We start from the raw sequence: 268,712 nt of genomic DNA on the forward strand, positions 1-268,712 counted from the left end.
TTAAAGTCTGAACATGTAAGCAGGTTCTGCATTCATTCTGGGGAGGCTCAAAGTGTTCAAACTTAAATAAGTAAATCATATTTTTGAAATAATTAATGAGACGAGTGCATCTAGAGAAAATCTTTAAAGTAACCATGGTGTGGTGAAATATTCCAGTAAGTTATATGGAAACTCATCTAATTCTAATGAAATGTTATTTCAACTAGAGCTGCAACTAACGCTTATTTTCATTGTCGATTAATCTGACGATTATTTTCTTGATTAATTGATTAATCATTTGGTCTTATTAAATGTACAAAAATAATGAAAAATATTCACCACAATTCCCAGAGTCCAAAGTGACGTCTATGAATTGCTTGTTGTGTCCGACCAACGGTCCAAACCAATTTATAATGATATACAACAGAAAAAAGGAACAAATCCTAAAGTTCAAGTAGCTGAAACCAGGTAATGTTTGACATTTCTGATTGAAAAATGTCCACAATGAGTAATGGACTACTGGAATAATTGCTGATTAATTTTCTGTCAACCAACTGAATAATTAATTGACTAAATATTGCTCCTCTAATCTCCTCAGTAATAATCGCATAACTGGCTCTGCCACATTTGTCTGGATTGTGGCATTATGGAATGAAAGTCCATGGAAAAAATGGCACTGTGAAAGAAAACAGCTGAAATTTAATAGAAATGGCCAGCAACAAACTCTTCCATTGTTAAAAGAAACCAGATGAAATAATATATCATAACAATAAAGAAGCTGAATTTCAAAAAAGTATTGGATTTTTTCACAATTTCCTGGTTTTATTTAACATTTTGTCTGTTGTTATTCACATGATTACTTATATCTTAATGTCTCATTTATTTGTTTAAGTATGAACACTTTGGCGGTCCATACACATTTTGAATTCAAAACTCATTTTATCAGATGAGAGTCAAAAAATGACATGCAGGTGTGTCTTTGTAATCAAAGACCTTTAGTTCTTCTCAGCAGAAAAGTGTAATTGTTAGATTCAGAATTATAGTTCCGTATTTTTTTTCCATCATTTTGTATTTTTTTTCTAAATCTCAGTACATAACCTCCACACTGCCTACACTTTGGAACTGTCCTTGACCTGTCTCATCCCAGCACTGCACTCAGACCGATGTAGAGTATAGATTAGGCCAATTTCTTTCAGGTTCAGCTGCAGAAATAAAATAATTTAAGAGTAAAGAAATTTTATCTCACAGACAAATGTATTTATTTTTGCCATCTTTTAATCCCATGACTTAAATATGGAAAAATGAAAGAAAAAAAAAAAGGACCAGGCAACCAATCACTTACTAAAGAGATTTGGTGTATCAAGCATTGCCATTCTTAACACTAGGAATGTGTTCTTTATGTACATATATATGCTGGCTACTTTTATTTACTAAAATAGTATTTACAGTTTCTAAACATGGACATCATTTCAAACTCATTGAATACAAATATATAGAATTTGTATTATTGCATACAAACTAATAGTTCCGCGATAGCAACTGTTTGGACAGCACTTAATATTTCTGTTATGAGTGAGAGGATTTACTGCTGATACTGGACATTTATGAAACATGTGGAATGCAAACATAAAGCGTACCTTGCTGCGTGGTACAGAGGGAACAGTTTAACGTCAGAATCAGAGTTTAATCTATTGCACCATTCTTTCATTTATTAAGTATGTCAAACCTTTCAGAGAATAAAGCACACCATTGTCACACATAAGGATGAAAGCGTGAAAACCAAAACCTCAAAAGGTAAAAGTCCAATGGGGGGCACAAAAAACATATCCACAAAAGTGGCTGGTGAGGATTGAGATATGGTCCCAGGTTATGATGTTTTTACCATCTAAATGGTCAGTGATGGTGAACGGAGAATGATTGCAGAGTTTGCTTCTCAGTCCACCTCCATCTCTTTCGTGCCAGGCTTTGTCTGCTGGCTTCCCTGTGCGTCTCCCTTCCTGTCTGCTCCTTGCTTGGCTGTCGGCCCATTATGAGCTCCACTGTTTTGCTCATTCACTTCAGGGGCCTCCTCCACCGTGGGCTTTGGCCTGTTGATCACTGGGTTACATACGTTATCCAGTTCCTGGTGAGTAATAAGAGTAGAGCGTGTTGGTAAAAGAAATCAGCAGATCTCATCAACACTAATGAGAAAAAAAGAATTACACTTTGAATAGTCCTTCACATACCTGTATTATGGCAATGATGTCTGCTACTTTTACAGTTGGATCTTGAGTTATAGCAAGTTTGCTCTGTGCATTCATCTTGCCGTTCATCCAGCCCATGCTTTCATTCACGCACTTCTCCACAGTGCTCATTTCCTCTGCACTCAAATGTAGGTATCGCTCATCCTGTGAAAAAGTTTGTGCCGAGAAATGTATTTTTTTAATAGGTCTCTACTAATTACTACAACATTAATCATCAATAAATTCACCGCTATGGGTCTATATATGAAACCAAAAGAACTGCAATAAGCACGACAGAAACTTTAAAGAAACAGTCATGACACAAACATTTAGAAAATCAGACAGACAGCTAAGAGGGAGCAACAAAACAGACCAGTGTGTTAAATATCACACAGTTGACACTTCGAGAAATCAATCTTTAAAGCATACTGTTACCTGTCTCGTTTTAAAATATTTCATTTTTGGATTAGAAAGCACTGTATCACTAGATAAAAATGATTTACCTTCTGCTTATAGGAATCCACAAACTTCATGTAGAATTGCAGCTTCTTTCCCAGCTCCTCAAAAGCCCTCGGTCTGTCTTCATGCTCTCTGTGCCGATCCTGAATGGGTTGACCCAACCTCTGGAAAACAATGCGGTTTATGTTAATAGTGATAGTTACTGTCACTTCAAAAACTTCAAAACCTTTAAAATGCGTCTTAGTCTCAGTAGAGCTCAGCAAGTTGATAGAGCTTTTTCTGGTAGTCTGTAAAATCATATCTGAAATTGAAAATAGAAATTTCCTTGGAACAAATAAAAACAAACCTTGAGTGCTTCTAGCTTCTCCTCATAGACTTGTTTGGGTTGGTCCTCCCCATCCTCATACAGCCAGTTCTCTGTGTCCTCCAGCATCAGTGTCAACCTGTTACTGTCCTGTTGGTAAGGGCCAAACATAAAACAGGTATTAAGTAAATATAGTAGGGGATCATTCGTTTGGTACATCTCAATTACACTAGCCTTTGCTACGTCAGGGTGACTTTTATTACGAAGGCACTGTATGTAAGAAAGCGCCACTTACCTCCTCAGTGATGTACTTTTCATAGATCCCACAAAGTTTGTCCCGCAGATCGTATACATACTCCTCCACAGCATTTTTAGCATCATTTAGCTCTTTCACTAGTTTGTCCTGTATAATCATCTGACGCTGTGAGAGGAGAAAAAAAAAACACAAACCAAAAATAGTCTTATAAGGGCCAAAATATGAGGTGTGGTAACAATGACAGAAATAACAAAAAATCACAAACTATGCCATCAAAAATGATCTGAGTTTAATTAACACCTTTCTGACACCATGCGTTGTTGTTTACACCAGTATACCGAGTAAATGACAGGTTATAGATTTGTAATATCATGTACTTTATTTTCACTAATAAATATGTTGAAATGGATGGACTGACTAATAAAGTTGGTAAGAAAACAGCTTTGTCTTGCAGAACGTCAGATTGGTTGGTAATTACAAAATCTAATCTAATCTCAAAATCTGAGATTATAGCTAGTGATAAAAAGAAATACCTGAGAAAGACCTGAAACCGCACGTCTAATGGCCTAAAGACACACACCTAAAACTATCCCATTTACCTACAATATACAGACATTAAATTAGGGGAACATTATTCCTGAGATTCAAACAATATGTGGTCATTCCACTAAAACACAGATTAGGCCAATGACTAACCATTAAACAAACACAATGGCTCTCTCTTGAAACAATCAGCACTTAGAAAATGCCAGAATGGAATAATGGCAATTAAAAGTATAAGGGAAACAATCACAGACCACAATAGGAAAACACAGCACATATCAAGTACATATCAAGTTTTAATTCCACTCAATCCACTAGTGCTCAGTTAATCAGCGTTTCAATCGGACCATGACTCAGCTTTTCCAAAGGCCATCAGGAGCACTCACCTCATACTCCACAAAGTTGTTAAGGACATCACTGTCGAGCTGTCGAATGTTGTTGGCCACAATGGGCAGATCAATACTCTTCACCTTGACTTTGGGTTTGCTTCCCCCTGCTGCTGGGTCCTGCTTTTCCCCAGAGACACCCTCCTGGATTTGGAAACCAGACAATCCAACCAGACCTTGTAGCAGCAGGCCTATATACAATTTACTTTGTAATTCTAGAGCACTTTTTTTTCCTGACAAATTAGTATGATTCACTGTAATTCCAGAAAAGATGCTTTGATGTGCAGTATTTACTTTTAGAAAATTATCAGCACATCCCTAACTTCAAGCCCAGCTGACCTTACTGCTGGAACTGTTTTCCTCGTTCTGCTGATCCCCCTGGCTTTGGCCTTCCTGGTCCACCTGCATTTTGGTCTGAGACAAAACACAAATTTAAGATATTTTTATTCAAGACAGATTAAATGTAAATAACACAGTATTGCAGGCTGACTTTGCCATCACTAAAGCAAATGTGGCAAAAATCACCCGACCTGATCCTCTGCTCTGCCTTCATTCTGCACCATTGGCTCAGAGTCAATTTGCATGTCGTCTCCCTCTCCTTTCTGCTTCTCAATCAGAGAAGCGCTGGACACACTGAAGATGCCATGGACGTTGAAACGCACTTTGACCTTCACTTTGGAGCTATCTCCATCTGGCTGGGGAACCACATTCTGTACTGAAAAACATCCTGGTAAAAGATCGAAACAAAAAGGAGCGGTTTGTTAAAGAGCTTTGATTACAGGACCTCAGGACAGGTAGAAGGCTGGCAATGGCAAATTACAAACTGATAGCCCGCCTAAGAGTGCACACCCTCCACACAAATATACACACAGACAGGAGCCATCTGTGGGAGACTGTGCCTTATTCCTAATTACCATCCAGGTTGTAGATCCATACACGAACTAAGCCATAATGGTCCACCCAGAAAAACTACTTAGGGCACATGCATCATCACTGTAGACTTTTATAGCTGGTAAAAGCCAGATATCTTCATGAATTTACGTCCTAAAATCTGTGAATCGGCCTATGTGTAGGCAGAACTTAAGGAGGACTAATCAGTGGGTTACTAGAAGGCACTTAGGACTTTCAGAGGGTAGAATGGGAACCAGTACCTATCCTGTGGTCTGGGTATGGGAGTTCTTGAGGACTGCTGTAGAAGGCTTCAAGGTCAAAGGGCTCCTTCTTGTGGAAGGTGATCACTTTGGAAAATGGAGCAGCATGATTTTTACTGAACACCTCACACTCTCTGTAAAAAAAAAAAAAAAAAAAAAATCAGTGAAAGTAAAAGCAAAGTCTGGTTGTGGGAAGCCAACACAGTCAGCACATACTGTATCTTCAAGCTGGCAGACCTGGCTTGATTTACTATGTGCAGGAATGACTACAGAGAAATATAGTGTCTTGTAGTGATCGGTAATTACCTATCACTACATTATTATGTAGTGATAGGTAAAATGTCCTTACCCCAATCCGTCCTCTGTAGGTGATTTCCAGCGAAGAGTAATGGGAAAGGGAACCGCATCAGTGATGGAGAATTCGCGCACCTTAAATGCTGGAGACAAAATTGCACACTACACACATACAATCAGCACACACATCACACAAATAAACGCTCATTAGCTGCATTATACATTCTGACCGACAGAATATTTGTACAGTACATTGGAGCAAAATATAAGCTGAGTGTCAGAGAAGAATCATACCTGAAGTGCACAGCCTCTTGCTACAGCTTCGTCTGCGTTGAGTGTGGTGCTGATGTCCTTACAGAAAAACTTGGCGATCCTCTCTTTGATGGCCGGGATTCTCGTGGCTCCTCCAACTATCTCCACTGCATATATATCATCCCGGCTTAGCTCTGCCACAAAACACAAACAAGACTTAGTCAGTTCTTCATTTTTATATTATTCAAATAAGTAAATTCAAACAAATTTGAGGGACATACTTGATTGTTCAAGGGCTGCTTTCAGTGGCATTTCTACTCTCATCAGATATTGAGCACACATGTCTTCAAACTGGCCCCTGTAGGTTACAAGTGAAGAAAAAAAAAACAGTAAAAATGCTATAGAATAGTTTGCAGAAATTTGCACAATAGTGATACAAGCATTAAGAAGAAAAGAACTTAAGACACTTGTACCTGTTCATCCTGCTGGAAACATCAATGTCATTCATGAAGCACTCTATGTTGAGAGGCAGGTCGGAGGAGTTGGCACTCATGAGCTTCTTCAGTTTCTCGCACTCCTGGTGCAGCCGCAGCAGAGCCCTTGGGTTGTCCCTCACATTGAGCTTGTACTTGGTCTTAAACTCCTCGCAGAAGTACTCAACCAACGCCTCGTCAAAATTACGCCCACCAAGGTACAGGTCAAACGCTGTGGCGAGGACCTAATAGACCAGATTGACACTGAGCTCAGAGTTTAAGGTCACAGGTGTTGAATATACATGCAGATGGAAAAAGACTGAATGCGAACCTTGAGTTTGCCTTTGTTGAAGGCCGTGATTGAGACCTGGAATGATGAATGTCCCATGTCCACAAATACCACATTTCTAGGCCGCTCTTCTGGAGTAGGAAGGTCCTGTTTGTAGATCCCATAGGCCAAAGCCACTGTTCATAAGAAACAGCTTTTTTTTTAAGTAAAAGGTAAAACCAAGCACTGAGGTACTGTCTAAACTTTGCACCTGCACACTTTATTATTATGATATGACCTCAGCAAAGGTTGATGCTACTCAAAAAACTTCAACACAAAAGCTGAGTGTCCTCACACCTTAGTAGGATGCACCGATTCCAGATATTTCACTATAACCAATTTATCCACGAAAACTGACCTGCGGTGGTGTCATTAATTAGCCGTAAACAGTTCAGGCCTGCGATTTGGGCTGCATCAAACACTGATCGTCTTTCTGCATCTGTGAAGAAACTTGGGACCTGTAAAACAGAACACAAATCAATAGGTTTCACTGAACCACTTTGTGAGTTATAGTGATGATCATCTGTCTTCCATCACTTACAGAGATGACACAGTCCACCACCGGCTTCTTCAGGGCGCTCTCTGATGTCTCCTTCAGCTTGGTGAGCAGCATCCCTGTAATCTGCTCAACTGTGAACACTTTGTCCTCATCCAAATAACGCACCTGTAAACATGATACATTTAAGACCTTCAAGGCTAATTAAAAGCTAGAAAGAGTAAAGTATATCAAGCATAAAGACCATAAGGTGTTTGGAGATTCATTAAAGTTAAAAAAAAACAATCAAACATCTGTTTATCCCACTCACTTATCATGTTCCGCATCATGACTGAATTAAAAGAACAAAGGAGTGCAATGGCAGCAGAAAATGGTCAGGGTCAGAGAATGGAGAAAAAAAACAGAAAGAAGTAAAAAAAAAAAAAAAAAGAACATGCTAGAAGTTTGTCAGGTGCTTTACCTTAATTCCAGTGTTTCCATTGGCCAGTTTATGTAAGATGTAAGGCAGTTTGGGTTTCTCTGCTTTGACAAATGGGTCATCAAATGCTCTGCCGTGGAACTTTTTGAAGCCATGGACTGTATTTTTGAAGTTTGTTATAATCTGCAATAAGAAAATACATTTCGTAAAGATGTGTTTTATAGAAGTTACTTTGTAAATGTGAATTGTAAGAATGATAGACTGCACTGACAGTACTTCTTATCATTTTAATGTGCAATGTTGCTTTTAATAAGACCAATTGCTGATTGCTGACAAATGGATGATCTTACCTGACTCTTGGCTGCATTTCCGATCATGCGGTTTTTGGAGGCCAAAGACACACAAGCCCTTGATGGAAGACAAATACAACAGCAAATTAGGAAGGCTACAACAGAAATAATCCCGTTAACAGACGCGGCAGATGAAGCAGAACTGTAACTGACTGACTGTTGCAGACAGAATCACATGTTGAGGGCTGAGAGGCAGAATTCGATCAAGGAAATTTCACAAGGAAGTCTGAGGAAGAACCCCAAACTAGGGCAGTTAGACGGAACAGTTCACCTTCAAAAGTAATCTCATCCTGTCCAATAAATAAATAAATAAATAAATAAATAAAAGCATCACATCCCAATCTCATGTAACTGGCAGACAAACAGCAAATCACTAGATCACTGTTTACTGACAAAGATGAATGCTTCTGTTCGGGGTTTAGGGATCCATTTCACGGTGACAAGTCACTCCGTAGTTTCACCTTGCCACGGAAATATCCCGATGCACAGTCTCCTTCCCAGCTGCACATCCCTGTTTGCAGGATACTGCAGCAAATGCATTCCAGTTTGCATGCAAAATGTCCCTTTCAGGAACAGGAATTTCTTAGTATTGGAAGATAAGTTGATTCATTATGATGCATTCCCGGATTTGATTCCCAGTTATTTCTGGGCTTGTCCTTGAAGGCAGCAAGGATGTAGCTTTTATGCAGGCCATAATAGACGCACTATCGCAATGTCGTGTCAAAGCCTATTTCTTTTCTTCTGGAGCATACAGTGCACTGACATATTTCATTGCCACACAGCCTGAAAAGCTTGTCTTGTCTTCTTTAAGTTGCTTATCACGGCCAACGGTGGTACTGCGCAGCTCTCGGGAGACAGTGTCAACTGTCTGCAAGAAGAGAGAGCCACACGCGACATTCTGACCCACGGTAACCTGCTGTGACGGCGACTAAAGCAGTTGTTACAGGCCTCCTCACTGACATCCCCGCGGCCTCCATACCGTCGCGGCTCGGCCGGTGCGCCTCCAGTCGCAAACATTGCGTAACAAGCTCACAGCCAGACCACATTACACGGTGATGTTGTCCGTCAATATTTCTACTTACGGTGTGCATCTGTCACTGTATTCATTGGCAACGGTTTCAATGCCACCGCTCCTGGCCACAGCGATGTAACAGTTTTGGAAACCCACATCAATGCCTACCACTGACATGACGAGCGCTCTTTAATTCTCCTGCTGCAAGTTATACTCCGCAACGACCGCGCTTGAGAAAATATACCGCAAAAATATACCGCTCCTATGAGAATATATATATACATATATATATATACACACACATATATATATATATATGTGTATATATGTATATATATATATATATACACACACACACAATGGCGGTCTATTCCAAAATGAAATGTAATTCAGCGTGTCCTTTGCTTTTTGAAATATACGAGGCAGCAAACTGAGGGTGCACTAACTGAATTACTAGCTGTTATGTAAGTCAAGCTGTTTATAGCTAACTCATTCAGGGTAATCCCAGGCAGCAGTGATGTCCAGAGCGGATTCTCCCACTCCTAGCCGACCCTAACATCACCCAGCGGCTCTGACAGAAAAAAAAAGCCCGCCCCCACACGTTTCTGATTGGCTGCGTCACACCCTTTGTCCTTACGTGATTGGTGCGACAACCAATCGATAACAGAAGACTCTAGAACCCGCTGGAAAGGACACCGCGGAATACGTCACAAGCAGTACGAGGAGCAGGTCAGCGTACATTTATGCCCTCATTTAAACCTGTCAGGTAGAGTTTCTCCCTCCAGATCCCGTGTCCTCTCGCGGGATCTGGGATCTGCGTGCACATTACCGCTAACTGTGAATCTGAATCACCGTTACAAATAACGAGTTAGTATGCAGAGCTGGCAAGCAGTGGCACATAGTTTGCAAGAAAATGCACCTTGACAGACTACGCTTGACATTGCCTATGTCCAAATGGCCAAAATCCCAATTGTGCACCAGTGGCTGTGGAGTAGGAAGTACTCAGATCCTTGTGTTAAGTAAAATACTCTGTTACAAGTAAAAGCCCTGCATTCAACACTTTACTTCAGTTAAAGTATAGAAATATTATCAGCAAAATATAGTTAAAGTGTGAGAACTGAAAGGAAATGCAACTTTCAAAATGCCAAATAACTATATAATTTATACTATTTAATTAATATTACTTACATCTTAATGTGTAACTAGCATTATATCATTGCCTGTATGAGGCAGAACTAATTCTACATAATTCTACATATAACTACATTTTATACTGTTGGGTAGGTTAATCAATAATGCTGTAATGTGTTCCATAAATTGGTTGGCTGTTTTGAATGAACATTTTTTTGTAACCTAAATGTAATGGAGTAAAAAGTACGTACGATATTTCCCTCTGAAATGCTGGCAAGTGATGTAGAGTGTACAGTAGAAAGCAGCAGTTAAGAGAAATACTCCAGAAAAGTACAAGAACCTGATGTTAGTTCATTTCTGCCACTGACACATTGACTTTTGAATCCATTGACAAGAAGTGGCAGACCATGGCCAGGTTTGGCTTCTAGAAACATGGTTGAAGTCTGGTATTTTACTTTGCAGTTTGAGGGAAATTAATTCAAAGTAATGTGTGGCAGGCATTTATATTTCAAAATAATATGCTATAGCCCACTCAAATTGGCTTTTGGCAGTATTTGTAAACAACAACTTAAGTCTTTTGAAGAGATATATGACTTACTGGAAACTAAATGCTCTCTATATAATGCCATGTATCATGGGGTATGTCTAATTTTCCCTCACCAATAAATGGTCTATATAGCCTAAAAAAGGAAATTATAAAGTTTTATGTTCAGCAAATTACTACTGCTGAAGATCTGTTCATTAGTATGTATATTTTTATGTGTCCATTTTTATATAGGCTACATGTTTTAGCATGCAACAATTTCATTTGCTATTTATCAATAAAATACATTTTTGGAATTAGGATATTTTTTTTTTTTTAGGAATGTTTGGTTGTGCACAGATCGTGTTTGATTGACTTCTTCCTGACTCTCCCGTTAGCTTTATTGAACGGGGGGGCAACTAACACCTTAGTCATAGGCCTTTTCACAGATGACAAGTTGACATAACACAGCAGGAAAAGCTCAGATGTAAATAATAAAATTAATGACGGCTGAATTACATTTATCTGCTTTCAGGGTCCTGGTATTGTTCAGGCTGACTCATTGTCACACTGTCATGGCTGACTGGGACACTTGTGCTTTTTCTGCTATGACAAGGCAAAGAGTCTGGTGTGAAAAAGCCTTTACTTGTGTCATTTTTTGTTTTACTTTGGTTCCAATATATATTATCTTTTCTATTTGATTATTTCACCCTCTTTATCTTTATTATATAATGTTAGTGTTGTGTATTTTATCCATTCTCTGTACTTCTACTTTTATTTTGCTGTTGTTATTTCTGAATTTTCCCATGTAAAATCTGTTATTATTGTTATTATTAGTAGTAGTATTAATAATAATAGTAATAATAATAATAATACAATGAACTTGACTAGTAATATGTTGACTTTGGGTTTGAATACTCATACCTCCAGTTTCAGATATCTTCATTTTAATTTACTAGCCTATAATTAGTTGCTTGTTATTAGTTATTTAATAATTAAATGTGCTGACTTACATGTATCTTAAATGGAGATATCTGGAGTTGACATTTCTGACTGAAATGTAGACATCTTTAATTATATTATTATTACTAGTCAGAATATATGTAGAGATATTGTAAATTTGAATTTGGACTAGTCAAAGTGTAATTAGAGATTTCTTGAATAAAAGTTTTCTCTTGTCATAAATGCACCTCGAATATCTGTAATGTGAAATCCTTTATGATGTTAAAATGACGCTAACCACTAACACATCTTTTACTGACTGTTGGATTTCAGCCTCACTTGAACACTTGTTTCCTTGCTGAGGACCTGAGGGACTGACTCTTCCTTCATGTTGGACTCAGCCTGACGGGCCTTTGAGCAGGAAGTGCTAGTAGAACGAACTGAGCTAACCAGCTAATAGTAGTCAGGCAGGTTAGCTCGGCATTTAACTCGGTAGTCACAATGGGACTGTTCGGCAGATCACCGGAGAAACCACCAAAAGATCTGGTGAGCACCGACAGCTGAAGACCAGGACTGTCTTTGAGAGTTTTGTCCGTAGTAAGAAAAAAACGATAGTATCTTTAGCTAACCTTGCTAACGTTAGCTTTCAGTTTAACTCAGCCCCGTGCAAACTGTTGCTACTTTCTGCCTAGTGAATAGCTTACGTTGGTTTAGTTAGAATTGAGCCAACAGCCTCTGTCACGTCAAGCTGCACTATTTCTACAGTACTTAATGTTACACGTTTGTTTATACGCCTCATCAACCGATCAGTCTTATTTTAGTGTGTGTATTGGAGAGCTAGCTAGTTAGCATACAAGCTAACACAAGTCTGCTGTCAGTCAGTGTAAACAAACCCTGATTTGGTTCGCTTCAGCTAACGTCATGATGCGTTACAGTTTAGCTGTTATAATCTCATGGATTGTTTTAATCTAATGTTACTCATATGTTGAGATGGACATTGCAAACATACTGTAACTGTTCAGGTAATGTTAATGCAGCTTGTAATAACATAATGTATCATTTCAGATCAATGAATGGTCTCAGAAAATCAGGAAGGAGATGAGAGTGATTGATAGACAAATTCGAGGTAAGATACAGTCAGCATTTTACACTACCCACGAACAGCTGGAAATATCTAAATAAATAAAAGTATAATAATTTTTAAGTTTGAAATGTCCATCCAGTATATAGATTTACTTTCATTCAGTTTCAAGATCTGGCAGTGTATTTATTTGACAATTAACTATTTGAAAACAAACGGAGGATATAATTATAGTAATTGCAATTGGAATATCTGGAAGCCAGAAAGGATACTTTGTTGAAACACATTGATTTGACCAGACAACTACTGACTTATCTTATTGGGTCAGGAAGATGTCAAATAGAATCATTCTAGTTGAAAAGCATACCTGATTCTATACTAGAGGCAGTGACTCAGTACAATTGTAAATCTGAATTGCTGAATAATGAATGAATGAATGATTACACACTGCTTGTTTCAGATATTCAAAGGGAACAAGAAAAGGTTAAAAGATCCATCAAAGATGCTGCCAAAAAGGGCCAGAAGGATGTTTGTGTGATCCTCGCAAAGGAGATGATTCAGTCCAAACGAGCTGTCACAAAACTTTATGCTTCCAAAGCCCATATGAACTCTGTATTACTCAGCATGAAGAATCAGCTTGGTGAGTTTGGGATTACAGAAGCTGGTTCATTAGACAGGGGAAAATTTAATGTAATTTCATCTAAAATTCTTTATCGTCATCAGTACAACAGTTTGCTCCTTTATCAACTTAATGTTCTTCTCGGCAATGTCAGTGAAGGGAATGAATTTGTGCTTTTCCAGCTGTACTGCGTGTAGCCGGGGCCCTGCAAAAGAGCACAGAGGTCATGAAAGCCATGCAAACTCTAGTCAAAGTCCCAGAGATCCAGGCCACCATGAGGGAGCTATCAAAGGAGATGATGAAGGTAAGCAGCAGCATCCAGCAAAAATAGATCCTATTTACAGTCAAGTTACTGCAAGAAATGTAAATCTGCAGCTGACTCAGATAACCATCTACCTTCCTTTCTTTCAAAGAAAAAGTTGCCATGGCATCATATACACATATTCATATTACAGGCTGGCATCATTGAGGAAATGCTGGAAGACACATTTGAGAGCATGGAAGATGGAGAGGAGATGGAGGAAGCGGCAGAGGAGGAAGTTGACAAGATCCTCTTCGAGATCACAGCAGGTAAAGAGATTTGTTAAACTAAATGACAGTACATCATTACTTTCCTGTTTTATGATAAGATTTTGGTATCTAACTTCTTTAAGAATTGAAATCTGAACCACAGATTAAATTAAACTGGAAATTAATAATACTGAAAACTCTGTTTCATGATTGTATTTGCTCTGTTAGGTGCCCTTGGCAAAGCGCCGAGCAAAGTCGTAGACGCCCTGCCTGAAATGGAGCCCACTGGAGCGGCTGCAGCTTCGGAGGATGAATCAGAGGAGGACATTGAAGAGATGCAGTCAAGACTGGCAGCTCTGAGGAGCTAAGGTGAACTGCCACTGTTGTGTTAAAGTCAGTTTGCTCACTCCATAAAGGACAGAGAATTGTGGTGCAGGGTTTACAGTGCTGAACTTCCTCTGTGCTTCATATTATAATTATTATTTCACATAATCAGTTGGATTTACTATGTGCTATGACAGTTAATGTCTTTAAAAAGTTTTTTGTTTTGTTTTTGTTTTTTGTTTTTTTAATAGAACGTTTGTTCTACTCAGCCAGAAGAAAAGGTGTTTTCGCTTTTTGTCTTTTATTATCAGGGGATAACCCTTGGTAAGTCTTTATTATCCAAAGTCAAACAGAAGGTTTAAGAAAGTGTATATAGTGTAAGTACGAAAAGCCTGCTGTGCCTACAGTGCTTCGTCATATTCTTCTCCTGTCCTAAGCTGTGGACTGGTGGTAGAGGTACTTGGGTATTTATGATCCAAACAAGTGATTGATTAGCTGTTGATGGAAGCCACCCCACATAAATCACATCCTAGATTACTATTCAGCAGTAGTTCTAATCTGTTAGAATACATTTTGTAAGCAACAGCTGTTCTGTTTACTAGTGCTTAGCCTATATTACCTGAAACACTAGAGATGAGGTGGATTTCTCTCTTAATAGTTAATTTTCTGTACAGTCAAAATGTTTCTATACTATATTTGTTCTTACATGTGAAATACACTCATCAGAAAAATGCACGCATACTAACTTAACGTGATGTTTGCATCAACATTCTGCTCATTAAATGTTTGACTATGTGTCATGATTGAGTTCCTTCTCAGCAGGAAGATGCAGAGGACATTGAAAAAATGGTTAGCACAGAACCTATGTATCGTGGAAGTATTGTGTGTATAATTTTTCTATGTGAATGGGGAAAATAAGGAAATAAACTTTTAAGAACAGAGGTTGCCAATAAGAAGAATGCATTACATCTCTTTCCGCTCTCAGTATTGATCACAGCAACTTACTTTACATTTAGCCCTTCAGCACCACAATAAACACTAGATACTGGGTCTGTTCTCATCAGGAAGAAGCTCTAAGGGGAAATCTGAACCCGCTGGCTTGCTATAGTACACTCAGCTGGTCAGAAACTGTACTGCATGGACACTCTAATGCTGTGGACACAAACACTTGTCTGGCAGATAGAAACGTTTGCTCAGCAGCTCTGAAAATAGACTGTAAGAACAGTAGAGAGAGAAATGATCATCTTGAAGTCCAGTGACTGCAATCCACCAATAATCAAATGCTGGAGGTGTGACTAAGAAATTATGGCATTTATTTTTTAAATACTAATTAATAAACATCGATTATTCATTTCTTGCCTTCTTATATTTTAACCTGTGACATGATGGGAGTATTACATCATGTTACACCTTGTTGATGGTTAGTCTGTATTTTTTTTTAAGAAGGAGCAGAAGTTTTAAACCCCTTGGCAGTGCATGTTGGTCTACCCTTGTTTTGAAGCCATTCCCTTGGCTTTAAACTCGACAAAAGGATTAGATTTCCACCAGCCACGGCCCTCCCTCACCAGCTTTTGTTGTACTGTAACAAAACCTTGCCTCTGTTCTCGAGCTTCAGTATGTAGGCCAGAGGCTGGACGTAGAAAAGGTAGTGTAGTTGTAATGGTGCAGGTGTTCACAGGTTAGTGACCAGAGGTCAAGAGTTCTCAGTCCGGAACATTTTGATTCAGATGTCTGTAGACATCCTGCAGTTGCTTTAGTTTCCCACTACTCAAAAAGAGGCGTAGAACAATTCAGTCATTAAAGTTCATTCATCATGTAAATTTAGTGTACACATATAAAGTGCTGTAAGGCTCAGATGTGATACATTTATTCAGTGACACCAAGTGACTAAGGCACTTTCAACCCAAAACACGTATGTTAATTTTTCCATGTGAAAAAGAAATGCTGCCTTTGTCTGTTTTGTACCATTGTAAACTGAATATCTTTGGGTTTTGAACTGTTAGAGACACTCAGACATTGACACTGTCAGACATAACAAGACATTTGAAGATGTGACCTTGGGCTTTAGAGAAATATACAGTAATTGTCAGTTGCAGCCCTACTCCCATGGTGCATATGCCTGTAGTAAAAATGTTTTTATCGAAATTACCAGAGGCATAAAAGGACCTGCAGACCAGGTAGTGGTGTTCCAGCTGGGTGCACTGGTTAGTTTCTGGATCTCTGGACAAATAATGAGGCCTGCCAAGTGCTGCATAATCCGCTGGTGCGCTGTGCTTAGTGGGAACTTGGGGGACACAGACTCTCCAAAAGGTAAAGGCGGGAGGACGTCAACGGGGCCAATCAGGCCATGCACACATCGTATCAAAACTGAACACGCTGTGTGCGACGGAGACTCGTCTTTACTGACCCGGCTCTGCTGGGTGTCTGTGTTGTCTGTGCTGTCAGTGCAATGCAACACTGCCATCTATGGATAATAGCTACGCTCCGTTCGCCGTTCATGCTGCATCACGTTGCTGCCTGTGTGCGTCCAGACGCTGCCGCCTGGACTCGCCTGTCATCTGGAGGAAACTCCTCCCAGCAGACAGCGCGTCCTGTCGCCTCTCCAGCGCAATGGTCTCCTGGATCATCTCTCGGCTTGTGGTGTAAGTCTCTTTTTTTCCTTTAAAAAAAAAAAAAATGAAATCATTATTTCAGTCCACATGCTCCGTCACAGACTAGAATAATAATAAATTGCGGGCCCTGTTCGTTGCGGGTGTTCGAGGCGCTCACTGACGGCGCAGGAGCGGCGCGCTTCAGAACCGCCCGCAATCCTGTGTAATATTTAAGCAGAGTCAGGCGTCAGTGTGTGAGGAGAGCAGGCGTCGGTCTATTAATTTTTGACTGAACAACAGTGCGAATTCCACAGGATCCTACTTTGCCGTCTCAGCAGCAGCGCAGAGCCGGGCCTGTGGGCTATAGACCTACTGTATTTCCAAAACACTGCTCAGCAGCCTGGCACTCTTTGTGTTTATCAAGTGGCCGTTTGGTTTTATTTATTTATTTATTTATTCATTTCTATGATTACAGACAAAGAGGTGACGCGAGTGGCTGAATAACCCATTATCATACCACGAGATGATGATGTGAATTCAGATCCGGAAAATCAGAGGCGTCTTTCAGTGGCAGAAGCCTAAATGTCAGTGGGTGGCGAGGTGACCGGGCAACAGGAGCGGTCTTTGAGTGGGGCTATGTTCTCTGTTGACGTCCCGTATTGGGAGAAGGAAAAAACAAAAAAAAAACAAAAGGGATGGGTCAGCCTTCTCGGCTTACACGGCAAGATTTATACGTGTAATAAGACATGTTGGAATATAGCCCAATATGTCTCCTTATAGTCGGGGATTTAAATGAGATTAAATAATAAGAGCATATTTATTAAGGTGGGTTATGGCTATTTTTACCTGCACAAAATATGAATCAGCGCCATTACAGACCGTGTGGAGTATACCCACGTTAGGCCCAACCTCAAAATAGTGAGGCAATTCAATTTAGATGACAAGATCCTTTTACAGAGATCGGCCTTTCCTGCATCTGGCTGTCCCAAAACATGGTTATGTAGGTCATTTTCAGGTCCAGTCCCCGACAGACACGCGTCGTTGCGTCGCCCAGAGCGGGTGCGTTTCTTTTGCGTGTCCTTGCGTTCCCAGGCTCCGCTAGGGCACAGTTAGCGGGGCCGGGCCCCGGGTGGTGCAACATGATGTGGGTCAGTAATTTGATCGGGCCGCGCTCACAGCTGTTGCTTGGCCGTGGCACTTGGACAGGGTGCTGTCTCTGTCCGGACACCGAGCGGCACAGGTGTCGACACAGGAATAGAAATGTAAAGAAACCGAGGAAAACACATGTAAGCTATTTTTTAACCTCATGACCGGGAGTTCGTCACCTGGACAGCCCGTGCGGCCCAGTCAGCCATGGCAACATTTGACTTCATGCATGGTTGATTTAACACTTTTCTCTCCAGAAGCAAAAGGCTGTTGTTCATTTTCCGATTGGCCTTGATCTCACCTGTCAACCTGTCAATAATTTGATAGGCTGCAGCTCAGAAGGCTCATAGATTAAAAAAAAAATGTGTCGTATAAATGTATACACTGAAACAAAAAGCATCTCTTGTATGGACAAATTACACAGATGCCTTCACATGAACTTATTAACATGGAAAAAGACATTTGACTCTTTAGCCCAGAATATATTTTTCAAGAACATAATTTGAAATCTCTGCTTAACCCATAATATATTGTCCTTAATCACGATTCATTACATTTGAAATGTCTTGATTTTATGTTATTCATGCACATTTAAAATATCTGTTGGACTGCAGTGTTAGATGTTTCGTTTCGAGAGTTGATGGGCACATTTTCTGTCTTTTAGACTCGTGTTTGGTACACTATATCCTGCATACTCATCTTATAAAGCTGTGAAATCAAAAGATGTGAGAGAATATGTGAGTATATTATTTGTGTTATTAGATATGAAATGATATTAGGCTGCTTTGTCCAAATAAATATGATTCAACAAGGTCTTATGTGTGAATTTTTAAACTGTTTTTCCCTGTTTCATTACATCTTAGGTGAAATGGATGATGTACTGGATAATATTTGCCCTATTTACGACTGTGGAAGTATTCACAGATATGTTTCTTTGTTGGTAAGTGACCTCAGATATTTAGTGTTCGTGGGTCCTCCGTGGAAAGTAGTTTACCACTTGACTATTGTATTTTTATCACATAAACTATTTTGTCACAGTCGTGAAAATTGTGACAGCTTGCATATCATTATGTTGTGCTGCCATTCTGTTTCTCCATTGCAGGATTCCTTTCTACTATGAATTGAAGATAGCCTTTGTGGTGTGGCTGTTGTCCCCTTACACTAAAGGCTCTAGTGTGCTATACAGGAAGTTTGTTCATCCCACACTTTCTTCAAAAGAAAAGGTGAAATCCCTTCCTTTGTTGTAGCAGTTCAAGGAATAGCTTAGGAGAAAATATTCAGTCTAGGCTTTAAGTTAGTCCGTGGGGCTTTGTGACTAATAGAATTTGAGTTTTGCGGCTGTCTGGAGAACAAAAGTGCCTTTGTGCTGAATCACTTTTCCACTTTAGCTGTTAAAAATGTGTCTGCCGGACTGGGGAGAGGATATGTCGCGGTGTTCTTCCATTTCTCCTTTTCCTTTTCCTCTACATGTGAGTCAGGAAAGGGATAAGTGAGATTTGTGAAGATCAAAAACGACAGACTTAAATGATGCATTCAGGACATTTAAGAACCACCTGTCAACACGGCATGAAATGAGTTACACAGTTACAATGAGAGATACGATGTTCACGTGATTGTTTGTCCTTTTTTCAGGACATTGATGAGTACATCTGCCAAGCCAAGGACAAAAGCTATGACACACTGGTGCATTTTGGGAGAAAAGGGCTGAATGTTGCAGCCACAGCTGCAGTCATGGCTGCAACAAAGGTAATGCAGACTCTGGACATTTGTTTTGTATTGACCTGCGGGTACAGTAGAGGGTCATTGTAGATAAGGGTATCAAGGCTGTTATATTGTTTTCTATTCACATTTCGAAGTAGGCCTATTGAATAGAGCTTTGGGTGTTTTGAAAGTCAATGATCCAGTAGCCTATTGTATCAAATTATTAATTTCCCTAAAAACGATCCATGCTCTCAATATCTCACATTGCTGCTGAACCTAAAATAAACACCTGGTGTTTCCTGACCTAGAGCCAAGGAGTCCTGTCAGACAGACTGAGGAGTTTCAGCATGCAGGATCTGTCTTCCTACCAGTGTGACGACGTTAACACCGGCCCTGGCACTACGCAGCCTGCAGCAGCACAGCATCGGACCAGACCCATGATGCGTAGCAAGTCAGACGGCTACAACAAGGGTAAGGAGACATTACTTTCCACCAGCACAGAAAAGTAAAAGCTACTATAGAGACTGACTCTGACCACCGAGCTAATGGGGTTTTAGAAGCATTTTAAATCTCTGTTGTGGTATTGAGAATATATCGATTTTGTAATGCAGCAAGTTGATAAAAACGGGTACCATACTGGCCATTTGCTCAGCACATTAGCTGCGAGAGTGCTCTATAATGTGATAGCAGTGCCGGTTTGGTTTGTTTGAGAGAGATTATCGTGTAGCTTTCTGTCTTCCTGTTCAAGCTTGGTCAAGCCAGCAAGATATTGTTCAGTACCTCTGCTTTCCTGAGTGGCCCCCCAACCTCAGTCCTGCCTTCCTGTTTGGAACAGGTCAGGCCTCACAGGGCCGGACCTTATCACAGGATCACCATCCTGTGATAAAACTCACATGTAGCTGCGGGGACTTGTTCCTAGTTTAACATCATGTGGAAACAGTTGTTGTTTTTTTTGGTCTGGATCGAGTGTCATATTTTTTTTTTCTCAGATGATAATTATTCCATTGAAGATAAAATTAAGAAAAAACCTTGAGACACAACTATTTACATTGGATGGAAATATCCGTGCATTTAAAGCGCAGTTAACCTTTTTATTTAACAAGGAATCCCTGTGAGATTACTTCTTTAATATCTGCTGAATTAACAAGTAAATTCTCACTACATTAAAGTAGAAATATGGTATTAGTCGTTATTTTTCTTACTGTCAACAAATCCCATGAGCATGTTTTAATCCTTCTCTCAATACTTCCTGACTACCACACCCTATCTGTGGCACTCAGCCCAAAGCCCTTTGGTTCCTACTGGAGATGTAAATCTTCAAAAAAATATACATTTTGATTTTTAAACAAGGCTCAATAATAGCCATCAACAGCTGGACACTGCAGTGCCCATGTTCATCATAGTGAAGGAACATGTCACTCAGTGCAACAGTGTGGCTCACTGATGTGTTTTTAACAGTGTTTGGACAATAATAGTGCTCTCTGGCACAGAAGAATAAGCTATATCAGGCTTTTGCTTTTTGTTACTAGGGTCAGTTCATTGTTGGTTTTGATCTCTCCATAGGATTTGTTGACAATAAGAAAAACTTAGAATATGTTAATAGGAAAAAAACTGCCCTTTAAGACTACTGTAATATATTAAAGTCAGTTTGAACAGTGTTGCAACATGAATGTTTTGGTTTGTTTAATTACATGGACATAATTCTGCAGATACTGAAAAGAAGAACAGAGACCTAATAAGAACAGCCTTGTTATGCTTGTTTGTGCTGACACAAAATTTGCTTCTGCCTATCATGTCTCCCTATTTGGCTTCTGCTCTGTGGTCTTGAGAATGACAATGCATTATCATGTGAACTTTCATAATCCTCACTGGCCAAAATCAGTAACCGGACCACAGCAGTTACGCAAGTTACGCAGTGTTTTTGCGTTTGATTCAGTGGATCAGAGACAGGATTTCCATGTTGTTCATCCCTTCCACTGACCTTTTTCCACGCCACAGGACAGGACTTTGACATGACTGAGTTTGAGGTTTTGGGGTTGGACCAATGGGACTCCAAGGACTCGCTATCCCAGACAATTTCACCTTCTGAGTCTGAGTCCACGCCCATTACACCCTCACTGACATCCCAGTCCACCCCACCCTCCACTCCCTCTCCACCTTCCACTCCTCCAGTTCCGGAGCAGCCTGAGGAGGTGGGGAAAGGGGTGCAGACAGCGTCGAGCTCCCCACAGCTCAAGCTGATTAAGAGGAAGGCTCCTGAGGTATACCGCCTCGCCAAAGTGGCCGCTCAGCTGCTGCCTGATCCTAACTGCCCCTTGAGAGTAATGATTTACCCACTGATTCCCTAATTTCCATGGCTGTGTGGCTAAATAGATCACCATGGTTCAGTGCTTATGCAAATGTGGAGAGTCTGCTTGCTAATAGGATTTCTGCGCTGGTGAAGCTGAATCATGCATTAACTTTAGTGGAAATATTGTGAATGTGTGATCTTGCTCTGGTATGATTGTAACGACTCACTAGGCATGGGAGACGTCCAAACATGGTTGACATATTGACATGGATTGCCTTCCAGTGTATTTCACCCCTGATAATAACTTTTGATTTGGCAACTTTTGATGTTACATTTATGGAAATAGTTGTGCTAAATCAATCCCTGGAATGAACTGATATTCATTCATAAATTTCAACATCGAATATCAGTTTGTTTGGGATTGTGTGATGCCAAGTAAAGGAAAGGAAAATGCCAGCAATATTATGTATTTTTCTTAATGTCAAACCCCATGAAAAGTCCAAAAGACCTACTAACAAGAATTGTTTGTGTAGCCAAAGCCTGATCTAGCTTATTCCTCCATGCCATGGACCTTTGTTCTTGTCCAAACTTTATTAAAAACACATCAGTGATCCACATTGTTGCACTGGTTTACGTGTTCCTTCATTATGATGAACATGGGCACTGTTGTTTATTTTGAATCAAACTATTCTTTAACAAAAGTATCACATTAACCATTTAGGAATTACAGCCATTTTTATACATAGTCCTTCATTTTCAAAGGCTCAAAAGTAATTGGACAAACCAACATAATTGTAAATTTAAGGATTATTTTTAATACTTGGATTATAATCCTTTGCAGTCAGTGGCTGACTAAAGTCTGGAACCCATGGCAATCGCCAAATGCTGAGTCTCCTCCCTTTAGATGCTTTGCCAGGCCTTTACTGCAGCCTCCTTCAGTTGCTGCCTGTTTGTGGGTCTTTCTGCCCTCAGTTTCGTCTTCAGTAAGTGGAAATCATGTTCAGCTGGATTGAGGTCAGGTGACTGACTTGGTCATTGAAGTATATTCCATTTCTTTGCCTTGAGAAGAATGTAGTAGTATTTATGTTCTGGGTCATTATCCATCTGTACTGTGAAGCACCATTGTATCAGTTTTGCAGCATTTGGCTGAATCTGAGCAGAGAGTATAGCCCTGTACAGTTCAGAATTCATCCTGCTACTTCTATCAACAGTCACATCATCAGTAAACACCAGTGACCCAGTTCCACTGGCAGCCACATATGCCAATGCCATAACACTGCCTCCACCATGTTTGACAGATGATGTGGTATGCTTTCATCTGTCCAAAGAATCTTGTTCCAGACCCGGGCAGGCTTTTTTAGATGTTTTCTGGTAAAGCCTATTCTGGCCTTTCTGTTCTTGAGTGTTACAAGTGGTTTGCACCTTGTGGTTAACCCTTTGTATTTACATTCATGAAGGTGTCTCTGGATTGTAGACTTCGACATTGATACGCCTACCTCCTCCAGATTGTCCTTGACCTAGCTAGATGTTGTGAAGTGTTTTTCTTCACCAAGGAAAGAATTCTGTGATCATCGACTTTAGTTGTCTTCTTTGGTCTTCAGGCCTTTTGGTGTCACTGAACTCACCGGTTCATCCTTCTTTTTAAAAAAGTATCAAAATTGTTGATTTGGCTGCTCCTGAAGTTTCTGCTATCTGTTTGATAGGTTTGTTTTGTTTTTCAGCCTAATGATGACCTCCTTCATTTGCATCAACACCTCTTTGGACCACATATTGAGAATTCCTGTAAACAGCTACCAAATGCAAATTCAAAATGTGGAATCAACTCCAGAGCTTCTATTTTCTTCATTTGTCATGAAATAATAAGGGAACATGCCATACCTGGCCATGAAACTGATCAGTTGTCAATTGTCCAATTACTTTAGCTTTAAAGATTTACATCTTAAGTAGGAACAAGTGAGGTTGGAGCCGAGAGCTCCAGCCAAGCCATGGAAGTCAGAAAGTACTGAGAGATGGACAAACACATTGTTGGTTTTGGTGATTTCATGGGATTCGTTGACTGAAGCAAAATATAGAATAATGCCAGGAGTATCCTTTATTAATTGTGCAACTGTTTGTAGCTATTTTTATGACTGAACTCCTTGTCCCTCTCTGCTTTTATCTTCATCTGTCCTCCCTTTTAGCCTCCTCTTAGAGCCGTAAGGCCTCTCACAAGATCCAGGAGTGCTCTTTCTTCAAACAATGAAGCCATGTGAAACTGTCCTCAAGACTACTCCAGCTGCCTTTGCTGCAAGAAGTAAAAATTCAGAATGGCCAAAAGCTACATGACTGAAGCAGCCTTGCTTTGGAATAAGGTATTACCAAAGTGACCTATGAAGACCCCTCTACATATATAGTTTATGGCTCATGGCTCATGATTAAATAAATGAGGTTTGTGACACTGAGTTAGGAAAATGAATGAATGGGCTCCGCGCCGATAGACACTTTGAGTTTGTGGGTTACTGAATATGTATTTATGTACAGTTTGATTTTTTTAAAAAGATATATATGTATATATATATGATATATATATATATATATATATGTATATATATATGATATATATATATATATCTTGTTTGAGTAGGCAATTGCATGTGTGTCTTCCCTGTCATTAGTCCACTGTTTATTCAACAGAATGTACTGTCATTGAATACTACAGCTGGCATTGGCAATGACATGGTCCCTGTTAGAGAATGTGTAACAAGCCAAGGATCAAAAGAAAAGGCGAGGCTGTTTATACCCTCAATTTATCTGCTCTGGAGAAATATCTGGGAGCAGCTGAATTCTGCACTGATTAATTATCACATCAAGGTATTGACAAAACAGTCAATTACCCCATAACAAAAAATGAGAAGTCAGACAGCAGTGGCAGACAATATTCTGTTATTTACCTCTCAATTAAAGCCTTAAAGAAAGAGATAGCAGAGACTTAAATATATAAAATGTCTCTACACATGATATAACTATTTCTATCACAACTATGTTCTCATTAAAATCATTCTAAACATTTTTTTATGTTTAGAATATAAATTACCACCCTCAATACATAAAACAATAATAATCATGACAAATTAGTAGCTGAAAATTATCATTAATAATTTTATCATCATTGTTTATTTCCTCTGTGGTTAAAAAATAATAATTACTCCTGTAGGAAGTAATAACATGAGTATCACAGATAAAAGAAAAACATCAAAACCACAAGGGATTTTCTCAGTGGAGCAGACTGTTTTAGACAATCTACTGTTTGGTTCCAAAACACATTTTGTCATTTATTTGACAAATGATTTGGCAATTTAAGGCCAATTAGGAATATGTCACTTTCAGCTGTAGCAGAAATGGATATGAAATGAATCAATATTTACTGTATACAAACATGGTTTTTTTTCCGTGTTTGAAATCACTGTGTAATGTTCTGCTGCTAACTGAGCAACACTAAACCCACCTATCATACCTTCTACATGCTTCTGCTATTCTTTAGGAATTCATGAGAGAGACTATATTACTTTGCAGGTTTACAAACTTACATTTAAGTTAATATTGCCTGGTGATGCATTGTATGTTTTCATCCTGTACTTTATTCACTGAGCCTGAATCATAGCAACGTTTTACACAAAGTATCACTGTGTAGGTTGTTGGTGGTTGGAATTACGCAGTAGATTTATAATTTTCATAATTGTATCTGTATCATTTACGGTGGTTTGAAGTTTGAGACAAAAGCTTCTCAGGTACAACTGTTCTGTTTACACGTCATTCACTCTGATGTTGTAGATACACTTGTTATGCACATGAAATGTCCTCTTAATGGATAAATGGAAAAAAAGATGAAACAGGAAAAATCTGATTGTGTTTCAGCGTTAGTATCAGTGTTAGTGTTTGAAGGTGATTTCCTTCTATTAAAAAACATGCAAAGTAAAACTGAGAAAAAACATGTTGCTCATTAACAGATTTGTATACTTGTGTGTAGACTGAAACTCATCATTGCATGATGTTTGTTTTTAATTTGTATGAAAACTGGATTTCTTCTGCGATTTTGTGTGAAGCTGTTGGCCTCTTCAGATGCCTTGCTGGTAACAATTATTTTTTGTCGTTTTTAATTGCTTTATAGAAGGAACATGAAATGTTATGATTGGAAGTTGGCTATACATACATGCAAATGACATGTCTTATTTACTGGTAAATTAGCCACTTTGACTTAATTCATGAAGAGACACCACTTACTAAGTTAACCTAAGCAATTTTGTTCTGGCAGGCCAGAATGTCAAGATACTTAAATTTAAACTTGATTGCTAATTATAAACTAAAAGCAGTGATGTAATGACATGGTTTATGGCTGTCGGTTGTTCCACTGGATTAAATATTTCTGTTTAAAATCGATTTACAGTCATTAAATATCAAGAAAAACTTTAATTATGTGTTTAAATATTTTTCTTATTCTATTAAAAGGCCATTCAAAAGCAAAAATCATTTAAGACATATGATTTTATTATGTATATTACATCATTACATTATATTCAAACAGAAAACAAGATGCCACTACATGAATTACAACCTCAAAATTACAGTTTGAGGTTGACCCGGTCGTGGTACTTCTGGTATGGATCATTGAGATACCAGTTCCTCCTCCTCCAAAAAGAAGTTGTCATTTTATCCAAAAGCTTGCTCTGTGTTTTGTTACAGAATACGATCTCCCTCAGGCGCTTTCGTCTGGCAGGCTTCTTCTTCCACAGTTTCTTCTTGTATCCAGCCTATTTACACCCAAAAACAAGATGTCAGATTGGCTAAATTGTGTTTTTTTTTTGTTTGTTTTTTTTGCTGTAAAGAAAACAATCCAATGATTTTGATAGTTAACAGTGAAACAAACGTACCTTGCGTCTGATCCAAAGTCCACAGTGTAGCCTCATGAACCTTTCTGTGACAGATTTTACACTCTTCCTCTTCCCCTTCTTCAGACTGTAGTACGTCAGATTTCTGCTTGGCTGCAGAGTCAGACTGGGAACAAGAGCTGACACCCTGCAACAAGACAGAGAAGCAGAACTACTGTTATTTAAAATACCTAACAATCTAAAATACCTATATACAATGCAGGTGAATTTAATAAAAAAAAAGAAAAAAAAAGAAAACACATTTAAAAAGTTCTTAAGTCACAGCTTTGTCATTGGAAAGAGACTAATAAGGCTGTTTGTAATTTTTTTTTAAATCACAATTTTCAATGCTGTGCCCCCCGCCCCAGTTTTATTGCAGAGTTGAGCTACCTCGCCTGACATAAAAACACTTCTGCTAACATTATCAAAATTATACTTCTTAATAAAACAAAACATTAGCATTCAAGGCTAAAGAGCAGAGGTACTCTCTCTCACTGCAAGTGCGAGATACTTAGTAAGTAAAGCTGTTGGTTAGGTTGAGAACTGTCACAAGGTGACAATCAGGATCTGGATGGCCCTCAACCTCCATGTACTGGGGTGGGGGCAAAATCTTAAACTTTGTAACTGTTACTTGGGTGAACTGACACTTAGTCCAATATATTGATGAATTAGTTTTTCCCAAAAACCGGAGGACCACCTGGACCATCTGAGAAGGTTATTCAAGGTTACCACCAGTAGTTACAGCTTTACTTATTTATTCAACATTCTCATTGTAGAAGCTGGTTCAATTTATCCGTCCTGTCATTGTCCATCTGTAGTATAAACAGTTGTTTGTACAACATAAAAATTCACATTTAATTTAGAAGTGCTGACCAAATCACTGGGGCTCTTATTCTATTCTGTTTGTCTGTCTTTAACATAAACGTTATCAACCCATAGTACAAGAGACAAAATTCTCTGCCTTTTTTCCTCTTTATTAACCCATCCTGTGAATTTCCAGTGACCTGCTGGAACAGTATTTAAAAATAAAACGTGCAGACAGCTTTTTGTTGTGGCCACATTGGGTGATAAGCTAACTATCAAGAGCTTAATAACACTGTAACCCCTTGACAGTAGTTTTTTTTTCTCCAGGCCTTTACCGTTGTAGGATGTTGTACCGGGGTGTCTGGCACACCGTAGACCGCAGAGGAGCGCGGGCAGCGGCTGCCGCGGCGCCGTAGAGAGACGGAGGCTGGATCAGGGTGGAGAGCTGACAGAGCTGTGGTGTCCTGGCACGCAGAGACGCGGACAGCGGCCTCAGCAGCCCTGTCAAGACACACGGACGACATGAAAACACGAGAGGAGCCGCGGCGAAGAGAAAACCTCGCCGGCGTTACATACTGTTAGCTAATGTACCGACTTCACCGGGCGACTACCGGTACTAACAAACCACACGGACGCAGAATCGCTTCAGCAAGTCAGTACATTAAAACACAGGTGACATAAAAATTTACTGAAGGAGAACGGTGATATGAATGTCAAATTGTAGATACATACCGGACACTCTCCTTGCCAGGACGGCCGCCATGTTTTCCCGTGAATGCTGGCGTAAGTACGGAGTCCTGTTTGGACAAATTTGATTTTTTTTTTTTCACGTTAACGTTAATGCTACACAGTGCGTTACCGCCACCTAGCAACGGTCACTGGATATGTACCTATGTAAACATATCTACACATTTAGTCATTATTGTTGTAGCGAAATGTTACCACATTAATATAACACTCAGAGAAAGGCCATCCTGGATAATCAGTCCTTTTACTTTTTATAATGAAAGCAATTTGCTGTCAATAGTCAATGTGCCGTCACTTAAATCCAGAATACGGTATGAAAAAACAAATCCTGGTAACAAATCGATGGTCATGCACTCCAGTGTCCTGTCTGTGTGCACGCTGCGACGTTGAAACTCACAGTCTCGTGTGCCTTGTGGATAACTCTCAGCTGTGCCTGTCTTTCTGCCCCGCGGTTATCCCTCTCTTGTTTATCTGATCCTGAGGTCTGCCATGTGTCACGGCCTCCTGTTGGGTGTCTACCTAATGTGGAGCGAAGTGCTCAGTGCTGTGGGACCACAGCCTTGTCAGAACGACTTTTCTCTTCTTTCCTTTAGTCCGGCAACCCTAGCATTATCCACCGAGCGCCTATTTTTCATGGCAGGCATGTTCACTTTACCACGGAAGGACATGCGCGGGTGCAACCCAGCAAATGAATACTTGGACTGGCTTTAACTGGCGGATGCCGCTAGATGTTAATGCTTTTAAAGGCAGTGCATTGGCTTCATCATTTGCAGTCGCCTGTCCTACTATGTGAAATACTGATTGACTGCTTTGAAAACAGATAGATAGTAGTACATCATGTTTAGAATATAAGTCTTTTTGTCTGCTCTGGGAATGACACAGCAGTGGACCAATTAAAAGTCCAGATTCACACTTTCCACACATTGCAAAGCCAGTTTCACAGTATTTACTTAAGTACTGCTAGGATATCATCCAAGCCTCTCAAACTAAGCTCATGCTCTACTGAAAGCAGATCAGTGTTTTATTTCCAATAACGTACTAAAACTTTGTTGGGGCAACAAAAAAAAAGCACAATGGCAGTTGTCACCCCCTGTGCTGACCCTACATGTAAAGGGAATTATGTTGTTTTTCTTGGCTAAATTACTGAAAGGCTACATTTTGAAAAAGCCAACTCCAGCATTAAGGGATGAACTGAGGCTTTTTATGAGTTCAAAGGTATTAAGTTGTGTTAAAATTGTGGAGAAACCTGGACAGAAAACAAGTTGCGATGCGATTCTGTAATACAATTTAAATAATTACAAAAGAATTGGAAACCAGGCTCAATTGAATCATTTTTATTTCTTTTAAAACATACAAATATAACCTTAAAAAAGCAGATGAAAAATATTAAGCAAAGGTATCAATGAAACTACAGACAACATGACATACTGTAATTAAATGCATTAAAAAAGACAAGGCACTACCCACAGTTTACGTCTCTCTGTCAATGAGGAACTACACAAGTTTATGGAGGCACCTACAAGTCAACTGACATGAGTGCAAAGTAAATCAATTACTCTGGTAAAAAAAAAAGTGCTTTTCATAGGAGGGAGAGGTTCCCACCAAGCCGAGGCACGCATCTCATTTTCCCCGTTCCAGCATACCTCTCATAATCCAATGACCTAGTTTACAAAAGGAACGCGTTTATCTCTGAGTGGAACAACTGTTACAGTGTCAAACTACAAGAATTCACAAAAGAATGACCTTCTGTTTCTCAATAATATATTCAAATGTACCACATTAAAAAAGCTGGTGAATTGTCAAAGTACTCTTGAGGCATCAGCCCAGGATTTTACCATCAGTCTTCCTCTATCAGTTCTTTTGTCTTTAGTGGAGACCCATGTGGAGAAAAGATTTCACTTGGTTTTGTCCAACCAAGCACTTACGGTAGGAAAGCTAAACTGAGGTCCTTTGGTTCACCAGCCAGCATATACAGGTTCTGCATCACAGGGCATCCCATAGTATCGACCTTGAGGTCGCTCTTTTCTTAATAAGGGAGCTCGGGCTAAAGTCAGCTCTCCATCAGTGTCTCTCCGTCGACGCAGAACCATTAAAATGATAAAGAGTAAAGCCACTGGAAAAGGAAGGGAGGAAAACCAAAAATGTTACACAAAATGACCATCCACAGTAGGGCTTAATAGACAGACACAAAGAACGCATTGATACATGAGCATGATTCTTATTTTGTTTCATTATGTCTTGTTTGTGAATAATGTGGTCTCAGTGTAAGGGCAGGAACATAATCTGTTTCCATTGTGCAAAAAGAAAAGAGTTACTGTTTCCATGAGGCCAAATGACCAAATTACTTATTGGATAAAAAGTCTCTCAGAAAATCAAAGTGTTATATATCACTGACAATAACTACATTCCCAGAACAATACTTACTTATATATGAAATGAGCTTATTATCAATTTAAAAACATACTACTAATAATAATATTAAGCATAAAAAAAAGAACAAAGGAAAAACGATGTAACTTGACGATAAAACTTTTCTATTTGGTGACAGCTTTTATTCACAAAAGTGAAGTCTGAATTAACAAGGTTCATTTACATTTATATAGCCCACAATGGTTATCCTGTTTTACAGTCCTTTTTTAATCGTCCATTGTCAGGTCAAGAGTGGAGAGTAGCTCAGCTTTTTTCTAGTTCCACTGCACATTTCGTTTGTCTCATCACTGTTTGTTTCCTTTTATGATTGAAAAAAACAAGCTCTGTCCCATTAAGCTGCAGAAAATAGGCATGCGTAATGTTATCCAAAGGGAGCCATGAACCATTACTATGTCAAACTTAAGCTATTAATACTGTCTTCAAAGAAATTGTTGTGCATATAATCAGATTACATAAATATGCGACATTGCAGCTTGAAGCCTGTCAACTTTAAAGGCAATCAGTTTGAAAAGCATAACTGTAATTCCAATGCCTTTATCATGGCGTAGGATACATTACTGAAATATCTGAAAAGCATATTGGGTGTCTAATACAGTAATAATTGTAAAATAATTTTGAGCCAAAAAAGAGGATTGCATGGGAATGGTTTTTCATTTTTTTCACAGGGTTTTGCACTTGTACCAGCATTGCTACTTACCTCCACCTCCAATAACTAATAGAGCAATAGTGACAGGAGCCAATTCACAAGTGTCCCCTGCTTTGCGGAAGAAGGTCTCCATGCAGTAGCCTGGAGCCAAGCTGCCCTCTGGACAAAAGGCATCACTTGGACACAGAATGGGGTTCACATCTGGACTCTGAGAAAATAATATGTAGGACAAACATGCAGGACATCTTTCAAACGTACGCAAGTGTGGAGGGCGCAGATTTGGGAGGGTGCAGTACTCACAGGGCAGTAGTGATTCTCTGGGCAAACGTCACAGTTTTCCTGGCCCCAGTGGATCTGAAAGAAGCCACTGCCACAGATTTGACACATAGTCTGATGGCGAGCCTTGTGCATGCCTGTCAAAAACCAGATATCACCTGGATGGATATTCCTGCTTCGCCTTTTCTATTATGACCTGCAGCAAGCACTCATACAAATTACTATTTACAGCCCTGTAGCTTTAAGTTTGCATGGTGAGAATTACCTGGCCGACATGGTGTGCAGCCTTTAGCAGCGGCCTGTAGAGCCTCTGCTCCTCCAGGACACATCTGGCACTCTGTACAACCAGAGGAGCTGTAAGGGAGAGAGATGGGGGGGGGGGTTGTTTGTGACTGCAAATGGACAAATTATTATGATTTTATGGTTACTACAAGTAACTTAGAGACCTATGCTGGTTTCGTTTAAAGCCATTTTTGCGGGTTGGTTTCAGAGTGCTAACACACATCTGAGAATTAGCTTGAATTAGTTTGCCACTTCCTGAGTAAAGGTTTGAATAATAATACACTGCTTTGACAAACAACATCATGACCTTGCAAAAATAATGTCAATATCTTCCTGCCATATTAGGATGTGAATCATTGGGGAAAAAAATGGTTGCAAACTATTGTCAGTATGTGCAGTTAAAGTTGTTTGGAGACTTAATGATAGGATGTCCAAGATCCAAAGACAATATTTTTAGCCTGTGAAAACAAGCTGTGGAGCTGTTGCCACAGAGACATCATTGCCTGTTGTTGTGGCAGAGGCCCAAGAGCTTGCTGGTGGCCACCGGCAGTGAGGGAGGCAGGCTATCAAGCTTGGCAAGACCTGGACATCGTCTTCCCATGCAAACCCGGAAGACTGTTGCTTTCAGTGGTCCAGAGACAAAAGTTCAGCTGTTAACTTTGTGAACCCATGACAACAGAACCATGGCATGGGAGCATGTGAGGTTGTATCTCGGTTGTTAGATACGCAATTTGCCTAACACGGAGGTAGTTACGAAAGTTCCCTCTACACTGATCCGGGTTACAAACAAAAGCAAAAACAGAGATAGAACCAGAAACCTGGAGACATTCAAGTGGAACTTACTTGCAAAAACTTCCTAGTCCACATGGTGTGCATGAAGTGGAACTCTGCTGTGATGAAAAGAAACCTGAAAGCAACAGACACAAAATAACTCAAAACATGTGATTCCTGTTATCCATGACGTTTTAAATTATATGAAACTGTGGTTAGATCATTGCATGTCAATGATTTATGCGCAAGCTGAAGTTCCTTTTGTAATTGATTTGGTAGAGAAATTTGAAATTTACACTGAAAGCAAACTGTGGTTTTTGACTGAAGGAATACAAAAAGTTCATTATTTACAAGACTACTATGAGTTTTTGTCTACAGCTAAATACACACCTGGTGAACATCTTGTGCAACTCTCTTCACCAGTTTTATTATTGAAGGATCCTCGAGGACAGGGGTGACATAACGGACTTCCAGTGAAACTGTACAGTGGGTGTAAAATATAAAAGAAGCTGAACAGTGAAGTAAACAGTACCAGAAGAAGTAAAAGACAATGTTGAATTTGTTGGCAAAATCTGTGCCCTTACTTTGTGTAGAAGCCCTGGTTGCAGGGCAGACACTGCTGCTGTCCAGCGAGTGGCTGATAGAAACCTTTGGTGCATGCCAGACAAGCCCCAGGAAATAGACACAGCCCGGGGTCAGAACAACACACACACAGGAGGGTGCCTAGGGAGCGATAAAGAATGATTTCACACATAAAAAAAGGCCTTAAATGGTGGCCTGAAGTCAGGGGACACGGTAACTGACTCACTGTTGTCGTATTGCGATCCCGGCGCACAAGGCTCACAAGTTGAAGTGTTGAATGCAAAGCAGCCCGGGGTGGTGCTGCTGAGAATCACGGGAGTTAGAGTCAGACTGGTCACATTCTCGATGAGAGTGGTGTTAATCACAGCAGGAGTGAGTGTGGTCTGGCTCCCCACCAGGCCTGGAAGAGAGGGACACTGGAAGTTTAGAATAGATACAAGGCTGCAATGCAAACACAGCAATTTGATTCACCTGAAATTTTTAATTGATAAAAATGAATGATTGGGACTGTGTTGGTAGCCTGGGGGGTGTAGAAATGGCATTTACACCCCTGTATAGATTTTTAGGCATTTGCAGTAACGGTCTTTAGTAAACAGTCGGTCTAAGTAGATCCACTGTAAATCCACATCCCTTCTTCTCAGACACGTACTGAACATGGAGCCAGACTCAGAAACAAAGGTAAGAAAAAAAAAAAATCTTTGTAGGTGAGTGGCTTAGGGTTATAAATATCATATAAAGGAGGAGAACTTCTTCATTCCGCTATAGATGTGTTGTTGTGATATCTTGAATTACTCCACAAAATCTGAAGTAAAACATTCACCCAGTGAGAAAGTTGGGGCAACAGGTACAAACACATCAGTAAAACAGAGCCCATATTGTGGTAGTAATCATATTAGCCATGTGCTTAAGTGCTCTGTTGAATAAGAGCCATCCTACTCATGAAATGCAATTATTCAGAAGGAGGGTCATGTGATTCCTCTGGTTCAGTCTCCTCTGGGTTGGCAACACTTCTCTTGCAAACCCATAAAGTGGCAGAAAGAAATGCCGTAACCCTGATCCTAAATCATAAAATTGGGAAGGATACAGCACCAGTGGCAGCAAAATGATAAGTCCCTATAGAGAGATTATGGTATAGTATGGTACAATAGAAACCCAGTAAGCCAGTACATTCATTGTTAAGTCATTTTTCCATTAGACCAGAGTTTTTTATGAGGTCCTGGTGCAAAAAAAAAAAAAAAGTTAAACAAAAAGTATAATGATAAAATGGTCTCAGCTACATTAAATACCTGCTGAAAGAATCCTGGCAACAACTACAAATAAAGCAACTCATGACACTGAATATTAGAAAACATTTTTCACACAACTGTCCAAATTGAACCTTTGACACTGTACGAAATTTGTATTGCATTTGTAGTGTTTTTATACTTTGTTGACTCCGCAGCAAAAACTCTATAATAAGCTTATGAATAACAGGCTGTTCCGGCTTGGACAGTGCTTCTAAGTGGGGAATATGGTAATTGATATGATCTACGATCATATCTCTATAATAGCTCCGTAATAAACCCACATCGCCCTTCCTTGTGTTTTGTACGATCACGGCAGTTACTCTGGCTCACTGACAGAAGAGTGCAGACCTTACCTATGAAACACGCGGCGGCTATCGCGGGCAGAAGTCCCCGACGCTCCATCCTCCGGATATTATCTCGCACGGCCGCCAGACAATGTCGGTCTACACCGTCTCATCCCTGACAAGTGGTGGGAGTTCGCCTTTGTTTTCGCAGGGGGACGTCGGGGGAGCTCGCTCGCGGCGGGGACCAGTCCACTCGTCGGTGTCATATGACGAAAATACACATCATGTGATTTTGCTTTAGAGGGGAAAACTGACCAAAATGGGCAGAGCTCCCGTTGTTACCGGAACAGCCAGCAGGGGCGCCAGTGCTCCTCGTATAGTTCAAACGAGCACTGCTCTGTTTTTAAAGTTTGTATTGTTATGTATTGCACAACAAATTCTATGTGTTGTCGTGTTTTAACGCACTGTATTGCTAGCTTTTTTAAGCTGGATTGGCAGCAATTGATTTACAGCTGCTTAAAAAAAACAACACATAAAAAATAACTAGAATAAAAGCAAACTTTATCCTCTGAATAATCAACATTATCAATATAATCAAATTTTTCACTGTGGCGATATTGCAGTATAGAAATGTTACATAGGTTTGCTGTTAAAGTCATGTGCTTATTCTCACAGTGGTTCTCTTTTGACAAACGACGAATGACACTGGTGCCTTAGCTTGACCTCGATGAGTAATGATGAGTGACATTTTGTACAGTAACTTGTTAACAAAACACACAAGCGACAGAAATAACACCCAACGTTGTTTTGGGGGAAGGGAAATTTTTCTTCATAAGTCACAAGCTGAAGGTCCACTTCCCGTTTCACGCCAGATACACAGGTGGGTGGAATTTACTTTGGGGAGAAATGAAAGAAAAAAAAAAATCCTGACATCTTGACATCCAGTGGACATAACAAGCATCAGAGCAACGTTTAACACTAATGTTACAAATACAGTACGAAATCGATTAGATTCAAGTGTAGAGAAAACTGTAATGGATATAAATGAGCCTCCATGGAGATAAATCACAATGACAGCGATTTTGTATTTCTCTTCTGGCAGCAGATGCACTGCTGAGCTTTCTGATCTAACATTAAATTAATTCATAGGCCAGTGGAGCATGTTGCACATATTTATGTCTTGAGTGTTTCCCTCTGAGGAACGACATAAGGGGTGTCCTTCTGGATATGATGCTCTAAACTCAGCTCCAGTTCCTCCCAGCTTTTCTCCTTCAAGGTTTTCTGGTAAAACGAGAAACAGAGAGACGAATAAGCAATATTATTTTACTGATGCTGGAATGAAAAATCCAGACACTGACAAAACCCGACAAAGCTTACTGTTTACTTATTGAGAGATGTCAATTCCTCTTTGTTTTTGGATTTCATACTCACTTTGTTGTGTGTCCCTGTGTTTCTAACAGTGTGCACTGCTGCTTCCTCAGAGGTTTTGACCTTGCTGCTTTCAGTTTGCTTCAGTCTTTGGCGCTCTTGCTGTTTCTCCTCCAGCTTCCTCTGCCGAGCCAAAAGTGTCTCATCTTGTGTCACCGTCTGCCGAAACCCCAGCCTGGCTTTCCTCTCCTCTTTCCTGCAACAAGCCACAAATATCATTAACGTGTGTTATTTGTGCGCTTTTATGTTGGTCTCACATTTTCCCGGGCACCATAATCACGTCAGAGCCAAACATTTCCCTGACCTGATGACAGCAGCCTGGGCCAGTGCCCTCCTGTGATGGTCGATGGTGTCCATCTGCTCTAACAGCAGCTGCCTCTTGTTCTGCCTCACCTCCAGGATGTGCCCCCATTTCTCCTGCTGCTCTGTTTGCTGGACTTTCTTCAGAAGGGCCAGCCGTTCCTTCAGCTCGGCCAGGGACATCTCTCCCAGCAGCTCATGGCCTGCAGTCTGACATGGGACAACAGGTCAACCGTGACTCTGAGATACTGTACGTGAAAGTATGTGAAATGTGACATGACATCCTCCCTCCCTTTCACTCACCTCTGTGTCGTCAAAATTCTTGACTCTAATGTGAGGAAGCGACTCAATGGTGCGGATTTCAAGGATGATTTCAAACTTTCTGCTTAGCTCCGCATGTGCTTCTTCAAGTGCTTGACGAAGGAGCTCTTGACTTTGCTCTGAGACTTCTTTCACTGTGAAATTGGCATGAAGTTGATGAGAATGAAAAGGAAATCATGAAAAAAAAAATCATTATATGACAAGTGATGTCAAACAAGGAGGCGTACCTATACTTTGCTTGAGTTTCTGTAACTTCTCCTTAGCCGTTTTTGAGTTCTTGTGTCCTTCTGCCACTTGTTGCACCAAGTCCCTCATTTCTTTTTCCTCCTGCAGCCTTTTCTCAGCATATCTCCGCATCAATTGAGCTGTCTACAAGACACAACAAAGCAACCATAAAAAACCCCCAGATTTTTCATGCATAATTGGAAATCCCTAAAACGACTTCTTTAGAGGATGTTTGTAGAGAACAGACATGCTTTTGTGTAATTTAACGCACTGTGTAATCCTTTGTAAATGCCTTTTCTCATCAGATGACGATTGATCTTTACCCACCTCTTCTTTCTTCAGCTGAGCAGTCTTCTGGTTGCGTTCCATTATGCGTGTGCGGGCCATAGCCGCCTCCTCAAAACTGATGCGTCCCTCCAGACGCCTACGCTCAATCTTAGCCAGCTCCTCCTGAAGGTCCTTCTCACGCATCTCCCTCTGCCACTGTAGGAAAGAAGAGGGCTCATGTGCCCCTTCTATCAAACGCTCCATTCTGTGTCCACACAAACACACATAAGCACATAGGAAATGACCCTGGACTTCTTTAGTTTGGTTGAACTAAGCTTTATTTGTTCAGGATATCTAACTGGGTTAAAGGATCTCTTTTAAAAATTCCACAAGAATGATTGGAATTTAAGTCCCTCAAATTCAAATTGTTTTCCAGTTCTTTCTACTACTGTCCCGTGCAGGATACTGATCATGCTCAGAGGTGTAAGCCACCTGAAATAGGTCAAGGAGTGGCAGGTAAACATTGTGCTGTACCTCTGCAGCTCTTCCTCCACCTGACGGTTATATAGTGCCCCCTGCCTCAGGATAGCTGCACTGTTGAGCTTGGGCCAGTTGTTGGTCTAACAGCATCAGCAAAATGAAAACATGCAGGGGAATATTAATACGTAATACACACATTAGTTGGTACTTAAAAAAATGCTGAAGACTGATCCTTTGCAGCAGGTGACTTGCTTAGATCTCACCTTATTACTGGAAGGAGGTCCAGAGGAATGATATGAATTGAATTTGAGCTTTGAATCCAAGTCTTCCTTAATCTGGGACATCACTCGCTGCAATACAAACGATGGCTCAGCAGAAATGCAACTGATGAGCGTGTGCTTAATTGAAAGGTATGCTTGATCTCGCACCCAGGGAGGTGAAGTGAGAAAAACATATCAATCGCAGAAAATACTCCCTACCTTGGTGCGATCAGACTTCTGTGGATTTACACATCTGAACTGCTTTATATTTGCCTCATACAGCAATTCCTTTGGTGAAAAACAGAAAGGATGTCATTACAATGGAATGTAATTAAGATGGTATAGGTACTATTGATGAAAACACATCAATACAGTATTAATGATATTGTGTTAATAATGTTACATACAGTGGTTCAGAATAGATGTTTAATGTTTTCTAGTGTTCAGTGTTTTATTTAACTGCTGGATATGCCAGCTATTGCTTTACACCTGCCCCCTCTGTCAAACCAGTTTTCTGTTGTAATACGATTGTATAGCAGTCCATCTTTAGATGACATAGCATTTTTCCGAAGATAACTGTAAAAGCAGACATTAGTACCTCAGTCTTTTGATGGTTCTTCTGTTTCATCTCCTCGATTTTCTGCATCTCCCTTGGAGCTCTGTATGTGCTGTTTGGTACCTACAAAACAAAAAGCCTCATAAGTGGTGCATCAGCCTCCACAGAATTTACAGCGTAATGACCTGGTCTATAGTCTCTGTAGGATATCTGTAGGAATGTGTGGCAATGTTAGAAGGAAATACTGTATATAACTGTAAATGATGCTGACTGGTTTGCATTTTTCCTGCTGTGGGATGAGCTCAGGCATAGGCAGAGGTCGGGGTTTGGGTTTGGTGAGAGGGAACTCCTGGGGCTCAGTGGTTTTGATTGGAGCTTTTTTGACCTGACTCCCGCAAGATATTTTGACAGCAAGCTGGTCCATGAGAATATCAATCTCAGGGCGCCATCTAAAGGACAAATAGACAATATGCTGTCATTTCTCGTCTTCATATGAAATGTCATAGTCTGAGAAGGATTTTCCTGGACTCTACTTTTTTTTTTTTTATTACCTTAGCAGAGGGCCAATCCAGTGTTTCGCCACATAGGCAGCATCGTAGATATTATTCCACTCTTCTTGTATCCATGTGGTGAGGTTTGTGAAGAAGAAATTCAGGAACTACAACAAAACGCAACAGACACACACATTTACTCAGAGTGCACCATAAGACAGCTTCTGATTGCTGCTTCTTTCCAGTTCAACGACAGTGATGTGTTCTGAAACTGAGTTTCTTACTGTGTGCATCTTCTTGATGTCAAGAGATTTGACAATGTTGCCAAAACGCTGAAGCCCAATGTCATCAAGGACAAATGTGGCAAGGTAACAGATAACTGAAAAACAACACAGTAATATAAATACATCATTGTTAATCTTGTTTTATTCAGATTAAAGCAATAGTAGACGACTGCCTAGTTCACTGACTTACCGACAAACTGGCTGCGATCACCTCTGGATAAGCATTTCCCATTCTGGCCATAGAAAACATTGATAACTACGTCCAGTAATTTTTTGTGTTCAGTACATCCAAAGACCACATCAAGTATGAACTTCTTATGCTGAGAATCCGTGTTCTGCAAAAAAATAACAAATGTGATATTTTCGAGAAAAGGTGTCAGAAGAAGCAGCATCCGGACTCTGACCAGAATTTAACTACCTGCAGATCTTTTGAAGCATCTTCTATGAAGTCATCCAAAAGCTGTCTGCCAGCGCCGAACTTATCGAGCAACACAATGGCCTCCTTGACAAGTGATCCATAGCTTGATGCCATTTTATATCGACCTGGAGAAAGCTGGTGGAGAAATACAGAAATACAGTTATTGTCAATACAGTAAAAATGTGTAAAAATATATTTTTGTAGTTCTGCCAGAGAGAGACCAACGTGTTTGCTAGAAAAAAAAACTTAGATTCATGGTAAATTTCCCTAAGAAGATTCACGGAGCAGCTTGTTTTCACCTCGAACTGTTGCCATATTCAGTCGTTGCTTAGCAACACACTGGCGTAAACAGAAACGTTCCCCAGTTCAAACATAATATTACATGAGTAACACCTCGCAAGTACAGGAATTATCAACAATTATTGGATTAATGAAAGGAATTATTTTTATTATTGAACTGTTTCATTCACTAGATAAAAAACATTCATGGTTTTAATCAATGGGACGGGGATTAACAGTGTGACATCCTGATCCTTTGTTGGCTGCCATAACAATAAATATGACGTCGCATTTTGTGACGTCTGCGCGAGCCAAGGGCTGCCTTCACGCGCTGTTGGAAATACTGCAATTCGCACGATAATCAAATCAACGTGATGAATACAACAGGAAAAGATTAAATACATGCAAATAATTATAACCAGATTAAGGCAGTAGGCCTATGTCTGATTGTTGTAAAAATATAATTGCCACGAAAGAAGGAAAGTGACTAACTTTACATCAGGGTTTAGTGGAGAGAATCTGAGATTAGTGACCAAATCACATGCAAACTGGGGTTTTAGTGTAGTCTCACAATGAATCATCTGAGTTCCTACATTAATCTTATTAACATAATCTGATTATTTTGCGGGCATGTAAACAAAGTCATTAGTTTAGCGCTCTGTTTTCACAAATTTTGTTTTCATGTTTCAAATAGGCTGAATATTTTTAAAAATCAAAATCAAAAGTGAACTCTCATTCAAGGAATGGATTGAAAGGAAGAACTGTCAAGTTAAACTTGACTAAGAGCAACATGGATGAAAGTCCTAGAAGTGCTCAGATTGATGTCTGAACATCTACAGTGTGATTAAAACAGAGCAAATTCAGTTATAGACCTGCTGAGGAGGACTGTGTGATAGTGTTGAAAGCTTCTTAAGAAGCACGGAAGGGGAGCGTTGAACTGAGATTGTTTTGCCAACTGTTACCAAGGTCTCAAGAAGGATCTGTGATGCTCAATTTACATATATGATCCAGTGTAACTCACAATACTTTAAAATTAAAGTCTGCTTAAACTCAAAGACAGTGTTTTGCTCATTGTTATTATTTATGTTTGGCCTTCACTGTGCAGAATGATGTATGAGCACACCCTGACCTTGACTGTTTTCAAATTCACCTAGTTACTTAGGGACAAATGTTTCTCTGTACTCATTTTAAATCTAAGTTTAAGACATGCATGTATGAGCAGGATTGTGCGACGTCACAAAAAGACTTGGTCCAATACTCAAGTGACATAGTGTGGAAACTTGAAAACTCTGATGCACATAGATTGAGAATAGATTATTCACTTCAGTCGGCCATATTTTATGTCCAGGGGTCAGACTTTTGAAATGAAAAATATATTTGCATATTCATAGAATATAGATTTTACATTGAGGGAGAAGATGTAAATTTAGTGTAATTCAACGTTTTTTGTTAAAAAACCATAAAAGTCGTGAGTTATTACTAAAATCGATTGTTTTTTATTATTAGTAAATATGTCACGAGGGTATATTAATGAATAAAAATAAAAACGAATACAAAACACAAATCACGCTATAATGCTAACACGGTCTGTTTTGTTGGTTTTTCCAACCGAAAGCGGTTGGGAGCAATATATTTGGGAGCAGCCATTGAAGGCATCATATCCTGGGAAAGTGGGAGGTGAATGTTGTCAACGTGACTGTCATCGAGCAACGTTACAGGGGCAGAGAACTGCACAGCCGTCGGTGCTCCACTCGTCTGTATCGTCGGGACTTGGAAAGTGGCCGGGCGGGGGAGACAGGCAGCCAAGCTCGGGATTCAGGAAAGATGGAAATAAGTCGTTGTTTCCGACTATCTCCTTTGTACGCTTTCAGAGCCGTGTTGTAACATTCAGGACAACTTACAGTACATTGTGTTTTGTACGTTTTCCGTTTTGGAACCCAGCAGCGCTAGCTAGCTTAGCAGCCAACCGCTGATAGTGACAGACCCACAGGTACAGGAGAGGAGAGGAGGGGTTGGTGACAAAGGAAGGTGGCGAGGTAACGATGAACCGCTTTCGAAAGTGGCTGTATAAGCCCAAGGTAAGTTATCTTGGATTCACACGCTGTGTCAGCACTGCAGTCAGTCATTTTTTATGCATAGCTTTGGAGATAGCTAGCAAAACAGCCAATCAGTGTGGCTCGCTAGCCTGATTACTTCACACAGAGCCACACATCTGCTAACGTTAGCCAGTGTTCCTGATGTTACACTGTATTAACAGTAGCTACCCCTTTGTTGTTGTTGATGCTTTTGTTTTAAAGCGCTAGTCTGGACTCACATTGTTACTTCCTTGCAATGTACACTGATTTATACTGACTGACTTACTGCCGCCTTCAGCTGACATTATCATTAATTTTAGGTATTGAAGTAATTAATTTTTTTTCGTTATTACACGTTCTTTGTAATACCGTAATAATAATATGATTATTTATAACAAAAAGCAACACTAATGAAAAAAATAATCATAAAATTGGCAGTAATGTTAATAATGTTTTCATTAAAAGTGAAATAGTCTTCATATTAAATAAAAAGTTCTATAGCATTTTAGTGCAGCAACTAATGATTATTTTCATAATTGATTAATCTGGTTATTTCCTCGATTAACTGATATATTGTTTGGTCTATAGCATGTTAGGAAACACAGAAAAATGCTTATCACAATTTCCTGAAGGCCAAGATCACATTGTTTGTTTTGTCTGACCAATAGACCAAAGTCCAAAGAGGTTCACTTTACTGTCTCATAAGACAAAGAAAAGCAGCAGAACCTCACAATTGAGAGGCTGGAACCAGGGAAAATGTTTGGCATTTAAGCTTTAAAAAATGACTGAAACGACAAATTGATTTACAATATAGTTGCCAATGATTTTTCTATAATTAATTAAATAACTAATTGGTCAGCTCTGCAGAATTTGAGTGGATTTGATTTGTTTGTTGATTGTACATGCCATCCCAAACTTCACGCATGGTTGTTGAAAGCCACCAAAACACATCAAATCAAATGCTGCTCAGGCTCACTATTTGTGAAGAAAATCATCAGGTTTGGAGTGAGCTCGAAACGGATCTGCTGTAATTCTTTAAATCAAGCTCACAGTGTGGAAACATGCCTGACACAGCCGAGGACATATTGAAGGCTTGGTCGCCTTGTTAAATGAACAGTTTAATACTGTATATGTCATCTGCAGCATTTTTTTAGGGTGAGTGACTGTGAATATTTCTCTAGGGAGGGAATTCTTGTTAACTTGCAGAGTTTAGGAAGAGAAATTGTACACTAGTCAGTCCTTTAACTTGAACTCACAGAACTGTGTAGTTCCGAGGCAGGTTGTGAATGGTCGGTATACGCAGTAATTTACTGTATTTGTGCTGCATCCTCACAAAACATCAGCGTTTCTGTAGAGTAATATATAAATAAACAGTCACAGATTTCCTGCCCATGTTGGATTGAGACACTCCTACATGGTCTGCTTCTAGAATATTCTGAGCTTTGGATGTTGTAAATTTAACATGGGTTAAATCATCACACTGTCCCAGTTACTCATATGCTCTTTCATAAAGTTTGCTATTTACAGAGACAACTGTTTTAGCAAATATTCCTCTTAAAGCGCATTACAAAATGATGCACATCACTTATACTACACAGTATTCTAGTGTGGCCTCTTTTGGAGGATGGCTACAAAAGGTCATTATTATCAACTGCATAGCATTCACATAAAAACCTTAGGGAATTTAAAAAAAATACTGAATTCTCCTAACTTTCTGTAATTGATTAAAAATCTTGACTTTTAATGAAGAACGCTGAGGGTGTAGTTTTCTCTGCTCTATTCCAAACACCCACATTCAGAGCAAGGCAACAGGCCTGAATAACATTTTAGTGTGTTTAATGCATTGTATCCTTTCGGTATATTAGGATAAGAGCTGCACATAAAAAGGCTGACCTTGCATCATAAACGCTCTACATTTTGAGCCTCCAAAGAACAATTTTTTGTTTTATAGAAATGGAGGAAAGTATACTGCAGACAGACAGCCTCTCAGACAAGTTGTTTATTGTGGTGCAGTCAGTGTTGTGTTTCTTGTTATAGTGAATTGAATTCTTTTGTCAACATGTATTTCTAATGGCAGTATAAGTTGATAAGTCAGTCTTTCTGGTGATAGAAGACAGCTGGGTTGCTATCAACTATAATTGGAGTTTTGGCGACAGTAGTGTCAGACAAGGCTTAGATGAAATGCCTCAGATTATATATCATCTTCCTTCTCTTTACCAAACACACACACACACCTGCGTCATTCCCCTTTTCTCTGTTTAACCATGTTTGCTGTCACAGCACTTTTGTGGTCCATTGTTGGGGTTAGGTCTAAGTGTTGGGGTTCACCAGAGTATTGTCGCATTCATGAATGACTACTGCCTCTGAAGTGCTGAGCTATTACATGAGTGCCTTTTCTGCTAAATCACGGTCATGGTAGGAATTAACCAAATTACACACAAATCTGTGGGATTTAAATGAGCAGTTCTGCCTCAAAGCATTGAAGAGAGAGTGCTAAAAGCCTCGGTAATTATGCCAATCAGTATGAAAAGACAATAGAAATGAAAGGGTTCAGATCACTTTATGCCCCTGCTACTGAACAGCAGCTTTACTAGCCAATAGTTTTGTTTTTTGCTCTGAGAGAAAATATTTCTGTGGTAATTAAAATCAGTGCCCAACCCGCATAATCTGGCATTTATTGTTGAACACAGCGTAGCATTGTCATTTTGCATTAACAGTAAACTGTTTATTATTGAACTCTGTTCTCCTGGAGATAGAAATGTGTTGATTCAGCATGTTCCCTTGACTGAAGAGGAGCTATTGATATATTCCAGAGCTGCTCTTTACCTCCCCAGATAAGTCCCACTGAGGAGGACTTTCTTTTGCCCATGCTACCCAATCCATTCCCAGTGTGTTAGAGAGTAGTGTGCAGCTCTGTGCGGGACATATTGTACCTGTCTATTCTGCTTGACTCTGTTATCAAAGCGCAAGAATGGATTGTCCTGATCTTCTGTAAGGCTTCAAGGGAAAGGTAGTAATAGTTAACTCACTAAAAGTAAGGATAAATTAGTATATGGGTTTTCACTTTCCTTTTAGTCAATAAAACTGGTTTAGCTGGGTTTTATGTGAATAGTTAACTATTTTTTCCCAAAATATCTACAATATGACTTAACATTGTGCAGGGAAAAGTTGTAGATAAGTAAAGAGGCTTTGGAGAGTGTGAAATCAAGGGTGAAGTTTTCATGGAAATCTGTTTTCATTGCACTTTGCGGCAGTCCCAAATAAAGACGAGACCTGGCTCAGGTTTCCAAGCAGCCAAAATGGCCACTGTCTCCTCACCTCTCATTCATCAGTGCTAAACTTGCTGAGTGACTGATGGCGGGAGAGGGAGATGTCAGGAGGCTAAACTTGTATACTCCCTCTGTAGCCTGTGTTCCTCTCCTCTCTCTCGGTTGTTCCATCAGGCATTCAGGAGCTGACCTTCAGCTCCACGCCACCTCATCTGTCAGTGTGACGGGCTCACAGCTCTCTTCAGGCCGGTTGCGCTCACTTCCATCTGCAGGATGCTAGTAATTTGCCTTTCATTACCACCTCTCCCCGCCGGACAGTTTAGTGTGCAGGTAGCTGATACTCTCTACAGTCCTCCTCATTAAACTGTCAGATATCACTGTGTGTGTGTAACAACGTAGGCTGTTAATAAGTGTAAGAACATATGTAATGCTAATACCTGATTACTTTTATAAGATCATCCAGCATCTGACAGTTCACTTGAGAACAGAGAAAAAACACATCTTAATTTGGCAACAGTAAAATGATGCGTAATGGTCAAAAATCTCATCAGAATTGACTATAAAAGAGCTCTCAGCTGTTAACAGGTTTTTCGGTTAGTTAATTTTACCTCTCTATTTCTCTCACAAATTCCACTTTTTTAATGGCAACAATTGTATTTATTTATTCATTGTGTATAGCAAAAATTCAGAGCCTTCAGTTCTTCATCTCTTACCCTTATCTCCACATACATGCTTTTAAATTTTGACTGATGACTTTTGTTTGAATACATTTTCGTTATACATCTTTATCTTTAATATTTAGTGAAATAAAAGACCAGTTTTGGGTTTTGCCTCCTAAATTTCAAACTACAGTTAACAAAGTTTTCTCTTGGCGGTCCTTTTTAACAGGATTGTACTTATAAGTTGTATTTAAGTTAAAAATAGCTTTGAAATGTTAGAATATAGTGAAAAATGCCCATCAGTTTCTTGTAGCCCGAGTTGACTTATTCATATTGTTTGTTTTGTTCGACCAACTGATCAAAACCCAACAACATTCATTTTAATCTCATAAAAGACTAAGACGAACAAAAAAAATTGACATTTGATATTTGTCTGTGTGTGTGTGTGTGTGTGTGTGTGTGTGTGTGTGTGTGTGTGTGTGTGTGTGTATGTATGTGTGTATGTGTATGTGTATGTGTATGTGTATGTATATGTGTGTGTGTGTATGTGTATATATGTGTGTATGTATATATATGTGTGTATGTATAACTATGTGTGTATGTGTGTGTATGTATGTGTGTGTATGTATGTGTGTATGTGTATGTGTGTATGTATGTGTGTATGTGTATGTGTGTATGTGTATGTGTATATGTGTATGTGTGTATGTGTATGTGTATATGTGTATGTGTATATATGTGTGTGTATGTGTATGTGTATATATGTGTATATATATGTGTGTGTATGTGTATGTGTATATATGTATATATATGTGTGTGTATGTGTATGTGTATACATGTGTATATATATGTGTGTGTATGTGTGTGTATATATATGTGTGTGTATGTGTATGTGTATATATGTATATATATGTGTGTGTATGTATGTGTATGTATGTATATATAAGTGTGTATGTATATATATGTATGTATGTATATATATGTATGTATGTATATATATGTATGTATGTATGTATGTATGTATATATATATGTATGTATGTATGTATATATATATGTATGTATGTATGTGTATATATATGTATGTATGTATGTGTATGTATGTATGTGTGTGTGTGTGTGTGTGTGTGTATGTATGTATGTATGTATGTATGTATGTGTATGTATGTATGTATGTGTGTGTGTGTGTGTGTGTGTGTGTGTGTGTGTGTGTGTGTGTGTGTGTATGTATGTATGTATGTATGTATGTGTATGTATGTATATATATGTATGTATGTATATGTATGTATGTATGTATGTATGCATGTATGTGTATGTATGTATATATATATGTATGTATGTGTATATATATATATATATATGTATGTGTATGTGTGTGTGTGTGTGTGTGTGTGTGTATATATTTAATGGTTTACGGTCAAATTCAAGTAATCTGTTTTGTATGTAGAGGAATGGTGTAGAATCATTTATACACGTTAATGAAACACAGCAAGCGTGTAAGTATTTTCCATGATCCATGATAAATCATTGTCAAACCACCATGAAAGATGCTTTAGAGATGTTTGTCTACACTGTCAGAAAGAAGAGCAGACATGTTGACAGCTGATGGTTTTGACAAAGCAACAAATTTTTATTTATTATCCACTCAGGCACCAGTTTTGCTTCTGTTGCCATCTGTGTGGGCCCTACTTAAATGCATCATTTGAATTTGATTTTTAAAAGAAGCGTTCATCTATGAGGAGGTGGTGATGACACATGGTTAAAACAGCGGGAATAACTATACATCTTTTAGTACAAACTTACTAAAATCTGTGTGGAAAGGGAAGTTGATACTCATTAATTCATTTTGTCCTTATTGAATTTTAATCGAACTAAAAGTTATTATTGTAAATATTTTGGTACTCTTAACCAAGTGTATATATAAATATAACAAAAATCGAAATATCAGATGAATATCTATCCTATATATTTTCATCAGAGCACCACCCTTCATGGCAAATACTTTGTCACACTGTTGAATTATTCCTGGTAATTTCCTCAGTAGTGTTTGTTCCACTTCTGGAGAGTATGACTAGCCCTGCTGTTGTGAGCTCTGCTGTTGTTTACTTCATCTTCTTGTGTGATAAATGATGTCATCAATCATCATTTATCACTGCCCTGGTTTGTTTGTGAATATTGCTAACATGCACGCAGAAGAACTGAGAGAGGGCAAAGCAATTAGCGGCTTTTTTCGTTGCAGAGTTGATTGGCACAGAGTCGATGGAAGAGCAAACTGCTGAGCATCAGCCAGTGTGGCTTCATATTTAGCCCCGTTTCTGGAGTTCTTTGTGGATGTCCCATTCTGCTTACCCACCAGCCATGCTGTAATTGATTTGGTGTCAGCTGCCTGGATTTAGAGATCTGACCCTAGTGCAAATCGAGACAGGCCAGGCGATTGAGGGCCTTTTAAAATTCATTTGAGGATTGGGGAATCAGGGCCCACCATTTGAGGTGTAGGAAAGCGACGATTGAAGGAAAGTAGCTGTGGAAGAAAAGTGAGATTTAAAGGTACCACAGAGAATCAGTGAGTCTGACATCCACTGAGAAGCTGCACTCATTTTCTACACCTCGTTTCTTACTGGTAATAATTGGTACCCTCTCTGACCAAAGGCCTTTTTTAAATCCTTCTCTTCATTGTCACTGATGATAAATGTAAAGCATGGGCTCAAGGTGCCCTTTATCTATACTATGAGTCTGACTGTTCTAGGAAGAGCCAAAAAATGAAATGCCACCATCCTGCTCTGGGCTCCGTCTTATCAACAGGGAAGAATGGCAGGGACAGCAGGAGAGGAGGAGAACAGTGGGCCTGTATTTTTGGGATTAGATTTTGGCCTCGGTTACAGTTGGCAGGACATAAGATGAGAGGATGTTGCTCTGTAGCAGCTCTAGTGTTTCTTCTTACTGAATTCTAGTGAGGGGATGATTAGTAATCCGAAAGACGGGACAAATTGAAACAAGATTTTTTATGAACATTGATATTTTATCGAGTGTTTTTATTCAAGCAATATTAAAATATGTTTATGTTCTCATCCTGTAGCTGTTGTATGTTGCAGTGGAATGACCACAGTAATGACCAAAGTCATTTGGTCATGTAATGACATGGCATCTTTTGAAAAGATCTCATTTGCCAGATAGTGACAGTATTTTCTTAACTTGCCAAAAGATAATGTGGGAAAGACGATATGAATGGCAGTTTCCTTTAGGTAAAATAAATCTTTGTTATGGGTAAAACCCTAATTGGAGTGCAAACTACTATTACTTAATTATTATTCATTATTATTTATGTATTTAGTTATTCATTCAGTAGTACTTATTTTGCTACTCCCCTGTTAGGTTGAGATGTCAGTGGGGTAATTTCAGGCGCAATCCCAGTTGCACAAGCATGTTGATTTGTATGCTTTTAATCTCAACAGACAGTAATCAGAAATGTGTGTTTGCTCACAAGCGTACCGTGGCTATCCACGGCTGTGGACAATGGAAGCTCTCAGTCACTGTAAGTAACAATGAAAAGTATGTGGACGGAGGTAGCCTGATTCTGAGTCATGCACGTTCTCAAGAGTGACAAGGGGATGTGGAGGGATCATACCAGTGCATAGGTGGGTTTGTTTAAATTGTACTTGCTTCAGTACAATTCTTCGATGTTGTGCGTGGCAGTATTTTCAGTCACTGGTGTTTTTGTATATAGATGGGGGTATGCATCTCCACCAATCTTGTCATTTTTTTCAGGGCACGCACATTCTAAAATTCACCTTCCCCTCCACAGTCACAATTTAACAGCCAGTTCTGGATTGTATAACCAGATTATTTCTTGCATAAGAACTTCCCTGCAGTTGTTGTGAGGAGGGGTGTCCCCACATGTCACCACACTACCATCAGGGGATCCTGGACATGCCTTGTAGCCAATTAAATCCTTTGTGCTCCCCTGTGTTACCTCGGCCAGTCCTGCTAAATCATGTGCCAGGCACATGCACAGGTCATTGCTTAGTCCAAATTCCAGATTAGGGCAGTCCCCAGAGAAGGGACAAGCACACAGATTATGCCATCAATCCAGATGGGCAGACCACTCTGAATATATTGAGTCAATGAACTGAGTTAAGTCTTTCGTCTATTGTGGATCCAGCTTTCATCTGGTTAGTGCAGAAAGCTCCTCAGCAGCCTTTGATTAGTACCAATGATTTGACTGCAAATTTGTTTAATTGAAAATCTCAGAATGCCTTAAAGTGTGACCAAAATGCTTTTAAGACATTTGGAGTTTACGCTTGAAAGATCACCATCAATAACTTGGTAGCTGCAGAAAACAACACAGAGGTGAGGAAAGAAACTCCTGATGCAAGCTGAACATGAAGGGAATGACTCAACACAAGTAAACCTGCTACAGCATAACACTGCATTCTTAGAAAGATTTCACTTTTTACTCTGCCAAACTTAATATTAATAATGGTTGAGGAAGTTTCCTTGTTTGTTACCAAAATGATTGGCTCGCTATGCCGGGGCTTTTATGCTGAGTGCTGAATAATGTATAAGGTTGTGAACCGTATCCGGCTGCTTTTTTGCTAGTCTGCTAACTGACTGGATGAAGCAGAGTGAACTGGTTTCCCTCCTACAATATTTGCCTCTGATCCTTGGAAGGCAGCCAGAAGGCAGCAAATTGAGCCTGGAATAGAGTACGGAGGGCAGAGGCAAGGTTTCTCATAAGTCCCTTAAGTGGGCTCAATGTGCATGCACTGACGCTATGAACATTCATGAAGCATTAGCCAGACAGCCTCTATCATACGCACAGTCTGAATGGAAATGAAGCCCAAAATCAGCAGCTCAAGGAGAAAGCTGGCTAAGATGATGAAAATGTTGATTGTACAGTGGCAGGCAATTCTCCGTAACACGTTTTAATAAGAGTCGCACTGTCATCAGTATTTATTGATTTAATGTTAAACAAAAGGGACAGAATTTTATGGAGTCATTGGAAAGTTACGTGATTGAGGGATCTTAACAGTAATTGTCACCCTGTATGAAGTTATGGGAGATTATTAGTCTGAAATGATGGGTTTCTGACCGCAATGGATAGAGTTTTTGAGTCATCTCAGAGAGAGGGCACCCAGGACAACTGACAGCAGGAGTATAACAGGACAGCAGGGGACAAGAGCTGAATCTGCTGAATCATTTCCTCACTTATGCAAGGCAGACCTATCATTGGTGATAGTGAAACAACTTGCAAGTTCAGGAGTCAGGTTGTCAGATGTTCGCACAAATACTTTGATATAGCAGTTTTAATACCCTAATAGGAAGGTTATGTTCTCAGCTCCTTAATTGAGTTGTTGCCAGTAAGCGTTTTTTACCTTTTTAAAATTTTTCTCAGTCTGGAGGTTTACTAAGTAGGATTTTTTTTAGCTCTTTCACAGTGGCAGGTTATTATAAAAGCAAATCTTTTTTTTTTTTTAACCATTTAGCTATACTTGTAAAGTGTAATGTCAAAGCCAAGACTTAACTCTGTGCCAACCCATGTTATGTAAGCAGATGAAAACGGGCACTTGTTTCAACAGATAGCCTGCCTTTTCAGCTTTTCAAAGCAGTGTCTAACACCATCGCTGACTCACAGTCCATGTGACCAGGTAGATATTATCACTGGAGGCTTTAGATCTTAATATCAGACAAAGGATTAGCCTGTATTTTATGACTTTTAAGGGCCTCATCTCTCGGAGACAGCTGCCCTAATGCTAGCCTTATTAACCAGAGGTGTTAACTGTGCTGAATTTGATTAGATGTTAAAGTAGCACTACTACACTGACTTTTGCAATGACCCAGGATTTGGTTGCACCAGCTGTCAGAAAGCTAGTCAAGATATTAATAATGTGTAAATCTGTTGCAAGGAAACTTCTGTTTTCCTCTTCAATCAAAGTCAATCAACTATGTAAAATGGGAAGTCACTTTGTCATTTCAAGCAGTAACACAGCTTTCAAAATAGCTGTTTTAGGAGGCCAAAAACTGTATTTAAAACTTAACTGGCAATCCTTTGTTAATGTAGATATGACTTTTGAATATGCTTAAATGGAGAAATATTTGTATTTAAGATTTAGTAGTGTTAATACAATTTAGAATGAGACATCATCAAAATAATATAAAACATTATCGGCAAAATGCTTTGTAATTTCAGGTATTTGAGGTTTGTCATTGTCAAATAGAGTTAAAAAACTTCCCTGTTTACTTACTTAATAGACAGCATGTTAATCAAATCTCAGGTGTTGACCATATGCCATTACCTCTTTTAGTCTTAGCTGTGTAAGTGTTACACCCAACATTTTTCCTGACTGTAAATATTTAGTCACAAGTACTCCCTATGTAAGACCTACTTGTTCAACTATGTGGTTTGAGCTGTTTTAATTTAGTGATGTAAATCTTAACTTAGTAAACATTATGTTATAACTAGGGTGGTACAACCAGCTTCCGTCAGAAAAGTGGGTGAAGTAGACATCTGCCTTATGAAAACCAGTGATATGTTTGCTTGTCAGTTCTGACTTAAATCTTTCATAAATTTTTTTCTAATATTTGATATATGATTACTCCACAGTACACTAAACTTGTAGACCAAACAACTCAAGCATTGCTGCCTATCTAAAAGTAAATCAGCATGTCTTGAACATTGCCTGCCTTTGACTATTCCACCATGATGCAATGCTACAGGAATGTTCCCTCTTGTGTGAGGAATGCAGTAGGAGGAGGCCTATAGGATGGCATCTGTCTCAAATGCTTCTTTTCTTCCTCCGTCAGCGTTGGCCTATAAGCTTCAAAAATCTCAAAGTGAATGCCATCACTCTCCGGGCCGTGTTGTGTCTTGGCAAGAAAAAGGTCTTTCACTGTCTTCCTCTCCTGTTTCCTGTTTGGTCATTGTGACATTTGTATCATAGACTCACTCATTGTTGTGCAGTTGTCCAGTCCTATCTGCCTCCTAACTGGTGTTATCATTGCTTTTCTCATTGTTCAGAGATTTTGGATGTAAAGATAAATACCTGATTTTGTGGTGGTTTTGTTTGCCTTCCTGTGTATAATTAAGATTTCCTTTGTATTCATTTCCCATTAGCCTACGCATTCAGAAAAACCCATGTAAAATGTTTTTCCATTATAGTAATGTCAAGTGCAATGATTAGTATTATTATTTGCTTATATTACTTGTCTTGTAACAATACTGTGGCTATCTATATGATTTATATATAGGATATGTATGTGAGCCTGTTAAGAAAGAACACTTGAGAAGACTGAAACACATACTATATTTGCCTGCTGTAATACAAACTTGGTGTTGTCTGTTTAAGTTTGGATTAGATGTCTTTTGTGCATTGCTCTTTATGTCAGAGACATAAAAATTCACACCCATGAACAAAATGTGCCGGAATATTATTGAATTTGCTCTGTGGGACTCAGGACAAGAAAAAGGCAGCAAGGTCGGGTTTTATGTCAGTAAGTATCTGTTCTACTCAATTGTCCTTGAGCAAGAAAAGAAATGCCTAGCTTTCATTTACCTGCAGGCAGGTGAAAACTCAAGTATCACACATTAAAGGACTAAACGGGGGTTTATAAAAACTACCATTTATCCTTCTTGTAATTGCATTATCACCCAAAAAAAATCGCCCAGTATTATAGTATTTTATCTTGAATTTAGTCTCCCACCGTGACATATTTTGTCCTCCAAATAACCTTAAAGATGTTTGGAGTAGTCTTTCCCCTCTCACAGAAATAATGCGACGAGTATCCTAGCTCTAGGTTATACAGTATCTCTGTGTTTTCTCCTCAGAGTTTGTTTCATTATTAATGAGAGAGAGTGAGGGAACAGCACCATGTATCATATTCAGAGAGAGAAGGCAAGGGCCCACAGGGAGAGCATCACGCAACAGGAAGCACTGCAAACTTAAGGGAAAAGGTCCTCTGAGAGGTTTTCGGTAAATACCAGTATTCAGTTTGACTTCACGAAAAGCACTTCCAGAAAGTCGACGCACGGCAGGCAAATGAGCCTGTTTGCCAGCGTAGCCACCCCACCCCTCTTCCAGTCTGCACAGTCATGCTGTCCTTTTAAGCTCCTGTACTGTCATTGGGTCCTTGTGGTTTGTGATGATGCACGTCAGCATGTGGTCGCCATTTTCAAAACCATTAACCTTTCGATCAACGGGAGCCCTCCCCAGGATGTTTGTGCGCACATAGTCCTTGTCGGTCTCTTGATGTAAGAATTGGTATCTTCATTGTCCTGTTAAGTTTGCATTGCAATTATTTTATCATTTTTAGTTAGGTGTAAGCAATACAGATGAGAAATTTTGACGTTTACATTTTTCATGCCTCAGTGTCTCTTCCCTACCTTGTGTGTTGTGGCTGTACATGTGGTTCACTCAGCAGCTGAGTGATTTGCGGCGCTGTGCTGTTCCCCCCACATTGACAGGAGCATGGTGGGAGATAATGAAACAAATCCTCTACCAGGGCCAGGCTCTCTAATTACACCTACTCTTCTGGGGAGCTCTCACACTATATTAACCTTTGTTAACTCCCCCTGTAAGGATTAGTGCCTTTTTTTTTTTTTTTTATCATTTACCTTCCTATACTTGTTGAAAATTTGGATATGCATGAATGTGTTTTTTTATTTACTCATACATCATCATTAGCTGGCCTATACAATGCCCTACTTACTTATTATGCTGCCTTCATGTTTGTGCTCTATTGCCTTGTCATGGCTTCTCTCTGTACATCTCTCTATCTTGTTCTCTGAGTTTTATTTGCCTGGGATTAGGGTTTATGTCACCAAAGCAGAAGAAGACTACAAGAGCAACAGTCACTGCTGGCTACATACAATTGCCGTTGGTGAAACTGTGCTGACTTGAAAAACTCCACCTGTTAACCCCAAAGTGCTGTAGTAGCACACTGTTGTTGTAACCACGAGACTTGCTGAACATAATTCGTAATTCATGTGTTGACCTGCCTGAACCACCAAGGATCAAGTCTTTTTGGTAGACTGCAGCTTTCCATGCCAGACACTGTAAGTCACTCATGCAGAGCTCTAAATGGTGCACACTGTAATTCTCATAAGCAATATACATGAAAACTATTGTAATGAAAGAACACAGGTCATTCTCGTGAGCAACTAGTGGGATTAATGGTCAAAATAGAGCAGACTAAGACTAATGTAAGGCTGGGTCAGATGATTTCATGGCTGTTGGATCTCTGATATTTGTGTCCACAGCTTCAGAACCAGTTAGTAAAGGACACTCAGGAGTTCACTAGATGAAAGATATTCTGAAAATATATTAACTTTGATGGCTTGCCTATGATATTTGGTTTTTGGTGGATATTGGCAAGGTAACATTTGGCCACTACAGCTCTGAAGAAGCATTGACAGTGTCTCACAGGATATCTTTTTAAAGTTAACAAAATAAAAAAATTTCTATCTGTAATTAAATGATGAGTGGCTTACATTTTAAAAGCCAGAATAGTAAAAGACATTCTATAGACAGGAAACCCCAATATCATGTTTCAGTTTTTTAGAAAGCCAATTAATGAGCAAAGTACACATGTGCAGAAAACATACAGTATAAAGGGGGTAGACTATTTTCAAGCCCAGTGTGTATTTTTGAAAATTCTGTGCATTGCTTTGTTGGTATTGTTTCTCATTAACAGCAATACAAGTATTCAAAATGATCTCCTTTTGTTTTCTTGTGTTTCTGCACAGAGGACGGACCCTCAGCTCCTGGCCCAGTTCTACTACGCTGATGAAGAGCTGAACCAGGTGGCCACTGAGCTGGACAGCCTCGATGGCAGGAAGGACCCTCAGAGATGTACCCTGCTGGTCAACCAGTTCCGATCCTGTCAGGTCAGCAGGGAGAAACTAACACACTCAAAGTCATCATCTTTATGTGCTTGTCATTTCACCAAGGAAAGCTTTCAGTCTTTTTAATAAGTGTTTATATTTCATTCAGTCATAATAAATTATCCCCCAGAATAGCCCTCAACTGGATTGGATTTGACTTTAAGCCATGAATTATATGTGCTTCATTTTAGATTGTTTTCATTCACATAAGCACTTGGCTTGACCTTGGCTTTGCCTGGAAGCTAAAAATAGACAACACCTTTATCATCCCTTTCCGGATACAAGCGGGGTGATATGTCAATTGCTTTACCAAACATTGCTCGGTTAGAGTTCTTGTATCAAACAGTTTTGTTGATAAGATGAGCTAAGTGGACTTTGTTTGGAAGCAGCCAGTGGACACACTCATCTTTACTTTGATAACACAGGGCTGTGTGTCATGTGGGTTATTAGTAAATGGTTACAAGAGCAGCTTCTTTAGAAAGAGGCATTTTATAACTGCAACTTTGAAGTAAATGTGTTTTGAAGAAAAATTGGTTTAGAACTTAGTCTCTTTTTTACTATATTCAGAAACAGCTGAATGAAACACAAACTGAGAATCTTAAGATAGGAATGTACGGTTATTGCATATAGCGATAAAGATTGTTGTTTGAGGTCTTTACGAGGTGAGGGTTGAGGGGAGCTTAGAAGGTAATGCTGCACATGAGTGATGGCTGCAATGCTGCATCATGCTGAGCGAGCTTGAGGTGGTTTAGGGAGGTCGTCATGTGGCCCGTTGTGCCATAGCTTCCTCTACCGCCAAGGCACTCAGGGGAGAACCACTTAATAAGGTCATCGCTTGATCCCCGACTGTTCTGTCTCTTTCCCTCTGTCAATCTGTCACCTTTTTTTTTCTTCAGTATTTCTTTACAGTTTTCAGTTATTTACTTTCTCTTTTAATTGCTCTGCTGCTCTTCTCCCTCTTTCTTACTGTCTCTATACTGAGTTTTTTTAAAAATTCTTTTCATCATGCTGAGGCTTTTCAGAAGTTGTGGATGTGCAGCCCTTGTTAAGTTTTGTCTGTCCATACCTCAAATCAGTCTCTGATTTCTCATTTCACAAATTGCAGTGAAAAAATGTTTGATGGCAAACTCTCAGAACTTATATGCTCAAAGAAGAGTATTTTCAGTGGAGTGCCTCTGAGGCCTCAGGGATTTTGAAGAATGAATTAAGCAGCATAATATCCCGCAGCCCCAAGAACAGAAGGCAAATGCACTCAAGCCAAAATTTTGCACTTGAACCTGCCATTACTGCTATCAGGTCTTATTCATGGGCCTCTGTGGGGATTACTGGCATGCTGCTCATATTATGTTGGCACGGCTGTTCTTACAGTGTGGCCTGCTGGAACAGGCAAGTGTGTGTTTTAGATGGACAAAGATTGAGTTAGATGGCACACACAAGAGACAGAAGAAGAGAAAGGGTCAAAGATAGACAGAGAACAGAGTGGGAGAAAAAAAAAAAACTGAAGCCAGTCTTTTGTTAAAAGTAGGTATGACGCCGGAGTTGCTACACCTGGATTATTGGAAACCAACATTGGTGAAGGTTATCACTGATGTCCCCTGCTGGGAGACGCTCACAGACAGTGGGGTGGTACTCAGACTGGACCAAGACACATGCGCAGCAACACAGCCATAAAGGAATTGGTGGTTAAGCTCTCCCTCTCAAAGCTTTTTAATCTTTCTCCTCGGGGCGAGCAGAGAAAGACGCAGTGCTGTGCCTGACAAGATTACAGTGCACAGTGCAGCTGCGGTTGAGTGAAAGGCTCATTGTAAGTCATTGTTATGGCTGTTGTACATGCCAGCGGCACATAAGCTCTTGATTAGCTCTTGCTGTGTGTGACACTGCATTTTCACTGCTGGAATTATGGGCTTTAGTTTAATGTTTTTATTGAGAGAGAATGTAGCTGCAAGGCCCATAATGGTCTCATGTACTTGTCAAATTGTTTTCATTCTCTTCCTAATCAATGGTTTTTAAACGCTGCAATACAATGGCCTTCTCGAAAGAGGTGAAACTCGGATTAATAACCACCATTTGTTAATCAAAGTCAACACTGAGAAAATAGCTTTTCAGGAACAGATTTTCACTCACTCATATTTATCCCTCCAACTAGTATGTTCAATCCTGTTTTCTGACACTCTTGTTCTCATCCTCAGGACAATGTGTTGAACATTATCAATCAGATCATGGATGAATGTATCCCCAATGACCGGGCCAACAGAGACTTCTGTGTCAAGTTCCCCGAGGAGATCCGTCATGACAACTTGGCAGGGCAACTGTGGTTTGGAGCTGAGGTAGCGTATTCCCTCCAGCATCAGACTGTAGGAAAACAACTTTACACAAGTCCTAAATATAAAAATACTGTATTTCCTTTTTACAGTTGTGGTGTTTCTTGATCAACAAGTGCAATTGTAAACACAATTTTCTCTGTTTAATCTTTTGTACAAGGCGAGAGAATTAATGATGTACATTTTCCTGTGCAGTGTTTGGCTGCCGGCTCCATTATCATGAACAGGGAGATAGAGAGTATAGCTATGAGACCCCTGGCCAAGGACCTCACGCGCAGCCTGGAGGAGGTACGCAACATCTCCAGAGACCAGGCCCTGAGAGACCTCAACTTGTACACAGACCGCATGAGGGACGCATTGCGACATTTTGACAGCCTTTTTGCTGAGTTTGAGCTCAGGTAAATTAAGGACCAGAAATTATTGGCAATTGTACCAACAAGATTAATCCACAAGTATAATCCTCTCAAGGATTTCTGTTGCAAGTTTGCCAAAAAAACATTGAACAAAGCTGTGAATGTCATTACATTCCTCTTCCTTTTCTTCTGTTGCCAGTTATGTGTCAGCCATGGTGCCTGTGAAGTCTCCCAAAGAATACTATGTACAGCAGGAGGTGATTGTGCTCTTCTGCGAGACTGTGGAGAGGTGAGTGCACAGAGGCATAAACAGATGCTGACTTCACCTGGAATTAACCAGAATCTAAATAATATGCAGAAATAATGTGTTTTTTTTTTTTTTTTTTAAATCATGTTTTCCTCTCTCTGTTGTCTCAGGGCCCTGAAACTAGGCTATCTCACACAGGACATGATCGATGACTATGAACCTGCATTGATGTTTACAATTCCCAGACTAGCCATTGTGTGGTAAGTGTTGCCTGTCCTCTCCATTCTTCCGCCCATCTCTTTGTTTTCTACTCTTTCCCACTCTCTTACAGAATTTTAAACACATTTTTAGTGGGCTGGTTGTGTATTCAGAGGGGCCTCTCAACCTACACCGAAAATCAGAGGACATGTCTGAGCTCTTCCGGCCTTTTCGAACTTTACTGAAGAAAATCAGGTAGAATCCATGAGTATTAAACATCACAAAAAAACAATCTTTTTCCTCTACCACTATGTTAAAACCTATTTTACAATGCTTTTTTAGAGACCTGCTGCAGACCCTGACTGAAGAGGAGCTGATGACGCTGGAGAGAAACCTGTGTATCTCTCAGGATGGGGAGTTGTCCACAGGCCAGGGTCTGGCTACAAACAGTGTGCCAGCACCAGTCCAAGAGAATCACTCATCCTGCACCCCTGCTAATGACACCTCCAAGCGAGAGAGTGGGGGGGAGCAGGAGCATCTGGCTCTTTATGTCTGTCCCAGCCAGGAGGAGGAGCTGGCGGAAGTGGAAAAGGGCTGGGAGGAGGTGGAGACAGAGAGGGGGGAGGAGGAACAGGAGCAGGGCCTGCTATGTGAGGAGGCAGAGGAGGCTGAGCTGGCCTGCTCCATGCAGTACGATGAGGAGGAACTGGAGCAGCTCAACATGATGGTGTACCTCGTAGGAGACGAGATGTCCACCCTGCTGTCACCTCCTCAGGGTCAGTCCCCAGCCCACAATCCCAGAAGAGCAGAGGCAGGAGGCTCCAGTGGGGCCTCCAGCACTGATGCGTCTCCTCGCAGGCTTCTGGGGGGGCGGGGAAGGACAGGCATCTATATAGAGGAGGAGGACAGGGTTTTTTTTATGGAGGACCTGGATGCGGCAGGAGACAGCATCACCAGCATCTCAAGAGAGGCCTGTAGTTGTGTCGCCTCTCCTTCCAAAGCACCAGAGTCTGCTCGTCCTGTGCAGCACAAGATGCGACCACAGCCAGACTCTATTAGGAACGGCTGGTACTCTGAGACCCCATCAGAGCAACCATGCCCACAGCCACGCAGCCAGAACACACTCTGTCATAATGCAAAGCTCCCACCATGCACCACCACCCCTGGCTCTGAACCTCTGCCTTACACAAACGGATGGGAGATGGGTTTGGAGGGGACAGCTTCTGAAACTGCCGAGGTCATTGCCCACCGTATGGGTGGGATGAAGCTGTCTGCCACGGTCATCTTCAATCCTCGCTCCCCGAGCTTGACGGAACTGGCTGTGGACAAGCTGCTGCTGCCGCGGGCCACTCCCTCTGAGATTGAGCCCTGCAGCCCTCTGGTGGCCACTCACTGCCTGCTTAACTCGTGTGTCTGCTGTGGGAGCTGTGAGGATGGCCACGAGGATGCCATCAACACTGAGACTACTGGACTCGGCTTAGGGCTCGCCTTGGGATTGGACAAACACTCTAAGACGGCAGCCCCCAGCACTGTCATCCAGTCTTCTGCTTGCCGGTTGCCCCCGCGAGGTCAGGAGCCCCACTGTAAGGGTGAGCTCACCCAGGTGACTCCACCATCTTCCCGCAGCTCTGCAGAGCCGCTGGAAGAGGATTCAGACTCCCAGCTCTGTGAGAAGTGCCTGGTGGTGGCTCCAGGGCCGGGGCATCACGCTCAGGACTGTAGCTCCAGCGGAGGGGATGGACCCTCCCTGTGCAACCACCAGCTGAGGACTGAAAAGAGGCAGCAGGCCAGTGGAGGCCGACAGAGGGATAAGGAGATGGATAAAGACAAGCCAGGAACTAAAGACTTGAAGAGGGACACCAAAGAGGACGGCAGGAGGAGCTCCAGGTGTGCTGTCATGTCTAGAAGTTATTTTACTAGCTTTTTCGTTTATGTTGGAGTAATCTGTCTTCGAGCTCCACAAAGTTTTGCATCAACCTAAATATCTGTTCTATTTCCCCATGGTTCATCACATATATTAAATTATTTGGTTGCTTTCATCCATTGTTTCTCATTTACACTTTGCCTTTTGTTGCCTTAATTATATAAATGTGTGTTTGTTTTGCCACTGTGTTTATGTATACACATTTTATTCTGTACTTTTGCTTTATTTCTCCTTTTTCACTATTTATTTGGTTCTTTTTAGTTTTCAGAACTCTCCCCTCAGCTCTGTGTCAGGTAGTGACTGTGAGAGTGTGTCGGTCACCACATGTAGTCTGTCAAGCAGTGCATATACTCCCAGGTAACTGATCACTCATGTGAAAGTGTCATACATTTGTGAGTGTCTCTTCCTACCCTCGATCTGATGGTTACTAAAAGAAAAAAGGAGTCCTTGCATGAGAGATAAAAAGATAGCTTTGTTAATTTCCATACTTTATTGAGGTGTTTGTTCAGATTGAGCAATTGATTGAAGTGTCAGTCACTTCTTCCGTTATGAGCTACAGGTGACGGCATTCTTTTGCCTTCTTTTGGGTTTGACCGTAGATTTTGTTTGACATACAGTATGTAGGACTTTTGATTTTTTTGTGTAAAAACAGTATGTTTAATAATAACTGGGTTCCTGGAGATTTGCAATGTGCATTAACACATTTGCTGTCCTTTTGTGCTCATTCTACAGAAACATGGGTGTGATTTTTAGTCAAGTGGTGGGGAAATAACTTGGGAGCAAATTGTGTGTTTGTTTCCTTTTCGACCGACAGTTAACATCCTGCATTCATCTTTAACTTAAAGATTGAAATCTCCTATTGATGAAATATAAATTGAATGTGTAAATAGTGGGTGCATATTTGGGAAAGATGAAATGACGATCCTTCCCTGTCCCTCATCGCTTCCTCTAGTCCTGTGAGCAGTCTGACCCCCAGCTCGGGGACGTCAGAAGACCCGGACCATCAGGAGATCCAGCTGGCTCTGGAAGACGCCAAGGTGGCCACCAGGAACAAGATTCGATCACGCTTCCATAGCAGCAGTGACCTCATCCACCGTCTCTTTGTTTGTATATCAGGTAAAAGCTCTCTCTCTCTTAGTCGCTTTCTGCTCCAGCTCTTTGTCTCTCTCAAGCTGATATCCATTATGTGTGATGTAGGTGTTGCTGATCAGCTGCAGACCAACTATGCTAGTGACCTTCGCAGCATCCTCAAGACTCTATTTGAAGTCATGGCAACCAAGTGTGAGGAAGGAGACAACGATAAACAAAAGAAAGGTGAGGAAGATTTCTTAGATATACAGTATGGTAAATTGTCTTTTTCCTTACTAATATAATCCAGACAGAATTCAAAACTACCTTACTGCAACTAAAAAATGTATATGCGATGTTTCTTCAACCAAACTATGGCAAAATATAATGCTTCTTATTGACCCAGATCCTGTCTCATAAAACTACACAAACTTAATTTGCCTGCTTGTTCAAAATATTGAATCTGCTTGTGAAAAAAACAGTTTGACTCCAGTCTAAATTCATGCGAAATTAGTGGTTCAGCCCTGCTTCTCTCAGCTAAGAAAAAATGCAAAATCCATATAGTGTAGAAAAACTGAAAAATTCATCTGTGCTTTTATCAAATTATTTCTTGAGTATTGTATTGTGACTACAGTGGATTTAATTTCTTCCTCTGTGGTATCCAGCAGTTCCGGTTCTCCGTAGTGCTGTGCTGGAGGACTGTGCTCTCTGTCAGGAGACCATTTCTTCATCGGAATTGGCAGCCAAGGCGCGGGAGGGCCAGTTCGAAGGTCAGCAAATCTATAAACAACACCCACTCAGAGTTTAGTTGAAATGTCAGCCCGTTCCTTTCCCCTCGTCCTTCAGCAAAAGATGTGCTGATGATGGCAGGCCTGCTTTGTGTTGACTGTTTCTTGTTGGCTCTGTATAGACCCTCCTGACTGGGTCCCTGATGAAGCCTGCAGTTCCTGCATTGCCTGCAAGGCTCCCTTCACTGTCATCCGCAGGAAGCATCACTGTAGGAGCTGTGGAAAGGTACGATTGCTCTTTTCCCATCTGAGGGAGTCCAGGTGGCAAAATACTCTCAGTTGAATGTGATGTTGCTGACACAGATGACTAATATATAGCGCATGTCATAATCATACAGATAGTGACTGACGCATTATACATGTTGTCATTCCAGATCTTCTGCTCTCGTTGCTCCTCCCACTCTGCACCATTGCCCCGATATGGCCAGGTGAAGCCTGTCAGAGTGTGCACGCACTGCTACATGTTTCACGTCACGCCCTTCTACAGCGACAAGGCCGGCATCTGACCCCAGATTATCACAGAAGGCACACAGTCCGCCACAACAAGATCATATGCAACAGACAGATCCTCGACTGTGGTAAACCTTAATGGTCATAATCGTTCCTGCTGAGCAAGGCTTCAGAGCCAGGCCATTATAGATGACAGAGCAGAGAGACCAGTCATGCAGCCACTGAGTGATGATGAGACCCGTTTCTGAGAGATCCTGGTTCCTCCAGTGGGAAATAGAGGGTTTGATTTCTGTGCCCGGCCAACACAAATGATTCACAAATGCCTGTCTGATTATAGAGATGCAAAAGAGAAAGGGAATGAACATGAATTAACAGATTTTGAACTGGCATTGTGCAACAATCTGCTGTAGCAGTTTGCAACACAAAGTCAGAACAGGACATTTAGTTTTTTTGTTTGTTTGGGATTATTTTGTGTTGCTTTAGGTGTAAATGAAAGGATTTGTGACATATTTTCCTATGCTTTAGCGAGCTTCCTACATTTGTGCCAGAGCTCCCTTGGGACTCAGATTACTCACAAGAATGTAAGTCATGATAACGATGTAAATAAGGATAATTCTGGTAATAGCTACACTACAATGTTTTCAGTAAATGTTTGCTATATATGGGAACTGGAAAGCAATCTTCACCAGACTACCCAGTCAAGCAAAAATGAAAAACAGACAGCTTTTATATTGAGTTTCCTTCATGTTTTAGTGGCAATGAATGTGTAATTCTGTACCACTTTGAGAAATGGGGTCTAGATTCGAACAGGACTGACCATTCAGCTCTTGATGGTAATGGGCTGTGCCCAGAGCTTTTACAGTTGCACCATGGCATGTTTAGATTTCTCTGGGGACTTTGCTGCACACTGAGATGGATAAAAGGGATTCCTTAGTCATCACTATCAGGTCTTGAAGGCCCCCTAGTGGAGAGTTGACCTCTCTTTGCTCAGTGCTCTCATCGCCGGAATGTGCACAATTTGTTTGAACCATAGGCCTTCTCAGGTGCTGGCCTACAAACTAGAGGCCAATTATTGCCCTTCGGTTTTCCCTTCCTCAAACTTATTATAGTGCAATATTGAGACTACAAGCTACAGTGGTCCTGCACACTTTAGAGGCAGATCTTTGCTATTTAAATCATAGTTTTAGGCCATTTTTTAGGAGCACAGCTGTGCCGATTTGTGCTCACACTAAATTGTTTCCATCTTTGGTTCTGGTGGTACTGCCAGGCTGGAACAGAGATTTGGTTCCTGACTGACATCATTTGTACCTGACTTCCTTTCTGCTTTTGAATCTGCTTCCATTGCAATGAAAACAAACGCAGTATCTTCCATGCTGTTAAAATGTAACAGTTTGTACATCTGAATGGTCTGAAGTGGCCAATCTACATATATGGACCTTTGAGCAACAACAATGTAATATCACATTATGTCCATTCTGCTCTGACTTAAAGCAGTTTCTCAGGCATTACATAATCAGAATCACTCACTACTGTTGGATAAATCTTATTTTCATCAAAGAACATATAAACTCACTTTGAAAAGGTATGTTTTTCTGTTTTTATAAAGAACAAAAATAATGTATGAAGCTATAATTACTTTTATGCGAAAACAAAATACAAGGAATCATACAGTAATTAAAGGGCAGGATATCCTATTATTATTTCAAAGCTTGGTCTTATTTTGTAAAATTCCAGTACATTTCCATGATAAGAACTGTGTAAAATATTCAACAAACAAATAATGTTATATAGTTTTAAATGCAGTGTATATTGAAATAAATTACTTTTTCCTGTTTAAAAATGATGACTGATAACTTCTCTTGACTTTTACCGCTGAGTACCTGAATTGGGAATATTCTGCCTTAAATATAGATTTGTGTCCTGGATTGATCGACCAGGCAATGAAGTTGTTTGTAATTCATTTATCAAGGGATCAGACTGGAGCTACAGCTATTTCTCTAAGAACTGCAGCTCTTAAATCTGTGGTCTGTCTGTCTGTTTATCCCAGACCACAGGGATATTGTTTTTATAAACTGATTAGTATTTTTATTAAATAAACATAGAACAAAGACTTGGTTGAAATTTCGTATAAGTGAGTGTATTTTTGATTTGGATATAAACTAACTGGATGTTCTGTAAAAATGTCCATTCACTGGAACTATTTTAGTTATTATTTGCCAGTTTTTCCTGCCACTTGGGTAGGTGGTGTGGGCTTACTCGTCTGATGACAACACCCTGCTCAACTGAATTTTCTGAGTTTGGAGAACTGGAGTGACGCTGCGTTACACCTCCAGAAATATTAGAAAGGACACTCAAATGATTTTACACAAAATAGTCTGTTTACTTGCAACGAGCAGCCCTACTAAGATTGTGAAAACAGTTGTGTAATGTCTTCTGTGGCTCTGATGGGAACTTTCTCAAGTGTGAGGAAATATCACATAGTAAGGGTTATCTTGGCTTGGGCTTAAATATTTCAAATTCATAACAGAGAGCCTGTTTTCTGTGGCAAGGAGTTGGATAGATGTGGGCATTTACCAGACATGCCTGGTCTGAAAAAAAAAAAAAAAAAAAACCTTAACTTTATGGGAATGCAATACAAAATTGATGGAGTGACCGTGTAAGAAAAAATACATGGGTTACACTACAACATACTGGAACAGCACAGGACATTTTTCAAAGACCCCAAAGATTCCTTCTCTAAGAATTTATAAAAAAATGTAAAATATCTGCGAGGTGTTTGCTGTTAAATGGCTACACAATTAGGTATAGCTGCCAGTACTGGATAAGAGGCAAAAACATCGCTTGCTGCTAACGTATGACGAGTTGAAACAGTTTTTGGATCATGCGAGGGAATCTGCATTTGTGATGGGACCTGATCCGATCCCCATGGGGGCCACCAGGTGGCAGCACATGTCCACGGCGTGGTATTACAATGGCATTCGTTAGTTACAGCACGCCGGAGATACAGAACCGAAGCATATCATTTTGATGTAATTACCCTTAAATATCGAAAGTGTTGCATTATAGACGTGGTTTCAGCAGCAGTTTACAAATTCTGAAGTCAATGTTTTAATAGTAATGGGGGGGATTTGAGTCAGCAATGCCCAGCTGTAAATTAATAACCACTTGAGCGTACCCTGTGTGAAGTTTTTAATCTCACGTGGGGGACTAACGGTAAAGTCTTCTAATAAGCTCCCAGTGAGTCAGCCACAAGAACTGGATTTCGCAGCGGTATTTGCACGGTGTCCTTCTCAACCCTGCGCCGCTCTTATCTCCTTTTTTCTCATACACGGAGCTGACGGTGGCGAGATAATGGCTTTGTGACCAGGAGGTTCTGTGTGCGTGAGAGAGAGAGAGATGAGGAGTTAAACGCGTCCGGCCTCCGCAGGCTGTGATTGGCCCGCAGCTGCAGCCCTGGGACGGACAACAAGCCTCCGCTGTGTGTGCGCACCAGAAAAAAGTCACTTGGTGGACGAAGCCGACTACACAGTCTGGACCGCCCTGAGGTTGTTTTTTTTTTTTTTTTTTTCCAACCAACATATGGGAGTTTTGTTGTGATTTATATGAAAGCGTCCGGTTCTGCTCGGCCTTTGAATTCGCTATTTTATTTCAGAGACAAGCGTTTAGTGGTCTGCTAGAGGTCGGTGAAAAGTCGACCACTGTCACTTTTGATTCATGGACTCAACGCGGACTTCAGCTAAAAGCATTTCTGTCAAGAGGCTAGTACAAGTTTGACTTCATTCATTCAATATCCAGGTATGTTATCGACATATTTATAGTGAACTTTTCCCCTTTTTAAAAAACCTTTCCCCTTTTATTTGCATGCTTGCCCAAGCTGCAGGTGAGCAGCACTAACTTTTTCACTAAATTTTTACTGTAAGTACATCTAAGATAAACTGGCAACAAGAGACGATTTCATGTACAGTTTGCTATTAAAGATCTTGGTTAGCTATTTGAACATTTAGCCTACACACATGACTGTGCTTTTAGATTAACCAGGACTTCTTAAATTTTACTAAAAAGACTTTAAAGCCCGATGTAAAGTCGCAGTCAGACCCCAAACTGAGTCTGACTGTAGCTGGACAGAGAGGGAAATCTCTCACACATCCCGTAACTGTACTAACTTACTGATTGTGAATTAAAATAGAATTTATTTTCAGTTTTGTTTTGTTATTTTTGTGATATTGACTTTAAACCTACTTCATTTTGGCTTTGTTTTAGACCCTTTAGACTGTTTTACAGACTCTAAAGGGTCCCAGGAGTCTAGTTTGGGAACCACTGAGGTCAGCTAAAGAAAAAAAAAGTTTTGTCCAGCCAGAAAAAGTCTATCAGTGACCTGGAAACAGCTTCGTAAATGTTAGTGAAGTCCTTGATATCACTTGTATATAACCTAATGTTATTGCTCATGCATTTTATATAAACAAGTCATATTTAAAAAAAAAAAATCATAGTATACACAAATGGCTTGAAAAAGATTTTTTTTTTCTAACATTATTCTCCATGGATTGGTCCTGTTATGTGCTTATACACTGAGTCACTGCGTCAATGTGTCTTTCAGATTTAGCGAACATGAAGTTGTCTTTGGACAGTATGGGTGTCCTGAAGATTGTGCTGTTCATCATTGAGGCTGTTTTGCTGACAGACTGCGCAAGAGGTGAGAGCTGCTCCACAAACTTTCTTTCTTTCTTACTAATATTGCATGTTTTAAACCTGGAAGGCAACGCCAGATTCATAGCTCATTATGAGTCAGGTTGACTGACTGGTTTTCTTGTGAGCATGAAGAAAGTCTCAATTGGCTCTTAACGTTTTTTTTCACCGAGAAGTAAGAGATGGAAAACTGAATCGTAAAAAAAAAAAAATTTCGAAACACAGCCCAAAATCAACACAGGGCAGGGGAATGAGAGAGGGCAAGCCTACCCCTACCCGCAGTTTGTGTGTGTTTCAGTCACGGCTGCCTGTGTGTGTGCGCGCGTGTGTGCGAGAATGTGTGTGTGTGCACATACACCAGGGCTAAACCAAACAAACATCATCCATCGGCTTCCCAGGGTGAAAGAACACAAGTCGGTGTAAGAGTCCAGCACTCCCGCGGCAGGCCAAGGGACTGTCTCACATCAGCCTGTGTGTGTATGTGTGTGTTCATCATCGAAACACTGAGTGGAGAGTGGGAGACCTCAGTCTGACCACAATTCACTGCACTGTTTATTGTGCCAATATCAATACTTTGCTTTATAAGGAAAGCCTACGATGAGCTTGTCAACAGGTCTTCAATAACTGTCGAGGCAATTTCTGTTATTTCACTGGCTACTGAACCGTGTCTGATGCAATCCAGTGGCATGAGTCAAAGACCGAGGCAAAACTTGACACTACACTACACGACACTGAAAGCCAGACACATTCCCCCGGAAGACCTCGCACCGGGGAAAACACGCAGGCTCCGTAGCGCTCTATTTATTCTCCAGCTCAGCGTGGAAGTGAATTCAAGAGGCGTCTGATACCTGCATGTGGTTATCAGGGTTTGAGGTAGAGGAGACAGGAGGGGGCTGGCTGCGGCTGAGAAAGGGAGATTAGATCTGTGGGTCTGTAGACAATGCCACATTCACAGCATGGCAGCCGTGCCTTCACGGCACGACTAAACCAAAAGTAAACAAAACTTGAATGCTAAATAAGATTAGACAGGCAATTTTGCATGTTTACAGATTAACAGATGTCAGTGAAAGAGAAACCCAAAGGGGAATCCGATGGGGTGATGGAGAGTGGAGGTCCGACGGCTGTAAATTGATTTTATATCAGACAAAAAGAAGAATTCACAGCCTGTTTTTCATAATTTCCCTGAAAGTGGTTGCAGATGCACAGACAGATCAACAGTTCATCGACAGTTATATAGTTGCCAGACAGTCTGAGTGAGATGATTTTGAATGATGCTTGACAATGTGCGAGGTGTAAACATCGCACAGCTCTTTGCCAGCAGAAGCAGTGATACAGTTAGTGCAGTGTTACAGTCCATATGCAGCAGCTTGACTCTGACATCCTGTGAAATACAGTCGGGGGATTTTAACTCAAAACTTGTGCTTTTATAGTGAAGTGAAGGCCAGCAAAGCTGTTAAAATGTGTCGGATGAAATCTGTTACAAATGTTAATTAAATTATAAAGGACAGATCCCCTTTGACTTATGTGTGAAACAGTAAAAACACATTGGAAGTGTTACTTTACTGCCTTGATCTAAACATTTCAGACAAAGCGTCTGAAAAGACAGTAAGTTTGGGTGAACGAATTTAAGCCTGTTGCTGTCAGTCATCAGGCGACATCTGACCCAGGACCCCCTGCTCTTGTAACACACACACACACACACACACACACACACACACACACACACACACACACACACACATAGACCCTCCCTCTCTCCACTGCTGCGACTTTGCGACTGGCCAAGCAAGAATTACTTCTTAAGACCCCCCTTAGGAACCCCCACACTTCCTCCGTCCCAGCGCCTTCTTTCCTCCCACTCTGGTGCTCTGCCACCCCCAGCAGCTGGAGGAGGTGGTCAGTGATGTGTCCCAGCAGAGCCTCTAATGTGGTGACAGGTCTGGGGACCACTGGGCTCCACTAACTGAGGAATGCAGCAGCCTGGGCATATGGATCTGCAGAAATGCACCCTGGGAGAAACAGAGAGGCACCAGGTGTCTCCGTTATGCATGAAGTCTAGCTAACAATGAACACACACACACGCACACACACACACACACACACACACACACTCACACGCTGAATGGTAGTGTTTTGATGCATTTTAATTAGAAACAGGCATCAAATACAATGTGTCTTTTTGTGCATGTACATGAATCTGCTGTACTCCTGTTTTATAACACCACACACATTTGCTTCACCTCTGGAGCCATCTGGTGAAGTTTAGAGCATTCAAACTGCCCGGCAACCCCATTTGGAAAATATACATTTTATAACAGAGTTACATCATGGTTTCATAACAAGAAGGTACTATGAGATAAATTGTATGCCAAAGGCTCTTAAAATCACAAGGCCATTTGGCACCTTGACACTTTTCCGTTTCCTTCAACTGTAAAAAGGCTAGTTTTTCAGTAACAAAATGTCCCAAAGTCTTCTTATTTTAGAAAATAGCTCCTGAATAGTAAGAAGGTGCAGCAGTGTTGTTCTGGATGGTGGGCAAAGCTTGTGAGACTCGGGGGAGGGGGTGGGTGAAAAAAGAATTGTGCCTAAAAAGCTCGGCTTTGCTCCTGAGTAGCATGTTCTTTACAGTCCTTGCTCAACTCGCACTGTAATGCTCCATTTAGGTATTAGAAATATTTCAGTTTCGTGCTACGTTTAGTTTTTCTTCGCACACAACAGAACTCAAGGGAAGTCGGACATCCTTCATCTTCTACCTCAACTCTAATCAGTGCAACAGTTCAACACCTCTTCAACTTTCTGTATTTTCCAAGCCAGACAACCAGCACTGACTGCCACTCTTCTTACACATGTCCGATTCTTTTTCCTTGCTTCTCTCTGCATTTCGTCCCATTTATTACCAACGTAAAGTTGAAGGAAGTGAGTTAAGTTAATGTGCTGTCGTTAAAACAAGGCATGAGCTGACCTTTACTCCCACCCAGCCTTTCTCGGCTCTCCGTAGCCCCCATTTACTGAGTCTGGGTCCATTGGTGGAGAACAATGGATGGATTATTACGCGTGGCGGTCCCCCAGGTTGGACAGGGCACCAGTAATTAATTTTAAACACTCCTCATCCCTGTAGACCAGACTTGTTTGCCATCTATTAGAGCAAATAGCAGACGGGGGACTCGCTTTACTGTTGCGCTGCCATTTAGAGGTGCGTGGGAAGAAGTTATGAGAGTGAATGAGCACTGCTTTTCGTGCGTCTGAATATACATGTATGTGTGTGTTTTATTAAGCAGGCTGAAATAACCCCGAGAAAAGCCATGATAATGAGACATCCAAGGAGCACAGGGCAATTTGGAAAACCTCAGAGGTATATCAGCCGCTATTCCCACTCCACCTCCTCTAAACCAGGTGGAAATAATATTCCTCCTGCTACGATCCCTCTGTTTCTATCACGGAAATAATGTTACCAACACTAGAACAATCCATGTTCCCCATCTATCAGCACACACTGCTGACCCTGTCAGTTCAGGAGGAAATATTCAGAGAGAGGAATGTGTCAGACTTCACCCCTCGCAGGGGAAAGAAAGGAAAGGGTTGTAGCTGTGATAAGTAGTCATAATGGAGGTCAGTTGGTGTTTACTTTAGCAGGGTCATATAATCCCTGTGAGCAACACTCCCCTCATTGACTGACTTTAATGGCCACTTCAATTAGCATTTATGTGGAATTGCAACAAGGCATTGTTTGTTTCCAGTCTTTGTCACCTTTAGCTGTATGCTAATGCTCAGATACACGAGGAGAATTTAGTTTTCTTCTGTTCTATTTTTTAAGAAAATCCCCTTGAATTATACGGAGGTCTCTGCGTGTACAATGCTCATTAGTTTGTTTGGGCAGTTGGCTCCGGGAGTGTTTTCAGACCACACACACTCTTCCTGCTGGCTGAATGGATTTGGGTTCACTTGAATAGAATTCCTTTTGCTCCTGTTAACTTTCATGAAACCCATGGTACTGTTTACAAAGTGCACACGTAGGTGTCAGATTGTCACCATTCAGATCATAATCAACTTTGTATGTTTCCCTGGTTTGACTTCCCTCGATTTACCAAACATATTGATAATGGATTTGTGTTAATTGACAACCGTTTGGTGTTAAATAAGCATCTGATAACACCGGACAGTGTTTAGGCTCCACACTTCAGGTTGCTGTGTTACACCCTTGGCCAGAAAGAGAGTGGACTTAGCAACTGGAAGCGAGCCTGTAGGTGGGGGTGAGAGTCTGCCTCGCTGGAACCTTACAAGTGACCTTACAATAACATTTCAGCCCATGTGGTGAGAAATGTTTGTCTTGTGCAACCCCTCTTTCTAAGCCTCCTTCATTTCTCCAGTTCCCGCTCTGTTTTCTCTTTTTCTTCTGAGGAGCCAAGTCATGGAGAGAGCCGCCCCCCCCCTTTTTTTTTTGGGCTCCACAGCTGTTCACTCAGTCACTTTTGTAAGTGAAATGATGCGATTCCAATCGCTCCCCTCTTTCACCCCTCAACAGGAGAAGCCGGTTTTGTTTTCCTGTAGATTTTAACTTGTAGAGTTATGATTGGGACCATGAGTCTGCATACAGCTGCAGGCAGGGGGTGCAGAAATCAAAACTTTTCTTCCAATTCCACTTTTCTTCTCCCTGCTTCTCCGTGTCTTTCCTCTAGCTTTGGCTGCTTGTTGCGTCTTCTACCCTCTCAGTGGTGTTGACCCCCTTGCACAAAAACAGCAAAAATATTTGCCATGACAACATTTTGTTGTCTCAGAAAGTATATCTGCAGAATAGTGTATTAACGTGATGGTGGCCCACAGGATGTTGCTTGGACTGAGCAGGTTTGGACAAGTCTAACAGTTGTCATTGTAATGTCAGTGAATAAAAGGCTGATTTAAAGTGGAGAAATGTTATCTGCCCCATCTTACTGTATGTACATGTTTGCTGTACTTGTCGCAGCCTGCTTGAATCCGTAGTCTCATGCTGACATATCAGAATACCAAATCAGCCAGCGAGGAGGTACCTGTTGCATATCATTTCAGGATGAGGCTCCTCTCTTATTATTATTATTTCTTTTACTTCACTGTGCCATCAAGCCTTTTATTGTTTTCCTCCTGTTTGTGATTTTTTTGGAAGCAGTTGGTTAATAGTCATCTTTATAATCCGACACCAGACATGCACACACCTTATAATGTTTTCTCCATCTTTGTTTTTCTGCTACCTCCTCCTCTCTCAGGGGGTTTCAAACCCTCACACACACGCCGAGCCAGGGACTGGCTGGGATAACGAGCTCTGAGTGAGGCCTCCACTGCTTTCGACGCACACCCCTGGACACTCCTTTCAGTCCCCCCCCACCCACCCTTTCAGTTCACCTCCGATGAGCTTCAATGAGACCCCACATGGCTTTGTGGCTTTTTCACTTTCACTTTGTTTTTCATTAGGGATTCTTTTGAGCATTGAGAAATTCTTTGTGCATTGTCCCCATTGATTGAGGATTATAAAGAGTCCGGTCTGGGCGATTGCTTGTCACTGTACGTCAAAACGGGAGTTTTCATTGCAAGCGTATAGGCTGTCATGATGGAATTTGTTTGCACCCATTTCCGGCAGCAGCAGCAGTCTCAACGCTGGAAGCACAGGCGAAAAGGAAAAGAGGCCCTGATTTTTCATTCAGGGGACCCATTGCTTCTGTAATGAATGGAAAAATATATCCCTTTGACTTGAATAGTGGAACGGGACAAGGGAGGAAAAATCATTGCAGGAGCAAAGAGTATAATCTGTCATATTTTATAGCAGGGCTACTGCTATCCCAGACTGGAATTCTGCACCATGCAGTGAAACTGATTTGATTTCCTCATGCACAGAGATGTGAGTTTGGGCCTTGGATCAGCCCCCAGCCCGGATATACTGGGAGTTAGAAGCTTGGCAGATCGGGGCACTTCTCCATTCATAAGGTTATTGTGTGTCTAGATTGAAAAATAGCTAAATTGACTGTTCTTTTTGCGAATTTTTCTGTTTAATTTTTAGGATTTGGTGATTATCTGACTTTTACTGTAGCACCACCCTGAGGTTGACATTTGTGGTTCAGAGTAAAATATCTTGACGACTATTGAATGGATTGCGACGAAATTTGCTGCAGGTATTTATGTTCCCAAGAGGATTAATCTGAATGATTTTAGAGATCCTCTGACTATACCTCTACCAGGTCAAACTGATGCAAATTGTGTACAAATGTTCATGGTTCCAGACCATGTATTAGTGTGAAATGTCTGGACAACTCCAAGATGGATTTACTTCCTTGAAATTTGATGCAGACGTTCATATCCCCCTCTGGATGAATCCTACTGACTTTGGTGACCCTCTGACTATTCTTCTAGCGCCACCATGAAGTGGTGATATTTTTGTTTTTATTGATTGATTGTCGTGAAAATTAATTAAATTAAAATTAATTAAATTAATTACATTAATTAAATAGAGTTAATTATCATGTTACCATTTACCTAAAAGGACCACTGGGCGTAAGTACGGGCTCGCACAGCTACTAGTATACTTCTAGACTCTTAGTCTTAGTTTAGCTCTTTATTTTTGAAGGTATTTTTTCATTTACTGAACAGTTGACAGTATGATATATGGAGTTTCAATGATGTAGCAGACGTCCTTGCAGCAGGACGTCTATTCTGGTCATCAGCTCTCTGTTTCTGTGCAGGTCCCCTTGATAAAAGGACTGTATAGCTCTGTGTGGACAGTTGATTAACAAAGAAAGAGACAGCCAGACTGGCAGACACAGATGGATAGAGGGCAGTGACCTTTGTACAGCCGAGCAGTAAGGCTAACTGGGAAAGCACTGAACAAATTGTCACTGTGAAAGGGCGAGTACCACATCGTAATGAGAGGCTCAACAGCTCCATGATGAAAGATTGATTTCAGACAATATTCCTGGATTGTCAAGAGGCCCCATTGCTGTCAGTGAGAGCTTTGCCAGTTCCTCCTCCACCCCCCGGTCTCGCCTTGTTTTTCCCCCCTTCTCCCTGCTCTGTCTCGTCTCTGTCTCACCCGCCTTTCTCTTTCCCTCACCCACTCCTCTCCCTCCCTCCTGCTCCTGTCTGAATTGCTCCATTCTGCCCAAACACTCCTGCTACATCACAGTCTGTCATTGGCCCCCTCCTGAAAAGACCTTGTTGACAAAGGCGCAGGTGTAAAGCGCTTCCCAGTGTCATGGAGATTGGCCGATCCTCAGACTGTACGCTGGTGTAGGGTTTCTGGAGACAGAGAAGTGAGGGTTGCTCAGCGTCAAGCTTGGCCATCTTCATCATCATCATCACACAGATGTGACCGCAACACACACAGAGCCACACACATTGGTCCGCCGGTGACAGCATGTCTGTCTGAAAACGGCCCTGTTTACAGCCTCTGTGCTTCCCTGCCAGTCAGTATAACATCAGACCAACGCAGAGCGACGGTGACTCGACTTAATAAGACATCTGTCTCTCATTCAGCACCTCCAGACTGGACTCCGACTGTGTCAACTGTACACAATGAACAGGTTGGAGTTACTTTTTACCCACTGTGGAATGCAGGAAGGTTGAAGGAGGAGGCGTCCAGGGAGTGGCAGGATGCACCTCTCTGTTGACTGATGGAGGCCATGAAACAACAAAAACAGAGCTCTTGTTATGAGGAGGTGGTGTAACCGACCTGCAGAGTTTATTGTCCAGCAACTGGATCTGGAGCAGTGGTTGCCAACTTCTTCCACGATGCAAATCATCGTCTGTTGCATATGTACAGTGTATGGGACAGAGGGCCAATTTGTTTACCGAGTAAAAGGTATTTAGTATTGAAAATGGTCAAGTATGAAAGCTGGAATCAAATTGAATCCTTTTTAAATTTGTACTTTTATTTATTTAGTCTTTGATCAGATAAGTTCTCATTTAAGTACAAGTTTCTGATATCGGAAAAGTTCTTACATGGCTGCTTGTGTTACTCAACATTTAATATTTGAAAATTTGTTTTGTAGAAAATCCCAATTATAATCGTTGAAAAAATTTAAAAAAAATTATCAAGTACCGATCCAAATGAAACTTGGATATCATATCGGCGCTCCTTCTTTCCCTCTGTTTTTTTCTGTATTTTAATGATTTTTGAGGCCCTCAAAAGGTAAAATTATTCAGTAATTCACTAGTAAAGCAAAGATTAGAGCAGTGGTTCCCAACCTTTTTGGCCTCTATCCCTTTTAAATAAAACAATGTCTATTTGTGAACCCTAATCACAGTTTATGGTCTTAGTTTGGACATGAGCCATGAGCAGTGCAACCAAAGAGTTAGTTTTCCTTCTCACATTGTTTCATTTGAAGGATTTTTACAAGGCCGACCACAGTAGTTCACAAGAAAAAAAAAAAGCAAAGAATTAGAGACAAGTCAGAAAAAATCAACTTAATTTTATGTAAAAGAAAACTTTCCCTCTCTCTTACATTAATTGAATCATTTTGGGACCCTTTGGGTGTCCAAAACCCCAGGAATGGAACCACTGGATTAGAGGAGCAACAGTCCAACTTTACCAATACTGATTCTGATACCTAAACTCAGGGGATCGGCCAGTCTGATACCTTTGTTTGCTTTGTTTTTCCCATATTTAAAATCTGTAAACCTCTGTGTGGAATGATTGTTATGTAAGATAACAAGAGGCTAGGGACTTTTAGGGTGACAGGGAATTTTATAATGACACTGAAGAAGACACTTTAATGCAGATTGGTCAAATCCGCGCTTATTTTGATCGAAGGTATTGGATTGGTGCATCCCAAAAAAAAGTCATATTGTGGAGCATAAATGTTTTTTCTGCCTTCGGGTTCTGTTTGTCATCTCAAGAACTCTCAGATTTATCTTGCAACCACCTGGGAGGGTCCCAACCAGGAAGCAGTACGTGATAAATACTAATCTTAAATCATGGGGTTTGAGCTTTAATGCCCTTTGCTATCTGAGGCAGGTGGGTGATAATAATGAGAAATTTTGTTGCATCTAAACTTACCTATATCTGCGTGTGTTTGTGAGTGTGAGAGAAAATAATAGACAATACACAGACTATCCACAGCAGCCAAACGTGTGAGTGCTCACACAATGTCCCTCTCAGTGGCAAGTGGTGGGTCAATCTCCAAACATATTAGACAGACAGTAATAAACAGGTGCTTGTCGATGCCCTGCGCTGTACTGCCGAGAGAAAGTCTGTTGAGTGTGTCATGTGGCAGAGGCCGAGCCTGGGCCAGGGAGTGGGGTGTGAGATTGTTAGGATTCCTGGTTACTGCCGCCTGGGCCCACCTAATCCCCCTTCACTCCCCCGTGCAGCCCTCCTCTCCTTATGAGCTGTGTGTTAAAGGAGGCCTCTCTGCCATCTTATCCTCTGCTCCCTGCCACTCTCTAAATCAACTCTCCTCTCTTTAACCCTCACCCTACTTCTCTCTCCTTGGCTTCATTTTCTTTCTCTGCCCTCCTCTGACCCCTCTTTCACTGTCTCTGTCTCTGTCTGTCACTCTATCTGGCCTTTCTCTCTCCTCTCAGCCTCCCTCCCGTTGCCTCCTTCCTGATAAGTTGCCCTAAGCACACACTCAGCCCCTGTGTGTGCACCAGGCCTTAGCCTAATGGAGTGAGATAAAACGACTAGAGTGCCACTCACTGTGCACTCTGTATGACAGGGCAAGACCAGTGACTTACTGACTCACAAGTTATGCCACTGAATTAATGTGTTAGTGTTTTCTATTTACTGAGAATATTTGAGAAAAAGAGTCTGTATTTGTCTTTACCTAAGAAACAATGACAGAATGTTTTTGTATGTTTTTTGTAGGCTTATATTTATATTTTTGGATTGGAAATTCTCATACTCATTCCACGTTCAAAGATTTTTTTTAATAGTAGAGTAATAGAAGAATAAATTCTTTCTGGCTTCGGCGACACAGACGGTACATGTGAGTGGGATCAATTTACTGTTCTGAATCTTTTCATGGAATTTCTTGATTATAAGAAAAAATATAGGATATCACCAGCCTTAGCCTTATAAAAACAAAACATTACGAAATAAATTATGAAAAAGAAGAAGCATGAACTAACCCCTCCTACCCACCCCAATCTGGACAACAGAAGTCAGTGAAATACTGTAATGTACCAGAGTTTTATTTTTTTACCAGGGAAAGGAAGACTCTATGAAAGCAATTTTAATGATAATAGCCTAAAAAAGTGACCACTTTCAAAAGAAAATGCCCACAAGAAAATGACCATGCTGTTGCTGGAAAAGCAGGCTATGAACTGTTTCACTGCATCTTGTATGCACTATCCAGTAAAAAGACAAAACAGCCACTTGTAAAACAAATTTTATGAAAGGTCTCTATTAATTCAGGTTAAGGACTTTCCATAAAGAAGACTCCATACTTTTTCATGCTTGTGGAAATATGGAAAACTGCAGACACCTTATGGAAAGTCCGTTACCTGAATTAAAAGAGGCCTTTCACAAAATCAAATATCAATAAATTATACAGTGAAGGATTTCTCCCAGGAAATTGTTATCTTAGTTAGTAAGCAGCCTGGGTCCTGACAGATTTTGTGTTGTGATCAATTTAGTCAGTAGAAAATGGCCTAAACAATGGCCACACTTACTAAATATATGGACTTTGCAGTGTCAAGTAGTCTTCCTGAATGGTAATGTCCTTTTTAATAAAAGTGTATTTATTTTTTATATTTATGGTGATAGTCTTTGTTTCAGGCGAGGTGGCCCACCTCTGTGAAAATGATGACCAATATTCAGAAAAATAACATCTTTGACCAGTTTACTGACAAACAAACAAATATTTATGTGGGTGTAGCCTGGATTTTTGTTGCACTGTAACAGCAGATGAAAGTAGTAAGGAAGTCCTCAAAAACACACCCTCACACACATGCTCCTTTTCCCCGACAGAGGCAGCTGGGGCCGGGAGAAGGCAGTCAAGTTTAATGAAATATAGCAGCTTAGAGTTCAAAGGCTCCACAGTAGGGCCTGTTAAGGGTTGGCCGCGTGATGGAGATGTTTCCAGAAGCTTTATGACGCTGGAGTAATTTCTCTCTTTTTCTTTCCTGTTCTTTTGATGAGGAGTCGGCAGGAGCCCGTTGTTCTGGGGCCATTAGTGAAGGAAGCAGATGCACTCATGATTCACTGAAAACAAGCAGTGATGTTATTTCAGTGATTCTGCTTTAATCAGATAGATCAACTAGAGCATCTTATTCTCTTTACCCCTTTCTTTTTATTCCACCCCCTCCTGCTGTTTCCATCATGTCACCCAATAGCTTCTCCTGTACCATTCCCACCACCGAAGAAGTTGCTATTCAGCCCACATCAGATGGTACCAAATAAAGAGCCATTGTCCCGGCTGGTCTTACCCTGCTCTTATCTATTGATTGGAAAGCCAAGAGGGGAAAATAACAGGTATTGATTACCACACAGGGTGAGGTTGCTGGCCAGGATGTCTGGAGGGGTAAGAAAAGACGGCATTCTTCACCATCCGCTGCCCCGCTGCTGTCAGAACAGCCTCTACAGCAACTCTGCATATCCCGTCCCCTTTCACCCTGTCGCTGCCCCCTCCCCCTTCTCTCGCTCAACTCACCTTGCCTCCTTTCTTGAATTGCCAAGGTTGCCCCCCCCCCCAACTGTTATATGCCGATTTTTATCACAGCTAGTGAAATGTATAGCTAAGCGAAGCAGCAGGCTCTGAACAGAAGCTCTGGCCTTTCACACACTCCCTGAGCGGCAGTGTCTGCCTCACCTTCGCCTTCAACCAGCTCTTCCAGTCTCAAGTGAAGTCACCGGCCCTGGATTTGGTTTCTAGCTTTCATGTAAATTTTTTTTTTTTTTTTTTTTTTTTTTTGTGTGTGCGCATATCTATCTTCCCTCTCATGTTCCTTGAACTTTACTTACTTTTTTCCCATCCATTTTGTGGATCTGCACAATTGCTCCTGAGATTCTAAGAGACGCATGATAGACTATTTCCCTGGAAGCACAGGCTCCATTAAACCTTCCTCTCTTATTTTAGGGGTCTGTCTGCTCTTGTACGGTCTGCTGAACTAACACAGTGCTGCTGACTAGGAGGAGTCATTCTCCAGCTTCTATCTGTCTCTCTGCTTCTTGTCCTTTATGTAAATACTGCATATTGAAGACACATTCACTCAGATCAGTGTTTATCTAAGTAATGAATCATTACAGTCTGGCAGCGTGCAAAAGCCTTTTGATTCATAAGAATTTCTTGCAGTTGGCTGGGGATTAAAGCCCAAATCCTTTTTATTAGAAGATTTTTTACAGTGTTGTTTGACTTACTATGTTCTGTATTGGGCAGACTGTGTTGCGTTCATTATCAAGTTCTCATTGTGGTTGGTTAAGTTCCAGGTGTTTGCTATTGGAGCAGCTGTCATCAGCCAAACCAGCCCTTTATTGACATGTTTGCAATGACAAAAAAAAAACCCAAAGCACTTTGTATGGGAAGAAAAATGCGTGTATGCATCATTACAAATCCACAGGTGTTTTGTAAAAGAGAAAACAAATTAGGTGAGAGGTGCCAGCACATCTGATCATTGCTCAATCCTGGCAGCCTTTGTAGTCTTTAATTTTTTTTTCTGTGTTCCTCTTTCTCCTTCACTTGCATTCTGTCATCTCCTAACATATTTCCCCCCACGGATGCCTGTACGTCAGATCAACGGTTCATTAACCTGCTCACAAGGTTTCATAAAAATGACTATATTTAGTCTGAATCACAAGAATGCCTCTTATTGAATGTGCGCTTTTCTCTTAAAATTATCCACCACCAAATTGCACAAAGAAAAACAGAGCTAATTCTGTGAGTCGCCAGGCGTCCTCCTCCTCTTCCTGTGCTATGAAAGATTCCATTCACACATGGAGCTTGGCTTTAATAAGGAGCGCCATACCAACGCTGCAATACGGGAAAGCCCATATGGTCATGTGTATCATTTTCCATTTACAGAGCACCTAACAATTCTAACAATTTGAGTAAACACTCTGAAATGCTCAGCAGTTTGTCGAAAATTTGGCAGATTCCCAGTCATCACACCCTCTGAATCATAATGGTAAGTTCAGCAACCAGGAGAGAGCCTCAGAAGACTGAAGCTTAAAAGCAGAGAAAAGTGCAGCCACAGTACATTTTACTTATAGTATGGTGTGATTACATGTTGCATTTCGGACGTTTAGGGGCTGTATATTTTACAATCAAGCTGATAAAGCCATAATTCCCCTTTTATTAGAGATGGATTTGCCATAGAGGGCTTCTGTGTGGTTTCAGAGCTTTCATCCCCAAGGTTAAGAGAACCTGTCCTTGAGAGGGAGGAGGAGGAGGAGATGGAGGAGGAGGAGAGTCCCTGTTGAAGAAAGGATGGTGGTCATGCACACAGCACAAATAGTTATTAAGTTATTCAGACGGTGTCCTTGATTTCAGCACCTTTTCATGCCTTGTTTTTAAAAAGGACTTCAAAAGGTTTTCTTAGGAGCAGAGATGGAGGGAGGAAATCATTTGTTGCACATTCCTTGAGCTTGGAACACCAGCCAAAGCATTTTAGTTTATGAAGCCAAAAAGCTTGGGAGCTGGAGTTGACCTGAATAACACAAATTCAAGATCACATAGACCTTTATCACACTTAAAGGAATATTTTTGCCATTTTGTAAGATATGCTTGTTTACATATTTGTTTGTTTGTATGTTTGTCGAATGTTAGTTAGATGAGAAGATACCACTTATATTTACCATCTGTATGGTAAATATAAGGCCAAAGCCAGAAGAAGCATGGTTAGCACAAAGTCTGCTCAAAGGTAATAAAATCCACTTTGCTTTTGACCAAGCTAACTAACTGTTTCTCCGTTTCCAGTCCTTGTGCTAAGCTAAACTAACCGGCTGCTGTCTGTAGCTTTATATTTTCCAGAATGGAGAGTGTTATCACTCTTATCTAACTCTCAGCAAGAAGGCGAATATGCATATTTTCCAAAACGTCAAACAATTCCTTAAGACATCACAGTGCACCAAACCTAGCTAATCTAGCCAAAGTTTCCCAACACCACTAATCAAAAGTTGTCTGACCATAACAAAAAAACTAAAAGAAGAAGGGTCCTCCACATGAGGAGTGTACAATAAACATTGAATTCTCTGCATACAACACTACATAGGTTTTGCAGTGCACTGCTGTATATTTTTACATATGGAAAAGACCATTCAGATGTTCCCCTATCTGTTTTTATTTTCCCCAGAAGTATATAATTCTCAAGAAATGTCGTTGTTTGACAGAAGCTGTACCTATGTAGAGTCAATGTGTTTTGACACTTTGCTTCAACTAAACCTTTGACATGAATCAGGCCTTGTTTTATATGTCAGTCTGCATGTCATTAAACCAGAAGGAACACATGGCTGAGTGGCTTGTGGGACCATAAGTCAGAAGAGATAACTGAAGCATATTTGTTCAAGATTTGGCAGAAATGTATTTATATTTTTACAAGGCGGTTCAGTCTTTTAGGATCAACTCAGTCCATATGAGCCCCAGCAGCACCAAGCCAACCCTGTGACCTGTTTGTGATCCTAAAGCAGAGTCTGCAGAGTAGAAACAGTGAGCGCCTCTGTTCTGCGTTCCTGGTAGGAGAGAAGTGAGATATGGGCCAGCTGACAACAGCCAAAAAGACTGCGGTTGCGTTTTCTCCACAGACATAAACAATGACACTTCCAATTTCCTGTGCATGCTGTGGACCAGGAAAGGCCATCCACAGAGAGGAAGGAAAACTCTGAGTTTCTGTGTGTGTGTGTGCATGCATGGCTGGTAAAGACATAGAAACAAAAAGGAAGGAAGCTTTCGTTGGTTTTCCGCTCACAACATTCATCATTTTCTACTGAATTTTGTGGAATGACATATAAATCTTCTTTTTTTTTCTTTTTCTTCTTCTCTTTTTTTTTCTTTTTTTTTTTTACAAAATATGAGTGTATCCACCTTTGTTTACATCTGAGGTCACCAGCACAGCAGCCCAGATGTTGTACCTGCAACTGAGATACATCTGTTGGCAATGTGAAGGATAAAACGACCAGATGGAGTTACCTGTGTCACCTCCCCCACTGCAACCCTATCAGTATAATGAACTTCTTGTTTACCATATGTGTGAAATGCACCAAAGGAATGTGACTTCGCGTGTGTGTTTGAGTGTGTGTGTATGTATGTGTTGGGAGAGGCCATGTGTACTTACCCTCCCCATTGTTTTTACTGCTACCAGACCAGCCATTTGTTCTGAGGCACAGACAGTGCTCTGTGTACTTTTGAGGGCTGTTGCAGTTATGCAGTTTGGTTGCATTTCCTCCACCTTTTCCCCTCCACCAATCTGTTTCTCTTCGGTGTCTAGTGTGCTCAGTATTTCAGGGGTTTTTGTTTAGTTTTCAGTGGGGGGTTAGTTGAACGCTTTGTGCTGTGTGGGCAGCGGCGCAGGCCTCCTAACACCATCACAGGGAGTTTTGGCCCGCTCCACTTCACCAGATCTGAGGGAGCAGACCCGAGCCAATTAAGAGCAGGGAGAACAGGCTGCTGTCCGTCTCCCTGTGACCCGCCCCCCTCATCGCTTTGATCTCTTGCACGCTACGCAAAACCAGAGGCAGAACACTTCACCCTCTCTGTGCAGGCAGTGGACAACAGGGTTTGTCCAATTATTACAATCTGGTTTCAACATTTCTGGGTAATCAGACAAAAAGATGACAAATTACCTCTATTTCATACCATCTGACCACTACCACGCTGTTTTTAGGGCTGCGTTTAGTCAGGATTCAGATATTTTATTTAATTTTTCTTGATTTCAATACATTTGTAAGGTACGCTATAGGGTAGGTAAAATGTCTACTTGTAAATACTCTGATATCCAAAAGAACGTGGTTTGCAGTGTTGGTTAGTAAACTAAACATATTATTGGTTAACTTGATATTTTAAAAAATTGTTTTGTATAAAGGAGGTTCCCTATTACCAAAACTACATTAAAACTAAAACTTTTAATGACAGTTTCCTTGCGGTTTATGCATTTATTCGGTTGCTCAATCATGCTGATTTTGTAAAGTAATTTTCCCACTGATGTGCCTAATGTTTGCATCCCATTGTTTTCCCTGTCACTTAATATGTGAGGTGAGTGGTTTCCGTAAGCTGCTAACCCACCTTGAGGTTTGGTGTATGGCGCTCTAGATCATTTGTTTCCAAACTGTGGGTTTAGGACTCCCCAAACGGGTCACAAGATAATTAACAGAAGAGGAAAGTATAAAAAATACACCGAGAGTCAAACGAAGTTCATTCTTGAACCATCAAAATAGTCTCTACCATCAAGGTCCATTCAGTGCTTGTCCTGGATCTTTTGATTATATTATGCAGTCTTAATCAGCAGGTGGAGTTGCCCATTTTTTCATGGAAATGTACATGTTCAAATTTACATTCGTCATGGACTTTTCATCCACGCTGGCATACAAGTGGAGATGAAATGTCCAGAACAGCTACTGAATCAGCCTTGTGGTAAGATTGTGTTGCCACAGGTTATGTGGTATGAAGATGTTTGCAATCTGTGATGAGGGGTTGCAAGTAGACATTGTTTTGTCTTAGGGATCATAGGTCAAAACGGGTGGGAATCCCTGGCGTAGATGGGGTTTTTTTTTTTTTATTGTCAGCTCCATCATGAAAAAAATAAAATCCTTGGGAATTGCTGAATAACTGCCTACTTCTGATTTTTTTGGCACGAAAATTGTTTAAGATGTGGTATACTATTTCAAATTATTTATCAGCCTCAGAAACCCATTGTCAATGTTATTGTGGGCTGCAGAGTCAACCACATGATTTGTTTTCCTTTGTGTTTGTGTGTCCTCAGGACCTCCACGGGTGTCCGAGAAGGTTGCTCACAGACAGACAGCTCGGTTAGGGAGTGCCACCAAGCTGCCGTGTCCGGTGGAAGGAGACCCTCCACCCCTAATTATGTGGACCAAAGATGGGCGCAACATCCACAGCGGCTGGATCCGTTTCCGTATCCTTCGCATGGGCCTAAAGATCAAGGAGGTTGAGGCAGATGACACGGGCACCTACATTTGCAAAGCCACCAACGGCTTCGGTAGCGTTAACATCAACTACACCCTCATCGTCATCGGTGAGTGCAGATGGAATTCAGTTTGCATAACCTGTTTTTGTGCTGGTTTCCTGAGATGAGATCATTGATTTTTGTAAAATGTGTCACTCTTGTTAAGAATTCGAGCTTAATTCAGCATCTATTAAACATCACGTCACCTGAGCAGTAATTAAAACCAGGCTGTGTCAGTGAGTCAGGCTCTGATTTGTACAGTCAGACCACATCGTCTTCCACAGTACTGTTTAGAGGCCAAATTTATAAAGTTTCCCTGCAGTCAAAAATCTCACCACAGTTCAAATGTTAAAAGACAGCATCACTCACAGAGGTCTAGGTCTAAAACAAGTGGATTTATGAAGGTTTAGTGCTTGATCCTCTCATCTATTGTATGTGTTACAGCCCCTACCTCTGCCTGCCCAAAGTCAACAGCGGCACGGGATATTGTTTCATACTACTTCATCCTCTGTGACTCAATTGGATCTCAAGCTCTTCCTTTTCCTTAGGCTACGCTCTGTGGAGGCAGGAGGTCTGTAGTTCCACAATAAGGAACACATTCAGCGTAATAGTGCCATTTTGACTTCAGAGTCTCACACAGCTCTTGACTGGGACCTGGAGGATTAAGCGCAGTCTGACCACGTGTGTTACTCGTTTGTGCATGTGCATACAGTGCATTTCCTCTGCGCTAGGGCAGAGCATGATGAATGAGCAGAGTGGAGCGTGAAGGCTGTGTTTAGTCTAATTACTCTAAGATGCCTAATTAGGGCCAGAGTCTGCACTCTCTCTCCTCAGAGGCGGGGTTACAGCCTGGTCTTGTGACAGCCATGCTTCAGAAGAAGAGCCATAATCAGGCAGATGTGGAAAGCACAGAGCACTTCAGAAAATAGCGCTTGTTATAATAAAGCATGCTCTTGAGATGGGAATAGACAGGGCCAAAGTTTATTTTAGGCTCCCTCAAAATGAAGTTGTCGTTGAGTTAAAAGAGAGGGTGCCTGCTGATTGTGCTAAAATGAAAGGTTGGAGATCGAGGCAAGGAGCCAGCTGTAATGTCAATGTTCATTCAGCAGTTGTGCTATATAGTGTCAAGGTCAGACATCGTTATATATTTCAAAATGGAACATATTCAGAATCAGTTATGTGATGGATAACCCAGTACTGTCATTTTTAAGGTGGTTTCAGTTTTCTGATTGGATACTGTCAGAATTTTTGGTTCGTTTTCTATTTGATGCGATGGAGTATGTCTGTTTAATGATTTTTCATTGCAGAAAGTAAATGAAGCTTCTTTCGAGTGGGAAACTTTAAGTAAACTTCAAAGGTAAACTCACTTGAGTCGAGACATGAATAGGGGTCGTCCAGATTCAAAAAAGCAGCAAAATACGTCAGCAGATATTTTCATCAAAGCAGAAGAAGGAGATCAGGATTCTTCGGGGCATTTGAGTTTTTAAGAAAATACTGACACATAGCAGTAAGTAGATTTTTACATCATTTCAGGGTGGTAAGAGTAGAAATTATCATGAGACATGGTGTAGGAAACAAGCGAATTAAAGAAACTAGAATGTGCCAAATCCATTGTATAAACTGAAAAGTGTCAGCTGAAGTGTAAACACCGAATTACTGAAAATGCTTAAACCTCAACTAATTCTTCAGCTCTTTTTACTTTTTTGGGAAGAGGTTGGAACCACCCAAAAAAGTGTCCAGAAGAAGAAAAAAGATATAAATACAATAATATGAGAATGTATCGCTGAATGTGGGCACACTTATAAATATAAGTGGCACATATGAAAATGAGCGACACAGTAAACAATCAATTGAAATGAAAAGACCTATCCTGTTGACAGGAGGTTCATAGCTATGACTGAAATCTCAGTTTTTATATAGTGCATATCCCAAAAAAAATCCCACGAGGAAATCTCATTCTTGTATGCTATAAATGCTTAAAATGGGGTTAAAGTAAAATGTTACCGACCTGATCACTATTTACTGAATCTACCTGGTGGTTTTTATTATTTAATTTAAACCTGACAAATATAAAATTAGTTTCGGCTGTGATGTTATTAGAAGTCTCTCCAAGCTGAGAAAGAGTTTGAATGAACAAGACCAAACACAAAAAAAAAAAGAAAAAAAAGGAGGCTGCAAAGGTTTCCCTGACCGCTGTGTTCTTTAAACATGTGAGACAGCTTGTTTTTTAAAATGAAGTATTTGTCTCTGCAGCAGAGAGTGATACCATACATGCATATGGAATTTATTTTTGCATTTAAATATTGATTTAAAGCTGGGAGATAAAGAAAGACGATTTAGATAAATTAAGGCCAAATCATGCGCACACAATTAGCCAATTAATCTCGTTGATACATTTCTCCCAGTGGTGTGTTTCTGTTACAGATAGTTTGTCTGCTTTGGCTTCTGCTGTAGTGCAACTGAGTGAGGAATAAGACTTCAATGAAAACAGTTTAAGACTGCTGTGATGAAGCTGGCCGGGATCGCCAGGAGATCAGCTCAACCTGACTGCATGCGTTGCTCTACTCCCACTTGGTGATTACGTTAGGAAAAAATACATTTGCAAGTTCAATCAGAAGTTTTTCTTGGAAGCATATTTCCATGACATTTTTATCAGAAGTGTTTTTGCCCTTTAAGGAGTGACCTAGAGACTTTCTGGCCTGATTCCTAATCCTGATCTGGTTTGTTCCATTTCCTACTTGTCCCTCTGATGACAGTGATTGTGTGACAGACCGACTATAGGCACTCAAGAGCCCGTCTGCATCTCACAAGAACACCCCTTTCCCTCTTTCTGCTCTCTTGTCCGTCATCCATTAGATTCTGGCAGTCCATCACCACAGCGCTTGTTTTTATAGATAATTGTTCCATCAGGGGTGCATTGGATTTTGGTTGCCTCTTTGCCACAAAGATTAGTGGGGCTCATTGTCAAAATACTTACAGTCTTGCACAGCCAATTAGTCTGCAATTATCATGAGCAACAGTTTCCTTAAAGGTTGAAGTTGCTAATTGTTAGCCATTTTAATTTAGTTGAATGCAGTTAACCTGCTGGGATTCCTATTATGTTTCTCAAAGAGATCAGAGTGAGTTTATTTATTTGAAATACTGTAAATGAGGGGTAGCTCCCAGCACAGCTCTACATACAGTATCCATCATGTCAGTTTATTGTTTTTACTGGATCACAGAGTGAAAGAGTACAAGAAGCAACTGCAGCCAGTTATAGTGCCGGTCAGGGGAAAAGGGTCGACAAAATCCTGGCAGCTGTTCAAGTTCAAGGCATAACGTGGAGAGCATAACTTTTTAAACATTGCCTAGGGCCCAGCAGAGAAACTGAGAAGAAGAAAGTTAGTAAGATAAAGAGACAGCGAAGACGTGGAGTGGGATTGGAGGTGAGAGTGAGGGGTTTTGCAGGGTGATGTAAGGAGGAGGAGGGTGTTCCATTGCGGCTGGAGAGATAGTCCTCTTCCCATCTGCCAGTGGACAGCCTGTCCTCCCCTGAGCTATCTGAAGAATCTGGTCAGTCAGTGCAACATGGCGCCTCCTCAATCCCTCCAGCTGGCTGTTTGGGCCCTGTTTGTGGTGGTCTCCTGACAACTGGTCCCATCACATCCCAGCACCCCCACCATGATAGACCAATACATGCAACAGTCTCTTCGGTCCCAGCTGCTCAGGCTGCAGCGGGCTTTATTAGCATTAACATGGGATTGTCATATTAAAATTTACAGTACTCGATTTTAATGTTTATGTCTGCACAGATAATATTTTACAGGGCTAATACGGGGCTGGCATCGCTCATTATTTCTACATGGAGATGTTGGCTCTTGCAGCACATTTTTCATTGCGCTCCTCTCCAGAGACGTTGTCAGGCCAACGGTTGGATAAACTGCCTCGTGTTTGACTGATCACATGTGGTAGCTGTTTGGAGATTTCCAGAGTGTGATGCAAGGACCCTGCATATAACTTTCCCTGGACATTACAATGTCCCCAACAACATCTGGAGCTCATTGTGACCCCAAATCATCAGGCCTTTTCCTGTGATTCAGCTGGCACAGGAGGCCAGCGGAGAGAGTGTGTAGTGACTTGTTTTCTGTGGCTGGATTTGTGAATGAAGCGGGAGGGGATGGAGTCAGACCCTAAACACTGTAGCGAGACCATGAATGGATTCAAGTTTTATGGAAGGAGGCTGATTGCACTTTAAACAAACTGATAGTTTCATTTGGATCATTTACTTGCATAAGCATGCACTTGAATCACGGCCCTTGTAATTGAATTTCCGTTTGCATAATGAACCCTTGATTTCATACAGTACGTTAAATATAAGGACTTCTGTTTGATCACTGACTCCATAATAAGTTGCAGCTTTTACTGACTTTCCAGTACACATGAACAAGCCCCTTATATATTTAGAGGCCCCTCACTCACTCCTCATTTATGGATTATTTTATTTTTCAATCTTCCAAAAATAACAATCATATGGCAGCCATGAGACGCCATACCTTGTCCCTGTCTGCAGCCTAGTGAGTCAACAATACATAAAGACAATAGTGGCAAGGGATAGCTTTAGCAGGACAGATGTATAAAAGGCGCCATTGTTCCCTAGAAGCGCCAAAAAGTAGAGAGGAAATAGATTCAGGAAAAAAAAGTAAAAAGAAAACCCCGGCAGTGTGGGACCATGTTCTGTTTGGATTGGGAGGTTCAGGAACCGGGAGGAATGTGGAGAGCCAAAGTGAGCAACAGAGAAATATTTCTTCCAGTGGAGGCTGTTTTTTAAAGGAATGGGTTATTATAGTTGGCCAGTTAAACCCCTTCAAATAGCCATGACATCATGGCTGGGCTTGGTGCTGCAGGGGACAAACAAAGGAGGGTTTGTACCCAGAGAACCCTAGAGAGCTTTGAGGGTTTCGGGGGGACTCAGAGGGAGGCACAACGAGGGGGTTAGAAGTCACATCTGGTCTCTTTACCTGACCCAATCAAACCCTGAGAGGGAATCAAGTGTGCCAAACCTCATCTAGAAAAATCGAACATGAGGCTCCACTGAACCAGAAATCAAAACGAGATATGAAAGGCACAGAACTGGCTGGTAGTTTTTCCTTTTGGATGTTATTAAAACATAGAGTTAACTAGGCCTTTATATAGTGATGTTGTCTCTATATATCGCTTGACTTCTGGTTGGTAAGTTTATTAGAAATGCTCTGAAAAGACTTAGACAGCCTTATCTAATGTGACCCAACACCTCAGCAGTATCATATTAAATCATTTAACAGCCGCCCCTCTTCAGTAATCATATGCTTAATGTCTCCTCCTGCACAGAGTGGCAGATATTGGCGAGGAACCCGATCTGCTCTGTTAATTCATCAATGCTTAACTCATCGCGCATCACAAGCTGTCGATTAGGTTTCACTCATTTTATTTTCTCTAAGCCCCGTCTTAGCGCCACGGCATGATGTCAGCCAATGACATAAACTCCACAGCTGTCTCCTGGAGCTGTGCTTATGAAAACTGATCATGTTACTTCCAAATGCTAGCAGCATTTGCGAACAGGCACCCCGCACAGAGGAGCCTACCTATAAATGCTAAATTTACTCAGAGGGAGCCAAGAACACTTTGCTGTGACTGCTTGGTGTTGGGTCACTGCCATAAGAACTATAACACTGACACAGTCAAATATTAAGAATGGGATAGCAATGCAAAGTTAAAACAGGCTTGGAAAGTAGCCACACACCTACAATATCACTCTGGCATCGATGTTGCCCTGTAATTTGAGAAATACATTTACAGTACAGTAATTTTAGAAACATGTGGCTAATAATAAATTATTATTCTAGGATCCCTCAGATAAAATATACCCCTATGCAGTACACCTGGGGTGAATCAACCCGCTATAGTTGAAAGCTTTTTGTTTCTTTTTCTGGAGCTTGAGATGCGGTTGACATCTCAGCAGAAACCTAGTAAATAGACCTTGACCTAAGATTATTCTGCCATATTGTGGAAGTTTAATATCTGGTCTACAACACAAAATTTGTTTTATGAAGTCTCTAATTGACAGCAGCTGTGTGGTGTCATCAGTTCAAATGAACATGTGTGTCTTTATACAACTTAAGTCAGATTATAATCAATACCATCACCCTTCTTGTTAGTTTCTAAGGCCTTTATCTTCTGCTGTTTAAATGCAGCCACACTACTATTTCTACACTAGTTGGAATCATTTTCTGCATGATTTGTTTCATCTGAATAACAAAAGAATACACACCTCGCTGTTTTGTTTGGCCCTCAACCGTTCTGTGCTGCTGTGTTAACAGAAGACTCAGGTTCTGACAAAACTGGACCCGGAGCAGCTGATGAAGCAGAGTCTGAGCTGGGCACCGATGGTGTGTCAGACAAATTTGGTAAGAGCTCTGCTTGCTTGGCATTCTATCAGTGCTGCAGGTAAAGGTTAAATGAAAGGGCCATTATATGCTGCTGTTTTCTTAGATTTTTGAATGTATTTTCCCTTTTTTTTTGCTCATTAAGGCAGCCATTGAGCCCTATTAATCTCCATACGATATGAAAATCTATTAGCCAAGTGTCAAGTCTGCATTTAATTTTTGTCAAAGTTACACTGTTGTTGTGTAGTTTAATTGCAGATTGATTCCAAAAGTCGGTATAAATTAATAGGGTTGATCTACACTGGAGCCATGAAAATAAAGTAACTCCATGTTTCTTCTTTTAACCCCCAAAGTGCGTCCCCGCTTTACCCAGCCCGCGAAGATGAGGAAGAGGGTGATAGCCCGCCCCGTTGGCAGCTCAGTGCGGCTCAAATGCACGGCCAGCGGGAACCCCCGACCGGACATCGTGTGGCTGAAGGACGACAGGCCACTGACGGATCAGGAGGTCGGTGAGGGCCGTCAGAAGAAGTGGACTCTGAGTCTGAGGAACCTGACTCCAGAGCACAGCGGCAGATACACTTGCAGGGTCTCCAATCGGGCAGGGGAAATCAACGCCACGTATAAAGTTGAGGTCATACGTGAGTATCTCAGAGAGAGGCTGAGCTGTACACATACCGAACATGTTCACCTGGAAAAACTAGTGCTAACGGATGATGTAAAGCAAATTAATTTAAGTGATTACTGCTGTTTGTGTGGATCACTTTTGTGATATTTTGCACATTGCTGCGGAGAAATTAAAATAGAGTAATTACTGTAATAGTTGGTCTGATTTTGAGCGAGGAAGAACTGTAACCTTTCAAAAATCTCCTCTCTGATCTACCTACCCCTGACGTCTGATTGCGATCAGCAGGTCTTTTACGTATCCTTGCTGCATGATGAATGTGCTTGTGTAATCATGTATATGAGAAGCATATTGAGGAAGCAGGCCTTGAGAGTGAGGGCTTGTGCCCTGGTGTTTGCACAGGGGGAGAGAGAGAGAGGCTGTTCAACTCAGAGACCCTCCACCCAATCTGGAGCTGATTAAAGCCCAGCTGTCTGCCAGACCCACTACTCCCCCCCCTTCCCATGAGCAATGTGTGCTGTACAACCAGGAGCAAAGAACGAGAGGAAACTAATCACACATACTTCTTGTGTTACATGTGGTATTCCTCCCTCTCTGTCAATTATAAGTTCTAAGCCCGAGGCTAATAACGGTACAGACAACTAAGACCTCTTCTATCCGCAGAAGGGCTGTCATGTCAAAAGATGTCTGTGTGTGTTTCCTGACAGTTTTTCTTTATGTATCGATGCAGAGAGGACAAACTCCAAGCCTATTTTGACGGGCACTCACCCAGTCAACACGACGGTGGACTACGGAGGCACCACGTCATTCCAGTGCAAAGTGAGGAGTGATGTTAAGCCAGTCATTCAGTGGCTCAAACGCGTGGAGTCCAACGAGGAAAGCCGCTACAACTCCACCATTGAGGTGGGGGACCACCGATTTGTGGTGCTGCCCACGGGAGAGGTGTGGTCGAGGCCCGACGGCTCCTACCTCAACAAGCTGCTCATTACCCGCGCCAAGGAGGAGGACGCTGGCATGTACATCTGCTTAGGCGCCAACACAATGGGCTACAGCTTCCGCAGCGCCTTCCTCACTGTGCTGCCAGGTGAGGCCTGGACAATGTCTGTTTACAGTGTATCACTGCCTCAGCAGTGTTACAAGCACACTCCAGAGCAACAAATCAGCGCTTTGGACAGGGATCCGTGCTATCTGTTTGTATATTTTTAAGATTAACATTAGTGCACAGAACACAGTAGCATCAGAGGATTGTCAAACTGTAATGACGGTGAGACAACATGTGATGCTTGTCAGTAAAGAGTACAAATGAGGACAGATGACAACAAAGCAATACAAACAAGCACAAAAGCTTTGCTGTCACCTATTATGTATCAGCTATTGATGAACTGTAATCCTGTTTTACTCTCCACCAGATAAATAAAACCCTGTCAGTTTTACCAGGGCTTCAAGCTATTTTCCATCATCCTTTTTTCTCGAGTGAGGGTGTTTTAGTTTTTTCACATTTACGCTGAAGTAAATGCATGACGCTCAAGCATTTCATAACAGAAAAGAAAATTGACAGATTTCAATCCCCCACGTAGTCATTTAAGTCAGTTATTTAGTCAGTTAAGACAAAAATGCTAACTTTCGTTGGTTTCAGTTTCCCAAATATGAGGATTTGCTGCTTTTTTTCTCTCCTTTATATCATTGTAAATTAAACATCTTCCGTTAGACAAAACAATCTTAACTCAAAGTCCACCTAACAGCCTTTTTTGCAGAGCTTTCTACCTGGATCTTACGGCCTTCTCAGTGGACAGAGTTTGCTCAGTTGTCATGACATGAACCAAGTATGGAACTTCAGTAACACGATTACAGATGGTTGTATATGGGACATAGCTAAGAATCTGTCTGTTCGAAGATTCAAATATTTAACCATCTACGGCTTTGGGCTGTTGTTTGGACAATTTATTGACTAAATAATGAATCTAAAAATAATCTGCAGATTCATCCATAATGACAGTAATCTTTTGTTGCTTTTTTTACCTTTTGGAATAAAACAAACGCTTGGTGACATTTAAGAGCTGGCAATTGGTTTTGATCCCTGTCTTCTCTGGCCCTCTTCTTTTGCAGACACAAAGCCTCCCATCACGGCCATGTTCTCGCCAGCCTCCAGCTCCCTCCCCTGGCCTGTCATTATTGGCATACCCGCTGGAATTGTGTTCATCTTTGGCACAGTGCTGCTGTGGTTCTGTCAGAGCAGAAAACAGTGCCCCCCTCCCAGTGCTCCAGCTGCGGCTGCACAGGTGCTGCAGAGCTCCCAACGGCTGCCGTATCGAGAGCGGGACAGGGGCTGCGCGGCGCCGTCCTCCAGCTCCTCCAGCCCAGAGAAAGACTGCATGAGCTCCATGAACTATGAGGAGTACCTGGCACAGCAGCAGCTCCTCCTCAGCCAGGGAGGACCAACACTCCCCCCTAAAATCTACCCCAAAATCTACACAGACATTCACACGCACACTCACTCGCATGTGGACGGTAAAGTGCATCAGCATCAACACATTCATTTCCAGTGTTAGCCTTAGTGCCAAATACTCCCCACTAACTGCTCCAGTGTGTCAGAGGGAGAATGAGCTGTGGACTGTACAGCGGCACCTGGCATTACTCTTATCAAAATCACAAATTGACTCTTCTCATAGCTGGACATTGTTGGGAGAGTGTGCATGTGTAAAAAACAGTGGCCAGTGATACACACCTTGTGTTTTTACATCCAAACTTCCGTACTTGGTGCTTTTTTTCTTTCTTTTTACCTTCAGATTCTCACACCACTAAAATCCATTAATCCTTGTTGTGCACTTAACAGAAAAAGGACAAGGAATCTACTGTGTGTGAGTTGAATTGCAGCTATTCAGGCCAGCAGAAAGGTCTTCCTCAGCTGTTGCATTTTGCATTTTCCTACTTGAGGTGTGGCTGAAAAATGGAGGTTAGGTTTTACCTTTCACAAAATCAGCTGTTGGAGCGCAGAGGCTCCGTATGTTCTGCCTGGTAATGAAGATGAAAACGGTACTCGAGATTTACAAAAGGGCTGGTTTTTATGCTCCTACTCAGGTAGTCCTTTTGTTTTGTTAAAGATGCATAATGTTGGAATACTGACCACTATCCTTCCTATTACCTTTCTCCATCCCTAACTTCTCTTCTATGTTCAAAGTGATATAGAGTAGGCTGGTAAGTTCTTTATAGCCTGTTCACGGCATGCAAACCTTGCCTAAGACTGCAGGGGATGGAAGAAGTGTGTTTCCATGTTAACTGAATTGGTCCTCATTATCATTTTAACTTTTTTAGGTAGGTTCCCATCACTTGTCGGTAGGATGTTGAGATAAACCAACAGAGGATGAGTCTTTTTGACCGCCACCTTATCCACCCAGTTTATGAAGCTGTAGTCATTTATAATCAAATTGAGTCATGAATATTTAATTTATTTTGCTAAAAAATGTATCATAAGTTTATTTTTCAGAGTAAGGCGTTTTACATATCTATGTAATGTTATTAAAGTATACTTTTGTTGTCTATAGTACATTTTGAGTACTTTGTCACCCAGTTTAATCACATTTAGTTCATGCCAATATTTAGGTATTACTGTATGTAATTGGTTATATTTGACAATCTTGTATGATGTACTCTTTTCAAGGCTCAAAAACTAAATCATCTGAAAGTTTGATGGTTTGGTAGTTTGATTAAATGACCTGAAACAAATAAGTCACATGCTTCTGCTCAAGCTGAACTCTTAAACTTGCGCACGTTCTTCGGGAGGACACCCATGATTGTTCGTCAAAGTCTGTGCTTGTGAACAAAAGCGTAAAAGTCCTTGTGAGTAACTTCAGTGGAGGTTACCTGTCCTAAAACGTAAGTGCTGTTTAGGTTCTGGGCCCAGACGGGTCAGCTTTTCTTCCTCTGAGCCAGCTGAAGTGTCTGCTGAGGGTGACAGAGAGGGCAGCCAGCAGAGGGACAGAAGCTGCTGGGATGAATGACTGAATAGATACTGTACAGACACAAGGGAAGTCTCACAGTCCCTTTTTAGATGAGTGATGGCCCCTGCAAGACTACACCAAATGACCAGCATCTTTTCCCATTTAAGTGAATCGATCCTCTCCGCCCCCCCCCCCCCCGGTCCACACCACCACCTCATTCAACTCCAATCTAGGTAGGATTTCCTTTCACCATTTAGGAAGTGTATTGTCCTGCTCTGGGAGTGATGTGACAGGACCCTGTGATTGCTCAGGAAAGAAGGGGAGCATTGTATCAGGCGAGCTCTTGTTTTGTATCCAAGCATTGCAGGATAGGGATGAGCTTTAGCTCCAGACAGGGCGGTGAGTATATTGTGTGTTTAAACTAGAAATTCTACACAGAAGAAAACCTTTTGGGCTTCAGCCATGTTACTTCCTTATCCACAAGTAATGCCTTAATTCCAAAATTTAGAAGACAAGATTCAAAATGATATAACACTGCCCCCTAGTGCTTCCAAACACTAATCACGGAGAAATTAAAAAAAAAAAAAAACAAAAAATGGAATTACTTAGTGTTTAAAGTATTAATCTGATAACTGGAACAAAGTCACTGAAACTTGTAAATCATCTTTATTAACTTTTTTACAGTATTCTAAGAACATAGACAAAAAACAAACAACATACTACAAAAGAAAGACGGGAACGAGAAAAAACAGAAAGAAGTACTTAAACATACAGTATTTAAAAACGAGCTCAACCCTTCTGGACTTTGGTGATAAGCTCATCACAAAGTTTGGTCAGCTCTTCAGCCTCCTTCTCCTGGGGAGAAAAAAAAAAAAAAAAAAAGTCAAGGGAAATTAGAAAATAATATATATTTACTCATATTTAGTATTTATCTTCAAGACTGCTGCAAATGCACACCATCTAATTAACATCCCCACTCACCTTCTGGTCCAGGCTCTTCTCCAATGACTGCACCTTCAGCTGCTCCCGGCGCAGCTGGGCTTGTAGAGCTGATACCTCGGCCTTGTACTTGGACCGCACCTCAGCAATTTCTTCATTTGCTCTAAGGATGAAGAATAAATTACAGTCAGCCACTGCCAAGTCTTACAATTTACACTACTAAACATAGTAGAGTCAGGCTTCTTACTGGCCAATTTTCTCCTCAGCGTGGGCCTTAAGGGTCTGGTAGCGTTGCTCCTCCTTTTTGATCCTTGCTAGGTAGTCCTGAGCACAAGCTTTCAGAGTCTCTTCATTCTGGGGAAAGGACACAAAACAATTTACAAATCAAACTACCAGAACTTTTGTAAAATCATAAAATATGTCAAGTATTTGTGGTTTGTAACAGGGAAGTATTCATGTTTCCTAACCTTTTTGTAACCCTCAATAACGTCCTTGTACTTCTCCAGTCTCTTGAAAAGCTCAGAGAAAGATCTCTCCATAGCATTCAGGTCACTGTACGCTTGCTCCTTCTCCAGCAGAGCCTTGTCCAGCTTCGTCTGGGCCTGCTCTCTCTCCTCCTCTTGATCAGCTGAAAAATGCCAGGAAATTGAAAAGCCATTTTTAAATACACCAACCAATTAAATACAACAATCCTAAAGAGTGTAACAAGTATAGAATTTATGTTAACTTACCCATCATTTTTGCAATCATGAGCTCAAATTCCGCAATTATTTTCCTGTGCAGAAGATTTAAAAAGAAAAGAAAAAAAAGTCAAATGTTTTGAAACTGATATTAAATAAAACTGACAAAAACAAATTTCAACAGAGCATGGCTCACCTCATTTCTTGACCATCATCAAGTAGCTTTTTATACTTTGTACTCCATTGCTCCTCTTTTTCCTTTGCCTGTTTGAGAAAATACGTATTTAGAAAAAGTATTTAATTCGTGTCATTTAGCCAAATATGTTTTCGTTAGTAGACCGTTTTTCAGCCTATAATCTGTTTCAAATATGTGCATGTGTTTGTATTTCACAGTGTCATTTTTTACAATATAACCTTATATTAAAAACAAAATGAAAAAAAAAAAAAAAAAAAAAATATTTGGAAGCCTGATTTGTCTGCATTTGCTGCTGTACTGGGAACTGTGCTCATTATGGAACAACATTCTCCTTAAATGAAGGAAGAACGGTAATTGAAACAAGAGTAAGCTGACATTTACAGCCCTGCAAGCAGAAGAGTCATCGATAACTGACTGTTAAACACATTTTTTTGATATTAGATACTTGTGTTTAACCCACAATGCACTGTGCTCGCTGTGGCTGAATCAGATTACTCTAAATCGCTCCAGGGATTGTTTGAAAACCCACTGAAACCATGGTATGAACAAGGTCTAGTTTGAATCTTGACAATGTGCTGTGTTCACATAAACCCAAACAAAGTAACTTAAAATGGAAAACCTCTTCTGGGTTTGAAACAACCCAGAAGAGCTTGTTTGTGATTGTGATCTGACAAATAGCTGCTTTTATTTGTCAGATCATAAATCACTGAGCAGGACATACTTCTGCCTGGACTTTGGCGATGGCTGCATCCATGTCTTTCTGACTGTACTTCAGCACTTCAATAATGGCATCCTCTGTGTTTGCTGGCTGTGGGAAAGGGACGAGACTCACGAGGACTGGAGCAGTCTAGATGACAGTTACAGTGTAAATAAATCAAGTTTGCTGATGAAGCAAGGAAACACTCAGTGTATAAAGTGACAAATTCAGACAATGCCAGTTGTTCAAGAGTGACTTACTGGTGCTGTAGCATCAAACAGTTTAAAATCCCCCTTTGCTTCATTTGTTGCCTCTTTTTCTGCCAACTGTGGAGTTTCAAGGCTGAATTGGAGAGAAGAAAAAAAAAAAAAAAAAGGAAAAAAAAAAAAAAAAAAAAAAAAGAAAGATGTGAAGTGGTGTAAGTGGTTACATTTCAGACAAATCTCATTTTGTTGTACAGAACGTCCAAAGCAGAAAAAATTAAGATTTAACATCCACTGACAGCTGCAGCAATCAGAGTAAGTGAAAACAGAAGTATGTCATACCGTGAAACAAAGGCAGCAGGAAGGGGGACATTGGTCTGAGCAGCCGGGCCTGCGGACTTCTTTGGGCTCTCTCTCAGGAGGGGGTCAAATTTAAGGTACAAGGATTGTTTCCTTAGTGCAGATTCCTTGAACTGTTGACAGAAATTAACATATTTAACATTTTAATACCTTTAGGTCATGCAGCACTGATTAACGAATTAAAAAGAAAAAAGAAAAAAACCCACGAATGAACTGTATGTACTCACACTGCTGGACCCAAACTGTTCAAGGTAGTCGATTTGTCCATCAAAATCATTGGCCATGACTAGAGAAAGATCATAGGTTAATCTTTCCGTTTAATGATGTTTCACAGCGAATGGATAGACTACACAGAACGAAGCATTTCTTCAGTAGAAAAGCAAGTTATCTTCAAGGGACTCAACTTCTAAAAGTCCAGGTTTAGGCACACACAAAAAGAAAAAAGAAAAAAAAAAAAAGAAAAAAATCAGAGATCCTTATGGAACTAGACCAAATAGAGTTATGTCCAATGCTTACTTACACATTGTTCCAGGGACAAAGTCTTCATTGATTTCTAACATTGCAGTCTGTGACTTCTGCTCAGGCTGGCACAGTTCAGAAAGCTCAGGAAGACTCTGCACAGTTCCCATGTCATGGTCAGGGGCAGCAGTCTGTTATTCCACAATAACAAAATATTTGTTGTGAAACAATCGAAGAGTTAAATGGAAAAATGCATCAGGATTGTATCAAACCACATTACTTCTCTTACCACTCCGGGGTTGGGTTCGGCAGCTGGGACTCTCTCTCCAGCACTGCAGAGGACAAAAACATACACACTTACAGTGAAATAAAGTACCGCTGCCAAGTGACGTGTCCACTGTAAATAAATACTTGGCACACTAAGATAAAAACCTTTACATACCATGCTGGTGATACAGCTTCCTTCTCCACGGGCCTCTCTGTTTGCTCTGGAATGGCAGTTTCCATAAGCACAGGGCTGGATTTCTTGCTGCACTTTGGAGAGTTGCTCATGTTTGTTTTTGTGCCAAAGGGATTGAAGTTTGGGTTGTCAAATTTGTCAAAGTCAAATGAGTAAGAGCCTTTGAGAACTGGAATGCCAGCAACATCAGTGGCATCGGGATTCAATGAAGTTTCTTTTGGAGGTTTGACATCAGATGCCGTCTTGCCTTCTTTAGATTTTGCACCAGGTGGCCTTTTCCCAAATTTCTTGGGTGGCGGTTTCTGTTTAACCTCACTGCCATCATCGAAATTGAACTCTAGTTTGATCGGCCCTTCCTTGATTGGGGCAACAGCTAGCTGGGATTCAGGAGCTAGAGGCCTGGCTGTATTAGTGGATATTGGAATCACTGCAGCTGTGGGTTTCACCTCAAGCTGAAGAGGCACCTTCTGAGCCACCTCAGGAACATCACCAGTACCTGCTGGTTTAACTTCCTTTATCTGTGGCTCCTCAAGAGGTGGATTACTGTCTGGCAGCTTTCTCCCAAGGCCAGGGGAATTCTGGATTTTAGAGCCACCTGTTTGGAAAGGATTCATTGCGTCAAGGTTGTCAAAATCCAAGTTATATGAACCTTTTGCTGACAGTGGGGCATCGTCCACAAAGCTGCCCGATGCTTTGTCTTGATCAACACTTGTTTTAGCAGGTTGTTCCTCATCACGTGTGGCAGTACATGAATCCTGTTCCTCAACCGCTGGGACCTTTGCCACTGTGACCACACTGTTCTCTGTGGAGCTGATGTTGGCGGAGACGTCAACCAGTGAATTTTCCACAGATGGGGTGAATGGGAGTGTCTCATCTAGTGCAGAATCCTTCTTGGTGGGCTCCTCCAAGATATTCTCTGGTTGTGTGTGTTGAGACTCAGTTTGATCTGTAGGCGGGTTTTCAACAGCAGGCCTTGCTGGAGAGAGGACCATCTTATTGGACCCCTGAAACGGATCGATAGCGTCGAGGTTGTCAAAATCCAGCTGATAACCCCCTTTGCTTTGTATTGGCATGTCGTCATCCGGATAAGATGACACTTCTGTGGAAAAAGTCAAAAGTCAGGGATTTACATTAATTTCTCAGCATTCAGAGAAATTCAAGCAAAATAACTTTGTAATTTTGGATAAATTACCTTGTTTTGGCTCATTAGGGTGCTCAGTGGCCTCTTGTGGCAAAGCACTGCAAAAAATAAAACAGGATTTCTTTACTTAAATTGAACCGTTATTTTTTGGAGGCATGTTTCACTATGAAAAAAGTTATTTACTTTGTTTTATCCAAATTTAAAGACTCCATTGCTTTTGTACACTCATCCACACTGGTCATCTTGACAGACTTGGTTGGAGATAGAATTCTCTTAGTCACAGGGTCTCTTCTTGGAGTCTGAAAACAAACCTACACACAAATAGTTTGGTCAGTATAGTAAATTTTACCTGAATACAAAATTATATACAATAAGAATGAAAAAAGAACAAACATAGAAGATAGAAAATAACAATTAGAATGTCCAGTCTTCCAGTAGATTTGTTTATTCAATACACAACAATAGTCGGTACACTTTGCAAATTTGTGCTGGAAACAAGTCTGAAAGCATCTTTTGTGTTTCTGTCCACCCACACAGGTGTTCTCATTTATTCTGTCTAATTATCATCTGGTTACAGTTGATTAGAAGTGGGCTACAAACAGGCCAAAGTCAAACTTCATATAGTCACCGAATTAAAAAGTTCAAGTGTTTCGTGTTAACAAAAAGTAAGTCAGCCAGATTTTAATATCCCTGTCTTTTACTCCAGGTTACTGCTTGTTTGTGAGAGACTGTAGTGTGTTTTCAGCCTGGTCTCAGAGTGTGAAAAGAATCTATAAGTATGGGGACACAACATCTAAAACGATCAAAAGTAACTCATTTTGTACCTTCATCCCCTTTGGCACAGTCTTGCTGGGCAGGTTCTCTGTTTGGCGCAGGATAGAGGGCCTCCCAGTTGGCTGATCCAGGGCAAATATGTCGTTACTTGAGCTGTTGTGCTTTCCTCCAGGGCAGACCCCACGATTTTCATCATTCACTTCAACAGAAGTCATCCTGTAAAAGCATAGACAAACTAAGTTACAGGGCAGGGACGACTCGACTGCAGTCTGAGGGAGGTGTCATCCTCAAAGCTGCACCCAGGTGATAAGACACTTTTGGTGATGGGGTTTACCCATGTGTGTAAAATATTCTTCCCAAAGAAAGAGGACACATAAAGTTAACAGCAGAATCAAGAAAAATATGATTCCACCAGTTTACTTCTGTTGGTAAATCTTGGTTGCCACGTGCCTACAATTTTTATTCGTGTCATACACTCCTTATCTAGATAAGGAAAAGTTTTGCAGGGTAAAAGGTGGAAAAGTAAAGACATAAAAAAAAAAAATCTTCATGAAAAACTAAAACATGATCCCTTGAGGCTAAAAATTACCAAGAGGTCAAAGCTACACAGGTAATGACGCATCGTACTACGCCGATCTGTTGGCCAATATTAGCTCATTGCAGAGCTATATGGGTATTAGTGAATATGTTGGCTGATAAAACATTGCAGTACAGCATTACCAAAATGTTTGAGGCAGAAACAGTGTTGCCATTACATAGTTTGCCCACCAGAGAGCAATGATAAGTAATTTTTTTTCAACTTTAAAATGTTGAATTCAGAACATTTCTTGGAAAGTCTAATATCGTTCATGCTATAGAGCCAAGAAATATAACCTAAAGTTGTTTAATATAGAAGATAAAATGAACAGGTGAATGACTTGGGGCACCTGATCCGACAGCCCTGAAGTGACCATACCCCTTTTCTACAGGAGACATATTGTCTCGCAATAGCAGGAGAAGCACAGGTGTAAATAATTTCCTTGACAAAGGCTCTGTTCCATTTAAGGATCCCAGTAAGCCATGCCAACAGGCAAAACAAATGGTGTGCAGCCATTTTTAATGTTATTAATGACCTGTGTTTTTTGTGCTATGACATGCCTTCATTAACTGTGAAAAAGATCTGTTTATTAAAGCATCATTGGTGAATTGATTTACTCAGTGAACCCCTTGCAAGAAATTTGGGATGGCTGAAGGGATTGCCACCTGACTTTCAGTTTTCATTTGCTCCAACTTATACTGGGCTATGGCAGATTTTAATTATGTTGATGATGATGATGATATGATGATGATGATGATAGATATATGGTGACCTCGATTCAACACAGGATTTTTAGAATTTGCAAATGTCAGCTTTGATAAAAACCTTTGTCCAAATAATACATTACATTTTGACTGATATCTATATACTGAGGGCATCAACTTTGGGTGCAAGTCAGACACTTATGACTTCGTGGTAATGTTACTGAAGGCCAAGAACAGGCTGATGAATCCAGCGATATCATTTCATACTACCAGACAGGATTTGTGCGCCCACACACCATTTGTGAACGACATCTTTGTTTTATTGATGTCATAGGACCAATGTTGCCAACGCTTTTATTCATCCTTTAGTTCAGATCGCTGACCGCCAACGTTAGTTTAAGCGCAGAGGGGAAAAAAAAAAAAAATTAACCAACGTGGACAGCTAACGTTAGTCATAACTTTTCTTCAGCATTAGAAAATAACTGTTCAGTTGAATTTGCTAACGGTAACCTACCGAAGTTCAGCTGGGCATTTGCCATAAAAGCAGTCACTAATTTCGACACCTGGCGTAAGTTAGACTAATATTAACATTACCAGCGTTAACCGCAAAGTAACTTTCACAAAAGCTACGTTAGAAAAGCTAATTGTAACTTGGGAACTAACGTCACGGCCCAGTTATCTTAAAGCGGAGGAAAACAAAAACTCGGGATCACGTTTCACGAACAGACAACAGTGCGTAAGCTACTATATTATCATCCTATATTCACCACCTACCTCAAAAAAACACAGATGCAGGTGACACGAGTTATAACGTCTTCTCTCAGACCATACAGCCGCAGGCTGAGCAAGAAGGAGCGATGTACTTTTTGAAAGCCCCTCGCCTTCTCTGGGTGACAACCGTTTGGAATTTAAAAGTCTTGAAACCTACCAATGAAATCTCCGGAAACATTCAAAGCAAACGCGCTTCCTGGTTAAGCAGCCAATCGCGCTGAAGAGCGGATGGGATCCAATCTACCGCGGCGCCCGAGAGCCAACTTCAAAGATAATATAGAATCCAAGATAGTGGTCACAATGAAAAACATCTAAACACTGATCAAACGAAGCACATGCAACAGTATGATAAAAAATAACTTTGTTGGCAAAATGTGTGCATTACAATAGGTTTTGATTAATACCAACAGACCACATTTAAGATCGATTTTAAACACATAAATGGCATACGCGTAAATTGTTTTCGGAAAAAATGCAATCTACAAGCCATCTATACGTAACAGGACAATAAACTCATATTGAATACATAGACAAACTTGGGGCACCGCATTGTTTTCACTGAGTTTGTAAAAGTAAACATGATTTGGCTTGTGTAGAGGCACTGGAAGCGAAGTGGGAAGTGGGGCCGGGAGACTTCGCTCACTGCTTTTTTAAATTTATTTTGAGCTATAATCCCTGTGTGAAGACCAAACCAAATTTAAATATGTGGCTTCAAAGAGACAAAATCAGGAAGCACATTACAGCATCAGTTTGGGTTTGAACCATATTGTACTCTTTCGCGTGTTTTTATAACAGTGTCTTCTGGATTGTTATGTTACCTCTTAGACATCTTAGTGTATGAGTTAAGCTCGTATACAAAATATTAAACAATTAGTTACTAAACTCCAGTTTCAGTATCTATCCTAATATCCGGTATCCCAAAATTCTGAGGAAATATGGGACAAACAGGAAGTAGGAAAGGGTTTATCAATCTTATCTTGAAAAAGCCACAGGCTGACATTCAAAATTTAGTGTAAACAGCAACATAAAGCCACGATGTTACCACAGACTTTCTATAAAGCTATACTGCATATTCATATATGCCACACGCCATATATGGACGTTACCCTCTCTGTTACAGTAGGGGGCGGTATACACTCTTCACTTTGGTCCTAAAAAACAATGAAGAAGAAGGAGTAGAGGCTGACCTGCCCGCCAATTTTGAGCGATGTAAACAGTGTCGTCCTTCTTCGCGATCGACTTGCTATAAAATAAGTTACTTTTACCAAATAGCAGAGAATATTTCTATGTCAGCAATGAACTCCAGTGGAAAAGGTAAAAAATCTATTTATTTGGTTAGTAAACTAATATGTAGTCAACATGCCACAGACAGGAAACTTGTTAACGCTAACATTCACTGTTTATTCTAACATTAGCAAGCTAGTAAACCTGTTTAGCAACCTCACTAACACTATATTTTTACCTAATCTTTTTGAACGCGCAGTTACAGGTTTACTGCCTTAACTACCGTTGACGATTACAGTTTATGTACGATATTTGTTTGCAGATTTACGAAGCTAAATTATTACCAATGCAAACGTTAACAATCTTATCATTTTGTTAACAGGATCTGGAGATTCAACCCAACTTGCTGCCAGGTAACGTATCTTTAGGACGCTTTGATTGTTCCATCCTCACACGGAAGGGCAAAACTACGCCACATTCCTAACGCTAACAGTATAGATAATAACGGAAGCTATAGTCGCTTACCCATACCCCTTAGTATATGGTCCTGGATCTGGGCTTATACCATACCATACAGTACATGTACAGTAAGACTCGGTGTGTGGTTGTGTTTTTCTTTCTAAGTGGATTGTGAGTTTGACTATTAGGTTTGCTGTTTAGACTGAGGAGAATGTATAGGTAATACTGCTAAAATGGAATAAACATTTTCATGTCCTCCAAAATTAATGGGCAGCTGTAGTACTAAACAAACATCTGCTTGTCTTGATGATAATTAATCCTCACCATCACCAGCTCATTTTTTACGTTTTACAAGTGTTAATGTTGTTTTCTGGCGTTACAGTGGTGACAGCGACTCCATCAAAGTTTTTGTGCGAGTTCGACCTCTGACCCAGGGTACTGGGCTGACCACAGATGGAGATCAGAGTCTGTGTCTCACAGTCACCTCACCCAGAACCATCCATCTGCTCTCAAAACCAGAGCCACGAACCTTTACCTATGATCATGTTGCTGACATGAAGACATCTCAGGTTGGGTGCACATGGTTATTATCAACATAGCACTGACATGGCTAAAACTAACTTGAGTGATTAATAACTGGATTTGTCATTGGGGTATAGCCTGTATGATTCCAAAAAGTTTGTCCTGGTTGGTGTGTCTTTATCTGTCATTCTTCAACAGGACTCTGTATTCTCCAGTGTTGCCAAGAATATTGTTGAGTCTTGCATGAATGGATACAATGGTACTATATTTGCATAGTAAGTGGTCTTTATGTTGTTTATGTACAGTATAAAATGGAAAAATATTTTACTGTGTCGTGCTTCATGTGTAGCACCCATTCAATTCCTTATCATATTCCTCTCTTGCATCTGCAGTGGACAAACCGGCTCAGGGAAGACGTTCACCATGCTTGGTGAGAATTCAATAAATTATATACATTTTGTATTACAAATTCTTTAACATAAAGCAATAGAATAATTGAAGTGACACTTTTTATTCTCGCTCTAGGACCATCTGAGTCGGATAATTTCACAGATGAACTCCGGGGGGTTATTCCTCGAAGTTTTGAATACCTGTTTTTTCTCATCAACAGAGAACGGGAAAGGGTGAGCTGTAACATTAATCACCACAAAAATGTTGTAAACCCACAGGTGTTTCTTCTCAAATAATTTTGTTGATTTGCTTTTCTCTCTCCCAAAGTCTGCCCAGTCTAAGAGTTTCCTTTGCAAATGTTCATTTATTGAGATATACAATGAACAAATTTATGACCTCCTGGACACAGCCTCAGCCAGCCTTTTCCTCAGGGAGAACATCAAGAAGGGTGTGTTTGTTGTGGGAGCTGTGGAGAAGTTTGTCAACTCAGCTGCTGAAGCTTACCAGGTAGGTATTTCTTGCCTCTTTTAATGAAACACTTTATTCCTATGCACCAGAATAATAAAAATGTAATAAAAAATAATTTTTACAAAGTGTTTGGTTAATTGAAAAATGCTCAATTATTCCACAGAGTTGAGATCACATTAAACTGATTTTGACTGAACTGAATTAAATGCTGTCATAATAAGAAATGTACTGTGAGACTGTACACAAATTGTGTTTGAAACCACTTAGGTGCTGTCAATGGGCTTGCGTAATCGACGAGTGGCCTCCACCTCCATGAATCGCGAATCTTCGAGATCTCACGCAGTGTTCACTATGACTATAGAGTCCAAAGGGTCCATCAACGAAGTTGTTAATATCCGAATGTCTCAGCTGAACCTGGTGGATCTGGCAGGATCTGAGAGACAGAAAGACACACACACAGAAGGCTCCAGACTCAAGGTGATGCTTCATGCCCGAATGCTCTCACACTTAAGAACTACATTTATGATTTTCGTTGTTGCTAACAGCTGCTGTCTGTATTGTTTCTCTTTCAGGAGGCCAGCAGTATCAACCGCTCCCTCATGTGCCTTGGTCAGGTGATCATGGCACTGGTGGACATGTCCAATGGGAAGAACCGCCACATCTGCTACAGGGATTCTAAACTCACCTTCTTGCTACGGGTGAGTATCTGTAGATGCAAAATACATCTTTTTGTTTTTGTTTTTTCAATGTTGCCTTTATATCTGCTAAAAATCCCTTATCAGTATTAGTTGGAAAGACATAATACACAACCTAATTTTGAACTGTTATATCGGTGATAATAAAAAAAAAAAATTGTTTTGGTAGAATCTCACTTTATAGAATAACATTCATAGATGTTATGCACTGTAACAATTTTATTATTGTTGTTGTTGTTGTTACTATTATTATTGTTGTTATTATTATTTCAGGACTCTCTTGGAGGAAATGCAAAAACTTACATCATAGCCAATGTACACCCTGGTTCAAAATGTTTTGGAGAAACTTTGTCTACCTTGCAATTCGCCCAGAGAGCAAAGTTGATCAAGAATAAGGTATCTGTCATCAAATAAAACTGTATACTGTACTACTACAAACTAGACTAAATTCTGGTCATTTCAAAATTAGAGCACTATTATCTAATCCTCATGCAATTATTCTGTTTTGCAAGGCCGTCATCAATGAAGACACACAGGGAAATGTGAGGCAGTTACAGGCTGAGGTGAAGAAGCTCAAGGAGCAGCTTGGACAGGCCCTGGCTTCTCAGGCAGTGGACTATAGGAGAGATGTAGTACCAGGACGATCTGAACTCCCCATGGGTAACAATATGCCTATGTTAACCTTTACACCCTCAAAGTAACATCCCGTTTAAACCATTTACACATTCTCAAAGTTACAAACTTATACTAGAGTGGAGGATAAAATAGAGTAATTTTTAAGTCATAATCTTTAATTTATTATTTTCTATCCTTTCTTTTTTTTTTTAAACAAACGTAAAATGGCTTTTATTGCCAGGCTCGTCCATTGAAATTCAACATGATGAATCATATAAAGCCAAGTTTATGGCTGCTGTTCGTCTGTGGAGGAGGCGAGAAGAGGAGAAGAGGGTATGGGAAATGTTTTATTGCATTGTCATTTATTTTTGTTTACGCTGTTGTGATGAAATAATGTTGATGCAGGGGAACTTACAGTTATGCTTGACTACATTCAGATGCTGCTCGAGAAGGTGGCTCGGCTTGAGGAGGCCTGGACACAAAAAGACAAGTTCATCCATTCCAGCCGAATGATTGTCAGGTTTAGAGAAGACCACATCTCTCGCCTTGAGAAAAAATTAAAGGCAGGACAAAACTTATTGTCAGACAAGGAGTCTCAGGCTCTGATTGACCAGCTGAAAGAAGAAATTAAGATCTTGAGAGATCAGGTAAAAATAATGTAATCCCCTTTCAACACTGTCCGACTCACTGCTGTTGACTACATCTGATTACTCTACGTGCATAATGTTTAGAAACATGGAATTAAGGAGGACCTATAGTTCAGATGCCAAAACATCCATTTCTGCCGATTAAAGTTTCTTTGAGCAACTCCGGTAATCTATTTCTTTACTCAAAAATCCAAGATAGGTTTCTTCCGAGTCACTTACTCTAAAAGGCAAAATAGGGTTACATTTGTAATGGTTACGGTATATTTCTTGTAGTTATAGTCATAAAGCTCCATAATTCTCCTTAAATCCAGGATCTACTGCTGTATATGTTCACCACCCTTTTTTTGTATACACTGCTGCTCTAAGGTTGAACATCACCCTAAAATGACTCGATATGCAGCTGAGAACTTCAGCCTAAGAGAGGAGAACCAGCAACTTCGTTCTCTTGAAGCACTGGTGAAAGCTGAAGAAGGTGTAGCCCAAGTTGCTGCTGAGCTGGAAGAGGCCTTCCAGACAGCAATGGAGTCAGAAAGACTCAAAGAGAGTAAGATAATTATCATGAGAGAGTTGAGAAAATGTTTAGTAAATTTAACAAAAATCCTCTATATCTAATTACATGTCAATAATCTCATGTTGCTCTACAGCTCCAGTAGCCTCCTCAACCCCCGTGGCAGCAGATAGTGTCTCAGCAGGTACAATCGAGAGGCTAAAGGCTCAGCTACTTCAGAAACAGTTCGACCTCACAGCTGCCTTTCGGGCCTTTGAAGAGTACAAAGAAGTCACGAAGTAAGGAAGGCATTTAAAGAAGAAAACGACTCTTAAACCAAATTCACAAGGAGCTTATTCAGAAAAGCTTAGCGTATGTTTAGCAAAAAGCTCCAAAAGCTGGGAATACTTCCCAAGAACTTTTTGCCATCATGAAATTTAGTAACAGTAACACCTTTTTATAAGCACACAGTGTACGGGCAGTACAGTGTATGTTTTCATGAACACATTTTCTTGTCAATAACTACCGTCTCTACAGTGAAACAAGGCCAGCTGGATGTAGTAATTTATACAGTTTTTTTTTTAGAAAAAATCTTCTTAGTTTCCAGACTTCCACTTGGGCTGGTTAATTAGGCAAGACAATATCTCCCCTGTCTCTTTATATTGGATGAAGTCACAATTTTGCCCTACTTGTTTAATCTACTATTTGTATACATAAAGTTTTATTGCACAGCTTTGATTTCTAGCTTCAGGAAGGAGCTGTTTATGCCACTAAAATATCATATTTTTTGGTGCTTTGTGTTCTAGGAAACAGATGTCTCAGCTGGAGTCTGAGAAAAGATACCTTGACAAGTCCAACAGGCATTTGGAAAACATTTTGGAAGCCACAAACGCTTACAAAAAACAGGAGGTGTCTGAGTTGAACAGAATTCACGTTGAAACTATAAAGGTGAGGGCATGTTGAAATTCGTATTCAGATTGCCGTGAGGCAAACCCTAACCTCGTTTGCAAAAAAAAAAAAAAAACCTTCTCTTTAATCTGTCCTTTATACCAGATTCTCACCACGCCCACCAAAGCGTACAACTTGCGGTCCCATCTCATGCCTCTCTCCAGCCCAGACCACCTGAATGGGACAGACAACAATGCAGATATCATTTGGGATGAGGAGCCTCCTTCAGACATGACTGAGATGGCCTTGACCGAGGAACTGCAACAAGTGCAGGTAAAGCAATGTGAACTGTCACTCAAATGTGTATACTACAATGTATATAGTCAGTACCTCACACAGTCATAGTTTATCCACTGTCTCATCAGGAGCAAGCTAGCTGTATCCAGACACAGCTGAATGAGGAGGAATTAAAGAACAGCAAGCTGTTGCAGCAAATTGCAAAACTTGAAGAGCAGATTGCTGTAATATCACAAGAGTCTGACCGCAAAGATGAGGTAGATCATCTCCTTGTGTTCTGTTTATACTGTTATTAACAGTTTTATCTTATTGAAATTTAATGTTATGTAAAACCATAACAATTTGGAATAGCATGTTGCCCTTTAACTTAACAGTTTTGATTTCCTAATTCTTCCTTACATGTTATGCAGCAACTTTCTACTGAGAGAGCTAACAGGAACAGAGGTCAGCTCAACCTGCAAGAAACTATCAATGAGCTGCAGCAGAGCCTTCAGTCTGAACAGCAAGCTGCAGATGGTGAGGTTCCAGTGTTTGAATTGTGTTGTAATCACCATTTCGCATGCCTTGGCTTTTGCTGGCGTTGAGACTTTGAAGTTTCTGTCATATGGAGGTAGGGATAGGAATGCCAAGGTGACAACTCTTTCCTTCCCCTCCTTTCAGTTCTGCGGAGTGAGATCCGTGATCTACGCCTAGTGCTGCAGTCGTCCGATAAGGAGCTGACTGTTGTTAAGAACGAGTTAAGAGATGGCCAGAGCGAGCAGCAGAGAGAGATGAGCCAGCTCTCCAACAGTCTGATCGGCACACAGCTCCAACTTGACAAAGTCCAGTAAGTGTAATACATACTCTGTATTGTGACTGTTCTCGATCTGATGTGTTTTATTTGCCCACAATTACCATGTCTTCATTCTAGGCTGGAGTGGGAGCAGCTTCTCGAGCAGCATCGGACACTGCAGGATTCATTTGACCAGCTGCAGGCTGAGGCCAAGTTTGAAGCTGATCAAGCAAGACAACAGCTGCAGGACAGGCAGCAAGAGATTGATCAACTGAAAGCAAAGCTCTCGGTTAGTGAACTCATAAACTCATCTATGGCCTTTTTTATCCAAAAATGTAGACTGTGATGTCTTAACTGTTTTATATTTTTTATTCTTACATTTTTTTTGTCTTTTACTGTAGGAAATGAATAATTCACTGCAAAATGAGCAAGAGCACACAAGCACCCTGATCTCACAGTTAATAGAAAATAAAGAAAGTACATCAAAGTGAGTTTTGCACAGTGTATCTGTCGAGAGTGTTGTCTTTTAATGAATGGTTTACAACAGTTTTGACCATTCTTACTTTAAAATGCTTGACCTTGGTGTATGCCTTCAGAGAACTCATTGAAACTGTGGAGCAGAATACACAGCTCAGAAAACAAGTCTCAGACCTGACAGCACAAAACCAACAACAGGTCAGTTTGAACAAGAGTATGCATATTTGAAAATGGTAGAAATTTGGCATAGTAGTAATTGCAGCTTAGTAGTTAAACCTAGTTGTACCCTTTTTTTTTTCTTCTTTTTTTTTTTTTTTTAAAGGCGTCCAAACTTGTCGATCTTGAGCAAAATCTAACCTTTACCAGTGAAAACATAAAAGGCTTGGAGCAGAAGATTGAACAGGATAAAGTAAGCCTGACTGAATAATTCTCTCCCATTTGTTATTTCTTCAAATATCACTGCATTATGTCTGCTACTCCCTGAATGTTTCTTGTTTTGTTATACAGGATGTTGTTCTAGATCTGATTAATCAAACCAGAGACCTACGCAGTGAGCTGAGCCAGAAGGACCAGACCATTACCCACCTGTCTGGAGATATCAAAGACATCACAGTAATTAACTCTTCCTCCTGCTTCACCCTCGATTATTCTTAAACAATATCATTGTTTGCTGATGTAGTTACAATCCATTATTTTACCAAATCGTATTGTACGTGCGCATACTGTTTGAATCAGTCAGGACATGTTTATAATAATAATGTCTTTCCTCATCCAGGCCAAGTACAATGCTGTCTGCCTTGAAAGGGAGGATATCAGGGAGCAAAGTGCAAAGATGCAGACAGAAATCTGTGGACTGAAAGAAACTGTAGACAGGAGGGTGGCATCCAACAAGATAGAGGTAAGTTTGGTCATATTAAACAACTCTGTGCACACATTTCATTGTGGACTTTTGTAGATTTACTGCAGCTGATTAATGTTGTGACTCTTTCATTTTGTCCGTAGCAACAACTTAGGTTAAATAATAAAGGTACAATATACAAAATGTATGTGTCTGTCCTTAGGTTGAGTTGTTGCAGGAGGAGGTGGCTTATGCCACTGAGGAGGTTGAGAGACTCACTAAGGTGTTTGATGAACAGAACAGCCTCCTCCAAGCATCTCAAGAGCAAACAGCTCAGAAGGATGTCATTATACAGAATCTGCAGCAGAAGGTGAAGTTTAATTATTTTAATACAGAGCAAACACTCCAAATAATCAGTGAGGTAAAAAGAGATCACAAGAATAATATCTGATCAAAATTACTAACATAAGAAATTCTCCTTTTGTACCAGGTGCAACAACAGCAAGAAGCTATTGAGAAAACTGTCAGAAATGGAAGTTTCAAACCCCTTGTTGAGCCAACGGTCACACCTAAATCATTACCTCGGGTAAAACCTGTTTATGGTTTAGTTACTCTTTAAATGTGCCTTCACAAATGGAGCATGTTGTCTTATTTTATTTTATTTTATTTTATTTTATTTTATTTTATTTTATTTTATTTTATTTTATTTTTATTAGCCATCAGAAGTGCAACATGTGCTAATATTTTGGATTTCTCTGTTTCTAAAGACCCCTCATACTCCAGGAAGCTTCAGTAGGGACCTGACCCAGGTGCTAGAGAGCCAGGAGAGGGAGCTGGAGAATCGCCGCTCTTCCATGATGACCATGGAGATTCTTTTAGCAGAGCTGAATGCTGAGAGGTTTGCCAAGAATGAGGAGATCCAGAGGCTTAAGGTACTTTATATTTTTGTGCAAAAATTAATTAAACCTTTAGCCATTCAAAATTAGATGGAAATGTTCATAGCAGTCTCTTCCAGTCTAGTGTCTTTGTTTTCTGGTTTAAACCAGGCTTTGTAGTCTTTTTGTACCTTACATTGTTTTAAATTGAAATCACTTCATTAAAAAATTTTTTTTTTCTTGCTATGGATTTATTTATTTATTTAAAAAAAAAAAAGGAAATGCAATAAGTTGTAATGGTCTTCATGTGGGAATCCATCAATAATAATTCATAATCTGTATTACCTGTCCTCAGACGCAGCTCACTGAGAAAGAAATGGTCCGAATGGAAATCCAGACTTTACTTGACAAGTTTTATACTAAGCAGAGCCAGCTGACACAGAATGGAAATAGCAGGTTGACTTTATTCATCCAGTTGATCAGACATCCAGTCCGAAAATACATCAGATCACTTGTTGTTGATGGCATAATGAAAATTAATGATGTTATCTCTTTTCAGTGAGGAGTTTAATGATGCCATTAAGCAGTCCATTCTTAAAGAGCTGCAGGAGGAGAGAGAAGAGAAGGTTTGCATCTGTCTCTCTGCTGGTTTCATTTTTTTGTCTTGAATGAATAATTTACTTAATACATGTTCCTCTGTCATTGATTAACAGAGCAAAATAGCACAGAAGCTGACTAATACTCAAAAAAGGTAAGCACCTGTGTAGAGATGTTTAGTTAAGTAAATTAGTTAATGGTTTGACTGTGTATGTTTATCTTACCCCTCATTAATGCTTGATGATTGACAGCCATCTTTTCTTTTTGTTCTATGGATCAGACTGCAGGCACAGGAGTCCATGTTGGCCCAGTCTCAGACCTGTGTTCAGGAGTTGACAACTGAGCTGAGGAACCGCTGTTTAGAACTGAGAAACTTGAGCCTGAGGGTACACGATGAGGAGAAACTACTCCAGGTGAGAGTTGAAGTCGAACACATTCTTTCTCTAAAGAAAGCATTTTGGTATGATACAGTAGAATCCACAGACACTTAAAGCTAAAATGTTTTTGCTCCACTTGTATTGGAGTGCGAGGATGGCGAGGTGAGTCATCTGTCCAACATATAAATCCTGAGCAAAATATGTCTAGATAAATTAGGATTAGATGGAACTTCAACCTGAAGAAAATTTTCTGGGCATATTCACGGTTCCCAGAGGAATATTCCTGATAAATTCAAGTCACCCAGTTGGGGTTGGTCGAAGACATGTTACTGTGAAAGATAGCTGCATAACAACAATAAGGTGACAAAATGTAATAAGCATGACACTAGATAGTCTGCCATGTTTGCTGTTTGAGGAAAATGACTCTGTAACTTAAAGATTTCAGTCTTTCAGCCCGAGTGGGTTTACTTTATTTAACTTTGTACTGTATGCTCACACAATTCAACCACGATGGTGAAAGACATACAATAATACTGTAGTGACAGATATGTTCAGGAGAGGAAGGCAGTCAAAAGGCTTATATAATGTCCACCATAGACATTTCAGTCAGGTATAATCATAAACATCAAACAACACAACAAGGTAAATAAAATAAGATCTAAAAAACATAGAAGATGGAATTTAAAATCAAAAATGAGAGAAAAGATGCAGAAAAGAACAAACAAAAGATTATCTGGCACTGTAAACGAGATGTTTTTTTCAGTTGAGTGTTAAAGACATATAACAAAAACAGAACGCCGATATTTAATGGAATTTTGATATCGACATGTATGACAGTAAGATAAATTTAAATCCCTCTAAGAAATATGAATGAAGTTCTGAGACTTGATTCATCTTACACTTTAATTTGAACAGTGTGACATTCAAATTTGAAATGACTGGGCTTGATGACGCAGAGGTTGCCCAACAACAGCCATAATGGTTAGCTGACTTTACTTTTATGTTTTCTTTCTAACAGCAGAACGAAGTTCTCCGTAAACAGAACGTTAAGCTGTCAGAGGAGAATGGAAAACTTGTGGGACATAAGAACCACAGACAGAGGATTGAATATCTGGTGAAGCTGAAAAAGGATAACACCATGCTTCAAGAGGTAACTAATGTGTCTGCCATCTTTTAAAGGATGTTTCTCTTTGGTCATTTGAATACTGTTAACACATCACCACAATCAACTTGTGCTTTTCTTTTGTTTTAAAGGAAAACGAAAAGCTCCGAACAGAGATTAGCTTAATGCAAGACAACAATGGTCGTCCACTGCCGGAGATGATTTAAATCCCTGATCTTTAATTGTTTGAGTGGAGGCAAACTTGCATCTTTCCCTGTCAAAAATTGTTTTTATTTTATTATTATTATTTTTTTAACTTTAATGACTTGGTCAACTCTTTTAATGGTTTCAAGTACAAAGACATTGTGGCTCATGATTTTTGTTCTTTTTTCATTCAGGAAATGTGCAGAAATGATTTGGTTTATGGCACATGTTCATTGTATTACACCTCTCACAAATTTAGCCTGGAGGCATACTCTACCATTTCACTGATCTGCTGTTGCAGCAGCATGGACAGAATAGCTGTGACAAAACTGCCATTAGTCCAGCGCCATCTTTTCTTGGTCTTGTTGGGTTGCTTTGGATCTACAGCTGTAAACCCAGTAACTTTGTTCTCAGACTACATGGAAATTATAACAATGCCGAATAACATCTTAATGTGAAATATGAACATTTTACATGTTCATAATTTTTTAGGTGCTTATTTCTGATGCTGTGATTGTGATTGTTGTCTGACCATCTGAGTTGTATCCACAGGATTATGTTTATGCATTTTCCCATTATACTGAGGTGTATAGCCATTGTCTTTTTTAGAATAATTACTTTTTTTTTTTTATAAGATACTGTAATTAAAAATATTTTTTCTACCTCTAGTAAGCTTTAATTTCTCGCTTCATATTTTAATGGTATTACTTCTTGAACATTTCAAGTAAAAATGTTTTGTTTGTTTTGTTTTTTTTAAAGTACTTCACTTATGGCTACAGCTATCAATAATTTTCATTTCTGAAAAATCTGCCGATTGATTTCTGGACTACAAACAGACTGTAGACCTTATCGTAGTTTGCAGTTTTGCAGTTTTTAGTCCGACCGCGAGGGGGCGACGTAAGGTCATTCACCTCGGTTGCCTCGCGCTTCAAGCTCAGCCGAGCCAACCGAGAGAAAAACGACTGAAAAATACGGTTATTTTGAACGCTTGCAACATGGACAAAGCGTTCACCGCAGAACAGATTTCGGACTGGTTCACCTCGGGGGCCACGTTTGCTAACATTAAGCTCAGAGAAGAAGCGGTTGAAAGAAAGTTTGATGAAACAGCGTCGAAAGAGACCAGGTGAGACAACCTGAGGCAAAGTTAATGTTGAGTGGTTTAAAGTTGGCTAACGTCACGGTAGCTAGTAACCCTGCTTCCCACCTGCGCCAGTAGCTAAAAGATATCCCAGGGTCCAGGTGTCTACCTCCAGCTCTCTAAACTGTCTGAGGTCAGTCATTCACAAACTAGGCGGGAGTTTTGAGATGTCTAAACACGGCCGGTATTTTATTTGGCAGCCTCTAGCCCTATGATGATGGCAACAAAAGATTTATAATGGCTAATGTTGGTGTGTTACAGTAAGAGAAGAAAGCTGCCTCTCCTTGACAGTGTATTAGGTTTCCTAAAATATAACTGATTAACTACTTTCCAATAGTGCTTAAATGTTAATTTAGTTGTGAAACTCTGAGGTAATTTATTTTAAAATGATTTATTTTTTAATACAGCCCTCAATCTTAAAACTCTTAATCATGTCAAAGGAACGTTTTCACAAAATTAACACCCTCAAAAAAAAAAGGTTTGACCTGCTTAGATTTTTCATGTTTACAGTTGTTTTCTGTATTTTCACCACTGAGGTCTAAATTTTTTTGAAAGGCTTTGCAACACTACTAGTAGAATAATAAAGTCAAAATATATTGAGTCTAAAAATATGAAATGAACATGAAATTAGCCAATTAAATACCCTCTGTGTACTTTTTGAAACTAGAGTGTTAAATCTCCCCAGGTGGCTAAACCTCCCAAATTCCAATGAAATTTAAGTATAGAGGACATGACCTCAGTGTCCACCTCTGAAGGTTTCCCTAAACATTCACTGTTTACAAACAATAGTAGTAAAAACATCAGGTGTTGCTTACTGTCTGGCTACCAAATCTAAACTGGCTAAGTCAGTGGTTCCAAACCTGGGGGTGCCAGGATGATTAACAAGTTTGGAAAAATAAGACAAAAAAATGTATAATACACAATTTATGTTTAATTTTTCAGCATTTTTTGTAATCTTTACTTTTCTATTGTTAATCACTTGATAGTTTTACCTCTTTATGGCTCTAAAAACTGTTCAGACAAAACAATGGGAGAAGGGAATATCAATCGTTGGTTGAAATTCTCAAAACTCATAGACATTTTCAGCCTGTGATGAGCTGTCCCATGTACACATTGCATCACCTTAAAGACTCACAAGCCAGAAAGGCTGTGACCCATTAGTCTAGGTTGTGTATGTTTTCACAGCCAGTGACCACATGACGTCACTTGGACTACCTGACAATATACCTTTTGAAATATATCCTCAACTCTGGAAGTCTAATTGAGATTTGTATTTAGGACTATAGAAAGCCACTCAAAAGTATGGCATTATAAAGAGGAGCCAGGCAAAAAACTAGTTCTTGTAATCAAATGTATTTTGGTCATAAGCCTTGAAATGTCTAAAACTAATACAAACAATAATAATCACGTTTTTGAATCTCGTCTCCATGCAGAGGATGTGATGACTGTTTTTTCTTGTGTTAAACACAAGATCGACGTTTTGAACAGTGTTTCCTCTCACAGTGTCGTGCTGTATGCCCCTTTGGGCTTGAGAGGACCTGGATAGTAATATGGAAGGTCCCAGTCCCTGTTGGCTGTGGATGAACTGGAGTGCCGCATGGCCCGGTCCACATATCCAGAGATTGTTGGGATCTCCTCCCTTGAGTGGTCTCCACAGTTGGGGACGGCAGGTGTGACAAAGCCCTGCTTCATTTTGTAGCGGCTGGTCCAAGCCTCCATTGGTTGGAGCTGTGCTGGCTGCACTGAGAGGTCATCCTCTTCATCATATTGCTTTTGGCTGAGGAAGTCCCTCAGCACCTGCTTGAAGACACATGCCAGCTCCCAGGGCCTTATGTTGTTAGTGGCAAGCACCTCACGAAACCTGTGGAAGGATGCACCAATACAGTTAATTGAACACTTATTGAAATTTCAAGGATTTGCATCAACACAGTGTTCCCAAAGTTTCAGTCGGGAGTTTTTAATGTTTCTATATTTCACCCATCTCAAAATGTAAGACCTGTATGCTCTTCCAGCTGTTGAGTCTGTTGCAGTTTCACGAATGACATATCTAGGACAACAGCACAGATTTGTGGAAATGGTACGAATATTATAACACAGATCTTACTAAACATGTTATTCTTTGGTAATGTGGTTATGTAAGTACAGACTAGTAACCTAGTAGTGACTTTTAGTGGAAATATGTAAGTAGGTCACAGTGTTCAACCATGTAGAACAACTCTTCAACCTTTTTTTAAAAATATCATAATGGCTAACAGAGATGGTGAGAGGAAACCCCGGCAGTCTGGCTGCGCTCAGCCTGACAGGGCATCCTTCACCTTCAAATGTTCACACCCCACATCGCCTGCCTCTGTGACAGTAACACATAGTGGCTTTCTTGGCAGCTCTCCCTGCCTCCCTTTCCCTGTGGGTCTTCTCTGCTTTGCTTGCTGTCAGGCCTTGTGTTGATGTAGTAGCAGCTAGCCACTGTTGACAGCCTTTTAATGTGAGGATGGGAAGGGGCATGGCCACTACTAAACACCTGGAAAGGACGGTGGCTGCATGGAGGGGTGGGATCTGGGCACACAGGAACTCTAGCTGGTGTAGCTCTGCTGTGGGGATGAGGGTCCGTAACCTAGGGTATTTCTGAAACCAGTGGAGACCCAGGGACAGCCTGTGGTCTTGCTCCAGTTCCCTTGCCAGCTGCTCACGTTCCTCCACATGCCACAGGAGCTCTCTGATCAACATGCGGCTGGGCACAATCCCTGGGGTCTTAAGAGGTTGCGCTTCATCCTGAGTCTGCACTCTTGTCTCATGTGACCACTTCATCCAGTTGAACAGGGGCATGGCAGTCACAGCAGATAGTCCTGAAAACTGAAAATGCAAGAATTCATTGTTATTTTGGAAAGCCATTTAAAAGCATTTGAATATGTTAGAATATCTCTTGATTCAAACAAAGTGCTAATTTTTCTCAAAGTTGCACGTACAAAAGACAAGAGAACATTAGACCATGTGACAAACTGCGTAAGGGCAGATAAAAAAAAAATCTAGTGAGAGAGAGAAATGGAAGCGTAACATTTGAAAAAGCTTTAGAGGAAAATCAACAAAATAAGTAAAAATCAAGAAATTCCCTATGAAAAAATCTTGCAGTTGTACTAAAACAGAGTCAAATTTCAGCTTGAAAGACCATGATGACAAATGTGAGAGAAAATCGCAACCTCAATTCTTAGTGAACAAATTTTGATTTTTTGTTTTATCCAAAACTGTGTAGCCCTATTATAATTAACATTTTAAGGTTGACAGTGAAGTATGATTACCCCATAAATACGCTGACCTCTGGTCTCTGCCTGATGGGTTCTATGATTGCTTTCAGTTCAAGTTAAACTCGGTGAAGCACAATGTCCGAGTTGTGTGTATTTGGCCCTTTTCTCAAATTGATTGATTCAACACAGCTTCCACCTGGGATTCAGATTGATTACACAGCCTGCAGGGTCAGAGGTCAGCCTCACCAAACACTTTACACCTCGTAAGGTTGAAAAACAGTGCTTTTCTGGTGTCTGATTTGATTCCTGCTCCAAAGCTCTAAGAGTGACTAGTACTTAAACAACTGTGAGTCTTCCAGCATGTACAGGACGGAATTATCACACTAACATCTGGCTGAAAATTATAAGGAAAGATTTGTACTTACAGGTGAAAACTGCACCACTGATGCTTTTGTGATATATTCAGAAATTGTGCAAAGAGGAGCTTTTTACAGAGATCAGTCTCCAGCTTTTTGTAAGTCCATGTAAACTTCATTCCTTCACTCGCTGTTGACGATGTCCCATGGTTTCAGATGCCATCAAAGGCAGTAATCCTCCAATGTCTTGACTCTTGGAAGTGTTTTTCCTCTTTGTGTCGTAGTTGTTGTCTTTATCATCCCTCCCACTGCTCCTGTCACGCAGACTTTTTCCAGGAGAGTTAGCCATACACTGCTAACTGACTAAGAGCTGTCACCTCTCCTCTCCTTTTACCCTACTCTGTGCAGTGTGCAGCTTTGTTGTAAGGTCAGCTGCTTTGTAGCTTGCACGAAATGTGTGCATCGGAGAGAAAGGGAGAGGGCGAGAGTGCATGTGTGCACACAAGCTGTGGGTGTGTTGTATTTGAGCTCCTCTTAGTACTGTAAGAGTTTGTGCCTGCTGTTGCAATAAAATCCTCCACTCATGAAGAGAAAGGGAGAAGCAGAGACAACTGGGAATGCTCCCCTGGCTACAGTGCTGCAAGCCTGGTTGAGCTGACCAGAGGGAAAGATGAGAGGAGGTAGAGACTCGGAGCAAAGTTAGACGTGGCATTAAGTTATGAAGTGTGCAGAGCTGCTGGCATTTTCACCCACTGTGAACTTGGATTTGAACTTTACTTCTAATTAGAAACTCGGTGTTACTCATATTCGAAGTAGTGTTTTTATCAGTGATCATAAAAAAACCTTAATTTCTGAGAATTGCCCTAGTCTTGGTCTGCCTAGTGTGTCAAATAGCATTACATGCTGCAGTACCCAGCATTAGCCACAACGGATGTAGCTAAGGTGATGACAGCTGACAGACTGTAGCATATTCACATTGCTACACGTTATTGCATTCAGAAATAAAACATGGCACTGATGCACTGATCTAAAATTTATCCAGAATCTGGAAGGGAATTTGTTAAAGCTGCTGTGGGGCTCAGCCTCTAATTTTAGCTTGTCTTTACCAGTGCTCCTTGGGACTTTGGCAGTAATTCTTTCTGAGATTAAACTAGCTGGTGTAAACTGAAGAATTGTTACACTATATTCTTAACCTATTCTTTGCTGCCCAGAATTACCGAAGAAGGAATATTATCTATCACATATGAATAGAGAGAAGGAAACTTGTTGTCACATATGAGCAGAATGTTTAAAGATTTCTGTGTGGTCGTATATATTGAATCAAGTATCTTTGTAATGTAAGGGGAAACCGGGGAAACTATGTCATTTCCTAACATAGTGGCTTATTTAATATCAAGTCATTGTAATTTATATAGCCCAAAATCACAACCAACAGGTTACTATAGACTGTGCAAGTTTTGACGTTATTGCAGTTGGTTAATAGAGCCTCAAAAATTATAAACTGCTTAAAATTGATTTTATTTTGTTTCTTCTCAGACCATCAGAGGTTCTTGATGAGGGCAGCCTGAAGAATGTGAACTCTGATGGAGGGAGAAAAAAACAGGAATCTGCAGGGAGTGAGTATTACATTTTCTGTTAGCTTTTTCTTGTCCTCAATCATATTTGCGTACATTGTTAAATATACAGAAATCAGCTAAATACTGTTTAATACTTAATTTCTCATGCATTTTAATCTGAATCCTCAGGTACTGCTCCTCCTCCACTTGCCAGCTATGAGTACCCCAGCTTGCCCATAACCAAAAACAGACAGGAGGTAAAATGTAGTGTCCATATGCCCCATACACCCAACCACAAAGCCTGAAGGTCTTGAAGTGCACATTCATTCTCCTGTAGTTCTTTTTCTTTTGGTCATATAAGGAGATTTACTGAAATTGTCACTATGTCCTCAGGACACTGGTACTTTTAAGCTTTTACTGTTTGTTCAAGATGAACTCGCTGTTACTTGATGCTGCAGGACAACACCTAACTTGAAATTCACCAGGCTAGAATTTTCTTTTGTCTAATACAGAGTGGTGTGTGTATGTTTTAGGAGCTCATGCTGTCATTTAAGCCGCACTTTCTTAATGCAGATTATAAAGTCTGGACTTCTAGTTACAAATCAGCTTAGCACATCCATCTGCTCTACAATTTCAAAGCTTGTTTTTTAAATTTCTTTTTTATTTCAGTGATATGGTACAAATGGCAAAATGGGGTTTCTCTTTTTGTTAACTACACACGTGTCTGCTTGTGTTTGTTTTATTTGTGTGTCTTTGTGCGCGTGTGTGTGTGTGCGTGCGTGCGTGCCTGCTTCCAGCTGATTTCCCTCATAGAAAACAACTCTGTAGTGATTATTCGAGGAGCCACAGGCAGTGGCAAGACCACCCAGCTGCCACAATATATTCTGGACCACTACAATGAGAAAAATGCCTCGTGCAACATCGTTGTCACCCAACCACGCAAAATTGGGGCCACCAGTATTGCTCGATGGGTTGCCACACAGCGGAAGTGTACCCTGGGTAGTCTTGTTGGATATCAGGTTGGTATAACATTTAGAGGGAATCTGATTTACTTTAACTGTGCAATGCAGATACATACACCTGCACATATGCAGGCCCATGTGTGTATTTATTTTTTAATATATGAAGAAGAAAAAGGAAGAGAGTGGCACCTGTGCAGAAGTTATGTAACAGTTGTTGCACTGCATTAACTGAGCATTGACCTGGAGTGGTTGACCTTGGTTAAGACTGCACAAAAAGCACTCATTGCATCTCTGTCACTGCTTAAGTTTGAGTTTTTGTATGCATGTGTTAACAGGCTGTTGTATGTGCATTACTACTAGGGTGTCTTGGTGTATTGTGCAGAGCTCTTAAACTGTGTGTCTATTAATAACTGTTGTCTCCTCCGCTCGGTGCAGACCTCAGGAGTTAAGGATGATTTCACTGAAAGTGGGAGCAATAATAAACAGTTGATGTTAGTAAGAGATATAATGCTCAGGACATGCAGCATTACCTGAGCATTATGTTCTTTATTTGCTTAGATGATTATTAGTTTTTGTCCTTTGAGGAGAGAGCTCTTTCCTTGTTCCCCTTCGTATTGTTTGTTTAGGTTTATGAAAGTCATGCAGTCAGTGAATGGAAAGTTCTTCTATGCTTAGAGTTGAGTCAGTGAACCAAAAAGTATTTCCCTGAGGTCAGACACGGGGTAGCAATGGATTTTATCTCAGGTCACTGGTATTTACTCCAAAACCAACCAGAAATAGTCGTGTTGGCAGGCATTAGTTTTAAGACACTGGAAAAAGTTGAGGCCTAAAGGCACTGTAGAGTAAGTTTACTGTGGTCTCTGCTGTTCACCTTTTTGAGTCAGTGGAATATAATCTTACTGATGGGAACCAAATGGAGACGATATTTCTCTGTTTCAAAAAGGAATGTCTTGTTTTGCTACTGGAAAATTTTATAACAAAAGATTGGGGGGTTGTAATGTGCTCTGGAACTCAGTGAATCTGTGCAGTGCTGTAATGCAATAAAAATTGTACCTAAAACAGTATTTATAATCATGGTCAGGAAAACAAAACATAGATGGTATGGCACTACCGAAGGGACATCCCCCAGGGAAACAGGGTGGTGATAAGAACATTATCATTGAGCTGATGTTCTCAGATGATAGGAGTCTGAGACAGTGAACCTTTTATAGAGTAACAAGTCCTAAGTCTTAGTGAGACTGTCAAAAAGCGATGGAATTTATTTTCAATGTCAAAATACTAGGATATGTGTCGGACAGATTTATGAATTCAATTCTGAATATTGGTATTTCAGGTTGGACTGGAGAAGATGGCTACTGAGCACACCCGACTAATCTACATGACTACAGGAGTGCTGCTGCAAAAACTGGTTTCAGCCAAGTGCCTCACAGAGTACTCCCACATCTTCCTAGATGAGGTGCAGATCATTTTAAGTGTACATGTGCATTTCTCTGTAAACTGGAACCTGAAATTTTGAGTTCATGTTTTTTGGCTAGATCGCAAATTATTTTGTCTAAAACAAGCCTGTATGTTGCATATTGAATCAATATATTATTCATATTATTCATTTGTGAGTAAGATGGACTTGTTTAATTCAAGTTCATTACATTTTATTTTTCTGTAATTATCTGCTGCAATTACGTCTGTTATGTTTTGCTTTGGTTTCATCTAACATTTTGTGCTACTTCAGGTGCATGGCTTAATCATTTGATTCTTGACTATTGGGTCCAAATATAGCCGTTTAACTACTCTACCTTTGCCCAAGGTTCACGAGCGCACTGAGGAGATGGACTTTCTCTTACTGGTTTTGAGAAAACTCCTTCATTCCAACTCTCGTTATGTCAAGGTAATTGTTAAATCCAAGTAAATATCCCTCCTCTGTTCCTCCTCAGTCATATGAACTCTCACTCATGTAACTTTTTTTTTTTTTTTTCTTCCAGATCATCCTCATGTCAGCCACCATTAACTGCAGACAGTTTGCTGAGTACTTTGGCACACCAGTTCGGGGCAAGATGAACCCAGCCTACGTGTTTGAAGTGGAAGGCGTACCCTATGCCATTGAGGAGTTTTATCTGGATGACATTCACAACCTGTTTCCAAAGAGGGTAATGAGATGGTAATTGTTTGCGGATGCTTCTATTCTTTGTATTGCGAGGCCAAACAGAGTATGTCTACATATTTGTATGCTTCTTCACCAGGTTGAGTCACCTCATCCAGATGACCCTCATATCTCAATAGAGATGTACAATCTTGCCATCAGTCTCATCCAGAGCTTTGATGAGATGGAGGGCAGAGATTCCAGGTGAAGCCTTGGCGTCTTAGCGCACTTAACTGCTAGGTCAGACACGTTGTCCCGTTTGTTCAGTTATGTGTTGAAATGTGTGTTTGTGTGTGAGCAGCAAAGCTGAGAAAGAAGTTGGCATGACTTCGTCAGAGAGAGGCAGTGTGCTGGTTTTCCTTCCTGGTATACACGAGATAAGCTACATGCAGGAGGCCTTGGCCAAGCTGGTCCACAAAAGGTGAGCTTTTGAGTTTACCTCTACGTTTAACCTTTTTCTGTAGCTAACACATATCTTCTACTTTATCTGTTTCACTGGCTTCCTTTTTTAAGAGAAGTCAGTTTTGTGTGTCAGTAATATTGATCAGAATTAACCACTAAAATTCATAGTGCTTATTAACCTACATTACCTCTTTACTTGTGACGAATGTTTATATTTACCATTATGATGAATATTCAGGTTGCAGGTTTATCCTCTCCACTCCACTGTGACCCTTGAGGAGCAAAACGGTGTGTTTCTGCCCCCTGTCCCTGGATACAGGAAGGTAAACAGTTTATCTTATTCCGTTTCACATGTGTTCTTAGTACCTACTGTACTGAAGATTGTTTCATCTTCACAGGTCATCCTCTCCACCAACATCGCTGAGAGTTCAGTGACTGTTCTGGATGTCAAATATGGTGGATTTTCCCTCAGCTTGGTTTGGTTTTGTACCTTGGTGAAGGCTAGGGTGATGAAATTTTTATTTTATTTTATTTTATTTTTTAATTTTAATTGGAATTGGTGCTTATTTACCATCACAGTGATTGACTTCTGCTTGGCCCGTCACTTGGTCTGTGACCAAGATACCAATTATCAGTCTCTGCGTCTCACCTGGGCATCCAAAACCAACTGCAACCAGCGCAGGGGTATGTCAACTACAGCACAGAACTTTTAACTGCAAAGTGCAAGTGTTCACTTCTGATCTCTCTTACTTATTTCCTCTTTTTGTCAGGAAGGGCAGGACGAGTATCTAAGGGCTACTGTTACCGACTTGTCACTAAAGAGTTCTGGAGGAATGAAATCCCAGACTACATGATCCCTGAGATGCTGGTAAAAGAATATGTTCAAAAACCAGAGATTTCGCACAGTTTCCAGCATGCCTCTGACAATCAATCTATGCCATACTGTTTGCCTCCCTCAAAGCTTGCCCCCTTGGCCTCCATCATGCTGAAGGTGAAGCTGCTGGACTTGGGAGATCCCCGCTCCATCCTCTCAACAGCCCTCTCACCCCCCAACCTTGGAGACATAGTGAGAACCGTGCTCCAACTCAAAGAGGTCAGTAAAAAGATGGCAGATTGATGATTCTTCCCTGAGAGAGTCATTAATGTCTAGTCAAGTACGTATGAATTTGTGGCTGTAATGATGACTGTTATGTATTCGGGCAGGCAGCTGACCACTCAGCTCTGTCACAGTGTATTAGACCTGGAGTTGTCTCACAGGAGCTTTGCGTCAGCCAGTGTTAAGATTGTCAAGTCCGTTAGGTGAGAGCAATGTAGGGCAGTGTTATCTTGATTCGGTTTTGTTTCCATCACTGATAAATTATAAACATTTCAGATTTTATATATATATGTGTGTGTGTGTGTGTGTGTGTGTGTGTGTGTGTGTGTGTGTGTGTGTGTGTGTGTGTGTAATAGTTTTAGAGCAAGTTAAACAAAGTTACAAAGTGCTTTACAAAGGCATTTCAAGATAATGAGGTCATAATAAAAAACGCAGGTAAGTCATTTACATGCCCAAATCATCAAACATTAAAAATAAAACTGTTAATTTGAGGTACGGTTTAGGAATTGATTATTGGTATAAATAAAGCTTGTTGTCTTGAACCTAGTTGGGTGTTTTATTCTGCAGATGGGCGCACTGTCTGTGAAAAGTGATGACAGGGGTCAAAATGAAGATGGCGAGCTAACGTTTTTGGGTCGAGTGCTGGCCCACTTGCCTGTGGACCTGTACCTGGGGAAGATGATTGTCCTGGGCCACGTCTTTGGCTGCCTGGACGAGTGCCTCATCATAGGTCAGTCTATCATTATGCACCCGGAATGGACCTCAGTTACAGCATATGCACGTGTGTACAGTCGTAGAGACATAGATTGGTTAACAAATCTGTCATTACTGCACTCTTGGAATCCATTTGTGTGCATGTAACATGTTTTTGTGAGTGTTAGTTTCTTTTATCCTCAGTTGCCTCGCACTCTCTGAAGAGTTTTTTTGCCATACCATCCATGCAGCAGCTTGCTGGCCACAGGTGAGCCACATCCAGTTGATGCAATGATTCACAGACCGCCAGGCTGTCAGTATATAGATAGTTTTTGTGTCTCAACAAAGTGGCACGGGATATTGGTGAAATTATGTTGTCATGTAATTCCATGGAAGTCAGACCCCTCTATGGACTTTTGACTTACATTTATATCTTTAGCCCCATCACATTGTTTTGTGGCTAATGAGGTGCCTTGCAGTAGACAACTGATGTTCACAGTCAACACAATGCCTTCCTTTGTGGACACTAAAAATAATGAAATTAAAAAAAAGAACACAAAGATTGTGGTCATAAAAAAGTCTCTGTCATACCATGTCCAGGCGTCCATGCATTGTTCTCTTCAAGTCCTGGTTTCCCCTGGAGGATATTTGTATGATTTGCTAAAAGAGAAAAAAAAAGTTTTTCTTATAGTGGCCATATACAAGGTCCATGTTGCAAATTGCGACATTTTTTCATCAGATTACTTTCATGCCAGAAACAGGTTCTGTGTATTGTATCTTTTTTTCTATGTGCACTGACTAATATGTGTGATTCCAGGAGCAAGTTGGCCTTTGCCCGTGGCACACCAAGTGATTCAATAGCATTTGTCAATGCCTTCAAGGTAATGTGTTTGATGCCAAGTCAACAGTAAATTGTGGTGTTCAGTGGGTTTACATATTTGCCTAATGGCTTTTTTTTTTTTTTTAACCCTTCCTTATTGTCTCACTGTTAGGCATGGCACTCATCCAAAAAGAGAGGACAGCTGAGACACCCAAAGGTAAACAAAATAACAACCAAACGCAAGCTCACTGAAAAAAGAAACAAACATAAAAATATGCTGATTTTATTATTTTGCAGCTTGAAAATAAGAATGGTCTGCCTTTGTTGTACGGAGCCATCCATTGAAACGCCACAGTTATTCATCTTAAATTGTTTTTATGATCTGTATCGTAGTAAACATGTGTGCCATTGTTAATGAATCAACATAGCACTGTGTGAACAACATATAGTACAGTGCTATAGCTTACAGAGCAGACGCCAAGGGAAAGTAGATGTAATGAGTGTTGTCCATTGGTTAATGAGTCAAACTGTACAATAAAACCTTTGTTTTGGACATTATAAACCAATGCAGCACTCCTTCTCTTCTGTGTTTTTTCTTGAAGTGTGATATTTCTTTGCCTTTGCTGTTTTCTCCTGTTAGGACGAGCTGGACTGGGGAAAAGAGAACTTCATTCAGATCAAGAGGATCAGGGAGGTAAAGAGACGATGCAGAGAGCTGGGTCACATGAGTTCACTGAGACATTACAGGATGTCTTTTTCATCGACCATCCTAGTCTGGCAGTGAACAACAGGGTTAATTCCTGCAGTTTTGTAGTGGTGTTTTACCAAGAATGTAACTTGCTTCTGCTAAGTGACTGACAGTGTTGGTTGTAAATATGTCGTCTGTATAATGCTGTTGTTCTTCAGTAGCAGTTGTACAGCCAATGGCAAGAATGGAGTTTACAGACAAAACTATTTTTTCTTAAAGGTTTGTGACAGAGTTGAACTATATGATTATAGCTTGCTGGTACACACTTGACAGTTTTCTCATGTATTAGTAAAAATGTCAACATCCAGTCTTAATGAGCTAATCGTTTGAAATGAAGCTGTTTGAAAAATATTGTGGCCCAGATCTCCTCAGCAGTAACTCACTGTCCAGGTTGCAGAGCTGTATGAGGACCTGAAGAGACGTGTGTCCCAGTTCAACATGAATGTGCCAGACAATATTCAACCATCTGACTACACCAGCATACACAGGCAGAAGTTCATTCTTCAGGTTAGACTCAGTGCTGGACATGATGGGTGTACCATAAATGATCTCCCAGGTCCAAGTGTCGTTATAGAGTGTACACCTCAGATCCGGTAATTGGATTGAATAAATATTCAGTCGTGTATATACACACCTGAATGTCAGTTTGTTTTCGATTGCACCTAGGTGGTCATTGCTGGTGCCTATTACCCAAACTACTTTGTACAAGGGGAAATAGATGAAGACCTGGCCTCCAGAGAATTAAGTGGCTTCAACCCAAGAACGACAGTGATGGTATAACCCTTAGTGTTGACAGCGAAGAACTGATTATTGTTTGAATTCATTTCTGTGACACATGTTTAGAAAAGGCTGAACTTAAAATTTTGTTGATTGATACTTTACTCTAATGGGGCTGCTACTATGACTATAATCTTATAGACTTGTTACATAGGAAGTAGGGATCATGTAATTGTCACATAAGACGCTGTGTTGTGTCCAGGTGAGGAACCTCCCTCCGTACAGTTTCCTGTACTACAAGCAGCTGCAGTCTCTGTTCCGCCTGTGTGGACAGGTCAAAGCCATTTCCTTTGAGAGCTCTAGGTAAATGGAGGCAAATCAGACATCAAGCCTCAGCACTTTGTCTATACTATGCATTTTTTATAAAGAAGCTAAATTTGCGCACACATTATTATGACTGTGTGTGTGCTCGCACTCAGAGCGTACGTGGAGTTCTACAGGACATGTCAAGAATCGGGGGTGCTGCCTGAGGTTTCCCTTGCCCTCCTCCTGGCCCAGCAGAGTCCTCCCATGGAGCTGTCTGTTTACTCCATTGAACAAATAGAAAAATGTGCTGGGAACAGAAACATAACTCACATGAAATATTCACGGTACGGTTCTATTCACACCTTAGGGACACCTATACTGAACTTTTCTTCTCTCCTTAACCTGAGTGAATGAAATCTGTTGCTGCATGAATTTGTAGAATTATTTTAACCTTGATCATTGAGGAAACGATTATTAAGAGCACAAGGGTTTGACCGTGTCTGTCTTTTGAGGGCTTAGACCGTCTTTTTGGAAAGTGGAGCCCCTGCACCACAGGCTGCATTGGTCACTGCCCATGCACTGAGCCTTAATGTAATCTGACATCCTAGCGCTCTGCATGACTTTCCACAGCAATCACTTTGACTCAGAGGGCAGGTTTTAGGCAGACACAGCACCAACGTCTTCCTACCTCCCTCTGGGATGTGTGAGATGGGGTGACATGGCATATTATTAGACATCCAACAATAATACAGCCAACAGACTATTCTCACTGATTACTTTCCCTGTAATAGTGATATTTCTACCTGTCTAAAACTTTAACAATGTTGGCATGTTTTGGAAACCTCATATATTTTCCACTGTGATACTTTGGTATCATTTCTTAATGCTCCTCTCAAACGAAAGGAAATGGATTCAAGCCCACATACTGACAAGCATTTACCTTAATACAAGATACATTATCTAAGACACAGAGAATCTTCTCTAATACTGATACTTGCACTCTCGTCTGATAAACACTACTTGGAAAATAATTGCATCAATTGTTGTGGTCAGTAGTAAACTGAATTAACTTTTATGTTTGCAAACTAAATTTTGATTTAGGACACCTTGTGACCACTTGCTAGACGGCACTGTTAACTCATTAAAATAATGTGACATTATGACGTTCAGCATCAAAGTAGCAGTAAATACATTTTGACACCTTGTTCACAGTGTGAGTACAGTGAAAGTGAATGTGCCCATAACATTAAATTCCAATTCTCTCTGGGCCATTTCTGTGCAGAGTGAATGTAGATTTCCAGAGCCAGTCAGTCTGCCCAGTGGGAGTGGTGAGCAGCACTATTGACCCAGACAAGCTCCCCCCCAACCACTTGTTTGTGGTCAACATCACAGAGGTCAGTCCTCTACATTTAACTAGGTCTGACTAATGTCAAAAGAGATACAGTGAAAAACTCTGAGAGCCATCTGTTGGGTTTTTGACTAAATGTCTGAATCTTTAATGAACGTGTCCACTCTTAACTCTGATCTCTGCTGCAGGTGGTGGAGGTGGGACATTTCTGGGGGTTCCAGGCAGATGAAGCCAGCTTGGAGAAGCAGCGCCATCTGACTGCCGATATTAACATGCGTACACTGCATCCTGTAACTGTATCACTCTACCCCAACCTGCTGTGTCTGGCTCCGTACTCTGAGATCAATGAGCAGTGCTTGTACTACCGCGCCAAAATCCTGCACATGCGTGGCAATACAGTGGAGGTGAATATCGCTCACATACTGCAGTTCTCTGGTCAAGATGTACTACAGCCATTCAATTATCTTATAACAAATGTACTTTACTTCTTTCCTGTCTGATTTCTCATGTCTTTTCACAGCAACTTTCCCTCATAGGAGAACCTTATGGCCTTCACACTATTACTGTTTTTATAACAAGGAATTGAAACTTATTTTTATATTGCCTTTTCACCAGTGGTTGTAATAGATCGGTTTGCTTATGAAATTAGAGGTCAGTATGTTTCCTTTGTTGGAGAATGATTTCTTGTTTGTTTTCAGACTTGCAGAATGTTGACATGGTGGTACAACTGATTAAGTAGTGAATTAACCAACTTTTTTCTTCCATGAATGTGCTTGAGGTAGCTCAGTACAGTGTATTTAATGCTACTGGAACAGATTGCACCAAGTTGTACAGTTTTCTAGCTGAGGTTTCAGCCCAAAATCTGTCTGAAATGATTGTGATCCAGCCAGATGCCAGGAAAAGAAATCTCTACTAAAGACATGAAGTTAGTGAAAGCAGAGAAAAGAAGAATAATTATATATGTGTAAATCTGCAGAAAATTAAAGTATCACTGGCCAGAACAGGCAGTTGTTAGGTCAGGTGTCTGTATTTTGTATTTATTCAGACAAGTGAGTATTTTGTATTGTATAGATCTCATGAACTAAAGGGATTACATCAGAATACACTCACATACCAAAGGGGTAGGGGGCTCCAGGTGTTCAATCTAGTAACTTTGAAAACTGATCTGAATGTCAACCCCTGACATGAAAAACTAAACATAGGGAAATAATTCTTGACAGGAGTGAGTGATAGTTGTTCATATCACCTGATGTACCAGAGAACAGTATGTTTCCTGTCATTCTCAGGTAGTGTTCTTGGACTTTGGCAACACAGCGGTTGTTGCCTGCAGCAGCCTCAGAGAGCTCCCTTCTGACCTCCTGTCTCACCCTTTCCAGGTAGCAATGCCATGAGTGGCACTATTTTCATGGAAAGTAACTGCAAACTCACCCATGTTCAAACTCTGAACAAATATTAATACTCAGACACTCTGCTCGTGGTCTCAGGCTCAGGAGTTCCAAGTTAGTGGAATGCGTCCTTCAGCCCAGTCCATCATCCTGGGGAACCAGTGGAGCAGCCGAGCCCGCGACCGCTTCATCACACTCGTGAAGGGCAAGTCACTCATTGTGTCGCTGTACTCTATCCTCCACAATGTCATGCGTGTTCAGGTGCTCATCAACACAGAGACAACAAACACCAGCGTGGTAGACATCTTGGTGGAGGAAGGACATGCAGTGAAGGCAGACGAGAGCTTTGATTCCAAGGTGACACAACGGGAGCCCATGTTGACCCACATGTAATGTGTTAGGCAGTGTGCAATATATGAGTAAATCAAAAAACATAACACGCTCTACTTACAGTGATACTTCACCTAAAACGTATCCTTTTAATATCAACGACTTGCCCTTTGCAGGCTTAAAAGCTGCACACCAAAGTTTAAATGACAAATAAATGGAATCACAACATCCATATAAACCAGACTTAGAGCACATTCTGCTTAATCCCAGTCAATTTAAATGCTTTGTATGTTCAACTGTTCAGTGGTCATTAGATTTGCCAGAATATGGCAAAGTAGGTATTGTGTGTGTTGTAACAACACTGCATTGCTGACACAGTGATGTCTCTAAAAGTTCCCTGTTGTATTTTCAGTACTGATTTTTTTTCCCTGCAGATGTTGTGGTTGGATTTTGTGAGCAACGTTGTATTGATCTCAATTAAGATAAAAGCCTGATTAATGGAGTTTTTGGGGGGGGGTTTGGACCCAAGCTAAATGTAAAGCCCTACAAGAAGCCCTGATTTGTTGAGACGGAACGTAATGGATTTTTTAAAGAAAAAAATAGGTCAGCCCAGGTTCTGAAAAAACTTTACAAATGCGGTGTGTTTTCTTAGTCAAGATGTCTGATCTTTGTGTGCTCATGCAGCAAAACCATGAGGCGCTGATGTCCCTGTACAAGGACATAGAAACTGGTACATATGTCCCCAACACTGCCAGCAGCTCCTGGAAGGATCGCAAGAAAGAGGAGAAGGATCTCATTGATAACCTGCTTGCTCACTTTTCCAAGAGCAGCCAGTCCTTTTCCAAGTCAAAGGCAAGATACACCACTGTTCACAGAACATTTTCATATTATATTTGTACCAAAATTTTAGTAATGCTAAATAATAATGATTTAATTTCATAGCACTTCTTAAAAACAGTGTCACAAAGTGCTTTAGAAATCTAAAGACAGTAACAAGGATCAAAAACAGTAAGAAAAAAATACAGTCACTTAAGAAAAAGCCTTTGTATTAAAAATGGCTTAATGTGTCTGAGATGCTGATATTTTGATGTTGGTTGGATGATGGTTTTGTCCAGCAGATGGAGCCATTGCAGTGGCTCAGTTCATGTGTTGGTGTTCATTCAGAGGCACACCCAGTCTGTCTGCTAGAACAATGACGACAGGGTGACTGCAGCTCTGAATCATAAAAACCAATAGATGCATGAATACATCGGTTGATGTCTGACTGCTGTCTTGTCTTTGACACTATAGGTTCGTCTGCATGGACCAAACAGTCCTCACAAGATAAACTTCCACAGCTTGAGCCACAAAACTTACTACAAGTAAGCATTACACACACCATGACCAAATTAAACTTGCAAGTTTTCATTGCTTATGAGTGTGTCCTCCTCCAGGACAGTGTGTATAGACAGGAGCAGCATCAACTCCCTGAGCCTGAATGAAAACCCTCACTACAAACATCAGAGGATGCTGGTGACCGGGACTGTGTCAGTCAACTCCACAGGTACCAGAGACAAAATATTATCATAAATATGAACTCACAGACATTATGGTACATCTGAAAACACCACTAATCAATATGTTAAGGTTAACAGTGGATCAAATGTTTACGTAATGTGAAAGGGATTACTAGTATTAACATGTACACAGAAAACTTTCAGCCAATTTTGCAGTCCCCCCCACCTCTACAGAGCTTTTTAGTCTCTTTTCGGTCATTGTTTTAGTTGTAAATTCCATTGTTTTCTACTCTTTACAGCAGCAGGCAGCTGCGCTCAGCAAAAAAGCTGTGATAAACTCACATTACACTACCTGTCCATCACCAAACAGCAAACAAACAAAGTTAGCAACTAGCTAGTGACCATAGTGAGCATACAGTAGGCTGAAGACCCAGATATTTTTCTTAGGATTTGGTAATGACTAGTGAACTTGTGAACAACATTTGTCAGGTGGCCAGAAACACGACTTAAAATGAATGCTAATGTCGCTCCAACTGCTGAATGTGAAAAATTGCTAACGCATTTATCAGAATGTTATAAGGGCCGTAATCAGCTAGGGCTGTATGTTTTTCAGCTTGATCTTCTTCTTCATGAATTTCTTCCTCTTCCAAATGTCAAAATCGGTTATTGTGTTGCAGGTACACGCATTCTCCTGAGAGATACCTCCATCATGCCAGACCTACCCGGACTGCCGGCTCTTGTTACCATGCTCTTCACCCCCATCATGGAGTTACGGTTAGTTAGACACCCTGACTTACATTACACACCTCAAAGGTGGCACAATCAAAAACTCGTGTTTATATTTTTTTTTTAGCACTAATCAAGAGAGGACCTGCTACACTGGTGCCCTTTGTGGACTGGGTTGGAACAGTCAAACACAAGAGGGCATCCTACCAGAGCACGACACTGAACTCGCCTTTGACGTCAAATTTGATGTTGAGGACATCACTGAGGTAACAGCTGTCACCAGATGCAGAGAGACAGATGTGTTGTGCCCAACAGTGGGCAGGAACACAAATTAGTTTCCTCAGATCTGTGTCACTCATTGGCAGCATCTCAGTGTCACTACTTTCAGCTTTTTTCACCTCATGCTCCGGGACAAAAAACAAAGCTGGGTATCAGCACTTCCTTGGTCCCTGACATATATGGAGTTGAAAGTGTTTCTCCAAGCTGTTAGTGACTTAATGAAAGCGTGAACAGGAAGACATGGAGCAATATTTTATTTATTACTGATGGGATTTACTCTTTTTTGAGGAACATATTTCTTCGTGGAATCTAAGTAAGATTTCTCAGTATGATTTTTTTTTTTTTTTTTTTTTTTTAAATCTTAGTATCTCAACAATGAATAATACATATCTAAAATAAAGCTGTAGTAAAATAGCTGTAATAAACTCAAGAACATGTTGTACATTACTGTAGTGTATTAATGATCTACAGCACTGGGCCTTGTGCCTATTACCACAATACTTCAATGGCTCTATTACATGATGTAGCACTGTGTCCTGTGTGTTGATGGGTTAGTTGTGTTTTCTCTCTTTTTTCAGATAAATGCGTTACGAGTGGCTATAAACCGTCTGCTGTGCGATGGGCCCAGCGGAACTCTGCATCTGGGGCCTGACAGGATCAGTCACCTGCAGTCGGACTGTCGAGACCGCCTCATGAGGTTACACACACATACGCCCACAGAAATCGAGCTTAAATGTTCAAACAGTGTGTATGCATTTATTAAACTATGTTCTTATTGTGTAATGTAGACTGTTCACCAAGTCACCCCCAAGGAAAGCTGTCACTCCAGTGTACTACGAGAAACTGGAGAAATGGAACCAGGTATGTTATTTTGGTGCTGCTTCATCCAGTTCTGCTACTTAGCATTCGATCATCAGCTCTTCCACATACATGCTGCTTAGTTTTCAACACATTTTAGTTGTCTGTGTGTGTTTTAAAGTTTTGTGTTTTGGTCCCGCAGGTGGATCCCTCTCTGAGGATGGATATCATGGAGCCTGGAGGTGGAAAGACGAGAGGTGTTCTCTTCCAGCTACATCCTGTCACTCTCCTCAACACTTAAAAAGGCACAGTAATCCATACATTTTTCTTGAACGGATTCTAATGTTGTAATACTAGCAGTTGCCAAAAATTTTAATTTAATTTATTAATGTTCAGAGGATTGTATATGTTTTATGTTTTTTATTTAATGTTCAAGTGGAACTGTAGCTTCCAGCAGCACAGCAAAATCCTCAGTCCTTTCTTTGTTGTTTGCAGCTGTTACTAAGGTAGTTTTTCCCTGTTTAAACAGTTGACTGTAAGAAGAAGTATACAGTTCACTGATTAGATTCCTCCTGCATAGCTTGTTGTAACATTGTTTCAGCACTGGGCCATTAAAAATAGTTGTTTGCAACAGATGAGGCTTGTCAATCAGTCTTCATTCAAATATAGTCTCATTGTGACCCAAGAGTCAAGTTAAATTTGTCACTACAGCACACACACGCACGCAGACACGCACATTCTAAACTCCTACAACTAGAGGTGTGTCTGTGCCACAATTCATTGGCTTGTATTTATAGCTCATAAAGTCTCCCATACAAAGTGTTATCCCCTCCAACTCAGCTGTGGAGTCATTCACATTCTCATCTTCACCAACCTGAAGTTGTCTAATGAATGTGAACTCGACAGTAAGGTGGCTGAGGAGATGTTATACATCAAGGTACATTTATTTTTCTTATTCTTGTAAGTAAATACATACTGTAAGTGCAAATAGTTAAAGAGTCCAGGGTCTAAAGAACTACAGAGTATAGTTGAACATAGTACAAAGTTGGACAGTTATTCAAACAAGCTAAATATCACCAGATACTCCTTGTCTTCATAGTAGTTGTACAACAGTACCTAAAACATGAGCGTGTGTATTGTTCCTTATGGTTATACAAAAGCAAAAACCCTACAATTACCACATCTAAGACGCATACTGTTAAATTATTTTGTGCTTGGAAACACCAAAAGGAAATTATTTATGATATTTATATATATTGACACATACTGAGAGAAGCCCGAACTGCTGACTCGGAAACATGAAGCAGTATTTAACATCGGCAGCAGAGCACATCTGTGGGCATTTAGCTTTTTTGTGCCAAACCGTACAGTTTGTGGTAAGCACTGCAAAGCAAAAATGTAGCGTGATTTAAAAACTGCACAAAAGATATCAAATATTATTTACCCAAGGCTCGACTTCATGCACTTTATAATAAGCAACACAAAAAAGTCAGTCAGTTTGTTTTTTTGTTTTTGTTTTTGAGTTGTGTACTAGTCTACCTAGAAACAGGATTATGTAGGTGTGACTGTGTGTGTTAGTGTTTAGACTGCTATAGACAGGGTGAAAAGGCTTCTCCAGTGGATGCTTTTAGAGAACACCAAGATGACATAGCACTACGCCCCACAGATGACGACCAGGCTCTTCAACAGTGAGCGAGCTGCCTGACTCTGAGCTGGACTGGACTGTCAGCTTCACGGTGAGACAGACAGGTTTACTCCTCCTTCCTCTTGGCCCCGGGAATCTTCGCCTGGATCCTGTGCAGAAAAAACAAGCTTTAATACCATGTGTCCAACAAGATATTTACTCTAGACTAAGTTGTGCTTATTCTGCTTCATGTTTAAAGAGCAAAGCACCTGCCCCTTTTTTTACTCTCTCTTTTTATGGGAGTCCACAAAACCACCAAGTCAGGTTTTACTAAAATTGGCAAAAGTCACAGTGGTCAGTCCAAAAACTGCAGGCAGATATTTTGGCATAAACTGACCCTTCAGACACTTACTATATAGACAGAGCCAGTGAATATAAACAAGTCCGTTTCAGTCAGTTAAGCAGATCAGTTTCTGGTCTATTCCTCCAAAGCAGATCTCTGACTCTTGACAATGTGCAACATGTTAACATCTGCAGCCTTTTTATTTATCTTTTTGGCTGTGATGTGAATGAAGGTGGCACAAAGGTGGATTCATACAGTATGAACACTAATTTTCAGCAACGCCCTGCTACACTCCTTTCCAGTTATAGGCAAACACCTGGAGGCTGCCCAGTACAACCTCAGTCTTGCCTACAAGTCACTGAGTAGCTCCACCAGAGCTTTAAGGGTTAATTGCTGTGAACAAATGCACCTCAGCAGCACTAACAAGGGAGAAGCAAGTGCTTCCACGTTAAGATGCAGAGACACTCAGATTATGGTCACAACTGTTCGGTAAAAAGTCCCACTGGGTTTCCATGCTCGAACTGCTCTTGCTTGGCTTTATGCTCAAAATTGGTGCTTGCAGCTACAGTTGTTCACATAGATAAAGTGAACTTTGATCAAAAACTCTGAGGATAAAATGACGAACACTCACTTCCCCACCACAGAGTTGACCTGGGTCCGTATTAGTCCCACATACTGATCAATCTGTGCCTGAAAAAGAAAAGAAAATGACAGGTGTAAATACTGGACAACAGCTTCCAAAGCAGGGTCGACTTTAGAAATCATGAAGCTCAAATCCCTACCTGATGTTTCTCATAGACCACAGGCATGGTGAACATGGAGACCACAGCTGTAGAGGCACGGGGAGAGTAATGTTAAAGTATTCTGACCGACAGTGGGAATATGTTCAAACAGGAACACATTTGTGTCGGCAAGGCCCCCAACCATAGCACTTATCTTAGGTAAACTGGAAAAGTAAACAGATACTGTATGGCAGTGAAGTAAACGCGTCAAGTAATTAAATGTGGTTTTGGCGCAGTGACAAGGACTTGCTGTTATTCTAATTCATGACACATCATATAACAGAGATCTCTTATGTGTATTGTGTCCATCAAGTCTTCGAAAAGGCTGAAATGCTGGAGTGTGTGTGAGTCAGCAGCGGTGTTAAGAAGTTTGTTGTAGATAAAAAAAAAAAAAGTAGTGGAGTCGGGATGACCTCACCTAGGATGAGCAGTGTCAGGCCGTTGAAGAGAGCGCCCACATAGGTCAGCAGCCACATCAGAACAGCAAACTGGAACACACACACGAGACATGATATGTTTTTTCTAACGAACCAGTTTTTGAGCTAGTATATTCATGTATTATCAGATTGGTTTGGTTTGTTTTGAAGGTATGAAAGCGTGAGGCAAACCTTTAAGGAGTCGACCAGATCTTGCACGAGGAACAGCCTGCGGAGCTCCTTCATACAGGTGTTGGTGTACAGCAGGATTTTGTCGGCATATTTACTAATCTGGTCCTGGGATAGAGCGATTTCCATCTCCAGGTAGGCTCTGGTAACACATAACACAAACAGAAAAGACTGATATACATGCAGGCCTTTGAATGAAATCCATACAGCAGTCTCATTCATCAACCGTCTGTTTCACTCACTTGAAAGGATGTCCCTCATCTGTCTTCTGCACAGCTTGCAGTACAGACTTGTAGATCCTGAAGCTGATGGTGGCAGAGAGGGCTGCCAGGGCTAAGTAGGCTCCGACACTGACCACACTGAACTGGGTCAGGGAGAAGAGGAGCAGAAGCACGCTGCTGAACACGGCCCCAGACTGCTTCACATTCCTCCAGTAGAGCAGGTCAATCGCTGAGGGGGAGGAAGGACAGAACAGGGACAAACAGGGTTAGGACCCGCAGCCAGCAGTACCTGGCCTCTCACTCTCTAACATGTAGGCCTGGGCTTCCGTGGCGGTATCCTTTTCAAAGTGGATTAGACTGCTGCTGTGGGCTGCACACCACACATTTGGGTCAAATAACTGGAAGCTGTTCACAACCCAACGTCCTCAGAGAGTTCCGGTTGGCACGCGATCCTTTTTTAACCCAGCTTCCTAACGTAGCTTTTCATTAAGTTAGATGGAGCTGCGGATCTGTAAGGTGCAGTGAAGGTGTCCAAGTGACGATTCGCCGTTTTGTTCGCTTTCTTTACCCCCATATACAGAGCGAACTTTGCAGAAGATAATAGCTGACTCTCACTTGTCGAGCAAGTCCCACAGTCATTCCGAGGCTTCATATTTACATCTGACGTGTGCTTAGCATCTGCAGCACCTGGTCTGGTCTCATACGTCTACAAACATACATACAAACAGGTGCATTACACTGAGGGTACACCTGAACTGAATTAATGATTGACCTATAACTTTGTGAATGCAGCAGCAGAAATAGAAGCCCTATCAGCAGTTCACAGATAAGAGTTCAATGTGACCTGGCCAGACAAGAAGCTCTGTGGTCAGTGATGGAGGATGACGATGCTTCAATGCAGTATCCCATTAATGCAGTGAAACAGCATAATTCCTCTGAAGTGCCTCACTCACTCAGGAACAAACAGTTGGAATATACAACACCAAGATGCCCGCAGGCACTCGTACATCTTGCTGCATCATTTTTCTTCTATTCTACCATTTCTTGTCTTTTTTGGGTGGTGGGGCCTGTAATTCAAAGCCACTAGCTAAAATGAAAGAGAAGAGATAACTGAGGATTAGCCCAGTGTACCATTACGACTCCAGTGCCCGACATGGTCCTCCTCTGGCAGTCGTCTGTGTCAGCTGGAAACATAGGCCTGTTTCCATGAGAACTGTCGGTTGCTTGTTTCACCTCTGCTGAACCAGCTGCCTACCCCACCGCCACCGCAGCTCCACTAGGGTTTACCATTCATCTGTTGGTGCCGACACCTTGAAATCCTTCATGTCATTTAGCGAGGCGAGCAGAACTGATGCGTTAATGTAAAGTGTTGTGCCCGGTAAAAAGAGAGAATCGCTGCTATGGTCTCTTGGGTGACTTACTCTTCCTCTCTGAGCTGTCCGCCTGCCTGCCTGCCTGCCTGCCTGCCTGCCTGCCTGCCTGCTCTAATTTTAGCCATGGAGCCGTGAGCAGCATAGTGATGACGGCCATCTTTACTCTCCACTAAAAGGCATCTGTGGATGCCAAAAAGGCAGGCTAAACCTGGGTGGCGAACGAAGAGTCATTGTGACTAAGTGAATCTCTACTACCTACACACTTACTGTTCCTATACTGCAATATAAAACGTGTGTAATCTGTTTTCTCTTATCAGCAACCAGTTGTGACTTACAGTGCCTATCTGCCCCCAACACTATCAAATCAAAGGTTACTCATTCAGAAACCATGGAAACAGGATCCATGTGCCCTAGGTTCTGTACCTGTACCACTCCCCACAGAAGCCATTGTTCCTGCCACTACTGACAAACTGTCCATGTGGCTACTGATTTCAGTGGAGATGCTCACAGACACACACACACACACACACACACACACACACACACACACACACACACACACACAGACAGGCACAGGTAGCACATACAGCAGCTGTAACAACACACAGACGCACCAACAACAGACAGCTCTGCTAGAGAGAGACGGGTGTTGACCGGCAACAGCGACTGTGCCTTGTGATGTGCTGCACAGACTGCACGCAGACTGAAAAGCTTTAGCTAGTGCAGTAGAAGCGTGTACTGACCTGCGGCTCCCATGGCTGAACAGGGAAAGAGGCAGCTGCTTTATCCACGGACAAAAGGAGAGCACTGAAGGGGGAGTCCCCCCTGCACAGGAGAGGAGGGGCCACGGCCACCCCAGCAAATCAACGTCCGCCTGAGCAGGGGGGGGGCGAACGGAGAGGAGGATGGAAGAGGGAGGGAGGGAGGGGTGGACGTCTGTGGGGTGTGTTTGCCAAAGAACCACATTGCAATCCAACGCACACACATACAAACACACTCTCTCTCCCTTTCTCTCTCTCTCTGTTAGCCTCTTTATGCTCTGGCTTTTAAGCGTAGCCCCGCTGACACATGACAAAGACTGCCAAGCAGCCACTTAAATAAAAGTCATTGTATCAAAATGGAAGACGAAACCAGTGTCCTTCTTTTGTCTAAGGATTTTATCATATGACTCCAGTAGCTACAGACGAAAGGACTAGTATAAAATTGAATGCTTTAGAAAAATAAAAACAAAAAAAAAACACAGAGACTGTAGCCATATTCTACTGCTCCATTAAAATGCTTCGGTGGCATTGATCTGCCGAGCACCTGCCTGATGCAGTTACCATAGTTACCGTGCTCCATTTTCTCCCCGCCACTCGCTGAGAGATGGAGAGAGGGAGGAAGGGAGGGGCCGAAACAGGAAGAGGGAGGGTGAAGAGCGTTCCTTTGGGAACAGAGAGAGATTCATTTGCTCCGAATCTGGGGAATCAGCGACACATAATGTGTCTCTACACACATGAAGACAGCCACTCCCTTTATTGTGGAGCACAAAAGGACAATGGCAGGTTAAACACAAGGCCTGTTAGTTACCAAGTCTGTGTCATCAAAAAAAAAAAAGGGTGTATAAGGTTCTTACAAACAATTACTGATAGTGTTACATTACAAGCTTAGATTGTGCCAAATTTGAGTCTGATTTCTGACTTTTTAAAACAATTGAGCTGCTAATTTGTTTAAACTATATGACATTTCGGTTGTCTACATTTAATTAAAACCTTGCCCTAATATTCATGATAAGGTATGCACCAAACATAGAAAATCCAGTAAGTTCTGACAGTAGCAAAAACTCAGGCCTTTTCAGGCCTCAGCCCATGCACTATACTGAACACGAGATGTTGAGTCAGAGTCCAAATGCCGCCTGCTGAATCCTGTTTGGTTTTTTTGAGTCTTTCCTCCAATATTCAGCACCCCCCCCCGAGTGAAAAATCAGAGCAAATGATTAACACCAGTGACAATAATATGATTCCCCCTCCCCCTTTTCTGTAGTGAAACTAGTTTAGCCTGACCTCATTAAATCACTGAAGACATCCTTGTGGCCTCGAACAAGCCATCAGCCAGAGTGAGCAAACATGCAAAGGGACTTCTGCAACAGTCTTTCACAGCTGAGATTCAAGGACTCGGACTGCAGTGTCTGAAACTTGGACTTGTGCATTATATCTTCTGGGTGTGTCGTGATAGATATGAATGTCTAATTTCATATTTTTGACAGGATGGTATGAGTTACAGCAGATATTGATGCATGAATATTTGCTAGATTTGCTAAACAGATATCTCAACTAATAACAAAAAATGAACAGCAGCAAATTGGGCTATTTGCAAAAACACTTTAAACCAAAACAACAGTAAAAGTTCCAGCTGTCCACCATTCGAACATCCGTGGTACATTTCCAATGCTCAATTCTCTTCATTGAACTCATTTGAATAGCTCTATGCATGCATCAATAAATCTAGCAGTGAGTAAATCATACTATGTTATGTCAAAAAATCTAAACTATTCCTCTCTTTCTGAAATATCCCGAAGTTTGTTTGTCAAAGACAAACTTCTGCCACATAACAATTAAATAGTCATTTGAAACGGCAATAAAATTGGAGTCTTAAGTCCGAGTTGTATACACTTCTAAATATGCAACACAACACAGCAGTTTTTCCAGTGTCCATGCATTTAATAAACTACCAAATAAAACGTAGTAAGACTGGTTCTGTAGCTGCCATACAGTATTTAAGCAGAAAAATGTCTGTTCTTCATCTAATTATCTGCATGGTTTTTTATGACACTTAATATATATTTTTATGACATATAACTTTACTGGACTGATAAACACAGTAGAGAGTATATGTCTGACCAATCGCATGCATTAGAAAACCTACTTGCTACTATGTGTCATTGAGTCCTGTACATGTCCCACATGCATGACTCAGTTTTATATATGTCTGCATCACTGTTGATAATTCCTGAGTAGTTCAGTGGCAGTGAGTCAGTACTCTGCATGTGCAATGCGAATGACTAAACAAAAATGCCTATAGCTTCAAGGTCATGTACTGGCTTTCAAGAGCAGAAAATGAATCTGTTCAGTTTCATCCTTTGTGCTGTGCTGACTGTCTCAGCATAATCTGATGCCTTCATAATGGTGTGGACAGATCCCATCAGATGGGCTGTCATGTTTCACAGTCTCACACACTAATTTAGGCCAAATTATATGGATAATGACTCAGTAGAATAATGATAAATACCGGTTTGTCATCGAGGTGTTTTTACAAAGCTGTACATCCACAATCAGTGACTGTTACGGTCTCTGTCGGGATACTATAAATGAACCGTTCTATTTCATTTCTACTGCTTAGACAAACCTAAAAAAATGGCAGATAATAAACCACAACCAGTGTGGCGGAAGGCGCGCCATTTTCTCTCTTGGCCCCCTTCTACGAGCCCGCCATGCTATGGAAACAGACAGACGGAGGACACTCTTCTCTGGCCCACTCTGCAAGGTGCCATGGCAGCCGAGGAGATGGGGCTGATGTAATCAGGATGGGTGTGCCCTGGTTACCATGGAGACAGTCTGTCAGTGCCGTCCGGATGCTCCGACTGCCTCATTACACAAAAACAGAGCATACGCCATATAAAACCGGCTCCGTTGCACGGCTGCAAAGTGGGGAGGGTGATAACAATGACACGCCTTAGTCCACAACACTGGCGTTATTAACATGCACCCTAAACAGATGGCTCACAGCAGGCTGGTGCGTATAAACTTATTTTCCAAAGCAGCCACCGGTGTCTCTCACCTTCTCTCTTTATTTTTTATTTTTTCAGACACACACACACATGCAGCGGAAAGGATCTGTCCTCAGGGCGTGTCCGTTTGAAAGGAGCGCAGGTAAACAGCGCAGTTTGATTCTCCTACACTTGACAAATAGAATTAGATGACAAATGTACACATGAAAAAGCGCACATCGCACACATTCAGGACGGCACACCTATAGATTCAGGAATATTTAACCTACATGCAGAGATAACAGTCCATCTCTCACAGCCACAAAACACAGACAATTGATGAGCAACATCAACACAGTAAACGCATCAGTACCCTGGCCCTTCCAGCTGCTCCAGGAGCTTTCCTTCTTGGTCACGTCTGCAGTGGCCTGCATGCTGGTGATCACTTATGTCCCTGCTCTCTCTCCTTTCTCTTAATAGGTCTCCGTCTTCTTCTTTGTCTCCCTCTTCAGTAGCACCGACTCACTCACTCATCCCAGAAAGGCATGAATGGTCGAAAAGGATTGCGGGAGAGAGGCTGAGATGACAGAGAGGGAGGAAGGGAGGGAGGGAGGAAAGGTTTCCAAGGTGCTGCCGGCGCGCAGAGCACACAGACTGATGCTGTGGAGCAGTGCTGGATAGAAGAGAAGGAGCAGGGAAAGTGCGTATGTGTATGTCTGTGTGCGTGTGTGCTGGGGGAGGGGGGGAGGGGGGTCAAATTGTAAACACCACACCACAGTTGCTGCTGCAGCAAACCACCCATGCAATGATTAAGAGCCTAGGGGCGATAAGAGGGTGGGTGGTAATCGTCGGAGGCAACGCTTTTTTTCTTGAAAGGGAAGGTACAATAACTTTCACAAAAAAAGGCCTAACAGAGCCTCAGAACAAACTAGTAACAGTGGGGGTACAGGTGGTGGGAGGACTATCCCACATATACTGTGATGAGACACCAAAGCAGGTGGATGCACTGTCATCTACTTTCTAGCGTGCCGAGCTGGCTTCCCTCGTAGCTCGTTCATTTTTTCAGTGTTGTAAACAGAACCATATTTATGTTGGGGGTTATTTTCAATACATGCTACAAACAAGCGTAACCCGAACAGAATATCAGCATTTTTAGTCTGGTGTCATGCTGCACACCACACAGGATTCGAGAGCTATGTTCTCCGAAGGCTGAATATGGCTTCACTTGACACCATGTTGCTAAGGAAAAATAGGGCAAACATCCAGCGCCGTTGTTCTCTATTTGCACAGAACAATACTTAATGTTGTAGCCAGGGATTCAAATGGCTGTTTCCACTATGATTATTGATACATGAAGAGGCAAAGTGCTTGTACTTTAATAATTCATAACAAAAGACACTGTGCACTACAGCTCAATGCTCCTTGTTTAGTGTCGTCAAAATGTGTTTGTGCTTTATGATTTCCTCCCTAGGATATATTTTTTTATGCAAATGGGGCTGTAGAAAGACTGGGGACTGAAAAGGCATGAAGGATGCTTACAAGCTAACTGCAAAAGAAACAGCACAGTCACTGTGGTGTCAGCACTGAGCAGAAAACAATTCCTTTATAGTTTGGGGCTAACGTCATTTTCAATCCTATCAAAGCATTAGTCTCGTCATCTCAGTCCTCCCCCCCGCGGACTGCCGCACCTCACACCTTCTGCTCACTGCAGACTTGACGGGGCCTCAATGCCAGTACCAACCAAGAGGAAAGAAAAAACTGATTTCTCTAAACCAGACTGAACATACTCCCCCATCACTGTTGCTATGGGAACTGGTGGGTAAGTGCACTGACTGATGAAAACAATATCTGCTAGTCTTCAAAGGAGCAGCAATGACAAAGGTGCACTGCGGCCTCTAGTGGTGGAGAAAAAACACCCATGACCTGCTTATTAGCATTTCGAGAACCTTCTTGTGCTCAGAGTAAACAAAACAATAGGAGCATTTTCAATTGGTATTAAACCATGTCAGTTTGTAAAGCTATACATTTTACATATATAACTGTGTATCTGACTGGATAGTTGCATTCTGTTCAACCAGGGTGCATCAGTAGCACACAGTAGGTTTTGGGCAACGTACGCATCTCTCTCTGAAGGCCACAGAGGAACTGATGTGAGCAACAACATTCATTTGGGTGTAATTTCTTTAGCACTGGATTTTTATAAAATTTAAGAAGTCGCCTTCAAAGCCCCTAAGTGGGAGTGTGCCCCAGTTTTAACATCATAAGATTATGTAAACCCACTGTTTACAAGGACAGAGAGAACCGCCAATAGAAGTTAAAATACCCGTGCCGACATCAAATGCTTAGCTCAGAGAGCATGAACTCCTTCTTACTGGGACTGGCTTGTCTGTCTGATCGAATCACAGAATGTTAAACAGTGATGTAAGACACCAGATGCTGTCTAGATGCTGAAAGAGCTTTATTATCCTCAATATTTGCAATTTTAAATTTTATATTTGCAAGTTTGTGCCGTCTCCCTTCTCAAGACAGGTTCAATCGTCAAGCATTGCATTAAAAGTGAACCAATGCATCCTCACTCCACTTTTTTCTCAAACATACCACCAGGGGGAAGCAGACCTCAAGAAAGCACAACACAGGCACTTCCCACCCACTCTTGGCACAGAGGCACATAATCAGCAGCGGAACATCCCATCTTTGTCAGCAATGCTTTTTACTTTCCCAGCCTTGTCAACAAAACAATGCAACAGCACACCATGCAGGTAGCTACCAGGAGGAAAACAAACACAATTAGTGCTTTAGTAATTTGATTAGCAATATGCTGTCAGTGATCTCTGAACTTCTTTTATCCGTAAATATGATGGTGAAGGTTTTGAACACAAATGCACATGCATGATCTCTTTCACTTGGACATGAAGACACATCAGCAGACACAACACTACCTGTTCCACAAGCTGACCGCACGGTTTCTGGAAAGCCATTCCTCATGATAGTGGTTTATAAACTGAGGTGAAACCACTGCAACAATTAACAGATTACAGACAGGTTTTTTTGTGAAATCCTGATACTTCCACAAAGATGCAGTAACAATAATTATTCTTATATTTTTGTGCAGAAGGGAACTACTGTCCTACGTATCTTGAAAACACCAAGTTCAGGGTAAAAGAGAAAGACGAGACTTATAGGACTAACCTTTTTGTTTGCTAAAGCCTTCCAGCAACATCGATGCAGCAGGTTTTCCTAGGTCTCCTTTGCCCTCATTGGTGTCCTTGTGCATGTCGTCCTGATGGGGTTTCTCCAATCTCAACTCTGGGGGCACAGTGGCAGTGGGGGGCTTGGGCTTGCTGGAGCGATCCTCCTCTGTTTTCACTGGGGTCTTGACCTTTTCTGTGATCAGGGACTCTGCTGGCACCGCCTCAGCCATACTGTGGGGCGGGACAACGCTGGGAACCAGGGTAGAGGGAGGGCTGACTCCCTGCTTGGGGCCACTGAAGCCCTGCTCTCTCTTTGGGCTCTCCTCTGATGCAGACTCAATGAAGAGATCACTGTCAAGCTCTGCTTCTCTCTCCTCCCTCAGAATGCTGTAGGCTGTGGGTAGAGCATGGTTGCCAGCCAAGCCGAAACCACCCTTGGCAACTGGGGGATTTTCAAAGGGGTTGTTAGGCTGGCTGAAAGTGCCCTTGCTTTTAGGCGGCTGGGCAAATAGGTCGCTACTGGCCTTGGGAGGCTCCTCAGACACCAGCTCAATCTCTGAGTCTCCAGACTCTGCGCTGCTGCCATCATGCTCACTGCTGCCGGCCTTTGTGGCTGGACTGCTTTTGGAAACTGTGGGCTTCACTGAATCAGCCTTGAACATGTCATGAGAAGTGAATTCTTTTTCTGCTCACAAAGAAATGCAGGGAAAAGTGAGCGTTAGAGTCTTCATTCACATTACAAATCCAGACATACAGTATCTGCACATATAACTTAAAGCTAGACTTTGTGACTTTTGAAAGAAGAAATAACACAATCTTCTTCTTACAAAAGAAATTTGACATCATAAGCTGTAAAAAGCATTCTTGCTTATTTCAGTACACTCAGGGGTTTTCCTGCTGCAACCAGGACTTCTTACCTTACTTCCTTTATGACCTGTCATTCCTGAGGATTTTATACATATTGCCTGCTCCTGTATCTGACCACGTGACAGGTGACTGTGTGTGTGTGTGTGTGTGTGTGTGTGTGTGTGTGTGTGTGTGTGTGTGTGTGTGTGTGTGTGTGTGTGTGTGCTGTGCCTACGTGTTGGTGAAGCATTGGGAGTCGAAGCAGGGCTGTCGTCCTCTGGCTCCGATAGCGTCACAGTGGGAACCCCCTGCAAGCCCACACTGAGGATGTTTTCACGCTCAGACACACTGACTGGAGGGGGATGTTGCTGTGGCTCGGCATTGGCAGCTGGAGGCTGGGACTCAGTCAAGGTGATCTTCACTGGGCTGGCTGTTTGCGGGGTGTCACCCAGGTTTCGGTAGGAACGGTAGTCTGACAGCTCTTCATCAGAGGGCTCCTCCACGTAGGGGAAAGAGTGCGAGCCCAGTGCTGGACCTAGGTTCTCCTCTTCCTCCTCATCCTCCTCATCTCTTCCAGGGTTCTTGTCCATGTAGCTTCCCAGCAAGTCATGACTAGCCGAGCTTGTGTCCACCAGGCTGTGCAGAGCCCCCTGGTGCTGATCATGGTGCTCATCCCCGCGGCTGATGTCCATGTAGTTGTAGGATTCTGTCTTATCTGAGCCCAGCAAAGATTTTGGCATGTCATCAACCAGGTCAGAAGTCATCTTGGTGCTGGAGCTGAAGCTGTAGGTGTCGCTGGAGAAGTGTTCCACGGCAGAGGAGCCAGTGGAGGGCTTCAAGTCTTCTGACAGATAGGAGGCTTCCTGGCCCGATGTGAAGCTCTGATTGGACAGCAGGGAAGTGTACACATCACCGTCATCATTCATAAGCTTCGGGAACAGGCCAGACATGGGGTCATCTACAAAGACCGACAGAGAGAGAAAGATGTGAAACCCAAGGAAGAATGGCAGGACTCTCTGTGTCACAGAGTCAAATCAAATCAGCCTGTGCCTGAGCAGCTTGATTAATGAAAACATCCAGTTAAAGAAGGCTATGCTTAAGCTAGTGCCGCTGCCAGGAAGAGGGGCTGTGGCACTGTGAGAGCAGCACAGTCAGACTGAGTGCACGGCTGTGCAGATCAGCGAGGCAGCAGTAACAGAGGGTACTTGTACCCGGTGTGGGACAAAGGGGGATTGTTCAGACCCTAAAAACCACAGTGCCACAACCAGTCTGTTCTAAATCAAGCAGGCAAGGGGCAGCCTGTAGTCACATCTCTGCTCTGTAATCACTAATCCTGCATTTCCCCTGACAAATTACACCAATGAGAACAAAACACGTCATACACAAATACGTAACTTATGAAGAATATACTTTAAAATTTAAATGGTTTAAGTTCAGCTAGGCTTGGCTGACAAAACTGTTCAATGATAAATGTATAAAATAAATATTATAAAACACTGCATGCTAAGGACATGCTGATATTCAACACACACAAAATTAAAATAATATTTACAGCCATAGATGCAGTTGCACGTTTAATGGTGTTTTAAATCTAGGAATTAAAATTGGACAGATAGTGTTGGTGCTTAGCTGTGTGTGAGCTTGCGTGCTCTGCTGTGACATATCACTAAACATCTCCCAGAATAATTTGTTACTGTGCAGCAGCGAAACATTAAAGACGCTCATAGTACTTATGACTTGCAAAACAGGAAGAACAGACATAATAGGAATGTTATTTTAAACCATCGGGTCAGAAGTCAAAGTCAAGTGAGGCAATCAGATTTGTTAACTTTACGTCCAACTCCCAATCAAAGTCTTTCAACTCCACCAACAAATGCACACTGCCATAAACAACCCTTACCGTAGAACCCACATACAAAAACACAGGCCATAAGGGATCGGATGTTAATATTTTTGTTGTGCTGTGTACAAGTCAGAGTTTACACTTCCACAAACTGAGCTCCTCCTCCTGCTCTCTGGCCCTGCTACTCCCAGGGCAGCGGTGGTACTATAAATAGACTGGGTCCAGCTGCTGGGCTGGATGAGGGGGGAAGATTCAAAATAGCATTGTTAGGGTTAGCTCTGGAGGATGCAGACTGACTGACAGAAGACACAACAGGTCAGGAAGTCCTGTCCCTCCCTTCCCTTCCCCTAAGAGGTCCCACCAACCTTTCCATCTGCTGTCCTTCCTACTGCTGCACCCTCAGTCATTAACAATACATCATACCGCAGTAAAATGGCATAAATGCTACACACCCATGCTGGGACACAGGAGGAGGGGTGACATGACATTGTGGAAAAGCAAAACACGCCGAGAGGCTCTTGAGCTTCAGGTTATTTGATATGTAATAGACTAAAATGTCTTCTGAGCTGCCCATGGATCCAAGCAGTATGCAAAATGGACGGGCACAGCTGTTGATCCAAACTCAGTTCAGTGACATAAATGCCCTTGATGTACTGCTAAAGCGAACCGATGTATAATCCTCTTAGTGTACTACCATCAGCCATCACCCCGGCAACACCATCATAATCCAACACTCACTGATTCACCCTACAAATACCTACTGTGCAGATGTGGGAAGCACTCAGAGCCACTACAAACCGTGAAGAGGGTTGACCTATGGCAGCACACCCCCCCTCTCTTTATAAACCCATTCTACGTAACAACACAGATAAACTCACCAGCAGATGCATAAGGCATCTGCAACTATTAAGAGGCTGGATGCTTGTCTTCAACAGCCAGGAGGGAAGCCGCTTTGAGCAAATACTTGACAAAGTTGGTGTTTTGAATCTGCTGATGATGGCGTTGCACCCAGATGCTAAGAAGAAAAGAAAAAAAGAAAAAAAAAAGAAAAAACCCATGAGGCTGAAACAAATGCTTTGCTGCGCTCGGATGCGATTGGACGTGACAACAGAGGAATTCTCCGCTCACACTGTAACCGCACAACATAATCATGTCCCTGAACTATGGTGGAGTTAAATAAATAAGTCCTGGTGGATATGCTGCAAAGGAGCAGTCCTTTTGTTTTCCTCTGTCCAGCCAGTGCAGCTCTGAAACTAATGCAGCCTGACAATCTGTGCTATGCCAAGGCATGGGCTCCTAATTACCAGGCTATGGACAAAAACCTGTGAGCACAGACAATATCAAAAGTGCAGGAGTTGCAAAATGAATATATTACCACTTTGAAACTAAGGGTTTACTGAGCTACATGTTGTTTCTCAGTGCACTGCAGGGTTTTCCCCCTTGACGACACTTACTGCAGTTATTCAATGTGGAATGAAATGAATAAACTAATGTGAATTTTGAAAGGATTTTAAAATTGTTTGAGGTGACGGAAAGAGAAATTTCACAGAATTTTTCTCACAAACAGCTATGTTTGCTAATCTCAAGAACATCATGTTGTCTCACTTTTTGCAGACGAGATGTTGCTGGATCCGCAGCCCGTTACAATAACAAGCTGTACTGACTTTCAAAGGAACAGTCTCTTTCGAACAGTGTTGTCCAAGAACGGGCCGTCATTCATCCCCGTTCTATTTCTGCTGTACTTCTTTAACATCTGTGAATCTACAGCACTGTAACGATTCCATTACTCCATCCATGACCCTCTCAACTGTGGTGTTACGTTTCAGGAGTACTCTTTCACTCAATGACCTTGTGGAAACCAATCAATCAAGATGCTTACTGTGCTCTTCTTTCACAGCCATCTGTGCCTATGACCTCAAATAATATGCTGTAGCTTTATTATTTTAGGAATAAACCTTTTTGACTAAAAGCCACTTTTTGATGTGGAAGTTGAAATAAATTTATTGCATACATTTATATATTTGCAATATATAGTCATCCCCAAGTATGCAATATACAGTAATATATGAAAATCACATTCTGAGTTATTAAATTGACACAAATAATAAAACTAATTTCATGAATAACCTTTAGTATTTGCTTTTTATTATTAATCTGTACGACAGAACTGAATCACAGACTCCACTGGGCGGTGGTATAATATTAAATTCCATTATTAAGTACCTTACTTATTTTTCCCAGTTTAACTGAAGACCCACTCCAAGTCTTAATGGTCTCTGTCTTTAAAAGCTTTAGTTATGACGTTTATGTTCATCATGTATTGATTACAATATTCTTAGTTCAACAAATCCCACTTTATTGTCAGTAAAGAAGAAGAAAATGGAGAGCACAAAGACGGTCTATACTGAGAGCTGGGGTACAACAAAACTACTAGCAGGGGTCGATAGGAGAACAGCTGTGCTGAGGGATTCAACTGCTCTGAGCTGCATTGATCCAAGACAATGAGGACATACAATTACTGTAAGAACTGCCAGTGTATCCACCATTCTTTAAAAATCACTGAAGGCCACACAGGACAAATGTTGTTGTTCCAGCAGCTTTTGTCAAAGATAAATCAATCCAGAGACAGTTTAAATAAAAGCTAATCTGTCCCCATTCAGATTCTGAAGCCGTAGTATGTACAGTACCTGTCTTCCACTCTATCGACCCTATTTTTACTGCTTGGATAGAGCTTTATGGATAAATGGAGAGGATATGGGAGGATCTAGGCTGTGTGTCTGCAAGCTGTCTGCTTTGGGTCAAAGGTGTCAATTTACTGTGACTTTGTATTGGCGTTTCACTTTCATCGCACAGACAGAATTTGGGATTAAAGAGTACAGATGCTGGCAGGAAGGCAGGCATGCATAGGCTACAATAACCTACACACAAAAAATGTGGATGGAGTACACTGTTTGTAAGTGCCTTTGCTGATAGTGGCTCTAATCCCAGGAGCAGTTTTTCAATACTCTGTTTAGGGATTACTCCATACCCACAGGCTAGAGAGCTGGACCGAGGCAGTAAGTAAAATCGTGAACATATCATCATATTTCACATGCAGGTTTTTAGTTGTTTTTAAGGTAAACACAGGGGATCAAAGTACATGTGAAATTATAATTTAATGATCTAATTATAGCAGTAATATGTTGTTATTGTCCCCAGCAGTGGAGCCTTTTGAGCTCATCTTTTATCTTTTATCCCTTAGCATAAACTAAGTAGTCCTGAAGACAGATGAAGATCAATGAGATTATAAACCTGGCAGGTAGCACATAAGATGAGCATTTAGGCCCAAAAAATTCTGGAGAGCAGACACATTAGTTTATTTTGTCCACACTTTAAGCATTATTTCAATGTGTAAAGTGCTGGAGAACACATTTTTAACCACAACTAGGAGCTGCTCTGCTGACCACTGACATCTAAGTGCCTTTGTCGGAGGAAGATACTGAACTAAAAGTATCTTGGAATGAAAGGACAGTTCTTTGTATTTCCAGTTTTTGCCTGAGAGTCTGGCCATTTGAACTATCGGCCTTCTCATCACAGCCTCGCCTCTCTCGCCATTAAGCTGCCCCTCCTCCTCCTCTTCCTAAGCTGTATTATCATGCATCTTTAACATCCAGTCTGAAAAGACCTAGCACTGCTTGGCCCCCTGGGAACAGGAGCAGAGCCTTCATCAGCTAAAGGCACAAACGCACTGTGCTGGCTTATGCAGTCCGGCAGAGTCGACTTAAGTGCTTTCTCTATCTGAAAGATATGGAAAAGCCAGAAGTATGCCGTCTCATCTTTGTCACTGATGATATGCTGAAATGGAGAAAGACTCGAGTCTAATCCACCTATCAGGCGCTGGACTGTGGGAGAACGTTTCTCATGACTGATGCACATTGTCAGGGCATGATAATGCACTATGAGGAGTTGTAAAGAGCTTGTTCGGGAAAAAAAACGATGTCAAAATGCGGTGTTACTGTTTGTGTACAGTATGCACTTAGTTGTTTTCATCTGTGCCGGAAAGCATCGGAGGGTTACTAGACACATCATCTGCTAAAAACAAACTCGAGTGTGGGGTTTAACAAACAAAAAGGTTAGTCCTATAGGTCACATCAGACCTGGTCATGATGCAGCAATAACTTCCACAACTTTCTTTCTCATGCTTTCTGAAACCCTCACAGGATGGGAACGTCTACTGTACCATACTGTCTGTGATTTGAGGCTAAGGTTCTGCCCTGTGGTAATTTAATACAGCTGAAATAAGCATTATCGGGGTCCTGTGGGTAGATCACTGTTGTGAGCAAGATTTAGGACAGGCACGGATCGATTACTTAGAGAGGCAATTCTAGACATCTTGAGGGGACATTGTTTCACTGTTCGTACTGTCCAAAGGCCAAACTTAGTTTTTGGCCTAAGTAAAACAAAACAAAAAAGTTCCAAAGCTTTTAATATTATTTTATAATTATCCATCAGCAAGTGTGTCACAGAGGGGGTTACTGGGAGTGAATGTGTTTGACAAAGATCAGAACAGACTATAACGTGTCTGGTCAAGAGGAAAATGTCCACTCCGCCCTGATAGATGTGATGAGATCTGCACTGTTCCCAACAAGAATATAAATGACAGAGTGATTTATTTCACCGGTGTGGACACGGCTCAGCGGGAGCCACAGCAATAAGAGACAGCTATTCTTTCCTCTTTTAGGAATCAAAGCTTAGTTTGTATGTGTGCCTGTCTGTCTGTGTGCACCTACACAAGTCTGAGCTTGTCTGGCACACTATTATAAAAGTAGGCCGTGTGCTTTGTTTACTTTTTCTAAATAGTGCAGTCAAACACTGACTAACCAGTTCATCATTTCACATATGTTTTACACTCAGTCTGCTTGAAGAGGATAATATTTAGCTTTCATTGTTTATGTAAATTTTGCAATGGCTTTCCTCCCCTTTGCAACACTTTTAGTTATGGATGATTAAGTTCTGCTTTCATTCCTAATTCTGTGTCTCAAAGGATAGATATACAAAAAAGTGTTTCGGAAAAGCAGTTGCCAGCGAAATGAGAAAGGCCTGAGCAGCAAAGAGAGGAAACTAGGAGGCCTTTTTTTTTTTTTTTTTTTTAAACATTATCTCATGAATTTTTCAGTGAATTCGTGAATGAAAGTGCAGGGCTCTAGTTTTGCTCGCCAAGCGAATAGTGAGTTGTGTTTCTTCAGGATTAAAAATAGCAGCACGAGCCAAGCTATGCTGAGAAGGGAGATGGATTTATAACTGAGGTCTGCAAAGATGTTCCCACAAAAACACCGCCTCCAGCATCCAATAATATAAAAATATAATCCGCAATACCTCAACAAGGATGCAGGAATCCTACATCATGCGTGCTATTTCTCACTTCAGGACTCATAAAATCTTTTGTCTCTATTGATAAAATGTAGGATTAAGTAATTTTTTTATCCAGACACTGTGGGAGCTGGTACAGCAGTTATGCAAGTGAACGTTAATAGGGCATTGAAAGTTCAACAGGCTATTTATTACGGCATGCTGCATCGCATCTGAACCATCCCTTCTGACCCCAATCCCATCAACCAAAGAACTGTGTGGACGAGTGGGGAAAACAGGGGATCATATTTGATGTTTCATTAAAAGGCTAAAGCGCGAACCAAGTCTGAGTGAATTTTGTTTGAAGATGTCTAACATTATTCCCTTCAGCATCGTTGCTGTGACAGCCGATTTACTGTCGTCCTATGGAAGGTACTCGCCCGCATCTCTGTTTTTGTGTTTCCCAACCCAGAAGTTTTAACTCAGCTGACAGACAGGTCGTCTGCTGTTACGCCAAATCTGTGACAAATGGACGCGGCCGCTTCTCTCTGGCCGTATTTACACCTAAAATGCCGGCGTGGCCTTGTGAATAGCTGGAAATGCTACTCTGGCTGAAATACAATAAATTGTCAAAAAATAAGACTGAACTACCATAAGTGCCCGCCTTACCTGTAGATGCAGTTTCCATAGCAACGGGAGGCCTTTTCCCGTAGTCCTGAAAAGGATGAGATTGTTGATCCAGGTCGTCCGCCGCCTCGCCGCCCCCTCTCGGCTTCAAATCTTCACGTAGCTCGTCGAACCGGGTCGGTGTGTTGTCAAACAGGCCGTTCCTCCCATAGTCATCCCCAAACCACTTCCCTTCCGAGCCTAGCTCCTCGCCGGGCTGAGCAGACATGCCTTTTCCCTGTTGTCGGACAAAAGATATACTAGCGGCTAAGCCTCTTCTTCTCCTCCTCCGCCGTATACCGGGGCTGGACTGCAAACGAGCGGCAGGCACCGTTTGCGCTGGGAATGGCGACGGGGACAAACGCACGGCGATGCAGCTCCGGGCTGGCGTCCGTCAACCGAGCCTGGGGTTTTGTGGACGCCACTGGTGGTGAGGCGGTGCGGCCGGTCGGGAGCAGGAGGAGAGGAGCGGGCTTGATTGTTTTAGTTCACTGCTCCGACGGTGACGTCATGGTGTCCGTTGGCACTTTATTTGGGGCAGAGTCAAATATGACTGGCATTTTTTTTCCTTTTTTTTTTTTTTTTTTTTTAAATTTTATTTCCAGCGTGCAATTGAATACAATTGTCTGACATTGAAGCAGTGAATGACGGCAAAAGGAAGCTTGGTGGGGTGAAACAGGCTTCACTGACATATGGATAAGTCAGGGAAATTGGGCGCATGGGCCGGGGGGAAAGGATAAGGTAGCGGAAATCAATAATACGAACTGAAGATGTTCAAAAGTACCGGTAACTTAAAGTGTGTTTGTGCGTGCGTTTATAATAAACGCGTGACTTTGAAATAAATCAAAAATGGGGTATTTTATGATGTTGTGAAAAAATATCCTGCAGCGTGGCGCCCTCGTGTGGCAGCTCAGAGTACGACCAGGAGCGCAAAAGTTTCAACATGGCTCCTTAGCAACCAGACTCCGACGCCTGGACACAGACTGATGACAAACACTGCTGAACTCAGATGGGCATGAGAGTTTTGGAGCAGAAGTCCGCCGGTGCAATTCATCCTGGAAGATCTGTGTTAATTGTATTCGCCTTGCAAGCTTGAAATTAACATATTTATTTAAGTTAATACAGCTATTTGTTGCACTTAAATGACGTGAGTTTATAGTTCCAGGATCTGCGCCACGCCTTGCTAGGTAGTAGCACAACTTTAGCATGAATGTGAGGCAACATTTAGCCCAGCACAGTTTAGTGTTTTTACTCACCAACCTCAGTTATAATTCACAGGTAGCTCCCAGCAAGCTAACTGTCATGGCTGTTCCTAGAAGAATTTTCCAAGACTATCAATAGAGTAAAGCAAATATAGTGCACTGTAGTAGCAAATAAAGTGTTTCGACTCAGCTGCGGTATATTTAAGGACAGAAACGATATGATACATAGTGAGAAACAAAAGGACCGCGGTGACGAGGAGGTGGTCAAAGAACTGGTGAGTACGAAACTCACACTGTTTTGGTTAAAATTATAAATGCTCTCCCAGTTAATATCTGGTTTTACTACTACTATTAACCGATCAATTATTTTTTAGCTTTCATTCATTTTTTTTATTATTATTATCCTATACAACACTATTCTCAACAGTGCATGGTCAATGGAGTGTCCTATGAAAAAATTGCACAAGAAGGAAGCAACGTCAGCTGCCTGGAGATTTTCTTCTCTGGGTTTCCACGCATGGTTGGCCTTTCCTTCTTCCCAAGGCTCTGTCAGCTTACCATAGTGGGCCAGAACATAAAAAACATTGAAGGTCTGGGGTGCTGTCCTCTGCTCCGGGAGCTCTGGGTCGTCCAGTGCCATCTGACAGTAAGTGTGTTATGCTGGTAAGATTTCTAATAATAAATACTGGTACTGCTGATAACAATACTACATAATGCCTTTAATCATTACAGTCCACCAGAGTTTATATTGCAATTGATTACAACTTATTGATCGTTTTATCGTAATAGCTCTTAAACCTAAACAATTTTTCCCCTCTATGGCATTTAATTAAACATTACTTGCATGCATAGACCACTACTTATTGATCACAACCCACAGTTTAAGAAAAACAGTCTCCTGTATAAGTGAATTGTACAGCAAAAATCATATATATATGATTTGAATATATATATATATATATACACAATAATTTGTCCCATCTTCTCTTTATTTCAGGGAATATCTGGACTACAGAATTGTGTACAACTACAGAAACTCTACCTTTATGATAATCAAATCTGTGAAATAAAGAATTTAGAATTGCAGATCAACCTAGAAGTCCTGTGGCTCAACAATAACTGCATAAGTCACATACAGGTTTGGACCATAATTTGTGACAACAGTCTACAATAAGATGTGTTAACTTGTGCATTTTATTTCTGAATGTATTTATTTATTCATTTAGCTCATTCAAACTGCATTTTTACATAATTTATTATATATGTTAATATGATAAATTGAAATGGATGTGCATTTTTTGTCAAATTACCCCACTGCCATTTTTGATCAGCTGTCTGTTATGTGGGGTTGTTTTTTTCTAAAGGGCTTGAACACGCTTAAAAACCTCAAAGAACTAAGCCTTGCTGACAACATTATTGAAAAGATCGGTAGGTTTATAGAATCCTCCCTCTTTTCTGTACCAAGTTTGATTGTGATTCAGTGAGCTGTCTGGAAAAAAAATAGTTAAATCATTTTTAATTTTTTTTAGGGCATAGCCTTGATCCTAATGTCAACCTTCTGGATCTTAATCTGTCAGGGAACAGGATCAGCTCCTTTAAGGTAAGATTAAAAACAGAAATATGCTTTTGAAATTCTCTCTGTAAAAAGTTTTCCTACTTATTTTGTAAAATCTTATTAAAATCCTTGGCCTAAAAAAAGGGCATATCTAAATTCTTGTGAAATGTCGAGGTCTCGACTAGTTCAGATTTTCAATCATCTCTACAATGGTCTGGCTTCACAAGACCTTTGTTGAAATACTGAGCAGCATAATTTCAATTTTTTTCATTCCGGATTCAATGATATACATTCATGACTGCATCTATTTAAGAAATAAATCTTAACAAGCGACGTGAGAGCTTTTTGATACACGGTTTCATATTACTTACACATTTTAGACATGTTGTGGCTGAAACTCATGTAGAGAATTTATACTCGGTCATTGTTGTGTTCAAGGTCATTCTGAAAGCAAACACAAAAGGTTTTGTGTCTCTAACTGTGATTGAATTAACACCTCAAATCATATTCCTGCTATCTGCCCTTTGTCCCACCTCAGCTAGGCTTTAAAGAGTGCAGTTATTTTCATTCATTGCACCGAGTGTCCAGTATATTGCAACAACTGTGAAATCAAAGAGGAGTGTTTTTCACTTTGTCAAAGTCTTTGCTCCTTTGCTCCAGTGTGACATTTCTTTTTAGCTTCTGTGCAGCAAGGTGGAGGAAAAAAATAAAATAAACGGCAAGTTTCAAAGAAGTGTTTCACTTATTATGGTGTCTGAAAGACTTCTTTTTCAGTGTGTAATCAACAAAACGAGGACTGCAAACAGTTCCTTTAACTATATCCACCAATTAAATTCCGGTTTTCATTGCATAGAAGTTGCCGTAATGCATTTTTTTTGTAGTTATGTTGTCTATTGTATTATCGTCTCTTTCTAGTTAGTAATAATGCATGAGTTACTGGGGCATTTATGTGGCATGTTGTAAAATAAATGTCATGTCTCTCTATATGTTGCCAAATCATTTGTCTGGCTTCTGACAACCTACAAGAAAATATAAAATATCCCAGACAAATCCCTTTTAGAGGCAGATAAATAAATACATGGACTTTATCTGTGATGTCTACATCGGATGTTTCTTTAACAAATGTTTGAAAAAAAAGCTAACACTAAAAAATTCTATAAAGGCTTTTTTTCCTCTTGAAAAGTTGAGTCTTTAGGGCACAAGCTGCTTGGGATGGACAGAAACCTTGCCCTCTTACTAGCCTAATGCACTGTTGTCGTTGTAACAGGAGCTGACCCTGCTTGCCTGTTTACCCCGTCTGAGAGTACTGGCACTGAATGATCCCACGTCAACCCCAAACCCAGTGTGTCTGCTGTGTAACTATGCCACACACGTTCTTTACCACATGCCAGGCCTCCAGCGACTTGACACCTATGACGTCTCAAGCAAGCATGTCAAGGAAGCAGCTGAGGTATTGAGAAGAGCAGGACCCTGTGAGATCTCACCTGGGTCTCTAATGTGCTCTTGAGAAGATATAAAGTCTCTTGGTTTATTAACTCTGTTACATGAGCACAGCAGTGTAATTTGCAGTAATAACAAGTTACACTGATTTATGTCAGTTGCTGATAATTTGCTTAAATTCCCAATATTTCTCTTAAATTTCCCTTAGGTTGCTTCAGAAAAACATTTTACATTACATATATTTGTTCTATTTGTTGCATTCGGTTGTCCTAGGGTTTCAATGGAGTTTCAAATCATACTTTTTTCATATTTAAATCCGAGACATAATTTCTTAATACGTTAATTAAATGGAAGATTTTACATGTCTAATGTATTACATAACCACGTGTCCCTTAAATTTAGCTTGACACATTTCTTTGGAAACTTTATTGAGATATTGGGTAGTATTTAAAATGAGGTTCTAAGGATTTAAACACTGCATGTCCATAAAAAACATATGTAATACAGTTATTAGTTGTTGCATCTCTGCATTTTGTGTTGTCCTGTTGGATTTTTTTAGCCTACAGTATAGCTGTGTTTTTTTTCTTTTAGTTCACAGTAATGAAGAAAATTATGTACTACAACATGCGTGTACGTGCTGCTCAAAGGAACCTGGCACAGGCCCGGGTCAGTCTGATGGAGAGGAAGAAAACTCTGCTACGGTTACCTGAAGAATGTATCAGGACACTCAGTCATGCCCTCAAAAATGTATGTACAATCCTCAAAACAGAGCAGGATAAGTTGTTAAGCTGACATCTGCAGCTGCAGACTGCTGTAACTGTGCAAAGTTAAGAGAGCTGTTGTCATTTGTACACATTCCCAGCTTGAACGTGAACTCTCCAAGGTGCTGGCTGGATTTAAGATGTCCACTTGCACGTTGGAGGATGAACTAGAAGGACCAACCCAGTTGGTGGAAGTTTCGTCTGATGGATGTGATCCAACCACTGACATCAGTTGTGATCCCAGCATGGAGCCCAAAATACTCATCAAGATGGAATCACTGAGGGAGAGACTGGCACCATGGACGAGGAGGCTAGAAGAGTTAGTTTGTATATTTGGATAAGATACAGAGAGAATTTCACAATGCTTTATGCAATTTAATCTCGTGCACTACAGTACATTTTTTTTATATTGAAGCATCTGATTATGAAAATAGAAATGAAGTATACCTCCAGTGTGAAAAAACAATGTTTGTCTCTTTCATATTCAGGATTGAAGCCTGTTATGAGCGGGATTTGGCCCAAGCCACAAACATGATGGAACATACAGTCCAGTTTCTGTTAATGGAGCTAGAAAGTGTTGGAAATATTCGTTTGGAGGAGGGCTGCTCCACTGACCCTTGGTAATTATTTGGTATTATTATTTGTAACTACAACCATCATGTCATTTGCCGTTAAAGAGGGGAAATCAAAAACAGACTTTACTAAACTCAGACTTTTTCTGCTGTGTGCACAACAGGTTTACTTCCTGTTGCGACCTCCTGCGTTCCCGCTTCTCTCATTCAGACTACAAGGTTCATGGCATCACTGGCATTAAGATCAATCGTGTTATCCGCATCTACAACAGTGCTTTGAGGCTTCGCTTTGAGGACAAACTTCATAACCTGCTAGCCAGAGAAGACACTGTTACATTTTCAAAGTAAGTAAAACTGGACTGTAATGAAAAGGGATGATAATTGAGTTTTTAACAGTAACCTTACAGACACGTTAAGCTTAATATTGTCCTTAGTGACAGTACCATCAGGTATTAGTTAAAATCCTACTTTAACTTTTAAGCAGGAATTACAGACGTCGGCTGGACCACTTGTTCTACGGAGCTGACCCTGAAAACAAGAGTGAAAAGGAAGAAATTTTATGCATTCTGGAGGAGGGCTTTAAAACTGCAGAACAGTATAAGGTGTGTATACTGCTGTGATTGTTAGTTCAAAACCCACACAACACTCCATCCCATCATCCAGAATGTACCCCACTGAGCATTAAGAGAAAAAATGAAGCAAGTAAGTCATGGGTAGGTTAGTTCACTACTCTATACCTGTATACCTAATACATTGAACAGCATGTGTAATAATGAATACCTACAAATCCTCTTTGTTTATTAAGCATAATGAGTAATAGAAGGAGAGAAAAGTTCTATTAGTGTGAAATTGTAATTCATTATAAGTATTGGTTGGGAATGCTTAGACAACACCATGGTCCCCTTTTGTTTACAGAAATAACTATGAGTGTTGTGCAACAGAACAGTATCAGTAATTACTTGTGTTATTTTCACATCAACTTCAAATCATTCTCCCTTTTACCATGTTGACTTTGAATTAGGCCTTGGGGAGAGAGGGTGCCATACCCTTATCCAACAGCCTGAGTGTGACCGAACAGCCCAGAATTGAACACACTCTGCGCCAGGCCAGCCAGTGTGATTCTAAGAATAGTATGGATATAGTCCCATTCAGGCATGGTGGGTTAGTTTTGCTCACGGTATTATATCCTTATATTCCCCCCAGCAGACTACTGTTTTTTTCCCTTAAAATCTGAAATGCTAGTGTTTTTGGCTCTTTAGGTCAGATTATTATCTCCAAAGTGTTCGTGGGTCACAGCATGCCTATCCGAGAGGGAGAACCAGTTGATAGAAGTAACCATCCCAGAGTCTACTCTGTATATCGCAATGTGGACACCCATCACAGAACTGCAATGAGTGGAGGTATCCGGCATTGCAAAAGACACGAAAAGAATTATTTTTCAGTCAATAGTCAATAGTTCAGTCAATAGAGTGTCATCGTATCTCTGTGTTTTTTTTCATTCAGAGAGACCACTCACCTCCAAAGCACACACTGGTCCTGAGTGCAGCCCCAGACGAAGACAGTGGTTTGTGTTTGACCATGAACTAGTCTTGCCTGAGTACATCATATATTTTGAATACATAACCGGGGTAATTAATTTGTTGTTTTTTTGCTGTTTGATGACATATGACATGCTACATGGGTCATTGATCCATGGACCAATTCTATTCTACTTGTGTATGCGCCCTGTCAAGTTGTTTAATGTCAGCCTATTTGACTAGCTTAAAATTATGCAAAACTGCAACCCTTGTTAAGTTCCCCATGGTCTTCCAAATTAACATCACCAAGACTGCCTTAAAGACTTCAGCAGTTCATTTTGACATGAGCTTTTAATTTGAGCCCAAATCAAGATTGTTAATCAAAACTTATTAGCAAGGCTTTTAACTAAATCTGAGAAATGGTAAAACAGATCATTCTTGTGTCTCTTTGCTGGTTGCACACTTGTTTTAGAAGTAAATGTAAACCTTTAAATCGTTTGATATGCTGTTATTAGAACCAAGAACAACCTGCATTGCCGGGTCGCAGAACAGACAGAGATGAAACTCCGTCCAATGATGTCATCCTGGACAAGGAAGTCCTCAACATGGAACCTGTGTTAAAAGCACAACCCAAGTTGTTGAGCTTGGATGACAAAATTCTGCTTAATGTGGCCAGAGCCAATGTCCTGAGTCAGATCACTGTAAGTATTTCTGCTTTTCACATGGCAGCTTGGTTTTGAAGCCAATTCATAGATAATGATAAACTTTCTTCACCGTGCTGAATCTCCAGGTACTGAACCTTCATGGCAACAGTCTGAGCAAGATAAAGGAGATTTCCCGCCTATTGGCTCTGCGGCATCTTACCATCAGCTTCAATGAGTTCACGCGCCTTGATGACATTTCTCACATGGTAGGAGTGATGATAGAAAATGATATAACTGAGCTTAAACTAAAGTGTTTCATAAGAAACTTTATGAACTTTAATAGCAACTTGCCTTTTTAACACTTATAGAATGGAGGGGCTATGTTTTGGACCATAGCATGAAGTGGAAACTTCATCCATTGTCTCTTTTACCAAAATGACAGCCCAACCTTGAGTTTTTGGATGCTAGCCATAACAACCTGGTGACCCTAGAAGGGCTGCGGGGGTTGGAACAACTCAAACAGCTCGATGTGCGCTGGAACAAGTTGACCAAAGCCAGAGAAGATACGGCAGTGCTAGGAAAACATACGCCTGCACTTCTGAAGCTTGACACCCGATACAACCCCTGGAACAGGGTGAGTCCTGTGATCAAAACTAATTCCATAATTAGTATATAGGTACTGTATGTGCTGCAATGTTCTGTAAGTGATCTGAAATAATAGTTGTTGTAGAATGCACCATTAGGAGGTATATAGTAAAGCTGTTTTTCTTCTGCCAGTCGGAGGCAGTCAGAATGACCATACTGGGACGTCTAACAACACTCACACACCTGGACGATATGATGGTGGCAGAGGAGGAGGCTGCTGATGCTGTTCACATGGCTGCTGGGTCCAAAATTAACCAGGTTACAATTTTGGCGATATTAGTATTTATATACAGATATTTAACATACAATTTTTATTTTCTAGAGGCTGGCCCTTGTTAAGAGGACACTGCATTTTTTTTAAATCAAATGTTGAACAAATAAGTGGTTACATACTCTCGTGAAGGTTTCAGTATATGAACATCCATATTTCAGGATGTACTGTAATTCAATCACAGCTGTTGACACTCTGCTCACAGGCATCTCTTCTGGCTCACTCACGTAAAAACAGTGATCGTCCCCGTAGTCTCAGCCTGCTGTCAACACCCCAGCTACTATGTCTTCTCAATCCAGCACCCTGGGGGCTCAGCCAAGAGCTGGAGCCAGACTGGACTACCAAGGTGAGCTTCAGCATGTGGGTCTCTCTGTAAAGGATTGATTTCTAAAAATGCATTTGAAAGGTTTCAGGAATATGCTTACTCCAGAGAGTGAACAGGCTGCATGATGTTTATATTATGGCAATTGTAATTTAAAATGTAATGCATGTTTAACATCTATAATATTATATACATTTTAATGTGTTTGTGGCATTACAATTTGGACCAGATCACAGCCCTGAACCTTGACGGTCAGAGGATTTCAAAGCTGATCAATCTGAATAAGCTGGTTAACCTGCGCTGGGCCTCTTTTAATGACAATGACATCTCTAAAGTGGAGGGACTGGACAGCTGCCTGAAGTTGGAAGAACTTTCCCTAAACAACAATAGCATCAGCACACTCAGTGGTCAGTCATCGTCAGCTTGACATTGAAGTTGGAAAATCACACCATTATGATATAATACAAGTATGTTATGGGATGGTTGTTTTTAATGAAAGGATAAAACCAAACTAAACCAAATCAAACACAAAACTTGGTTGATTTATATTCACATCTTATACCCAGACCCACAGAACAGTAGCGATCATTATTTTTCTGTCTGTCTTTGCTTTATGTTTCTTCAGGCCTGTCAAAACTGCATTACCTAAATAAACTGACTGTAGATGGGAATAAGCTCTCTAGTTTGGATGCTTCAGTCCTAGATCAGCTGCCCAACCTGTCCTTTCTGTCTGTGGAGAACAACTGTATCAGTTCCCTGCATGGCATCCAGAGGGTTCACTCCCTTCTTGAACTCTACATTGGCAACAACCAGATTTCTACATCACGAGACCTCTACTATCTAAAGGCAACAATCTAATAAACAAATTTTTAAAAACTTCATGGTACACCCTATGACCTGGGAGAGAAATAACTACAGAAGGTGTACGATTTTCCCTACTTTCTTATTACATTGTTTTAGCCCATATGCCAATTCTTCTTTTCAGAGACTGACGATCCTCATCATTCTGGATCTTTATGGGAATCCTTTAGTGGAGAAACTGGAAAACTATCGGATATATGTGGTGTTCCACCTGCCCTCCCTGAAAGCACTGGATGGGATCACAGTCGTATGTGCCAAAAACAGCAACCATTTGAACCTCTCAGATATTGCAGTGGTGATGACAAAATAATATCCAGTATTTTGTATTTGCTGTTTTTTTCTCCAGGAAGTAACTGAGTGTGAAAGTGCAAAAGATATGTTTGGAGGAAGACTAACCCCTGACATGGTAACAGAGAAGCTGGGCCACTCTAACTACACAGACATCACCTACCTCACCCTGCAGTCCTGCTCCATTAGGTAATAGCTGACAGAATAACATGACACATCCAGAAATGAGTGTCATTTTTGTCATTTACAATGCTGAAAAATTAGGCATTGAAAGAAAGGGGTAATAAAAGTGTTTTCTTTTTTCTTTTTTTCCTACAGGATGGTTGATTTGTCTCCAGCAGACCTGTTCAGTAGCGTGTGTAGTGTCAACTTAGACCGCAACAACCTCACCTCTTTCTCGGGCCTCATTTACCTGCCCAACATCAAAGTACAAATTACACTGACTTAAAATTAAAAAAGCTGGACTTAAATGCAACTGAGTTGTGTACAAATAAATTATTTTCAGTGACTTATTTGCAGGTTCTGTGTCTGAACTACAACCACATTGAATCCATCTTGCCCAGACAGAAGACTCAGACTCATCTGACAAACAGACAGATACTCTACAGCAAAGTCCACTCCAGTGGTTATGGTCAACAGAGCACATCCAAAGGCAACAGGTAACACATTTCTTTTTCCTTAATTTGTCTATTTTTAAATTTTACAATGTTAGACTGTTGGCAAGAGTGGAGTATGAACTTCAAATAAAATGTGTAGACTGTAACCATTGGGGGGCAGCACTGACCAGTGAATGAATAAACTACCTTGACAGTTAAAAGATTATCGTTACAGTTGTTGCCAATTAATATAAATACAACAAAGTCTATTTGTTAACACAGTTTCAATATATTGTAATTTGATTAAAAATATGCTATTATTTATTTTTTCTAAACTAGATATTTAAATGTTGGTTTGAATTTTTAAAGTTTCTGAATTGTCAGTATATCGTATGTTATGATATATGATATGATATGATATGATATGATATGATATGATATAATATGATATTCCAGCCACATTTTCCGTTGTAGAAACCAGTACATAGGCAGTGCTGTGAAAAGCATGCTTTTGTTTGCCCTGACTGTGACTGCTTTTATGTGGTCTGCACCTGTGAGGTCTTACTAGTTAAATGACGCAGCAGGAGGGAGAAAGAGATGTTCATTTAACCACAGAGGCTGCAAACTGTCATTCTGTTTCTGTGTTTAAGGGAAACTGGGCCCACTGGCAGCCCGGAGCCACTTATGGGCAGCCTGGAGGTTCTGCATTTGAGTCACAATGGCATCTCCAATATGGCCAATCTGCAGCTCAGCAGGCTCACCAATCTTAAAGTCCTCTTCCTTCAAGGTATGTATGGCTGATGCGCCAACCCTCCCTCACAAAGCCTGTTAGAAGTGCAATGTATAGAGGCTGTGAAAAGGCACGAGAAGTCTCCCATAAACTTAAGGCCAGGTGGGCGATGAGACCGGAAGAAAAAAACAACTGACTTTCTTTTCACCAGCTTTTGATGGGTTCTGATTGAGTTTGCTTGTTAGTGTGATTTGTCCCACCAAGCCACTTGTCCTTTTTTTCCTTTTTACTTAGAAACCTTTTGAAGCTGTCTATGTAATTTCAAGGCTTTTTACACCAGGAGCAAACAAAAAATACCATGCAATTGTTTCTATGGCCTTAAAATGCTGCCTTTAATATTGTCTAGAGTTTGCAATCTACTCTTGTATTTTTTTATAGAAATATTAGAAATGAATAGTATTGTTTGAGATGTGTTTCCCTTGTTTTGATCAGGTTTACTCTCTCCCTAGGTAATGAGATCAGCCAGGTGGAAGGATTGGAAGGGCTTCACCAGCTCAGAGAGCTTGTGTTAAACAGGAACCGGATCAAAGCTCTGGCTGAGAACTCTTTCATAGCCCAGAACGTCCTACTAGAGCTGCACCTAGCAGAGAACCGGATCCGGGAGCTCAACCATCTCGATCCTCTGACTGAGCTCCGCAAGCTCTTTCTTGGCATGAACAAGCTGCAGGTATTCTCCTCCAGCAGCAGTTGCCTCCTAACCAGCTGAACATTTTAATGAATATATTCAGATTCTTAATAAAACTGCATATTCAGATTTTCAATTAAACTGCCTGAATAAACTCCCACCAGAATGATTTCCTGAGGTGACTCCCAAGGTCACAGTCAGCTTTTGTGTAGTTTTTGATTTAACACCAACTTTTACTGATTTGTTCTTATGCAAAATATGTCAGATATTTCAGAATGTACTTTATTCAGTATGCAGCAGTATTACTTTTCCCTCCATTTGCAAAGTAAGACATGAAGCATAGTAATCATGAGTCATTAGCACCCCACTGTGGCATGCGAGGGGTAGCATTAAGAAGAATCAAGTTTGATTGAAGGTCAGGGCTGTGTATATGAAGAAAGACAATCAGGACAACGTGTAATCAGCTTCTCAGTCTGCATCTCTTTCTCACTAAGGGCGAGTGATTTGCACTTGTGTTACCAGTTCCCTCTTCCCTTTACTTCCTTAATGTTTTCGTGCCTTCAATTAAGACATAAAATACAGCAATCATGCAGCGCAACAGTCCTCACAGTGGGGGCGTCTTTGAATCACAGCCAAATCCAACCATAAACCTGGGAATGAGAGAAAACACTCCAATTCCCTGTTGTGTGGCCAAACTCTCTCATGAGATTAATGAAAGCTCACATATGTAATCTCTCCCATCAGATGCTTCCATCCTCCCTACACCAAAATTATTAAATTATTAAATCAGTTTCAGCCCTGATGCATATGTCTCTGTTATAAACACTCACCAGGCTGCAACCAATGGTAGGAAGTGAAAAAGAACTTAAAATAATCTTGGTTTCTTTACTTTTTGTAGGACATCACAGAGCTCAACAAACTAGAAGTGCTTCCTTCGCTGACGGAGCTCTCAGTTGTTGGCAATCCTGTGAGTATTATAAGTTTTAGTGCGTTAAACACACAGTTAGAAGTTGTGAACTGGTAAAGATTATTATCTGTGGTTATTTTGCTATTATGAGCTTGTACAAAGATGTAAATCCACTAGCTTTCAGTCTCAGGACACTTTAAACTCTCACTCGCAAACAAATTATCAAAAGCATGCTCACAGGCTGAGTTTCTCACTTGCACAATCCAAAACACTAACCCAGTGTAACTCTTTGGTTCCAAATTAAGCGATTACATGATGGGCCTTCTGCTGGGTTTCAAACTGGCTGGCATCAGAGACAAATCCGTTGACCAAATGGCGGGGCACTATTGGCCCATTTACATCACCCATCTGGAGCTCATAGAACAGGCCTGAGCAGACATGCAGCTCCCTATCGTCCATAGGGCCATGCTCAGCTGTGGTAGCCTCTTTACTGCTTGGGCCCATCCCCCTTCTCTTCCCATAAGGGGGGTTTAATCCTGCCAGGGGGTAGAGGCCAACAGCCACCCTGGATACAATACCTCCTGCTGCTGACCACATGAGATTGCTACTTCACCCATGTTCCCTAGCCAAAGTCCTCTCAACTAGGCATCCAGTGGCACGCACTCATTACTTAATCATAGCAGCAGTATCCTGCAGGAACATACAGTTCTGTAACTGGACAGGCTGGATTTGTACCCTGGCCAGAGGGTGCCTGCAGCTGGGCAGGGAACTATCTGCTATGGTCAGCTGGGGCACTAGAATAGCTCCTGGGAACATGATAACTATGTTGGGACCCACATAGCATCATATTTATTCCAGATGTCACAGGCAGGCTGCATTCAGGCTCCAATATTAAAATTGTTGAATGCTAGTTAAGGTCAGTGTAATTTATTGCCAGTATTTTCATCAGACATGAATTTTTGGTTTTCCCAGGTGGCCCGCAACTCTCTCCACAGACCCGCAGTAGTGCTCCATCTGTCCCGATTGCAGGTCCTGGATGGAGTGATGGTCACTCTGGAGGAAAGGACCAGGGCTGAACTCCTCAGTGGTGATCCATCAGTGAGAACTGTAGACATCATGTGCACTCACTCAGAAACACTCAAACATATATACACATATTACAGGGTCGTAGCTACCACTGATGGTCATTTTCGTAGTATTTTTCTTCCACTTGGGGGAGTTACATTCTAAAATTAAAAAGTTGCACTTGGTTTGAATTTTATAAGATTATTGCATATATTTAGATTTTTATATACAATACAATTAAATAAATTGTTTACATTAAGCCCACAAAATAATTAATAATTACAGTCTTCAGTGTTTCTTCTTTCTTTTTTGGTTTGTGGTCAAAACTTGCAGAGAGTGGTGTTCGATGTACTATGGGGAGTCGTGTCTGTAGTTTCTCTAAAATCATGGCTACAGCACTGCATATACACATGCAAACACCACATACCAAATTTTTAAACCTCTATTTATCCAGGGTATTTTCACCAAAAAGTAACTTCTCTTTTACAGGAATGCCCTGATCACATTCATACATTTACACCTCAAAGCTGCCCAGTACAACCACAGTCTGACCTGCTGGCCACTGAGCAGCTCCACTGATGGGGTTAACCCCAAATTGATGAGGGTAGCTCACCCAGATTGAATCCTTCCAGTCCAGGGATAAACCGACAACCTTCCGGCCAAGCACAAGCTTGCTTCTCTAACCTTTGCGCCACCACTGCCTGAATGAATATGGTGTCACTTATAGCAAATGTGTACTGTTAGGTGTGAGGCTAGTTTGCTGGAAATGGATCTGTCATTCCCACACTCTGCTACCGTACTTCTTCTCTTGCATTTCAATCATGACTGAATTGCAAATGAACAAAGACCTTGCTTATGTAAAAGCTCATAATGGGCCTTTTCATGTAAGATGTAGTCAAACTGAAAGAAACAAAATGACAACAACCAAACATCAGCCACCAAAAAAGGGAAAAGCCTGGATCAAACTCTTTCAATCTGACTGATTTGATGTTCATGTAATGAGAGACAAGGGCAGTAATTCTCCTGCAGCTCTGAATTAAAAGCAGCCTAAGCCTGCTGGCATCATCCTGCTGATTAGATGAAATGTGCCCGGCCGATAACGCACCAGTGGATTTACCCCCTATTAGCCAGGTCAACATGACCCTCTCTGCTTGTTAATCGTAGATGTGGAAATGACAGAGCAGAGATCAGGGGGTTTTCTGATTAAAAACACAAACACAGACCTCCCCTTATTGAATCTCATAACTGCCATCTCAGTTGTCACTCTCAATCTATGCCTGCGACTGCTTTTGTTTGAATTTGAAAATTGTTATTGATGAGTAGTAATTACTGTTCTCATGTAAGATGCTTATATGTGGAACAACAAGCAATCTTATCATCAATCCCCTGACAAATGTGTGGGTAGAGTGGACACACTGCAGCAGCATTAGTAGCCACTGAAGGGTGGAGAAAAAAGAAACACTTAAAGTTAGGATGCATATGTTAATGAGGTCAAAGACAATGAGTTTGCCCTAGAAGTGCTTACGAGATCATTTTTAAACATGATGTGAATATTTGCTTATGTTTTTCCTTTCCTTTTTCCTTTCCTTTTTACGCTTGCTATTTAATATTTCTCTTACAGCCATGTTCTCAGTGCCCTGGAGCTTCTTTTCCTACCGCTGAAATAAACCTACCTGGACTGCTACCCGTCATGCCTCAAAACCCCCCTCTAAAAGGAATGAGTATAAGTGGAGGACTGCAGAGCTTTATGCATGGGCACGATATCCTATCAAGTAACATGGACGAAGCCCAATCTCATTACACATACAGGCGTGAGGGTGACTTTAGTTTTTCAATTAGCAGAATTTCAAAGTACACTTAGCTTTACATCTGTATCTATAGCGTGTTATGAAATGGATAGTTGTGTTTTTTAAAGCTCTAGTACAAGAGGAAGGATTGACTTTTCATTATTAAGATATACCAGATAACTGTTATGTGTTAAATTGACTGGTTTGACATTCTTGGTTTCTAACCTACACAATTGGGTTTGATTCCAATGTCAGACAAGAAGCACAAGCACAGTAATGCTGCCCGAAGCGGCCAAACTGACATCACCTTCAGACACATTCGAAGAACAGGAAGAAACCTGCCAACCACAGGTCTCCTGTCTGATGGGAGCAGAGTCATCAATACATATCACAACCAGGAGCAAGACAGCAGGTTATTAATTCTAGAGATATAGTTATTTTCTCTTTAAAATGGGAATGATCTGTTTAAAAGATGATAGAAAAGACTGTGACTGTTTCCTCACACTTGTTGTATTCCAGATTCCCAAATGGTGGTAGACCTCCACGCATGTAACAGCCAGAAGAGGTGGAGTATACACTGTCTTTCAGCAGGCAATCCAAAAGTGAACACCTGTGAAAGACATGACTCTGGTGTGGTGATATACAATAGTATTGTTACGCCCTGCCAGGACATGCAGGACATTAAAATATATCTTTATGGTGGTGTTTTTAGATGTTTGCCTTAATGTCTATGAGCATCTGCATACCTTTGCATATTCAGTGAGGAAAATGTCTGAACATCCGGTATTTCAAGTGCTTTTTGCTTTTGAACACAGCAATAAATAGCTTTCTATAAACTTTAAAAAAAATGCAATTTACATGTTACTAAATCTGCTTCGCTGCCTTTGGATCAATGAAAATAAGGCTACTTGAGAGGGGCATGTAGTGCATCCCTTTCAAACGCATTTATAATGACTGATTTTATTTGCTATCCATATAAGTGGATCACTAACCATGGTAATCTCAGGATGAGAGGTTTTGGTGTCATTTCTACCACTAGCCCATCCTTGGACCAAAACAAGTGAAAAAACACCCACAGATGTACGGGCGTGTGAGGCTGGCCTGCTGTATCCATCGGGTCAAATGCATCCCCAACAAGTGGATAATCCAGCTTTAGCACACCTCTCTGTGGACAATAATCTGCAGTCACTCAGATAAAGATGTCATCTTGAATGAGGTCCAAATTGATTTTAGAGACTGTCAGTTTCATCATGTTAGCCTCTTTTCAGAAAGCTCACCACAGTTTCGGCTGTAATAGGCAAATCTCATGTGTTGTGACTGAAAATGAACCTACTCCACTTATTATTGATGTTAGTTCTGCTGAACGTAAGAATATAATCCCCTTGTCTTCCTGTCAGTTTAGCCTAGTAGTCCTATAGTTAACAAAGAAACCAGTCAGAGCCTTAAATGTGGAGGATACAGTCTATATTATGTTATCTAAAACCTTTACATTGTGGGACCTCTAAACTGATAACTGTATGATGAAACCCTCCTATTGAAAAGATTAAGTAGAACATCTATTCCCATCCATCACCCTAAATATCATAAATATTAGGATCCAGAGAAAGATGCAGACCTCTGTTACATGTCTGAACAATGTCTTGTAGAGTTAAATTATTGTTTTATTTTACTTTAGACCCGTGCTTTAACGTAACTAGTACTCCTTAGAAAAGATAGAAATGAGTTGAGACCCGGTTTTTGGGAAGATATGGCCTCTGTTGTAAATTAAACAGTAGCAAAAGAAAAAAATTCAGCATCAACATTTTTTCATATTCCTTCCAACGACCTCAGCTTTGGAGTTTTTGATTTTGTATTGTTAGCCTGACCACTAGGTGTCCTTAAAGCTCCATTAGCTTTCCCTTTAAGACACTGCCAATCAGTCCTCTATGAATTCACCAGCTGCCTGTAGGTGGTAATTTATCAGTTGAAGGGGGATACGTGTGTATGCTTCAGATTTGTGTTTGATGCTGAACATGCGAGGCAACAACAAGTTCTAGGCAGCAAAAGTGAAAAGCTCTCCCCTAAACAAGCTCCTCTAATGCATGTACTTAACTCCACTTAATTTGTGTTAATTCCCAGCATTAAGCGGGGCTAATGACTGTGCAAGTGAGTGCACTGTCATTACTGTGCTCTGCCTGACATCAAATGGCAGCTGATGGACTCAAAAGAAAAAAAAAGGAAACTCTAATGCACGGATTTGGGGGCTCAGTACTAGTACTCTCGTGCATTAGGTATTGCAGAGGATAATTACACATTTTATATTTGTGTACAGGATGTGCAGTATGGATATGTTAGAAGTATAACTGTTTTTAATGCAATTGAATTTCAGAGTGTGGTGTAAGCTTATTGTGAGCATACCACTTCATACAGTATGTTTCTCTTTGCATATCTGTCAGTATTTTTTACATTAAAATGACATTAGCATAAAGATTGTGAATAATTCATCAGTTCTGAGTGAACCCAGACGCACTGCTCTCTCTGTATCTCTCTCTCTCTCTCTCTCCCTGCTCCTCCATGTGAGTAGACCACATGGTCCGTAGCTGGTTTAATGGGATGGAATGTGACAGGTTATGTTTTCATCTGCCTGATATGGAGCCTGGCTCGGGCGGGAGGGAGAAAGAGAGACAGACAGAGAGAGGGATGGAGAGGCAAAGTAGGTTGGTCTCCACAGTTGTATTCTGGATTCATAATTTGACATGTTTGTTCTTGTTGTGAATCAGTTATAGATGATGCCCCTCCCCATCCCCACCAACACACACACACACACACACACACACACACACACACACACACACACACACACACACACACACACAAATACATGCTCTGTATGGGGCCATTACTGCTGGTCCACTAACTCCCTACATTTGCTGTGTCTGTGCATTCAGAGCACCATTAGTCCAAGACTCTGTGAATAATTGCTGAATGGACCATGTTTTCAGTGCTATCTACTCAGGTTCCAGTGTTGGGGGTTGATGTAGGGGGTGAAGTGAGAGGGATGAGGACACTGATTGCTGTTTGATGCTGAATATAACACTGCATGTTGTGCAATGTTTATCAAAGCCTTGTGCACAGTATGTGCAATGCATGAACAACATTACGGTCCACATGCATTACACATTTACCAGCTTGTATTAACTTCAGAAGTGCTTCAGGAGAGCTTACAATTACATCAACATCAGCACTTGACTTGGAATTGATTTCGTAAAAATGAAATGTTCTCTCCACATTTGACTGCTGATGGCAACCAAATGCAGGTCATCATCAAAATATAAATTATTTAGTTTTCAAGAAGTACATATTATTTCCCTAGTTCATTTTTCATCCCCACAAATACATATTCTAATCAAAAACAATCTTGCCATATTGCTTCTCTTGAAATCTGTCATTGAGTTACCGTTGTTGCTTGTCATTTTCCTGTAATTTGTTTCCTGTGAGGTTCCCTAGAATAAAGAGCGAATGGAGAGAAAGTGAAAATACAGATAAAAGAATGGAGTGAGAGTGACAATTAGAATAGAAAGGAAAATGCTTTTATTTTGTGCAGACATTTTGGTGAGAGCAACCGTCACAGAAACATTAAAACTTAACTGATATTCATTTCTGGACTTACGTGTGATTTCTCACATTATTGAACTTGTGTGTTGTTTATCACATTTCAATCAAACAAATGGCAAAAACAGGCTAACACAATAAGAAAACAACAGACAAATACCCAATTTTCTTGTAAATTTAACGGGAATCAATTTTCAGAGGACTGTAAGATGGTCTGCTTTTTGTAGATGGGCCAATTTGGTATCAGCCTTTTTTATTTCATGATATTTAAATTTGCGTTTCTCCGTTAATGACTCTAGCGTCTTATTTCAAGTGGATATTCTTCATCAGACAGCTGTGACAAAAGCGGAGCAATGATTTTAAATAAATGGTGCTATTGGGGGATTATAGGGTGCAATACATGTTGTCGTGACTGACAGGCTTTTCTGTTGTTATGGTTTATTGTGTCCTACACGGAGCAGAAATTGCTTTTCAAGATTACAAGGAAACACTACGTCCTGCCCACCCTTATCCCCTCAGCCCCATTGAAAAAAAACAACAACAACAGCAATTTAATCTCCTTGGCTCCAGATTATTATCTTTCTTTGTGTTGATATTGTGGCCTTTTTAGTTGATCATTTCATGATCCTCCTTTTTTCCTCTTTCTAAGTAAATCAACATTTTGGAGAGGCAGTGACTTGACCACAATCACTTTCATTATATTGAAATAATAAAATACTTGTAGGATTTGCTCTTTTTGTATTAAGAACATGATGACAAGGATTTAGGATGAAATATTCATATTCCTAATCCTATGTCAGTTTTTGGGGTCAACTAAGTGCATTAGAGTCAGGATTTAAGCAGACTGGCAAGTGCCAAGTTGAAAAATTATTTAAGAAAAGGAGGGTAAAGAACCCTGATGGGATGTGTCATTTGATGTAATTATAATTGCAAAGAGTGAAGGTCTTTTCATTGTTCAATGGAAAGCAAGCAAGTTATTTATTGAGGAGGGCTGTCTGCATTTTTCAGGTGACTATATTAATGTGGTTCTAATACAATACAGTTAGAGCTGGTCGGTACAGTTTTATACATTCCCCACTCACACAAAAACTGACAATAGCAGTCTAATGTGCCCTGGTTTATGAGTGCTGAGAGCACTGCTTTATCTAATACGTAAATATATGAATTGACAGATGTACACACATTAGTCATCGTCCATGTTCAAAGTTTATTCCCACTTATGTGAATCTTTGCTTTAGGGTAATAAACCAAACAAGTTTTTCATAGTTTTCTGCGCTTAGTTAGTCGGTGCTTTGTGAGTATTTCTGTAACGCAGCAATGTTCAACAGTGTGCCTTTATACAAAACACAACACATGGGTTCGTGTTGTTCCCTTTTGTATCATCAATAACGTGTGCGTAAGTGTAGGTGTTGAAGGGGCGAGGTTTGATATATAGGAGGCGGGGTTTATACGTTACGGGCCAATCAGAGGGCCCTCGCTCTTCTCTTCTCCACTCCTATTGGTTACAATCAGTCTGTGTTTCATGCCGGTGTTGCTTGGCTTTTTAGCGGCTAGCTAGCAGCTAATATTAGTGCTGGCGATTTCCGCCTGTTTCCGCACAATACTACCCATATCGTCAAATATTAAACTAAGCGCAGCTGCAGTTGGCTATTCTGCTGTTAACGGTAAGTTTATCTCACGCCAGTTACACTGCAGGTTGCCAACATGCTGTTATTTACCGGTTAGTAATAGCAAAGCTAACGGATAGTCAAGCTGAAAAGACTTGCTGGCATTGCTAGCTAACAATAATATAGTTAGCTCAGGTAAAGAGACAAGGACAGTCAGCCCAGAAAACAATTTACTTTTCGCTAATTACTTGGCTTGCTTATATGAGGTGAGACTCGAAATGTCAGGCTACTAGCTTGTTAGCCCATCCACAAGCTACAGTTTGTGTGTTGTGTTTTCATGGCAACTCAGAAACTGTTGCTCCTGTCTCGTTTCTCTTTCTGTGCAGTATATTACCAGCCAATGATGATTCGTGGTGCCTTTGATATAAAAGCTTATCTTTTTTACGGAGTCTTGTATACGCTAAGGTGTTAACTACAATTTCCACAAATTGGTTCACTCACTGAGAGTTACTTTGATAACGATGTCTTTATTTTTAACGTGACCAACATCGAGTTTTTTCAAACCAATTATTAAGAGATTTTAGATGCCAAAGTGCTCAGGCTTTTCAGACATGTCTTTACTGTTGTAAACAAATGTCTTTAAAAAATATTATGTTTATGTTATTACAGCTGTAAGAAGTGACATTTTCCCTGGGTTAACAGAAGTTTTCAGAATTTGTAAAATCATCCAAAATACAGGCAGACAAAATAGTTGACAGTATTTTGCAGTTTCAAACTTGTAGTAGTTACTACTGATTTAACACAAATTTACAAAATGTTACCACATGAGAGGTACAGACTGGGGCTGTTGCTGTATGCCAGTGACAATATATTGTATTTGTGCATCTCTAATTTGTTTGATAATAGTCGTTCACCCATTGCCTAACTGAAAGTGTGCTTCATTGCAGACAGCTCCATTGGGTCTGGGACAATGAATGGTAACCCTCCTTCAGCTGTATGGAGATGACCTTCCACCCCTTTGGGAATGGTCAGAATGGGGCCAGATGTGCCCCTTCTTAATGAGTACAAACAGGAGTTCTTCTGGAAGCGCTTCCCCCAGACAGTGTTGGGGGGTCCACGCTTCAAGTTGGGCTACTGTGCCCCACCATATATCTATGTTAATCAGGCAGTCTTGTTCTTGACACCATGGCTTTTTGGGGGTATTGGTACTCTACTCTGCCAGCTGCAGCTGCTTCGGGAGCTCCACGCCGCGGTGCTCTCTGGTATGCTTATGTTCGGGGCTGCAGCGGGTGTCCAGGCCCTGGCGTTGTATGCTGCTCGGAGAAGTGGCACAGTGGAGAGACTTGGTGCACCCAGCATCCTGGTTGATGAAGAGGAAGTGGAATTCACCCACTGTGTCAGCCCAGAGACAGTCCGATTCATTGCCCCTGGAAAGAGGTTTGGGCTGAATGTTGTGCTGCATACTCTACTAGCTGGGGTGCTCTGTGGCTTTGGAACATGGTATGTGTTCCTTGGCAGACTGACTGCTCTATACAGCAACATTGGTGTATCCCTGGTAGTCTTTGTCCTGAGCTGGGTTACACTGTGTATAGCAGAGTATTCTCTCATTGTAAATACGGCAACAGAGACGGCCACTTTCCAGGCACAGGACACTTATGAAATCACCCCACTCACCCGGCCCCTCTACATTTTTATTTTCATCGCTGTGGACTTGGCTGATAGGTGAGCAAAAGCAGCACAGTCACTTGATTAAATGAGAAGTCCTCTTATAGAATACTGATCTATTTTACAATGCTTGCTGTCATAATGAATCTCTATATCTTTCTGTGATTTAGGTTCTCAGGCCCTGTCCCTGAGCTCCAACTGGCCAGCCAGGTTCTCCATGTGCTGTTTCTCTTCCTACCTCTGCTGTGGGCGCTAGGTATATTGCCTCCCCTGGATGCCCTGCTCCTCTGGGGCATGGAGCAGGCTCTTGTGTTTGGCTTAGGAGGCTCGCCCATGTCTAGCAACCTCAGGTACATACTAGAACAGTAGCATCGAGCAAAATTTGAACTGTATCAATAACTAAGAAGTTTTCCACTGGTATTGACAAATGCTATTTTTCTGGCTGTGCCAAGAGCTAGAAAATTTGAGTAGAAAATCTGAAAGCATTAAGATACAAAAACAAGCAAATTATGTTTGTAATTGACACCATTGTCTCCTGCCTGTGTATTGAGATGAAAAGTCTCCCGTTCTGATGAGGGCTATGGTTGCATTTGTCATTTCATATATAATATTTTATCAGATAACATTTTGGTATGTCTAAAATTTCATAAGAATAACTGTGCTCATTCATCTTACAGTATACCTATATGAATCTATCTTGCACCAGATTAGGTGTTTTGCATTATCAGATTAACCAAAACATGTTTTTTGTGTATTCGTATCCTGCTCATGTTATGTGAGAAACCAGTCCTGATCTGTAATAGTCCCACTGAAGTGACAAGTGTGACAGTAGTCTGTGTATCATCAGTCCTGACATTTTGTGTGTATGCTGTCCCACAGGCTGATGTTGATGTTTGGTGTATCTGCCAGCGTAGCTGTGTGTAATTACTTCATCCCATCAACACTGGGTGTGGTTCTCTTCTCCATCTCTACGGGGTTTTTGCTGAGTCTGGACCTCAGCCAGGTCGGCACACTCTGCAGAGGTCCCAGGGCAGCGTTTGGGGACCATGGATTTCGCAGGGGCGGGTCGCCACCACCTCCTTCCAGTTCTTTTGGCTTGAATCTGGGCTGCAGGGAGCTGCTAATATATTTGAGCCTGCTCCTGGTGGCAATGGCAGAGGCAGGGCTGTTGCATCACTTCCTCGGTTCAGCTCAGTCCCAGAGCTTGGGACCCCAGGCTCCTGTCAGCTACCTACTCCTCATTCTTTTCTGCCTCTGCTGGGCTCTCAGAGAGATCCAGGGGGCCTATGTATTTGGAGGGGTGTTCCTCAATCCCCTGTACCCTAAAGGGATGTCCAGTGTACAGACGTTCAAGCAGAGAAACAGAGGATTATACTTTGCTGCAGCAATCAGAAGAGTCCTTCTTTATCTTGGTGAGCTTGTTATAATGTGTAATTTAAGTCCAATGTTCCAGTCCAATCTTAACATCTTTCCTAGGTGTGGAAAGACCCGTGCTCTGTATGTGAAGGTGTTTTTGACCCAATACCTACTGTGTGTTTCATTTCATAGTGTCTCCATTTGCAATGATTGCTTTCCTGTCTATGGACAAATCTCTGCAGCTCCTCCACAGGGCTTCCTTCAGTGTGGGATTCACACGAGCCTTTAGAGTGGTACGTACACTACAAGTATCAACGTGAACATAACATCCAGAAAATATTTACTACAATAAAGACATTCTTTTTAATGTAATTCCAGGTAGATTTTAATGGGACCACCACAAATAACAGGTCTTTGTTTAAAAGAAAACTGAAAAGTCTGACCATTTAAAAACATGTTCTTTTGTCCTCTTCAAGTTGTTTTGTTTCTTCAAAGTTAACTGTGATTAATTCCTGAGTGCTGTTCACTCGAGTTTTGTGTCTGTCATGCTCAGCATAGTGGTTGCTCTGTGCAGGTGTGGCAGAACTCAGAGGATGCCCTGCTCCAAATGGTGGTGGTGGTCTTGGTGCGGCTTGCAACTAGAAAAAACATGCTGCCAGGGTGGGACAACCTTGGAACTGGAGTTCAGCTTCTTCTGGTGAGATCAGCATTAATTTGTCCCTTACTGCTTCTACCCTATACATTATATCATATCTGCACAGGCTTAAATCTGACCTAAACAGTACTTACACATCTCATAAATTTTTACACTAGAGCCGTGAAAGGTACACTGATCTGTTTACAGTGCATGGGATACTTAAACAATACCTAAATTTGTCTAATTTGTCTGCGATATTTATACCATAATGGAGCCATCTTGTCAAAACTTAAATGTGGAATATCATCATGGCTAATGACATGCTTTTCCAACAAACTGCAACATTTTTTCATTTTAAGTATAGAGCCATGGTGAAAAAATATATTTAAAATACAGTCCATAGACACTTTATTAGGTACACATATACAATTTAATGTATTCCAATACAACAAATCTGTCACAAACTCTAGAATTTGTGTTCAGTTTTTCTCTGTCAAGATGTGTGTAATTCAACTATGTTTATAACTGAGGTCGTAGATACTGATGGTATTTTACAGGACTTAATTATATTGAAATGTGTTCCGAATACATTAGTTAATAAAACATAATTATTAATGAATAGCTAACCTAAACATAGAAAAACTAAAAGTACAAAAAGTAAAATAAAAAAGTGATTGAAGCACAATAATCAATCAAACATGCTGTATTTTACACAGAAGTCAGCTGATAAGACCTGAAGGTGGTTCAATAGATAAGTGCTTGTCATGTTTGCCCGTGTCTTTCTGGTCCAGGTGGGCCTCCTGATTGACAGACTGACCCAGTTCCTGGCCAAGCTAAAGTTCACCCTGACTGTGTTGGTGACATCTTGGACAGAGAAGAAGCAGCGCCGTCAGTCCGCTGGAACTCTCTTGGCTCTAAATGCCTCTCTATGCCCACTGCTGCTGGTGGTGGTGATCCTCTCTGCACTGCTGTCTGCCCCTCTGCTGCCCCTCTTCACCCTGCCCATCTTCCTGGTAGGGTTCCCCAGGCCTCAGCGCAGTTGGCCAGGGCCTGTGGGTACTGCCTGTCCCTGCATGGACTCCATCTTCTACCAGCAGATGAGCGGAAGTCTGGCCTCAGCTCTGAGGACGGCCTTTGCAAGAGGGTCACTGGGTTAGTTGTACATGCTTGATATATCCCCTGTCTGTGGTGTTTTCTTTTTTTAATCTCTCTCAAATGTTACAAGTAAACAATGTTTACTATTTTAGCATTTCTAATATCTCTAAATCTGCCTGAATGTTCTCTTATAGTGTTCATTGCGAGCGTACAAGTATCAGATTTAAATGACTTTTTTAAGAACAGTTTTTTTTTTTTTTTATCAATAGCTTGTTGGTATTTGTTGGTTGTTGTTTGGTATTGTCACTAAATAACTAAAATTATTAATTAATGATCAAAATATTTGGAATTTATCTTTTTTTTCATTAGCTAATTAATTGGATTAATCAGAAGTTTCAGAACTATATTTAAAATTAAATCTGATATAACTCAGTGTGGCTTAAATGTTTTATACACACCAGTTTGTTTTATTTATTTATTTTTTTTACTTCAGTGTGTTTTGACTTGTACTATGATTACAGTGACTGAACTTTCCCATGGGTCAAGTAGGGACTGTATGCAGATCAAAGAGCACTGAAGCATCACCTCATATGGTTTAATAGTAAGAGGAATGTTGTTATGAGCAGCTCTTTGGAGTTGCTGGCAGTAATGCGAGCTTGCATGATCCAGTTGAGCTTCCTGTGAAGTGACCCAAAAAAAAAAAAGCTCTGATCTGTATTCATTACATCCAAATGTTTCCACACCATTAACCGCATAATACTCTTAGGCCAAACGGATCTGCTGCTAGGATTTTGTTCTGTGCTCGATCAGGAGGGGGCAAGGAAAAAAACAGTGCAAGTAGAGAATCATTATTTATGAACTGATGATTCCACGCTGAATAAAACCGTAGAGGTGATGTCATCACTCAGTCCTATTGTTTTTGTTTTGTTTTGTTTTTTTTGCGCTTGGGATAATATAGCTGCTATGTATAATTCAGAATAAGTGCTTGTTAAGTTGATACTCACAGTCTAACTATGGCTGTTTGTAATGTTCTTCTGCTTTGCTCACACTGGGGGCTGGGGAGCAGTGAGCAGGAAAGGAGTCTGCCCAGCGTCTCACTTCCCATCATGAGGTAGCGGCTGGGTCTATTCTGAGATGCTGTTATGGGATGTGACATTATCCTTGAGCCAAGCAAGCAACAGTCAACTTAAAACAAAAGCCTACATCACCTTTCCACTGCTGTTTATCTGTGTTGAAATAAATGTCTGTCCTCTGTCTTCTGCCTCCAAAAATGAAAAGCCCACATTGTATAAAAGGAGTGAATTTTTAGAGACTAATGGAAAGTTAAGGCCAAGAAGAGATTTAATATTTAGATCTCTGCGCAGTCAGCCAGTTAAAATAGTATCATGACTTTCCTGTACTAGTGTGATGGTACATGTCTCCCTGCAGCTCATCCAGTTGCTATGTTATCCGCATAGTCAGCAGAGGGACACACAGCTGATGTTAAATGAAAGGGGGGATGCACGCCAAGAATCCTTTTGTGTTGCATGATGCATACAGTATATTTTGTGTTCCCCTCTTCATTGCCCCCAATTTACAAATCACATCTCTAACATGTTAGATGCATGGATGACTCATTATTTTCTCCCCCTTTGTAGGTTCTTTAGCCCCAGGATCTCATTTTCTTGGACGCTTTCAGGACCGTATGGTTTGGATAATGATCCTGGAGAGAGGCTATGGCTACTGTACAGTCAACATTAAGGTAGTGCATCTTTCTGTTTGTCTATTAAGAATCACTGCAGCCATTTACAAAGGGGTTACATAATGTGATGTGGTTTGTTACAGGGTCTGGAGCTACAGGAGACATCTTGCCACACAGTGGAGGCGCGGAGGGTGGATGAGGTGTTCGAGGCTGCTTTTGAGCGCCCCGAGCGGCTCGGCTTCACGCAGGGCTTTAACCTGCACTGGGGGAATGCCCTCACCCCTTGTGCTGCCTTTGCAGTTCGAGTCTACTCCGACGCCCGAAATGTGCTCTCTGGCATCATTGACTCTCATGACAACTTGAGGAAACTTCAGGATGACTTTCTTAAAGCGCTGGTCTGGTTGCTTCTTCGATACTGTGTTCAGAAGCATAAAGGATTTCTATGGACCAGTGAAGAAGGGCCAGGGGTTGGAGGCATGAAGTCACAGTCTTCCCAGTTGGCCCAGACTACCTGCAACCAGCCACCTGAGGCTGTGTTGGTGGAATCCAATGTGTCTTCTCTCAGGTTTAGACAGGACAGCTCCAGCTTGACCTCCTTTGGTGATTGGTCAGATGAGGATGACTTATTTGGACCTCAACCAGCCAGACGGACAGTGGCATTAGTGACTGCAGAGGCCCAGCCTGGACAAACAGCGCTGCAGACAGGGGCCTCTCTGCCAGGCTCTGTGGAGATGGACAGTCTTTTTGAAAACATGGCTCTCTCTGCCTTGCAGCCACTGCAGCCTCTGGGACTGGGCATCGGGATGCCGGCAGTGGATAAAGGCCGAAACCCTGAGGTCTTCAGAGAGAGTCCTGGCTCTGTCCCTCCTCTGAACTTCAGCTGCCCTCATTCAGAGGTATTTAACCTACCAACAGGGTGGAGGACAGCACCATTGTTACCATCCCGCCTGTTGCAGCTCAGGCCTTTGTTTCCTGAGGACTGGTTTGGGTTTACTTTAGGGCGCTTTGGGCCTGCTGTGCAGGGCGATGTTTCAGAGGACATGACCAAAGGTCTGAAGGAGGATGAAGCTTTGAAAGAACTGCATGCTCAGGTTGCACTTTCATGTCTCATCTCACTGGGGGCAGAGTCTGCCTTCACCAGTCCCAGTTATGTCTACAGGCTCTATTGTGGAGATGTACCATGGACAGAAGGACTCGACTGGCTCTCCTCAAGTAAAGAACTTTACCAGCTCGCTCTTCGGGCTTTTAGGTAAAACTTAGTTAGTTTCCAGGTTTTGATAGTTCGGATCACTAGAGCTTATTCATGCCAGAAGAAACTATTCATATTTCATTGAATTCTGCCTCTGTGGTTTTGTTTGCTTCCAGGTTCAGTTTCAAGCTGCTGTTTGATCAAGCAAGCCTAGGGCCCATGGAGTCCCCTGAGGAATTGTTCAGCACCTTGGAGGAATATGAAAGGGACTGGTACATTGGCCTGGTGACAGAAAAAGGCTGGCATGACAGTGTCCTTCAGGAGAAACCCTTCCTGTTCTCTCTGGGACATGACCTCGCTATGGTAATTACACACACCAGTGCTTGTTCACATTCTGTCTAAGCTACAAAAACATAGAAGTACATCTGTTGAGAACCTGACTTAAATACTATTCTTATTCAGTTGCTGACATAAAATGAAGGTTATTTAAAATTGCCATTTAGAGCCAGTCTCAGTGAAATGTTTGTTTTTACATTTGTAAGACTGACTGTTCTTGTCCACAGGGTACCTACACGGGGCGAGTCCTGTCCCTGCAGGAGCAGCTGGTGCAGGTGGGCCGTCTGAACGGAGAGGGGGTACGAGGCCAATGGGCAAACCTTTCCTGGGAGCTTCTGTATGCTACTAATGATGACGAGGAGCGTTACAGCATCCAGGCTCACCCCTTCATGCTAAGAAACTTAACTGTTCAGGCAGCCGATCCCCCTTTAGGATACCCCATTTACTCCTCAGCCCCTCTTCATTTCCCCTGCCTCTGAACATAAAAACATATTCTGAAGAGGGTGCTTTTCAGTCGGTACTCCCACAGCAAAACATCTATTGCGAAGTTAATGGTTATTAGGAACTTTTTGTGGAAACCATAGCAAAACCAAACGAAAACTTCAATGAGTTTTGGAGTTTTACTTTTGAAACTGTTGACTCTCATGAGTTCAGAAGAGTGATGTGTGTATGGGATCCTGCATTGTTTTTTAATATTTATTTGACTTTTTTTTGGTTTTTTTGCACTTCATTTCCTGCAGCACAGGAAGAAGCAGTGGCATCACCACTGTGCTCTTGTACAAGTTGCAAAATCTTTTAGCTGACAATGTGGACTCTTTACCACAACAGCACATTCAAAAAGAACAATTCCTTTTGAGCATTTATATCTTAAAGGAGTTGACCACTGATAGGTTTCCACCAAAGCACATACGTTATGTGGTTTGTTTATTAATGACTGTGCTTAAAAAGAAGTGAATAAATTGCCCACCTCCCCTCTAAGAGACACCTGCCAAATACCTCTGGTTTTATTGTACTTTTTAGATTTCACAATTTTCGGGTGATTTCTCCTCCACGTCCACAAAAAAGGGACAACAATTTTAATGTTTTGTTAAAGATATTAAGGATGTGCCTTGGGTATGTCTTGTTGTATGTATACAGTGTTTAGTGCTATTGTTTTGTTAACAATTCACTTGTTTACAATTTAGAATGAAAAGTTAAATGAATATGTCCATAGTCTCTTCTACATATTGTTGATTTTTTATATGTGTAACTGTATATACTTATAATAAAATAGCTTGGCAGAAGCAGTTTTTTTAAGTTTCACTAAAGAAACTTGACAGGTCAGAAAACTGATCCAAACAGAATTTTATTAGCAATTCAAAAGGTTAGTGCAAGTGCTTCATCATGTAGTTGTTAGCTCCTAGGTTATAAATTCACATAGGCTCTGTACCAGAAGTTCACATAATTGGAAGATGCTTTTTACAGAAACACAGGAAAATATAGGATTTACTTTAGATTTAAGATGAAAGCATAATAGAACTAGAATGGCACTCAGAGAGTGCAGACCTTCGCCATGGCCAGTGTCAAACAACATACACCAGACATAAGAGAAAAAAATTCAAATTCATAGTAAATAATCTGGATCTGCCCCAAAATATAATGGGTTATTCCCTAGCCCATGCCCCATCCTTCCACCAAGTTTGTTGCAAATTGGCTCAGTATTTTTTGTGTAATCCTGCTGACAAATAAGCAGATGTGGGTGAAAACATAACCTCCTTGGCAGAGGTAATAAAAATGTACCCATGTTTGTCATACACTGCCATGCCTTGGGAAGAGAGCTTGAAGCTTTCGAAGCAGTTGTGTCCTTCGAGTTTTCTTTCTAAATGAAGGCAGAAACCCCACATTTTGCAGGAAAGCCCATCTCACTATTCAGCTCAAACAATAGGAATGCAATAGACACATTTCCTCCTCAGGATGAGACTTTCAGGAGGTCTTGGGCTTAGTGAAGTATGCAGAGTCTGCATCCTGCAAAAGAAAAGCTAACTGTTAGCACTGGTGTTTGACTGCTCTGAATGAAATCAAAATTGTTATCATTTTTACAGGAGCATGAAAATTGTCTCTGAACGTACTGCATCCTTGTGAGATTTGTAAATCAGGAGTAATTGTGTGACGTGCACAGGTATGACACCGACATTGCTTTAATTGCAGTGACTTAAGGAATACTGTTTAGATAGTGTTCTTTTTCTCATTTTGTCTCGAAAGGCTACATCACAGACCCTACTGAAGCATAAGCATGTGATGCTCTGATGTCTGGCCAGTTAGAACATGACCTTTCTGCATGGCCCTCAGCTGTCACTGTTCAGCAAGAAGCCACCACACACTGGTCAGTCAGTCAGTCAGTCAGTCAACACCTCAGGGAAGTAGTCATGCTCACTGTCATACCCTGGCCACCGTCTTCTTATTAGACTCAAGCAAGGTCAGCAACAGCTGAGGCCCCCCAGCTGTTATTAGACAGCTCTGCTTTGTGTTCTGCTTTATTCAAGTACTTTCAGTCTATTCAGACAGTGAGAATCCCTCAGTCCCAGTTCAAATGGCACAAGGTCAGCAACAGCAGGGCAGAGCGTATAGAAACAACAAACTGATCCCGTCACACGTGGCACTTTCTGATCACTTCAGAGTAAAGTGAGTCTTTTTAACTGACTTTGACCAGGTGTACATACAGTACATCTTGACTATAGAAAATGATTTTGCAGTAGTACATTTTTGATTTTAAAAGGTCATCCACACGCATGGTGCACCAAAACAGGTTTGGGCTGATGAAATCTCTTCCTAGGAGTGTGTGAGCATGAGGCGTCATCTCTCCCGTGTTGTTGCAGCTGTTAAGGTGGGAATGTATGATTCCTTTAAGTACATGGAGTTTAGTGACCTTGACATATTCCCAGCATAGCTCTCCCCAACTTTTAAGGAATAGTTTAAGAGTTTGGGAAATACACTTATTTTCTTTTGTGCCGATACTTAGATGAGAAAATCTATTAATATTATTATTATTACAGGTATTTGGTAAGAAAGAAAGAAAAAAAAAAAGGAGATATTTGGTTTTTTTTCAGCCCTATACCAGGTAGGCCACCCTGACAATAAGCCTATGATTAGACTGAATTGCTACCATATTAACTTTGTACATGTACATTTCTCAAAAGGACATTATTATATACCTACCAGACCAGCTTTGAAATTCTGCACTCTTTTCCTGCCCAACATGTTCGTGATGAACCAGGCAAATGTCGGAGTGTACTGCCAGGCGTAGTAAAACAGAAGGAATGGCTGCTGTGCAATCCACATTTCTTTGACACCATTGGCAATTCCCACCATCATTAAACTCACACAGCGACTTGCTGGCATCTTGTGTTCCTGGTTACCAGCTGTGGCCACAGGCTTAGGTGATGGAAGGAAAAAAAAAGGTTACTCAAACCAAACTACTGAAATAGCTACTGTCATATTACACCAAACATATCAAGTGCAGGTAAAATACAGGATTTTTATGTTTTTTTACGTTAAACAAAAAGCAGTACTTTGTCGAGCTCCTCTGTGAAGGCATTGTGGACAATCTGTGACTGCACAGGGCCTGGACACACTGTGCTGATGAGTATGTTTGGATAGTCAGTCAACTCAGTTCGAAGGGAATTAAAGAAACCCTGTGGACAATAGAGTAACTATCAACTGAATGTACCTTCGTCCAAACTTCGTCAACACTTGTAAAGGTTATTTCATACACTTAAGTACTACAAAGTAATGTAAATCCAGATGAACCAGACCTGCTTCTGTGTAACACAGTCAAAGCCCGGAGTACAAACCAAACAGAATACAGTAACTGTGCACTCTCTTCACAACCTGACATTAAGTAAATTAAATTAAAATAAAAGTTAGACATAAAAATCAAAAAGAGTCCCTGAAAACCAGAAAGCCATCAACTGCTATCTGTATTCCCTTCACCTGAAGAGCATGTTTGCTGGCAGAGTATCCTGTTGCCAGGGGCGCCCCAGCGAGGCCAACCACGCTGCTGACAGTCACAATGCTCCCACTTCCTCGCTGTGTCATGTGGGGCAGCACCTGCTTTGTCATGGAGACCGTACCCAGGAAGTTGAGCTCCATCAAGGCTCGATACACATCAACACTGGTCTCCATGCACAGCGAGCGCTGGCTTCGGCCGCCATTGTTAATTAGGATATCAATCTGACGAGGCATGGAAAAGTGGACAGGACTAGAGACAACGAAAATAATTTCTTTTTCCTTACAATGAATGGACAGAATACTTTGGCTTGGACATAGTTACATCTGTACATATTATAATGAGGAGAGAACAACAAAATAAAGTAAGAATTTTATGGATTGAATACAATGTCTATTATGTAACTGAAAACCAGAAACTTAAACATTGTGATTGAGCTGTTAATCAAATAGAAATGTTTTTGTGGCAATGAACCTAATGATGAAAACGGATTGTATTATAAAAGAGCAATTGCAACGGCCTTACATGTCCAAAGTATTGGATTGCAGCTTTGGTTTTTTCCTCATGCGATATCCTCTCCAACAAATCAAGTGGAAGAACAAGAATATCTTCATCCTGGAGGTCGGAGGAATCTTAGAAGAATAAATGATGAAATTAATTCAGTTGGTCATAAATGTGTAAGACTGAATGAAAATAAAACAAACTCAGGGTAAGTACGCAAACCATTATACAATTTGTTGTTGGTTTGAGAAAGAACGCTAACTGCAAGAAAAGAGAAAAACACTGAGTCTTATGGCAAAGTTTTATCATGTTATTACTGTGTTATACTGTGTTGTTGTTAAAGAGTTGAAGTTAAAGTATTTGTGAATTTTAAGTAGGCTTTCTTCTAGTCAGATCCTGCAGTAACTTGCCAAAAATTGGTAATAATGGTTCTCTCACCTAAACAGTGACGTTTCACCCTGTTTAGCTCATCCTCACGTCGAGCAGACAGGACGAGACGTGACCCGCACTTTGCCAACTGGTAGGCCAGCTCCTCTCCAATACCACTGGAGGCTCCAGTGACCCACACCACCAGTCCTTTCAGCTTGGTCTCTGGCGAACACAAATCACAACTGTCAGCATTTCATATAGAAATGCACATTACTACACTGGCTTACTGTCACTCTCTTGTGGCTTACTGGGACACCTGAATACAATGGAGAGTGGATGTCTTGGACAGTGATGGAAAGTAACTAAGTACATTTACTCAATTATTATACTTAAGTACAAGTCGGGGGTACTTTTATGCAACGAGTATTTTTTGTGCATTATACAAGTAGTACTAATCATACTGTATAATCCTACACCCCCCCCCACTTACAACAAAACTGTCATTATTAATTCACATCTACCTGAAACTATTATCTTTAACATATGGGGCTCCATTAAAAAATAACTGGGAGGTTTCAGTCTAATGGAGCTCCCTTTGTGACAATGTTGCAAAGTACGTATTGTATTTGTGTACGATTTTGGGGTACTTTGAGGACTTCCTTTGGATACTACTTTTTTTTTTTTTTTATCCACTGCATTTCTGAGAAAAAAAAGTTTTTATTTCACAACATTCATTTTCACAGCACTAGTTACTCTTAAGATTAATATTTTACATACAAAACATATAATTAGCTCCACCTTTAATAAATCCTATAGTACAATATGAATGATATGTACGTTTACTTTTGATACCTACATTTCTATTTTACTTATAATATTTATGTACTTTTACTTTAGAGTAATTGCGCATGCGGTACTTTTGCTTGTAACAGAGCCTTGACGTTGTGGTACATCCACTTGAGTTATATAGCTCAAGTACTTTCACCACTGGGCCTTGATAGGAATACGTTTGTCAATCCGCGACTTGACAGTACTGAGGTAGAAGGTTTTCGGTTAACTTAACAAAAAAATATAAACATTTTAATACGACTTTTTAAGAGTTCAAGGGAACATCGTGTTAGTTACAGTCATGGATCCAGCGTGAAAAGCTAGCCAATTATGGCTTAACGGTTGTTTAACGGTTTACACTGTCCATACTCATCACAGAGGGCTAAGGCCCGTTGTCATCGAATGTCTCCCAAGTTTTCATAAAACGGATAACCTGCCTCGTTCGTGAATAGGCAACGGGACAAATAATAGACACAAGCAAAGGTTTGGGTAACTCACCTGGCCTGTGTCCTAACACACTTGCCCACAACAGAGTAAAGTCTGCATCCGCGAAGATGAAACACAACAAGTGGATGAGTACAAGTAGTGGTATAAAACACCACAATGCGGACACAATGCAACCGTCCATCTTTTTGACATGAGTGCGCTGCAAAGCGAAGCCCGGTGATTTAAGTGGCTGCCGTAAACAAGCTGCAACCAAAAACAACTACAGCCGACGGATGTGGCGTCAGTTCCCCTCTTTTTATTTTCAAAATCAAAGTTTGACGCTAGTCAGTTTAAGCAATGGAAAAACAGCACCTGCAGGAGATGGAGATAAATTAACATTAATGTGGTGAAGGTGGTACCACCATTTTTACTTTAGCTTGGATCAACTAATAATGATTACACATGTCACCCAGAGGGTTCTCGAGAACGTTAGCTTTTGTGAGATAAGATAAAATTTAGTCTGGATTTCTAGAGCTCCTTCAGCCGTGTCCGGATTAAACTGAATGTTGGCCCTGGGGCAAAAATTAGCTCCTGGGCCATTAAACTTTTGGTTTATTCACATAACCTATCATTCAGTGTTTAAACTGTTGATTGGTTATTCAAGTTTTTTTCAATTCTATCCATCTATCTATCTATCTATCTATCTATCTATCTATCTATCTATCTATCTATCTATCTATCTTCTTCATCTGTTTAATTCTTTTTTTTATCATTATTTTATAGGCAATAATGTTCATTCTTCTGGCCCTCTTGAGGTTGCAGAAACCGTCCTTGTTTCTCTGCGGTGAATGACCGTTTTTTGCAATAATAACCTTCAACCACAACATTTACACAGAAACTAGCTGCTTCTCTAAAAGTGATCATTGTTTCAAAACTAAATTCTCTTTCAGAACATAGATGGTAAAGAAATCAAGACAAGCTGACTGTCACCATGTTAAAATGTGCTGTACTGTATAAGTAAGATAAAGATGGGAACATTTTTCCAGGGTCTCTAACGTTGCAATCATGCACAGAGAATGAACACGAGAAGCTAAAAAAAAGGTGATCGTGACACTTTATTAAAAGAGGTAAAGATTGCACTACAGCAGAACCCTGAACATTATCATTACACAAGGCATATTTAGTACTAAAATATTAGGTCTGTGAAAAGCTTGTCTCATATTATTCACTAGTAGACAGTGAGTGTTTCGTAGCATCAACGATATACTGTAAACTCCTGTATTTAGCTTTTGTTGGTGAAAAAGGCCATGCATCTACCGTATTTCAAATCTAAATTTTCTCTGATTAACAGTGTAGACCATTCAGTAGGCTATGGCTAGATTATTCCAAGCCTATGCTGTGGAGTATGCTTAACTGATTTGTCGTGGTCATTTACTCTACACTGGGTTGTGAAGTAGAGATGTGTGTATGTTGATCATTTTCTAATTCTGAACACCACAAAATAACATACTCAATGATGACATTGCTTGTTACCATACCATTGAGGACCTGTCATGTAGGCCATGTCCTATGGATTTATCACGTCCTCCTTTTCTGGGAATTAGCAACCAAATTTGTGTTTCCATTCTAAAATTAAAAACTTACACATGGCTGTTATTTAATGGGATAGACTTTACATGATGAAATTTTTGCTACTTTAAGGCCAACAAAAAAAGACATATACAAAGTAATGAAGAACTGGGTCAGGCCATCAATATTGATGCCTATGCAGTATGATAGCTTATTCTGGGGAATAAAAAACATGTTTTGACCCTTCCTTTTCAATTTTATAAAATATATCAAACTGCTCCATTCATCAGTGTCAAATAAAAAGTAATGCTTAAATAAAAAATAGATTGTAAAGTTAGATAGGTTTTCTCATCAGGGAATATCAGATGAAAGTATAAATAAACATGCCTAAGAATCTTGGACTCACTTGGACTCATGACCTCAGAATTCCTAAAATCCTTGCTATTGCCCTGCTTGTTAGGATTATAACAACAAACAAACGAATGAGAAAGGAAAACTGTTCTACCAGCTACAATACGGTATCTATATTCATATGATCCTTTCATATTTCTCTGCACTTTGCCCTGGACTTTGTATATTTGCACTACTGACATATGTATGTTTTCCTTTTTTTTTTTTTTACATCTGATCATCTTGAATTTCTATCCATTACAAATCTTCTTTCTTGTTTTTCACGGTAGTCTTTCAGCACAAACTTAGGAGCACAGTGTAAGCACATCACTTTAGACGCAAGATAGAATTTTATCAAGGCAACATTCAATCGAAATACAGATGTAGGATATACAGACGGGTGATAAATTTAAAAACTGAATAAATTTCTGTTCTCTGCCAGGATGATAATGTCCCCATCCATAGGGCATGAGGGGTCACTGAATGGTCTGATGAGTATGAAAATGATCACATGCTATGGCCTTCGCAGTCACCAGATTTCATCCCAACCGAACTCCTATAGGAGATTTTGGACCGACATATTAGACAGCGCTCTCCACCACCATCATTAAAACACCAAATGAGGGATTTCTTTCGGAAGAATGGTGTTTCCATCCCTCCAGTGGAGTTCCGACAGACTTGTAGAATAAATGCCAAGGCGCAATTAAGCTGTTCTGGCGGCACGTGGTGGCTCAACACTTTACTAAGACATTTTATGTTGGTTTTTCCTTTAATTTGTCACCCGGGTGTGTATATATAAGCCCGTGTTGTTGCCTTCTTCATGCCCTCTGTCTAGTAGGCTGAACAGCCACAACTCTTCAGGGATGATGTCATGTTTTCGAGTACGCAACCTGCAACATCCGGGTCCTTTCTCAGTGGCTCTGTGCTCCCCAGAAGCTAACGTTAGCTAGCAAGCTGTCAAGCTGTCAAGCGGAGAGGCTGGGACAGACGTTTCAGCTTCCCCCTGGCTTGGCCACTGAAAGCTCCGGTCCACAAATTTACAAGAACAACTGTTAGAACATACTTTAGATCGCCAGCTGAGATAATGTAATGCAACACGGGCGTACGCCAAAAGGGACCTCCGCACTCATACAATTTACATGCACTGAGTCTTCTGTGACGATTGCTCATTGCTAGCTAACTGGCTAGCTAGCCTAGCGAAACCGCCGCAAACCCCCTAGTTTCGTCGGTGTACCCTTTCGAGTGTGAACTGCGGGCAGTCAGTCCTGGTCACTGTCGCAGCTTCCGTTGCTGTCAAGCGGTATTTTGGAAATTTGGTAAGTGATAAAATGTTTACTCTTGAGGTAGCAACTGTCAGGGAACGTTGGGCAGTTTGCTAACCTAGCTGAGTTAGCATGTAGCCATAGTACGTTAGCAAGGCCGAGGGTTCTCCTTGCCTCAGCATAACGTTAGCAGACCATGGCAGAGGGAGGCCTGTCAAAGTTAGCTGTGAGTAATAAGGGTCAAGGCCCGCAACTAGTCAAGGCTGTTTGTTTATTTTGGGTTGTGGTTTGGACTTGCTACAGAGCTAACTTTTCACGTTAACCCAACAGCAAAAACTGTCCATTCTGAGCAGGTTCATGGTGTACATTAGCTCACCACAACGTAAGAGTTAGTCTTGGATTTGTTAGAGCTCCTGAAATTGTGTGGTGTTTATCGAGTAACTAGTCAGTCGCTAAGCTGGCGTTAGCTCTGTGGGCACGTAACGATAGCTTTTACTAATATCACTCCGACTAGCTAGTATTGTAAAGTGTTCTGCAAAACGAAGGTCAGAGAGATGCTGGCCAGCGGTGTATTCAAAATACGTATAAATAACTTAATCCGTGTCATTACATTACATGCTATACTTGATCAGCAATGGGTTGAAGGGCTTTTAATTTGAGACACACTCGCAGAGTTCCTAATATGTAGCAAAAACATGTGCACAGGTCTCCTATTTTTAGACTAGAGCAAGGGGTCTGAACTCAGCTCCAAGATGCTAATCTTTTGCCACAAATAAATGGCATATGTGCTATCTGTTTTAGCCTAAATAATATAGAAAATTGTGCCCTCCTTTGTAGTAGTTGACACAGTCTATATTTTTTGGAAAATCATTCTGAATTTTTTCAAGGTACTTTTGCATAATAACGTGATTATAAACAGCGTATTGCCTCAGATTTCTGAAATTATTGGCTGTATTAGAAAACACTAAGTGTCTGCTATATCTTCTAAATAGATTTCTCTCTTTTAATTTGTGTTACAGGTTTTAAGAGGGACACAATGGGTGCATTTCTGGACAAACCAAAGATGGAAAAATATAATTCCCATGGTGAGGGTAACAACCTGAGGTATGGGCTGAGCAGCATGCAGGGTTGGCGGGTAGAGATGGAAGATGCACACACAGCAGTAATTGGTCTGCCTCATGGTCTCGACCTCTGGTCATTCTTTGCCGTTTATGATGGGCATGCTGGCTCCCAGGTGGCCAAGTACTGCTGTGAGCACCTGCTGGAGCACATCACCAGCAACTCAGACTTCCAGAGTGCTCTGCAGGAGGCTCCGTCTGTGGATAGTGTGAAGAATGGGATCCGCACAGGATTCCTGCAGATTGATGAACACATGCGAACCATCTCCGAGAAGAAGCACGGTGTGGACCGCAGTGGCTCCACAGCAGTGGGAGTGATGATTTCTCCGAACCATATCTACTTTATCAACTGTGGCGACTCACGGGGACTCCTCAGCCGAGGAGGAACTGTGCATTTCTTCACACAGGATCACAAACCCAGCAACCCTCTGGAGAAGGAAAGGATCCAGAATGCTGGTGGCTCAGTCATGATCCAGCGAGTTAATGGGTCCCTAGCTGTCTCTCGGGCATTGGGAGACTTCGACTACAAGTGTGTGCATGGAAAAGGCCCGACAGAGCAGCTTGTTTCTCCTGAGCCTGAAGTTTATGCAATAGAGAGATGTGAGGGCGAAGATGAATTCATTATACTAGCTTGTGATGGCATTTGGGATGTCATGGCCAATGAGGAACTGTGTGACTTTGTCAGGTCAAGGCTAGAGGTAACAGATGATCTTGAAAGAGTCAGCAATGAAATTGTTGACACCTGCTTGTACAAGGTATGGCATGTCCACAAAACCTACACTGAAATTCTGTGACACACTTGTCTGTTTTTGGTTGATTTACATAACCTCAGTGTTTGTTCTTCATTTTCCACAGGGAAGCCGGGACAATATGAGTGTTGTGTTAATCTGCTTTCCTGGGGCTCCAAAGGTATCTCCAGAAGCAGTGAAACGGGAGGCTGAGCTGGATAAATATCTGGAGGCCAGAGTAGAAGGTGGGGGAGAAAAATTATATTTTGTCCTCAGACCACCATAAAAAGTGGGGCACTGGCATAATAATTTATTTTCCTTTTGCTTGTTATTTCCCTTGTTCATGTGAACCCTAAATTTTTCTTTTTTTTTTTTATTTGACTTTTAAATAATGCTAGCCTTAGTAACATCTACCCTAATAGTTGCTATATGTGGCATATAGCAAATGTTTATATGCCACATCTGTGCATCTGAAAGCCTGTCTGAAAGCCTTTCTGAAAGTCTGACTTATGGTCACAGCATCTTCAGTGGTCAGGAAGAACAGAATTTGAAAAAAGGCTAACACCTTGCCAAATGTAATTTAGGTAATTCAAATTTTTTCTGTAACTATAATGTAATGTGATCTGCTTCATTAGATATAACCCCTGTTTTTTTGTTTGTTTGTTTGTTTGTTTTAAATGTCTGATGCAATTTAATTAGATCACACATAACATCTCGGGCAGGTCTCTATCAACATTTTACAGTGTTTATATTTTGTATGTCATGCTTTAGAGTTTAGAGAGAGCGTGTGTACTGAAACACCAACTAACAGACTTCACATTCGGTCTGTACAGTAACTGGCACACAAAGTTTATCAGCACAACTCAAATGTTTAAAGATTAAATTTAAAATGCCTTAAGCTAGAGGCCTATTCAGTCCGGGGAAAATGTTACCTGACATACATACACTGCTATGGCTGGAGAAGAAGCAAGGAACTCATCACACTGTTGAACAGTTGTTCTCACTTTGTTTAATTAGATATTTTGATTAGTGGACTTTGATCAAGTAAGCTTAAGTTTCCAATTTAACTCAAATATTTACAATAATAATCCACAGTGTATTACAGTACACATAAATGTAATTTTTCGTTTTTTGGTTTTTTTTTTTGAAAGAATGAGTCATATTTTCAAATTGGTGGCAGTTTCATCTTTACACACATTGTTCAATAGTGACTTGACAACCAGGAAAAAGTACTTATCTACACAACCTTTTTCTGGTTGATATTTTTATAATTTTGTTTCAGTAGGTGGCCATAGGTCTCAAAAATCCTTACCACTCCCTTTCAGTGTTACTCTACCAAACCTTTTATACATTCTATCAGGAGGCAAAGTCAAATGAAGTGTGCGTTTTTGTTTATATAGGCCACAATCACAATATTACCTCAAAGGGCTTTACAGTCTACACAGCATACAAGAGAACGAAGAGCCATAGAGGAGGGATCCCTCTTCCAGGATGGGAAGATGTTGTGTGTACAGAGAAAAACATCATATTTAAAATATATGCATAACACATCATCACTATCTTTTTGGCTCTCTATATTACATCAGTGTAGGGTTTTGTTTCCAGTTAAAAACAGTATTAGAGTACGTTACGTCAATATTAACGAAAGCCAACCCTACTCTTCTATTCTTCAGTCTAAACTTGATAAGTAAAGGACGTTTTACCATAATATTTCTCTACCACACATTCTTTGTCACAAAAATACAAATTTTCCGACATTGTAATTGCACAAATTAGACATTTTGTTTTAGAAGCACTCTTGTACATTTTTGTAAAATGTAACAAAATAATTTTTTTATGTTGTTTTTCCAACAGAGATCATCAAAAAGCAGGGGGAGGAAGGTGCCCCGGATTTGGTCCATGTTATGCGGACGTTAGCATCTGAGAGCATCCCTAACCTCCCTCCTGGAGGAGAGCTGGCAAGCAAGTGAGTGAGCTTTGTGGTTAGAATTGACAACAACATTATTATCAGGTTAATCACTGGATATCTTTTACCATTTTCTGATTTTAATGAAAACTAACATTCAATATTTTTATACTTTTTCTTGCCCTCAGACGAAGTGTTATTGAAGCGGTGTACAACAAACTCAACCCCTACCGAAGTGATGACACAGTAAGTATCCCAGTTTGTCTTTAACTCCCAGTAGATGTGCTTTGTTTGGAGTATGCATGCTCATTGACATGTGACTAGCAAGTTTTTAACCAATTCTATGCATGTCAGTGGTATTCAACAAGATTGAACAAGGAAATAGGCTTGTTGCCAAGTGAAATTTATCAAAAATGTGATGACATAGTGACCTGTCTAGGGTATCTCTTTGCCTTCTGTTCAGTTAATGTGAACCCAAAAAACTGAGAAAATGGATGAAAGCCCCAATTTTTGTATTACTACACTTTTTTCTGTATGGCTTACACCAGCAGAAAATGGTCCACTTGTTTCTCTGAAATAGTCAGAGTAATTCTTCAGTCACAAAATTTGCTTTAATTTTGACAAAGGACCACAGATGCGTTGCAGTTCCTGTGCCAGAAGGGCTCAGTCTCATACCACATTAGCTGATGTAAATAATTAGTGCTACTTAAATCAAAGAGAAAAGAGCTAATAAGTGAAATTATCGGGCGTTTGTGTGGATGGGATTAAAACTGCATTTTCTTACATACTGATTTAAAAGGGGCGTTGCTCATTAGTTCTTTGTATATAAAACAGACCACAAAGCATGTGTCCTTGTCCACTCAGATGCCGTGCTTTTAAATTTTCATCAGATAAGTTCACTGGCTCAGCTATATAATAGTGCACATCTCATCTTGTCCTTGACTACGAAAAAATGGCGCTTTGTTTCAGTATTTCATAGATGGATTTTGTGAATTACTTTCCCACATTGAGTTATCTCAGAAATTAGGGTACCTTCAGAACACAGTCAGGCCCCTTGACTTGTCTGTATTATGTGGTGCAGCCTAAATACAAAATGGGCTAAATTGTGGCTTGTTTGCCACCAGTCTACACAAAGCTTTCTATGGTAGAAAGTGAAATTAGGTTCTTAGAAATGTTTGCTCAAAGTGGCTCAAAGAAACCTTATACAGTATTTTGTTAATGTATTCAGCCTTTTAAGTGAACCGTTATTTGAACCATCTTTGGCAGCATTTCAACCTTCTGGTCTCCTAGGACACATCTTCGTCATCTTTTCACATCTGGATATTGTTCACTTGTTTGCAGATTTGCTCTAGCTTGGTCAAGCAGGAAGGGGTGAATCTTAAGTTTTCTTAAAATTATTACAATAATTCTTAATTAAATTCAAATTTGAAGCCTGGCCTAGGTACCAAAGGGCTTTAACATTATTTTTTTTGTTCAGTTCAAATATGATATGAAATCAATTAAATAATTTGCTTATCAACTTATTAATTATGCCTTAAGGAGAAAAAAATATGAAGTTTTGTTCGTTTTTATTAATTTTTTTTTGTTAAAATGTTGTGCATCAGTGAGGTGATTGTACTGTTACACCCATAGTGCACTGTTATTGTCTTTTTAAAGTAATATTAATTTGGCCTTTCGCACCATTTTCTCCTTTAAAATTAGTCTGTTTGGCCACATTCATTGTTAGGATTATTGTAGCTGCTGCAAAAAATGTGATTCTTTCAGGACCATACTTGACAACACATAACATTGTGACTGAAGGTTCTGTGGTTTTATCATCAGACCTCAAACTCTTTTTGAATCATACAGTCTTTATGTGCCATCTTTTCAAACAACTGACATTTTGTCACGCAGCTCTTTGCTTGTTTGTTTGTTTATTTATTCATTCATTCATTCATTCATTCATTCCCAAGTTCCCCTAGTGAATTCTCTCATTATAGCTCTCGTCTGTTGCTCTGTCTGAGTCGTCCTTGGTGCTGTGGTCCAACCTGTCCACCTTGCCTGATGCCCTTCTGTGCTTCGTAAAACTTCAACACTGAGGAAATTGTCTGATATCCTTCCCTGGATGTACCCATCCAGCTCATTCTTTCTGTTAGCTTTCTTCAGACAAGACCTTCACATTAATAGGTAATGTTTGTCTGAGTATAAAAGATTCACTGTCAGATGTGAACCCCTTGTGAAGACAAAGATGTAGATATGTGACAAGAAATCCTAATAGCCCATTATAAACTCATATTGTACCACCACAAAATACAGAAAAGGCCATGGGGGCATTGAGGCAGTGTAACTGATCACATTATTTAGTAAAACTTGTTAACAAAGTGTCATTTTGGAATAGGTCAGTATTGTGGAAAAGCACAACATGTAACTAAATTCTCTATAAGAAAGGATGTCAGATATAAAAAGAAACACAGCTTCATACAGACTGCATACAGTGGTAGGTGGCAATAGGACAGCCCAGCTGAATACAACTTCTGGTACTTTGTGTTTTTATCTGTGACAAACCTGGTGATTCTGTGGTAGTTATATTTAACTATACCACCAGAAACAATCACACTTTACAACTGCCCAGTACTGTTCCTGGAATTCAGATGGGTTTTTTATTTTTTCAAAAGTTGTGATCCACAACAAACAAGTGGCAATAATAGATCAGAAGCTACTGTACCTAAGGGCTGGACCATGTGGGCAGTTGTTAAAAACAGCAGCAGTCATAATATTGACATTATAAATAGGGGGAGATACTTAGTTTGAGACACTTTTTAATGCTTTTAAACCTTAAACCTTAAGACATCTGCACCATGCAATTATGCATTAACAATTTCTTGCAATAAAAAATCACAGCAGTGTAACAGACTAATAAAGTTCAAAAAGCTTTATATACATAAAATGTGTTACTTTGACAAACAAAAATATAAACTTTAGTACGGAGTACTCTATAGTAGTATTTTGCTAAATATGATAAATATAATATTTTCCTGTAAACCGATATAATAGTTTGTAAAATCAAAGTAAATGCCCATACTTTAAAAGGTAAGTAGTACAGTACAAAACCAAAATTAAATTGGTCTGAATGCAAGGTAGCATTAAGGTGTTTTTGTTTGGCACAATATAGGGAGGTGCAATTCTATCTACCTATTCTTTGGATTATTTGTAGAACTTTACTGAAACTCTAATGACATTCTGAATTGGTAACATTCTGAAACTAGTTTTTCTACTAGGAGCCAGACTGGTTCCACACAACTCACTCAATATAACCAGGTAATGTTACAGCATGCGTAAACATTCAGGCTGTCCTGATCAAGTTACTTTGCCCCCTCTCGTTATATATTGACTATTCGCTGATACCAAGGTTGATCCAAAACTTATATTCATATTTATGACACAGCAGACCAGTGCATGCTCAAACTACCACCTGAACATAAGATGAAACTTAACCCGCCCCAAAAGAAAAATTTGTGCCAAGAATGCTCAGTAAGCACACTAAAACTAAAGAGAAGATAAACGCTGCTGGGCCTAAATTATATTATTGTTGTTGTTATTGTTATTGTTGTTATTGTTATTATTATTATTATTATTATATAAATGCGAGTTTAACTGGGAGTCCTCCTGAAATAATATTGCTAATCTGGTTGTCAGAAATATGAGTAAGTTGCACAAGTGTACACAAGTAATTTCTCATATTTGCTGTTCTCTCATTTTCACTCGCATATGTGAAAAAATGCTTGCAACCGGCCATCGTAAAGGAGAGCACGTTTGAGCAGTAAAGAAAGGATGTGGACATGATTAAGTTTATTTTAGTCGATACTTAGCCATTCCTGAAGCCACTACTTAGGATCGGTTTACATGATTGTCAGTGGGTTATCTTACAGATAGTGGTAAAATAACATTGCACTTACACCAGTTATGAGAATAATTGGCAGCCATTCCAAGTATATGCTATAGCTCTCAACATTTAGTTATTGTACTAAATGAATCTATCTTCACATTTGCCGTTCCGACCCAAAGCTTATGTATAAAGTAGTAATGAAAGGTCATATGTTAGTGTCAAACAATCAGTCTGAACAAGTTGATTCGTCAACATATTCTTTATTACAGTGTCATTCACAATCAAACTTGTAACCAAGCTGTTTTTGTAATAGCTGCTACCTGTGGCAAATTAAATGTTGTTGGCCAGTACAAGTTTTCAAACATTGTCACTTCCTTACATACCTAAAACACTCCTAAACCTCTCTGCGTTATCATTCGGTTGGTATCCCATGTCACACGTATTTTATAGCCTTATTCCAGTTCTCTGACTTGCACAATTTTGTTTTCATCCATGTTTGGTTGTGAAGTATGACCATATAGCTAGCATGTTTCTTGGTCTGCTTGATGAGTTCATGATATCCTGAGCCCAGTCTGTCACATTTGGGCATAGAGGACATGTACATGTAAATAAATTCCAGCAGCATCTGTTTTACATGACCGAAGACCATTTACAGTTAGATGGTTTAGTTTGTAGATCTGGGGACCAATTTTTGTGTCACATTTGATAAGAGTTTAGAGCGTCCATATAGTATATAGGATCATCAGCTGCCAGAATAGTTGTTTTAAGAACTCTGTTATGAATTTAACAAACTGTTAAATAAACTTCAGTCATATACAAAAAAACAGCAAAATATTGTGTGAATAGTGAAGAAAGCAGTAGGCTTCTCTAATATCTGTTAAAACAAATCCAAGTATATCTATTTCTTAATAAATGCCCTTTTTATTTCATAAGCATAAATTTAGGTTCACTGTTGATCGGTAGAATCAGTTTGATGTTATTGCTGGTTTGGTGTTTGGCTGAGAGGATGCTAAAATCATTATTACCCTTACCTGAACTTTAAAGTGTTATTTGTTATAGCTGGTTGAAAAAATAGACCATAATGGTGTGGAATAATGGTGTTGATACACAAATATCGTTTCAACTCCTGGAGGATTTTTATTATCTGTCCATTTGTATCATACATGCTTAAACCTGTCCAGCTCCTGATAGAGATCTCAAGGATGTAGAGTCAGAGTCTGAAGGGTTTTTCCTTCCTCTCCTCTCTTATTAAGGACTCTGCGTCCACAGACGACATGTGGTAACACAACCTCCTACCACTAACACAGCATAGAGTTTACAAACCACCATCCTCTCAAGACCCACAGCAGCTCAGCTCAGCAGTCTGTCTCGCCGTCACTCTGAGCTTTTGGTTTCTAAGAAGGGAATTTCATGGGAGGAGGAGGAGGAAGAGGAGTTGCATGCACACAAACCTGGAATAGTGCAGCACCAGTCCACTCTGGAGTTCAGGATCCTCACCGTCTTGTCTCCCATTTATGTTCACCCACCTAAATACTCTCCTCTAAAGTAATCCATAACAAGTGAGTCCACAAGGTTTTCTTTCTTTTTGTTAAATAATCAGCTTATGTAGTAAATTTTTTTGCTGTAATTAATTTGATTCACATTTCCTTGTGTGTGTTTGTATATTTCTGTTTTTGTGAAGTGCAATTGTCCTGTACAAACAGCCTGTATTTAACGCAGCTTGATTTTAAGTTAAAAAATGAAAGAAATGAAAAAGAGAACCTTTTATGCACTATCTGCCTTTTCCTGCTCTTCTGGAATTCTAACAAATGTCTGTTCAGTGGATATTACTGCTTGTCATCCAGGCACAATGTCTCTGCGCTTTTACTTTTCTTTCTTTCTTTGTTTTTTCAGTTAGTCTATCCTCCTTTTTAAGAAACGGGTAAATTGTATAGTTGACAGCACAGTAAGCTCTCTATATCAAACCATTTAAATCCTAATTATTTTTTCCCTGTGCTTTTTTAATTGTATTTTATTTTTGTAAGTGGTTTTCTGTACATGCTCAAATAATAATGGCAAAGTGTTTCTCAGTCATTTTGGAAGTGTGAAGTGAAATCTTTTTTTCATTTCTTTGAGGGGTCTGATGGAAAAAAAATACCCCTGTTAGCACGTTTGTCTGTGCGGACAGATACTTGCAAGCGTGCGTGGGTGCTTGTGTGTATGTATGTGCGCACGTGTGTTAGTGTACAGGCAGATCTGTAATTGCGACTCCGATTTAAATTTGCTGAGGTGGTTCAGACAACAGACCAGGCTGGAGTTTAAGGGAATTGCCCATTGCTCACCCATTGTCTGCCCTTTTTTTCACTCAGTGTTCCATATCAACCCAAGATAGACTCTCACTACATCTTATTCCAAAAAGCTTTGGATAACAGAGTTTACATGCTGTTACGCTATTTGAACAACTTCAAGCTATATCAGAACTATACTGTAACCCACGATGACACAAGTACGTTGGTTCAATTTACCCATGGTGTACAAAGTCTTGACTAATTTACACATCTGTTGTGTCATATTTTAATATCACTTTCTAAACATTCATTGTTACCAGTTCCCACTGTGGGTGCTATATGATTTATGATCACTTGTTTCAGCTTTATTACAGCCTATGCCAAGTTTTTTTTTTTTTTTTTTCCCCCCCCAATAAGATTCAGTTTTTGTACATGGTACACATAGATTTCTAGCTTCTCCCTTCTAACATCTGATAATTTGACTGATGTGAACAGTTTAAGCACTGACTGAGAAAATCACACATTACTAGTTTGAAGATAGGAGAAACTGTTGACTTTAAAACTTAAAAGGCTATTCTTTTCACACATGGTCTTTATTGGACTTTAAAACCAAGAACAAATCTGCTAACTGCAATGAGTTCTCATGGTTGTATAGCACCTTTTTTTTTTTTAATTCCCGTTGGGTTTGCTCTGCTTAAAACCCTCCCTTACGCCACCACAAGCCAGAGCACAATACAGTTTGCTGCTATAATGTATGATCTGTGGGCTCTTTTTTTTTTTCTTTTTTTTTTTTCCAGTTAATTCCCCCCCTGAAAACAGTCATTGACTAAATTAACTCTATCTAACACACACACATTTGAGATATTTCTTGAAGAGAAATGGTTTTATTTCAGATTTATTTTTTGCTATTCTTTTGTCTAAAATTGCATTGTTGGAAATTTATGTATGTATATATTTTTGACTTAAACTTTCAAGGAATAAATCATGTTGCTTGAGTTAGTTTTTTGCTATGGACAAAATGTGATTCTGGTTTGTCTTGGGATGGCTAGTTGAATTTTTGTGTGTTTTGGCAAACAAGGGGTTCCCTCTAATCACTTTGGTGTCCTTCTGATCAACACTGAGGGTTTCATTTATATAATACACAATAATAATGTACTAAATCTGTAATTCTTCATTTATCAAAATGACAATCCTAACTATTTCACCACTTTTAGGTTTGTGGTGGGTAGCAAATTATAAAATCTTTAACTTTGACTATAATCCTAAATTAGCTGCTTCCTAATATTTTTTTTGTGGCAAAAAGGCCAAAGACCGCTCAGATTGTGTAATTGCAAAGTCTAAGGTATTAGAGAGCAACTTTATTTTGAAATTTTTAGTTGCCGTTAGTTAGTTTTTTAAAGGTACTCTGTGGAGTTTTTGACCACTGGTAGTGCTGTAGAGAAATGTTTTGATGAGCGGGTCCTCGCTCTACTAGCACGTGCACAAGGATGAACATACAAGACAAGCACATGGGGGTGACATGAAACATACTGCTGCTGACTGCAGGAGGCAGTAATTTGTGTATCAACACTTGGTGTCATGGCAATGTGGCATGAAAGTGCCAATGAACCAACTGAAGACCATAGAACCATACGCTGATGTAGAAAGTGAAGGTGTCAAGACATTTAAAAAGAAATGCTATGAAAATGTTATGTTAGGTATGGAAATGTTTGTTAGACCTTAAAGACAATGTTGTAAGCAATATTTAATGTGTTTAAACCTAACTGTGTGTTTACAGTGGAAACTCCATAGGGTACCTTTAAACAGTCATCTTACAAAAAACATGAATTACAGTCATTCAGTATATTTCCTGTTAAAGTGGTAGCTAACTCGACTGTAAACATGTCAGATAGGGAAATTGACTACTTTAATTGTTTGTTGGCATGAAAATTTGGTTTCACTGAATATTCCTTCCAATGAAAAAACAAAATTTGCACCAAAAAAGAAACAGCAGAACAGTAAAATGTCTTTCAATTCACATCTTTTTGGTTTTAAGATTATAGGATTGTATTTCTACTACAATACTTACCCATACTTGTATACCTACTGTACTCACATCATGTAAAATTAAAACTCAGTTTATTAGTGCATATGAAAATTTTTAATTTAGGTAAGCAGTTTCTATTTAATCTGTAAGGCTTTTTATTTTGCGCTGCATTGCCTGTATTTGTTAAGTGAGTGCACTAAATGTCTCTCTTATCGAACAGTTCTTAGCACCCAGCTGCTTGTTGCAAACCTGGTAGGTGTTGATTATTCTTAAAGCAACACTTCATGCAATTTCTCTTCAAGCTTAATAAAGAACAAACATATTTCCTTAGATCTTGAGGCCACTGATGCCCCCAACCCCCATGGACTGTATTGTATTTTTCCCCAGAAATTGTACAAATCATGATGTGGCCCTTACATGATGCTGGTTAATTACCCAGTTTTATAACAGACTTATTTCTCTGAATGAAAAATGTAGAAACTAACTTTTTGATTTTTTTTTTTTTTTTTTTTTTAAATTCAAAATTGCTGCAGCTGGAATGTTGGTAGATATTGACAGTGGCTTGGCTGTGATTTGTCACATCTGGGTGTTTTACTTAAATTATGTGAAAAAGTAATCATTGCATCCTTATTACTTCCCCATCCCACAAAAAAGAACCAAAAAACAAAACAAAAGAAACCCCCCCCCCCGGCATCTATTCTCCTTGTTTTCATTTTTTATGAACTGAAATACCTCATAACATTTATAGTAAGTGTTTTTGTCTCATGTTCTCATGTAATGTAGATCCAAACTGTTCAGAAAGCAGTTCACTTTAATCAGAGCCGTTTTACTACGGTTCTCCCCTAGACCTATGATTTTAACACTGATCTATTTGAGTGGGATAAGCCTGGCCTCATGTACAGTATTAGACTTAATTGTGCTGATGTTAACAAAACAAGTAATGATTTAAGTGGCTACTGCAAATGACAACTTATTTTAGTAACTAGGAACACTATTGGCCTTGTCTTGTAAGCTGATCTGGCCCTCTCAAACAGTGCCCTCAGATGCTCACCTGTGTAGTTTCACCAACTTTGTCCACTCGTGTGATGCTCACTTATCTCAAATCTAGAATTGTATCAGGAGTTCAGGGTTTTAGAAATGTGAGATGTGTGAGATAATAGGTGTGACTAAATGACAATAGTCATATGCACTGATCATCTGTATAATCAGCTTTTTTTTTTCCAGAAAATTGTTATTGTAGAAAAAAAGATTATAAAGCTATTTACAGAGTTACCTTTGGTTGCCTGGAATGCATCCTGTATATTCTTGTACGGAGGAATACCTGGCAGAAGTTGAAGAGATTTTAAACGCTTGCGCCCTCTTGTACATATTTATGTACCTCGGTTATGGCGTTTACTGTGTGACCCTTAGCAGTGGTGGTTTATTTGTCCCCTTGCAGGGTGACCTGAGCCTCACTTTGCTGACCTTTTTCAGCTCATAAATAAGCTCACCGATTTGCCTTACCCAATCTCATGTTGCCCCCTAAAGTACTTGTTCAAGAAAACACTATGAGGAGTAATGCTGCTGCCATTACACTCTTATAGATTAAAACTGTCTCCATGTTAGGGTACTTAAGCTATCAACAAAGTGACTTTGTCCATGTTGTCACAAGGTACAACTTTTCAACTATCGCTGGTTTGTATGGGCCCCCACCCACCCCCCACCGCCCCACCCCATGTCACCTTACTGAATTTCGGTCTTGAAAGCTTATTTAACTTTCCACTGCAGATGATGTCATACTTTTAACAAATGCAAGTGTTTTAACATGGTAACCTCGTAAGCATTCAAAATGTGCATACATACATTCATGTCTGCTATATTTATGATTACATTCAAGAATAGCTTTAGAGTGCTGTAGATAAGTATTGTCAATGTTGATTCAAATGCTTCTCAGAGGCCTCTGTGAGTGATTTTACAAAGTTCAATAACTGTATATTTTGTATTATGTTCTAGCTCCAAAGGAATGGCAAAAAAAGAAAATGTTTAAAAAAGCTTTGTTCCCTGAACTATTTGTGTTGTTGATTGAACAAATTGCATTCCTTGCTTGTGAATTGATGCATTTCTCTCCCTGCTCCTTCAATTTTCTCCCCTTCTTTCCCTCTTTTCTTTCATTTTTTAGCCTTTGAAGTTTGAATAAAATTTCTAGTTTGCAGAATGTATTACTAAATAAATGGGTTGTCATCTTGTACCTCTCATTTCATCACTTTTTATCTGTTTGGGCCTGTTGCACAAGTGAAACATTCTACAATTCTAAAGAAAAGAAAATGACCAGTAAAATACAGTTTACTGGGAAAGCTGGATTATATAACTGAAAAGTGTAGTTAAGGTGTTTCTGTTATAAGAGCCAAGGATGAATGGAGGATATAAAGTCCAGACACGCTTGTTAATATCAGACAAGATGAGTTATATGAGATATTGATTAAACAGTATGCCATGCAGTACAAGCTTTATTTTTTGTCATCACATGACTCTAGACACAGGTTGTTCATTAATCCCCTAACCTGTGTTGTGACGAAGAAGAAGCTACAGAAATGACTGTATTTTATCTGTTTGGTAACATTACAGTTTTTTTCATCAGATTAAAAGCTCCAGTTTTGCCTCTCATGTATTATTACCATTACATTCAAGTCAGAGCATTTGACTTTTCAAAAAACAAATACGCAGAGATCTTTAATTAAAAACAAACAAACCAGAATGTCATTTAACAACACCTACTGCTATTCTGAAGGTATTTTCTCAATCATCAAAGAATATTTTAAACATCTGTATTAAAATATATATTCTGTCTACCGCACAATTTAAAAACAAAGACACTTAAATAAATTCTTCAAGTTGAGCCTCTTTTTACTAGTCCGAAGATGGTATTTGGAAATGACATCTCCTTGCTCAGTTTGTGCAATATGAACCAAAATGTAAAAGAAAATTTTTGCCACTTATGTAGGCATATTTTGATGTTTCTCTTAATATTCTATATTTTTATGCAGTTTAACATGTTGATATTTGAGCAAGGACTTAGATCATTTCAGGCTACTGGAATTAGAAAATACAGTTGCAATGTAAGACTAAAAATCTTTTATATATATATATATATATATATATATATATATATATATATATATATATATATAGACATATATCTCAAGCAGTAGACTGAATATTTTTCATCCAGATGTTAGATGAGTATTTAAGTATTCAGGAGATATCTTCAGAACACATGTAAGTGTTGTTAAATAAACTTCAATTAACAGGTATTTCATTTTTGGAAAATCTATGCTAATCTCTGTGACTGAATTGTAATGGTAATACAAGAGGCAAAAAGAGGGGCTCTCTTCATGTTACACATTGAATCGCAGCATGTGATTTAAATCTTCAGTTTGTGTATGATAATTAACAAGCCCTTTCATCGCTGCATGTTTTGAGCCCATGAGCCCTCTAAAGCATGGCGGTGTTGTGGACATGTCTAGGTAGTTGACAAGAGTTGTGTTCGTCTCGCTGCCTTTTCTGTCAGTGTGTGGCGAGTGCATGTAAGGGGCCAGAGCTCAGAGGATGGGTCGGGGTAGTCCACGGCCACTGGGATTAAGAACCGTGGGAGGGATTACTTTAAATGTCAACATAATGTCATGAGCTGTGTTAGAAGGTCAAACGTTCAAACGGTGCTCAGTGGCGAGCAGTTAATAGATCAGGTACAATTTGGATTGTTGTGACTCCTGTGATGAATTGACTAGCATGCTAAAACAAACTATTTGGAGCATATTTTTGTGTAATATCGCTGAAGCCAGGTTGGATTTATTATGCTGTTTGAAGTTGATTTTGTCACTGTAACAACTGTTAACATTGCCTAATTACATAAGGGTATATTTAATAAACGGCTATTTTCTTGGTGGGGGGGAATCTGTAATTAGATATGGAACAAAATGTCTTCCATAGTAATTTTCTCTCTGTACTCAATAGCTTACTGATCAATTGCAAAAACAGCGTCCTAATCAGGCAGCCAGCTAGCCAGAGGGGGGCAGTGTTAATAGCTGAGACTGATTAGAAACACCAACAGTGGCTTTCTCACTGTGACAAACAGTCCTCTGAAAGTTAATTGATAGAAACAGTGAATGTCTACTTATGAAGTAGATGATGATGACAGCTTTTAGTTGCATAAAATAACAACATTTAAAACTCTTGATTTTTATGATGTTTAGTCATAATGTCCTGATGGAAGGAATAGATGCAATAGACGTAGTTTCATATTGTGGCAAATTAATGTTAATGGCTGTTGCCACTGTGTTGTTTTGCACTTTTAACTGCTTAGTATTAAATGTGTACCCTCTGTTACTTTGGGAACCTTTCCTGTCTAGCGTTGTACTCTTAGATTTAAATATACGTGGGGGGGGCTAACTCATCTTCACTAAATTGAGAAAATTCATAACTCAGTCTCTAAAAGAAGCGTGTTTTGAGGCATATAAATCCCCCTTTGAGCCATTTGCTCTTTAGAACTACACAGAATGTGACTCATTAGATCCCGGGCCACCTGTGCAACCCTAATGAATCGTGCTGCCCTTATATTCCTCCACATCAAAAAAAGTGCCCACGTCGGCAGAGGCCATCATCAAATGGAGCTGGCTCGTCATCTGCCCGCCATTGTTTAGCGCATGTCATGCTCTGCTTCGCATGGCGGAAGAACCCACTTGAGCTTGACTAATGCAGCCATGCAGACACAGCAGTAAGAGGTGGGGGTGGTAGGGCACACCACATACTCTGTGGATGGTCTCTACACTGAGGTCACTGAGCTCCACATTTGCTAATTTGGTTTGGAGTGCACCAGGAGCCAGATTTTTCAGTGTTGCTCTATTAAAAAAAGGAGGGGGAAACGTGATTGAATTAAGCACAGGAAAGCAAGGGAAGGGATTTCTTTATGGACATGATATTGCTCGATCAGGATCAAATTCAAGAACGTTTACTCTCTGTTCTCTAAAGCTGTTTCTTCTCCTCCGCCCGCCATGCTTTCCTTCTCCATTTCCTCTTTCTGTGAGTGTTCTTGTTGCCCAAGGTCATTTTGTCACAGAGAACACAAGCTTTTCTCACTTGGTTGCAGCGATTCAATGATTGGTGTGTACAAACAAGCATATCAAGCAGGGATGACATGTAGCCACCTCCCCACCCTCCTCCCTCACACCCTCCTCTCTCCTACAGACATTGAATATGTCCTTCTAGCTCTCTCTGCTACTGTCTCTCTCTCTCTCTCTCTGTCTCTCACTTATACTTGGTGGGAGTGAGTGTCCCCTGCATGAGGTGGGTTACACAAGCTGCTGTCCTGGGAATCCCAGGCCATCTCATTCTCCTGCACCCCTGAGACACAGCTCATTGTAAATTGGGACATCAAACGATGCAGGCTCGTTAAAGAGCCACAGATACACTCATTAGCATCAGCACCTTCCCCTGTTAGAGCCTGTATCAGCATTCGCTTCCACCACCATGTTGTGTCCTGTCATTCCTCCACATTGACTGGAAGATTTAGGATTAATGTCAGCTCTAGCCAGCGGGTCAGCACTGTTGTGGTTCAGATACAGGACTGATTGATCAGTCATGGCGGGAAGCTTTGGAATCTGTTGACAGCTGCCCACTATCCCCGCCACTCTTATCCATATTTTATTGTGTGGAAGGGGAGAAAAAAAAAACCCTGGCTCAGAATAACTCGTCTGGCAAGTGGCTGACTAGCTGTGTGTCACAGCTACAGGGGATGGACAAAATAACTGAAACGTCTTCCAGTACAGTATCATAGTCTTGCAGTAGATGCCAAGTTGGTTAATTCTCATAATGCTTGGTTTTTGCTGTTTTTAAGTTTTGAATTAACTTAAAAATTTTTTTAAGTGATTAACCAAAGGTCCCTTTGTAAGTTTCTTTACGTAAATGTGACTGTTGGACATACCTGTATCAATGGGACACTTTGCCGATTGTACATAAAAGCCAGTTAAAGGTACCCTGTAGAAATTGTGACTGCTAACCCTAAAGAACAATGTTTTTATATCTGCGTCCCCGTGTTGTGTGTATTGTGCACTTGCACAAGGATGCACATGCACAGCCACCAGCATGCAATTGGTGGTGGTAACATCCCAGTAAACTTAGCAATGCACCATCAAAGGCAGTGAAGAAGACGACTGCTAGCGAGTAAACATGGATCCAAACAATACACATTAAAATATGAAAACTGACTGCAGATGTTTTTTGAATAACAAAATGCATTTAATGCATTTTTAGATTTCAAAGATACATACAAAGCACTGTAGTGAGAAACACTGAATATAGACAGCGTGTTTTTGTTTGTTTGTTTAAAAGAAAACTGCTGGGAACCTTTTAAGTCCTGATTATACTCCAGGAGGAATGTCGACAGCTGCGGACTTGCATGTGAACAGCAGACGCGCACGGACTTCTATACATGCTACAGTCAGGGGTATGCAAACACAGACGTGTTCCACACATGCTAGTATACATGATGCCGACCTCCTGAGAGCAGGAAGAAGAGCTCATTTGTTTGGTGTATTAGACTGAACAACATGAAAAAGTTCAAAAATTAAAAAAAAAAAGACAGTGGTGTCTGCGACCACTTAACAAGAACAGGACTAAGGATGTGGAATACATTGCATACATATGGTGCCCAAAACGAGCGTCCGGTTTGCTTTTCTGACCGCGGTTGGAAACCATGAATTGGCCTTAGCTTGTGATGAGAAGAACTTCTCCGCCTGTGAAAAACTTTGGTATAATGTCTTCTATGGCTCTGGAAAGAGCTATTTCTTAAGTCTGAAATAATAAACCTGATGCTTTTCCCAGCTTGAAACTTGGAGACTACAAATGTTTTACAAAACCTTACAAACTGGAAGTGTGTAGTTTGAAAAACACTGGCATTTACCAGGCAATGGTAGTCTGAAAAAAAGATGCTTGTGAGTTGCATAATAGGAAATGGGGGATCCAGCATTTTTATGATTTGACCCATACTACAGGCTAAAAGTCAGGATATCTTGGCCTCTGCTGTATCAGTTTTAATCATACTTTTTAAACATGTCTCTTGCATGTTCCCCAACTTTATGGAAGTGCAATACTAAATCACTGTAGTAGCCCTTTAAATCTGACAGAGTCCCGTTAATTGATATTAATCTTAATATGTCTCGCAATCCCTACATGATTGTGATATATGCCTATATTGATGGATCATCAGTGGCAAACGATGTAGAATTATGTAATGTGGCAAGGAGAAGAAATCTTAAAATACATGTCTTCACTGCATTTGGAAAAAGGAGCAGGGGTTACAAGTGGATGCCAACATTGACTGAAAGACACTTCATGTTGTATTTGCTTAAGAAGCCCACAAAGTATAGTCTCAGAAGTGACTATTGAGGCCTCTGCAAAACCTGGTATAATTCACCATTAGTATGTGGAAACATAAGAACAGTATGGAATTCAATTTTGTCTGTAAAACAGGTTAAATACCCATTTATCGATGAGCTTCTCTTAGATGTTTTTTCTGGATGGTTAGGCACTGCTAGAGGCGTACAGTATTTGTTCAGTACCTTTGTGACTCTCTTCTGTCAATCTATACCAGCAATTTTCTTCATTACGCTGTTCGTCTAAAACCAACTATTGTCCTTTACTGTGAAAATGTGACCGATAGCAAATTGTTTTTCTTTTGTGATTGTGTAGCCTTTTCTTCTGTCCAGCATGCTCTCTTGTCTGTGATTGGGCTGTGGTGAGATGGAAATGTTCATGTCTGTCTCTGGGTGTCTTGTCATCATGCCATTTCAGCGGGCCCTCAACCATTAATGGCTTTTTTTTTTTTTTAAATCATAACATCACAAGATGTTGGTCTCCTTTTTTCCGTACCAATCTGTCTTTTTTGTCTCCTCTGCATGCTGTATGACATCTGGTAGCATGCAGCCCATGGGTGACTGCGTCAGACCTCCCGCATGCCCTCAGTTCAGTTCATCTGTATTTATAAACTTCACTTCATCTGCACCCTGCTCTTCTCCTCCCCAGGACTCAGACATCCTCTTCCTCCGTGGTTTCAGCTAAAACAAGAACTAATCAGAGGATGTCAAGCAAGCATTTGTTGACACACATATTTTTCCATCATCATAATTAAGTTTGAGCTCTCACTTCATTTATTGAATGTGGTTTTCATCAAGTTACACATCTGATATGCCCAACTAGCCCTTCAATACTTAATCAGCACGTAGTTTTACCCATTTTAAGATGAACTTATCCACACCTGTCTTGGCCATTGCATAACATCATTCCAGACAGCAGCTTATTTACTCATTTTAATACTGTATAAGACTCAGGGCAGGGATGGGAGTTTACCTAGTCCTCTATCATGTAGCGTATTTGATCTGGTCATTCTAATGCTAAATTATTATGGATGAATTTTATTGGAGAAGAGCTGGCAGCGAGATCATTCAGTCACAGCAGTGGGATTCTTTAAATCTCAGTAAAGCAGCAAAACATCACAGAAACAGGGTCAGCATAGTGTGGTTACAAAAGTGCCCTGACTATACAGTTTCTGCTGTAGTAATAAATTAAGTCATTTGTTTTGAGTCTCCATTTCAAATTCTGTTTCCATGAACTTATTGGGCAATGGGATAAATACATTATCGATGAATTTGTGTAAAATTTCCCTTTCATTTTTGTCATCCCACTACCCACTGGTTTAACTTCTTTTTTTTTTTTTTTAGGCTGTGGTAGAGAGATAAGAGAGAGCAGTGCAGATGCGGAAGGTTCAGATAGAGGCAGATGAGCAGTATGAACTTTTGAAGTTTATCACAGCTAAAAGGAAATTATTGAAGACAGCATCCCCATGGCCAATTACAATTAGTGCCATAACACCTGCTGAGAAAACTTTGCCCCATGAGAGGACTCACAATGAATTTGTTTTATTCCATATTCTGACTGCCTGTATGTTGTTTTACTTTGGATTATTTATTAAATTATGTAACTAATTTCTAGGCAGCAGTTGAGTGATATCGTATTTTTATCCACAAATTATGTCATATAATTCAATCCCCAAGTTATTTCAGTCTATGGAGGTGCACATGTAGTTATTCATGTAATGTTTGGAAGTTCTTACATTTTGTTTTATCACGGCTCCAAAACATCACTTTCTCAAAAGTATCTTACCCGTTGGGCTCTTGGAGTATTTCCACTTGCAGTTAATAGAAGACTCGTCGCTGCTGAAAGCTTTATTTTATTTTAGTCTTTTAGCACTTACTTCTCACACATTTCATCTATTTCTGATTTTTGATTTCTGAGCTTCTTCCTGCAAATACTCAGTCAAGATATTCACCTACTGAGATATTGCTTGTGTTTTTTTTTGTAATATGTGTAAATTTACATCCCTTTACATTGCACACAGAAGCAGTAAATTCCCATTTTTAACATATTCAGTTGTAACAGTAATAGTTATTGCAATTTTCCATAGCTGTAGTATGAACTACTACAGATGTGTTTGCCAAAGTTCCACTGTTTAAAAATCCTGATGTTTTTTCTCTGACTGTGCATCCACTCTCCACATATAGGACTTTTAAAAATCAGGATGTGGTCGTTGTAAAACTATAAATGTGAAGGGGCATTAAGCTAGGCTTTGATCTTACTTTTTCAAAGCCCTCCATTCATGGTACCAGTATGTCTGATTTAAGAGGAATCAAGTGGGCTGTGTTCCTCAGTTTCTCTTGGTCCTTCACACACCTCTGTAGTACTTTTGTCATTTACTTACCTCACCACAGGACTCGTAACAGAATAGTCTGTGGTAAACAATGGTGCTGAGCTAAGCTGCTGGTTCTAAGGCTGCATCTCCTAAGTGTACAGGTAGCAGGTAGTTTTATTCCTGCAGAATAATTAACCAATGCAGCCTTTGGATCAGCACTTACAAATCCAAAAGTTAACACTGACACTATAACATTATATCTCCAGGCCATGTTTGTGCCTCGAGGGATTGATAGGAACATCTCCAATATCTGAGTGACATAATAGTGTTCTGTGTGAACTTTGTGTCCACAAATAAAACCTTGAATGCAGATGTCACCCCATTGTATGTTGTGTTATGTGAAAGCAATTATAAGCATTCCCAGCTGTGTGTTGTAGGTCAGCAGCGAACTAAGACAAGGTGATATCGCTTCGTATAAGTGACATCTAGGAGGTTAAGTGCCTTCAGTCTCTTTGTCTCTGACATAATCTCCAACTATGTCTTTCTTCCTATCTCACACAAACACACTCATTCTCATGTAACTCATTGCAGATTGCTTTGCTTACACTAAATTAAGCGGAGTACAAGAATGGAAAAGGTCCGTAACTGAGCAACCTGACTACAAGGCTGCGGTTTTCTGAATGGATGTACTGTACATTAATGCCTTCATTGTGTGAGAATACTGAGTGACTAAGATGCAGCACTAAATGTCAGCCTTTATGAATTTCTGCTGCATATGAGTGAGCTGAATTTGTCTTCTAATTCATTAAGGTTCTATTTGAATCTCTATGCTCATACACCCCACAATATACCACCATATTCCATATAAACTATGTATCCGAACAGCCATTAGCTCCAACTTGCATATACAGTATCCTAACACAGTTTGTTTCCCTGTTGATTGTCACAACAATCAATGAGAGTTAAGTTAAATTATTTTTGTGTTTATGTTTGGGGTTTTGAAAAAAATGCTCTTGTTGAATCCACATGATCCTCAATTGCTTGAACATATAATGAAAAACCTGTATTTATTTCCATACCAAAAAGCACATGCTTTCAGCCTTGTAATGACACTTACGTGGTGTTGGAAATGGCAACAGGGTCATGGAAAGAAGGACTGAATAACTGATATTCATTTCCAAGGAAATTTACCCCCACTTTTATCGCCTCTTCTTCACCATGTCATCCTTAGATATCCTCATTACACAAAGAGTTTGACACGGTAGAAAGATTTATTTATTTATTTTCATTTATGCTGTTAGGCAAACGAGAAGCAATAATATAACAGTTACATTTCATTAAAGTTGCTCAGATTTTCATAACTTTTTCTCAGAAAAAAAATGATATTGTATATGCTTCTGTAACTACTCTATGTGGGGTATTTGAATACACAGTTCCAGTGTAGTATGTGTGGTCCTTTTGTGAAGGACATTCATCCACTTTTGTGTTACCGTACAGACACTGCTCTGAAAACTTTTATATTTTCCTTCTTTTTATGTTTTTTGACGTGTTTCTTTATATAGTTTGTATGCTGGATAAACAAGTGGAAGAAACCTTGCTGAAAATTTGACATCAATGTGATTTTAAATCCTAATTTATAAAGGTGTTTTATTTGAACTCATTCCTAAATAGTGTCTGCATCCAACACTTCTTCACAAGCCACTTACAGTAGATGTTTGCAAACAACATCTGATATTAGTCCAAACCTAGTTAGTGTTTTAAAATCTTGTCCCTGAGTCAGGAAAAGTTGAAAATAGCAGTGGGGACACCTTTAAATATTTCATTTATCAGCATTTAATAAAAGAAATTACACAAATTCAATTTTCGGGACTTTTCACAACACAGAACAAACAGAACCGTGAAAGGTGCAACATATCAACAGCGCAGGGAAATAATGGTATTCTCACATATATTCTTAAATTTTAAACAAAATTTTGATTGTATGAATATTCTATGTATATGATGGATGATCATAATCAGAATTTAGGTTTCAGGTTTTTTAACAAATGGCTCTGAACACAAAACTCAAATGTAAACTGAAGAGTCTAGATATGGTTATAAAACTATACTGACAAAGTGTGACTCCCTGTCTTGTTCCTCTATATTCTTGGTATAATAAAACTGCATGGGTTCGTGGGGTGGGCAGGCTGCCTTGGCAAGAAATTTGGCACCATTCAGCCACCAGCCATGCAGCAAGAGCACAAACAGCCCCTTTTCCCTTCTGCAGCAGCAGCAGTCTTATGACTTTCCTGTCCAAACTGGGAATTATTTTGTTTGTCAATGACGATTACTCTAATTTGGCCACAAGCTTCTGTGCTGTTTTTGTGAAAGGGTTTCCTCATTCACCAGCATCCATGTGAGGAAACTACTATTTTGGGTCAGTGCCTCCGTTGTATAAAGAGACATGTTATTGCCCTGTCTGAGCCTTATACACAAACACAATTCATCAACAGGTGTGGGAAGAACTTTTTTATTTTTTCTCTGCAGAGGGATGTTACTTTTGGAGTGTGTGGGGTAAGTGTGAGAGAACAAAAAGTCGCTGGCGAGGGGCATTCAGTCTGCAGAAGGATTCCCCCTCTCAGCAGAGGAAAGAAGAGAGGGAAGCCTGCTGTGCAGTAGCATTTATAAAGCTGATTTAATGGCACTTCCCTGCACTTTAATAAATAATGAGATTTGACAATGGCCAGTAAAGGTTGAAGTCAGTTGTAAAAGTAGTATCATTTTGAATTAACCCTCGTATTTAAACTTTACCTTCACAGCCTGTTTTAATGTAGGAAGAAACCTACAAATGCAGAGTAATGTTTGTCTCTTGATTTTTTTTTTCTTTTTTATAAGAGCGCTTAGCCGATTATATGCTGGTTCTCAAAGGCAACAAAACTTGTCTTCTACAATGAACGGTGGCCACAAAAGCAGAAAATGTTAAAGTACCACATATGCACTGAAGAAAATTCATGTGAAATCTTAATACCTTTTTTGACTAAAGATTAAAGTTGTAGCTTTGGCTTACTAAGGTGTGACTTGAATTGGGGAGGAAGATAATGGGGAAGGCAGATGAAGGCATATTAATGGTATGTTGATTTGAAATGGTGGAATGCTTGGCCTTGCCATCAGCAATATATATATTTATATATATATATATATATATATTTTTTTTTTTTTTTTTTTTTCCCAACATCATGCTTCAGTCCCCTTGAAGGATGTTTTATGTAAAATATGCTTTTTGTACCCTGGAAAGACATTTAATCAAGATTAACCTTGGTATTTTAGTAGCCAGTAGTCTACTTTTGTGAGGTTTCATAATGGAAGACAATTAAGCACTACTCTCAGTGCTGAGGATCTGCTCTTGTGGGGGAAAAAAATATTTATTTTTTTGCAAGTTTTCTGGCAGGTTTTTAAAGGATGTGTGGAGGAAATTTATTTTTTTTTCCCCCTCTGGGTTTACTGGCCCGTAAACTGACTTTTCTGCTACATTTAAGATTTAACAAATCTTTCTATGAAAAAAGGGTTATTATTGGCCAAAAAAATAGCAAAAATGTTATCAACTTTAAAAGAACAAAGTTAGTTTGTCAAAAAGTAGCCTATCCTCACTTTAATAAATAGCATTTTATTGAAGCCAAGGCCTTTAGCGATTAATAATCACTTGTTCTTTTAGGTTGCCTATATTTTGATTTTGTTTATTTTCCTAATAACTGAACTTTTTTAAAAATACTCTAGGCTATTTCAGCTTCATGCTCCGCTCAGCAAAGAAACATGCAGGGACACTAACGTCGTCCAGCAAAATGATCTGTTTTTGTACAGAATACTTCACCTTTTTTTTTTTTTTTTTTTTTAAATACGTTAATCAGTACTTGTAGTAGCCATTAGCCTGCTGGAAATGTGGCAGCAGGGGAGCACTGCTCTTGTGAATGTTCATTCATGGTTTTCAGAGCATGGCAAACTCGAGTATCCTCACATTGTCCGCTAAGAAAGTGGAGAGAAAATAGTTTTCCTGGGTGGTCCGACTCATTAATACACTCCGCGCTTGTTGATTTACGGCTCGCAGTTCAACTGCTGCCAATTAACGTGAAAACACGCAGGAAAAAAAAGAGAGGAAGAGGAGGCCACTGAGTTTCCTCCTGTTGGCTCAAAACTGAGTCAGGATGAACCTGCCCTCCACATTAAGGTAGGACGTCAGCAACTATTAAAAACTTACAGGGAAGGGCCCAAATGTTAGCAAGCTACAGGCTTAGCAAGTAGCTTATAGCTCCTTGACCTGCTGGCTAATTTATTGCTAATGCTGTAACTTTATCTCCGGTGAGGCCTGCTTCAGGTGCTTCAGGTTAATTAAACTGATTCTGTTTTAATTACGTGAGATTTTTTTTCCCCTATTGCGTAAATATTGATTAATTTATTGTGTTTCTCGGTTGCTTATTTGAGGAGAAAATAATAGAGTAGTAAACCAGAGGCCTAATATGCTCGATAGACTTTTTTAAGAAAAATGACGCAGCATCAAAGCCTGACAAAAATGCCTTGTGAGCACATCACTGTTTGTTTTTTTCTTATCAATTTGGTCTTTTAAAAAAAAACCATATCCTTCAGCTTTACTTTTTTATATTTCGTTTGATTTAAATTCAAAATGAATGTAGGCCTATGTGCTGAAACGCTACTGTGTGTTTCTTCATAAAATATCCTGTCAGCAGGTTTTTATCACTCTGCATTATTGCCTAATCAGTGGGGTTCAAGGAGGTCATCGAAATTAATATGTAAATAAAACAAGCTTAGCGTGGCTTGTTGATTGCATAAGACAGACTAAACTAACGTATTGCTTATTAAGCAATAAAGTTGATTGATATAAGTTAAAGTTAGTTGCTCACGTCCTTTCGGTTTGTGTGCTGTTTTTCAAGGTCGCCATAAAGCCTTCTGCGTAAATTACATAATCGAACTAAAAAACAGAAAGCCATTTGAGTTCTCATTTTTGCACTGTTACTCAGGAATCTACTGAAATTACTCATAATGTTTAATGACTCTGCACCAACACCTTAAAGGCAATCAGCAGGTAAATGATTAAAAATAAAGCATATTTAATGCCATATATAAGATTAAATAAGATTTATTATTTGCCATCATAATTGCTTACAAGAAAGTTTAGTATGATTCTCTCATAAAAATGAGATATCACCTATACTGTAAATTATTTTGCAGTTTTACTTCCCTACTGTTGGCTTAATGGAGGTCGTTGATGGGGTGGGGGTGAGCTGCAGCCACGTGTCTAAAATGTGAGCTCAGTAAAGTTCAGTAAATTTCATTATAAGTTGTTGCTTTATCCCTTACTTCATATTTTCAAAAACTTACTGTATTTACCACATCAGATAATTACATTTGTTTTGTTACTGAATTTTATCTTTAAGCGTGAAGCGTACTGTTTTATATGTTGTGTCTGAGTGTTTGTAAAGGGATTATTTTCTTTTCTGTTTGCATTCATCCCACTAAAATCAGCAGCTGCCAGTTGAGGTCGTGCACTGTCGCACGGTGCCCTGTGACCTTGTCAAAAGCAATCACTGTGGTAACACATGGCTATAGTTTTCCTCTCATCTTAAGACGTAATCTCTTTAATTGGTGTCAGAGTTGGGGTCCTTATGGTGAAAGTCCTGAAAATACCCACAGAGACAGACACGCTCACTTGTTGACACTTACAAAAAAAAAAAAAAACCAAACGAAACGGCCTCGTCAATGTGGTGCTGAAACCTGTTAATCTATAGTGGGAGCGGGGGTGTTACCGCAGGCCCTCTAGCCACTCCAGTCTGACAGGATCCTTCAATTTAAGTCAGTTCCATCTGACCCCTTGGACTATTCAACCCTTCCTCTTTACACCTGCTCAGTCTCAGCAACACAGTTTAATCTCACAGCGTTTACACCTTGAGGAAGAAATTTATCTCATCATGGGGTGTGAAATCCTCTTGTTCATTTGGTCCAAATTATGGTTGGGTGACATGTAGGGCTGCATCTGTCATTTATATTCCTTAAGAATTCATCTACCGATTATTTCCTTGATTAACTCTTATTTATTTAGTCTATAAAAAGTCAGACAATAGTGAAATATACACATTGTAATTTCCCAGAGCTCGAAGTGACTTCTTTACATTGCTTGTTTTGTCTGGACTGTTGACTTAAAACCCAAAGTTATTCAACTACAGTGCTGTAAAACAGTGAGAAGCAGCAAATCCTCCCATTAGACAAGCAGGAACTAGAGAATGTTTAGCATTTTTGCTTGAAAAATGACAAAAATCGAGCAATTAAAGGATCATCAAACTTGTTGCTGATTAAATTTCTGTTGACAAATCAATTAATTGACAAATTATTTCAGCTCTAGTGATATGACAGTATATACTGTGAGCTGATAGAGATTTTGCTATATCTTCTACCACGTTAGTAATCCTTTTTAATATCTCTGGTTGCATAAAGCTATTGTGGGTAATGTTGTAAATGAATGACCAGGACTGCTTTATGATAATATTGGATTTACTGGATTTTTGCATGAATATAATCAAGTAATTTGATTTGTCAGACTGGAATAGCCAAAAACAAAACATTCCCATTTGTTCATTTTACCTGTAAGTGTTTATTAGGTACTCTTAGCTAAAATTTATGCAGCCCAATACACCAGTCCTGCAGTAAATCCTACCTTCAGGATGGTTATTATGTTCAGTTTTTGTTGAAACAGGTCATTTTGGGGGTTGCATATTTAGTCACCCTCACTGATTTAAATGCAGTGGGTAAAATATTAGACACATCTCTCGGTCTAATGCAATGCAATTCAACAGCATCACAAACGTTTCACAGGATTTATTGCAAGTCTTTTGTTAGACTGAATTAGTTTTAGCTTGTGTTTATTGGTCTTACAATCTAAAATTAAATATACAGTGATTTTTCATCAAGCCCATAGTTCAATATTTGACACATATGAAGATAGTCAGAACAGCATTGAATCGCAGGCCAGTGTTTAGCACTGCCTGGTGTGAATATGACATCATGCTGGAAGATTTTCTTATAATCCACATAATTCTACAATTTTTTTAAATGCTTTGAGATTCAATAACATGAATCAGAGTCATAAATGACTTTCATGTTTCATCAGCAGAAAAAGGTGTTTTGGTTTGTTGGGAAGGCAACAGTTGACTGCCAGGGTCACATGAACTGACTTTGCATCCGCACTTGACTCTCATTGAGCAGAGGGCATCCCTCGCACATGTGACTGTCCAGCAGCCTGATGATTTATCAAGGGGGTTTCCTGGGGATGATTGTGAAAACAGGACCCCGACTTAAACCAGTTAAATCACTGGATAGATGTCCATAGGGAGGGTGACAGTAAGCCTTGAGGGATTCAAAGATACATCAGCTTCTGACAGTATGGATGATGACAGAAATCATCAAAGAAATGTGACATTAATTTTATCAAAGAAAGTAGTGCTGGTAGGTTATTTTTATAAGAAACAAAATTTGGCATAGTGCCGCCCTCTCAAACAACAATTAAACTATTTGGTTTTCAGCTTGGAGTTGTTTAAATTTTCAGTTTTCCAAGCCTAGACATTCACCCGAATAGTCCTCACCTTTACCACAGGAGAGCAGTGAGGAGAAAAAGGGGAAAGCCAGATGAATGTAGAAAACGCACATTAATAAAACAGGAAATTGGGGGCTAAAAAGTGCAAATAATCACTGGATGTGAATGTGTGCATTGAAGCACTCTTTTGGGTGCTAGCCTGATGCTCCTGCTAATGGTCTGTTTCACTGAAGTAGTACAAGGAATGCTGACCTTCTCAATGCTTCGCAACTCAGGGCAAGCATGGCAGTGCTCCCATTTGTGTGTGTGTGTGTGTGTGTGTGTGTGTGTGTGTGTGTGTGCATGTGTGTGTGCCTTGCTGTCATTATCCTTTCTCGAGGAGAAAAAAAAAAACGAAAAAAGAAAAAACTCATTCTAGCATACTGTCCCATCCTGTAATGAACAGGGTCTACATATTTATGTTTTTGGTAGAGAACACTTGAAACACAAGAGGGGTTAAAGTAAAGAGTGGGGAGGTCTTTGGACCATTTTCAATATTTCCCCCCTCTCTGCCCCATAGGGCAAGTGAGGGGTTGCTTCTTTACAATAATCAGGTGACCAGAGGAAAATAGTGTGGCCTTAACAAGCCCAAATTAAAAAAGAACATCATTTTCATTATGCAGTCAAACACAATTACAAGCAAATGTTTTCTCTGTGGTGCTGCCCCTGCTTTCAGGGTCTTTGTCCCTCGCTCCTTAGTGTGTGCAGAGAAAGGCCCCGGTGGTCAATGGGCAGCTGAGTGGCGTGTTCAGCAGAGGCCCACATCCGTAGCCCCCAGCGCAGAATGCGTTTTGTTAGAAGAGCAGCCATACATTCTGAGCAGATTTGTTGAATTAGAGAGCGCAGCGGGAGACGAGGAAGCGGGGGGTAAGTGATGGGGAGGACTTGTTGCTAGGTGACTGACATACAACTGCAGCATGCCAGTTTTCAGAGCTTGGCACTCCTTGTCTGTTTTCCTTTTTGTTTTGTTTGCTTCCTTATCACTCCCCTCCAACTCCCCTTCCCTCCCTGCTCCACCCTCCCATCAATTCACTTGTGTAGCTCTCCTTGTTGCTGAAGTGTAGATAATAAAATGAAGAGAAAACAGACAAAACAGGGTGAATTGTGGAGGATTCTACAGTACACCTCTAGCACCTACTTAGAACCTAGTCATCAGCTTTTCAACTGCGTTGATACTTAAAAATCTTACTGCTGCTGAGTGTTGTGGGAAAAGAAAAATGCTTTTATGGGTAAAAGTAAAAGTGAATTCCCTCTGTCTAATGCGCTAGTTAGTATAGAATCTGACATAAAGCATCAGCCTCATGGAGACACTTTGCCCTATCAGCAAAATAAATAAATAAATAAAGTCTTCTCTTGGGGAAGACAGGCAGAATTTCTCTGAGCCCCCACATCCCTGCAGGCAACACTGCTTGGTAGATTGGCCATTTGAAATACTGATATTTTCAAATATAATCCGAGATATCTACAATGATTACTTAATGAGCTGTATATGTTTTGAAATTATCACCTCCTTCTTTATAGCAGTGTATAATTTCTTTCAAAGATTAGAGCCAAAATGGCGGTTATTTAGATTTTTCTGACAGACTCGTTGAATTTTCCTGAGCAAACACTTCCTTCAGATCCTTTCCTCATTCGGTAAGTGTCTTCTCTATCTCCTGATTGCCTGACTTAGCAGTCTGACCACTTACCTTGTCAACCCTGTCACTGCATGTCAGATATCTCAGACCCTTTCAGAGGACCATGTGAATGCAGATGTTAGCGTTGTAGAAATGGAGGAGAAGAGTTTAAAGTCCAAGGCCGTTTGTTTTAGCTCTATTTATTGGCTCTCATTTCCACAAATATTTATGTATACTGTCGAACTGTGGTGGAATATTTTACCGGCCTCTAGTAGAAGGAATGATTTAAGCTTTATAAGCCGAAAGATTATCTGCACAAGAGTGGACTTTATATTCAGGTTTACATTAAAAAATGTGCCAGTACTGAGTCACAGTCACATACATGATAGACAAGATGCTGAATGAATTTTTTTGTTGTCATTTATAGGTATATGTGGGCAGCACCTTTGTCTTCAAGAGTATTAATACATAAAAAGAAAACGACTGCAGCTGCTGGTGCTACCGACTGTGGAGAGGCATTGCCTGCACACGTCGTCTCTCCGTTTGTAAATGTATTACACTTTAAGAATTAGACTTTTTTTTTTCCAAGTCATTTTTGAACATCACATATTCCCCCTCAGTTTCGCATTTATTTGAAGCTCTGTCTGAAGGTCAAAACCAAATACACCCAAACGAAAAAGCCATTGTTGATCTGTTTCTCCACCTCGTGCCTCCCTATTCCTTTTCACCAAGGAAGCATCTTTCTTTCTTTGTGCTGCCAGGGGCTTATGAGACTATCAGGGCACACCTGTGCCCTGAGGAAAATTCCCCTGCTCTCTCTAAAGCTGTATTATTCAGCACAAGGCCATGACAGTTAGTGTTTCTAAAAGCATATGGAAGATTGTAAATGGTGATGCTAAAAACTGTCAGGAACCCACCAATGTACAAATAGAAGATGAATACTGTGTGCAATAGCCGTCCTTTATATGTGAAAGGTAGAGAAAATATCTTAAACAAGATATAGGCAATCACATTTGATAGTAAAATAACCCTTGGAAACAGCGTAGCTTGTGTTTTGCAGAGAAGCTCATATATGTTGTGTTTGATATAATATGCAAATCCTTTGTGTCAATATACCAGTAATTTATCTGCATTATCTGGAGTTTTAATGACCTTCTCTGTTTTGGCTCTTTTTTTTTTTCAAAACAACCTGTAGAGTTTCATTACATCATGATGCAGTTAAATTGTTGATTGTTGATTGTTGATTGGATATTCTCTTAAAAGACAAAAATTTTGACATGTAATTGTAGCCATAGCTGTTTCTTAGATTCAGCTTAATGCAGTGCATAATAGTGAAAAAGTCTTATTTTGTTATTTATTGGCTGTTAAATATGGATATGTAATTAGACCAACATTAAAATGGGCCAGAAGTACGAGTATTATGTGAAATATGTAATAAATAAAATATTGAATCAATTATACTTTATAGACATCTGACATATCTGGTGACAAATAAATGCAAAACAGTATGATTTAATATTATTATTTATTTCCATGACTTTTTAATTTATTAATTTATTTATTTACAGGAACTAGCACATTTCCTTTGACTCCAAGAAGAGTTACTGTAGCAATTAAGACTGTAAATCTTGATTTCAGAGATTCTTTTTTATTCATTTTGAGTTTGCAAAAGTGTGTGTGTGTGTGCGTGCGTCCGTGCGTCCGTGCGTGCGTGTGTGTGTATGTATGTACGGGTGTCTGTCTGTCTGTCCACCCACCTGTGTATGAACAGGTGTGTGTGTCTCTCGCAGAGAAAGAGCAATTATTGATCAGCTCAGCTCAGCTCAGAGCCTACATGGACTTGTTTTAGCTGACTGGATTAGCAGCCACATCTATTTGGCCAGGCTCCATAGGACTTCCAAGCTAAGGTGGCATTAGTGCTGTATATTTGGCAGGAATTTAGTGAATCTTAAACAATTACATGACTGGTAGTTAAGTTTTTTGATACTTTTATCTTCCTTTCATGAGTGCATCCAACCTTTTTATAGTTGATTTCCACGCATATATATATATATATATATATATATATATATAATTTTATTTTATTTTTTTTTTTTATTTATTTATTTATTTATTTATTTTTTCTTGCACTGACTGAAAATGAAATGTTAATTGCACCAAACTCTACTTGGGCTGGTTTCAGCATCTGCATTAGTGCTGCCATATCACCATCACCACAGCTGGCCTCTCCACAGGCACACAGCCAGGATTTTATTGATCATATCCTCTTCTTTTCTGGAATGATGTTTTTTGTCTCGTTAGAAAATCCACTGCTGACTATGGTGTCTTATATCTTGCTAATTTACATTGACCCGAATTCCCAGCATGTCACAAAAGTAGAATGATTTAATCTTCTCTGGCAGGAGCACCCAGAGCACCCCTCTGCTTACCCTCCAAACATGCATTTTTAATCAGTATATTAAGATGTCACATAACAGTCTGAGCTCATCAGCAGTGCCGCTGGCCAAAGCAGATATAGATTCAGCTGTTTAAAGTAGTATTAGACCCTGGCTGCTGGCTATTAGTGAGTAAACAGTGAATGATGATGTGTAAAATGTATTTTTCCTATACCAGAACCATACCAAAAGTGACCATTTGGCTGCAAATAAAATCTAATCTTTGTCTCTTTTCAAAAGGAGTTGCGGGATGTTACATTCACTGTGTGGCAGAAAAGAGCAAGGACCAGTGAGGAAATCATTTGACTCATCTTCTCAAGGTCTCTGAAGTCTCCACAGGGCCTTGTCCTTGTAGCACAAGACTGCTGATGCCACGCAGTGCACTGAGAGGGCTGTGCACAGTTAAATATTTGAGTATGTGTGAGTGGCGAAAGCGAGATGACTCTCAGCTTGTCAGTTGTGTTTGGAGTCGTGGCGTCAAGCAGGGACCTGCTCAGTGACACCAGGGTAACTCAAGCAATGACATGAATACATACACATAGTGTATACCTCCTCTCTCCGCACTCCATCGCCCTCCCTCACCTCTGTCTGTGTATCACACACGCACGCACGCACACACACACACACACACATATAGCCCTGTCAGCTATCTCCTGTCAGACACATCACCCTGTAGGTACAGTGGTGAGCTTTGTGCACACAGTGATCAGGCAGCTTGCCAGCTCTGCCTTCTCTTGTCTCTACCTAGACAACTCTCTTCATCCTAATGAGCTCTGTCAGAATGGCATTTGACATAAGCCATCAATAAAGCACAGCTGACAGACATAAAGAGTCCAGAAATCCAGGATATCCCTGGCCTCTGCCCCTTGTAGTGGAAACAACTCCCAAATCTGAGTTGGTGTTCCATTTGCAATTAGAGGGCATATTATGATCAAGTTTTGATTTGATACATTACTAAGGAATATCCATGTAGCACCAGCATGAACATAATCTTTAATTCTCCTGTTTTCTGCTGTTTTTAAAATAAGCTGCTTTGTATATAAAGATCACTGGTATTATACCTTTTATTTTAAATTGCATTTAATGGATGAAAAATGCATACACTCCTTGATTTAAAAACAAAAACCTTAGCCAATGAAATCATTTCAATTTTCAGTAGACACTGAGTGTAATTGTGCTGCATTGTATGCGAAGGCTCTTCTAAGTATGACCCTCTGCACTAATAAAAACCCTAGATTGAGGAAACAATTCCATTTCATGGAAACTAATCCACATGAAGGAGTCTTTTTTTTATCCTTACAGTATAGGAGAGTGTAATGCAATGATGAATGTACCATTTACTATAAAGTAATTCTGAGCTCAGGGTGAAGTCACTGTTATAAGGGGGTGGTATGAATCATTCCCTGGAGCTAATGGACACAATCCAGGCTTCTCTTTTTTTTTTCTCTCTGTCAAATTGCCTAAAGATGTATGGGTAGCTATTAGGGGAATACATACAAATAAATACATGAAATTAATCCAGCATGCCATATATGTACAAGTAGGAAGAAGTAGCCTATTTGTAGCTGTTTATTTTTCATAAAAGCTTCTTCTCTACTCACGTGCAACATATTAAATTGCACACATCCTAAAGAGATTGTGTAAAGGTCACTGTCGAAAAGCTGCCATAGTGCAGACAAAAGAGCAAAGTCTGTTGCTAGAAGAGACATTTATTGACAGTCATCTGTGTGTGTGCGTGTTTCTGTGTGGGGGGGGTCTTTATCTTAGACAATGTGAAGTGGAGGTGAGTTCCAGGCGGCATGGCTGCGGCGTTGTGACCTGTGCCCTGACTCACGCATCATGTAGCTCCCTGGTGCCAGAGGATCTCCTGACTGTGATAAGTTTTGACTCCTGTCACCTTTTAGTGTCGTCAAGATCCTCTGACATGGACAGGAATATTTTTTTTTTCTTTTTTCTAGAGAGGGGGCTTTTCTGTATTCTATAATGTTCTACGGGTGACCACTGTCCCCACCAGTGAGGAACAGAGAGAGGGACATTGAGGAGGCTTTCCAGACAGAATTAACACCACAGAAAATAAGGAAAAAGGGTTGCTCTGGTCACACACAAACTGAATAACTCAAACTATTTATATTGCCTTGTTCTTCAGAAACCTCCTGTTATGCCGGCAATAATGGTGTTACAAACTCAGTCAGATGCTTTCAATGTACTGGTATCATAAGAGAGTTAAAGATTAGGATTTTTGAAATGTTACGTAAAAACCTCACACTCGTTCTTTTCTATTGCAAGCCTGATGTATTGTAAAGTGTTAGTGAATAAAATACAAAAAGGGAGACAGAGATAGTGTGTGGGTGGCAGCAAAGGAAGGTCTAAAGAACAAGCATTCAGTCAACCCACCTGTTTTGAGAGTTTGTCTGTAGCTGCGTCAATACAGTACATTCACTTGAAAGGGCTTTTTGTGAATTTGTTAAATATCTGGTCATACAGTACTCAGGTTTGACAGCTAGACCATTGAGTAGGATGTTAGAAATGTTTTGATTTTGAATTGATTTTGGACAGTTTACGTTCATTCACCATTGCACTAGACAGTTGCAGTTCAATAGGACTGAAAACAAGGAAATGATTGAAAAGAAAAGCACACCACTGGCCACCAATTTCATGTATGTTTTGTATGTGGGAAATCACTTACTGCTGTGTTCAATGTCAATTTCAAACATGCTGTCTATAACTGCGTGAACAGAGGATTAACTGTTCATAATTACAAGTCTGGTTTTTTAGCTCTAACAGTGAAATGCTGCCTCGCACACACACTCGCTTTGTTGTGCAAGTGCTATAGGTGATGCATGTATTTGTTCATTTGCAATTTCTGCTCTCTACTGCACTGCCTCTTACACAAACAAAGGTAATTTATAGCAGGCGGTGTGCAACACGCATTCTCCTTAGTTTCATTTAGCCCTTTATCTGGCCAGAAATGGACTGCATTCAAGCGTGGAATGGATGTAATAATTGCATGCACTCTATAACATGCTCGGTATATGTGTTCTCTCACGTACATTTGCAACCACAGGGGAGGATGAAACTCTTGAGACTCTGGGAAACCTTGGATAAAGGATCTCACTTTTATGCTGCATGACAATAGCAAGACTCAATGAAGTTACATTTACAGGCCAGAGATGGTCGATAAAGCCTGTCGTAATATGTATGAGCACTACAGATATTTACAAATCAGAAAATCTCTTTGACCAAGGTGTAATTGCATTCCTTCTTTTGTATGGCCTCACTGTGTATATAATGCACAGTTCTGTTGGTAAAATTACTCTTTTCATACCAGCGTTGGGAATGTTACACTCCAGTTTAAAAATTCCCCGCTGCTGTCAGTCTCAGGCATTATGGAATGACATATTCAGTACATCATGCTAGTGTGAATTGGCTTAGTGGATATCAAGTCTAATATCACGTGCACTGATTATAATAACAGTGGTCTGGCTATGCTGTGTAGTATGTATGTCCTGTGAAACAAAAGCTTGGGGGAGGAGTATGTGTGTCAGGGCAGGACTGGCCATGTGTGTGTGCGCCCCCACGCTGACTACTGCAGTGTATTGGCTCTCCGCTATCCGTGTCAGCAGGGCTGTGTGACTGAAAGGCACTGGATTACGTACACTGGGGGCCAATGGGTCATTGGATAAGAAGTCTTCTCTGTTACCACAAATCCACAGATTAAATGCAGCGTCGAGAGCTAGTGCTTCCCTGAGGGCAAATCGGTCTGAAAACACAACTCTCAGAGAGCTTTGGCTTAACCCTTCTGTCACTGTGGAGCCACGAGGCAACGTAAGAGCAAAGTGAATCTTTAAGTCCTGCTGCATGAGCCTGGCCTTGAAATACATCCGGGTCAACCAGGGGTTATGGGCAGTGTTACTGACATGATATCTTAATTGGAAAGTTAATCCTGCGCTGGGACAGCTAACTCTAAGTTGAAATAGTCTGTCTCACAGGGAGAAGTCAACTAAAAACTGAAGTCAGGCAGTCTGTGAATGCACACAGTGATGTTTGCATCCTCCATCTTTGTCAGGCGGAATTGCCTACCCGCCCCAGGCAACTAACAGCATACATTTACACTGTGTGGCACTGTTTTACATCACCGCCTGCCTTCTCTTGATGCTGTTAAAGTGCTTTGAAAAGGCTCAGTGCCTATACAGACCAGTGTGAGGGTATTTACAGTAGCAGAGCATGTTAACACTGAGATGATGTTATGTTTCAGATTCAGATTCCCCTTTACCAGTAATGTTTAGTGTGTGCAAACTCCAACGTGCCTGTATGCATGTTTTCATACATTGCAGTGGGCTTATGAATATGAAGAGCAGCAGTGATGTGGGGGAGGGCAGATGGAAAAAGAAAGGTACTGTAGGTCTGTATGGGATAGTGGCAGGATGGCTGTTGGTGACAGGCTCTTGTAGCGTCTCGTCTGCTCCAGTGATCCTAGGGAATCTGGGTCATTTCCAGCCTGTTCACATGTAACTATTCCCCACTCCTTCCCTCCCTCTGCCCAGGGCAAGCTACGACCCAGCTATATGCTAATAATGAAAATAAATGTACTCATCTCTTATTGGAAATTGGGAGGCAACTGAGCGGTGGTCGGCAGCAGGGTGTACCACACCTCTCTTCTGTGTCATCACTGTTTTTACCTTGTATTCCTCTCTGTGTTGCTGTTTGTCACTAAGCCGCCACCCCACTGACCTTCAGAAACAAACATGTATCAAGCTATTTCTCTTTGAAAATAATCTTCTCAGGCAGTTTAATACAGTGAAGGATCAGTATCCGTTAGCATAACATCAACAGCAGCTACATAAGCTGCCGGTTGTGTCCGTAAAGTTCTACAGAGCCTTCAGTATTCTGCGTAGTATTAAAGTTATAGTTTAAATTAGTTTTGTTAAAATAACCTACATGTAGCTACATAATGAGAAAGAGGGGTTTTGTGTCATTTTCCTTTCATTTGAAAGCTAATTCATATTTTTGAAGCTTAAAGTTGATTCTTGCCCTCGGAAACAGCAGCTGACAAAACACTCTCACTTACTAAAGGTCCATTTAGTAGCTATCCTGGAGCTTTCAATCACATCACATGATCCTAAACAGCAGATGGACTTTGTAGTGGCTATGGAATTAAAGATTTCAATTTTTCTCAACACTTTTTCAAAATATAAACTACCTCTTGTAGTTGACATTTTGCTTTTTCTTAAATTAAGAAACACAATGCTCCTGTCTATCATCTACAGAGGGTTGATGAGATAACAGGAAAACCTCACAATATAGACCTAAATGCAATTTAGTGCAAAAAAACAAACAAACCCTGCAGCAGTTATTTTATCTGGAAGTTATAATGGTCAGTTTTTGTTACTTCTCTGTCAGAGAAGTTTTGAAATAAATTTCTAGTCATTTTCAGGTCACATCTTGGAGTATGCTGGGTTGGATTATATTGTCAAGTGCTGCTGTTATTTTATCCACACCCTGTACCTCACACTGGTTTTGAATCTTGTTAACCTGATCTTCAGACTACAGGGATTTCAGTAAGGAGGTGTGGCTACGAATTTATGTACACAAAATTAAAGGAGGGAATCTTTATTGAAATAACAGTATTTTTTTTTTTTAAACATTTAAAAATTAGCCATTTAAAAACCACCCACAGGTCTGATATAGAAACCTACAACAGCATCAACATGTATTATGTCTGACAGAAGACTGGCTGCAGGGTTGGCAGTGGGATGCATGAAACAAATGGACAAACGACAGAATAAATGGATGTGTTTGAATGAGAAGCACTGTGTTGCTGTGCTGAATGTGCGGAGATATTGGTGTCAGGAGGCCTACGATCTCCTGACACAGTGACATAGGCCTGGACTCATGGAGATACAGTAGAGCTTATACCACCTCGGCTGAGTCTAATTAAGATGAAATATAGTATTTCTTATTTTATATGGAAGGTAAAATGATAGTGGCATTAAATACAAAAAAAATGAGGAAGGCTACCACCAGGCATGCGAGCAATTAAATAAAAATAATGATTGCTGAATAAAAAGGACCTATTTGCGAGGTTTTTTTTTTTTTTTGCGAGGTGATTAATAAACGGAGAATATAGCCACCTGTTTATTGGCGCAGTAATACTAAAGCACGAATTCACTATTGAGGGGAAAAAACGTGTCTTGACCTTTTTTTTTTTTTTTTTGATGTTATAAATCTTTAAGCAGCCCCTATAAAGTAGACGTGTTGCTTACAGAGCATAGACTACAACTGTCATTTCCAGCCCTCCGTTTAAGAGATCCAAAACCCGCCTATGTTTTATTGATGCGCGCCTCCTAGAAAAGGTATTGCAGTGCTTGTAAATTTAGGCTGGGACGGGCAGCCTGCAGGGATGAAATATTTACAGGCAGCTAAATATTTCAGACTCGCACCTTGTCATTCGCCCTCGTAATTTACTCCCACTGCTGCATCTGATGGAGGTCTTATTCTTTATTTACCAATATTTACCGGTTGGTGTAATAATAGCCTATGGGTGAACGAATGGCGACCCCGACAGATAGGAATCGTCTTAATCTGCTCATTGCTCCACCATAGTTATAAATGGGCAGTTTCATAACCATGCTGCGACGTATTTGTTTGTCAAAGTAGACCAATGAATAACAACCACATAGGCACCATCGACATTCTTGATTATTAAGATTTTTTTTTTTAAATCTGTAGTGATGATGCAGTCTCCAGTAAACCAGCAGGAGAATGAGCAGCTTCCTGCGCAGAAGGCATTTCATAACCCCGCATCAAGAGTCTATAATTCATGCAAAAAGAGCCCGAAGGGGATTTAGCTCCAGTGTGTGCAAGTGCATGATAGAAAGAGAGAGAGAGAGAAAGCGACTGTGTGTGTGTGTGTGAGAGAGAGAGAGAGAGAGAAGGGGTGTAGCCTATCTGTGAAAATAATATCAGGCTTTTCCGTCAGAATGAACTTTACTACTGTATCCAGCCATGAAATAATCTGACCCGACACTTCAAACCATCTGCGCTATCTATCCGCCCTCTTATTTACTAAATCAGCCTGTGCACAAAACGGAGTGTGTCTGATACTAAAGCCGAGTAGCCTGGCAGGGCCATGTTAATCCTATATATACACACAAATACAACGTTTCTCCCCTGCTATGTTTTACAGCTATCACAGCCGGAAAAAGCAGCCTCCCTGCACTGATGCTGTCGGTACTGATACAGCCATATTGTAAATATAAGCTACTGTAAGTCAGCAGGGCCAACCGTCACACACACACGCACACGCACACACACACACACACACACACACACACACAAAGTAAACAGCAATCAATTAGCCTGTGTTTTAAAAAAAACATTTATTCATGCCCCACATAAAAGAGCATGCATTATCATAACTTAGCCTATAATGTAATGTATAATGATTAATAAATAAAGATTATATGAGGTTTAAAAATTCGGGAAGCCTTGACTAACTCTCTTCAAGCTTAAGAACCTGTGTTGGCTGCCAATTCTCAGTCCTGTTGAAATAAAGGCCACATTGCCCCTTTTTTTCTTTAATTGATTTCTGCAGGCTAGCATTGACGACTTAGGCTACAGAAGGATATTAAACATATCTGAATATAAAAAAAAGAACTATAATCTGATTTTAAAAATAAAGGCATAAAGTCAGTTTGTATACAACCCCTTAGTAATGTGGGTTTACGATATAGAGTCATTATAAGAGTATTATGGGCCTAAGGAGACTGTAGTAGATTAAAAATAACCTATCATAAGTGAGGTCAATATAAAAATCACAATTTAGTAGGCTAAGATAAACAGCAAAAATGTCAACTGTGTAAATATTATCTAAAATTTGCATAACCGTCTCATATTATCTTCTGATCTCAGGGCGGGACGGGACGGGGGTAGCCCGTAGTCAGCGGGGAAGTGTGATTTTGCTGGGTAAAGCCCGCTTCAAGAGCTGTAAAGGGAGACGGAGCTGAGCGTGTTTGCCTGCGTTGGCACTTCGCTATGTAGACTGAAGAGTCTTCTTTCACGCCGCTCGCCGCACAAAGGCAGAGGGTGTTTGGAAAGCACGGTGGGGCAGCGAAACGTTTGAAGACTGCGAAGCAAAAAGGTCAAAATGTTTATATTATTTTTCAAAAGGGAGGTGCTGAGATCTCCTTTCCGCCCGATTGGCCGAACTTGACAGTGATTGACGTGCATCCATGGCAACCGGGCAGCCAATCTGCCAAGTCCAATAGGAAATCATCGGAGGGGGCTTGACTGTCTTTTTCTCCCCCCTTAAAAAATACATCTCGGCCCCGGTTTTAATTCTTTCGTACTTTCAATCCCAGCCTACCTTGAAAAATACAACGCGGCTCCGGCTTTGATTTTCTTGCACCTTCAGCCCTTTGCCAGCCAAGTTTGCCAAGCCCGAGGATGCGGTAGCCGGCCCCCACGCAGCATCGGTCCTCCTCCGCGGCGTTTGGTTTGGTTTGCGTTTTTCACGGCTGGTCAGACGATCGGTTCGGTAACTTTGGGATTGCCTTGTTTTTTGGGTGTCTTGGATTGCTTTGGCGCACGGGAAGAGGAAGCGGAGGACTCGGAGCGGAGGAGAGAGAGAGAGAGAGAGGGAGAGGAGAAAGGAGGGGGAGAGGGAAACACAGGAGAAGCCTCCATGTTTCAGCTGCCCATCTTGAATTTCAGCCCCCAGCAGGTCGCCGGGGTCTGCGAGACTCTGGAGGAGAGCGGGGACGTCGAGCGCCTCGGCCGCTTCCTCTGGTCGCTGCCCGTAGCCCCGGCGGCCTGCGAGGTCCTCAACAAGAACGAGTCGGTGCTGCGGGCCCGGGCAGTGGTCGCCTTTCACACCGGCAATTTCCGTGAACTCTACCACATCCTGGAGAACCACAAGTTCACCAAAGAGTCGCACACGAAGCTGCAGGCGCTGTGGCTCGAAGCGCACTACCAGGAGGCTGAGAAGCTGCGGGGACGCCCGCTGGGGCCGGTGGACAAATACAGGGTGCGGAAGAAGTTCCCCTTACCCAGAACCATCTGGGATGGAGAGCAGAAAACCCACTGCTTCAAGGAGAGAACCCGGCACTTGTTAAGAGAATGGTATTTGCAGGACCCCTACCCGAATCCCAGTAAAAAGAGGGAGCTTGCACAGGCTACTGGACTTACACCCACACAAGTAGGAAACTGGTTCAAAAATCGCAGACAAAGAGACAGAGCGGCGGCTGCGAAGAACAGGTGAGCTACACGCATCTCTTGGCTGGTTTCTGATCATGATGGCTGCAACGCTAAACTAAGTATCTGGTCATAGTAGAACGGAAAAACACCCAGCGTCCGGACTCGATCTGTGCATCATGTGATTTGATGTCCACAGCCAGTTTAATACAGCAAAACAGGCCGTAACCCAGGCTGCTGGGAGCCATTCGATTCTGACATTTCTCTGGATGTTAGATTCAAATTCGTCCCTCGATCCCAAAATCCGGGCTTTTTCTTTTGTAATAAATGCTGCTCACAGTGTGTGTGATGAAATTATATTTTAACGGGGCTGAAATGCAAAAAACGGTCATCCAGCACTGGTGACAATTACAAATATATATTTATATATTAGGAGAGCAAAGCTCTGGATAAATGGTTTTACTTGTAATTGTTGCGAATAAGATTAAACACTTCAGGAGAACTAGGTTTAAGCTAACATGGACATTTGAGCTACATTAATAGGATATTTTCTGCTTATTTGATTGATATTGCACCCCAGTAGGCCGGTGGCTCTGTCATAATATTATACTAAACGTATTTTAAAAGATGATTTTTTTTAAAAATTGCCAATTACAATTGTAGCCACTATGTTGAAAGGCCTATTGCAGTTTGGGTCGAGGTTACACTGCTGTATTGGTCATGTTTAATGTAGCTAAAATAGCCTATAATTTTCCAGTAGGTACTTAAAGCTAATGGTATTAGCTATAGATGAATTAGTGAGATCTTTGTGGAAAAGCAGCATATTTAAATTTCCCCCCTACTGGAATACTGTAAATAATCTATGATCCTGCTGTAGTACTTGTATAATATCGAAAATATACCATCACAGTGCCATTTGTTTTTATAAGGGATATTTTCAATCATGCCCCCCCCCCCAAAAAAAATGCCAGTTTTTCATATTTTAAATTTATAATGTGATGTATGAAAGCGAATATTAAGAAAACTAAGCTAATGGGTTAAAATAGTCCCATATGTTTCACTCCTGTTTGTTTCAGGATTTTTTTAACTCTCAGTATTTTTTGAAAAACAGCAGAAAATACATGTAAAAAATAAAATGACCCTCAGTTCAGGAACGTTCTAGGAAGAAGCTGTTGTGCAACTACATCATTTTCTCATCCTTGTTTTTCATATAGTTGTCAGGGGTGTAAAAAGACTATCATTTTGATTGTAGTGAAAAGACTAAACGCCCTGCACAGGTGCCGTTTTCATGTCATGTCGTCCCGTCTCTCCGTGTCCTCCTCAGGCTCCAGCAGCAGGTCCTGTCCGGCGGCTCGGTGCGCTCCTTGGCGGACGAGGACGGCACCGTGGACCGCCTGGGGAACTCGTCCAGTCCGGAGGCGAGTCTGTCCAGCAAAGCAGCCGCCTCGGCCATCTCCATCACCTCCAGCGACAGTGAATGTGACATCTGACGGGCAGATCGAGGGTGTTGATGAATTAAAGGGGGATACGAGTGAAAGACAATCTAATAAAACGAGTCATAGTGCCTGCGTTGAGTTAAAAAACACACACACACACACACATGCACACACACGCACACACAAACTGAGAGACTGATATTTGACGGCTGCCAAAACATGAGGGGATCTGATCTGACTGTCCGTCCTTATCCTTTTAGGCCTATACTTTTGTTTGCGTTTTACCCACGTGTGGATAACTGAACTTAATACGGACGAAACATATTTCACGGACTAATAAACCAACGCCCCGAGATGAAACGTAAAAAAGAAGAAAGATTAAAAAAAAAAAAAAAAAAAAAAAAAAGGAAAAGGGGTGAAGGCACCCGAGCGCCTAACCTGCTGTTCTCTGTGGGTATTTCATGTTGAAAAAGAACTGTGATATTTTTACTTTACTTTCAAAGTTTTATAAATAATGTTTATTTGCCTATTTAAAACGATCTGCTCTGTCTCTTCGAATTTCATATTCATTTGCTTGGTGTTTTTAATACTTACCTTGTACACAGGTGAACCTGTTGAGCATGCGCGCTTTAGTGAAAATGTGTTTCCGTAAAAGAAAAAAAAAAAAGTAAAGATAACTTAATAAAATAATTGTTGATCAAGAGAGTATAAATTTTATTTATTTATTTATTCAATTTTTTGGATTGTGGTGTGGAAAAAAAAAGAAGACACGGTGATGAATAAAACTGGAAAATCTTAATATTGTTATATAAAATGCTCTTGGCTGTTTTGATGAAGGGAGAGACTTGGATTATAACGCCACAGCGCCATGTCTCGCTGACACGTTCGAGAGCGAGGCCTAATTGGCCAACATGCTCGGCGTCCTGTAACGCGGGGTGACAGCGAGAGGTCACGGAGAGGCCGAAGCACTAACCCGGATGATGTGCGAGCGAGAGCGTGCAGATCAAAACACAGCGGCTTGTGGAGATGGGCTTTTAGACGGCGTCGAGGCAGGCGTCTTAAATCGTGCGAGTGTCCATTTTCCCAAGACGCCGAGGATGTCGGGCTTATCAGAGGCCGTGCACGTTGCAAACGCATCCCTTAAATGAACAGCCCCGCTTAGGACAGATTTACTGTGGCTAAATCAACATGATATTTTGCTGAGTTTGTGTAGCATTAATGCGCACACATATATATCTTACAAGCACAAATGATATCTGTTTGGACCAAGTGGCCTATTTGTGTGATAGATTTTTGTTTAATTGTAATTAACAACAAGCTCGTGATTTATGTGCTCGATTTGGCAGTTTCCCTCCTTCAATAACGTTTTCACAGTATTGCACGAAAATGAACACGATGTTCGCACAATAATTGTCCTCCAGTGGTGTAAAGCAACAATAATATTTTCTGTGACAGGCATTATTTTTTTTATTTTTTTTTTTTTACTAATATTGTTATTTACAGCTGAAATATATATCTGCAGCCGTCTTCAAAACTGAAATCTGGGATTACAATATCCCTTTCCAGGCTGCAAACAATTTCAGTAGGTCAAAATATATTTACCTGCAAAGGGTATTGCTAAACGATTCTGCTGGATTAAATAAATAGACTTTCAATCAGAACAAATTGCCTGCTGTTAAGTCTTAATATGGTGAGAACCGGGAGGAAAGTGAGCAAAAGCAGACTAAACCAGAAGTTACTGTTGGGACGGACACCTGGTTTCCTCCATTTTACAATTGATTAGGCTACAGTAACTTCCTAAACAGACACAGGTCTTTCATCTTGAACAACACAGAAGCCAAATCTGTATGAAGGGCGAGGAAACAAGTGAAGGGAAATAAATGAGGTTGGGAGGCTTTTCTTTTTTTTTTTTCATTTTGCTGCCTGTCTTTCAAACCACGGGGACAAAATGGCTGAATATTTCCGTTTTCTATTGAAAATAAGGACGACCGGGGGACTAGATGAAAAAGTCTTTCTCGCAGTCAATAAGGTTGTCAAACTGGTCAGCGGTAATCAGTGCTAATGATGGGTCTCCGGTCCCTGCTCGGACAAAAGGGGCCCTGCTGCTGTTTTGTGAAGGGAAGCGACCGCGGGACCCTTTCCAAAGAAAAGACTCCTGTGAGAGTAGTCTGGGGCACGGAAATCACAACTTCCCTAACTTGTGCGTTTGTGTGTGTCTGTGTGTGTGTGTGTGTGTGTGTGTGTGTGTGTGTGTGTGTGTGTGTGTGTGTGTGTGCGTGCGTCTGCAGGCGCGGGCGCCGGCCTGTGTGCGGGCTCGCACCACAGTGTGAGCTCATGGCTTGGGCCTATTAAAAAGGATTTAATTACCAGTTGATTGTCTTCTGACTTGTAGTAGCCGGCTCGTAGGCACAGCACATGGATTGTGCGTCAGTCATTTCATAAATAATTTAGCACAGCTGTACAGCTGCTGTAAATAAATCGAAACGCCTCATCTCTCTCTCTCTCTCTCTCTCTCTCTAACCTAGCTTTGGCATTGTAGAGAAAACATTTCATCTTGTGGCTGTCTGAGTAACGTGTGCAGAACTTTTCCAGGGATTTCGGGCTCCGGGTATTCTGGCAAGTTGAGGTTTGTGAGGGAAAGAGCGATTAACTTGCGTAGGAGGCTCTTTCAGCGTTGGCTGTGAGGAGTGGAAGGGCGCGCTGCAGCCTTGACCGGCCTGTACGTCTTAGCTGTGGTTGAATCCGCCGGCGTCGTCCAGTGTGCAAGCTCTGAGGCGCAGCGACTGCGCACGCATGACAGCTGTCTGTCTGCGGAACTGCTGAACTAGCCTGCGTCTGGTTGAATTGGAGCCGTATTATAAGCTATAGCTATTTTTGATAAAGCCAGAAACGGGTTAAAAACCTTTATAATTTATACTTGGAACGCTGTTCATTATTATATAATAATAAGGTCATTATATTATATAGGCTACAATAGGACTACCTTTATTTTACAAGTCCGAAAGCCATAACTAGTACCGATTAATAATCATAATAATTATGACAATAATTTATATTTTATTGGATGAACATTTGATTAGAAGTAGTTCCATAAAATCACTTAAAAGATACAAGAAAAGCCATTAAAGACAAATAAGAGGACATTTAAAAAAAAAAAACCGTATAGATTGCTATACGGAGTAAATGCATGGAGGACCCTGAGCTGCTACATCCAGTGCTGTTAAAGTGTTTATATTCTCCTAGCAGTGATACAAAGTCCCTAGAAAGCATTTTTTTTTTTCATTTCTAACACTCTGAAGTCTCTTACCAGAGGATTTTTTAGCTATAAGGTGATACACAGCCTATTATCTATAGTATCCTACAGGGAAGGACGGAGAGACGGGGTCGCAGATACTGCCCATGCTCCAGCTGTCTCCTCTCTTGAGCTGCTACACCGAGCTGTGGTGGAGACGGTGAACTCTTGGAATAACAGTCGTCTGGAAGTGAATCGTTGCTTCTTCATTGACATTAACAAACACATAAAAACGCCCCCCCCCCCCCACACACACACACACACACACAATAACCGTGCTCACATTTTCCTCCAGTTTCACAATGAGAACGATGTCTCAAGAAGCTCTGAAGTGTCCCTTCTTTTCAGTGTCACCTTTGAGTTTGCCAGTCCCACCACCATCACGGTTTGGTGGATCGAAACCAGATTGTTAAAGGTCCAGAATCCACCACTGTGCCTCTGTGCTCTCTCCCCCCTCATCCTCCTCTACCCGTCATACGAATTTCAAACTACTCGCAACGCCGACAGTCATCAGTGGATCATAAAACGAATGGAACAGTTGTTCAAGGACACAGTTTCGAGGGGCGCGCCTGTGTTACGGCTCTTTTACCTGTGGAAGCTGCTCCCTTGAACACCTGCTTTCTGCGTGCCAGGAAGTCTGAAATCAAACGCTGCGTTGTAGCAGATTGACTCTCAAAAGGTTGTCGCACGCCGAAAGAGCCTCTATAGAACAATCGTTTTCAAGCGGAGGAACAAAACCGGCAGACAGTATCTGGCGCCTCCGGGTGCTCCAGAGACACGAGCCGAGACACACAGCCTCTGCCGGCAGCTCGGCTTTTGTTCCCCTTCGCTCGTGGGTACAGTGATATAACCACGAACAACTTGAGACGTGCAGGTAGCTTCCCCGAGAAAAACCGGCCAAATGTACACGTGAAACCGGGCTCGGTGTTTCAACGTGGCTGCACACACCTGATCTTTACCTGCTGTTGCAGATGGGTTCAACGATGTACAGTGACTTTTTTTTTTCTTTATTCATCCAGGGGGACACGTTTTTTTGTTTTTATTTTCAGTGATGTTCCCCTCAGCGGTGGAATCTAACTAATATACATTTGATTGTACATGATAAAATGGAAATACTCAAGTACGAGTAGTCTGCCTCAAAGCTGTACTTGGGTATTTCCATTTTATCACACCGTTACTCCATTACAGTTACCTGACAGCTTCACCGGTTACTTGGCAGATTCAAATTGTTAATGCAAAATAGACCCAGTGTGCACTTCATGTGGTGCGGTCTAATTCAATCCAGCACAACAGGTCCGCCATAGAGTCTACTTTTGAGGTGCCAGTAATGTTCGGTTTTGAGTCGACACTGTCACAGAGGTGTTAATCAGATTATGCGTTTTGGCGCTTAGGTCATGGTCAGTGGTGGTGTCGACTGCATCGCATTCAGAGGTGTGTTTTTTCTAATATTCCGCCCTCCTCCTGTATGTAAATAGGCAGCACAAAAATTACAAAACACCTCTCAATATAATATAACGCTGTACAACAGTGACACCAACATATAATTGAAGTTACGCAAAAACTGAATATTATGAGCGTCGTAAAGACACCGTGGGCTGTATGTTCTGACACAGCTGTGGTGTGGGACTGCATTGCAGCCTGCAGGTGTACCTAATAAACGGAGTATCTCATTAGCTAATAAATCCCGGTGTCTTCTGACGGGCAGTGTGGTGCAGTTAACCATCAGCTGCAGCGCTGCTGATACTTACACGTGGATGAAGGCAACAACAATTATAACCCTTCACTATAACACAGGCGATAATATTCGGAAAGAGGCCACTGCGTACGAGTCCTTTAATTTTTGGTATTTTAAGTTTATTTTGATTTTTTGCTGTTTTTACTCAACGCAGTATTTCGCCTATGCGTTGCTGCCGTGTTTACTGAAGTGAAAAGTTCAGATTGCTTGTTCCACCACTGGATCCTTCCACACTCCGCTGCTGTCCCCGAGTCCCCTAATAACAACAACAACAACAACAACAACAACAACAGTACTTTTACGATCCGTTTGTATCAGGCATAAAGTGAGATTCATATGTTAGATGTCTCCCGAGGGCTGATAATCCTGATACTGTCACTCTGCCACATCTCCCCGCTCAACACGCCTCCTGAAGTGGTCGAGGTCACTCAGCGGGGGAAACTTGTGCTTTTCAGCAGGCCTTTTGTCCTTCGACCTCCTCGGTTTTCAACCAGAGCACACTCCGACAACACCCCCCCCCCCAATTACTCGTTGTTTACAAGGTCAAACCCGAACTCTCTGGGTGATCTTTTGAGAAATTCGCCATCAAAACAGCTTGTTGCGAGGGCCAAAGGAATCAACAGCGGCCGTTTTTCTGTCTGCTCTTTGTGCAAAGGCCATGAATTTATATCAAAAACATATAAATTCTGTTTACATCCCCCCCCGCAGTTATTTCAAGGTTTTTGTGTCTGCCTCGTCACATTGCCTTGTTTTTCTCCCCCCCACCAAAGAGGGTTCCTGTTCAAGGAAAGAGGAGCAATCTCATTCATAGTAGCTGCTGTGCAGCCGCTTCCTGCTCCGGGGGCTTCACGTGCTGCTGCGTCGCCACCACGATGAGCTGAAAACGGGAACTGCATGATAGTGACGCCCCCTGGTGGCCGTGGTTTCCTACGTAGCTCTGCACGACGGATCCCACGAGCTAATGAAGCACTTGTGTAGCTTTTTTTTTTTTTTTAAACAGTTTCAATCCAGAGCGAACTAAGATGAAGTTAGATATCAGCAGGGAATGAAACATTTAAATTTGAGATCAAATAAAACTGAAACCAAACATGCAAATTCCTCCACCCACTTCAAGACTGCTTAACTTCTCACCAGAAACTGTACACTTGTTTTTCCCCACATTATATTTATTTATTTAACTGCTCACTAATGCTTTTTGTAATTTTCATTTCCCTACATGATGGTCCAGATGCCATCATCAGCACGGCTCTGACAGAGCAATATCAAATCCCCTCATTTCATTTTGAGTTGACTTTCACTCACTCTCAACATTTTAAAGACATTCAAACACACGCGAATAAAGAATGATATAGCAGCATTAAAAGAACATGATGGGTGAGTTGTGTGTAACTGTGGAATAAATAGGCCCCAACTTCCCAGAAAGGAGACCGTGGGACATGCACAGTGCCCTCAATTTTAGCAATATTAATGGTGAGATCTAAAGATGGAGACTGACTCAGTGTATGTTCAAATCTAAATTCAGTCAGCCATGTTCCCTAGAGGTTAAGTGTGGGCTCAGTGACTGTTGATCCCTCTGCGTGGATCCACCCAGCCTCCGGATCAACAGTGAAATGCTGCAGGGGACTTTTCTGCGCCTGGGACATGCGCATGCTCCGCCCGACTGATCAATAGTCTGCCCTGTATCTATAATGTATCAACTGATCAGGCTGCACACCTGCGGCCCCTCTGCTCATCAGCTCAGGCGCGTATCAACCCCGGCTCTTCGTCCACCCGTCGTCCAGACCGTGTCCTGCGTTCGGGTAACCCCCGTTGATCGGGACAGTTCAGAATGACATGGATCATTTCTGGGAAATTTTCTTAGGCGATTCTAAGCCGATAAACCCTGTGTACAATTAATTCTGCTTAACGCCGTGTGCGTCTTCTCCCGCAGGGCGAAACCCCATTCACGAATTTGGTTATTTTTCCACACTGTGGATTACTTCGTTTCTCCGCTAATTAAGTTCCTCTACGCATTTGCACATAATAAAAATCCTCTCAAAAAAAAAAAACACTTCGGATGGTGGTCAAGACAAATGTATACAAATATTGCAGACTACCGTCAACGACGTGCCCCGAGCATGAGGGCAGTAGCTCGCGTTGAACACGAGCGGGGATGTCATGTGATCGAAATCACATGACGCCGCAAATGTCCAATCACAGATGAGGGTGGAGGCATCTTCAAACAGGAAGCACCCCGTGTGAAGACCACCCAAAGGTCAGTGACATAGTGTTTAGACCAACGTAATGTTAAGGGAATACACTTCTTATAAATAAAACAATCCTGCTAGCATTGATCCGGATGTTTTTATCACGTGTTTGCTTCTCAAAAAACAATATCACTAATATCTATATTCTTTATATTTGTTATTTCAATCAAAATTAACCATTGTCCCGCTTTAGGAAATATGGTTGGGAAAAGTGGGACAGAATGACTTGCGTGATGTGGGACAGTTCTTTAAGTACTTCAGTGTGTGGTGCCATGGATTGTGCAATAACAAGGCTTATTTACGCGATTTTAGTCTTCTAATGCGTTGATTTAGGTTTTTGAGGTAAAGTGCAACTTATATTCAATAACTGGGGATGGCTGCATCTGTTTAAAATAGTATGAGCTTGTGTGTGTGTGCGCGCATGGGCAGTTAGGGATAATGTTAGGGATACATGTTTGAGTTAAGAAGGTTCGCAATTAATTTAAAAAACAAATGTTCATAGCAATTTAATAAAATCCTTTCAATTAATTCTGTGCAGAACACTGATCAATTCAGTGGAATGTGTTTATTCAGTCATTATCCATACTGCGGTGTGTGGTAAACATGGTTTCATGCAGGTTCGGGTTGGATGCCTTGCCTTCAAATATGCCTGCTACAGTTGTGTTTTCCCTTTATAGTGAAAGAGAACATTTTAACTTTGCGGGTTCTTTAATGTTTAGCCGGGCATTTGATTCTGCTTCCTCTCCTTGACAGGTATGATAATATAGGCTACTAAATGTCTTTATATAAAATGCTTCAAATCTATTATAGTCTATTGTTTGTCTGATGTTGTTCGGTTCTCCATCTAACATCCACACCTATTAGCCCAGGTTTTGTAACAGCAATAACACTGTAAGTGGTAAAATTAATGAACATGGGATGTCACATTTAGTCTTGAGTGTTACTGACCTGAGATGTTTTTATTACGTGAATTACGGTGTTTTAGGCCTTTTTTAACAGACCTTTCAGTGTACCACATTTTGGACAGAGCTGTCCCATATCACGAAATGCAGATTGTCTGAGACAACTTGGCACTAAGACTACTGATATGTCTACCCTTTTTTTGTGTCTGATGTCTGGATCTTGCTTCTTCTCTTTTGGTTTGATTAGGATGCGTCCTGGGGATTTCAGAGTGGTACTGGGTGTGGATTGAATGCATTGGCTTCTTATGACAATACATAGGTCGGTCTGAAATGCAAAAAATATCCCACATTAGGCTACTTTTATTGAACATGTTGTTTTAAAAACAATGGGCATATTTGCTGCTGTAAGGGCCTAGATTTTTCTTGAAAGGCTCTTCACAAGATTTTCGAACCTCGCTGCAGAGATGTGGTCCCATTCAGCCACAAGATCAGTTGGACGTCGTTATGATAAAAATAAATAAAGGAAATGGCCTTCCTCAAACTGTTGAAAGTAAGTTGTCTAAAGCATCATTCTGTGCTGCAGCATTTGAAGCCAAATCTACTTCTTTAATTGTCAGTGTTTCTCTATTTCTGTTGCTTTGACCTAATGCAGGGTCTACAAGCAGCTCAGAAACTCTCAAAATTCAGCTAAACCCCTTTAGGTCCACTCATTGATCATATTGAACCACCACTGAATCATATACTGATGTTTTGCAGTAGATAACTTCAGGGGTACTCTTGAAGTTTGTCTTATAACAGACATTTATTGACCCTGTTTAGTCCTGCTGTAAATCATCTGTTCAAGCTCCAAATCATGCTTTGTGCTTTTTTGGCAGGCGGATCAATTAATCGATCAGTCGATACATGGCTCCAACCTTGGCCTTCCGCTCAGCTCACAAAGCCACTGTCTGTCGGCGGACACAATGCAGACAGCGTGAGGCAATTATGTGGCCGTTGTGAGCATAGTGAAGTCAGTGTGCATATCACCAGGCTGCTGTAAGCTGGCCTTTGTTTTGACAGGCGCTGGTAACAATTACGTGACGAGAAAATGATCAGAAAGCACGCGCTCTGTCCAGTCCTGGTGCATAGTGGGAATATCGACGGTGCTGAAGGGGGTGGAGCTGCGCGATGGAGGTCAGATGGCCTGCAGCAAAGTCAGAGGCTGTGGATCTCTCAGAGACTGGTGAGTCTTCTGCCAGGAGAAAGTAAATCCTTTCACTGTTATATAAGTGACAAACAGCGCATTTCAAAGATACTCCGCTGTGGCAAAAGCACTACATTCCAGATATTACTCTATTGTACTTAGTAAGTTAGCAATGAAGTGTGATTGATAAATATGTTGTCTAAAGTAATCACTGTGAACGATTTCAGTTATTTTAATGATTTTACCTATACTGGTGTTATTCACATATACTGGTGTTTTTTTTTTTTTTTTTTTTTAAATCATGTTGTGTGGTCTTAAACAAGTCTTCTGTAACTGAATCTATTAGGTCCAATGTAATTATTATTAAAAGTGTCTATGTAAGTACTGATCATATGTCATTGATCCAGAAGCCGGGGCGGATGCATCTGTTAGGGGGCCTCGGGGGGAAAAAATGAGCTCCGTGGCCCCTATTCACCTCCCCCTACCCCCGTCCCCAAGTTAGAGTAACACGCAATTTATTTCGGAATATGTAAACACAATGTCAACTGAAATATTAAAGGTAAAGGTATATATCATGCAAGACATTTTCATTTCCTGCTGTGACAAGTCAAAACGTCTGTTATGGGAAAAAAAGCCTGTTATAAAGCCGACATAGCAGCGTTAATGCCCAGGTTTAGACACAGGGCTCCTTTACAAGACAGGGCCTCAAATGCAGTATAGCATCTTATAGCCCTACCAGTTCATTTAATATAATCATTTAATGTTGCGTATCGTCAGACACATTTGCAAATAATCAAATTACCACAAACTAACTGCCAAACTGGGAACCTGGGTTCTTTTGGGGCCCCTGAAATACTTGGGCCCCAGGGCAACTGCCCAGTTTGCCTGCTTGGCAATCAACCCTCGACCAAATGCTGCAATCATTTTTACAGTTGGCAAGAATCAACTGCTAACGCTTCATATTTCATGAGCTGATGTTTTGTCTCTACAGTACATTCTGGAGTAAAAACATGTCTGCAGTATACTCCTTCAAGTGTGTAAAAATATAAATTCTCACCAAAAAAGGGACAAGAGTAAAATAACCTTAGCCTAGGAAAAAGTTCCGAGTTTGTAATTAAGATTTGTCGTGGAGATAAGTGAGTGGCTGAAATGACGACCTAAGCATGCCAAGAGAGGGAACAATTGCTGCGAATTTCTCTCCGGTCCGTGAGTGATGTACAGCATTTGTCCAGTAGATGGAGGTAGTGACTAAAGAAAGACACTCCCTAAATAAGCCTCGATATGTTTTATCCCGGTATGAGTGGAAATCTGCCTTTTTTTTTTAATGGTTTCCATGGCTTTTTCAAGAACATTAAAACCTGCTCCTCCTGAACTAAAAACCAGTGGCTTCTCATGGGAGTCTTTAATTGTTTGTAGTGGCTTCTACCAGAAATGAGTGTCTTCAAACTGAACCAGAGAATTACTGTAAAACACAACAGAGAGGCAGCTTTTCAAACTGAAATATTTTTTTTTGACCTTTTGAATGCTCATTTCTCTTCTTATATGTCTTATATGTGGCTATAAGGATCAACTGTGTGCATTACTTTCCTTGAAAATATCTTAGTGATATTCAGTAATTTCCTTGGTTACCAAAAAAACCATTAAAAAAATTGTCAAACTTTTCAAATGCTGATTGAAATGATCTTTATCTGTCAGTGCCCACCTCTCTCGCAAATAAACTTTGTAATTCACGTTTTTAATGAAAGTGATGGTGTCTCACTATATGAAAATAACTGACTTTCATTAGTTCATTTAAAATGACCACTCACGTTTAGTATATGAAATCTGTATTTGTAGTACTGCCTCCTGACCACAAGATGGTGCACATGGGTCGTGATGGAGAGGAAACAGCTCTCCAGGACTAGAGCCTCAGGCTTTGAGACATCTGTCCTGTCTCAGCGCATTAGTAGATAATAAACCATGTACAATAAAAGGCCTCAGAGAGCAATGCATTGAATGACTGCTTTTATTAAAATAAAAAGAGATGTTTCTCTCAGAGGACAAGTTTTTTTTTTTTTTCCTTCAAACTTCAAATAGTGACTTTTCTCAGTATCGCATGTAATGAGAGAATGGTTAATCCAGAGTAAGAATAATTACAACAGTTTTTTTTATGACCAAAACAAACTCCAGTTACACTAACAGCAGGTTTTGACCGGAGTGTAAATGAGAGCACAGCATTACTGAGTGGAGAGTGTGAATGTACGTGTGTAAGAAAGCGTTGAAGCAGGGCAAGGGCACCAGTTGGGATTTTAAGGGTCTATATTTAAACTCTCTGGTCTCCAGTTTCTGCAGCTGTCGCCAAGTTTAAGTTCAGCACCTTGAGCCTTTCTCAGTCGTGCTTTCGGGTCATCGTTATAAACCTGACAAACTCAGGGAGCGAGAAGAGAGTCAAAACTGTCAGGCCTGGTGATGGTCCTGAACCTGTAGCTAGCTTCAGACCTAATGCGCAGTCAAATGCATCGGAAAGTTCTCTGTCTGCATCCACGGCTCGTATCCTATCATCAGCTACTTCCCTCATCCTTGGCTCCAGCCTCTGAGTTATTGTGAATTTGTTCTTTGCTGACCTCTAAGTGTCATTGAACAAAAATACCTGCCTACTTATCAGCTCGTCCTTATCTCACACACTGACACTGCAACATACCTACATGACTTTATTAAGAATCACACTATATCATAATATTACTGCCCTTCTTCTGAATTGCTTGACAGATTGTGTTGTTACAAATTTTATAGGCTCTTTATCTTCCTCTTTTTAATCACACAAAATAACAACAAATAAAGGATTTGAAAACTTAATTTCTGTACTGATTTTTCTTATATTAATACATCTATTTAATCCTGAATTTCCTATATATTTATTGTAGATTTAATTGATCATTACTGTAGAATCTGAATTTACAATCAGCCCTCAGGTTACTCAATCACGTCTAATTATTTGTCATTTATTTGCTTTCATTTACTCTATTTAGTACATTGTGTAAAACACAGCTTGTATAAGAGAAACCCATGACATCATGGCCATATCAGGTTTACTCCAGTATTTGATTAATAATATTTTGTGTACAAATTGGATGAATAATAAAGGGAGATGACTCAAAATGAACTGTTTTTTAATCTGCTATAGTTTTCAGCTCCAGCATGGGAAACTCTAAATGTCCAAGAGCTCAGTAGCACCCACAAATAGATAAGAACTGATGGTTTATGTTTATAAGGAACAACAACTCGGCCTTCTCTCAGCAGCAGGAAGTGAAAACTGTAGATGTGATAACCATAGTTTACATTGTGCTTTTTATCCACTTTTCATGAGAGGGTATGAAAAGCTTATCATTGCTAATAAACACTACAAGATTCATCAATCAATTACTGTGTGAAACAAGCTCTCTGGAGTTTTACCACTACTGTGAAATTCAGTCGTAGGATTTTTTTATCATGATGTTTTCCGAATCACTCTTGAACATTTGAATTCTGTATGAAAAGCGTCACAGACTGTGCTTACTGTGGCGAGAAGATGAGCTATACATTTGAGAAATTCACATAGTGCTTTGAGAATAATGATTTTCATTTGAGATTTGTGCCAAAGCAACTGAAAGAGCTAACATTTGAATTTAAGCTATCTGGATTTCCTTGATGCAATATTTGTCAGTTTGTAAATGTTATACAGTGCTATACCACATTGTTTCATCAGTTAAAAATAACGTCTTAATGAGTTAGATTGCTCAATCTTTTTTCTTTTTTTTTAATATCTTTAAAGTAATGTGTTTGCATGATTGTTTAGAATTTTACTTGTGCAAGTTTTACTCTGAAAAATCTTTACCAGATTCATTGTAAGACTCATTAGAAGACTGACAAGTAAAAAAAATGTACAACATCTTCATATCTGTACATGAATTAGAGTGAAACAAAGAATTCCAGTAAGATCAATGCCACACATCTGTTTTTCTGCTGACTGATAAATCTTTGGGACCGATTTCAAAGATGATCCCTGAAAAATATGTGACTAACTGATGTGTAGCCTCTCTTCAGGTTTTCTCTAAAAGACGTCTTCTGCAGGACCCAGCAGTCTGATCGAAGACACGGGCAGCAGGGCGATGAGAAGGGCTCTTCTTTCCTGCTGCTTCTTCGATGGGTACGTGACTTCCAAAGGTTTTCCAACTGTACCGAATGCAGCTCTAATAAAGACTGTTCTGCCCTTTTGTCAGAGTGAGATGATAACTCTTCTGTGTATAATTATAGCTGCCATATATGATAAACGCATTTCCCACACATGACAAAGATCCTACTAATTTAACACCCAAGCCTGTACTTTGTAAGCAGTAAAACAATCATTCATTATGTAGACAGACAGGATAGCTAGATAGATAGACTCGTTGTCTGCTGAAGTAGCGCCTACTGTGCAGTGGCAGCTCTGTGCCTAATAACAGAGCTTAGCTGGCATACCAGAGCCGGTGGCACGTTGGTGTAGCGGTAACTCAGAGAGAGCCCGGTAATTACCACCGGCCGCTGACACCATGCCGCAAATGCACCAGTCAGCAGGGAGAGGACCAGTGGAGCATTTCCCCCTCCCTCGGCTGCCATGATGATCTGGTGATCAGCCATGGTATACGAATGGCTTAGAGAGAGAGGGGGGGGTGCTTCCACCAAACAGCAGAGAGAGACAGAAATTTACTCTCTCTACTGCCTCTTTTTCCCTCTGACTGAATCATTGATAAATGTGCGAGTTAGAATCTATTTTTTTTTTCTCCCACTTTGCTGTCAAAAAGCCGTTCTCCCTCTGCCCTCATCTTGGACACACTCGACTGGGCCATAAGCACTCGATGAGGAGTCATGAAGGCTTTCTCTCAGGAGAGGCCCGCTGGAAAACATACTGCAGGGCCGGAATGGGAAGTTTATTTTGCTTGGTGCATGCATATCTGAGGGATGTGGGGCTCTGTGCACAGAGGGCTGCAGGAGCACTCCAGTTTCTGCACAGACGAGTTCATCATTGCAGAACCCTCACACCCCCTCCTCCTCTTTCACTGTCTGAGGAAATGATTTCAGCTCATCCCCACTCCCAATTTCTAATTCCAGAGTCAGTCGTAATTTCATGCCCTCTCTTTTCTTTTTCTCTTCTGTGTTTCCGTCTCCTCACCACCCTCCCTGCCCTCCTGTCATCCACAGGCTAAAATAGACCCAGCAGCTTTCTTTTCTCTGGGCCTTTTGTCCCGGCTCAGGGAGACATTTGGCACACAGAGGATCGTGTTACAACTTTCATTTCCTGAAGGTCTTTTTTTTTTTTTTTCAGCGTGGAACCAAGAAGGGTATTTTATCCCGCTCTGCAGTATGAAGATGGAGGGCGAGGGGAGCAAGATGGCAGTTCAGATTCAGGCTGCTGTCACTCCAACGTTAGCAAACAAAGTACAAACTGCACATAGCTGCAGGGTCCTGGTGGAGAGTAGCTGTGGTGTGGTTTGGGCACAGCGGGGGCGTGGATCATGTTTGTGAAGTGTGTGTGTGTGTGGGGGGGGTGCTGGTTACTTGAGCTATTTGTGAGCCCCAGGATAGGTGAGGTGATGCCCCTCGGGAGCGTGAGGTAGATTTCATTATCCCATATCCCATACCACTTCCTCTTGTTGTGTCTGCCACCCTGGCCCCACCCCAAAAACCCCTTGAGCCTGGAGCAGTGAGGTGTCTGTCTTTAGACCCATGGATCTGTCTTGGATATAAAAGCATAACAACGAACAGAACAGTGCTGAGGGTCTGCAGAATGATCAATTATTAATTCTATTGTGTAATAGTACCCATTATATGATATTTAACCCAGTCATTATGTCTCTGGTTCAGGCTGGCTCCTTTAAAGGTCCCATCAATACTCGGCGCCTCCCTGCGCCGTACGGTAACAACCAAATCTCTAACTATAATTGCTGGATTAGTTTTTTTGTGAATATGTATTTTATAATTTTGAAGTAAGTAGATTTACTTTAAAGGAAAAATCTGGTGTTGTTTTATATTTTTCTTATTATCAACAAATCCTGTGAAAAGACAAACAATGTGTTAGTCTGCCTCTTGATACTTTTCAACTTTACTTGTGTCCAGGGCTCCAAGTCCAGTTGTTCCTACTGAAGACGCAAATCTTTAAAAACAACTCACAAATAGTATATAGTTTGTTTTAATTTCTTAAAAGAAGGCTAAGTCATTTCCTAAAACAGCTGGGCACTGTAGTTTTTAGCAAATGTTACTCAAACAGAAGTAAATTGTGCAGTTGTTGTGGACTGTTCTCAGCAGTGGATTAATAAGCACCAGTGAGTATTTACAGCAGCAGGACAGTGTATGTGGAACTGACTCAAAATAAGCTCCGCTGCCCATATTCATAATAAAAATAATAAAAATAAAAAAGACACGTCACCCGGCGCAAACAGTGCGGCTCGCTGGTGCGTTTTCAGTCGTTTTTGGACAACAATGGAGCTCTATGACACAGAGGAATAAGATATATCAGGCTTTGGACACACAGACAATACTTGTCAGTGGGAGAGATTTGTTGTTGTTTTTGGCCTTTTCGTGGGATTTTTTTTTACAGAATATCATCAGACTCATCCTTTAAGTTAGTCTTACTGATGTATTTCACTACAACCAAAGCAAAGCACACATTTTGCCATCTTTCCATGAGCATCAGCAAATGAAGAGTTACAGAGACATCTACAGTCAGTCGGTCAGTCAGCCAAGAATAAGAGTACTTTGGCTTTATTATGTTTGGGCCTTTTATTTTCTGTCTGGTTTTCAGTTTTTGCATTTTGAAATTCATCCTCTAAGCCTTTTTAAAGTGGCAAAGATTAGACTAAAACTATTAAAACACATAAATGAGCCACGTTCTTGTACTGTGTTCCTTTTCTGATTTTTTTTTATTTATTTTGTTACTTGTCCCACATCTGTCTTGCTGCTGTAAATGGTCACTATTATACGACATTTGTGACAACCTGTGGCTCAAGTCCCCAACAAATGATTGATTTACTCTTGTTTGAGTAACATTTGCGAAACGCTACAGCGCCAAGCTGTTTCAGAAAATTACTGAGCCTTTTTAAGAAATTAAATAAATTTCTGATTTACAACTTCGGATCCAAACGGGATGGGAAAATCCGAAAGTACTGACAGACGGACTAGCGTACTGTTGGTTTTGGTCTTTTATGTGGATTTGTTGATGATAAAAACTATATAGAATTACACAAGCCTTAAAGACTGAAAAATGAGATTCAGCATTTAACCCTTTTCTAAAATGTTAATCAGTAGCATATTCTTTGAGGGCAGTTTAAGAGAGTTTTGCTTTTTATTTTTCATGGATTGGAAATTCACACCAGCTTAATTATGATAGTAAACTAATAATAGTACTACTTATATAGGACATTGTAGCATGTATACAGCTGCTTCTGCCCCCTGCTTTAAGGTGTCTTCCTGTTAATGTAGTTATTTTTCATGGTACAGTAGATGGCATGTGGATCTGTTTTAATAGGCTGAAACTAACACTGCCAAAATCTGTTAAATCCTCCCCAACGTATTCCAAAAACATCCCAGACTGAAGTGACTTTCCTGATCAAAAAACGCCACTAATGCCACTATCACCTTTCCCTCCGAGCTCCAAAAATATAGATATCTGATTCTCAGCAACCAGAGCTGGGGTTTGTCTCAGGAAGAGTTTGTTATATGAGCCTGTGCCTTCTGGCCACATTTCTTCTATACAAGCCCTCTTTCGTAGATATTACACACACGCGTCTTATCTTGTCCTTTTGTAATGTATTAGAAATTTTTCCCCCTTTCATCAGGTAATGTATATGATGCCGTCCTTTATTTGACACAGAACATGCCATTTAACAACCCTAATAGTTAGGATCGTCTGCAGAGTCTCCTCCTCCTCCGGTCTGAACCCTGGGTTGTACATCACTCATCCGACTGGAAGAAAGAGATAAATATTTCTTTCAGCTCGGTCACATAGGAGCTTCCTGAATGACTTCCTACTCTTGTGAGAGGGAAGCTATCTTTGGCTTGTAGCTCCTGCATCAGTATAATGAACTTTTTTTTTTTTTTTAAGGCTGTGTAGCGTAATCTCTCTGATCTCTTCACTCTTATGTCATAGAAATAAAGCAGACACTCGCCACTTCCATCTAGAAAATGTTTTGTGAGTTTTAATTTTAATCTCTTTTTATTTTCTCAAATACACATCCACACACACACACACACACACACACACACACACACACCCACACACACACACACACACACACACACACACACACACACACACACACACACACACACACGACCTGCATCTGCCTCTGGGTATGGCCAGGCAGGAACATTGTCAGATCCATGCATCATTGGTAAGAAAATCTCTCTACTCCCCCCACCTCACCTCCCTTACCACCACCCCCACCCCTCTGAGGCAGACCTGAAAAGATCCTTTTGTCCCTCATCACCCGCCTGCCCCACCTCCCCCCGTCTTGACACACACCCCTCATACAGCCTGTGGTTATGGATACCTGGGACTGTCTCACACCCGGCTCCCATGTGAGGTAAAGCTACCTGCAGGCACCAGACCGTGGTAAGGATACTCAACCAAAAGTTCCTTAGCATTGGATTTAGTGCTTATAGGTGAAGTACACTGACTCTGATGCCAGAGAAAACATTAACCCAGCTGAGGCAGACGGCGCAGGCTCATGCGGGCTTCTCTCCATGTTTATTTGCACACGTCAGGGCCCTTCCTGCTGTTGATTTAGAGCCACTGCCACTTATGCCTATGACAAATGAAATGTCCTTTTGATTACTCGGACTCTGTTTGCCATCAGCAGCTGTTGTTACTGGCACCGGCCTGCTTTAGGCCTACGTTACCTCCAGGTTTTGTCATCTAGCCTATAGGCAGGAGCATGCCTTCCTCTTGCACTTGTTGCACGGCGGGCGAGAGGAAGACCACACTGTGGGGCTGATATGGTCAGATAGATTTATGAATGCAGACTTTGTCCCTCTGGACTCGGAAGTGGGGGATTCGAGCTTGATTAAAAGCACTGTCAGAGTTTCCATGTTGGATTGATTTTAGTCTCTTGCACATCCTGAAGGTGACTTAGAGCCTGTTTAATCCTTGCTGTGTCTGTACCCTTCTGGACATGTTGTCATTAGATTAACAGGTATGAGGAGTCACTTTGGTGGCTTTGTGATCACCTGTTTGTTAATTTGTGAATATTTAGCCACACCGTGTGCCAACAGTGTGAGGCACCTGCTGTGGCCAGAATTATATATGATCTACAGAACCTCTGCTCTCTGCTGACCTCTGCTGAATGTAACATTTGAGCAATACTGTGGGATGATTTTTAGTTGTGGGCTATTATAATGAATATTTGTATTTTAAAAACCCTACTACATACAAGTTAAACAATTGTCATATCTTTGTACGTTCAGTAGATCAAATTGTCCTGTGCTACAGCGGGTGACAAAATTCTCTGTTGAAAAACATCGCTTGAAGTTAAAATGTTGCATGAGTTCTCATCTGTGGCCTAGTACAGTAACTAAGTACCAAACTTGAAGGCCCTAAAAACCGATTTTCATGTGAAATGTCTGTATTTGTGTTTTGTGTTCTTCTCGCTAGTTTGAAGTGATGAGGCTGAGATGGAAAAATGTGACGTAACATATTATATTTCTTTGCACCGCTCACGATTTGGCAACATTTGGACAAAACTCTGAAGGGGTTGTTTGCTCACGTTTTGCAGGCTGCAGCTCTGTTGAAGCAAATTAGCTGAGTTTTTGAGTGTTAAATGCTTATTAAGTAAAACTCATGGCTGTTTTTTCTACCTTTAACATTGATTTTTGTTTGTTTAGTTGTAAGTATTTCATGTTGCAGAGAAATCCGTAAGATTTAAAACCAAGTTTTCAGGGGCTTTAAATATAATTTCGAGGTATTTGTACTTTACTTGGGTATTTCCGTTTTATGATACTTTCCATCCCCACTCCACTACATTTATCTAACAGCTATAGTTACTTTGCAGATTAAAACTATTCCTACAAAACATGTGATCAGTTGATAAAATAGGATGAGTTGTTGTAGATTAAACCACCCAATAGCACATAAAGTACCTAAAACTGGCTTCACATTGCACAACTACAACATTAAAGGGCTTACATGTTAATGCATCTGTCACAATGATCCAGCAATAACAGTAAGACACTGACAGGAGCCATTCTGTATGATAAGAATTACTTTCTATACTGAAAGTCAATTTTTCTGCTGATACTTTGTACTTTCATTTAAGTAAAATTTTGAATGCCGGATTTTTTACATGCAATGGAGTACTTTAATAGCGTAGTACTGCTACTGTTACTTTACTAAATGATCTGGACACATATCCCTCCACTAATTTTCACATATTAGATTGAAAATGTAAAAAATAAGACACACTGACCAAAACCCTGCTGACTGAAGGTCTGCTGAGGGCAGCCAGGAAAGCATATCACTCAAACACAGCTATATGGAAACCTGTAGGCGATAGCCGGGGAGCACAGCCCGGGTGTTTTTAGTCGACTTGAGGAGGCTGAGAGAATAAGAGGGAGGGAGAGAGAGGCCTCTGGGATGCAGACTAGCTCAAGGTCCCTCCACTGAAGCCGGGGCGCTGCAGCCCTGCAGCCCAGCAATCTTCGCAATCAGGCAGCAATGCTAGCATTGACTGTTTCAGATTATGCTCAGGAAATCCTCAGTGCTCTCCGCTCAAAACAATTTACCCTGACATGAGCCCAAAGAGAGTGTGGGGGATGGTGGGGGTGGGGAGGAGGGGAGACAAGAGAGCTGTCCTCACCAGATTCCTGCTCTCAGGCAAACCATAATTTCATATTCTGTCCTACCAATATATCCAAATGTCTCTGAGTTCAATATTATTGTTGTTATTATTATTATTATTATTATTATTATTATTATTATTATTTTGTTGTTGTTGGTTTTTGTTTATCATGAGGATTTATTTATGATTTATATTCATTATTTATGAGGATGCTTTTCTTTAGCAATTGTATATCTTTAATGTAATATTAAAGCCCATATAATTTTTATGTTTTTGTTTTGTTTTGTTTTGTTTTGTTTTGTTTTAAAGGGCACCCGCATAGATGTCAACAGGCAGTGAACTTTAAACTTTTTGGCTTTTTTCATATGGGATGTCTGCCCATTTTTTGCGTCAGAAAACCCAGAGCTGGTAGAGGTTGAGCGGTGGCTCTTTCCCATGGCCCGGAACCGACAGAACAAACTCTCGGAGAGAGAAAAGAAAACATGCAACAAAAAGCCAATGATCCGCAGCACTCGGGCTAAAAAATGACGAAAAAGAGGAGAAAAAAAAAAACCCTCTCTCTCTTCCAGCCAAACGTGTTTTATAGAACAGACACGATATTCAAAGGCACCAAATCCGGTTCATGTGTACACAACAGCGCCCTGACTGACAGACAGCTGCTGATGTTGACTCACGATGGTATAATTACATTTCCCTTTGTGACTCGTGTCTTGGACTATATGTTCCGAATTGCCATTATTATTGTTTAAAACCGGAGAAGCGCCGTACAGCAGCCTTTTTAATCTCCACTCCGTGATATTTTTTTTTGGAGAGAGATTCATATCCCACCAATGGAGATTTCATTGCTTGTTAGGCAGTTTTTGTATGAGGGCCTAATTTGGACTCGTTTTTTGAAGGATACGCTCATTCTAAGCAGCAGGCAAAAACACCAATAAATAGGGAAACGGCAAAAATGTAGGATAAGAAAATGAATTAGGTTCTCTCAATCAATTCACGATTAATTCAGGCTAAACTATCAGATTATCCTCCCGATTCAGTTGCTTTGCGCAGGGTTGAGGGCCAGGATCTATAGGATAAATGCTGTGCCTTAATTTTCTAGTGGCTATTTTAATTTTTTTTCTTCTCCAAATACACAAATAACACAGAGACAAATGTATTACTTTTGTTTTATTGGAAACTAATTACCATGACTCTAATGAAAACGTTACCTCTTAGTTTCCATCGCAGGAGGTTCCTATAATTCTTTAGTTATCTTAACAAAATATCATAAATTAAGCAAATGGACAGTCCAGTTAAGTGTTTGGTTGAGTTTAGAGTTTCAGCAAGGTCCTGTCGGTGTGTTTTCGCGTGCAGGAGATCAGAAAGCCTCCTGCCACGGGGGATATACAGGTTAAGCGCATAAAGGAATTTTGTTCTAACCAAATTTAACGACAGACAAGTCAGTCTATATTATAAGGCAGGCTACTATAGTGTTATTTCATACATGTACTCAATCTGATACACTTATCAGTCTTCTTTTTTTTCTGATTTTTTTTTTTTTTTGCTTTTGTAAAATAGAATAATCTGGCAGCCTCTTTAAGAGCCCAAATCCACAAGACTGGAGGTTAGAGGTCCCAACAAGGAGTCCTGCAGTTGGTGCGGGTGTCCGTGCATGCCGTGCACCGGCTGTGGGGCCCCCAGGCCGGACATGGGGTAAGCGGAGGCCACGGGGTGGCTCATGTTGCCCTGGAGCAAAAGCGCTGAGTTCTGGTCGGGGCTCTGAGGTGGAGAAAACTCGTCCTCCGAGCTGGACATGAGGGACTTTCCTCCGTCCAGCGGCGACAGCTGGTTCTGTTTGTTGCCGCCTGCGTTGTTGTTTTCACTGTTCTCTCTGGAAATGACAGCAAGGGGAAAATATTATAAATCGGGCCAACAAACGTGTGAGAAGATTGTCGTGAGCTCAGTGTGTTAGTTAGGCCTGTAAGGAACATTTCGGAGGACAAAACGTGCCTAGAAACAATATAAAATGCAGCCATAATTCTTTTCCAGTGACACTAAAAATACAACAGGCCTTGGGCTTCAAGAAAAGGGGAAAAGCCAAACGTATCTGTTTAGCTTTTCCCCTTTTCTTGCAATCTTCTATTTCGGACCTTTTATTTGACTCTACGTGGGGTGATATGTGACTGATATAAACAAAGTGTGATTTTTCTGGGCGTTATTTTGAATCCCAGCTTAACCTTTAACGCACATCTCCACAGCTCAGTGTTCTCCAAAAATGTGGCCACATTGTTTTCTGCATTTTTTCCCATAATTGATCAATTCTATAGTAATTGGTTTGCGTTTCCGTGTATTCGAGATCTGTGCAGCTTCGGTTGAGACAGGTCAGATGTTTTCTGAGGAAAGTGCATCGTTTGTCAACAACACGCTGCCGTTTACCCGCCATCACAGTTGTCAGGACAGGACCGATTTGGGGACTTAAACGCATCGAAATTCCCGCTTGGATCTGAAATGAAATCATGCCCCTTATCAGGCACTATTCTCTCTCTCTCTCTCCCTGTGCTGTCATTTCTCTCTAGCACGGGTATTGCCAGAGCTCCGTGACTCGGATCCGCTTCCCTGCACTCTGGTGGCTTGTGGCCACCTTTCGGTAATATCGTCTCCAAACGGAGCATTAATTCGCCGTTGGAAAGATGGGAACAAAAGCGGCACCGAGGCGGTGCCGGTCGGACGTACCTCTCCTTCGCCTCTGCGGCTCTGTCCCTCTGCCGTCTGTTTTTGAACCAGTTGCTGACCTGCGTGGTGGTCAGTCCTGTGGCCTCGGCCAGCTCTCTCTTTTCCCGCGGGGACGGGTACGGGTTGTGCGTGTACCACTCTCGCAGTACTCCCCTGGACTTCTCCTTAAAGCAGTAGCTGGTCTCCTCGCCGTCCCATATCGTGCGGGGCAGCGGGAATTTCCTCCGCACCCGGTACTTCCCCACGGCTCCGAGCGGCCGGCCGCGCAGTTTCTCCGCCTCCACGTAGTGCGCCTTCAGCCAGAGCTGCTGCAGCTTCGGGTGGTTGTGCGGAGAAAACTGGTGGCTCTCCAGGATCTTGTAGAGCTCCCTGAAGTTCCCCCGGTGGAAGGCCACCACCGCCTTGGCTTTGAGCACGCTCTCGTTCTTGTGGAGGTGATCGCAAGCGGGCAGGGACCACAGGAAGCGGCCGAGCCTCTCCAAGTTTCCTCCCTGCTGCAACACCTCGCAAACGCACGCCACTTGCTCCTGCGTGAACCCGAAGGAAGGCAATATAGACATGGTGTCCGAGCTCACTCCTCCGCCCAAAACGTTGCTATCCAAAACGCAAGCTGTCGTTGACTGTTACGCGCTTTTCGTGTCTTGTCGCGATGCAATCCAGCGCAATCCTTCCCCCGCAGCACGGGCCTATAGGCTATCCACTCCGCTCCAGCCCCCGATGCGCGCAGCAGATTGGGATGTTGATTGTTGGGACAATTTGTTCCTGCTGGAGATATGTCAGGCTTAAAGGGAGCCTGTGCGTTTCGGTGATTGGCTCTCCCTCTGCCCTGCACCCTGTACAGCAGAGCAGGACTGAGTTTGCAGCTCCGTTTCCTCCCCAGAGGCAGTGCGTCAGGGGCTGAAATAGGAGCGCTTCCACCTCCCGCCCCCACAGTCCCTCTCTCCCGCTGCAGCTGAGGGAGCAGAGCAGCACCTAAACACTAATCAATTATTACAGAGCTCTTAAAAAAAAAGCCTTATTAACATGTTCTGAATATACATCTGATATAATGGTGCCCGCGTGGACCTCCCACGTGGGGCAAAACCGCACACTGCATCTCCATACGTTATCGGCAATCACGGTCAGTGGAGGGTAAACCCACAAGAACACAAAGCGTTTTATTTGTGGAGGAAGGTTTATCCGCTCTAAAGGCTGAAACATCTTCGCGAGCAGCATATAAGTACGCGGCGATAGATGATGGATATACGGAGTGTTTTTTGACTTTTGGTTCTTCTTGTGTGTTGCACCAACTTGGAGGTCTTTACTGTCACACGCCTTTTTTTTTTTTTTCCTTTTTCCTTTTCCTTTCTTTTTTTTTTTTTTTTAACCATTGCCGAAGATTGTGGTTGACACCCACCACCTTAATTACATTCAGACCGAGCATTTTTGTATCGTTCCCACCTCTCATGGTCTATTAATTACCTAGGCCGTTTATTTTATGAGGTGATATAATTGAATAAGTTCCTATGATAGTTGGATCCATGCGTACCATTACGCACGTCTTTCTCATGAGGAACCTGTGTTACCTGCCAAATCTGTTATGGGCCATGGACCACCACTAGGAACTCGGCCACTTACCCGCGCGCGCGTGTGTGTGTGTGTGTGTGTGTGTGTGTGTGTGTGTGTGTGTGTGTGTGAGTGTGTGTGTGATAGAGAGAGAGAGAGAAAGAGAGAGAGGCTGATATGAAAATATGAAATACCACATGGACTAAGCTTGTTAGACAATTTGACAAACATCTCAAGGATTCACAACTTCAGTAGCACACACATTTCCAACACTTGCTATAAACTGGGGAAATAAAGGAGTTTCAGAGTCCAGGCCTCTACATATTTAGGCTCTTTATGCCAAACTGCATTTTTGTTTAAATTATGAGATTCAGTTGTTAAATTTAAGACCCCAACTTGTGTTCAGAGTTGAAAACTAATATTATATACATTATATATATATATATATAATTTGCTATTTCTTGCTCATTTCCTACATCATCACGTGCTTTCGAAGAGCTCCTTCTCGCCTGTAGCCTACATTTATATTTCAGGGATTAGACGGGCACCGCGCTGGCTCCAGTGTTTTCTGCGGGGTGAAACACTAAACCAATCCATTAGTAAATGAGTTCTCCGCGACACCGGTTCTTGGTGGTGCAGTTGTTGGTCTGGGCCATATAGATCACGTTTCTCTATCTGCACAAACGTCTGAAACTAAACTCCCCCACCCCCCCACCCCCCTCGCAATAGCACGCCAGACAGCAAGACCGGGCCTAGAAAATAATATTTGAATTCGACAAATTCACACAAAAACCTTTCGAGGAGATGATCCTTTCCCCGAAGGGGTTTTTACCGTAAAGATAAAACGGTTTTAACTTTAGTGTTTTGTGGCGACAGACACCTGAAGAAGCAGAGATCTGCTCTGGAATATCCCGGGTTCGCAATGTAACCCTCAAGATTTTGGGGGGACAAATAAGTTGGAGGTGGTGACAGGATATTGAAAAGACGAGCATTTTAATTCGGGCGAAATGACCGTAGGATAATCAGGTTTGATGATAGAATGACTTAAGAGTTTCGGAGTGAATAGGCTAGTTGTGAAAATAAAGATTACAAAAAAACAAACAAACTGCAGGTAAAACTATCACGTCATTTCTTTTCTTCCTATTTGTTTTTTTTTTATTCTCTTCTCGTCATGTATCTCCCCGTGCTGAGGTTAAAGTTGGGCCGTAGGAAGCAGCCTGTCACATCCCTGACTGTGAACGTGTCTCACCTCCATGTTACAGGACCTGCGAGGTTTTGCGGTTCATTCAAACAGCAGCGTCAGCCCGCGGCGGAAATGGGTCTATTACTTCAATGTGTACGTTTTTCGACATTTGCTATAACGTGCAACCTTTAAAAAAAAAAAAAAAAAAAAACCGAGAATTGCCCTGTTTTCGTTACAAGGCTAAAGACTCCCGGTGTGTGTTGCTGAACCGGACCGTAATAGTGGCTCCTGGTGCTGATTTTTTTTTTTTTTTTTTGAGCCGTGGGTCTGTCCTCGGTGGACACGCCGGGCTCTCAGGCCGCTTCGGCTCGGGGTCTGGAGCCGCACTCGGCCTGTGTAAAAAACCCCAGTGCTTCAGTAAATGAGCTGTCTGATGAGCGGCTCTCGGGTTTCTCTAATATCTCTACCACATTGCGCCGCGCCTCCTCCTTTAACCCGAGCGGCCCGGGGGGCGAGATTATTTCAAGATGTGGACTCTCCGCCTCCGCCTCCGCCTCCGCCGCGGCCAGTGCTGGGCTCCACAGACCCCGGCAAGTAATGCAATACACACAGGTAGTGCTATCACCCGTTACCCCTTTCCCAGAGGAGCGGGGATCCCGTGTTCTCGTTGCGGGCTTCTTCTCCCACGACAACTGGCTCCGCGGCGTCCAGCCTCACCTTCCAAAACCGCGACACCTCTCCCGTGGGTTCAGGGCTGCTAAGAATCCTGGATGCTCCGACTTTTAGTCACAGATTTTCCCGGAAAAAAAAATCTCAAAACGAGACCCGAGTGTTCTCGGCCAGTAAAAAGAACCTTTTTTTTTTTTGGTCATCTCTCATTAAAACTGGTTTAGTGTGAGGTTGGGCCTGCGCGGAGCGGGGCCGTGTGGGCCAGTGCTTGTTGAATTATTCCACTTCGCCAAAGCAATTTGGACATGAAAGGCAACTCCTTATTAATTAGCCCACTGATGGCAGCAATGTCTGCATTTTGTACTTGTAATCAGTTACGCGCACTTCTGGGGGACGTTAAATGGAACAGCGACACTTCAGCCCAGTGGGAGAGAACGAGAGAGTGAAAAGGGATCAACTCAAAACACCAGGAAAACACTTCATAAAAGTGTCATCATCAAAAAGACCGCGTTTCCTATTGGATGGTTTAGTATTTTTTTTTTTTTTGAAAATATGGAGGAAAAGTGAAACGACCAGTGGCTCACTGAACAGATGGTTTTCACTCTATCTAAATCCAAAGTGCTATTTCAGCTGTATCGACTGGAGCCAAGCCGATACTATTTAAATCAAGTGAAATGGGCTTTGAGTTTTTTTTTGTTTGTTTGTTTTTATTTTTATTTGTATTTATTTTTTTTGTGGGGGGTGACATTCAGAGGAAACCTTGTCACTGCACTGAAAAAAAAATAAAAATACGTTTATTTATTTAAATCAGCAATACAAAATCTAAAGACCCATCGCAAGTACAAGAATACTGCAAAATACCACAGTTGCTCTTTTCTGATTACATTCGACAAAGTGCACATCTATCGACAAATTAATTAATCTAATCAATAGTTTGTCATTGGTTTATAGTTTTCGGTTAATTCAAGACGTCCTAAATGTGTTTTTAATTAAGAGTTAAAAGGGTTTTATTTGGTGGAGTGAAAGGCAGTGGTAAAAAAAAAAAAAAAAACGGCAGTTCCTTCTCTCAAAACAAAACACAACTGTTGACATGAGTGAGTTAAATGAAATTGGAGCTGCAATTATCAGCTTAACAGAGTTTCCTGTCATGTTGGAAAATTAGACCTGGTACAAGTGCACTGGGGTTACCCCCCCCCCATCAAAATCATTACGCATTTCCTCAGAGGACCACCTCCACAAATATGTAATTACGGCCTCGGCTTTTACAGTGTTTTGTTCGGTAAAAACGCCCCGGGCACACAGATAAAGGCATTTGTTTCAGGGAAATGGTTATTATTATGATTATTATTATTTGGCTTCAGGGCAGGAGTGGCTAAACAACCCGAGCAGGCAGACAAACACACTAACACACAAGAGGGGCGATTTAAACGTGATGTGCAGCTACCATGTGTGGCTGCTGGCAGGGAGGGGGCGCCATGGCAATGCGAGCATGCAAGTCAAAATGTAGGATAACCCCTGATGGGATGAGTTGGTATTTGTGTTTATGCAAATACAATTTTAGCAGTCAGGTAGTTAAGGGGCAGGTGTGTGTGTGTGCGTGTGTGTGTGTGTGTGTGTGTGTGTGTGTGTGTGTGTGTGTCCATGATCTTCACTGCTAATGTCAGGCCTCATCTGCTCTGCTCCTGTTACAAAGTGGTGTTATTCTCTTTGGGAAATACCGTTTGACCACTGTGGTGTGGCCACGATGCTGCCTCCCAGCTGCTGCCGCTCTGTGTGTGTGTGTGTGTGTGTGTGTGTGCGCTTCACTCTAAGACACACAAAGACATGCACACTTAAAACTGTCCTCATGACTTATGTTTTCTGTCCTTGTAGTCCAGAACAAACTGGTGAATCATGCCGGTTGCATCTTCCCCTTGCCACACTGGATGATGGAGCAGACATGTGCACATACCTTCTACTCTGCCAAGCAACAAATAAGGAGGTAAAAAAAAACCTACAAGGATCGAGGACGCTTATTTCCCGTCTATAGTTCATAAACACCACCCACTTTCCACAGCCAGAAGTGGTGGGTCTGTACGAGCAGGCTGGTACCCACTGACCCCTGCCCTCTCATTAGTGGGACGTGGAGCAGTGGAGTACCGTTCTCCCCAGGTCATGTTACATATGGCTTGCAGTCTGCTGCGCAGCATTAAATGTCAGCTTTGAAACCATCTGAAAGATCAGAGGTCAGTGTTTTTAATAAGGCCAGAGTTCTGGGGGTGTTCCCACTTTTTTTTTTTTACTGTGTTTTATGTTGCATGTTTGAAATTGTGGACAGAAATGATCCACTACTATTTAGATATGGGGATGTCCTGATTTTCACACATAAAGACAGCTGTAAAATACAAAAACTCAGCAACTCCCTGAGTCGAGTCCCCATGAAAAATGTACTACACATCTTCCGTGAGGCAACAATTGTGCTCCTTTCCTGTCTAATACATAGGGACAATACAAAGGTGGAATTTGGAGTTTTCTGTGGCCCCCCTCCCCGTGAGACCCACAGACCATGGGCTCCTGCTGCGAATGGGATATTGTTCAGGACTCCAACAAAGCTGTTTTCGCCCTCTTCAATATTACAGGAGGAGTTACCTGATACCTAACAATCAGCTAATCCACTGCCCATGGCGACGAGGTCACCTGTGCACAGGTAACTTTATCCTGATAGCCTGTCGCTCCCTCCCTTTCTCACTAGTCTCTCCCATTTTTTCTTCTCCCTCTCTCTGTGCCTCAGCAGTGAGCACAGACAAACAGCCTCTGTTTATTTAGGTCATCACTTAGATCGTATATAACTCCTGCAGCCAGTATCCGCTGAGAGGACAACTCATATAATCCACCACAGACACACTGTGAATAAACTAAAATCCCCCACTGTATGTCCGTTTGTCAAACTTTGTCTCCATCTTATCTCTCCATGTTGGTTTGGTCAGGTGCCCACTGAGTGAACAAGTCTCAGGTGGAAATTCATGAATTCACAGAGAATCCCCTCAAGCCGTGAGAGGGGTTCAGGCTCTTTTCTGGATAGAGACTCGGCGTCTGTGATTGACAGCACCTGAGAATCATCCCTCCACATGTTAAAGCG

General features: G+C 40.8%; 19 protein-coding genes across 43 annotated transcripts; 10 read left to right on the forward strand and 9 right to left on the reverse strand.

Annotated features, from left to right (window-relative positions):
* Positions 1 to 1,366: 1,366 nt before the first annotated feature.
* hspa4l (heat shock protein 4 like) lies at positions 1,367 to 9,124 on the reverse strand. Its single transcript, XM_040136440.1, has 19 exons — positions 8,994 to 9,124; positions 7,912 to 7,969; positions 7,604 to 7,744; positions 7,189 to 7,311; positions 7,006 to 7,105; positions 6,651 to 6,784; positions 6,320 to 6,564; positions 6,128 to 6,204; positions 5,889 to 6,040; positions 5,650 to 5,756; positions 5,301 to 5,434; positions 4,680 to 4,876; positions 4,489 to 4,563; positions 4,150 to 4,293; positions 3,260 to 3,385; positions 3,007 to 3,114; positions 2,705 to 2,824; positions 2,205 to 2,366; positions 1,367 to 2,101 (listed from the first exon to the last, which is right to left on the reverse strand). Exons 1-19 carry the CDS (start codon positions 9,098 to 9,100, stop codon positions 1,913 to 1,915), a joined length of 2,499 nt encoding a protein of 832 aa, XP_039992374.1. The 5' UTR covers positions 9,101 to 9,124; the 3' UTR covers positions 1,367 to 1,912.
* A 2,732-nt stretch (positions 9,125 to 11,856) lies between these two features.
* Positions 11,857 to 14,994, forward strand: chmp3 (charged multivesicular body protein 3). The gene is made up of 6 exons (XM_040136445.1): positions 11,857 to 12,065; positions 12,585 to 12,645; positions 13,061 to 13,240; positions 13,402 to 13,523; positions 13,675 to 13,789; positions 13,958 to 14,994. Exons 1-6 carry the CDS (start codon positions 12,021 to 12,023, stop codon positions 14,095 to 14,097), a joined length of 663 nt encoding a protein of 220 aa, XP_039992379.1. The 5' UTR covers positions 11,857 to 12,020; the 3' UTR covers positions 14,098 to 14,994.
* Positions 14,995 to 16,607: 1,613 nt separating this feature from the next.
* reep1 (receptor accessory protein 1) lies at positions 16,608 to 24,259 on the forward strand. The gene is made up of 8 exons (XM_040137676.1): positions 16,608 to 16,695; positions 18,455 to 18,527; positions 18,654 to 18,730; positions 18,893 to 19,013; positions 19,423 to 19,536; positions 19,800 to 19,962; positions 21,490 to 21,752; positions 23,962 to 24,259. The coding sequence occupies exons 1-8, from the start codon at positions 16,664 to 16,666 to the stop codon at positions 24,031 to 24,033; spliced, it is 915 nt and encodes a 304-aa protein (XP_039993610.1). The 5' UTR covers positions 16,608 to 16,663; the 3' UTR covers positions 24,034 to 24,259.
* A 2,025-nt stretch (positions 24,260 to 26,284) lies between these two features.
* mrpl35 (mitochondrial ribosomal protein L35) lies at positions 26,285 to 28,932 on the reverse strand. Of its 2 annotated transcripts, none has more exons than XM_040137518.1 (5): positions 28,634 to 28,932; positions 28,222 to 28,286; positions 27,825 to 27,990; positions 26,689 to 26,833; positions 26,285 to 26,568 (listed from the first exon to the last, which is right to left on the reverse strand). In XM_040137518.1, exons 2-5 carry the CDS (start codon positions 28,250 to 28,252, stop codon positions 26,380 to 26,382), a joined length of 531 nt encoding a protein of 176 aa, XP_039993452.1. In that variant the 5' UTR covers positions 28,253 to 28,286; positions 28,634 to 28,932; the 3' UTR covers positions 26,285 to 26,379. The 2 variants fall into 2 exon arrangements, with proteins under 2 accessions (XP_039993452.1, XP_039993453.1); XM_040137519.1 differs by having other exon boundaries at positions 28,222 to 28,290.
* Positions 28,933 to 29,614: 682 nt separating this feature from the next.
* On the reverse strand, positions 29,615 to 35,080 carry si:dkey-21a6.5 (laminin subunit alpha-5). 2 transcript variants are annotated; one of them, XM_040136450.1, is made up of 9 exons: positions 34,863 to 35,080; positions 33,450 to 33,623; positions 33,226 to 33,364; positions 33,032 to 33,120; positions 32,714 to 32,777; positions 31,854 to 31,942; positions 31,613 to 31,725; positions 31,364 to 31,520; positions 29,615 to 30,349 (listed from the first exon to the last, which is right to left on the reverse strand). In XM_040136450.1, the coding sequence occupies exons 1-9, from the start codon at positions 34,909 to 34,911 to the stop codon at positions 30,192 to 30,194; spliced, it is 1,032 nt and encodes a 343-aa protein (XP_039992384.1). In that variant the 5' UTR covers positions 34,912 to 35,080; the 3' UTR covers positions 29,615 to 30,191. The 2 variants fall into 2 exon arrangements, with proteins under 2 accessions (XP_039992384.1, XP_039992385.1); XM_040136451.1 differs by having other exon boundaries at positions 30,250 to 31,002.
* A 289-nt stretch (positions 35,081 to 35,369) lies between these two features.
* Positions 35,370 to 40,344, reverse strand: cfap99 (cilia and flagella associated protein 99). Its single transcript, XM_040137579.1, has 16 exons — positions 40,123 to 40,344; positions 39,824 to 39,958; positions 39,596 to 39,740; positions 39,406 to 39,500; positions 39,182 to 39,288; positions 38,902 to 39,079; positions 38,673 to 38,753; positions 38,294 to 38,362; positions 38,078 to 38,164; positions 37,869 to 37,954; positions 37,395 to 37,599; positions 37,070 to 37,211; positions 36,825 to 36,976; positions 36,526 to 36,731; positions 36,225 to 36,417; positions 35,370 to 36,074 (listed from the first exon to the last, which is right to left on the reverse strand). Exons 2-16 carry the CDS (start codon positions 39,935 to 39,937, stop codon positions 35,967 to 35,969), a joined length of 1,968 nt encoding a protein of 655 aa, XP_039993513.1. The 5' UTR covers positions 39,938 to 39,958; positions 40,123 to 40,344; the 3' UTR covers positions 35,370 to 35,966.
* Positions 40,345 to 41,795: 1,451 nt separating this feature from the next.
* Positions 41,796 to 65,391, forward strand: zfyve28 (zinc finger, FYVE domain containing 28). Of its 5 annotated transcripts, none has more exons than XM_040137358.1 (14): positions 41,796 to 42,180; positions 55,841 to 55,981; positions 58,168 to 58,305; positions 58,495 to 58,697; positions 58,852 to 58,941; positions 59,070 to 59,159; positions 59,251 to 59,352; positions 59,440 to 60,984; positions 61,283 to 61,378; positions 61,974 to 62,137; positions 62,219 to 62,335; positions 62,755 to 62,859; positions 63,000 to 63,103; positions 63,252 to 65,391. In XM_040137358.1, the coding sequence occupies exons 1-14, from the start codon at positions 42,145 to 42,147 to the stop codon at positions 63,381 to 63,383; spliced, it is 3,063 nt and encodes a 1,020-aa protein (XP_039993292.1). In that variant the 5' UTR covers positions 41,796 to 42,144; the 3' UTR covers positions 63,384 to 65,391. The 5 variants fall into 5 exon arrangements, with proteins under 5 accessions (XP_039993292.1, XP_039993293.1, XP_039993297.1 ...); XM_040137359.1 differs by having other exon boundaries at positions 62,758 to 62,859; XM_040137362.1 differs by lacking the exon at positions 41,796 to 42,180 and adding an exon at positions 50,191 to 50,270.
* Positions 65,392 to 66,824: 1,433 nt separating this feature from the next.
* LOC120795365 (fibroblast growth factor receptor-like 1) lies at positions 66,825 to 96,646 on the forward strand. 2 transcript variants are annotated; one of them, XM_040137243.1, is made up of 8 exons: positions 66,825 to 66,872; positions 66,980 to 67,122; positions 67,925 to 68,020; positions 84,886 to 85,158; positions 91,425 to 91,511; positions 91,844 to 92,128; positions 92,843 to 93,196; positions 94,219 to 96,646. In XM_040137243.1, the coding sequence occupies exons 3-8, from the start codon at positions 67,936 to 67,938 to the stop codon at positions 94,659 to 94,661; spliced, it is 1,527 nt and encodes a 508-aa protein (XP_039993177.1). In that variant the 5' UTR covers positions 66,825 to 66,872; positions 66,980 to 67,122; positions 67,925 to 67,935; the 3' UTR covers positions 94,662 to 96,646. The 2 variants fall into 2 exon arrangements, with proteins under 2 accessions (XP_039993177.1, XP_039993178.1); XM_040137244.1 differs by lacking the exon at positions 66,825 to 66,872 and adding an exon at positions 67,588 to 67,722 and having other exon boundaries at positions 66,914 to 67,122.
* Positions 96,647 to 96,730: 84 nt separating this feature from the next.
* tacc3 (transforming, acidic coiled-coil containing protein 3) lies at positions 96,731 to 104,164 on the reverse strand. The gene is made up of 17 exons (XM_040137242.1): positions 104,015 to 104,164; positions 102,010 to 102,175; positions 101,369 to 101,496; positions 101,237 to 101,283; positions 100,027 to 101,143; positions 99,874 to 99,916; positions 99,646 to 99,775; positions 99,353 to 99,411; positions 99,108 to 99,238; positions 98,823 to 98,904; positions 98,587 to 98,712; positions 97,866 to 97,933; positions 97,721 to 97,764; positions 97,457 to 97,617; positions 97,237 to 97,343; positions 97,032 to 97,152; positions 96,731 to 96,905 (listed from the first exon to the last, which is right to left on the reverse strand). Exons 2-17 carry the CDS (start codon positions 102,172 to 102,174, stop codon positions 96,840 to 96,842), a joined length of 2,595 nt encoding a protein of 864 aa, XP_039993176.1. The 5' UTR covers position 102,175; positions 104,015 to 104,164; the 3' UTR covers positions 96,731 to 96,839.
* A 1,045-nt stretch (positions 104,165 to 105,209) lies between these two features.
* kif15 (kinesin family member 15) lies at positions 105,210 to 116,536 on the forward strand. The gene is made up of 35 exons (XM_040136314.1): positions 105,210 to 105,325; positions 105,618 to 105,648; positions 106,077 to 106,263; positions 106,415 to 106,491; positions 106,609 to 106,646; positions 106,742 to 106,839; positions 106,934 to 107,113; positions 107,342 to 107,551; positions 107,647 to 107,772; positions 108,043 to 108,165; positions 108,282 to 108,429; positions 108,626 to 108,717; positions 108,822 to 109,031; positions 109,398 to 109,575; positions 109,676 to 109,817; positions 110,325 to 110,466; positions 110,572 to 110,739; positions 110,832 to 110,960; positions 111,114 to 111,219; positions 111,364 to 111,529; positions 111,614 to 111,764; positions 111,877 to 111,962; positions 112,072 to 112,150; positions 112,275 to 112,361; positions 112,460 to 112,564; positions 112,728 to 112,850; positions 113,014 to 113,160; positions 113,281 to 113,376; positions 113,558 to 113,722; positions 114,021 to 114,121; positions 114,225 to 114,291; positions 114,379 to 114,416; positions 114,543 to 114,675; positions 115,658 to 115,789; positions 115,894 to 116,536. The coding sequence occupies exons 1-35, from the start codon at positions 105,298 to 105,300 to the stop codon at positions 115,966 to 115,968; spliced, it is 4,164 nt and encodes a 1,387-aa protein (XP_039992248.1). The 5' UTR covers positions 105,210 to 105,297; the 3' UTR covers positions 115,969 to 116,536.
* A 294-nt stretch (positions 116,537 to 116,830) lies between these two features.
* On the forward strand, positions 116,831 to 136,823 carry tdrd9 (tudor domain containing 9). Its single transcript, XM_040136686.1, has 35 exons — positions 116,831 to 117,068; positions 122,215 to 122,294; positions 122,424 to 122,491; positions 123,032 to 123,253; positions 124,530 to 124,652; positions 125,001 to 125,081; positions 125,176 to 125,340; positions 125,434 to 125,537; positions 125,635 to 125,754; positions 125,974 to 126,058; positions 126,134 to 126,191; positions 126,315 to 126,419; positions 126,506 to 126,603; positions 126,697 to 126,828; positions 127,399 to 127,561; positions 127,729 to 127,792; positions 128,342 to 128,405; positions 128,517 to 128,561; positions 128,985 to 129,038; positions 129,483 to 129,599; positions 129,759 to 129,866; positions 130,072 to 130,172; positions 130,289 to 130,459; positions 131,398 to 131,509; positions 131,652 to 131,867; positions 132,750 to 132,839; positions 132,948 to 133,205; positions 133,863 to 134,030; positions 134,469 to 134,539; positions 134,612 to 134,721; positions 135,352 to 135,448; positions 135,528 to 135,666; positions 136,258 to 136,376; positions 136,468 to 136,540; positions 136,680 to 136,823. Exons 1-35 carry the CDS (start codon positions 116,941 to 116,943, stop codon positions 136,776 to 136,778), a joined length of 4,008 nt encoding a protein of 1,335 aa, XP_039992620.1. The 5' UTR covers positions 116,831 to 116,940; the 3' UTR covers positions 136,779 to 136,823.
* Positions 118,418 to 120,494, reverse strand: rd3l (RD3 like). Of its 2 annotated transcripts, none has more exons than XM_040136694.1 (3): positions 120,394 to 120,494; positions 119,602 to 119,933; positions 118,418 to 118,944 (listed from the first exon to the last, which is right to left on the reverse strand). In XM_040136694.1, the coding sequence occupies exons 2-3, from the start codon at positions 119,904 to 119,906 to the stop codon at positions 118,581 to 118,583; spliced, it is 669 nt and encodes a 222-aa protein (XP_039992628.1). In that variant the 5' UTR covers positions 119,907 to 119,933; positions 120,394 to 120,494; the 3' UTR covers positions 118,418 to 118,580. The 2 variants fall into 2 exon arrangements, with proteins under 2 accessions (XP_039992628.1, XP_039992627.1); XM_040136693.1 differs by having other exon boundaries at positions 120,377 to 120,488.
* Positions 136,824 to 137,150: 327 nt separating the features above from the next.
* Positions 137,151 to 157,532, reverse strand: rtn1a (reticulon 1a). Of its 6 annotated transcripts, XM_040136687.1 has the most exons (9): positions 157,048 to 157,532; positions 149,443 to 150,165; positions 148,360 to 149,046; positions 140,074 to 140,281; positions 139,835 to 139,973; positions 139,645 to 139,714; positions 139,227 to 139,273; positions 139,076 to 139,134; positions 137,151 to 138,271 (listed from the first exon to the last, which is right to left on the reverse strand). In XM_040136687.1, exons 1-9 carry the CDS (start codon positions 157,271 to 157,273, stop codon positions 138,229 to 138,231), a joined length of 2,202 nt encoding a protein of 733 aa, XP_039992621.1. In that variant the 5' UTR covers positions 157,274 to 157,532; the 3' UTR covers positions 137,151 to 138,228. The 6 variants fall into 6 exon arrangements, with proteins under 6 accessions (XP_039992621.1, XP_039992624.1, XP_039992623.1 ...); XM_040136690.1 differs by lacking the exons at positions 148,360 to 149,046; positions 149,443 to 150,165; positions 157,048 to 157,532 and adding an exon at positions 148,110 to 148,187; XM_040136689.1 differs by lacking the exons at positions 148,360 to 149,046; positions 149,443 to 150,165; positions 157,048 to 157,532 and adding an exon at positions 145,544 to 145,818.
* A 462-nt stretch (positions 157,533 to 157,994) lies between these two features.
* On the forward strand, positions 157,995 to 176,503 carry lrrc9 (leucine rich repeat containing 9). Of its 7 annotated transcripts, none has more exons than XM_040138071.1 (32): positions 157,995 to 158,521; positions 158,674 to 158,892; positions 159,244 to 159,384; positions 159,611 to 159,674; positions 159,776 to 159,846; positions 161,069 to 161,251; positions 161,833 to 161,988; positions 162,104 to 162,321; positions 162,491 to 162,622; positions 162,739 to 162,918; positions 163,056 to 163,176; positions 163,596 to 163,731; positions 163,834 to 163,974; positions 164,078 to 164,202; positions 164,607 to 164,792; positions 164,882 to 165,001; positions 165,178 to 165,369; positions 165,513 to 165,638; positions 165,857 to 165,997; positions 166,203 to 166,380; positions 166,599 to 166,819; positions 166,959 to 167,081; positions 167,181 to 167,311; positions 167,441 to 167,549; positions 167,642 to 167,781; positions 168,369 to 168,505; positions 168,958 to 169,175; positions 170,032 to 170,100; positions 171,013 to 171,147; positions 172,727 to 172,922; positions 173,148 to 173,304; positions 173,412 to 176,503. In XM_040138071.1, exons 1-32 carry the CDS (start codon positions 158,465 to 158,467, stop codon positions 173,443 to 173,445), a joined length of 4,557 nt encoding a protein of 1,518 aa, XP_039994005.1. In that variant the 5' UTR covers positions 157,995 to 158,464; the 3' UTR covers positions 173,446 to 176,503. The 7 variants fall into 7 exon arrangements, with proteins under 7 accessions (XP_039994005.1, XP_039994007.1, XP_039994008.1 ...); XM_040138073.1 differs by having other exon boundaries at positions 172,727 to 172,916; XM_040138074.1 differs by having other exon boundaries at positions 171,013 to 171,138.
* A 1,520-nt stretch (positions 176,504 to 178,023) lies between these two features.
* Positions 178,024 to 187,402, forward strand: pcnx4 (pecanex 4). Its single transcript, XM_040137110.1, has 11 exons — positions 178,024 to 178,147; positions 179,038 to 179,812; positions 179,926 to 180,105; positions 180,635 to 181,167; positions 181,304 to 181,404; positions 181,686 to 181,808; positions 182,540 to 182,900; positions 184,481 to 184,584; positions 184,668 to 185,773; positions 185,890 to 186,076; positions 186,277 to 187,402. Exons 2-11 carry the CDS (start codon positions 179,115 to 179,117, stop codon positions 186,526 to 186,528), a joined length of 3,645 nt encoding a protein of 1,214 aa, XP_039993044.1. The 5' UTR covers positions 178,024 to 178,147; positions 179,038 to 179,114; the 3' UTR covers positions 186,529 to 187,402.
* dhrs7 (dehydrogenase/reductase (SDR family) member 7) lies at positions 187,377 to 192,463 on the reverse strand. 2 transcript variants are annotated; one of them, XM_040137112.1, is made up of 7 exons: positions 192,231 to 192,463; positions 190,974 to 191,126; positions 190,560 to 190,666; positions 190,019 to 190,258; positions 189,598 to 189,720; positions 189,245 to 189,460; positions 187,377 to 188,053 (listed from the first exon to the last, which is right to left on the reverse strand). In XM_040137112.1, the coding sequence occupies exons 1-7, from the start codon at positions 192,358 to 192,360 to the stop codon at positions 188,012 to 188,014; spliced, it is 1,011 nt and encodes a 336-aa protein (XP_039993046.1). In that variant the 5' UTR covers positions 192,361 to 192,463; the 3' UTR covers positions 187,377 to 188,011. The 2 variants fall into 2 exon arrangements, with proteins under 2 accessions (XP_039993046.1, XP_039993045.1); XM_040137111.1 differs by lacking the exon at positions 187,377 to 188,053 and adding an exon at positions 188,260 to 188,904.
* A 2,506-nt stretch (positions 192,464 to 194,969) lies between these two features.
* On the forward strand, positions 194,970 to 209,583 carry ppm1aa (protein phosphatase, Mg2+/Mn2+ dependent, 1Aa). Its single transcript, XM_040137283.1, has 6 exons — positions 194,970 to 195,433; positions 196,399 to 197,252; positions 197,353 to 197,470; positions 199,080 to 199,191; positions 199,320 to 199,377; positions 204,250 to 209,583. The coding sequence occupies exons 2-6, from the start codon at positions 196,416 to 196,418 to the stop codon at positions 204,277 to 204,279; spliced, it is 1,155 nt and encodes a 384-aa protein (XP_039993217.1). The 5' UTR covers positions 194,970 to 195,433; positions 196,399 to 196,415; the 3' UTR covers positions 204,280 to 209,583.
* Positions 209,584 to 220,917: 11,334 nt separating this feature from the next.
* Positions 220,918 to 239,949, forward strand: LOC120795953 (homeobox protein SIX6). 5 transcript variants are annotated; one of them, XM_040138258.1, is made up of 5 exons: positions 220,918 to 221,208; positions 228,914 to 229,180; positions 235,860 to 235,938; positions 236,585 to 237,928; positions 239,190 to 239,949. In XM_040138258.1, exons 4-5 carry the CDS (start codon positions 237,357 to 237,359, stop codon positions 239,353 to 239,355), a joined length of 738 nt encoding a protein of 245 aa, XP_039994192.1. In that variant the 5' UTR covers positions 220,918 to 221,208; positions 228,914 to 229,180; positions 235,860 to 235,938; positions 236,585 to 237,356; the 3' UTR covers positions 239,356 to 239,949. The 5 variants fall into 5 exon arrangements, 4 of the variants coding, with proteins under 4 accessions (XP_039994192.1, XP_039994193.1, XP_039994195.1 ...); XM_040138259.1 differs by lacking the exon at positions 235,860 to 235,938; XM_040138261.1 differs by lacking the exon at positions 228,914 to 229,180.
* A 21,111-nt stretch (positions 239,950 to 261,060) lies between these two features.
* On the reverse strand, positions 261,061 to 262,757 carry LOC120794942 (homeobox protein six1b). The gene is made up of 2 exons (XM_040136341.1): positions 262,198 to 262,757; positions 261,061 to 261,355 (listed from the first exon to the last, which is right to left on the reverse strand). Exons 1-2 carry the CDS (start codon positions 262,755 to 262,757, stop codon positions 261,061 to 261,063), a joined length of 855 nt encoding a protein of 284 aa, XP_039992275.1.
* Between the last annotated feature and the right edge of the window lie 5,955 nt (positions 262,758 to 268,712).

Source organism: Xiphias gladius, chromosome 10 (genome assembly GCF_016859285.1).
Source record: "Xiphias gladius isolate SHS-SW01 ecotype Sanya breed wild chromosome 10, ASM1685928v1, whole genome shotgun sequence".
Classification (NCBI taxonomy): Eukaryota; Metazoa; Chordata; class Actinopteri; order Istiophoriformes; family Xiphiidae; genus Xiphias; species Xiphias gladius.

What these genes read in the sequence shown, in the direction of transcription:
- hspa4l (XM_040136440.1), bottom strand. Translation starts at nt 9,100, where the DNA reads ATGTCAGTGGTAGGCATTGATGTGGGTTTCCAAAACTGTTACATCGCT. An exon ending in GAAATGCAGCCAAGAGTCAG is followed by an intron (nt 7,745 to 7,911) that starts GTAAGATCATCC and finishes TTCTTATTGCAG; the next exon opens with ATTATAACAAACTTCAAAAA. An exon ending in GTTTCCAGCAGGATGAACAG is followed by an intron (nt 6,205 to 6,319) that starts GTACAAGTGTCT and finishes TGTAACCTACAG; the next exon opens with GGGCCAGTTTGAAGACATGT.
- chmp3 (XM_040136445.1), top strand. Translation starts at nt 12,021, where the DNA reads ATGGGACTGTTCGGCAGATCACCGGAGAAACCACCAAAAGATCTG. An exon ending in AGAAACCACCAAAAGATCTG is followed by an intron (nt 12,066 to 12,584) that starts GTGAGCACCGAC and finishes GTATCATTTCAG; the next exon opens with ATCAATGAATGGTCTCAGAA. An exon ending in TATCAAAGGAGATGATGAAG is followed by an intron (nt 13,524 to 13,674) that starts GTAAGCAGCAGC and finishes TTCATATTACAG; the next exon opens with GCTGGCATCATTGAGGAAAT.
- reep1 (XM_040137676.1), top strand. Translation starts at nt 16,664, where the DNA reads ATGGTCTCCTGGATCATCTCTCGGCTTGTGGT. An exon ending in CAAAAGATGTGAGAGAATAT is followed by an intron (nt 18,528 to 18,653) that starts GTGAGTATATTA and finishes ATTACATCTTAG; the next exon opens with GTGAAATGGATGATGTACTG. An exon ending in ACAGATATGTTTCTTTGTTG is followed by an intron (nt 18,731 to 18,892) that starts GTAAGTGACCTC and finishes TCTCCATTGCAG; the next exon opens with GATTCCTTTCTACTATGAAT.
- mrpl35 (XM_040137518.1), bottom strand. Translation starts at nt 28,252, where the DNA reads ATGGCGGCCGTCCTGGCAAGGAGAGTGTCCG. An exon ending in CGGTACAACATCCTACAACG is followed by an intron (nt 26,834 to 27,824) that starts GTAAAGGCCTGG and finishes GTCTTGTTGCAG; the next exon opens with GGTGTCAGCTCTTGTTCCCA. An exon ending in GACTTTGGATCAGACGCAAG is followed by an intron (nt 26,569 to 26,688) that starts GTACGTTTGTTT and finishes GGGTGTAAATAG; the next exon opens with GCTGGATACAAGAAGAAACT.
- si:dkey-21a6.5 (XM_040136450.1), bottom strand. Translation starts at nt 34,911, where the DNA reads ATGGAGCGTCGGGGACTTCTGCCCGCGATAGCCGCCGCGTGTTTCATA. An exon ending in GGGATCGCAATACGACAACA is followed by an intron (nt 33,365 to 33,449) that starts GTGAGTCAGTTA and finishes ATCGCTCCCTAG; the next exon opens with GCACCCTCCTGTGTGTGTGT. An exon ending in CAGAGAATCACTACTGCCCT is followed by an intron (nt 31,521 to 31,612) that starts GTGAGTACTGCA and finishes TTATTTTCTCAG; the next exon opens with AGTCCAGATGTGAACCCCAT.
- cfap99 (XM_040137579.1), bottom strand. Translation starts at nt 39,937, where the DNA reads ATGGCATCAAGCTATGGATCACTTGTCAAGGAGGCCATTGTGTTGCTC. An exon ending in AGAAGTCTGATCGCACCAAG is followed by an intron (nt 38,165 to 38,293) that starts GTAGGGAGTATT and finishes TTTGTATTGCAG; the next exon opens with CGAGTGATGTCCCAGATTAA. An exon ending in AGAATTTTGACGACACAGAG is followed by an intron (nt 36,732 to 36,824) that starts GTGAGTGAAAGG and finishes GTCCCATGTCAG; the next exon opens with ACTGCAGGCCATGAGCTGCT.
- zfyve28 (XM_040137358.1), top strand. Translation starts at nt 42,145, where the DNA reads ATGAACCGCTTTCGAAAGTGGCTGTATAAGCCCAAG. An exon ending in GACGGCAGGAGGAGCTCCAG is followed by an intron (nt 60,985 to 61,282) that starts GTGTGCTGTCAT and finishes GGTTCTTTTTAG; the next exon opens with TTTTCAGAACTCTCCCCTCA. An exon ending in TCTCTTTGTTTGTATATCAG is followed by an intron (nt 62,138 to 62,218) that starts GTAAAAGCTCTC and finishes TGTGTGATGTAG; the next exon opens with GTGTTGCTGATCAGCTGCAG.
- LOC120795365 (XM_040137243.1), top strand. Translation starts at nt 67,936, where the DNA reads ATGAAGTTGTCTTTGGACAGTATGGGTGTCCTGAAGATTGTGCTGTTC. An exon ending in GCTGACAGACTGCGCAAGAG is followed by an intron (nt 68,021 to 84,885) that starts GTGAGAGCTGCT and finishes GTGTGTCCTCAG; the next exon opens with GACCTCCACGGGTGTCCGAG. An exon ending in CTACACCCTCATCGTCATCG is followed by an intron (nt 85,159 to 91,424) that starts GTGAGTGCAGAT and finishes CTGTGTTAACAG; the next exon opens with AAGACTCAGGTTCTGACAAA.
- tacc3 (XM_040137242.1), bottom strand. Translation starts at nt 102,174, where the DNA reads ATGACTTCTGTTGAAGTGAATGATGAAAATCGTGGGGTCTGCCCTGGA. An exon ending in TTAAATTTGGATAAAACAAA is followed by an intron (nt 101,284 to 101,368) that starts GTAAATAACTTT and finishes TATTTTTTGCAG; the next exon opens with TGCTTTGCCACAAGAGGCCA. An exon ending in CCTGCTGCCTTTGTTTCACG is followed by an intron (nt 98,905 to 99,107) that starts GTATGACATACT and finishes TCTCCAATTCAG; the next exon opens with CCTTGAAACTCCACAGTTGG.
- kif15 (XM_040136314.1), top strand. Translation starts at nt 105,298, where the DNA reads ATGTCAGCAATGAACTCCAGTGGAAAAG. An exon ending in CTGACATGAAGACATCTCAG is followed by an intron (nt 106,264 to 106,414) that starts GTTGGGTGCACA and finishes ATTCTTCAACAG; the next exon opens with GACTCTGTATTCTCCAGTGT. An exon ending in GAGATATCAAAGACATCACA is followed by an intron (nt 112,565 to 112,727) that starts GTAATTAACTCT and finishes TTCCTCATCCAG; the next exon opens with GCCAAGTACAATGCTGTCTG.
- tdrd9 (XM_040136686.1), top strand. Translation starts at nt 116,941, where the DNA reads ATGGACAAAGCGTTCACCGCAGAACAGATTTCGGACTGGTTCACCTCG. An exon ending in CAGCAGCTTGCTGGCCACAG is followed by an intron (nt 127,793 to 128,341) that starts GTGAGCCACATC and finishes GTGTGATTCCAG; the next exon opens with GAGCAAGTTGGCCTTTGCCC. An exon ending in ATGTTGAGGACATCACTGAG is followed by an intron (nt 135,667 to 136,257) that starts GTAACAGCTGTC and finishes CTCTTTTTTCAG; the next exon opens with ATAAATGCGTTACGAGTGGC.
- rd3l (XM_040136694.1), bottom strand. Translation starts at nt 119,906, where the DNA reads ATGCCCCTGTTCAACTGGATGAAGTGGTCACATGAGACAAGAGTGCAG. An exon ending in GCAGCCACCGTCCTTTCCAG is followed by an intron (nt 118,945 to 119,601) that starts GTGTTTAGTAGT and finishes ATCCTTCCACAG; the next exon opens with GTTTCGTGAGGTGCTTGCCA.
- rtn1a (XM_040136687.1), bottom strand. Translation starts at nt 157,273, where the DNA reads ATGTCTGCTCAGCCCGGCGAGGAGCTAGGCTCGGAAGGGAAGTGGTTT. An exon ending in GATGAGGGACATCCTTTCAA is followed by an intron (nt 139,974 to 140,073) that starts GTGAGTGAAACA and finishes ATGTGTTACCAG; the next exon opens with AGCCTACCTGGAGATGGAAA. An exon ending in TGGTCTATGAGAAACATCAG is followed by an intron (nt 139,135 to 139,226) that starts GTAGGGATTTGA and finishes TTTCTTTTTCAG; the next exon opens with GCACAGATTGATCAGTATGT.
- lrrc9 (XM_040138071.1), top strand. Translation starts at nt 158,465, where the DNA reads ATGATACATAGTGAGAAACAAAAGGACCGCGGTGACGAGGAGGTGGTC. An exon ending in TTGATGACATTTCTCACATG is followed by an intron (nt 165,002 to 165,177) that starts GTAGGAGTGATG and finishes CCAAAATGACAG; the next exon opens with CCCAACCTTGAGTTTTTGGA. An exon ending in TCTCAGTTGTTGGCAATCCT is followed by an intron (nt 170,101 to 171,012) that starts GTGAGTATTATA and finishes TGGTTTTCCCAG; the next exon opens with GTGGCCCGCAACTCTCTCCA.
- pcnx4 (XM_040137110.1), top strand. Translation starts at nt 179,115, where the DNA reads ATGGTCAGAATGGGGCCAGATGTGCCCCTTCTTAATGAGTACAAACAG. An exon ending in CCCATGTCTAGCAACCTCAG is followed by an intron (nt 180,106 to 180,634) that starts GTACATACTAGA and finishes GCTGTCCCACAG; the next exon opens with GCTGATGTTGATGTTTGGTG. An exon ending in CTTTGCAAGAGGGTCACTGG is followed by an intron (nt 182,901 to 184,480) that starts GTTAGTTGTACA and finishes CCCCCTTTGTAG; the next exon opens with GTTCTTTAGCCCCAGGATCT.
- dhrs7 (XM_040137111.1), bottom strand. Translation starts at nt 192,360, where the DNA reads ATGGACGGTTGCATTGTGTCCGCATTGTGGTGTTTTATACCACTACTT. An exon ending in TGTGTTAGGACACAGGCCAG is followed by an intron (nt 191,127 to 192,230) that starts GTGAGTTACCCA and finishes TGTGTTCGCCAG; the next exon opens with AGACCAAGCTGAAAGGACTG. An exon ending in CCAGCAAACATGCTCTTCAG is followed by an intron (nt 189,721 to 190,018) that starts GTGAAGGGAATA and finishes TATTGTCCACAG; the next exon opens with GGTTTCTTTAATTCCCTTCG.
- ppm1aa (XM_040137283.1), top strand. Translation starts at nt 196,416, where the DNA reads ATGGGTGCATTTCTGGACAAACCAAAGATGGAAAAATATAATTCCCAT. An exon ending in GGAGGAGAGCTGGCAAGCAA is followed by an intron (nt 199,192 to 199,319) that starts GTGAGTGAGCTT and finishes TCTTGCCCTCAG; the next exon opens with ACGAAGTGTTATTGAAGCGG. An exon ending in CCTACCGAAGTGATGACACA is followed by an intron (nt 199,378 to 204,249) that starts GTAAGTATCCCA and finishes TCTCTTATTAAG; the next exon opens with GACTCTGCGTCCACAGACGA.
- LOC120795953 (XM_040138258.1), top strand. Translation starts at nt 237,357, where the DNA reads ATGTTTCAGCTGCCCATCTTGAATTTCAGCCCCCAGCAGGTCGCCGGG. An exon ending in GCGGCGGCTGCGAAGAACAG is followed by an intron (nt 237,929 to 239,189) that starts GTGAGCTACACG and finishes TGTCCTCCTCAG; the next exon opens with GCTCCAGCAGCAGGTCCTGT.
- LOC120794942 (XM_040136341.1), bottom strand. Translation starts at nt 262,757, where the DNA reads ATGTCTATATTGCCTTCCTTCGGGTTCACGCAGGAGCAAGTGGCGTGC. An exon ending in GCCGCAGAGGCGAAGGAGAG is followed by an intron (nt 261,356 to 262,197) that starts GTACGTCCGACC and finishes TGTCATTTCCAG; the next exon opens with AGAGAACAGTGAAAACAACA.